A 288,358-nucleotide genomic window follows, 5' to 3' on the forward strand; every position below is an offset into this window, starting at 1 on the left:
GTGGAATGGAAAAAGTCTGGGCCCCGGGGTGCAGGCTGGGGTAGGGCAGGCTGCGGTGCCCTTCCGGTGCCTCTGGGGTTGCAGAGCTGCTTGCTACTTAAGTGTTCAATGTGGCTTTTGTTTTTCTTTTTAAAAGGCAACTTTTGAGTCTTCGCTTTTAAGTGTGGGGTTTTTTTGGCTTAAAAAAAAAATGGGGATTTGGCTGCAGCAAGTGAGTACGTTTATAAAAGAATTTTTTTTTTTTTTTTTAACTTTTCGAGACAGGGTTTCTCTGTGTAACCCAGGCTGCCCTGGAACTTGTTTTGTAGACCAAGCTGGCTTCGAATGAAAGGCGTGTGCCACTGCTCCTAGCCTTAAAAGGAATTCTTAGACACAGTGGTGCAGGTGCTCTGTATTGTGAGTGAATCCTAAGTATTCTGGTTCTACTGATTGTAAGAGCTTAGCAGAGAGTAAATGGGGGCTTTCTAAATTATTTCTAACAACTGCTGGTGACTGTCTCTCAGAGTTGCATTAAAATCTTAACTTCATAAGATGGGGTGAAGGTGAGTAGCAAAAATGTCCAAAGCTCCTACAAAAGAAAACAATAATTGGGGGGGAGGCGGGATATAATGAGACAACAGGCATAAGGAGGAGGTGACCCTGTCTGTCAGTTATATGGCATGGAGCTTCCATCACATAGATGTTATTAACACTTCCTAGGGATCTTAATTTGCTCTGTATTTCAATTATTCTTTTGAGTTTCCTTTTCAACCCTGGGATTCCAGGTCAGGGCTTCCTGACAGCAAGGGCTTTCTGACACCCTATGCTATTATTATCGTTGTTGTTATTTTATTGAAAATAAGCTTTATTAGATCAAGTTAACAACTATATACAGAGACAAGCAATTTTAGTCATTTTCCTTTTGATCATCTCAGAGTAGAACTGAAATCTGTGTACAGTCTTAGTATGAAAGTTTTCCAGGTGTTTGTTGGGGTTGGTAGGTTGCTCTTCTATACACGTAATTTATGCGTTTTTAAAGTCTGACTTCAGAGAACAGAGTCATTCAAATACTTGAGCAAAACGTCCATTAATTAGAACTTACGTTGTATGGCAAACAGACCAGCGAATGAGTAAAATAGGCTGCATTAAAGTCCCCAAAGTTGTGTGAGCTTCTGGAAAGAAACAAGACAATCTGAGTGCTCCACAGAGCAGGTAAGCAGGGGATCCTTGTCTCTGGAAGACAGTTTATAACACTTCATGCATGCCTTTTAAATCCATGCTTTAAAAGAACCTGAGTCAGTCCTAAGTACTTAAAATACAAATCCTTATCAACGAACTGCAAAATCCCCAACCTTTGGGATTATAGGTTCTGAGTCTGGTATACCATGGGAGGGAAAAGCTGATGAGTTAACTGATTTGAAAACAAGAGTTTCATCCACACAAGAAGATGAGAGGTACTGTCTCATCAAAAATGGGAACCTCCTGAGCTAACTAGGAGGCTAAAATCTGGCACCCCATTCTGTTTCAGCCAAACAGACCCCAACAAGTCCTCAGGCCAAGTGATGTCTCCTTTCATTTCTTAGTGATGGTCTTGGCCCCTGCATAGGCTGGTCTGATCTCTTCCCCCCAATTACTCTGCGATGGCTAGCATGTCCACAGACTTACTCTGGCGTACCTGGTGTACCCTGGATGACACCTGGCAAAGACGGCCCATAGCCATCAGCAGCTAGTGGTGTTGGGAGGATGTTGCCATGCTAGTGGAACAGAGGCTTGGGATACTGGGACCCCAGGGCCACTAGAAGTCTGCTAGGCTTCTTCAAGCTCTCCAGCTTTTAACACCTACACCAGTAGGCTAGGATGGCCAGGCAGCAAGTCCCAGGGTCTGCTTGTCTCCGCCTCCCCAGGGCTGGGATTATAAATGCATAGCCCATTCCCAGCATTTCATATGGCTCTGGGGACGGGATGTATGTAGGTCTTCACACCTGCAAAGCAAGTACTTTCTCAGCTATCTCTTTAGACCCCTTTCCATGAACAAGGGGCTCTGTGTTTTCAACTCACACCAGGCCCCATAAATAATGTAGCCAACACTATATTCGTTTGTCTCAAGCCCATATACTAGGGAGTTGTTGTTTTAAGTGCTGGAGTGAATCCAGGGCTTTTGCTGTCCCCAAGCATCTAGAACAGTACCTGGGTATTCTCTTAGTCATAGCATACTTACTAGTGTGCAAATGTAACGGCACTTTTAACATTGCTAAGTATAAATCTGTTTCATCAACTGGACTGTGAGCTCCTGAATGGTACAGGTTCTATTGTTCATCTTTGTAGCCCTTCCACTTTGCTAAGTGGAAACTCTAGTGTGCTGTGCATGCTTAGACTTCAATGAGGCATAAAGACAATAGGGTGGTCAAAGACTGAATGTCTGTCTACCTGCCCTGCCCATCCCCTCACTTCAGCACGGACAAACTACAGCTTTAACTGGACCCTGCTACTCTGGAAAGGGTTGCAGCTGGCTTTATGTGAGATGTGTTCCAAGTGAACAGTCTGAGGTACCAGATGATAGGAGGTGCTCCGCTCTAAGTCTGATAGACGCCAAGGAGCCCTTGATGGCCATGGGACCTGCTTGGAGGAGAGAAAAAGTAACAGGTGGGACACAGGAGCCCCAAGGCAAGCTGAAAGCCAGCCTGATCTACATGGTGAATTCCAGACCAGCCAGAGCAAAATAGCAAGACCTTGCCTCAAAATTACCCAAACAACAATAATAAAAAAGTGAAGAACAGAGATGGGAATTAATAAAACAAATATTATTATGTAATCAGCAGCCAGGGATGTCAGTTTGGGTCTTTATTCTAACTTCTGTTTCTTTATCTCTCCTTGTAAGGCTAACTTTGGCCACCTCTTTCAGGGTTCCAATCTGTTCTGAAATAGAAAACATTTGAACATGACAACTTGCACAGAGAGACATTGTCTGAAAAGTATTTTCTTGAATTTGAGGATTGTAGTAAAAAGTTTCTTTGAGAAGATTAGGCATGTACATGTACCATCAAGCTCCCCAACCCTGGACTCCCCAAGGATGGTAATGTACTCTTGATGGTTCTGTGGTTTGAAGTATACATCCAGTAATTTGATATAATACAGAATTTTTTACTATGATGAACGCTGTGTAAATAAATTCTTGTTGTGAGAAGTAATACTTGTCGTGAGGTCCCTCTTGAGTCACTGACTCTTGAAAGTTTCTGCCATGACCAGGAAAAGGCCATCTTATCTTGAAATTCTTTGAGGATTATAAGGACAACAATTCTAAGTAAACACACGGCCCACTGTGTCAGGATTTCCCCAACTCCTATTTCATACACATCCTGGATGCTGCCAGGTATTCAGCAACACAACCAACAAAAATAGTAGTCAGCCCTTTTTCCCTTCTAGTCCAAACAGTTTAGTCGAGTTATAGCAGTCTTCTACATGGTACATTCCCCATTCCCCTCCACTCAGGAAACAATCTGTTAAATGAATATTCAGTCTGAAAATGGAGAAAACAAGCTTTATTATAATGATTTGAGATTTTTGTGCATGGTAACGATATACACACGACTCTTGTTTCTCCTATGTTTCAAGACAGAATTAATTTAAAGTTTTATTATAGACTAAAGCATCCAAAATACTGTGGTACGTATGTAGCTACGAACATACAAACACATTGATGCACAGCGTCCATTCTTCTGTTTAAATAGGCAGTCAGCATTCGGATTCATAAAAGAACATATGAGGAGGCTATATCATTAATGGATGGCAAAGAGCACAAGACCAGTGTTCTATACACAAAATGTATGAAACAGATCTGTAAAGGTGGAATGTACAAAATCTTCAAAGAAACAAAAAGGAAATGAACAGCCTTCATACTCATGGGCAGGCTCGAAAGGCTGCACAGTTGGGAATGATAGAAAGAATGTTAGGAGAGCATACTTGGTTGACACAACATCCCATGTTGTAAAGCAAAAGCGTCGAGGTTAAGGCTGTGTTGCTTTCAAAAGTTAATGGAAGTGCTGTACATTCATTGGAACAACATAGCTGATTATTAATCTCTTCTAGAATATTAATGAATAGCATCCACACATTCTCCACAAACAGAGCACACAATCAGCTACCACACAGTACATCATTAGAAAGTGTTTTGAAGATTAGCTTCGTGATTTGTAGCTTACTGTCATTTTTAAAACAAAACCAAAAAAAGCATTTATTTATACCAAACAAATTTTTAATGGGCACTTCGTTTCTTTTATGGCAATACTAGATTCCTAGTTATCAAAAATATTAAAATAATTGTAAATTTTAAAACCCTGCAACATTTACAGAAAGTAACGGTATTAGGACTTTATCGATTTTAAGGGGAATTAGATAAGGTTTGCATCAGAAAGCTTCAACTTTATCCTACTTGGAAAGGTCTTGTTTTAAAAATACTCACCAAAAACTTCCCTCTTCCCTTTTCAGAAGCTGGTGAATAGAGAGGCTGTCATAGAGTCCAAATGCACACCGAGACTTTTCCCATTTGAAGTGGTCTACAGATGACCTGGTGTTGGTCTGCTCTCTCCAGTTTCCTCCGTAGGTATTACCAAAGCGTTTATGCTAACCCTTTCGAGTGAGGCTCCATATACCTGGTAACGTACTGCTCTTCCAGTTCCTTCCCTGTGAGGACATACATACCCTGTACACGTAGTGGGAGCGGGTGTGCAGCAACTGCACAGACCAGGCATACTTACTGCCTCAAATTTTGTTACGTTTAGGAGACTCGGGGGCTTGTTTAGTCATGCAGACTAAAGTTTCATCAAAATCTTACACATCGTTAAAAAACTGACAAACAGTCCTAAAGGCTTTCTAGTAGTGTGTTTCTGGATGGTCAAGTGACTCCCTACCACCCCGTGTCCAGCAGGGGAGGTTTATGTCGGAGAAGACACACTGTCATTAACCTATAAAACCTAACTGAAGCTGTTTTTGTCCTTAGTGCCCAAGGGGAATTTGAATGCTTACTTTCTTCTCAGTGCTATGTATCATGAGTGTGTAACGGGTTCTATACAGTTGACAGAGATAAATAACAGTAACAGCAGCCTAGAACAAAAAAGCTACTTAGTCCGAATAATCCTTCTTAGTTTACCAGAAACCATTCCCATCAAACGAGACAAGATTTCATTTCGATCTTGTCTATTTGTATCTTAGCAGCAGCACTTCCCCCCCCCCCCCCCCCGCAAAATATGCTTACCATGAAGAAATACAGTAAGTGCGCACACATACCCAAGTGTAGAATGTAGTGTTTGCTGGAGTGCCCACAGCGGGTGCTTTAGTAGCCGATGGTGAAACAGATCTAAATGAAATATTTTTTCAGTCCAGTTTGTACCAATATTCATGTATTAAAAAAACTTCCTTAATTTGTATTATTTCCTACTGAGATACCAAGCCTGATATGATATTTTATATATGAGACTGATTGGTTTATGAGTTAATTTCTCAGGTCACAAATATCTCATTGTTGCACAAAAAGAATCATTCAGTCAATTCATTTTCAAATTAATAGTTGCAATCTGAAGGCACATGTAGAGCATGTGCCTCGCATGTCTGAGGCCCTGGGTTCCATTCCAAGAAAAAAAAAAAACCTGTGGCAAACTCTTTGAAAAAATGTTTTCTGCTTGTGAAAATTAACTAAAATTAATTTACTCATTTAAAAAAAAAAAAAAACCTTTCTTTTAAATAGCCCAGAAATAATCCTGCAGGCAGACTATTAATAAACAGCACTACAAAATCCCCCTCGACAGAATATAAGCTGTAAGAGGACAGAGATGCCTGTCTCTTTCACACATCCCTCAGGTCCCAGTGCCTAGATGCATTCCTGGACCCTGGTAGGAAGTCTGTAGATACAAATATTGAAGTTCATACTGAATGCTTGGGCTGCAGGAGCAGCCTAGCTATGGAGCTCTTGCTTAAGCATTTCTGAGGCCAAGGGTTCCATCCCCAAATGAAGAAAAAAAAAATTAAAACATAAACTCAAAGGCTTATTCCATGGTATTCAGAAGCAATCTTATTTTATCACTTCTTAAACTGGTATTGAATTTTATGTCTAATCTCAGACAGGCTTGAATTTTTAAAACTCCACAGAACTAAAATAATAATAAGCTAAACCCAAATGTAAGTCTTCTGAAAATAAAGTTTTCCCCCCAGATGTTGATGTGGACATAATAAATTAAATAGACCATTGGAGGTAGCTAGATTTCCCTTCTAAATTTTGTAACACTCCTGTATCAAGAACATTAGAATTTTAAGATAACAAGCCATAAACACCGTCATAGGTATGTAAGGGAAGTGTTTTCTTACAGTAAATATCTAAGGTGCTTTCAATGAAAGAAATCCCAAAACCATCATCAAACACATCAAACACAATTTTCCTGTTTGGTAGAAGAACTGAGTAGAAAAATCCATCAGTGGAAACAGACCACGTCTTATTTTACAGTATCCATGACAGGTAATGTTTCCCAAAAAAAATGCATTTATACTTAAAGGTAACTCAAACTCAGTTTTTCAAGACGTCTTTTTCTTTTGTCTTTCTTCCTTTTTTTTTTTTTTCTTGAAAGCAAAAGAAAGCCGTTTGCTGCCTGGAAGGCGGGCATCACCATCGTGCTGGAAAGTGGCAATGTTTACAGCCGCTGTGGGACTCCTTTCGCAAGGACGGCTTCAGATTGCAGCAGCCAGGGAATGTGCTGAAGGATGACTGGGCAATGCTTCTGTCTATCAGAGTGCTGCCTATTTCCACACACCAAGGATTCAACTATATATATATATACTTATATAATATGTATAATACATTCTATCTTACCCTAACCATGTATACTTGTCCCTTAATGCCTCTACTATTCATTAAACAATGATAAATAACCATAACATGCCCATACCTGTAATGCTCAACAGAACTTTGGTAACACTTGCTCTCTAAGGGGAAATCATTAATCAATCACATGCCTTTGGTTCACACCATCTTGTCCTCCAAAGGGCTGCTTATGGCTCTCTGTCCTAGGACACTGGTGTCCGACTACATGTGCTGACACTTTGCAGGAGGTAAAGCTTTCGCTTTTGTGATGTGGAAGAGGAAAGACATGTGAACACATGGCGCATGAACATGAGTTCTCTTGGTTACATTCCAGTGTGTTGAGGCTAGCAACCAAAGGGTCCCCCTTGCTTTTGCCATATGCCTTCCAAATCATCGGGGATTTCAGGCTTTCCTGAAAATATATTTCATTTTCTGATGCAAGGTGAGCAGAAAGAGAAGGTGAGGAGAACACACAAAAAAGATCTTTGATCAAACCCAGAAAGGTTGGGAAATTTGCATTGATTCTGATGGGCTCAACTCAAGAGGGCCCTGAGTCAGAGCTGGGAGGATCTTGCAAGACAGCCTTAGATTTTTCTAAAGTCACTTATATATGGTTGTTGATAACCAAAAACAAAAACAAAAAAGTGTCACCAGAGTAATAACATCTACTGTAAAAGTGAGGTTAGAAGGTCCCTTGGGTCTTGTGACCGAAGTTAAATAAAATAGGTAACTACAAGTTTTGTTCTTGGAAGCTCGATGCAAAGGCTACCATTCATTCACTGGTCAACAGATATGCTAATTCTTTTTAATGTCTGATTTGCAAAATTAATTTAACTACATAAATCCCTGTCCTATGAGCCATAGTTCACAGGTGTGAAACTTTGCAGTTTGTATAGATTCAATAGAAGAGATTCTTTTTAAATCCTAAAAGTGAATTACGGAAATTGGATAAACAGTTTTTAAGGAAATTGTTACATTCAGAAATAACCTTGGAAAGTCCACCAGAGGTTCTTCCTAGTATGAAAAGTCCTATTGTAATCTGGTCCCACATTGAAAACTCTGTTCCAGTTTCTAGTGCAAGACCTCAGTGCAGGGGTGTCCGCTGTTACTGTAAGTACCGATAGACCTTGAAACAGTGGTTTCCAGAGTCTGCAACCACAACATGGCCATCTGAAGTTAGGGCCAGGCCTTGGGGGCCGTAGAGGGGGTCAGCCGATGTGTTGATATAGGACAAAAATGATCCACTCCCATCAAAAACCTGCACAAACACAAAATCAGAGCACCATGAAAGTTACATATGCCAAAGAACGTGTATTTAAAAGGCACGTAAAAAAACCTTCTGGGTTTGTCCAGGCTGTTGCACACACATGATATTTGATGGTTAACCTTGGTTGTTTATTTGGTTGGATCTGGAAACAGCTATAAGATGGCTTCTGGGAACATCTGTAAGTATATTTCCTGAAAAGATTAGCTGGGGTGGAGGGTGGGTGTAACTCTCCCTCAGCATGAGCAGCACCTCCTGCTGGTGGTGTAGGCATAAAGAGGTCTGAGAGAGAAGTTACTGCTTTTGCCTCCCCCCCCCCCCCGCCCCCGCCTTCTGCCCTGGCTGGTAAGTGCATCTACCTCGTTGTCGTGGCCACCACCTCTGCTCACGTTGGAACTCAGCTGCTTTTTTGTTTTTTAATTTTTGTTTTTCAAGACAGGGTTTCTCTGTGTAGCTTTGACTGTCCTGGAACCCACTCTGTAGACCAGGCTGGCCTCAAACTCAGAGATCCTCCTGCCTCTGCCTCCTGAGTGCTGGGTTTAAAGGCATGTGCCACTATTGCCCAGCTGGAACCCAGCTTCTTTAGCCTTCCAACACAGGCTGAAGAAGACCTGAGGGTCTCTTAGAATCCTAGAATCCTCTAGGCCAGTGGTTCTCAACCTTCCTAATGCTGTGACCCTTTAATATAGTTCCTCATGTTGGGGTGACCTCCAACTATAAAATTATTTAATTTATACTTCATAGCTATAATTTTGCTACTGTTATGAATCATAATATAAATATCTGATATGCAGGATATCTGATATCTGACCTTCAAAGAGGTCTCAACCCACAGGTTGAGAACTACTGCTGTAGGGTCTAGAATAGACCCTAGTTACCAGATTGGGACCGCTGAGGCAGCAGCCTGGTAGACTAAGAAGGCTACCGGTTTCTTGGTCTCTCTAACATACATACGACTATGACTGGACTCACCCATCTGAGGTATGGAAGCCAATGTAATAACTCCCTTTGTGACATGCACTCAATCCATGTGCTCTGTCCTTGTGAGGACCCTAACACACAACCCTTGGCTCCGTTTACACTTGTCTTGTTTTCTCCCCTGCTCCCTCCGTGACTGGAGTCACTGACACAGAACTTGTTGGTTGTACATCTTATATTACTATGGCGGTCACATGTGCAATGACAAAACCAAGATTTCACTTTTCCTTGTTGAAGTCTATAGTTCAATGTGCCCATCTGGAGAGGCAACAGCTTAAAGCTGCCGAACTCTGAGAGTCCATGTGGTTCTGCTGTGATGAAGTAATAGGCACAGATCAACTCACAACATTTCCTCTTTTACAAGTTCCCAGGTTGGTTTCTTTGGACCATTATGTTTGGCCCACTTGGAGTTTTAAGAAGCAATGTAAATAGGCGGATGCTATGAGGCCACAAAATACAAACAGCATTGGTGGACCTTTGTAACTTGCCCAGCTCCTGCCTACTAAAGTATTAGACTCTCCTACCCACCACGATGAGAACAATGATAGAAATCTCATGAGTCACTCTCTCTTTTGAGACAGGGTCTCATGTAGTCCAGGCTAGCCCCAAACTTGTTATGTATTCAAAGATGACCCTAAGCTGCTGACCTTTCTGTCTCTACCTCCCATGTCAACGCCACCATGCTTAATCAGTCCTGGGGATTGAACTCAGGGCCTTGTGCATACTAGACAAGCACTCTACCAACTGAGCTACATACATCTTCATCCCAGAATGTCTCTTTTAATACAGAATTCTGTTGGGGTAATTAAGCAATACGTATGTGTATATATATATGAAATAAAAGCATGTTGCATCATACTAATATTCTCAATTATTTTCTTTTAACTGTGTGTTACACAGGGATTCATAGCCAGCTTTGGTTACATAATGAGACTATGTCTCAAAGAAAAAGAAAACTATAATATAGTAATTATATGTATAGTATACCCATGTATATATTTGGTTTGAAGTCAGTCAAGCTGGGCTTGAACTCTCTACATAGAGGAAGACAACCTGAATTGCTCCTCTTTCTTCCTCTGCTTCCCCATGTGCTGGGGTTATGAGCAAGTATCTGGCTTTGGATGTTTGCTTCTTTTTTTTTTTTTTTTTTTTGGTTTTTCGAGACAGGGTTTCTCTGTGTAGCTTTGTACCTTTCCTGGAACTCACTCTGTAGCCCAGGCTGGCCTCGAACTCACAGAGATTCACCTAGCTCTGCCTCCCAAGTGCTGGGACTAAAGGCGTGCACCACCACCGCCCGGCAATTACTACTTGTTGCCTGTGTTCACAATTAAGAAAAATAAGTCTTCACTTTCAGATTAGTAAAACATCCAAGCAGTACTTTTGTGTTCAAAGAATCTCTTGAATCCTATCTATGAGCCCTTTAGGGGTCTGAGGAGAACAACATTCAAACCAGAAAAAGAGCCCCGAATTAGAGAATTCTACACTAATGATGTTGCCTTCTGTCTACCTTTCCATTTAGAGTGTTCGGTCCTTCACATGAGATTATCTACAGTGTTATGACTTAACCAAGAAGGAAGAACATCCTAGGTCCTGGGATGGGCAACTTTTCACTGTTAACCATGTCAGCCATCTGCACTCCTTAGCATCTAATGTACCTGGATCCTGCTGTTGCCCCAGTCAGCCACAATGATGTTTCCATTCGAGTCCACTGCTACACCTGTTGGCGCGTTAAACTGCCCATTTCCTTCTCCATTGGAGCCGAACTTCAACATGAATTCTCCTTCCTGATTAAATACCTGTACGAAATATTGAAAGACTCTTTTATTTAAAATAGCTGACCCCAACTGTATTGTTTAAAAATAGCCATCTGAGCAAGCTATTTATAACAAGTCCTGTGACATGAGAAGTCTGAGAAAAGTGGTCTATAGACTAGACTCCTGTCACTTGTGTTTCCCAAATCATATTCAATCTCATTTATTATTAATTAAACAACTCTTCTTTTTTTCTGCCATTTACAACTGGTTACTAAGTATCTGTATTATTTTTATAAATTACAAGATACTATAAAAAATATAAAATATTATGAATAGATCTGGAAATATTTATTTTTAAACAATACTAAATATTATTCTATCTTCAAATAAGTAGCTTTATTGACTGGATAAATAAAAATTCAAGAATAGATACTACGTTTCTACAGGATAGATTGTTATTCAGTTTGGATAAGGTTTTTGTTAGGCCAAATATTCATGATTTATTATCATTTTACTATAGCAACATAATGTCGTACTTAGAATGCAGGCATTTATGTGTGTCAACGTGTGCACAGATATACAATGGCCATGGGTGAAGAATAACAAGGCTGTTTTATCTATTTCAGAAGGTATTTTAGTTAAAATGAAGAGTTTATAAATTCTAAAGCCACCACGATTAGAACCAACAGAGGCTATTCCAGGTGCAGGATAAACAGAACTCTTAAGGAAATGGTCTCATGCCTGGTGTGATTATCAATTGGTTACTGTGGTTTACTGAATGTTCTTTTTTTAGGGGGAGGTGGTGTGTGTATGTGTGTGTGTGTGTGTGTGTGTGGTTTTTCAAGACATAGTTTCTCTGTGTAACATCCTTGGCCGTCCTGGAACTCACTTTGTAGCTCAGGCTGGTCTCAAATTCACAGAGATCCTCCTACCTCTGCCTCCCAAGTGCTGGGATTAAAGGTGTGCGCCACCACACTCGGCTTTACTGAATGCTCTTATTACTAGTGATATGCTATACCTATCAAATAATAACAACATTGAACACATTTAATTAAATACACTAATGACAACACTATAGTAAACAATTTCATCTTGATGTTTCAGATGATACTTAATGGCTCTGAAATATTCCTGGGATGTTATTGTAAATATCCATTATGGTGATGCTTAGATGTATGGACATATTAACTTACAAATCAAGAAGTGTTATGGGGGCTGGAGAGATGACTCAGAGGTCAAGAGCACTGGCTGCTCTTCCAGAGGTCCTGAGTTGAATTCCCAGCAACCACATGGTGGCTCACAACCATTTATAATGAGATCTGTGCCCTCTCCTGGCATGAAGGCACACATGCAGTCAGAATACTGTATACATATAAATAAATAAATCTTTAGAAAAAAAAAAAGAAGTGCTATGGTCAGGGCACCTTTACCTTTAAAGTAAAGGTTGTTCACACTTGGACCTCAGAAGGTTCACAGCTCTGAGCACAGACCTGATCTGAGGATGACCTTTGAGTCGTCTTTGGCTACCTAGAAACAAGCACAGCCAGCTCTTGCTAACATGCTAGGTTGCAAATGCCAAGGTAGGCTGGGTATGCAGCAGGACAGCTAAGTGGCACAGCACTTGCCTAGCATATATGAAAACCTGAGCTTTATCTTCGGCAATAAGAAAAAAGAAGGAAAGAAGTAAGAAAGGGAATAGAGGGGGGTGGGAAAGACGGGGGAGAAGGGATAGGAAAAAGAGGAAGTGTTTAAAAGGCTTCCTCAATTCTTAGTCACATAGCCATTTTTACACAACGCTGCAGCTTTAAATACCAATGAGCAGGTGTTTGTGTTGGTGAAGACACTGTTATCCTATGCTCCTTCCTTTATTAATTCCTACATGTGATCTTGGTGGTCCTTGCTTACTTTTTTGACCCAGTATATTTTTCTTGGCATAGGTACATCTATTTATTTCTGTGTGTGTGTGTGTGTGTGTGTGTGTGTGTGTGTGTGTGTGTGTGTGTGTGTGTGTGTTCATTGAAGACAGGGTCTCAATACGTAGCCCAGGCTAGCTTCAAGTTTCTGATCCTTCCTGCTCCTGCCAACACCTCTGCCTTCACCTTGCGAGTGCTGGGAATTGCAGGCATGCACACCGTGCCTATCAGGCTTAGTTGTCTTGTGATTGAAACAAAATCCTTGTGGTACCTCCGCTCATCTGCATTTTGCTTTCCTCAGTCAGCCTTAGCTACCTGTAACTGTAGCAGGGAAGGAAGTGGGAAATTCCAGAAATAAATCAGTTTCAAGTAACGCCTACAGCAGGCTGCTGTTACAACTGTTGTATTTTATAATTAGTTATCACTGTTAATTGCGGCTATTGGACCTCAAATGTGTCTTCAGAGGTCCATGTGTTCAAGGCCCGCCCCCCCACATGCAGGGATGCTTGCTCAGAGGTGGACTTTCCAGGAAGTGAGTGGATCCTAACGCTCAGACCTCATCAATGGATTAATTCGCTGATGGGTTCGTTACTGGGACTAGTAGGAGGTGGCAGAAACTGAGGGCAGCCTGGCCTGTCTGGAGGAAGTAGGTTACAGAGGCGTGCTCTTGGAGAATAGAACTTATCCCTAGGCTCTGCCTCAGCCTCTCCTCAGCTTTGTTTCTGCAGGTGACTATGACTGAAACTCTGAGACCATGAACTGAAAGACACCTTTGCTTGAAGTTGTTATTCTCTGGTATTTTATCACAGCAACAGAAAGCTGACACAATTGCTTTTTGTATCGCATTTGTGAGTTAAACTTTATCACAAGTATGCATGCACAGGAAAAACACAGTATCTATAGAATCCGGACTATTTGTGGCTATCTGTGACTTGGTATCCACTAGAGGTCTTAGACTATATCCCCCAATTACATTGTAGAGCAGGTTGCTAAAAAAGAAAAAAAAAACCAAAACTATAGTAGACTACTTATTAACTCTGATTTATAGATTTACATTTACTAAGCAAGGATCACGTGAGTTGGGGCTACTGCTAGCTGCTCTGACATGGGAAACTAAACCCACACATCCATACAACAGCTGTCAGAGAGAAAAAAATAAAGCAAAGGCTGTGATGCTCTTAAGATGAAAAGTGAGCTTAAGTAATAATTGAAATAGCATCTCTATATCCTGAAACCATCACTTCTAGAACTTCAATAGTTACAGACATTTTATATTTTATGCTTCCAGGCTTATGTCATTTAGTTACTCACACATTTCTCGGAAGAAGACAGTCTAAGAGCTGAAATAATTTTTATGGCTTTGCTTTTTGTATGTGGATGAAGTTGTAGTTTAATAACACTGGCATTAATTCTTTCCTGATCTCAAAATCCTGCTCCTGCTGACTATCACCCCCACTTCAAAGTTTCCCCTAACCATCATTAACTGTGGTTCCTTCATCTTGGTGCAGGGGATTGAACCCAACACCTGTAACATGATAAGCATGTACTGTACCATGCAGCTGCATCTCCCAGCCCTCAGGAAATCTCCTCCCTCTGGAAATATAATACACTACTGTCGCCATTTCTGTGCATTTCTCATGTCGCTACCTGACTTGCATTTTGGTTACTTAAAAGGTTTTCTTTCTTTCTGGAGTCAGTCAAGGCTGGTAACTAGGAGTCCTTCCGTATACTGAGACCAGGCTGCTTTACACAGGCTACCTGGAGCAATGGGCAGGCAAAGCTTTGAGGCCACTGTGGGGCTTAAACAAGTGTTGTGCATTACTTCCAACTAGACCCATTTCTCTGTGAGAGCAGTTCAGAGTTAACGAGTGGCGCACTGAATAAGTACCTTGACAGAATGATTATGGAAATCTGTAATGATGATCTCATTATTGCTATTTACAGCTGCAAAATGGGGACCTGCAATAAAATAGGGGTGGGGGGAAACACATGAGGGTCCCAACAGCAAAGATGATTCCAACACAGAACAAGGTTAACACATTGACTTAATTAAGAAAGGGCAAAGAACCAGAGTCCCAATCCCCGGACAAGCACTCAGCCAGACATCCAGCCCCAGGAAAGCGGGGTTCTGCACGTTTCTAGCCCTGTGACTGTCCGCTCTGGCCTCTCCCCACCAAGTGCCTAAGAGGGGCAGCCCTAAGGAAGTAGGATAAACAGGAAGTATCAGCGACCTTTCTCTGTACCACCCTCTGTAAGCCATACCTACTACCTCTTGCTTTTCGCTAAGTGAGGGAGTCCTACAAAGAAAAACATGGTCATTCTCAGCTCTGGGAAAGAGGCTCCAAAATATAATTTTTCTACTGAAAAAAAAAAAATTTGCATTGTATAATACTGAGTGACTGTTCAGAATCTGGGCCAGACAAAGAAGGAGAGAATAAACACAAGGAGAGAAGATGCCAGCTAATGCGAAATCCCCACAAGCATCCTTTGAAAAGGAAAATCAATGGACTGTGCTCAGCCTTTTCGTGCAGATGTGCACATCCAAAAAGCTTGTGATTGCAAAGTTGCACAGAGCGAAGTGGAAAAGATTGCCTTCGCTGCTCTCAGCAAATACCCCACACTCCCGTCCTCCTATCGTAACCAGCAAAGGGGAAATACAAGCCCATCCTGAGACTCATTAAAGGAAACTGCACGATAGGAAACAGCCACTCACTGTTCTTTAAACACTTGTGTTTTTAAAATAGTTTATTTTAAAATGTACTATCTTAATACACATATTTGAAAATCCAGTGTCAGCTGTGTGAACAGTGATCGGTAAAAGCCACCGTACAAAGGTTGTACTCTGGACTGAGCCTTCTCAGGACAACTGGGAAGTGTCTACATTGCTTCTGCTTTGGTCCCACCCCCAGAATTCTCCCCTAAAGCCAGCACACACACCGGGGACGGGGCATCTTCAACATGCTCAAATATCATGCAAACGTGAGCAAAAGAGGCATAGAAAAGGGGGTTTACATATTACCATCGAGTGTACCTGCAAACTGCCTGTCCCCATTTCCTCGGCTACCAAACCTGGTGACTATTTTCCCGTTTGGCTGGAAGATGAACACGCAGCACGCCTTGTTGTCCACCACAATAATGTGCCCGTTGCGGTCCACAGAGACTCCTTTGGGCCCCATCAGTTTTCCCGATCCAATTTTTGTCTGTTAGAAACAAGTGCAGAAACTGAATATGGACATCGAAGTTCAAAGCATTACCGAACCAACCTGAAGCTAGTTAGTCGTTATCTTAGAAAATCTTTTGCTCGAATGTTCTCAGTACCACGTGGAACAATGTTATCTCTGTCCCAGAACATCTGCTACTGGCATTTATATAAAACTTTTTTTTTTTTTTTAATTTTTCGAAACAGGGTTTCTCTGTATAGTTTTGGTGCCTGTCCTGGATCTCGCTCTGTAGACCAGGCTGGCCTAGAACTCACAGAGATACTGTGGCTGTGCCTCCCGAGTGCTGGGATTAAAGGCATGTGCCACCAACGCCCGGCTATAAAACCTTATTTTTAAGAAGCATTTGCCACCAAACTTAGGCCACAGTGCCCTTCTAAATGGACACTTGATGAAAGATGACAGTGTCTAGAGAAAGACATGTTTACTCCTGCTGCTTGCCTTGAGCACATCTGAAGGTGCACTGATAGATTTACTCACTCCCTTTAACTTTAAGATTCCTTATATTTTTTCTAAAAAGTTTTAAAAATCAACTTTAATAATATCCAATGTTATTTTAGAAACAAATATAAATAAAAAAAAAGTCAAAGGTTTAGTGTAAGCAAAGTAATAGTAAGCAGTTACCAAACAGAGGCCATCACTACTGCTGTTAGACATCACGCTCAGTACTAAAATCTCAGGCATGTGCCATTAAATCTTATTAGAATTAAGTTCTACATGGTTGGAAGTCACATCTATTCCATCCACCACTGTGTAGTCAAAGCCTGCCACACTCACTGGTACATAAATGGTACTCGACAAATATTTGTTTAGCACATTAAAAAACAAAAGTCTGGAATTATTTATAAGCTAACCTAATTATGGCTATTAAAAGTGTGTGTGTGCGGGGGGGTACATGTGTGTAGAGGCCAAGGTCAACTTTGGGTGTTGTTCACCAAGAGACGTACATACACCTTGTGTTTTGAGGCAGAGTCTCTCACTAGCTTATAGCTTGCTAGCCAGGCAGGTTGGCTGGCCAGGGATCTCCGGGGATCCGCTCTTCTCAGCCTCGCCAGCACACATTATTATCAAGCATTTTTCAGCATGTGTTTTGGTGATTAAACTCAGGCTCCCATGCCTACATAGCAAACACTATACTGACTGAGCCATCTCCCCAGCTACCCAGTCATGACTAAATCCTCTCGTTTTCATGGTGTTTAATAGGGGGAGCAAAGCATTAGTTTTTTTTGTTTTTGCTTTTGTTTTTATCAACCATACGCTTGTATATACTATAGTTCTGTATTTATTGATTCAACTGTCAGAACACGGTCAAAAGAATGACCCATGGTGAACAATGCCTTGGGGAACTGTGAGAGAGGCTCCAGGAAAAAAAGGCAGAGGGCCTTTTACCTCAGGTGCATTTTGTTCCCTGGATTGTTCTTGGATGTGATTTCGTGTCTCCTGTGACAAACATTTACATTTCAATTTATATGTTTATTCTTGTTGGATGTCAGAACACAGCTATAGAACCCAATCTGGTCAGTGTACCCTGAATCTGGATATGGCCTTCTGCCTTGCTTTTATGCTTTCCCAGATATAATCTGTAGTACGTGCCAGGCAATTGTGTTTAAATTGGTCTGTCCTGAGTAAGTTCTGGGAAAGGGCAGCTCTGTTAATATTTAGTATGTGCTTAATGGGGTTTATTTACATGTTTTTCTGATCATGTTTCTGTGAACTCAAACAACCTTCTTTGGAGCATTGCTTGCTTTGTTACATCTGTCTATAAAAACACACTGAAACCAAAGTAAGGTTGTCTACAGCAGTAGACTGTAGTCTGCCCCATTCTTTCAGGTCCTCAGATCCCAGGTCCAGTAGACAAGATCTGCATAGGTTGACAAAAGTTGACATTCAACCAACCTCATATCAAAGATATTCAAGGGGGACCCCACTTGTGTCTCTACTGAACATATGTAGACTTTTTTCTTGTCACAATTCCCTAAACAATACAGCACAATAAATATCTACATGGCACTTGTATTGTATTAGGTATAAGTAATCTAGAGGTGATTCAAAATATAAAGGTGTGCATAGCTGATATGCAAACTGCATCATTTTGTAGGAGAAAGCTTCACAATCTTGGGTCTTGGAGTTCAGGGGGGTCCTGGAACCAACCCCATATGGAGATTGGACTTCTGCAGAGAAAAGTCAGACACCAGAGTCTGCAGCCTAGAAAGTGGGGTCAGTGGTGGCAAAGGAACTCTTACTTTTTATTTTCGACTTTTTTGTACACATGAAAGCCTATTTGTGTTGTCTTTTAAATTAAAAAACTAACCCCCACTAATTACATTTCATATGTTCTGCTACAGAACCCTTTCTTTCTTCAATTTAGCACTACCTGATAGAAATCTGTGAACCATGGATGAACACTTTAATTTTTTAGATTTATTTATTTTATTCATGTGTCTGAGTGTTTTGCCTACATGTATGTCTGTGCATCATGTGTGTGCCTGGTGACCTCGGAGGTCAGAAGAAGGCATGGGATCCCCTGGAACTGCCGTTACAGACAGTCGTGAGGCACGTGTGAGTTCTGGGTTCTCTATGACGAACAACAAATGCTTCATCCACTGAACTGTGTCTCCAGCCTGCACGTATGTGCTCTTAATTTCCTTATACAGCGATGGAGTTTTCTCGGAATCGGACTTTTCAGGTGAGTCTTTATTTTTCCAAGTTTACAAAATGATGGAGATTCAGGTGTGACCTCCTTAGAGCAGAGACACCAGTACTTTGAAAGGAAACATCTTGTCTTAGGCCAGGGAATCCCTTGCGTAAGTTTGGTTCCGATGCCGCAATGAAGCCCAAGGATCAAAGCGTCTTTAACATAATGGCATGTAAGGAAATCGCTCACGTTCTTTTGAGTCTGAAAGGAAGGGATCCTACAAGATCAAAAGGAGAGCCGGCACTCTCTTCATCACTGCCTAATAGGACTGCTACTTAACATTATAAACAACAGTAGTTACTTAAAATGACTCAACCATATAATACCAAGTGGATAATTATCTCGGATGAAAACAGAAGCCAAAGGATTATCTTAGTTCTTCTACCAGAGGACGCCGGCCTGGCACATCTACAAGCACAACTCAGAGCTGAAACCGAAAGTCCCTTTCCACCACCTCCCACTACTGCTTCCAACTCAGCTGCACCGAATTCTACCGAGTTAAACAAGGAGCCATGCATTTGGCCTCACTGTGTTTCCTCTCTATCTTAGAATAGGAAGAAACATAGTTCAGATTTGGGCATTAGACAGTTAAAAGAGAGCACTTAACCCAATGAATGGCTTGCAAGTTGAAGAGGAGAAAGCTGAGACATTTTAGAATACACTGGCCATAAAGGTCACCATATTTGTGTTCATTCATATATATACTTAATTTTTTTTCTGATTACAAAAGACTCCCAGATGGGCTGGAATGTATAAGCCACGAGGGAAGATGAAAGAGAAGACATTAAAGGAGGCAGAGAGTGATAAATCTTAGACTACAAGACAGATGTCTATAAAAACGGTAGTAAGATGTTACACATTGGAGATAATTAGGAAGAAATATAAAGACTGCGGCGATAAAAGGTAAGTCAGTCACTCTGCTGATTTCACTAAGTCCCATTAAAGAAGCAAAAATAATAATCTCTGGATTGAAGCCTGCATACCTGGATGAACTTTTTTTTTTTACAGTGTTTTTTTACTCAAGTGTTTTCATGTGCTATCCTTTCACCTTAATGGGATCTAATCAACATCTGTTTTAAAGATGTTCTTGCTGCAATAGGTAACATCCTCCCCCTGTCCTCTAGGGGGCACCAGTGCTCCACAGTGTGTACTGCACTGACTGCCAAGCAGTGCCCAACTCTAAGCCCAGTTCTTCCAAGTATTTATTATAGCTATTGACATATCAAGTCGTGTGTGTGTGTGAACCATCCCCATCAGGGAGCCCTTCTCTCTTAGCTAGCAAACGCTCGCTTAATACGAAAAAGCTGCTGCAGCATTGGCTCCCAATGTACAGATCGATACTCATTTTGCTGGAGGATGAAACAAGAATAAGCAGGTTTTCTCCAAACTAGAGGACTTCTGAGAAGACAGCTACCGGTTTTCTTCATATTCCTACCAGAGCCGTCACATTTGGGTGTTTGGAAGAAACAGACAGGTGAGAGAGCTTTCTATACACATGACCGTTACATGGGGCTATTTCCAGCGGAGCCAGAAGTTCAGGGTCTACTCAATACCTATGCGCAATAATGCAGTGTTAACGGGGACAGTCGTTTATTTCCTCAGGCTGAAAAGGTATTGCCTCACATAAAACAAAGGCTCTAATCTGAGAGTTAAAACATATGTCACTCATCTCGTAAATATTATCTCATCAATGTTGTGAGATGATTGGGGCAATCCAAAGACTTCAAATGCCTGCGATCAGAGACTGAGTGAGATCCACCTTCAAGATTCCAGAATGGGTTAGGAAAACACACTTCCTTCAGGGAAGGAAGTGTGGTGTGGTGGCCACCAAACACTTGCCTGAGGCCATGAAGCCCGAGTCACAGCTGGCCGCACAAACTTTATGTTTTGGAAAGGATTACAAGGGGCATGGAAAAGATCGTTTCTTACATGAGACACGTGTAAAAATCCAGGAATAAAATCTCATTTAATTTGTACTCAAATCCTATGAGATAAGTGTTTTTACACTGTGAATTTTAAGTACTCAGAGAAATGATATATTTTTCTAAAGGCCAAAAGTTAATAAAGCACAGAAATGGGATTCCAGTGGTTGATCTGAGGGAAAGTCCATGTTGTCAGATCAATTAGAAGCCTTCCTTAGGTTGGGTGAGGGACTGCGTAAAGCATGGTACACATGGCCTTCCAAAGGACTGTTGACCCACTCACTGTCTTATAATCTCGTGGATATAGGTACAGATGGGCTGAGTGGTAGCAATTCTTTGGTGACACTTTAGAGGAGAATGCTATTGTCACTGCTGGCCTACCCTACTCTTTGGTGACTTGTGAGGGAACAGGAGCTGTTATGGTTGGATCTTGAATATTTCCCAAAGACCCAGCTGAGGAAGCCCTAGTCCCCACTGGTGCTATTGAGCGGTGGTAGCACCCAGTGGAAGAAGGGAGGTCACCAGGGCAGATCCCTGAAGGAGGCTGTGGGGCCCTGATCACTTCCTCTTTGCTCTGCGTTCCTGCTGCCATGAGGTCAGCAATGCTCTCCATCATGTGTGTCCCTTCGCCACAGGACCAAAGTGACCACAAGGACCCAGTGACTGTGGACTGAGGCCTTCAAAATTGTGGTCGGAACTAAACGCTTTCTAAGTTGATTTTCTTACACATTTTGTCTCAGCAATAAAGGGCTGACTAACAGAGACACACCATTTTTACATTTTGCAAAAAGAGGACAGAAGAGCAATAGCATATATCACGTGACAGGATCCCAGACTGGAGGGGAACCGGCTTCACCTCTCTACAGCCTCCATTCTCTTTTCCTTCCTAGTTCTACGCGACATTCTTTAATGTTGTGTTTCCAGGGACAACAAATAATGTACGGCTGACATTCCTTGTGCGTTAGGATTTTTCCTTCCAGGTGCCTGTGTCCGTTTTAAAGGTGAGAAATGGACATTATAATGTCGTTTCTCTCATGTGTTCCACCACAGGCCTGAGAAAGTAGAAAGCACTCTGTGACAGTCTGGAAATTCATTTGAGAATCACAAACTGCCTCTTTATAACCCTTTGCAGGGGGCTTTTTTTTTTTTTTTAAAGTCAAATTAAGGTAACCAATATAGTTTTCCAATAAACATGATTTTTAAAGCAAGCAAGCAAACTATTGCTTTATAAAATAAGTCACATTTAGAATATGTATGGGTGTGTATGCATGTATGTGCATCTATATGCATATGTATATGTATGTGTACATATGTATGTGTGAATGTGTGCATATGTGTGTGTATGTAAGAGAAAGAAAGAGAAAGAAGGCAAGTTTATAAAATTATCACAGTTACTCTCATTTAATAAAACTGAGATTGATGACCCCATATGAAGAATTATGGAATACTGACTGGATTGGATTTAAACAAAGAAAAACATAATTTACTGCCATATTTTTTGTTCTTTCTACTATTTAGTGGCCAGATGGTGGTCACTCTTACCTTAAACTTCCCGTCACTGGAGAAAATGCTAACCCACTTGTTATCGTAATCTGCGATGATAATGTCCCCACTAGGGTGCACTGCTACCCCAGTGGGCCGCTGTAGCTGTCCGGGTGATCGTCCTCGGATGCCAAAACGACTTTTGAATTGCCCATCATTGGAAAATATCTGTACAATGAATTTACACACTCATTAGAATCTGAGTAGCACAGAAATCAGCGGGACAGGAAAAAAGCATTTGTCAAATACACTACAGATCAGAACATGCCAATGCTGCTTAAGAAATCCCCCCATACACACACACACACACACACACACACAGACACACACACACACACACACACACACACACACACAAGAAAACAAAATTAAAACAAACAGAAACAAAAGTCTGCATAGTCCTTTTGTTTCTTCCCCATATCATTTATCTTGAATCTAAAATATAGAAGTATACACCTATCTCTAGCCAACACAAGCAGTCAGAGGAGCACACGTAGGGCTATACCTGCACACACTGGTTGTTACTGTCTGCGATTAATATCTTTCCACTCGTAGATGCAGCTACACCTTGAAGGTTTGTAAATTCTCCTTTATTTCTTCCTTTGGTGCCTAAGAATAAATGAGAAAAGCATAGAAACTAAGTTATAGATAATTAGGTTAGCAAACAAATAATTTAAGCTTCGATAAGTAGCCTAAGAATATATTGTCTTTTTCCTTTTCCATGATAGAGATGGAACCCATGGCCATGTGCATGCTGAGCATGTGTTTACTGGGCTACAGCCACGGCCTCTGCATTGCCTTGGATACACATGGGCGGGAAGGCTTCCCCTATAACTTAATCCATGGACTACTCACTTTCTCCTTCAGACCAATAAAGTCTTTGCAAAATCATTCTTAATCAAGTGCAAATTTTCTCTAATCAATCTGTAGCTGAATACTAATGTGGTTAAAATATATTCAGCTTTCACGAAGAAATAATAAAAAAAAATATTCCAACCGTGGAGTTACAACCAGAGAGGAGTGTTTTAGAGTTCTGTCAAAATCTCACTCTTCCTCAGTAGCTCTCGGGGAAAGCCTGGACATGTGGCCTTCAGAGCACGTAATGCACCCTAAAGCCACAGATGTCATGAATGATCCCTGTGGTTTTCACACGCTGGATCCACTTCTGCATTCTTCTCTAAGACTTCATTGGCTATGTATATTCCTGATGACTTCTTTTGTTTTTGTCTTTTTTTTTTTGAAAGGGTCGTAGTGTGTGTGGCCTAGCCTGGCCTTGAGTTTGCCCCTTGCCTTTGTCTCCATAGCCCTGGGCGTCAGGTCAAACCGGCCACACTTGGCCTCTGGACTCCTTGATTACAAGGACAGAAGAGAAAGAGAAGGAAAGCGACAGTGTCCCATCGGTATGTTCACAGTTGTCCCTTTTTACTTCAAAAGATCACTGAATGTTAATGGGTGGAAACAGACAAAGTACCTAAAAATGACTTAGAAAGCTTAAAATTTAATTCCTAGTGAGAAAAACAAATGATCACTTGATGTACATTAAAAGAGCAGTTGAATATTTTTTAGCCGTCAATAAAGTGCTTGAGGAAAGTCAGGAGGGCATGCTGAGGGGGCTGGTGTCAGGCACAGACTGCAGGGTGGCCTGGGAACTGACTCTCCAGAAACAGAAGTGAGTTTAGGCTTGAAACTGGTGATGGATAAAACTCCAGAACCAATCAACAATAGAATTGCTGAGCAGGACAATTTTGGATCAGCTGGTTTTCACCAGACTGCAGTGGCCGTCCTTATACCAAGGTCCGGGCCCTCTTAAGCTCCTTTGTGTCTTCTGTGTCTAATGTCTCCAAATATGAGAGAAAAAAAAAATTCAGATCCCCAAAGATAAAGCCCCACATCATGAAGGAAACAACTGTTTCACTAGACATACCACTTGGTCCACAAGGATCTTTGAAATAAGCGTGACCGCAGAATGAGTGAACATGTTTTTAAAATGGTGGGTAAGAGCAGGGCATTGAGGTACCCAAATGGAGCCCCAGCAAGGCAACTGCTTGAGCCCAGGAGTTCAAAGCCAGCCTGGACAACAATTGTGAGAACCAGGCTCACAACAAACAAACAGACAAATAAAAATATAAACAGATAAACAAGATGACTTAGCATCTGGTCATACAGGTGAGGAAGCTGTGGTTGGCCCTGTAAAGAGGGATGTACCGATGCAGTTTGTTTTGGGCCTCCCTGCTGATGTCTGAATAACTGGACACGGGAATAGCAAAACTGAGGACCAGGAAAAGAAAGAATTCTACAATGTTCATTTTTCAAACATCTTTTTAAACATGCTAAGTGTTAATATTCTGACCCGCCCCTTGGGACCGCCCTGGGTCCTGACAAAGAAGCCTCTTTTTAAGTAAAAACTCCACCCCTTTCTCTCTTTCTCCCTCTCTCTCTCTTCTTTCCTATCTTCTCTTTGTCTACTATAATAAACCATTTCCACACGGATGTAGTGTCTGGGTTGTGAATGTCCACCCACCTCCCCGCCGCCATGCCCACATGGAGCAGGTCACCCCCCTAGCCTGCAGCTGCATCTGCCCAGCATGCCAGCATGGTTCCCTGCACAGTGGGATACCCTGGCCTGGCCAGCTGGGGGTTTCCCACGCGTGCACAATTCATAACAGTAAGGCCAATGCTTCTAAGAAAAATAAGGACCCAGATCCCTGTTTTTCAAAAATACACCCAGAATCCCAGCACACCCAAGGGTGGGGTGAAGAAGGAGAATGGGGTGAGACAGATAGATAGTCCATGTCCCAAAATAAACAAATTTAAAAATTCATAAACAAAAGCATGAAGTTATCAGAAGGAGGCATCATGACCAATTTGAAAACAAGAGTCTTGGGGCCCACGGGTGTGATGTCTTAGGTCAGTCCCAGAAGCCTGGCAACCAGGATTCAACCCCTGAAACCATGTAAAAGGTGAAAGAGTGAACAGACACACTGTTGTCCTTTGAGCTCCACACATGTGGTGGTATATCACACACATATATACAGTAGTAGTAATAATAATAATAATAATACATTGTTTTTAAAGAGCAAGAGGCTTATAACTGGGAATGGAACAGAAACAAGAGAAGTGACCTGAAGGAAACCCCAGTGCTGTGGAGCCTTTCACGTGTGGATGACGAGGAACACAAGGGGAGAGCCAGACACCAGAGCAGAGTAGATAAACAGGGATTGCTGTCCTTCAGGTGCAGGCAGGGACAGACACCACCTGCGGATCTCCTCCCTTTAACCTTTTGTCTGTCTGGTAAGGACAAAGGCCATTGTGTTTCCAGAAGACTCAGTGGGTGACAGGAAATGGAGAGAACAGTGTCAGTGAAAGCCAACACTGTCCTGTTAAAAAGATTCCACCTGCTTACAAAACACACAGGAGACCTTGGCATAAGGGAAATACAGGTGCCCGGAACACCAACACATGTCTGTGCTGTACAAAAATAAGGCCACATTTCTGAGCATCAGTAGAAATGGGAAATAACTGTATTGGGGTGGGGGCAGGAAGACATTTAGTTAAACTCCATGTCAGAACCCAGTCAGAACCCGAGGCGGGAAGATTCTGTCTTTCTGCAATGAAGGAGAGAACTGGGTCACCAGAGCATTGGGACAAAGCACAGTGCTGAGAAGAGGTTTGGCAGGCTCAGCAGGGCCACTCAGCAGGTAAAAGGCATCACCACTCCAGGGACGTGCAAGCCTGCCTTCTTGTCCCAAATCCCACATAAAAGAGAGAACTGCCTCCCAAACGTTGTCCTCTGACATTCACATGCATGCTTACACACACACACACACACACACACACACACACACACACACACACACACACACACACGTCTCTCTCTCTCACACACACACCACCACCACCAACAACAACAACAACAACAACAAAAAGAAACGACCATTTAAACTTCGCTATGGTAGAACCTCCCTCTCTACCCATCTCCTCCTCCCCACTTCCTTCTCTTTAGGTGCTGAAGACCAACCATCCCCCACCCCAGCCTTGCACAGGCCTGTGCTGTATCCTGCCCTCATTCTTAGGAGCACCTTTTGTCTTGCCAGAGATCCCACCACTGTTTCTTTTTCATGAACAGTGTTGGAAAGCATGGCGGATGAGTGTTTTTCCTGAAGATTAGACGTTGGCATCAGCGTCCTCTTGGAGGACAATTGATGTGGATTACTTCTTATTGGAAACTAAAGCAGATGCTGAGCAATGCTGTAGTGTTGTGAGGATAGAATATTCAAATGTTTGTAAAGGAGCTTATCATGAAAATGAAGTAGATAGAAATTACGGAAGTTGGAAATTTTTGGGGATCCAGCTTTACATTTCCAGCTCCTTAGGAAATTCTGGTTTGGTCTACAGACAAGCCTCTCCCTTCTCTCTACAGTATTCTACATGAATGAAGAGGTCTGGTGATGCAGCTCAGTCAGAGAGCACTTTCCTAGTGCGTTCAAGACCTTGGGTTCAATCCTTGGCCACACAGGTGTACACTCGCACACACATGCACACACACACATACACAGAGAACACTGAAAATATGTAATGAAAATGAGTTCTTCCACAACACAGATATGTAAAACAGCACATACGTAGATAGTACTTATCAAATATTTTCCTGTCTAGTTTAATGTAAATAAAAGATTCATTTCACACCTACTTGTGTTGGCTACTAAATAATCAACAGAATGTTAAGGAAGGTATAAATAATTTGGGAATAATCTCAAGATAATTAAACTATTTTTTTCTTCTGGATGCTAAGCTAGCCTATGAATCACAAGAGGAATTTTCAAGCCAACAGCTTCAGAGCCCTGTGCCCCTTGACCACTTCCAAATGCCCAGGAGGTGAACCCCTAAACTGAATCCCGGGGATCAACAATATGTATCTCCTCTCACCACCCATCCCAAATTAGTATGCAAGATGCTCTGAATGAAAGAATCTGCCAAAAAGTTACTGAGGCAAGAAGAGTGTCTAACACAGGATATTCAACCAGGCAGGTGCCCAGTTAATGCTTGCTAAGTAAGTGAATGCGTGAATAAGTTCATGGCGGGCAGTAAATTATAACTCATGTTGCATCATGAGAAAATGAAATAGTCAGCAATTTGCGCAGCACCTTCTTATAAATTCTCTCCCATGAATCAGCAGGACAAAGAGCATCATTTCCGTTGTGCAGATAAAGGAGGTTGGAGCTAGACATATCACAAAGGCAACCAGAGACGAAAGAAAGAACAAAGCTGCATTTTCCCAATACACACACACTTTTTTATTTTCCAGCTGTGGCAGTGTATGCCTTAATCCCAGCACCCAGGAGGTAGAGACAGACAGATCTGTTGCATCTGTGAGTTCCAGTTGAGTCTGGTCTACACAGTGAGTTCAAGGATAGCCAGGGACACATAGTGAGGCCTTGTCTAAAAATAATAATTTATATGTATGTGAGTGTGCGTGTGTGTGTGTGTGTGTGTGTGTGTGTGTGTGTGTGTGTGTGTGTGTGTTACACGTGCAGGTGCCCACAGAGGCCAAAAGACGCCCCTGGAGCTGAAGTTACTGGCTGTTCTGAGCCATCCTATATGTACTGGGAACTGAACTCCAGTCCTTTGCAACAACAGCCATCTCTCCAACCCTCTGTTGTTTCTTTTTAGACTTTAACATGCCAGTTTTTTTTTTGCTGGGGGGTGGGGGTGGGAGGGGTGGGGGTGGGGGGGGTGGGGGAGGGCGGCGGTAACATGGATCATATTTTGCCAGTGGCCACGTCAGAGGAGCAGCAGTTGGTGACTGAGCTTCAGCTCCAGAATGTCTCTCGCTAATGCTGTGCCTTTAAATGTTTGCTGCTGCCATTTTTCTCTGGTATCTGGCATGGTGTGCATGGGTGTGGGAGGGACCCCCACTGCCTTTAATGTAGTGTGATTATCTCATGGAAATATCCCATTCTATGGGGCATGTTCACCTGTGGATTATTATGATGATGGTTTCCTCTTAAGCTGTACTGTTTAACTGAAGCAATTATTTTATACAACAATAGAGTTAGTTTAAATAGAATTTTGATGATTGAGAGTTTTTTTTTTTTTTTTTTTTTTTTGGTTTTTCGAGACAGGGTTTCTCTGTGTAGCTTTGCGCCTTTCCTGGAACTCGCTTTGGAGACCAGGCTGGCCTCGAACTCACAGAGATCCGCCTGGCTCTGCCTCCCAAGTGCTGGGATTAAAGGCGTGCGCCACCACCGCCCGGCTTGATTGAGAGAATAAATACAGTAAGGGATTGTAATAGAGATTACTTTAGTGGGAAAATTAATAAAGGGAATGGCAGGATATGGTGTTGCCCCCACCCCTGATAGAGCAGGGGCTGCAGAGGATAGAAAATAAGAACAAGGAAGTGTCGCACAGCTAGGAGGAGCCCTATAGACTGTGGTTTAAGTTAATGATTAAGAAAAACAATTGAGTCCCAGAAGCTAGCTCAAGTTCTTTTAATCTTTAATGTTGGGAGATATGTTCATGGGTTTGGGTGCACAACATAGTTAAAACAAAGCTTCAACTAATGACTTAAGGTTAGGTTAAGATGTTTTTGTTAATGGCTTTGAGGTAGAACATCTTGGGGAACAATTTAAAGTTTAGAAAGGCACATATCTGAGTGAGGGACTCTTTGAGGTCAAAAAACAAGAACAAAGACAGTTAGGTTATTATTAGCTGACGTGCCTTTCTTGCTAGGATGGGTTGGTGATCAAGGGTGGTGATTAATTCCTTGTGCCCATTTCTGCCCTCAGCTTCCTGATATAAAAAACTGTTGATGAATGAGTGTGCACCCTGAGGATTGAAAGTAGACCTGACTGTATTTCATATACAAATGTTTAGATTTGTGAATCTTTTAAGATTTTTTATAAGATTACATTTTAAGAGAAATAACAAAGTGGTTGATCCTTTCCTTGTAACTGCAAAACGCAGCCTGCCAGGAAAAGAACTGGCTTTGAAAAATATCTTGCTTTCTTATACTTCTGTTAATCTATAACAAGCTGCTTGGACATGAATGTATGTGGGTTCTTGAGAATCATTTGTTTTTCACCTCCGATATATAAAATGTTTAAACATGTAAGGGGAATGGGAAACATGTTTTTCACTTGTATTCATTGTAATCATTCACTTGAAAAATAGAATGTAAGTAATAGGTATTCTGTACCCCAATAATAGGTTTCTCTGCCAACACAGTAAGCCAGATCAAGCCAAATTAAAAAGTAAAATAACAGGTATATTTGAACAAAGCACTTCTGGGTGAATCCTCCAGCCCCCAGAGATGAGGCCAGGGAAAGAGAGCAGGAGAGAAATCATATGGCTGCTCTGAAGAAGGGGGCTTAAATGCCCTCTAGGCACTGGGGCGGGGGGGGGGGGGGCAATGACGTGACCTCTATCATGGTAGGTGGGGTCTTGAGCAGCTAGCTGTCACCCCTACCAGGAATGCAGAATTGGACTCCTGTTGGCTTTTCTGAGAGGGCGGGGTTTGGAGAGAGAGAGAACGGCTGAGCTGGAGATTCCAGCTGAACAGTGACCACATTGTAATTTTTGTACTGCTTGAAAGACTTTGCTGGGGTATATAAGCTGTAAGGGAACAATTAACAACATAGAGAGGGATACATCTGGAGAGAGGTAAGAAAAGAAATAAAGAGATGAGAGATAGCCGGGCGGTGGTGGCGCACGCCTTTAATCTCAGCACTCAGGAGGCAGAGGCAGGCGGATCTCTGTGAGTTTGAGGCCAGCCTGGTCTACAGAGGGAGTTCCAGAATAGGCTCCAAAAGCTACACAGAGAAACCCTGTCTCGAAAAACCAAAAAGAGAGAGAGAGAGAGAGGAGAGAGAGATCCTGAAGGTGTATGTGTGTTTTTCCCTTCTTCATCAGCCCCAGAGGATTGAGTTTTACTCCCTCAGATAGAAAAGTCGACTCCATGGTTCCCCCTCAGTTCCTGAGCTGCTGAAGGCTGGTCCCCAGGGCAGCAGTATTTCCTCTTAAAATCTCTTAGAGAACTGCACCCTCCCCCATTGCACTGTGACCTGCTTGGCTGTATCCCTCCCTACACCATGAGCTCCCCGAGTGAAGGAGTAAGATCTGTCCTGTTCCCTGCTGCACTCTGACATAGTGTGCTCAAGATGGGGGGTGGAAAGTCACCCACAGGCTCCAGTATTAAAGGCTTGGTCCTCCGCCTACAACACTAGCAGGAAGTGGTTGAGCCTTTAAAGAGGTGGGGCTTCATGGAAGGAAGTTGGGTCATTGGTGGCGTACCTCGAGGAAGGCATGGGGTCTTCAGCTCCTGGTCTTCCTGACTTTGCTACCTGGTCACCATGAGGTCAGCACTTCACTTTGTCGGATAACCCACAACACGAGGTGCTGCCTCATCAAAGGGCCCAAAGCAATGCAACCAACCAATCATTTACTGGAACCTCCAAAACTGTGAGCCAAAATAAACCTTCTCTTTTTACTTAACATCTCAAGATGTTTATTATAGAAACAGAAAGCTGATTAACACACAGCACAGTGCCTAGTACTTAACAAATGCAGTAACTATAAACTACATCTTGTTTCCACTTGAAATACAGGAAGAGCTCCTGAGGATGAGATTCTCAAGGGACCGAGGTAGGGATCTTACAATGAGCTCATGAACTGGACCTCCTTCATCACTTCTTTAAGAAAATGAGTGGTGGCTTACAGAGGTGAGGCTAGAAGAGGGACATAAAATAATGTAGTATACTGCTGAGAACTCTTTGAGCACATGCTACCTGAATACTATTCTATTCTATACACATTTTCTATTCTATATGCTGGTGGACCAATCCCAGAGCCTGAAGAAAGCTCTGAGATAGACTGCTTCTCCAGCCCTGCACATCCGTTTAAAACCACATGCTCTAGGGTGCACCTGAGTGCTTCATTCAACTTCCTACCAACTCATTGAGGGATGGTGTATGAATTATATATTTTGTAACAATTCAGTTGTGATTCTTCTCCTCCCTCCCACATCTTCCACTTCCCCTTTGTTCAATGATGCTCTTTATAACTGACTACACCAGCTCATAACTCCTAGTCAGCAAACCCAGAAAGCAATTTCTGCATTTCCAGAATGACAAACTGTTGTCAACAGGAGCTCTGAGCTCCTTCTCTCAACTCATTCAGAATTATTTTCCAATTCAGTATTTGAGAGACACTGTAATTCACTTGTGTTATATTCATTTGGGCATTCAATTAAGTTGTTAGGCATGGGAGGTACCACACTACTCAACTTTGGAAAACCACACAAGTTAAGGGGTGTTTAAAAGGCATAGATTTCACTTCTTTAAGTATGTGTTCCTTCTGTGGTAAGGATAATTATATTTTATCCTGATAATATCGCTTTTGAGGAGTAGGACTGAGGAGTTGGGGGAGAGAGAGCTCTGATTTGTGGCATTTGCCCATTTCCAAAGAATAAATGATCCTTGGTGATTTCAAGTAAATATTATGGAATTATTAAATAAGCTATTGCTAGCAGCCTCCAGCATACCTAATATTATATATTGCAATGCCATATATATATATAACTGAAAACACTACTATCAGTAAGAAGAGTACCTGACCCAAAAAGTGCCTGCTCCCTTTTCCTACTTCTAATCACCATCTAGAGTTGTTTAACCTGTCTTCTGTTTTGTTTTAATTTTGGTTTTCGTGTGTGTGTGTGTGTGTGTGTGTGTGTGTGTGTGTGTGTGTGTGTGTGTTTATTTGGGGAAGTGAGGTCAAGACAGGGTCTCACTATGTAGCCCTGGCTGTCCTGAAACTCACTATGTAGACCAGGCTGGCCTTAAACTCACAGATCTGCCTGCCTCTGCCTCCAGAACTCAAGGCATGAGCCACCATGCCCAGCTTGAGTTCCTTTAACTTGTATCACTAACATTTCCTTGAAGCTCCTGATTAAAGAATTATTCCAGGGACCAATCAGGCTTGGGGAAAAGTGCCTTTACTGACTGAGCCATCTCACTGGCCCAAGGAAAGGGTATTTAGATCATGTAGGTTATGTCTTGATGCTATTCCAATGAACTTCTGAGTGCTGCTGGGGAATGACAGATGATATAATGGCATCGTCCTTCACCTCAAGGAATTTGCAGTCTTGGGTAGTGAGACCGAGGTATAAATAATAATAGCAATCACTGTGGGTTTTAAGAGAAAAGTAGTAGGATTCAGGCTTGGGAGTGATCAAGTGTGAGGACACAGAGGATGTTTGAGGAACAGTGGGTTCCCATACAGATTTGTCCAGTCACATTCACTTTTTATTCTTCTGATCTTACTCTCTCAGTACAAGATGTGCGTGATATGAACCTATCAATCATATTCTCTCTCCTTCACCTTTCCTTTGCTCTTTGCATAGGTCCCTCTGCTGGTATGCTATTTCCATCTGTTGACTTAAGTCCTATTAAATTCTGGCTTAAACTCCTTATTACTGTAGCTTTCCATCACTAGCTCTCAGTAGTTGGCCAAGTTGGTCATGCATGTATCTGTCACACCAAATTGTAAGCTCAGAAAGGAGACCACATTTCTGTCATCTTTATAATATATTCATTACTTAGCATAAGGTCTGCCAGGTGCCAGGTGCCCTAAAAATGGTGGGGGGTTTTGTTGTTGTTGTTGTTTGTTTTAGCTTCATTACTTCATCATGAGTGCTGACTTTTACTAGAGTCTTGCTGTGGGACGTCTTTCTGTACGCTGTGAATATGTGTTGCTCTGATTGGTTGATAAATAAAACTGCATTGGCCTATGGCAGGGTAGGATGGAGCCAGGCAGGAAAATCCAAGAGAGATAGGAGAGAAGAAAGGAGAGTGGGGCAGACGCTGCTAGCTGCTGCCAAGAGAAGCTATGTAACCCAGGCTGGTCTTGAACTCTCAATCTTTCTGCCTCAGCAGTATACCAGTACATCTAGCTCCAAATAACTCAATGGTGAGAAGACAAACTGGAGCCAGTGAGATGGCCCAGCAGGTAAAGATTTATCACATAGACTTAGTGGTCTGAGTTGGATGCTTGGAACTCACAGAGGAAGGAGAGAAGCGACCACGAAGTTGTTCTCCAACTTCTATGTGCACACTGAGGCACTTGTGCCCCCTCCCCACATCATTCACACACACACACACACACACACACACACACACACACACACACACACACACACAAATACTATTACTACTACTACTACTACTACTACTACTACTAATAATAATAATAATAATAATACTTTTTAAAAAGACAATGTGATTTAAACATGGGCAAAGGATCTAAATATCTAAATTCCTTAAAAGGCATATAGGTAGCCAACAAGTATATAAAAGTGCTCAGCATTACTAACCATCAGGAAAATGCAAATTAAAACAACCACTACCACCAAAAAGACTAGATAAATGTTGATGAAGATGTGGATAAAGGGAAACCTTACCTTACCACACTTGTAGCCACTATGTATGTAAACAGTGTGAATGTTCTTCATACAATTTAAAATAGAACTAACATAGTCCAGGACTACCACTAGGATTTCCCAAAAAAATAAAACCAAATGTCAAAGTATTTGAAAGTATGTCAAAGAGAATACTACTAGGTCTCGGTCTCTCTCTCTCTCTCTCTCTCTCTCTCTCTCTCTCTCTCTCTCTCTCTCTCTCTGTGTGTGTGTGTGTGTGTGTGTGTGTGTGTGTGTGTGTGTGACAACATGGAAGAATCTAGAAGACAATTTTGCATTTTACGGACATGGAAGCTGAAGTTGGGGAACGCAGAAATATATGCCCAAGGCGTAAGTGGAGGAACTGGAGTGGCAGGATCCAGTCCTGTGTCTGTCCCAGCTTGTCCCTTGTACCCACAGGTGGCCAATAAAGGCATGCTCTGAACAGACAAGTTGTATGTCATTCCACAGTCCTTACCACGATTCAGAGTATGAATTGGGCAACTCAGCCCACAAATGTTCCAAGGAGCCTTAGTTTCCCAGGATGGTCCATGGAAAACTGATGGGAAAGTTGGCCAGCACTGTTAATCCTTCCCTTCATAGGACACAGTGCATATCAGCAGATTCCCATCCTGGGGAATTCTGCGGGAGAAAAATCTTTTCCTTTCTAGGTGTGTCAGTCAACAGCCTGTGCAGCACTCTCAGGCACTGGGATGTAGACACCACAGGGAAAGGGAGGCAGGCTGCAGGAAAACACCACAGTGGGAGTGAGCAGGCTGCAGAAAAGACACCACAGTGGGAGTGAGCAGGCTGCAGGAAAAGACACCACAGTGGGAAGGAGGTAGGCTGCAGGTACTTTTTGAAACAAAATGCAAGCTTTTATTTTCCTTAAGAACGACTGAGCCCTTTGTGATTTATGTTTAGGTTGCTTTCTCTTGAGAAGGAAGCAGTTAAAACCAACATAAGCAATAAGCGACAGACAGTAAATCAGAGGGAGAGGCAACTCTGCAGTCCCATCTCTGAGCTCAGGCTGCACCTTCTGGCTTCATCCCCAAACCATTGCCTTCTCCACCCTGCAGTCTTAGGGACTGTTCTCTTGCAAGGTTGGCTGGCCACACGGCGTGCCCCGCACAGCTGGCCCCCACGGGTCTCCCACTCCTTGCAGGAGTTGGGACAGAGAGGTATTAGAAATCCGTTTGTGGGACTGCCACTGCCCAAGCCCACAGATTTCACAGAAATACAAGTATTTGCCTGAGGCAAAGCTCTTTCTGCCTTTGGGTTAGGCAGGAGTCCTCCAAAGACACTCCCACCAACGTGAGAATGATTCTGTGAATCCTTTAAGATATCCAGGTTACGAATGTTGGGGATTCTCTATTTTTCTTTTTGCTTATTTTCAGTTCCTCACTGGCAGTACTTGCTTCTTGAAAAGGAGAAGGCTGAAGAGGAGGAAGGGAGAGGGGGAGGAGGAAGGAGAGGAGGAGGAGGGGGAGGGGAGAAGGAGAAAGATGAGGGGAGGAGGAAGAAGAATTACAGGAAGAAGAACATTTGCAAAGAGCCTACAGTTTAACCCAGTGAACCCATGCAAAATGCTAAATTGCATTTCCAGTGCCTTCTGGAGATTTCCCTTCCGCCTCACCCTGCCTCATCACCCACCTAATACAACCAGAAGCTCCCCGACCTGCTCCGAAGTGTAGGATCCCCACTGGCAGGAACGCTTGCCGGGTGGCCCCCCCTAGCCACTCAGTCCAGGCACTGCACCCACCCACTCCTTACCCACTCGGAAGATCAGGTCGTCCTCGATGGGGTTCTCTTTTCGCTTGCCGGTGCTGTACATGCTGGCGGGTCTCTTCACAGCTTTTTGCTTGACGTGGCCGCTCCCGGGGGACTTGACGCGTCGCTTCACGCCCTCGGTGGTGGGGGACACGTCGGCAGAGCGGATGACCTTGAGTTTGAACGGGCTGCCTCGGATGTGCTGGTCGTAGAGCCTGAGGGACAGGGTGAAGTCCCCCTCCTTCTGCACGGTGTACAGGAACTCGTAGGTGCCGTTCTTATTGTCCAGGATCTCTCCGTCCGCCACGCTGCCGTCGGGGGTGCTGAGCTCGGCGGTGAGGTACGCGTTGCCTGTCTTGCAGAGCTCTCCGTCTTTGTCCTTCGTGGTTATGGTGACGGACATGGGCTGCCCGATGATGGTCTGCCGAAGCCCCTCGCCCGTGGCCACCGTCTCCGAGGCGACAGCGTTCGTGGTGAGGATGGTCCCTAGGTTGTGGATGGACTTCTTCAGTCCCTCGGTTTCCACGATGAAATCCAGCTGGTCGTTCTCGCGCGGGTGCAGTGGGAAGTCCTGGTCCGCCAGTTCGTTCAGCTTCTCGCTCATCTGCTTCTTCACCAGCAGCACCTCCGTCTCCGTGCCATGGTTGAGGGCCTGCGCCGTGAAGTTGCTGCAGCTCTTAATGCTCTCCTGGCCTTGGAGCAGGGTATCCAGCTGCGACTGCAGCACCTGCCAGGTACACAGAAGCAGTGAGCACTTCCTGCAGGATACTGTGCAGCCCGCGGGACGCTTGCCAAGGAGCTGGGGCAGAGCCCTCCGCCCAAAAGAACCACCTCCTATACCCGCCCACTCAGGTGGCTCCGCACCGGCTGCATTCCATTTAACCCAGTGAACCCATGCAAAATGCTAAATTGCATTTCCAGTGCCTTCTGGAGATTTCCCTTCCGCCTCACCCTGCCTCATCACCCACACGTGCATTTCTTGGGTCATCTGTTTACACGGGGCAAAACAGAAAGGACGCTACCAACAGTGTGGCAAACAAATTGTCTGCTCGATGTGCAATAGTCATTACTCTGTGGCTTTCCCTAACGTTCAGAGCTGCCTGGTCACCACCTCAAGGAACAAAACCAACCATTTGAGAAGTCTCCGCATTTGAATACCAGAAGCTCTCCTCCTCCCCGGTGGCGTGGTGAACAGCCTGAACAAAGGCTACAGTCAGGATCCACTTTGAAGTTGAGGAACAGGTTGGTGTGGGTGAGAGCAGTTAAGAGACTCTCCCACATTATAATTAGGGGAGGAAAACATTCCAGGCAACTCTAAACCCTGAAAACATTATGATGCGCAACCTCTCCGTATGTCAAACTATACATTGCTACAGAAGGTCACGGAATCCCAGTTTTGCCAAAAGAAAAACGGGGGTGGGGGGTGGGGTGAGCGGGGAATTCTCTACTAAATGAAAACAGGAGTTCACAGCACAGTGGTGACATTCAAGGACCTGTGTAGGCCCCTGCCGCCACTGCTGCTGTTAGAACACAGTAAGCCCTGCCGCCACTGCTGCTGTTAGAACACAGTAAGCCCGTGCTCTGAATGGAGTGGCCCTGGTGTCACACCTCCTACAGGAAACCCGTAGGACAGCAGAACCTTACTTTGTGTTTGAGGCCATAGTTGACCTCCAGCTCCATGAGCAGCACGCTCTTGCGAACATTTAAAGTCTTCTGCAGCTCATCAAAGGTGGAGTGGATGTCATCTACGATGCTGGCCTTTTGGTTGGTTAACTGATGGATGATTTCTGAGATGAACTGAAGAGCAGAATCTATTTCTGGGAGTCTGAGAGACAGGAGAGTCATTAACGATCATTAACCCAGAAGTATTCCAAAGTCTACCTACACCTTTCAGTTTCTCTAAAAGCAGAATGCCTTTTCTATGATGCTTCCCGCCATCTTTAAAAAGCAATAGAACCAACGTGGCGTTCAGGGCCACAGCTCTTTCAGTCTACCTTCACCCATCGTTGTTAATTATCAATGGTGTGATATTCCTTGTCGTAGAAGACTGCCTTGGGCACTTAGGATGTTTGACAGTGTTCTCTCCTCTACCCAATGCCAACAGCATATCTCCACCCCACCACTGCTAGGCCCCCAAAATACCTTTAGGTATTGTCAAGCATTCTGGGAGGGTGGGGTTGGTCAGAATTGCCTGTGGTAGAGAACCACTATATTCTAAATGTCTAGCTTTATCATTTTTTCCCCAGTCATATAAACTTAGCGGAACTCAGAGTATCTGGAGAAGTTCTGGTAAGTTTCTAAGTTCCTTTAAGGAACATTGAAAAACTACGCTTTCTCACTGAGACTTTGGACTATTTTGTCTCGTTTTTCAACTGGTTGCTAATGTCTTCTTTTCAGTCTCTCTCATAAAGGACATGGGTACTACTTTCATATGTGTCCATGCCAAAGAAAAAACCCCGAAAACAAATACTCTAGGAAAACTGAACAATCACTGCTCAGCACCACTGTATGGGGCTCGGCAGAGAAGAGCCATCCCCGCCACCACCACAGGCCTGAAGTATGGCAATAGTTCTCAGGAAAACCTTGGTTCTGGTTTCAGGCAGGAAATCAGAGATCTCATGATCAAGAAGAACGTAGGACATGCTGCAGAGTCATATGTACAGGCTAGCATGACCCTCCCATCTCAGATACCAGACGTCGAGGCCAGGCCTCACATGGGGTAGGGTGGGGAGTCTGGAGGGGCATGGCACCTTTTGTTGACTGCATCCAGCTGGACCTGGAGTGAGGCCTTGTGCTGTTCCACCACATCCTTCAGGGGCACGGTGGGGTGCTCCGCGTGCTCCCCCTCGGTGCACTCCCGACACATGGCTGTCTCACAGGACTGGCAGTAAAATTCCATCACCTGTGGGAACACAGAGAACTTACTCTGCAGGAAGTGTATATATATATACACTCCCCCTTCATTCTCAGTCATGAAAGCTGTTGGCATCACAGGGTCTAAGCTTTGACATGACAGGCCTCAAGCAGAGGTGCATCTGACTCCAAAGCCACTGCTGTGGCTCTCAAACACTTGGGCCCTAGAACCTAAGCTCTTTATAAAGTACTGAGGACTTCAAAAGAGCTTTTGAGCCAGGCATGGTGGTGGAAATCTTTAGTTCTAGCACTCAGGAGGCAGAGGATATGGAACTCTGTAAGTTCCAGGCCAACGTAGTCTACACAGTAAGTTCCAAAGCAGCCACAGCTATACAGTGAGACCCTGTCTCAAAAACAAACAAACAAAAAGGAGCTTTGGTATACATGGATTCTTTCCTTTCCATAGATATTTGCCATATTAAAAATGAAACAAAAATTTACTTTTTAATGTACTGAAAGTGAAGCCACTTAAATACTAATGTTGGCTAATGAATAATAATAACTTGTGAAAAACAATATTTGCAAGGCAAAAAATGCTGGGAGGAACATGGCATGGCTTTGCATTTCAGTACATCTCTGCAGTGTTGAGCTTGATAGAAGACAGCTGGATTCTCCTCTCTGTTTCTGCGTCATTCTTTTATGACAGAACACGTCACCCAGATTCCGGGAAGTTCCACCATATACACTTGAGAGAAAGAGAGTGAAAAAGACAAACGCTGCCTTTCTATTATTGTGCTACCAATGCAATATTCACCTTGCGGGTCCCCTGAAGAGGTCTGGGGACCCAGGAGGGCTCCTGAATCTTATTTAAAATTGCCACTGCTTAGTCAGAGATGCACTCAGCGGCTTGCAACCTGGCCCCATCACACATTTAGCTGAATGGCCACAGACACATGACCTAACTTCTCAAGAAGAGAAGATGATACTGTCCATGACAGTAACCTGCTCCACTGGACCACTGTTGAAGATTAAGTAGGTTAATACGTACAAGAACTTGGTGATGCCTGGCACCAGCTCAGTATAGTTTGCAGTTAGTAACTGCTGTAGTGATGACAGTGACATCATCTGGTTGTCTTTAACCTGAAGTTAAGTCACTTATCCTGGTTAGGATGGACACTTAGTAACAATGTAACACAAAAGCCCGAGAGTTAGTTACTCCCCTGTTTTCTCTACTGGGAATAGTATCTTCCAGTTTTGAATTCTCAGAGCACTTTTGAGGGAGAACTTTATGTGGCCCTTTTTAGTAGTGCACACACTGAAAAGGGCATAAATCCTGACCCAGCATGATGGATGATGGATTTTCACAGCGTGACTGAAACCAACAAGTTCCTGATCACAGGGACTCTCTTATCCAGAGCCCAGATCGTGCCTCACCTAGAGCGGGTACTCGAACTGGGTCACGTGAATCACAGGATGCCTTTACCCGTGGTTCTGGAGGGAGGTGTCATGGCAACCCAAAGGACCCCTTCCTTATTTAGTCTCACTATTTGACACAGTATTTTCTGGAGCTGATTGTATTTTAGAAACAATCTCTCCATGTGAACCAGATTCAGAAAAAAGTTCTTCAAAACATTTCCATGATAACATTAGATTTCATGCAGCATTGCACTTTGAAGTTGGTACGTAGTAAGTGACAGGAATTCGTACTTCACTTTAATTTTGTCACATAAAATGACCTTTAGGGCTATGCCTAGGCCATAAATTAGAAGCCCTCCCCCTCACTGCTTTTTGGAGACAGGGATCAATTTATTTTTTTAAATTTTTATCACATAAGGAGACCTGTTAGGCTTGGACCATGAATTGGAAATTTCCTTTCTTTCCCCCTTTTCTGGAGCTGGGGCTCAAACCCAGAGCTTTGTGCATGGTAAGCAGCTGCAGTCCCCTTAATTTCATTATACCCCAAAGTTTTCTGTGTCCATCTCCTGTTCAAAATATCCTCATGCTGAATTAAACTGAACTTTAATGACAAACTCAAATGGAAATTCAGCTCTTCCAAGGGAAGACTCAAAGTTTGTTTCTTATTTTCCAAGCTGTGTGAGTCAGTCCAGCTCAACACAACCTGCCACACAGAAACCACTGGGTGAGGATGCTGTGAACTAAGGGTCCCCTTCATGGATCCCCCTTTCTCTAGCTGGAGCTGCACTTGGATTGTTTTATGTCCCTTTAACATATTCCTGGCTTTCACTGTTTAGGAAAAACAGAAGGATCCAAAACTAATGCACTGCCATGCTGATGAATTTCCTACTGTCAGGTTTCTAGAAATTACTTTTGGAAATGCAAATATTTGGTAACAATGTATGAACCTTATATCACAAATATTTTATTTATTAAAAACTATTAGTCTAAGAGGCTTCCTGTCTTTCAAAGGGCTAGAGGAAGGAAGACAAAAAGAACTTTTCTGATAAATTCTGAAACTTTTTGCTGAAAATGTCCTCCCTAGGGATCCATGGAGTATGATCCCGTGAGGGTGAAGACTCCTTTCACTTCATGGCTTCAGCAGAAGGTGGTTCATAATATGAGGACATTTTATTTCTGGATCACATGTAATAAATATTCCCCCTTTGTGGTAAATACTCATGAAATCCCAGCAGTGCAGGAAATTACTGCCGCCGTGTGCGGTAGAGTCAGGAATGGAATGTGAAAGCTTCTTCCCTCCCGCTCTTCAGGGTGTTGGGACTGATGCTAGTGTCTGGGTTGGGGAGTGTGACACACTAATAGTGCTCATGCAAGCTACCAGCACATTTCCCATGTCAACCGAGGCCGACACTGAATTGCCACATGCTGCTCGTGAGAGAAGAGAGTGCCGCCTCAAGTGTAGAATGAGGTTAGACAGTGGCCGTTTGTTTAGAAATTAGTCAGTGTGCACGCTGTGTTTAGAAATCTCAAACACTGTGCCGTATTACTTGCATTTTCTGGTCTGAGTTCAATGTATTCCACAGTCTGAGAAGTGAGATGATGGGAGAGGAAGTTATAAGATAAGAAAAGGACAGGAAGTAATATATGGACACTAAAAATCTAAAATGTCATCAAGACCAGAGCCCATCATCCTACGGTTACTAACCCCCTTCTTACTCTTTTTAATTTGCTTTATGTATTTGAGTGTTCTGCCAGGTGCTTGCAGAAGAGGAGGTCCCCATCCTCGGGAACAGGAGTTGCAGATGATTCTAAGTGGCCATGTGGGTGCTGGGAATTGAACCCAGATCCTTGACAAGAGCAGCCAGTGCTCTAACCACTGAGCAATCTCTCCAGCTACTCTTCTTAATTTATATTTTCAACATTTGGTGGCAGGAGAGTGGACTTACTGAGTACGGAAACCTCTGCCATATCACTAACTGATGACTAAGTTAAGCTAATGGAACATATTCCAGTGGTCACACATGACAAAAATTGTAGCCTTTACAAAACTGGTCCAGAAAAGTCACTAAGCAAAAAAAGAAGAAAAAGTATAACAGAGAGAAAATAGGATTTCTAGAGTTGCCACAATACTTTTTCTTTCTTTTTCTTAAAGATAGAATCTCCCTCTGTAGCCCTGGCTACCCTCAAACTCACCACCTCCCTGCTTTAGCTTCTCAAGTAGTTATAACTGAAGGTGTATGACACCATGTACACCCTTCATCACAGTATTTTAAATGCCTTAATTTCTAATGAAAAAACAATAAGTCATAAAAAATAAGAGTGAGAGAAGATGGGGCTGGAGATGGCTCAGAGGTTAAGAGAACCAGCTGCTCTTCCAGAGAATCTGGTGTCTCTAGACTCACAAGGCACTGCACACAACCACACACAGACACACACAGACACACACACAGACACACACACACACACACACACACACACACACACACACACACACTTAAAATGATAAAAAGAAATCTTTAAAGAGCAAAAACAACAATGAAAAGGTTTGGGGACATAGCTCAATGAAAGAGCTCTTACCCAAAACGCACAAGGCACCAAATCCAACATCAAATAAATACGTAAATGTCCAAAGAAACAAACTGAATGTTTAACCTAAAGGTGTAGAAAAAGAAGTTTTCTGTGAACTACAACTGAAAAGGATCTGGGCAGCTAATTTAGCATCAGACATAACAGTTTAAGGCAATTGCCACTGTCACAGAGAGAAGTGTGTAACTGATAAGAAGGAAATTATATAAATAGAAGAATTAAAAACTTTATTTAGATTGGCCAAGAGAGGAAGAAGCCTCAAACTACTAAAATCAGGAAGGAAAGTAGGTAGATTTTGCTACTGGTATCTTGGAAATATAAAGAATTATAATGACTGACACTATGGATAGTTGTATGCCAGCAAGTTGAATAGACTAGATGGCATGGACAGACTTCTAGAAACACCCAAACTACCAAAACAGATGCATAGGAGAAATGTAAGTCTGAATAAAGTTATAGTCAGAAAACTGGCAGCAAAGAAAGGCCTAGGATCCAACGCTTCACTGGCAGAATCTACCAAGCATTTTAGATAAGAAATTATTTCATGGGACTGGAAAGTTGGCTCCACAGTTAAGAGCTCTTCCAGAGGACCTGGGTTCAATTCCCGGCACCCACATGGCAGCTCATAACTGTAACTCCAGTTCCGGGAAGTCTGACACCCTCACGTGAGCAAGACACCAGTACACATAAAATAAAAAAATAATAAATTATTAGAAAAAAATTATTCCAATCCTTCCCAAATAATTCTAAAAAGTATAAGAGGAACAGGTTGTAGTGGCGCACACCTTTAATCCCAACACATGGGAGGCAGAGGCAGGTGGATCGTTGTGAGTGTAAGGCTTGCCTGGTCTACATAGTGAGGAGTAGAGTTCTAGGGCAAGGTGATATAGTGAGACCCTGTCTCCAAAAAAAATTTTAAAAAAGTGAGGATTTTGTGTGTGTGTGTGTGTGTGTGTGTGTGTGTGTGTGTGTGTGTGTGTGTGTGTGTATGTGTGTATGTATATGTGTTTGTGCAGCATTTCCTAATTCACTGGGCCAAGGGTATTGCAAAACAATAACAGACTGATATCCCTTGTATATTTGGGTAAAAAATCCTGTGCAATGAACTAACAAAACCCAGCCACACATCAAAATGATGGTAGGATTTATCCCAAGATTGCAGGGAGAGTCACATATGAAAATCATGACCTGGGTTTGTGACATCACCAGGTCAAAATGGTTGTTTATAGATGTGGAGTTGCTTTTGGGGGGTGACGAAAATCTCCTGGAACCAGATAGTGGTGATATCCGCACAATTTTATGAATATAAAACCCACTAACTATATACTTTTAAGTGTTTGAAATATTGAATTTGATGTATTGTGATTTTTACCTTAAAAGAAAAGAAAAAACAACCCCGACTGCACCTTAGAGTTAACAGCAGCAAGTGTTCATTGCCTGAGGCTCAATACCCCGAGTGTGTCCTGGGAGAAGAACTCAGGAATCATATTTTGAAGTGCCGAAAGCTAGTGGTTCTTAAATGCTCGTTCTAGGCTTTCACAGCTGAGGCTTGGTGAGTTCGGCACTAATTGTGGGGTGACTGTGTGCCCCTCAGCTGAGCTCATCTGTCTCTAGAGAGATGATGCCACTGTCCCCAGGGGTGGGAGGGCAGCCAGAGGCCAGGGTGAGCTTATTGGTGTTGACAGGTGGTCACCGTCTGTGTCCATCAGCAGAGGAGCTGGCAGAGCCACGTGCATTCCTAGGGGGAAAGGATGCTCCAGGCCTGTGGCCAATCTGGAGGCCTTTGTGGGGATCCTGACAGTTGATGGGGGAGGGGAGGACACCCTTGTTAGTGGTAGGGTAGTCTCACCCTGAATTCCCCTCCTGTCAACATCCTTGTTAGTTGCTGGATGGAGCCTCACTGAACACTGACAGGGCTCCCTGGTCATGTGTCTACCCAGGATCACAAGGCATGAGCTCAAGTGTTGGCTTTAAGAGCAAAGAGCCTCTTAGATCATTGGCTGTCATTCTGTTTCCTTTAGGACTTGGCAGTGCGGTCCCGGCGGTTTAATGAGTAGAGCACACAGCATTTCAACACGTGACAGGCCTTCATCCACTGGTGCTAATCAGCATGGCAGCACCCCACTTTGCTGTTAATCACCTGATTTTATTAACCTTCATACGCTCGACCGGTTTTTAAAGATTTGCCCATGGCAATTAACTGCAGCAGTTTATCTGGGATACTGAGTTGGGCTTGCATATGCAATGAGCATTCCCGTTTCAAAGCATAGCCATCAACTCCTACAGTCTATGACCAGACTACAGAGTGCTAAGATACTAAGATATGTGCTGCTAATTCCCCATGGCCTCTCGCTGGTTCATAAATTTTATGATCTTGAAGACCCACAGTGATTCTGCATGGAGGAAGTGCTCAGAACATACTTTCAACTTCTTCGTTCACCTCAAGGAGGGTCAGAGCCTTTAAATAGATTTAGCTTTTGATGTGATGGGATGAACTGCATTTGGTAGAAAGGAGGGGAGGGGGGACTTTAACCTGAAGAATCATTAATGGTTCTGGAGGTGCTGGAATTAGCAGTGCATCCAGCATCCAGTGGTCTCTGGTGCTGAAGTGGGCTCAGAAAAGCATCTTTCGGAATTCCTTTTTATTCTTCTGTAAGTCAGGGTCTCAATATACAGACCAAACTGGCTTCAAACTCAGACTCACAGAGATCCTCCCCAGTGCTGTGAGTAAAGACATGTGTCACTAACCTAGGAATTCTTTTCCAATTTGTCCACCAGACAGTAGCCAGAGATCCCTCTTTCCTTAGTTTTTCCTAAGAAAGATAGTGTCATTTTATAGAAATTCAGTTGTTTTGCTCTTTATTTACTTATTTCTGAGGTTCTGGGGAGAGAAACCAGGGCCTTGCAAATGCTCTACCACAAGCTGCACCCTAAGTCCTGTAGTTTTAATTTTATTCACTTTTTTTTCATGCTGCGGTTTGAAGTCAGGGCCCTATGAGTGGGTGACACGCTCCACCCATTACCCCATTATTTTGAGATGGGGATCTTGCTTTGTAGTCCAGGTTGGCTTCGAACTTGTGAACTTGTGACCCTCCTACCTGAACTTCCCAAGTGCTAGATTTATAGGCAACACTATCATTCCTAGTGCATAGTGATTTTAGAGTTAATCACCTCAGTGGAGGGCATCATTACATCCTTGCCAAAATCTTAGCCCTGCGGTCACCTGGCAACACCAGCCTGGTGCCAATCAACTCCTTTGATGTAGTTCTCCAACCTCATTCCTGCTGGAACAGAGCCTTCAGTGGGTTAGTCCAGCAGACGGACTCCCACAGCTTCCTTCTATCTGAGTCTCCTCTGTTTTGAATCAACCCTCTCACATCCCCTGCTAGCTTGAGATGAGTTCAATGTAAATTGTACATAGGTGTGCCAATGTTTAATGGTCTTTAATAGAGCCTCAGACTGAGGTCAGGATCAAGTTCCCAATAATTGTGTCCAGTGTCCTTCCTCCAAGTCCTGGTCTTTTCATCTCTCTGGCCCATCGCCATTTCTTGGCTCCTGAAGACACTGGGCTGACAGCACAGTAGAACACAGCATTCCATTCTCTCTGCAACTCTGTCCCTTCTGAACAAAATGTCATTCTTCTTTCTATACTGTATACACTGTATATACTGTACACATCACATAGATACTGTATCCATATTGCATATACTGTGTACTGTGTATCCTGTATACACTGTGGCCTCACAGAGAAAAGCCAGAACTCTAAACATAAATATATTCACATATACCAACAGTTATATGTCATTTGTTTCAAAAACATCAATCTGGGGCTGTGAGTGAGGCTTTGATAAAGCCTGTGCTCAGCCATGGCTAAAAATTCTTAGTACCCATCCATCAATCAATCTATCAATCAAATCAATCAATCAATCAGTTTTAATAGTCACACATCAATCAGTTATATGGGCTGATAATAACCTCATCAGGTGTCTAATATTGTAAATTTATATTATTTCTAATTTTTACTATAATATAGAAAGTCAATATTTAATATAGAATACAACATTCCTATTGGAAATCATCATCTTATCCATGATTTCCTTAGAAATAATTCTGTTAGTGGAATTGCTGAATTAAAAGTTGAGAGGCTGGCCGGGCGGTGGTGGCGCACGCCTTTAATCCCAGCACTCGGGAGGCAGAGCCAGGCGGATCTCTGTGAGTTCGAGGCCAGCCTGGTCTCCAAAGCGAGTTCCAGGAAAGGCGCAAAGCTACACAGAGAAACCCTGTCTCGAAAAACCAAATAAATAAATAAATAAATAAAAGTTGAGAGGCTATCTGAAACACCTGTTATAGTTGGGCCCAACTGACTTCACTTTTCTGAAGAACAATGTACTCTTTTCTCCACAAGACCTAAGGTCAGAGGACCACTCTGTGGCATTGTTCTTTCCTTCCACCTTCTGTGGGTGCAGGGTTTGAACTCAGGTCGTAGACCTGGGCAGCGAGCGCCTTGACCTGATGAACCACCTCTCCAGCCCCTACTTATTATCTTTTAAAAGAAAATAGAAGAGAGATAATTATTGTTTAGTGAAGCCTAACCTCCCTAATGTGAATTTTTTTTTAGCCATTTATACTTTCCCTGTGGATTTTCTAAGATCTTTGCTCAATTTCTTTTGAGATAATCATATTTTCCTTGTCAGTATTCTTACATATAAAGAACTCTCTGAGGCATTTTCATTAAGAATTTTATGGTTAGTATTATAAGTTAAAATATTAATAGCTTTCATTTTTCTGTCTTCCCTAGGTTTTGGTATCAGGCATATAAATGAGCCACAAATTAGCTGAGCAGCGTTTGTCTTTCACTACTCAGGAGTATACTAAGAATCGCACACACTCTTTTCTTTCATGTTTCATAATTTACTTTGCTGTTCTTCTCCTAGCTTCTTGAGTTTTTGTGCGTGTTTGTTTTTGAGACAGGGTCTCATTATATAGGCCAGGTTGTCTTTGAACTCACACCAATTCTCCTGCTTCAGCTTAGGCCGCAAACCTGGCTTCCAACTTCCTGAGTTGCATTCTTCTCAAATAAAATAAAATGCTTATTTAACCTACAAAAATCTTCTTTTAAAAAACTATATGGAGTTATTTACTCATATACATATACATTTACCCCATACATGAGATGGTAAAATACTCACTTCTGTGTGTTTTGTTGTTGTTGTTGTTGTTGTTTTATGTGCGTTGGTGTTTTGCCTGCATGAAGGTGTCAGATCCCCTGGAACTGGAGTTACAGACGGTTGTGAGCTGCCATGTGGGTGCTGGGAATTGAACCCGGGTCCTCTGGAAGAACAGCCAGTGCTCTTAACCTCTGAGCCACCTCTCCAGCCCCCCTTTCTGTATTTTATATAGTCCTGCTTTGCCTTCACTGTATGTATTAAGCAGTGGTGAGCCTCAAAAAGACACTCTGTGTGTTTTCCTCGAACAATTGCCAATTTAACTTTAGTATACTGGGCAGGAGCTAAATACACTGACGTTTTGTTGTGGCCCAGTTATACGGTCGGTTTCACTGGCTCAAGTTCTCCCAATCTCAGCTTTGCTCAACAGACTGTCTTCTTAAAACACACAGGTTTTTATGTGAGGGAGGCAGATTCCTGCATGGACATCCAAGGCAGGCAGATTCTCACATGAACATCCTCTTGATCCTCTGAAATACGTCTTCTGCTCTGGGCTTAGTGATACTCTCCAGTCCCACTTACCGACATTAGCTGGACATCTCAGTAAATGCAAAGCCGATGCCCAGCCTCAGTCTCACGACTCTGTCCACCATTCAAACAGCAAACTATTCACCTCTCATTTTGAAGGTTTAATGTTCCATGCTGTTTTTGGAATTTAGGTCAAGTGCTTTCTTGATGGTATCACAGTGTGTCACAATCTCTCCCGAGCTACTTTTCTGTTCCTCCCTGCAAGTCTCCTGCCCACCTGTATTCTGGCCTCACCTCCAGACTCCATGTTCCAGGTGCCCCAGCTGCCTACCATTCCTGAACACCACCACACCTTTACATTGATTACCATGTTATCCTCCCAAGTGCCATTTATTTGACATTCTACACAACCACGGGTTCAAATCTAGGCTGGTGCCTACAGTCGGACTCCTAGTGTTTCTAAGACTTCCTTCCCTATCAAGCAGGGTCTGCAGGGAGCCCCATGACTGAACTAAACTTTACAGGAACTTGTACCTGACAGAAACGTTTTCCTAGATGTAGCACTTAGGATGGGAGTCCAGGCAGAAAGCCTCAGTATTCACTCTGAGCCAATAAGGAAAGGGGCCAGAAAAGTAATATTCAGCCTGCTTTAGGAGGAAACTTTTCAGCTTGTTTTGGTAAGACATACACAAGAGTCTCCCTTGGATTATAGTGTATATGTTATACATTGGTGTCATTACTAGCCTGGTGTACTACTAATTAAATAGTTACAGATGTGCAAGGCATGATGTCTTTTTGTGTTTGAAGCTATCATAAAGCTCAGGATGATATTTATTCTAGGTCTAGCTTCAATGGTGTGTCAGTCAAACTGGTGCTTAACCTGTCCAAGCCTGAGACTCTGTCTATGAATAAGGGTCACTTACACCTGCCTTGCAGACTGCATTGAGAAGCTGAGTGTGGGTGTCTGGCAAATCTGTGCAAAATTCTGCTGAAGATGCAATTCTCGGCGCTAAGGTCTCTGCCCACTTGAACTCATTCTAGAGGGAGAGCACCAAGACCAATGAGCAAACAGCCCACTGATGACATTATGATTGCCATGGGGCAGAATAGGAAGTGACATGATGAAGGTAAATTGCTATCAAGAGGTGGCTGGACATGACGGCACATGCCTTTATTTCCAGTACTCAGAAGACAGAGGCAGGCATATCTCCATGAGTTCAAGACTAGTCTGGTCTACACAGACAGTTCTAGACCAGTAGGGAGTGCATAGTGAGACCCTGTCTCAAAAAAGGGGTAGCTTGCCTCCGAGAGCGTAGCTAGAGAAGAATTTCTGGGAAGGAAATGGAGAATGAAGGTGAAGGGCAAACAAGCCACAGGAGAGAAGGCATGGGACACTGCAGGAAGAAGGAATGGGACAGCCAGCTGAAGGCAGAAACGCCGCTGAGGAGGTTAAGGAGGCCAGGCCGGCTGAAGTAGAGCGGGCCAAGTGCAGTGTGAGAAGCAGTCAATGGCTGATGAAGAATGCTCGGCTCTAACAACCACTTGCTCTGCTGGTGGTTTATAATACACTGGGGGGTGGGGTTTATATTACAAGTAGCTTCAAATGCTTCTTAAGTGGCCAGTATAAGGGAAAAAGTGAATAAAGTCATTGCTTAGAATGAATATAATATTAGGGATGGAGGTATAGTTCAGTGACAGGGCATGAGCATTCAGAAAGCCCTGGGTTTGATTCCTAACACCAAATCATCATCATCATCATCATCATCATCATCATCATCATCATCATCCAATAAAGGGAACAGTGCCAGGAATTGAATCCAGAGACTTTGCCATGCTAGGTGTAATGGTTGGAATGAGAATGGCCCCCATAGGCTCACGTATTTGAATGCTTGGTCCCCAGCTGGTGGAACTGTTTGGGAAGGATTAAGAGGTTTGGCCTTGTTTAAGGAGGTGTGTCACTGGGAACAGGCTCTGAGGTTTCAAAAGACTCCTGTGAGCTAGGCAGTGGTGGCATACACCTTTAATCCCAGTACTCAGGATGCAGAGGTAGGTGGATCTCTGTGAGTTTAAGGTCAGCCTGGTCTACAGAGAAAATTCCAGGACAGCCAAGGCTACACAGCAAACCCCTGTCTCAAAAAACAAAACAAAACAAAAAGACTCATAAGATTCCCTGTCCCTCTATCTACCTCACACTTATGGTTGTGTCTAAAGATATTTGCTCTTAGCTACTGCTCCAGCATCATGCCTGCCTGTCTGCTGCCATGCTCCCTGACATAATAATCATGGACTCTAACACTCTGAAACCCAACCCCCAAATTAAATGCTTTCTTTTATAAGCTGCCTTGGTCATAGTGTTTTATCACAGCAATAGGAAATTAACTAAGATACTAGGCATGCAATCTACCATTGAGCTAAACGTCCAACCTCTAAGAAATATGTATGTATTTTTAGAGAGTCTCTCTGTATTGCCAAGGCTGGTCTCAGACTCATCATCCTTCTCTCTCAGCTTCTCGAGTGCTAGGATTATAGGTATGCACACCACGCCTGGATCAAGAAATAATTTTAACAGCTAACCTTTACTGAGAGCTTACGATGCGCTTTATATCATCTAAACATTTCATTTCCCAACTTCAAATAATTCTGTTTGGTAAATATCATTATGACTTCCTTCACACAGAAAAGGGAGCAAGAGTTTAATAAACTCGCTGAAGCTGAGGCAGGAAATGTGTTTAAAGGCAGGGTTTGAATCATCCAGGCTGACTCACAAACCTGTGCTTCTAGCCATGACATTACCCTGTCCCTTCCAGGCACAGAGCTACTGTGAGTCAGTTATTTGATGAGTCTTATAGGCCCATTTGCATTTATAACAGTTATTCTGCTTGCTAGAAGCAGGAAGTACGTTTGCAACTCACAATCTGTAGTCTTTATCGGGGATGGACAAAACTTCAGTTCTTCCTTCCTAAGGAGTGGGATCTGAGACATGAGAAAAACTCTTCTCCAAGAAAAATAAACTCTAATTAATTAGCATTTTAGCAATCACTTTCAATTTGTAGAGCTTATCTGCTATTAAATCTGTATCCATGATTTTTGACTTGCATGTTATGTCAGAGTATGCCTAGCTTACAAGCAGCAACTGACTCTCTCTCCCGAGGACCACAATAGCATATTCCAAGTAGAGATGATGAAGATGGATTTTATGCTATAAGTAACTCTGGTTAGAGAAAGTGAGTAGGGAAAAGAGTCTGAGGGTTGTCAAAAACTTGTTTTTAATTAGTCATTTCTCAGACTATTATTAATATATTATTAATAATCTTTGCTTTAATGAAGAATCTCTGAGGTGTGTATCCAAAGCCTACCCAAGGCCACAACCACCATGTCCCCCATGCAGCCTGCTGTCTGCTTCACTTACATTCCCATCGTGGTTTGGGCACGAAAGAGGCTTTCCTGCAGCCACAGCGGTGACCGTCTCCAGGATGGAAGAGTCCTCACCATTGCTGCCGGGCGTTCGCTGCAGCACATCCATGAGGTTTGTGATAAAGAAGTTGTTCTGCAATGCAGCCACCCCTTTCTCAGGCAGGATGGAGGTCTGGCGACACACCGGGCAGGAGAGGGTTAAGCTGTGGGCTGGAATGTAGTTCTGCAGGCACCTGTTGTGGGCACACATGAGGGCAGTCAGCACAGAACGCCACTTCTGCAGGTACCATCCACATTCTCATCAACAATGGCTGACAATGGGCCACTTTGCAGAAACCTACTTTATGGTGTCCTGAACCAGAGAAATCATCCTTCAGAGACCAAGAACCAACCTGTCCTCACATGGGCTCTAAACACTGACCAGACAAATGGCTGTGCTTGAGGAAAAAAATGTCATAGACTTCTTTCTGTAGCGTCACAGTGTGGTTGGTTCAAGATCAAGCGATCTTGACCTTCCAAGGAACTTGATAGACCTACCAGGTCAGATCATGTGACTCACATACATAGTAAAGGTTGGAAAGCCTTGTTCTGTAAGCATTGAGCTCACAAATGTGTAGACTTTTGCAATTGGTGGGAAAATGTCAGATGTATTTGTTAACATTGAAATTTATTTGACACAAAACCATAATTATATATATAAAAAAATCTGACTAGAAATACTTGGTTGAAGCTAGGATGAGACACCCAGACTAAGTGACCGCATCTCTCGCTTCTCCTCAAGAAGCACCAATTTCATCCAGTTAGTTAAGAAAGAAATGTATTAACAATACAAACTACATTTGAAATATTCCCCTGAACCTATAGAGGAGGCACCATTATGACCCCTTTGGACAATGAAGAAACATGGGTATAGAGAGGGCTAAGGACCTCGCCTAGCTTTCTTTAGTAGGTCAGGATTAGAGTGGGAATCCAAACCCAGGCAGTTTGATATCATAATTTAACCTTTAAATAACTAGAGTTGGAGCTGGACTTGCAACTCAGTGGCTAAGTGTCTACCCAGCATGCATAGGTCTCATTCAAGCACTGCAGAAACAAACCCAAAATTATTCTGTACACTGTTTTCCAGTTGCTTAGCCAGAGTTTGAGAACCACCCATGTGGCCTCTTATTTTGCAGATGAAGAAAGTAACACCAAGTAGGGTTAGCTGGTGAGAGTCTCAGAGGTCATTTGGACTAAGTCTCTGCCAGAAATGAAACAGATCTGCTAAAGTCAAAAATGATACTTGAGGCCAAGAGGCATTTGCAATCATATTTTACTAGACAACCGACCTTCAGCAAGCTTGACTTTGCCTCCACTTCCTTTTGTGCTGGATCATCTTCCTGTGTCTTTATGGCGTCTGTTCCTCCTGTCTGTTCTATGTTTTCTGAGTTACCAAAGCTTGGTGTTACTCATAGCTCTATCCTGAAACCTCTTCTTCCTCTGGGATCTTACACCATTATGAGTATAACAGACAGATACTGTGCATGTGTGTTTGTGGGGGGGATCCCACCCTGGGCTGCACCTGCTCTGGCTCCAGAGTGCTAGCACCTAGCCTTAATTCATCTTTTGTTTCTTGGTTACCCTTTGTTTCTCTTGTTGCCCTATGTGAATCTTGTCTGAGATTCTCCCAAGGATACAAAGCGTATGCAAAACTTGGTTCAGGAAACCCAGAAAACTCTGGTACCTGATGCATCTAGAAAGTTGCACTTGGCATTGTATTTTTGGAAGCTTCCTTCAGGTTGTTTTGAACATATGGAAATCAACTGGCTAAAGTGTAAATATGGAGAAAAAGAAAAATGCCCTGGGTGAAGGGAAAGGCTTCAGTCCTTAGAGGCTGGATCCCCCTGCAGCCATGAAAGGCTACATTCATTCCTTTTTTTTTTTCAATATGGTTCTGCATATCTCTGACATTCTCTTCTCTCGTTCACTTCTCTTAACTAACTTCCACTGATCTTGGGGGTTTCTGCTTAGCAATCACTCCTGCAGGGAAGCCTTCCCTGGTGAGGCAAATGTTCTACTACCATGGCTTCCTGCGGAGTTTGGAGGTCCAGCACTTGTCCCTGGTTTAATGTATTAATTGGAATGGTTGGGAGAGTTCATAACTGGCCAGAAGATGTTTAGTTTTGTTCTCCTTCTAAGCCTTGTTGACGGTGTTTTAGAAGACACTGGGTTAAGTGACCAACTGTACATCTTCTCTCTATAAAAACTAAACTTTCTAGCCGGGCAGTGGTGGCGCACATCTTTAATCCCAGCACTCGGGAGGCAGAGCCAGGTGGATCTCTGTGAGTTCGAGGCCAGCCTGGGCTACCAAGTGAGTTCCAGGAAAGGCGCAAAGCTACACAGAGAAACCCTGTCTCGAAAAAACAAAACAAAACAAAACAACAACAACAATGAAAAAGCTAAACCTTCTAAGGAAAGCTGCTGAGCACTGTCAAAAGGCAGCCACTCCAATAGGCACACTGCTAGAACAAGTCTAATGCACCCCACAGGGACTCCCTACAGTAGGATCTCATGAGTCTCTGCCATGCATTGCTGGACGGGAGGTAGGGCTTAGCAGGGGTGGACCCTGAGCAGCTCAGAAGTGTTGCTTCTTACCTAACATGGTTAAGAAAGAAGAATCAAAAAAGCCCCCGAGAGGGTGCTAAAAACACAGGAATGAGGCAGTTCTGTTGAGCACGGACTGAGTGAATCTCAGCCGGTACATACTGTGTAAGTGCCAGGCTATGGTGACCGCTGCAAATAAAGTAATGGTGTCACCACCTGCACCCAGGGACAGAGTGGCAGGTCTCTGGGCTTTGCGTCTGGCCATGCCCAGTCAGTGTTGGGGTGGGGGAGGGGATGATCACTATTTAATTATTGGAGGATATGAATTACAAAGCACTTGGATAAATAATGCCTATATATGAATAAAATGAAAAGCAGAGGTGTGAGATATGTACCATCACTAAAGCAAAACAACCCACTACATTCCAAATGAAAGGAAAACCCCACAACGTCTATCGAGAAGCCCATGTACCCTCCCTCTACCCATCACCGCCATCAAGGATGTAGCCTTTCTGCTGCAGCAGGACCCTTCAGAGTAAATCAACTCTTTTTTTTTTAATCCCCAGTTAAATAATAAATGTGTTTTGAATTGGATGGTAAATAAAATCAGCATCTATGTGAAATCATTGAAAGCACTGAGTTCATGGTCTAGAAATAGGCAGTATACTATTTTAATTACATCTATTAAGTAATAGAAATAACAACATATGTTCAAACATAGCTAGAGTATTTATTCATTTTTAAGAACAGTATTTATAAAGCCTTGCTAAGGATACACTTAAATTAAGTCACAAGTAAACTACATGCTAATAATTTCTCTGCCTGTTTTTGTTTTTGTTGTTGTTCTTGTTTTGATTTTTTGCTTGTTTGTTTTTGAGACAGGGTCTTTTTACCTAGGCCTGGCTGTCCTGGAATTCACTATGTAGACATTTGAACTCACAGAGATCCACTTGCCTCTGCCTCCCGAGTACCGGCCACCAAGCAGGTCGTGAAACAAACTTCTTATCCTTATGGACTTTTTTTGTAACATAGTAAGTCAAGCCCCAGAGTATAAAAGTGTATATAAAGGCCTGGAGGAGTGGTTCTGTGTCTAAGAGTGTTAGCTGCTCTTACATAGGGTTGGAGTGTGGTTCCCGGCACCCACATCCAGCCAGCGGCTCACAACCACCTATAATTCCAGCTCCAGGGTATCTGACACCCTTTTCTGGCCTCTGCTCACAAACAGACAGACAGACACACACAGACATACATGCACACACATATACATAAATAAAAATAAAATCCTAGCCAAGTGTAGTGGTACACACCTTTAATCCCAGCACTTGGGAAGCAGATCAGGCAATTCTCTGTGAGCTCAAGGTCAGCCTGGTCTACATAGTGAAAGCCTGCCTCAAAATTAATTAAATAAATAAACAAACAAACAAACAAAATCTTTAAAATGAAATAGCAATTGAAAACACTCTTTCAAGAAAGACAAGTAAGAAGTGTGTTTTCTTTAGCTCTGTCTTTTGGAGGTGAGCCAGTCCGTTCCTGGATGCTTTCTCAGACTTGTAATGGTTTGAAATGAAGTAAGTCACTGGCGGTTCCTGACTGGGTTCCTAGATGTCTGTTAGGAGCACAAGTCAGGCACTGTCCCCCTTGGGCAGCAGTGGAATCCTGGGAAAGAGCCTGAGCAGGTGAGTGTGGGAGCACAAAAGAAGCTTACCTCTCACAGAAAGTGTGCAGACAGGGCAGGACCTTGGGGTTCTTGTACCGTTCCAGGCATATACTGCAGATCAGAAACTGCTTGTCAATCTGGCGCACCACAGGACTTGGGATGCTGGCGCCCTCACTGGCCATCCTAGACCACTGACATGGGGGGCCGGCTGTCCTCGACCCTGCACGCTGCTGCAGCCAGAGAGAAAAGCCAAAAGGAAAACACAGGATTACCCTGTAAAACACATGCACACCAATCCTGGGCTCTTCCATTCTAAACACAGGTAGACGCCAATGTCAGTGACCTCAAAATAACCAGGGCCAGCTCTCATTACTTCGGGAGTAATAGCAAGCTTGTTTGTGCTATAAATAACAATAAAATAATGACATCTTCCTTCCCCACACAGACAACAGATCAGGAGAGGGTGTGTCCTACAAGAAGATGTTTGCTGAGTTTAAAAGTGAGTGGCAGTTGAGGGGGCAGTTATACAGCTAAGCACGTGCCTTTACTCACGACTGTATTTTAGATACACATTTGCCTTTTATGTTCAGATGACACTCAGTATATTATACTTTGAGGGGACTAGAAGATGCCACTGCCAAACACACCACATTGGTGTAAGTTATTTTAACTGAAAGCTGTTGAGAAACAATATGCAGTCATTGGAAAAACCTTATCTCCTCTTATGTACCTAGAGCCTATAAATAAACTGATGAAAGACATCCCCGGGGGAAGTTACACAGATTGTACTGATGTTAATTTTTTTTTTAACATTTACTTGTTTTGTTTGTGTGCACGTGTGTGGGCATGTGACTGCACGTGTGGAGGTCAGGGGACAACTTGTGTGAATTGGCTCCCCTTTGGCCATGTGGAGCCAGTGGTTGAACCCAGGTCCTCAGGGTCAGCAGCAAGCTCCTTTACCCGCTGAGCCGTCTCTGCGGTCCTGATGTTAGCATTATTTTGTTTGTTCGCTTGTTTGTTTTTTTTCGTGTGCTACTCTACATGCTTGGAAGTTTCATTAAAAAAAAAAAAAAAAAAAAAAAAAGAGGCGCAAAACCCAAGGAGGTGACCAGACTTGGGAGTTTTAACATCAGTACACACAAAGGACCCATCTCCCCCTCTTTGTCTAAAATGGACATGAATTTTCCTTTTGTAAAGGGCATTTCTCCCTCCAAACTGAAGTGTGGGGAAGGCTCTCAGGTACTGCGGCTGCAAGAAGGTGGGTCTTCATAGCTAATCGTGCTTGACAAAGCTCATAGACCCAGGCTTCCCTCTGGCTTCCCCACTGTATGGCCCCAGAACCCACCCTTTTCCTTCTGTCAGCTCTTCACAATGGTCAGGAGTTCGTCACCTGTGCTATCTAGTAACAGAGTAGAGAGAACGCAGAGGCAGTCCCTGGAATCATAAAGGAATCTCCCTCCCCTCCGTACGTTTGAAGGGAAAAGAGAAGTCAGAGGAAGCTTCAAATAGGAAGAGATTGCGCATGTCACAAAGACCCCAGAGAGGGAAGCAGAGTCCATTGGGCAGGAAGTTATAACAGACACAGCTCGGCCACCACCTTCAAGTTTCTGGCTCAAAAAGTTAGCATGAGTTGAGCCGAAATTCACTTCTCAATTTTCGAAACGCGTGGTAAGGTGCTCACAGGCCTCTTGTTCCCAAGGCAAAGATGGAAGGTAGGAAGGAGGAGAGGGAGGGAGGGAGGGAGGGAGGGAGGGCAGACAAAAACTAGTTCATCATCAACATAAAAGAAATGAAAAATTTATTCTCATTCTGTGTATTAAACACACACAAGTACACATGCACACACACACACACACACACACACACACACACACACACACACACACACACTACAAAGTCAATAGTATAGGTATCTCTGAAACTTACAGCTTTTGCACCTCTTAAGCTGCCCACCACTCTGGCCTTGTGTTTTGCTAAGGCTTTGCTCTGGAAGCTTGGTTTACATTTGACGCTAGAACTTGATCTGTGACCTGTGTCTGAAGCTGGGAACTACAGCATGTTTACAACATCAGCAGTCCGATGCTCTCTTTGGGCACCACTCTTCTCCAAACACGAATGATAGTTCTCATGCCCCACCAAATAACCAATGTTTTTAGATGCTCTTCAGCTCTTTGCTTTAAAGATTTATTTACTTTTATTCTACGTATATGAGTGTTTTGCCTGCACGCATGTGTGTGCCCTACAAGCATGTCTGATGCCTGAAGAAGCCAGGAGCTGGTGTCACATCCCCTGGAACTGGAATGACAGATGGTTGTGAGCCATCACGTGGGTGCTGGAAACCAAACCCAGTCTTCTGAAAGAAAGCCAGTGCTCTGAAGTAATCCAGCCCCAAGTTTTATTAAGAAAACTCTGGATCTTACAATCCGAGTTTTACTGCCACTTGGGTGGCAGAAAAATATGCTTGACTGTGAGAAATCGACACAATTCCTGAACAAAAATCCACTAAGGGTTTTTATTATTATTATTATTATTATTATTATTATTATTATTATTACTATCAGCCCTAAAAGCATATACATACAGAATACTAATGGACTCAGCATGTTGTAATTATATATTTATTCATTTGTATATGTATATATGTGACTAATTTCATATTTATTTTAATTTTATATTTATTAAACATGTGCAGATAAAATAAATATCATGCATCAAAACTAACCAGATCCAAAGTCTACACATCTCAATGAACTTCTACATAGTTAGAACAGGCATTCTGACGCTATGGAGTTTCACACTGGTTTTTCCACTTTCACTGTCTAGTATATTTTTATGAAGCTATGATAATAATAATTAGAGAAAAAGAGGCCATGCATTTGAGAGTAGGGTCATGGAAGGGGTGGGAAGGAGGAGAAGGAGTGGAGGAAATAGTATAATTACATTTTAATTAAAAATAAAATTTAAAAAATAAAACCCTGTCAAGATCCATTTTAGCAGAGTTACACCCATGACAGGTTTATAAAGGAATCTGATTAACAAATGGCACCTGGTGAATGTCTGTGAGGCAGGAGCATCACCTTCAGTCAGAGCTCCCTGCATGGTGAGGCAGTGGAGGCAGGAATATCTAATTGGCCAGCACTGGCAGCTAGACTTTCCGTGGAGTGCTCCCTGAAGAGCTAGAGAAAGATGTTCCTTGATCGGATGAAGGGCGGGCGGTTCATCTCTCGGGAGCTTGACCACATCCCTATGACATCAGACTACTGAAGGAAAGCACTGTCTGTCTAGAGATAAGCAAACCAAAGCGGAGGGTTGAAATGACCTACTCAAGGTCATCCAGGAAGATCAATGGAGCAGAAAGCTCAGGTTTCAGGTTTTCTGCCTCCTCTGACAACGGCTAATCTTAAACAAGGGTGACACTTGAGTGTGTCATAAAAATGGCAGCATGCTCTCTTGGGTAGCAGTAAAATTTGCATGACTGTGAGGAAGCGACACAATTCCTGAACAAAAATCCACTAAGGATTCGATTATTACTATTATTATTATTATTATTATTATTATTATTATTATTATTATTATTATTATTTAACGACAGTGATGGCTGGAGATGCGGCTCAAGGAGAGAACACATACTCAGCATTCAATATAAGGTCTGAACCCTTACTCCCACCCATTCTGTTAAGTTTATCATTAAGTAGGGGCTGGAGGGATGGCTCGGCAGTTACAAACCCTTGCTGGTCTTGCCGAGACCTGGGTTCAGATCCCCGAACCCATAGGGTGGCTCACAACAGTAACTTTACTTCCAGGGGATCTGACGCCCCCTCTGGCTTCCGGGGCATACATGTGATACACAGATATACATGTAAGCAGAACACTCATATGCATAAAATAAAAATGAATATTTTTTTGTGGGGGGAAAGCCAACTAAATTTTATTTTGAATAGCTTTAAAAGTTTAAAGTTGCGTTTATTTATCCATTTGTGTTGGAGGGTGTGGGGGAGGGGGTGACTGTGGCACAACAAGCATGTGAAGGGTTGGAAAATAACTTTGGGGAGTGGTTTCCCTCCTTGCACTCAGAGGTCTAAGGCTTGGCAGCGGCACATTTACCTGCCCAGCCATCTCGGCTGTCCTTGAATATGTTTGATGTTTTTCATGTGACTGTCACGTGCTCAGCAATGCTGGATAACACAGCAGAAGGAAGGGATGGAGGGGGAGAGAACACACGCGGTCTCAGTTATTTTTTAAAAACCTTGTTTTGATCAAATGATGTATATTAACGGAATAAAATCCCTTAAACCAACATTTTTATGCTCGAAAGCTCAAAAAACACATTTGATTCTAATTCTATGGTAATTATTGTGGTGAGTGATGATGTCTTTGTTAGTATTTATTGTTCATTTACATGGTAAATTAATTATGCCTACTCATTAACACTAATTTAAAATCATGACAATGCCGCAGATCTGTCACAAGTGACCTGTTGAAGGCATCTTGCTCTTTAGAACTCCCACACTCAACACAAAAGGTTTCCAAGCCCCAAAGACCCCCAGCTTTGCCAGGATAAGAACACTTCTGGGAATATTTCTGGATGTGCACTAACCGGAAAGCATTTCATTGCTCCTAAAGGGACAATGTGCTTGGAAGAACTCAGGCATGGCATGAGCCAGTGTGCATGGTGGGACGTTTCTAGGCCTCCGAGTGGGCGACAGTCTTTAATCAAAGGGCTTGAGCATTACCAGCGATGAGTACCTAACTACATTCTCCTGGGACGTCCCTCCCTATCTGAGCTTCCAAATTGTTGGCGACCCTTTCTACCCACAGATGTGGTAGAAATCAAGGCAGGAGAGTGAAGATCAGAGATGGGATTGCTCTTCTGCTGGAGATCAGCAGAATTAAGGGGAAGAAACCATCTATGGAGCCCAGGCAGAACTGCTGGTACACCCATTGGCAAAAGGCCAACGGAGGGGAAGGCAGAAGAGCCTTTCTTCTTGAAATTGGGTCTTGCTATGCAACCCAGGTTCTCAAAATCCCCCTACCTCAACCTTCCAAGTGCTGGGGTTAGAGGCCACCAGTCACCATACCTGGTCAAAAGTCTTTTTTCTATGACACAGTCCGCATTAGACAGATACTGACATTCACCAGCTAGAAGAGCTTTTATATGAAACCAAGCTGAAGTTCCCTGGAGTGTTCCAGAGGCCCTCTCACCTCCACCCCTGCTCCCACCCCTACCCCTGACCCCACCCCCTACTGCTTTGTTGGGAGTCTCCTACTCAACCTGATCACAGGGCTTCTTTATCCCTTGTCTTTGCTGGCTTTGGCTCCATAAACACCTATTTTTCTCTTATGGACCCCATGTTTGTGCAGCAACAACCCCACCCCACCCCCATTCATATGTTGAAGCCCTAGCTCCTAATGTATTTGGAGACTGTGGTCATTTGTGGGAGAGCATTAGGCCTTGAGGATGGAGCCCTGACGACAGGATCTGAGCTGAGCGGGGACAGCAGGTGTAGTTTTCTGTCCCCATTATCCTGCAGTTTTCTGCTGCTTATGTGGGTAGGAAAGATCATGACACTCCAGAGACCGAAATGAGAAAGGGGGCCAGGCAAGAATCCACATCCATATTGCTTTTTGAATCAAGGAGACCAGGAACTGGTCATCCCCAGCACTCTGGATAAGGGCCGTCTGTTCTGTGCACACTGCTCAGCAGATTCAGGTTGATGGCATGTTTCCCACTGTGCTTCCTGGCATGAAGCAAGCATGCCGCTCTCGCTCCCCGCCCCTCTCTCTCCATGTGAGGACGGAATAAAGGGAAGGCCATCTGTCTGCAAAGCTGGAGGGCAGCTCTCTCCAGAACCCTGCCGTCTTGTTTCCCTGAACTTGGACTTCCAGCCTCCAGCACTAGAAGAAACAATTGTTGAAAGCCCCCAGTCTCTGGTAGTTTTGCTACAGGAAAGAACCGACTAAAACCTCTCTTGATACAATGTGTGACTTATTTACATCGCGTATCATCTTCCCACCCCTGCACGGCTCCCTCACCCTGCTGTGGAATGTTTGTGGGGACAGGGATGTGTGTCTGCACACTGCTGTCATCCCAGAAGCGGGAGCTGGGTGTGCCTGGTACTCCATTGTCACTGATTTCTGAATAAACACAGTGTGCTACTGGTGGCCTAAAGCATGACAGTGGGGAAAAGAAGCTAGATTCTGTGACAAAGCATGTCTGTGGTGAATGCTGTCGGGTTGACGTCAGCGTTGCCTGCCTCCCGGTGTGACAGTGAAGCTTACCAACACACGTTATCATCCAGAGGATAAGTATTAGCAACATATTTTAACATGTTCACAAATTCGGAGGAAGGACTGGAAAACTACAGAGGACACATATGCATGGCAGGAAACAGCCTCAGACTTGGCACAGACGGCCCTCATTAAGGGCGGTTTTGCCAGCTAAACATGGCATGTTGTGGGAAAAGCAACTCGGCAAACAGGAAACACAGTCCTTGCACAGAAAAACCCTGCCCCAGCCTTTCTTCCCTCATATCCACTCTCCTGTTTTCCCTGGCTCACTTGCTCAAGTCTCCTCCAATTTCATGGGAATTACCACCACATGGGGGGAAAACTGAGAGGAGACGAAATGAGAGGAGAATGCTGTGCCTGCAATTCCAAGATCCAGAGCATACTTCTCACCCCCAAATTATACCACTCTGATGAGAAAAGTGTCCAGTTTTGTTGCTGACACCAGCTTGAGGAAGAATAGGAAGGGAGAATGGAAGGAAGGAAAAAAAAAAGCTAGAAGGGGAGGGAGGGAGCCCAGACTGGCAAGACTGGTCTGGGGAAGATGGCTGAAAAATACAATGGAAGCATATGATTTGTAAGCTGTGGTATACTTTATTCAGCACCATCCCAACAGTACAAAATTCCATTTTTTCTCTCTTTCATTAGACAGGGTCTCACTAGGTAGCCCAGGCTGGCTCAAACTCATTACCTTCCTGACTCAGCCTCCTGAGTGCTGACACTACACGTGTGCATGCTCACGCCTGACTTCACTTCTGGCTCTACACACTAGCTTTGCGACACTCCCGCTCAGCATTTGTCTTTGGACCTCTCTGCTGAGTTTCTTCAATAATGTGCTTACATTTTTAAAAAGTTCTTCAGCTGGTAATGATGGTAAGGACAGTCCCCCCACCAAAAAAAAAATCAGCTTCTCTAGTAGAACAAAATTCCCCAACATGTTTATAGAAAGGAAATAATGAACTGGTCATTATAATGGATACCATGCTACCCCAGGGCAGGTGACACCTGGCACTCAAGGCACAGGTGAAGCCCGATGTAAAGGACAGGTGTTTTGGGGGCTGGAGAGATGGTTCAGTCAGTAAAGTTTTTGCCATGCAAGCCTGAGGACCCGAGTTTCAATTCCTAGGAAAAGCAGGGCATGGCGGGGATGCCTGTAATCCCAGATCTAGTGGGCAGAGACAGCAGAGCCCTGACTCGTTGACAGGCCAGGCTAGCCAAGTTGGTGACCCCATGTCTCAAAAAATAAGGTGGACAGGAACCAAAGAAGACACCGACCTCTGGTCTCTACACATACAGGCACACACAAACACACATGCATGTACACTGTATCTCCCCGCTCCACCCGACAGGATCTTTGGGTTAAGTTAGGAGCCTGCTATATCATTCATCTATACTTGGATTTGGCTGTTACTGATGACTCAGCTAGAAGAAAGAGGGCAGTCTTCCTGCGAAAGAAAAACAGGGTGACCCACTTTCAGTTAAATCAAGCCTGATCCCGGGGGAGCCACTTTGTAAATTAGAAGCCAAGATCCTTTCTTTCCTCTCTCTCTCTCTCTCTCTCTCTCTCTCTCTCTCTCTCTCTCTCTCTCTCTCTCTGTGTGTGTGTGTGTGTGTGTGTGTCCGTGTGCATGTGCACATGCACACACACATTTGAAGAGTGAGCACCTCTCCTTTAACTTCAGTCTGTCTCCAGACCAAGGTGTGCCCAAGCCAGGGATGGATGGATGTGTGACAACTTCCCATGATGCGGAGGCTTTTCCATACGAAAGTTGATTTCTAAGCGGAACTCCTCAAGTCCTCACTCTCTTAATCTTTTCTTTGTGCTTTCAAGGTTCCAAAGGGTTGAGTCTGTGTGAGGAGTGTTAAGAGGCTGAGCTAATTGATATTTACCTTGGGACGCCCTGGGACAATCAAGATGAGTGGGGTCTCTTCTCCACATATCCATCACTGTGCTAGAGCTCCCCTAGGCTCCCTCTGGGGACTACACAAAGCAGCTGAGAATTCTCCAACCACAAGAGAGGCAGGGGGTAGCTATGTTGCTAAGGGGCGGGGAATCCCTTCTGGGAGCTGGGAGGGGCTGACAGAAAGGGAGAAAAGTATTTCACTTCAGAATTCCCCAAACACAGGCCTGCGTGACAATAACCCTCCCCTTGCCTCTGGTGCATAGGAAGCACGCTGTTTCTGCTGTTAGTGCTTCCTTCAGTGATAAGTTTCAAGAAGGAGGAGGAGGAGGAGGAGGAGGAGGAGGAGGAGGAGGAGGAGGAGAAGAAGAAGAAGAAGAAGAAGAAGAAGAAGAAGAAGAAGAAGGGCTTTACAAAGAAAGGGAGGATACCCAAACTCTAGGCAGAACAAGGTAGAGAAATGGCTAGAAAGATTGGCATACAAAAAGTAGCAACACGTGGCTCTTCAAGTGATGCTATTTGAATACTTGGCTCCCCGCACCCCACACTCTCGGTTCTAATCTAAGGCTCCAAGTTTCAGGCGGAAACCTGATCCCTTGAATTCAGACAACCTGCACAATAGAAATACTCAGAAAACCCTCAGAGCTGCTGTGTGGCAAACCGTGCTCTGACCTGAAGCACTCCAGCAGTAATAAAGTAACAGATGGCAGCCAAGGCTTTCTTTTTTAAAAGCCACTACAGATGTGCTCAAGTTAATCACTCTGCTACAATTTAGAAGCAATCGACTCAAAATTTTGAAGAAAGAAACTATGATGGGGTTGGGGGCGTTGTTCTCTGAGTGTTTGTCTGGCAAGCACATGGCCCTGTGTCGGATCCTCAGCAAGGCAGGGGCGCACACACATTCACAGCCTCCCCACCCCCTCTCTGGCACACAAAGATAATTTGCAGCATTTTTTAAAACCTAAAATATTTCTTTCTCTTCTGTACATTTTTAGTATATAAAAACATTTGGTTAGAGCACTAGTCTTATCAGAGAACTAATGAACAGAGGCAAGAAGATTCTTAAAATTAAAGCTTTGGTAATTTAAAAAAAGTGGCTTCACATTTAGGGTTTCTACATAATGCAGATATGTAGATAAGAGTGTTGAACTTATAGAAATCAATGTCAAAAGCTACCCAAATGAAGGGTATTTTCATTTTTGAGACAAAGAATAAGTGTTTTTACTTTGTTTCCTAACCCATAGCACCCACTAATCTTTTGTTGTCCCGTACATTTAAAAAATTAAGTTACCTTAGGATTGCAACCTTCCTAGAGGTGAAAAGGTGCACAGACGTGGCTGTCCTTTTTAAAAAATGTGATGGTTAACTATGGTGCATTCATCAGTCTTCAAACAGCACGTTCTGTCAGAGAATTTTTTTACATTGTCTTGCAATGTTTGCATTGCAAATGGCTTGTCTTTTTAGAAGAACTCCTTCGCAGTGGCCGGAGGGCTGGGCACGGGAGGTGCTTCCTCATGCCGCTGCACACATGAAAGTTCTCATTGTGTGCTTGCAGGCTGGCCCGCCAGTGGCCTGAATTATTGAACACTACAGTGGGTCAGAACTGTGCCGACAAAACACCTGCCTAAAAACAAGGGAAGCGCTCTGGAAAAATCAGCTCACACTATGCAAAGCAGAGTCCAACTTATGGACCTGAGCAAACAAACGGCTCTCTTTACGGATTGCAGTGTCTGAAAAACCTCTAACAATTTACTCATGGAGAATAGAGCAGCTGTAAGAGAAGCTGGGAAACAGAGAGGTTTTTCAGTGCCTCCTTCTGAGTCTATGTCTTGGAAACTGAGACACTGAACCCATCTTTTCTTCAGACACAAAAATTTTCTTACGGCTCCAGCATTCATTTATTCAACATTCAATTTTTAGTTGGAAATAAATAGCCTTCCTACTGGCTTTCCTACTGTACAATGAGGATTAATGTCAGGGTGGGGCATTCTTGCAGGGAAAAAAAAAAAAACTCTGACACAAAAATTACCCATGATTCGAGGAAGCAGAACTAAGGCCAACCCAGGGATTTCTCTTGCTCTATGTAGTTCTTCCATTGAGCTCCACCCAGATTTGATTGTACTTCCACGGCAAGAAAATTTGTCAGAAAGAAATATTTGATGCATGTGTGTTTGCAGCTCTCAACAGCATCTAGAATCCAGGGGGTCCAGTCATGCATTATGAATGAATGGGTTTCCAATGGTAACTGGGAGGCAAGGAGCTCAAGCCAGGGCAGAGAGGCGGATGGGGGAAGGGTAGAATCGCACATCCTCCACCTAGGAGTAGCCAGGAAGGAACCCTGCAAATTCAATACTTCATCCCAACATCAAGATGCAGGAAATGTAATTCTACTTGAAACAAACCCAGACAACACTAGAATAGAGACTAATAAGGACAAAAATCTAATCCATTCACAATAGCTTTCTCCCCATACTTGTTAATTTGATGCTTTTGTTTAGGCAAAGAGTGGGTCTTCCCCTATTTTTTAATTAAGGAGCATGCAGCATCACCATGAAAGGGAAGTGAGAGCAGTAGGAGCAGTTATCCCCCAGAAATAACGACAAGCAATCATAACACTGAGGACCTACCCATTTCTCCCGACAAACAGAAAAGTCAGCGAGGTAAAGAAAGACATCCCCTCCAGGCTACCGCTGCAGCTCCGCCGCCACCCAAAAGAACAATGCACATTTCTGCTACTGTCTCAAGTTTGGAAGCACCACGCAAAGAGACTGGTTAAAATTCCCTACCATGCAATGCAGCCATCATCAGAAGCCCAGCATTATCTTCTGCTCTAAGTAGAGATGTGCCAGCTCATGAACAGGACAGAGGAAGAGAAAAAAATGGAGGAAATGAGAGAAGGCTCAGGAAAGTCGGCAGGAATGTTTCTGGGTCATTAACAAGTAGGAGACCCCCTTCCGTATTCAGACCAATCAATCTTTATCTTACAGGACATCTTTTTCTCAGCGTCTGTTGAAAAGACTGCAGCAAGCCACACTGCAGCAAGGGATTGTGGGATAGGGATGCAGCAGCGAGCTGCAAAGAGATTCGCGGGTGGCTGGCTTTCCCCTCTGAGTCAGCAGTCAGCTGCTAGCATGCTCCGGTGCAAGGCCGCCAGGCTCCATCCCCAAACCCGACTGCAGGATTAACCCCAGGAGGCGTGGAGAGCATGAGTCTGCGGGCGGGCAGTACAGACAAGACTGGTACCCACCCAAGGGTGTTACGAATCAGAAAGAAGACATACTGGTCATATAAGCCAGTGCTGAGGCAGGAAGGATAGAGTCAAGAATCGATGAAAAGTTCAGATTTAGAGCAGTATTCTGGGTGGGTGTGACAGCATGCATTTTCATCAGTTAAATTAAAATCTGTTTCTTTGAATGCTGCAGGTAGCTTGAAAGAAAGCAGATTATTTAAAATGCAAAGTCAGTTCGGCTCCACAGCCTCTTCTACCCACGCCACCCAGTGTATCTCCCAGGAAAAGGTCTGTGCCACCCAGTTCCACCAAGTCAAACAATACAGAGGACATTTCTCTGCTCTTTATAATTCTAATCATTAAGGAAGAAAAAAAAATAGTAAATGGTACATACTCCGACTCAGGGGAAAACAGACTCTGTTCTGTTTCTGGTGATGAACTTTTCAGTTATGGATTGAGAAGCCCGTCAAATTATGCTTAGGCTCATACCTTGATTTCCTGTCAAGTCACTAAATGTACTTAAAATATTAAAAGCACAAAACGGCCAACAAGTGCTTATGTCTTTATATTGTAATACATACTTCAGAATAAAAACCTTGTGTGTTAGAGTGGAATTCACAACCATACTCTTTACAGCAACAGAAGCAGATAATAATACTATTCCGTACTGGTCTTATTTAAGAGTGACCACTAGTCATTCTTTATTTAAATAATATGATTGCATATTTGATGGCATTCATTCTTTTCATATAGTTAAGCAATGCATTGAGCCCTTGAAGGAGCCTGAACTCCGGAGATCAGTGAAGGTTATGTTGAGTAGTAGTGGGATGGGGAGCTGAAAGTTCCATGACATCAACAAGTCTTGGAAATGTAGGGACACGCCACTGTGGGCATGACATTTAATACTGTACAGTTTTTGGAGCTTGTGGTTTGTTTTTTGTTTTCTGTTTGTTTGTTTTAAAGACAGGGTCTCAGTCAGGCGGTTGTGGCGCATGCCTTTAATCCCAGCACTTGGGAGGCAGAGGCAGGTGGATCTCTGTGAGTTTGAGGCCAGCCTGGTCTACAGAGTGAGTTCCAGGACAGGCAAAGCTACATAGAGAAACTGTGTCTTGATAAGAAAAAAGAAGAAGAAAAAGAAAAAGAAAAAAAATACAGGGTCTCACTATGTATCCCTGGCTGTCCTGGAACTCACTAATCTACTTTTTAATCTACTTTCTGTCTGTGTAGATTTCTTACTTGTACGGGACTCAAACACAACTAGATTTTTCTGCTCTAGATTCATGACAATGAAATCATGCAAAATATAGTAATATATGTCCAGTCTTTTCCACTTAGCACATTTTTAAAGTTCATCCACAACAGTATACATCAGTATTATTTTCCCTTCATTAACAATATCCCATTGTACAGATGTACAGAGGTAGAACTTTATAATTACTATTTATTTATTTAGAGACAGGGTTTCTCTGTGTAGCCCTGACTCTCCTGGAACTCACTCTGTAGACCAGGCTGGCCTTGAACTCAGATTATCTGCCTACCTCTGCCTCCTGAGTGCTGGGATTAAAGGTGTGTGCCACCACTGCCCAGCTGTAATTATCTGTTCTTAACCATTGGTAGACAACAGGGATGTTTCTGACTTGGGACTGTCATGAATAATGCTGCTAATTAACATTTGTGTACAGGTTTTATGTGAACATATATTCAGCCTCGGAAGTTTATAATGCAGTTAGGACCAATTCTTAAAACTACAAGCAGGTTCCCCCATACCAGTTTACAAAGTCCTCTTCCTAAAACAGGCCATCACAAAGGTGTCTAACTTGATATGTTGGGAAATGATGGCAAAGAAATGAGGCAGGAGGTGGGGGGTAGTCCTCAGTCTTATTGCTGGGCTTGTGGTTAAAGAAGGGGGCACTTGTTCAACCCCTCAGTGAACCCTCATTGACTATCTAGTGTGTTCCAGGCACTGAGTAGGTCCTGAGGACATAAAGAGCTTAACAGGCTCTGAGCTCTTATGCCACAACCAGATACAGAAGATGGACTCTGCCATGCAGGCAGTTATACAGTAAAAGAGTAAGTGCCGGAGAGCAAAAGGAATGGGATGCTCTGGGCAGCTGCAGGGGAGATGTGCAGAGGTATTCCTGCACAGGACAACAGCCTAAGCAAAGGCTGGGAGGTCAGCTGGCTCACTGGGGTTGAGAGTCCTGGATAAGTACTGCTAGACTCAAGAGTGAGAGGACAAATGGGAGTCATTTGGATAGAAAGTGTCCCCAAACACTCGTGTATCAAATGCTTGGGTCCCAACGTCCTAAGGTTTGAAGACAGGGCTTCTGGGAGGTGACTGGATTGTGAGCGCTTTGATTTTATCGAGCAATTAACCATTATGATGACTTCATAATCTGATGGTATTATTGATAGAGAGGTGGTGGAATTAGGAGGTGAGCGTGTCCTGAAAAGATGAACCTTGTCCCTCTGTCCTGTGCTCCCACTTTCTGGCTGACCTGAGGTAACCAACTCTGCTCCACTGCATCCCTTTCTCATGTTGCTCTGTCTCGCCCACAGCGTTGGGGCCAAACGACCATGGTTTGAAATCTCCAAAGCAAACCTTCCCACGTTGCAACTGTTTCTCTCAGGTATTTGTCAGTGATAACAGACCGACTAATACAAGGCTCATATTTTATTTTCAATCTTTTACTTGGACGGGAATATTCCTTCTGTAGATACAGCATTATGTAGGCTAGCCCCATTCCAAATATCCCTGTCACTATGGCTTTACTACTGTCTGCATAGGATGGGTGTTGGGAGCTCGGCTGAAGCCTAATGAGTACATGTAAGGTTGCCATAGGAAAATGCAGCCTTTTTTAAAGGCACATCTTAGCATTGAGCTCTGCTGTTGGAAGCCAGGGCTTGGATTGCTGGAGGAGGTTTTACCAGGTCACAGCATCTTCTTGATGCTCCTAGGCAACAGGTACAGGGTGGTGGTAATGACTGTTGGTTTGTTTTCTTCTCTCCTATGGCCAGATGTGGGGACTCAGCAGAGAAGGGGGACTAGAGCTACAGGTAAGTGACAGTGTAAGTGACTGCCCTGCACAGGGTGCTGTGCTTGAGCTCCACAACAAACAATAAAGGCACACCTTACTAATGCCCCTGAGCTGCCTTGGCCCTTCCCCTTCCTTCTATTCAACTGAATCAGAGTTAGGTGTCATCAGTCAGTTTGACTACAATATGCACTTTGGAAATACATAGACCGTGCATAATCATATGATCAAGACATTTGATACCTAGTAAGGGTGGGACTGTGGAATCTCATGACCCAAAATTTATTGATGTTACAGAATATGAAGATTTGCTCAATTCAAGGCACTTGAAATGCATTCTACCTATTCTTTTTTTTTTTTTTTTTTTGGTTTTTCGAGACAGGGTTTCTCTGTGTAGCTTTGCGCCTTTTCCTGGAACTCACTTGGTAGCCCAGGCTGGCCTCGAACTCACAGAGATCCGCCTGGCTCTGCCTCCCGAGTGCTGGGATTAAAGGTGTGCGCCACCACCGCCCGGCCATTCTACCTATTCTTAAGCAAGGCAGTTTCTCCCAGAAAGTAAACTACTTGGGGTAATGTAAAAGGCTATTTATGACCTGGCCATTGCTGTCTTCTTTTTTTCTGCACTTTTTCGAGTCCTTAGCTCTAAGCCTCGTTCCAAGGATATTTCACCATGTAAGGCTTTTTGTTTGTTTTGGAAGAAGTGACCCTTAACCAGGGAATAGAACCAAACCCTATGATGGGCTGCCAGGATATGCATCTCTGAAGGGTACATCTGGCTGTCATGTTGGAGGGGAGTGGGTGCACTACTGACATTTGGGGCTAGGCACAGGGGCACCAAGCACCCTTCAATGCATGGGAGAGTCCCACACAAGCACGTTCACCCCCCATGTTATCAACAGCATCTCCTTTGGGAAATCCTCTTCCTCAGGCTCACACACCACTTGTTCTTGCAAAAACACACATCTTCTCCACCTCCTTCCCCTGCTTAACTCCCTCTTGCCCTTCAAGTTACCACTCGAGTCAGAGAGGATTCTCTGGCTCCTCCTTCAGCTACTAGACCCTCTCACCCCCAAATTGGGTAAGGGAGCCACTCTTGCAAGTTCTGACAAAAAGCTGTGAAAGGTTCTATCTTTTACTTCTAACCTGCCAAACCCCAGTACAAGGCTTGTCCCATAATAGATACTCAATAGTGGGCACAGAATGATGAAGCTTTCCTACAAAGCAATGAGCGGCAGAATGTGATGCAAGGTAAACATTCATCTCACAACTGGAAAATAATTGGACCAGAGGCCATTAGAGAGAGGCAAATCTTATGATGGACTTAGAGTTTAGAAAGGGCTTTCATCATAGATTTTTCTCCTTGAACTTCAAAGTCAACCTCCCAAAAGGTAGGAGTAGGTAGGTAGTACGATTATTCTAGTAGGGACTAAAGTTTAGAAAAGTTAAGTGCCCAGTCGAAGGAGAGGTGGCTGCTATATCGTAGAGGTAAACTGTGCCCTGGTGCCCCTGGTGGGTAAGTGAGAACAACCAGGCAATTCCAGAGTAGAACAAAGCCAGCTGGTTCAAGAGGTATTTGTCTCAGTGACGTAGGGATATATCCAATGAAAAGTGGGCAACCTGAAACCAGAAAGCTTAGAAACTGCCTGGTGCAATCCTTACTTCATTTTGCTTTCGAAGAACTCTTGTGAGAATCATTGCCCAACTCTTAAGAAGGAACAATTGTTTCAACCTAAGAACTCACATCAGAACCGGCCTGGTGTTGCTATTGCCACTAAATATGTGTCCTGTTCTCAAATGATTATGTGCCAGCTGGTGTGTTGGGCACAGAAAAATAAATGATAGAAACAGAGCTTCTAGAAATCACCCCTGGGGGCAAGGCTCCCTGCCTCAAGCTCATAGTCATATGGATCGGATCCAAGGATGTAGACAGCTCTTTCCAGCTAGCAATCATGGCAGTAAAGAGGACCCAGACAGAGCACCCCAATTGAAGACATGTTTGGGTGGAGTCTGCCCAGCGCAAAATACAACAAAATCATTGCTTTTCTTCCTCCAAGCCCTGTATTTCTGTCAATGACCTCTGAGTTCGTCATACCTTTCCCATGGTGACTCATACTGAGCAGACAACAAAAACTGAATGCAATAATCCTGCACAGAAAGGAGTTCCTGTTGGCCTGGAACAATGGAACCCAGGCTGTTTCTTTAATGGGTGCTTCTGTGCGGCTCCGCTAGTAATCATCTAGCATTATGCCCAATAGCCAGTTCCTCTACAATTTGTGGGTCTCATCATCTTATTTTCTTAACTGAAAAGTGTGTTCTCCCATCTCAGTCTTCATGACCTTTCCCTTTCCCTAAACTGGGGTCTGTGGTTTGGCAGTCTTGGCTATATGTCATCTCAGGAACTTAGAACGTCATTTGTGGAAGCTAGGGCACAGGCTCATTTAGATCAAGTGTGTTTTCCCTTCAACTATGTTTACCTATGCTATTCATTTCCTGGGACTGCAGTGCCAAAGCCCCACAGACTGCCATGGCCCAAGACAAGGGAAATGTATTCATTCATAGTTCTGGAGGCCAGATATCCAAAACCAAGGTGTTGACAAGGCTAGGTTCCCAGTGAAGCCTTCAGGGGAGCATTTTCCCAGTTTCTGGTACCCCCTAGTGTCCTCTGGCTATAAGCAGAAGCATCACTTCAGTCTTGTTACCCATTCTAACATGACTACGTTTTTGTATATCTCTCTTTTCACCTGGCATTTTCCTCTCCATGTCTCTGCTCTCATGTGAGAACAATCACGTTGGATTAGGGCCCACTATGAGTATGGCCTCATCGTAACTTGATTATGTATGTAAAGGTTCCATTTCCAAGTTAGGTATCAAGGGTTAGGGCCTCAATGCCTTTTGGGGGGAAGGGACACAACTCAACCTGTATTATCTACACTGGGAAACGTGGTGGCATGAAGCCCACCCAGGTTGACGCAGGCTGGCCTGAGAGCCGCCTGGGTTTCCCCCACATTCTTCCCTTACAATTCTAGAGTTTAAGTTCAATGGGGAGCGCTTTGTTTGCCTTGTTTGTGCTGAGCAGTGGCGGGCATGTGGGTTTGCCACACAGCTAAGAAGACAAAGGCGGGCCAGGGGACTGGGAGTTCTGGGCAGCGAGGTGACTCTTACCCGGCTTGGCTCCCGTCTCTGCATACAGCAGAGTGAGTGACCACACGACAGTCCTCACAGCGTGTCTAACCCGCCCGCTTCTCTGTACTGCTCCCATGATACCAAAGGCAGAAGCAAGCTAAGTGCTCTTTGGTTTTTTGCCATTGTTTGCTGTTTATAATTCAAAGCTGAATGTCTTCTTCCCACCATTGGAATGGAATCCCCCAATACTAAGTGCTATCTCTGGGTTCCTGCTGTTGGGGGTTTTCGCTTTTTTTCTCTCTTTTGGGGAGCCCACCACCCGGCTCCCCAATAAATCACACATGGAGGCTAATTCTTAATTATAAATGCCCTGCCTTAGCTTGGCTTAGTTTCTTGCCAGCTTTCCTTAACTTAACTTATCCCTCTACCTTTTGTCTCTGGGTTTTTCCCATTCTCTTACTTCTGTTAATCTTACTCTTACTCTGTGGCTCGCTGTGTAGCTGGGTGGCTGGCCCCTGGAGTCTTCCTCCTTCAGGCTCCTAGATCTTCGACCTCTCTTTCCAGATTTCTCCCTCTATATATTCTCTCTGCCTGCCAGCCCCGCCTATCCTTTCTCCTGCCTTGCTATTGGCCAGTTCTTTATTAGACCATCAGGTGTTTTACACAGGTACAGTAAGTAACACAGCTTCACAGAGCTAAACAAATGCAACATAAACAAAAGTAACACACCTTAAAATAATATTCTACTACAGGTTCCTGATGGTATCTGTGCTGGGCTGGGTAGGAGGCCCTTACTTTGGTCCCCAGAACCCATGCTTTTGTTTTTGTTTTGTTTTGTTTTAAAAGAAAAATCCAGTCACAGCAGCCTGTGTTTGTTATTCCATGGCACAGGAAGAGTCAAGAGGATCCATGAGTCTTGTTCCCAGCCAGCCTAGCCTACTGAATTTCAGGCCAACAAGAGATTCTGTCTCAAAGAACAAGGTGGTAGCATCTGAAGGGCAGCTGAGGTTGTCTTCTGGCTTCCACCTGCACAGGGACGTGCGTTTTGGAAACATGGATACAGTTTATCCATGGTGACATTAACATGCACATCAGAGGCGCTTGCTTTTCTAGACAAACGGGCGACCATACTTTTCATTTTAATGGTTAAATTCAAGGTAGCCCAAGTCCCTGGTTGTTAGTGCAGGGATGGAGCCTGGGGCCTTTATGTCTTGCAAGCCAGAGCTCCAGTTAAGGCCGGAATATGGCCTGGTGAACCTGCCTAGCAACCATGTGGGTGCGGCTGACCACACCCAGAGGCACAGCGGAGCCCAGACTGCCCGCTGGAGACAGTAGGTGGGTGACTGGGTGGGTAAGAGGCTACTCGTGCCTAGCTGGGCGTCTGCCTTCTCTAAAGGACATTCTTTTCTTGCGGTCCACACAATAAAGCACCCTTTCCCAGTGTGGGGGATCTGATCCGGGATCAGAGAGAACCTGGCAAGCGTTCTTCGGTATTAAGCAACCAATCCCACCTCCTGGGCTCTACCATTAAAAAAAAAAAAAAAAAAAAAAATCACAGGGACAACCTCAGCTGACAACCCCAGGAACTTCGTGGTTCTGCATAGCCGCGCCTCCCGTTTCTATGGCAACAAGTCCCTCCCCAGGAAGCCAGCTCTACTTTAGTTAAAGCAAGCTGTCCTTCCGCTCCCAGATAGTGTCGGCTTTGCTTGTAGAATTTCTTCCTTTCCCTCCTTCGGTGAGTCTCGTTGGCTAACCTTATTCCTCACAAGAAATTAAAACCTTTTTGTAGAACTGAGGCAAGCGGCAGAGATGGGCGTTGCCGGCGGAAACAGGCAGAATGCTGCGATGATGACAGCATTCTAAACTATGAGTGACTGGGATCGCCCTGGATGGACATCCCGCAGCATTCCCCGCTGACGCCCTTTTCCAGACTTCTGGGACTAAGGCTCGGGTTTCTCCGGCTCTTCCGGGTTCCAGAGTCTTAGTGGATGATCCCGATCTGTGGACTTAAGCGCCTTTCTGCAGAAAACAGGCGTGAGTTTACTGAGCGTCCAGTAACTCAGTGCTTTAAGCCGAGGGGGTGGTAAAATAGGCCCCTTGTCTGGGGGGAAATAAGCTGAGGACTGGCGCCTCATCCTCACTGCCTGCCTCTTCCAGCATGTCATCAAAGGACAGTATCTTTCTAACCAGTCTATGGGGCTTCATCAGTATGAATTTTTTATTTTTATTTTCTAGTTTTGGTTTTTCGAGACAGGGTTTCACTGTGTGTAGCCTTGGCTGTCCTGGAACTCACTCTGTACACGAGGCTGGCCTCAAACTCACAGAGATCTGCCTGCCTTTGACTCCGGAGGGAATTTTAGTGCCCAGCAATCCGTCTGAGTCTTAATGTGAATGTCAGCATGTGGCTCTGATTAAGGCGTGGCTCGGATTCGCTCTACAGTGGGTCCCTTATTTTGAGTTGTGGGTTTCAAGATCCCTGTGGATGCCTGAAACCGGATTGCACTGAACCCTAGATGTGTTACATTTTCACAGATGCAGATCTGTGATAACTTTTACTTTGATGATAAATTTTACTTAGATTAGGAGCAGTAAGAAGTTGACAGCTGCCGGGCGGTGGTGGTGCATGCCTTTAATCCCAGCACTGGGGAGGCAGAGGTAGGCGGATCTCTGTGAGTTCGAGGCCAGCCTGGTCTACAGAGTGAGTTCCAGGAAAGGTGCAAAGCAGCACAGAGAAACCCTGTCTTGAAAAACAAAAAAAAAAAAAAAAAAAAAGTTGATAACTAATTAAAAACAAAACAGTAACAATAGACTGTAATCAAGTTATGTGGATGTGTTGTCTCCTAGAATAAGTTTTTACCCTTTTTCTTAAAGGAAGCACATTATATTTTCACTTTGATATAGCTAAAATAACAACAGCACAACTTCTGCACTTAGGGACTTTTGCAAGTTAAATAAAATGTATTTAAACATAAACACTGATGGATCTACTAACCATGAGGCTGCCAGCTAACAGGTGGCTAGCCTATACAACATGAATACTCTAAACAAAGGGATCGTTCCTGTCCTGAGTAGGTCAGAGCAGACAGCATGCAGAGTTCACCATGCCCACCAGAATGGCATGCCTCCATTTCCTTATTAATATAATAACAGAGTGATGACTAATCTTGGTTGACAAAACTTGAAATGTCTGGGAAGAGGGAATGGCAATTGAGAAATTGTCTCCATTAGATTGGCCTGTGAGCATGCCTCGGGGAAGGGGTTCTTGATTGCTAATTGATGTGGATGGCACTGCCCAGTCCACTGTGGGCAGTGCCATCCCTAGGCAGGTGGATCTAGGCTGTATTAGAAAGATAGTTGAGTAAGCTAGAGGGAGCAAACCAGAAAGCCAATTCTAGGCAGTCAGCATATAAGCTGTTATTATTATTCTTGAAGCCTCTAATCGATTGACTAGTCTATTTAGGAACCCATACTTTTGGACATACATAAGACTCAATAAACTTTTGATTATTGGATGTAAGGATAGATTAAAGCTGGGTGTGTAGCATACACCTGTAATCCTCGCACTGAGAAGGCTGAGGCGGGGTGATCAAGAGTACTACTAGTGAGCATAGTGAGTTCTAGACCAGACTGGGATATGTAGAGAGATCTTGTCAAACGATAGGATAAACAACAACAACAATCCAAAGAATAATAGATAATCCCCCATTTTCATTTTAATTTCATTAAAGACAACATATGAGAGTGGACAGACTTCTCTGCACACTTCATTGGACCAGGCTGGCCTCAGTCCCCACTGCTCCTTCCCACACACTTAGCACAATTATCTCCACGAGGCTGGTGATTTGGTGTTTCCTTGTGGATCTTGGAGACTCCTCATATAGACTCTCCGTGCCAGACCAGCCTCAAGAAGGGAGAGAGCTTCTGTTCAATACCACTGCTTCATGTTTTAGAGAAAGTTTGGCACTAGCTTCTCTCCCTTCCAGCCAGCAGACTTCCTGGAAAGACTGGAGGAGGCAGAGCTCCTTTGGTCTCTTTCCAGAGTCAAAGCCATGCCTTTTGATGTCAGCCATAGTTTTTGGACATGGAGCTCTCGTGATTTGTTTCCATATCCTCTTCTGAATGGACACAGTGCAGCAAAGGCTGACCTACCCAGTACCCTCAAAGATTAGAAGTGTGTCTGGGCCCAGTGCCAGGAGGCCACAGTTCCACTGGAGGGGAGGGCATAGGGGCTGGAGAATGGAACAGCTGGGTCACAGCAGAGGGAATGAATATAATATTCTGCTTTGACCTACTGGTAGGTGTCTTCCCGTGCTTGTGATTCCTGGGGTCATGCTGCTGGGACCAAGGCCAGGCAGAGGTACCCCAAGACTTCCTCAATGTCTTTCTACCTTTTCTTGCTTCTTGTTTTCCTGGTTTATTGTGCCACATCCTGACCTCTTCCCTACCCTTAACTTTATCCAACAAACTTCATTTAGTGTTTGTAATGTGCAGGGCACTGTGCTGGGCCACACAAGGGTCTCTACCACTAAGGGACCTAAATACTTTCATGAGAGATCAGCATAAAATCTTCATTACAATAAAAGTAATAAAAATAAGTCAGATCCCAAATGATTTTTATCTGAATTTTCTACCACAGACCTGTAAGGAAAAAATGGATGCTGTTCTAGCTGACTGGATAACTTCTGTTGTGGGTAAGGATTTGGGTTGTAGAATCAGACAGACATGGGTGTAAACAGCTCTGGCACCAACAAGCTATGTGGGGGTGCTGTGGGATGTCTTTCTGTACACTGTGAATATATGTTGTTTCCACTGGTTAATAAATAAGCTGCTTTGGCCTATGGCAAGGCAGCTTAGAGGCAGGTGGGAAATCCAAGCAGAGACACAGGAAGGAGAAAAGCAGAATGAGAGAGACACCAGCCTGCTCCCCAAGGAGCAATAAAGATGCCAGCAGACCAGGAATGCCATGACCATGTTGCAACATATAGATTAATAAAAATGGGTTAATTTAAGATGAAAGAGCTAGTTAACAAGAAGCCTGAGCCATAGGCCATACAGTCCGTAATTAATATTAAGCCTCTGAGTAATTATTTTATAAGCAGCTACAGGACTTCAGGCAGGAGAGATTTGTCGGGACTGTGGGGCTGGGCGGGACCAGAGAAACTTCCGGCTACATGAGAGCCAAATTATTTAATCTCTTTGGACCAAGTACTTCCCTAGAAGTTGGAGGGCAGTGCAGAGAGACAGAGAGAGATGCAGAGAGAGATTGTGTACTATGACAATTAGTAAGATAATGCCTAAATGATGGTTAGCCCACTGCCTAGCACATGATAAGACTAAAAAATGTCCCATAATATTGCTGCTTTACTTACTAAGGTCTAGGAGTCAGGCACACATTCTGTAAAGAGCCAGAGAGTAAACATTTCAGACTTTGGATCAATACAAGGTCAGTGCAGTTACCCACTTACTCTATTGAGAAACAGCCACAGAAATGGGTAAGGAAGTGATTGTAGCTGTGTGCCAACAAAATTTTTTTTTTCTGAACCTGGAAAGCTTAAATTTTACCTAACTTTCACCTCACAGAATATTTTTTTATCTTGGCTTTTCCAAAATCATTTGACAATCAACATAAAAGCCATCCCCAGCACACAGACTATGCAGAAACAGGCCAGGAGCCAGGCATTGGCCTCCGGGGTGGTTTGCTCACCCCTGCTTAAGCCTGGTGAATGGCTGACACCTCCTTTTGTGGATTTTTACTTCCCAGGAAAATTTATCGGGGGTCTTCAATACCCCTGAGTCAGTGTATAGACGTTAAGATGCAAACCAGACTGACTAACACAGTTAGAACCCAAAGACTGCACAAATCTCACACACGAAAGTAATTACTGCACTTTACTTGTGCACAAGCCAAGATAACAATACTTCCCATTCACTAGTCAGCAAGATAAGACACGGAAAAGACAATCTGGGCTTTGCAGATGGAGGCATGCTGCTCTTGACAGATGCAAGGATTCACTTGTGTGCACACTCTGTTTCTTGGTGCTGTGAGCTGAAAAGCTGCTGTGAGAAACACTGGAATAAGGGCCACAGCCTCACTAGATTTTACGAGCATGAGCAGAAAGCGGCAGGTGCATGTTTAGTGAAGAGAGCTGGAGAGTGCAAAGGAGGGCAGGAAGAACCTACCAGAAAGGGCGAGCTCGATTAATACGGAAATCAGATCACAAATGAATTCACTGTGAAACATTCAGGTACCCCGAGGAATGCACACTCCCTTCTCGCCCTGCCTTCTCCCTGCCCCTCTTAAATGGTTGTGGGTAGAAACAGAACACTTTGCTTTCCTTTCTTCTGAAATCTGAGATATTCAGTTTTAGGTTTATATCAAGTTTCTTGCAGGCCACAAATTCCTCAATAACATAAAATGCCTACCTAATCCAGAGGCGTTGCAATTCATAATTAAAGTTACTTCCCATGAACCGGAGGAAATGAAAGGCCTTTTTCATAAAACCCATCCAAAAATCCAATCTGTTCTCGCACATTGTTAGAGGAGTCATCTGCACCCAGCCATTATCCTTCGATAAAGAATAGTTTCTCCAGCCAAACAGACCCCTCTAACAGGCCTCAGTGCTGAATGTCATGCCAATACTACTGACTCCAGGGAGCCTCTCCTCTGGGAAAAACACAATTGTCTTTGTCACTGGTCTATAGCTGTAAGAGACACCATGACCAAGGAAACTCTTAGGAAAGAAAGCATTTATTTCAGGACTGGCTTACAGTTTCCGAGAGTTAGTCCATGATCAGCATGGTGAGGAGTGTGGCAGGAGCATAGTGGCACACACGGCATTAGAGCAGGAGTTGAGAGTACATCCTGGTCCCCAGGCAGAGGAAGAGAGAAAGACCGGGTCTGGTGTGAGCTTTTGAAACCTCAGCGCCCAACCTCACTGACACACTTCCTCCAAGAAGGCTACACACTTCCTGATCCTCCTAGTCCTTTTTCCACTCCTTGGTGACTAAGCATTCAAATTATGAGCCTATGGGGGCCATTCTTATTCAAGTCATACAAGAGACGTTTGCATCCTGGACACTTTGAGTCACTGGTTTTAACTGGTCTCTGATGAAGACAGAAAGCAAGACTTGGGCTCCTTGAGAAAGGAGAAAGGAATGGAACCAGGTCAGGGTATGCCCAACAGCACTCGGTGCTCCTTCTCTACCCATTGAGAAGTATGTGGGCATGGAAGGGTACAAGGTGGGTGTGGGGGTCAGGAGGAAAAATAAACAGAAAATAGTGTATATTAATTTTTAAGATTTCATTTAATTTTATTTTATTATATGTATGGGTGCTTTGTCTACATGTATTTTGGGGGCACCACATGCATGCGGTGCCCACAGTGGCCGGAAGAGAGTGTTGGATCCTCCAGAACTGGCATTACAAATGATTGTTAACTGCCATGTGGATCTGGGAACCAAACCCCCATCCTCTGTAAGGGCAGCAAGTACGTTTAATGACTGAATCTCTCCAGGCCAGTAATTAAAACAAACAAACAAACAAACAAACAAAAAACTAATTAAACCCCCCCACAAACCTCAGGTCATAAAAACTGACGTTTTCTTTCCCCTTTGCCTTCCTACATAGAGCAGCATTCACGCCTTCTAAAGGGAGGATGTCTACTTCCTTGACATATAGATCTTAAGACTTGAACCACACAGCCTGGATCAAGGGCGTAAACTCCACCTGCTTCAGTGTAAACATAGTCTTCAAAGGCCCATGTGGTGAAAGACTTGGTCCACAGTCTGCAATGCTACTGGGAGCTGGGGAGTCTTTAAGAGACGTGATCTAGTGGGAGGTCTTCTGTCACCAGGGTTGAGCTCTCCAAGGGAACTGTGGGACCCCAAGTCCATCCTCTTCCTCTTTTTCATGTCCCAGAACAAGATGAGTAGCTCTGTGCACTCCCTGCTGTGATGTACAGCACCCTTCCCTGAGCCCAGACATACCATCGCTTCCAGTGGTGATACCGACAGGAAGCTCTGGGGCTCTACCCTAGTCTCAGGCCTGGCCTGAGGGAATCCCCTTCCCTCCTTGGCCAGCAAGGCCTTTCTTCTAATAATCAGAACAAAAGGAAGCACAAAACTCATCTTTCATAGAATCAGAGTGGAAGGGACCTTGGAGATGGTTCATCCAGCCATTTTAACACCACAAAACACCTTCTCCAGACAACGGGACCATAGCTCATCCCTCCCAGCACAGAGATAGCGGCAGGGAAAAAATGCTCCCTCACCATCACTGTGTCCCCATCACTCCACAACGCTTCAGAATAGCAGGATGTCTGGGTTTAAGCCAGCTTGAGTTCCACTATACAGACAAAGAAACAGGTCTGTAGGGACATCGTGACTCTCTCATGCCACACGACTAAGGAGGAAAGCCCTTCGGAGAACTCATGCCAGCCTCCTGTCCATGCCTCTCTCCACTTGTCCCACCATCCTCTCCTGAAGGCCTTTGAGGGCTGCTCAGTTCTCATGATAACTAACTTCATAGAGAATGCTCCACAACAGAGATCATTAGCAATACAAGAAACAAGAAGTCTTTCTAAGTGAGACGAGAAAACTATGTTGAAGAATAGAAAAGGCTCTCACCCCACAGCTGGCATCTGGAGGCATTAATGGCTCAGGGTTCGTGAATATGGATACTGTAGCCAAACAGCAGGAGTTCCCAAGATAGCAGAGAAACCGGAACCCTGCACAAAGGATTATAGTACTCAAAGGTCAAAGATTCGGCCAGCCACCAGGCAAGGGGCAGAGAAAAAATAAACCATAACATCCTGTTAGAAGGGGATTCACGGAGAAGGCAGACTCCCGGGAATAGCAAGGAAGCAAAAAGACACAGATATTATGGTTAAGAAGCCGAGTCCTCAAAACGGTCTTGTCTGTAAAAATCCAGCACTGACACAAACATGGGAGTGTGTGTGTGTGTGGGGGGGGAGCTTTAGTCAGCAGGTGTTCTGACTGTTGAAGCCTTTTAATGCAAAGGGAACAGGTTGAAGTGATAAAAACACAGATGTAATGGTTGGCACCATTTTATTGGGTATCTGGTTCTCCCCTTCTCATTCTGATTGGGCTTCGGTATTATTCCCTTTTGGGCAGGGGTGGGGTGGGGTGGGGTGCTAGTGGTTAAATTCAAGACCTTGGTATGAGCTTTACCACTGAGCTACAACCCAGTCCTCTATTCTGCTTGGGTTTGTTGTTGTTTTTGTTTTCCAAGACAGGGTCTCTCTGTACAACAGTCCTGGCTGTCCTGGAACTCCCTTTGTAGACCAGGCTGGCCTCGAACTCACAAAGATCCACCTGCCTCTGCCTCTCAAGTTCTGGGATTAAAGGCCTCACCACTGACCCACTCTAACTTATCTTTAAACTTTCTCTTTCTTTTTAAACTTTTGTGTGTGTGGATGCTCATATGTGTGAGTGTATATATGTGGTTGTGGATGCTCATATGTGTGAGTGTATATATGTGGTGTGTGCATGCTCATATGTGTGAGTGTATGTATGTGGTGTGTGCATGCTCATATGTGTGAGTGTATATATGTAGTGTGGGCATGCTCATATGTGTGAGTGCATATATGTGGTGTGTGCATGCTCATATGTGTGAGTGTATATACGTGGCGACTAAAAGCTACTGCCAAATGTTCTCCTCTGTCACTCCAGACCACTTGTTTTTAGATTTATTTTATATGTGTGAGTGTCCTGCCTAAATGAATGTATGTAGACCACATGTGTGCCTGGGGCCTGCAGAGGTCAGAAGAGGGCATTGGGTCCCCAGAACTGGAATTATAGATAGCTGTGAGCCACCGAATCAAGGTCATCTACAAGAGCAGCAAGTGCTCTTAACTGCTGAGCCACCTCTCTAGACCCCCACCCCCCACCCCTTTTTGAAACAGGGTTTCACTGTATCGTTTGGTTGACCTGGAACTTACTACGTTGACTAGGCTGGCTTCTAAGTTATGGAGATCCCTCTGCCTCTGCCTCAAGTGCTGGGATTAAAGGCATGTGCCTCCATACCTGGCTTCCACCTTAGTTTGAGACAGGATCCCCTGAACCTGTCTTTGTTGGCTAGAATAGTTGACCAGTGGCCTCCAGGGCTCCTCCTATCTCCATTTTCACAGCACTAGAATACAGGTCCACAACACCACGCGTGCCTTCTTAAATGGGTGCCGGGGATCAGAACTTAGGTCTCTGTGCTGGTTTGGCAAGCACTCGACTAAGTTATTTCCTAAGTCCTACTTTATTCTTTTTTAAAAAGCTATTAATATGTGTTTATTTGCATGCAGAAACAGGAGAGCCTGGCCTTCATTCCGACTTTCCCATAAAACTTACTCATAAGAGAGTCTAGCTCTATTTTCTACTTCATGGCCAGGGTTCCTCCAGCGCCAGTCTTGAGGCAGCCTCCCTGTGGCCTCCAGAGTCTGTCTCCCTTTCACACTCTCTCATCTGTATCTGGCTCTATAGGAGCAAAGTGACCCACGACCTTTAGACCAACCTTTGAGATCCTAAGTCTAAAACAGGATGCTACCATTCTTCGGTTCATAGCAAAACTAAGGGGTCTCTGTGAGGGATGGAGCAGCTCTGGTGTGAGGTTCCCATCCTTACACGATGCCTCCTGGCTGGGGCCATACTGACCATCCTACCCTAAGTGCCACCCATGTATGCCACATCACATCACTTGAATCCTTCATGACAGCTGTCACAGTTTGTAATGACCAATTTGCTTGGTTAGAGCAATTGCTCACACCAACCTATAACTCCATGGGGGCAGGGTCACCCTCCATGGGTGACTAAGCAACTCAGCACATATTGTAGTCTCAAACACTGTATCATGAAGAATGACTGAGTGTCCTACCTGCCTGGACATCACCCAGGGCAATGTCATCCATTCCTGCCCAGAAGGAAACAGTCCCACTGACCAGACTCTTACATGAGGCACTTCAGAAATAGTCAGATGATCCAGTGCCTGTCTGCTAAAGATCCCTTGGACTGTCTTTGTAGATGGGCTCTGTAGGGAAAGTGGCATTAGCAAGCTATGAGGACAGCCCAGCTTCCATAAGGGTGGCACAGACTCTGTGGGAACAGTCGCCACACTGCTTATAGAAAATATGCTCATCTGCGTGACAATTCATATTCACTGTCAACTTGACTGGGTTTAGGGTCACCATGGAAACACACCTTCAGATGGGTCTAGGAGAGTGTTTCCAGAGGAGTTCAACTGAAGAGACCTACTGTGAATGTGGATAGTATAGTCCCGTGGGTTGGGTCCCAGTCTGAATGAAACAAGACAAAGAGAGCGGAGCAGCAGCATTCATGGATCCCTGCTTCCTGACTGCAGATGCAATGTGACCAGGCACATCCGCTCCTGCCGCCGGGCTTTCCCCGCCATGATGGACTCTGAAACCATCAGCCAGGGTGAAACCTTTGCTCCTGAGGTTGCTGTGGTCAAGTCTTCTTTTGTCATAGCAATAAGAAAAATAACCAACACACTTAGGCACTCAAGTGTGCTTTATAACACATTTACATGTCTATGTGATTACTGGATACAAGTAAATACTGGAAGTAATGAAAAATAAACATCGTTTGAACATTTTCTAATTCACTTTTTTTTTTTAATTGCTGGAGAGAGAACCCATATCCTGAGTCTTGCCCTTCACTCCTGTTCTTTACATGTTCTGAATTTGTGAGCTCTTGTAAACTGTCGAGTTCTACAAGAATAGGCCGTAACTGACTGATGATAGGGAAGATGTAATAAGGACACCGTTCCTTCCTAGAGACCTCTCACAGCACGTTACCTCGTAAAGACAGTTTAAGGGCTGCGGTGTAGCTCGGGGGTAGAATGCTTGCTGATAAAGGCTGTGGGATCCATCCCCAGCACTGTAAAAACAAGCAACTAGAGAGAGTCGCTCCACCAAACGTGATTTGAGATTTATTTTTGAAGAGATGATTACTGTTTATGCAAAGATGTAGTTTTTACTCTCCTGCAAAACTCCTTCAGAGTTCAAACTACTCTGTAAAACTGTAGCAAATTGGAGCCCCAAATCCGCATGGAAAGCAAAATACTACCAAATAGGATATATCTTGTTTTTTTTTAATTGCCTGCCCTTAAATATTTCCAGCATTACCAAAGGAAAATATTTTCAAAAATAGCCCAACTGTTTCTACACACAGTTCAGCAGCAGTGACCTTTTGTATATGACCCAACAAGATATCATAGGCATGCTATCCAGCTTTTATTTAGGGACCCTATGTTCAACAGCAGAAAGAGAGAGTATTGCCAGACATGGCCATGTTATAGTGCTCTAAAATCTTGCTTTAAAAAAACATTTTTATTTTTTCCTCTTATTGAAAATGGATTTTTTTCCCCTCACATAATACATCTGATTACAGTTTTCCCATCCTCTACTCCTCCCAGTTCCTCCCCACCTCCCCTTCCTCCAGATCCACCCCCTTTCTGTCTCTCCTTAGAAAACAAACAGGCTTCTAGGGGACGATAATAAGATATAACAAAATAAAATGTAGGATAAAACAAAAACTGTCACATCGGAGTTGGACAAGACAGACAGACAGAAAGACAAGAGCCTAAGAGAAGACACAAGAATAAAATAACTACTTGTTCACACACTCAGGAATCCCATAAAAAAGTTAAACCGGAAGCTATAATATATACTCAGAGCCCTGGTGCAGATCTCAGCAGGCCCTGTTCACGCTGCTTCAGTCTCTGAGTTCAAATGAGCTTTGCTCGTAAAACATTATTTGGGTATTGTGTGTGCTTGCGTGTATGCCGCGGCACACATGTGGAGGTCAGAGGACAACGTGGTTCTCTCCTTTCAGTTTGTAGGTCCTGGGGATTGAACTCAGATCATCAGGCCTGGCAGCAAGTGTCTCAACTTGCCCAGCCACCTCACTGTCCCTAAAACTTTGCTTCTATTGAAGATGAGGATGAATGAAGGAGAGGTCACCACCCAATACAAGTCATGTTAGGTGTTGAAAAGAAGAAAAGCTCAGACAGAAGAAGAGAAGATGGGAAGGAAACATGGCGGCGCGGGTCCCTTGTTTCTGGCACTCGCTCACACACTCAGCCATTCATTCATTTTTCTGATTCCAGTTTCACAAAACAGTGGCCCTAGTGCTCACTAGACACAAGAGCTGCATGGAAGGGGTCGAGAGGAGCAGTTTGGAGACTTCACTCTTTGACCACACCAGGAAGAGGACAACTTTCTACCTTGTTGGAGGAAAAAATAGAGTAGGAGCAACAGAAAGGCAGAGAGTCCCTTGCTTCTGCCTCACATCCGCACACACCGTGACTGGGGCATCCTGGCCACCTCAGACCATGGACGCTGAGAGGCCTCACGACCCAAGCTCAGGGTGCATAGGCTCAGCGGCGCCACTGTTTGTGACTGGAATTGGAACTGCCGCACTTGCTGGATCCATGCCGAGTTCCCACCGTGGCTTTAGGATTCAAGGGTGCTCATTCTAGAGCCCCAGAGTCCTGAGCCATTTAATGAAACTTTATGTCATTTAATAAAATGATTTTACCGCTGGGTGGTGGTGGTGCACACCTTTAACCCCAGCACTCGGGAGGCAGAGGCAGACAGATCTCTTAGTTTGAGGACAGCCTGGTCTACAGAGTGAGTTCCAGGACAGCTGGGGATACATAGAGAAACCTTGTCTCAAAAAATGAAACAATAACAACAAAAAGTTTTTACTTATCATTTCTTTACATGTGTATGTGCGTGTGCCTCCATAAGTAAGTGTACCATGTGCATGCAGATTTCTGCAGAGGTCAGAGAAAGGTATCAGATCCCCTGCAACTGGAGCTACTGGTGACTGTGAGCCAGTGTTATGGGGCTGAGAACCAAACTATAGCCTTGTGCAGAAGCAGTAAGCACTCTTAACCACAGAGTCATCTCTCCAGCCCTGAAACTTTACATCTTGTGCATGTTTCTCCTCTGTGTGAAATACTGCCCCCTTACCTTTTCTTCCTCTGTCAAAGATTCCAGTAGGTGGCATCACATTCCAAAAACTCTCCTAATAGAGGGAAACAACCCTGCACACCCTCTTTAAGTTACCAGCAATGTTGGCATAGACTCTTATAGTTGCTACCACATTCTTTCTTCAAGTGTCGCTCTATGCTAGTAGAGAGTGAACTCTTAGTTCCAGATCTACCAAAGTTTAGGCAGTAAGTGCTCAATAAACATCAGTTACTTGTTCTCCAATGGCATGCAGAGAGAAAAGGGAATTGAATCATTTACTACCAGATACCAAATTCTATGCTAAATAGTCTTATTTTATTCTCTTATTTTATTTGTAAGATGGGAATAATCTCCCCAGCTCTTTCTACACAGGATATCATTATGTAACCCTGGCTGGCCTGGAATCCCATATATAGACCAGACTGGCCTTGAACTCACAGAGATCCACCAGCCTCTGCCTCCAAGTGCTAGAACTTAAGGCGTGCGTCACCACACCGTTATGCATCTCTTAACAATGGAGACAGTTCTGAGAGATGAGTCCTCAGGTGATTTCACGGTGGGTTGTAACATTGCAGAGTAAACCTGCAGATACCCCAACAGCATAGGGGACTACACCTTGGCTCCAGTGGACATACATACGAATATGGCACTGCTTATTGTCCCCAGGGCCACCGTAAAGAAAACTACATGAGTCTAAACCAGGCATGAGAGGAAACTATGCAATGAAGAGACAGGGAAAGTACAAGTCCCGGGCTCACTGCTGACGTGCTGCGGCGTGTTGTTTTATAAGTAACCTTTCTTTTTTATAAGTAGGGGGCATGGGGGCTGGGGAGATGGCTCAGTCGGTAAAATGTCTGCTGTGTCAGCATGAGGACCTGAGTTTGAGCCTTAGCTCATGTTTAAAAAAAAAAAAACCACAAAACCCAAAAAGGCAAGGTGCAGCAGTGTACACTGTCACCCTAGTTCTGGGAAGGCAGGGATGGGAGGATCCATGGAGATCTCTGGCCAGTCAATCCGGCTGATTCTGTGAGCCCCAGGTTGAGTGTGAGATCATGCCTCAAAACAATAAGGTGGGGCTGGAGAGATGGCTCAGAGGTTAAGAGCACCAACTGTTCTTCCAGAGGTCCTGAGTTCAATTCCCAGCACCCACATGGTGGCTTGATCTGGCGCCCTCTTCTGTATATATAATAAATAAATAAATCTTTAAAAAAAAAAAACAATAAGGTGGAGATCTATCGAGGAAGATGCCTGATGCTGACCTCAGGACTCCGCATGCATGCATATGCACTCACATACATGTCCACACCTACACGTGCACACCATAAACAAGCCGGGAGTTGTTCTGAAATAACAGTAGGGTATAATATAGTAAAAATGCAAACCTCTCACCCTTGTCAAGTACTCTGCACTGTGTGTAGCTGTGTGCTATAAGGTTATGAAATCGGCGGGGCAGTGGGTTTGTTCACGCAGCATCTCTGCCCACACAGGAAAAAGCACATTGCACATCGTGTTGACTTCAACATCACTAGGCTCAGCTCCATCATAAACCTATGAGACGCCACTGTAGGTGTGGCCCAGTGCAGACCCAAATTTCACTACACGGCACATGACTGGGTATGTGTGAATAAAACTGAGACCGAAGAACCACTTTATTAGAAATAAGAGAAGAGTACCTACCCAAACGTTTGAGGGACATGCTGGATGTATTTTGGATGAATGGCACTTTCAGGACTTAGTTGTCTTAACTCTCTCTAAAAGGGTGTAATACTTGAAGTCAATGTTTACTAAGCAATGTGAGCACATATCTAGTTGAAATTCAACCTTTTAATGCAGTTTACACAAACCAAAAAGTGTGAAGGGCCAAGAAGCCACCAGCTTGGTTTTAACAGTAAGATCACCTCAGTGTTATTAGCAGTGGGTTCAGTGGCTTGTGATGGGGGGCTCTACCAGCAGGTCCACTCTGTCTGTTTTCAGGGGCCCATGCTGTTTATACTCTACCCATTGGTCCACCCTGTCTCTAGTCAGTGGCTTGTGATGTGGGGGCTCTACTCATGGGTCTTTTGCAGATGGTGAGTTGGAACATCACTTCTCACACGATTCCTTCTTGCAAATGTTCTCCATCTGTGATGTGGGCATATTTTAATTGTGTGAAAATTTTTCTTTAAAAATGATTCCACTGACTACACTTTTGTTCTGATTTGTGGTCACCTACAAAAGATACTAGTGAGTGACCTTCCGCTCGCCACCCGTGTATGCTGCATGTCCTTGCTGGCTCCAGGAAGGGCATATGTGATCTTTCACAATTTGTCACCTTTCCCCTCACTGGACTCTGCTTGAGCCTATGTTGGGAAATGTGCCCTGTAGGCCATGTGTTGTGTTTTTTCAGTTTGTGAGGGGGGATCACCCTTTGAAACACTGGGTGACTGGGAACTGACAGGCCTTCTGCCAAACTGTGATAACTGAGTGGCTTGCCAGCTTGCTTCTGAGTGTCACTTGGCATACACACTTACACGAATGCGCTGTCTACCAGAGACTCCAGGCAGGTGGTTCTCAACCTGGGGGTCGACTGACCCTTTCACAGGAGCTGTCTAAGACTGTTGGAAAACACAGATATTTACATTATGATTCATCACAGTATCAAAATTACAGTTATGAAGTAGCAACGAAAATAATTTTATAGTTGGGGGTCACCCCAACATGAGGAAATGTAGTAAGGATCGCAGCATTAGGAAGGTTGAGATCGCTGCTCTAAGCTCATCTTTTCCTTGAGGATCCAATGGACTGGGACAGAATAATAAATAAATAAGAAGGCCCAACTTCTGGGGCCCCTGTTTCTTAGAGGAAGGCGGTTCTGTTTCATGTGCTTTAAAGAGACTGAGCCTTGTCCCACCACCTGAACCCAGCACTGGCCACTGTCACTCTTCACTGTAACAGGTCATCCAGCATGTATGCTGGGAGAAGCTTGGGTCACTGGGGAAGCAGCTCTTTGCAGAAGAGACAGTGCTAGGTCCCAGGGTCTGTAACACTGTGGACTGCGGGACGCTTGCTGGCGTGGTTGACAACATACGGACACAGCAGCCCACCGACGTGTCTGTATATCCACATTTTGACATTTCATACACTCTGATTCTTAGTTCTGTCTTATGATTGTGCATACCCCAAACTAACGATGCATCATCCTTAAGGCACACTTATTAGTTAGGAAAGACACCAATCAATTAATCAAAACTGTTTACCGAAGGCCTTAGCGCCATGCAGTTATAACACAGCGCCCCTGAAAAGTCAGGGGAGATGTCTTTAAGAATCAAAGGATGAGTGAAACTCTCAGACCCTGGTCTCCAAAGTTAAACCAGTAGACAGAAACGAGAGACCCAACTGGGCTGGTTCTCAGCTCAGTCCTCCAGCACTTATGAGAAATGACAATCACCTGAGGTCCCAGGAGTTCTGGGTTTCCAGGGATACTTAAGACACGATTCTCGGACTCTAAGAACTTGCCAGTGAAAACATTGCTGGGTGAAAGGAACAGGCTGCAGTGGAAGACTTCAGGTAACTACTTTGTTGGTTATACAATAGGTAGAAGCGTGGTCTGGAATCGTCCTGTGGCAACATCTGAGAGGCCTTTGAAGGGCTGTGAGACAAGCAGAAGCCATTCAGGGAAAAGTCAACAGTTAAAGGCGCTGGTTGTTTCCGAACAGGAAGACCCAGCGTGGCTAGGCCGTGGCTAGGCACCAGGGAAAGAAGCAGGGGGCACCGTCAGAGGGAACGGCCTGCTCTTCTGTATTAGGTGCACAATGGACAAGAGGAACAAAGGCTGGGACACTAAACGTCCAGCCATCAACGGGATGCATTTCCTGAAGGAGGCAGGCACGGACACCAATCAGGAAGTTATTATACCAGCCAGCTCTTTCATGCATTCATCACTATGGTTTGAATGTCCCCACCAACACTCGTGTTGAAATTTAATTCCCATTGTGAGGTAAAGTGATGAGTCCCGGCAGCTCTGTAAGAGGTGATTAATCAATCCTGGGTTAATGGATTAAAGGGCTAATGGGTTATCTCAGGAGTGGCTTTGTTATAAAGTGAGCTGCCCGGCTTCTTTTCTGTCTTACCATGTGACACCCTGCACTGTCCTGGGACTCAACAGAATCCTCACTAGCAAGAATGTGCTCAGCAGCCTGGGTCCCTTGACTTTGAACTTCCTAGCTTTCCTAACTATACAAAATACATTTCTTTACTTTAAATTCTCCAGTTTGTGGCCTTTTTTTACATCACCAGAAAACAGACCAAGACACTCATCTTCACGTAAGCATTTTTGTGTGTTTTATGTATCAGGTACCTGCACACTGGAGGAAGCATTTGTTACGGTGGTGAGCTGCATGTGGAGCTCTCAGGAGACAGAGTGCAGGGAGAAAAAAGCATTATAATTCTTGGGGGCAAGAGCTCTGATGGAGGTGAACACAGGGTACTCTGGGAGGGTTCAAGACAAGAGACACTTGGATTGAGTCTTGAGGGATGAGCAGAGATTGGTCAAAGAAAGAAGACTAGGAAATGTATGCTGGTCGGAAGGAATAGCTGAGGCAGGCATCTTTAGCAACCTCATACACACAGCAGCTCTGGTGCAGGTTGAGGGAAACTAAGCTTTTCTAAAGATTAAAAATAACTATGATCACACACCAAATATTGGTCATAGCCGTTTAGCAAGTGTGTGGTGTGTTCTGGGCACTGATTGATTTTGTTTACATATTTGTTTGTTTGCAGTACTGGAAAATGAACCCAATGCCTTATGCATGCTAGACATGAGTTGTGCCCTGATTTATACCCTCCAGCCCAGACAATGTTCTATTAATTAATTTGTTTGCTCATTTGTGTGAGGCAGTCTTATGTATCTCAGGCTGGGCTTCAGCTTATTAAACAGTTAAGGATGAGACAGACTGTCTGGTCTTCCTGCTTCTACCTCCCAAGTGCTGGGATAATAGGCATGTATCCCCACCTCTGGTTTATGTGGTGCTGGGAGTGGAACCCAGGGCTTTGCACATGCTAGCCAAGTAACCTACTAACCAAGCCCCATCCCCAGTCCAGAGAGTGTTTGTTATACACAGTAACTTATTTAATTATCACAAAGGCATTGCTGTTTCCTCTTTACAGCCGTTCCTCCTTCAGAGTCACAAAGCAACCAAACACTGTTTAGGGACTTCAAACCCGAGTATTTCTGACTCAAAAACCAATTTGTATTGGTCCCTGAGAGGCAGGCGTTACCCAGCTAACACAAAGAAGAAACATTCTAGGCCTAGGTCCCCTTCAGGAATGTGTGCTACAGGGGTGAAGGCTGACTGGAGCAGATGATCGAGTTCAAGGCTGGGATGGGAGAAGGCCGTGTACTGTAACCTGAAAGCCATGGGCACTCTGAAGACTCAGAACAGTCCAGGATGAAAGGGACAGACACCCCAAGGGGGAGCAACCAGGCAAGAAAGGCTCAGTAAGCCAGGGAGTGGGGATGGTGACCAGGTTTAGAATTCCTTCCCTAAAGAATCAATCAGAGGGGCTGGAGGGTTGGCTCAGAGGTTAAGAGCACTGGCTGCCTTTCCAGAGGTCCTGAGTTCAATTCCCAGCAACCACATGCTGGCTCACAACCATCTGTAATGGGATCTGATGCCCTCTTCTGGCCTACATGCAGACAGAGCACTCATATGAGAAAAAAAAAAAAGAATCAATAGAAAGCTGTTCAGGTTGCCTGGGTGAGAGGTGAGAGAGGGGGTTTATGTGCTTTGGGGTAGGACAGGAAGGTAAATGACAACTAGAGAGATAAAGTGACAATGACTTGAGTTCAAGTTTGGACATTACTTGTCTTGAATATCCCCATGGACGCTCATGTTGAGATTCAATCTCTATTGTGAGGTACTACCAGATGGGAGCCTTACACGGTGACCGGACCACCAGTGCAGAATCACTGGCCCACAGATTAATGCATTACCTTGAGGGTGGGTCTACGGTTGAAGCTAGTTTGATTTTGTTTCTTTTCCATGCCTCAGTCGCCAAGTGATGCCCTCTGCCACCTCAGGATACTTCAGAGTGTCCCCATCTGCCAAAAAACCCTCTCCAGATGCAGCCTCTTGATCCCAAACTTTCCAGCTTCCACAACCACCAACTGAGTGAACATTTATTCTTTGCGAATTATCCATTTCCTGGTATTTGGTTGTAGCAACAGAGAACTGACTAAGACAGACAATATTGTGCTCCAAATGTTTGTGGACAACACAGAAATGTCAGCAGCTGTTGGGTTCACAGTTCCAACCTCAGGAGAAAGGCCTGGATATTAAACAAAGATTAGAGACAGAAAAGAAATCTAAATCTAGGCAGAAGAGACCACTATAATAAGCACTATTAACCATTAAAAGACACAGAGCCTTCCATGTTCAATCTCTCCAATAGCCAAATAAAGTTGATAACCACCATGATTTTTATAGACTGTTTGTCATTTAGTCACCCGCCTAGGATTGTGAAGTCTCCCTGCACTTCTATGACCAAGTTTCCCACCCTTTAGTGACTGCAATTCAGTATTTTATGTTGGGTACAATATAGATGTATATTTCACTGAAACGAAGATTGTATGAGATCATACTCAGCCCCACACCTTCTGCTATTTCATTTTTAATCTTCAATTTTTATTTATGTATCCATGACAAAATCTTGGCTGGCATGGCTCATATGATCCTCCTGCCTCAGCCTCCAGAGTGCTGGAATTATAAGCATGTGCTACCATGCCTGGCACGTATTCCATTTCTAAAATAGACTGGCTGCAACTCCCGAACTTGATTTACAACCCACTCATGAAAGCCACAGCTTGAGAAAGGCTGTCTAACGCCCTCTGCCTCCCACCTCTGCGTCTGGGTGCCCACGGCAGGTTTGCAAAGATGAGGGGAAGTGTAACTGACATCACAGACACCCAAGAGAAAGCTTGGCTTCAGAACCACCCGAGGAGCACCGATCTCTTCTGCCGAACGAGACCTGGAGGACGCGTCTGTGAAAGCTAGTTCTTAGACACCGAGTCATTGGCGGCCGTCATGAGTCTTTGTGGGGATTAAAGACATTTCTGCTGCCAAGTTTTCCTCCTCTATTATGCAGGAAGGGAGGCAGATGTTCAGAACTTTGGAGAATTTTGAAGTTATTTGCTCTAAAATTGCCATAGTGCTACATGGCAGTCGGATTTGGGCACACAGCCCAAAGCAGCTCCATGCTTGCGCTCTCTTTAGCATAATTCCTGCAGACAGCAACTGCAATAGAATTATTACCTCTGAAGCAGAATCTACAGAATATGACAGTAACGTCTTGTTCAGTAGGAAATGCTCTGCTGACAGGACTGTGGGAATCAGTCCCCCAAATACATCATGGACTCTAGATGTAAGTGTTCTCCCTTTTCCTTCTGTTTCACAGGAAGAGGCAGCGTGCCCCTTGTCTATGTTAATGAGGCAGATGACTCCTTCCAAGTGGCCCACCTACCACCCTGTCATGCCCTCTGATGGTTAATGTTGGCTGTTGGCTTGACTGGAGGGGCAGGCTCCCAGGAAAGTGATAAAGCTCACTGCTGGTTGTGTCGGGGAGAGAGCAAATTGAGGGGAGAGGATCCAAGCGGACCGAAGCATTCACTAGGCTGGGGCTCCCATGGAAGAAAGAGTGGGGGAGGGAGGTACACATGCCTGTACACTATCAGTTCTTCCGGAGTGGACGCAGACCCTTTTGCTCATCTGTGGTTCATGGACCTCAAACTCCATAAGCTTCACCCTTTGAACACAGGAATCGTGCTAACAGCTCCACGTGGGCCTCCCAGGCTTTCAGTCTGAGGAGCTTCGTTGGTCCCTCTGGTTCTGAGACTTCCAGCTCTGACGTGCACTCGGCATCTACCGGTTTCCTCAGGTCTCTGGCTCACAGAGTTGTTTGGGGCCAGCCTCTGATACCATGAGTCGATCCATTAAATCCCCTGGATAGGAACACTCACAGCTTTCAAGTAAAAGCCTCCTGTCCCTTTTTTTAACCCCGCCACCATCCTGTGATCTTTCCTCCCTTCCCACTCTTCTCCCTGTGGCTACAAATCAGTCTTCCCTAGTACTCAGGCCATTCTCTGCCTTCTCAGGCACCCGGGTATAAAAACTTCCTATGCAGGGCTCCTCTGCTCTCTGTCAACTGACTTCTGTAAATGCTTCCTGGGCTGGTTCTTGGCAATCACCCAAGTCCGGAACGCTCTAAAATAGCAATCCCAGGCTCAGCTTCTATATTCCCCTTCTCGGAGAGCCCACCTACTCTGGGGATTAAAGGACTGCTGCTATGCATATAAATCCCAGATCCATGTCCGAAGGGAAGACAGCTGGCCCAGTAACCATCTCCACATGCCTATGTCACCACCCCAGGTCTAACACACTTGGCGCTGAGCCTCACCCTCCAGGCTCCGGCAGCCGCAGACCCCAGTGGGTGGGTGTGACCTCTCCCTGAATCCTTCTCAGCCCCAAACTGTGAAAACAGGGACATTGGCTTCTCAATGCTCAAGGTCAGAGGGAGCAGCAGAAGTGTGGGTGCTCCGGGGCATTACGTGTCACATCCAGAACACACCATCCCTGCCACTGCTTAAGGCTTTTGAATTCTTCCTTTTGATTTTACATATTTCTTCTCCTCCACCCCCCTCACCAGCCAACATATCTCTTCTCTCTCTGGTGCATTCACCATTCTATGTTCAGTCTACCTTTGCTAGAACTTTCTGCTATCAGAACCTCACACTTCTGCTCAACACCGTGAAAGTCCCTGCGATGGCCTGAGTCCCCTCCTGCTGGGCTGATGTCTCTTCACGGGTGACCTTATCAGGATACAGGTGCTCCCTGACTCCCATTGGGGTTATATCCTCATAAACCCTCCTGAAGTCAAAAATGTCATAAACAGATAATGCATTAATACGTCTTCTTAATGAACATCTCAGCTTAGCCGTACCTGTGCAGGGCAGTCACACCTGCCTAAAGCTGGGCAACGTCATCGAAAGCTAATTTACAAGAGAGTGTTGAATAACTCACTTAGTGTGTTTGAGACTTGTGTCTAAGAATCTAGGCTATGCACAGCACCACCTTCTAGAGTGCTAGCTCTTTCCTGTTGTGCTCAAGAGCTGATGGGATGTCCTGGGGTGCTATGGCTTGATGACAGGGCCCAGTGTCATTCAAGATGATCAAATTGCATATTGCTACCCCAGAAAATGTTCAAAATTAAGAATTCAGAGCTGGAGAGATGGTCGAGCGGTTAAGAGCACTGGCTGCTCTTCCAGAGGACTCAGTTTCAACCCCCAATACCTACATGGTGGCAAACAACCATTTATAACTCCAGTTCCAGGGGATCTGACTCCATCTTCTGGCATCCTCCGGCACTCACACACATATGATGTACAGATATAAGTCCAGGCCAACACCCATACATATAAAATAAAAATAAAATTTCAAAATTCTGAATTCAAAGTACAGTGTCTATTGGATACGTATCATTTTCATATCATGGTAAACATGCAAGTTGTAAATCAAGGCATCACAGGTCAGGGGCACTGTGTAGCTCTTTGCAGAAGTAACCACGTTTAAATGAGGGCATCAGGGTGGGCTCTGATCTGATAGTGTTCTTATAAGAAGGGGAAAGATGGCCGGGCGGTGGTGGTGGTGGTGGTGGTGGTGGTGGTGGTGGTGGTGGTGGCGGCGGCGGCGGCGGCGGCACACGCCTTTAATCCCAGCACTCGGGAGGCAGAGCCAGGCGGATCTCTGTGAGTTCAAGGCCAGCCTGGGCTACCAAGTGAGTCCCAGGAAAGGCGCAAAGCTATACAGAGAAACCCTGTCTCGAAAAAACAAAAACAAAAACAAAAACAAACAAACAAACAAACAAAAAAAAAACCAAGAAGGGGAAAGATGAGTACAGAGACTTACAGAGAGAAGATGATGTAAAGATAGGGAGAATGCCATCTAGGAGCCAAGGATTGCTTAAGGCTATATGCAACTAGGTGAGAGGCATAGACCAGTCTCTATCATAGCTCTCAGACAAAGTCAGCATTACCCCTGCATTCTGTGTACCTGACCATCACTACCACACTGAAGAGCCTCTTTGATCTGATGCTGCCTTCATTCCCATGACCTCTCCACACAGACCTTCTTGATAGGCTATCCTCACACATGCCTATTTGCTGATTCCCACCTGGGATGTTCCTAACAGCCTAGCAAGCCCTCCCCACTTCTCTTCTCCACCCTCATTGGAAAGCACTCTTTGGGACACCTTCTTATGTTCTTCATATGTTCTCACGGTGAGTTATCCTTTCTGTGCTGGCTGGTCTTACGTCAACTTGACCCAAGCTAGGGTTATCCGAAAGGAGGGAAACTCGATTGAGAAAATGCCTCCATAAGATCTCGCTCTCAGACATTTTCTCAATTAGTGATTGACGAGGAGGGCCCAGCCCATTGTGAGTGGTAACATCCCTGGGCTGGTGGCCTGGGTTCTATAAGAAAACAGGCTGAGCAAGAAAGGGGAAGCAAGCCAATAAGCAGCATAATAAGCAGCACCCCTCCATGGCCTCTGCATCATCTCTTGCTTCCAGGTTCCTGCCCTGTTTAAGTTCCAGTCCTGACTTCCTTCAGTGATAAACAGTGATATGAAAATGTAAGCCAAATAAACCTTTTCCTTCCCAACTTGCTTTTTGGTCACAGCGTTTCATCACAGCAAATGAAACCCTAACTAAGACACTTTCATTTAAAGTCTTTCACGATTTTATTATTATTATTATTATTATTATTATTATTATCATCACTACAGATGAAAACCAGGACCTCATGTGCACTAAGCAAGTGCTCCAGCACTAAGCTACCCTCCTGGCTCCTTGTGTTATTCTATCACATATCATTCATGAGGAATCACTGAGCATCAGGTCTAGTGAGAAGGCGGTCTCAGGTGGGAGTACTGATGTTCCTTTTGTCGCTCAGATTCACAGAGCTTTCCTTCTCACATGCTACAACACAAACGTGTCACAGAGGTAATGGTGTGTGTGTGTGTGTGTGTGTGTGTGTGTGTGTGTTTTGTTCTTTACTTGCGGCTCTAGGGATGGAAGCTAGGGTCTGGCACACACAGGTAAGCAAGCACTCTTCCACTGAGCCCCGCCCACCCGCCCCCAGCCCGCCCCCAGCCCTGAAGGGGACTTATTAAAGGTAAGTCTTTCTCAACCCTGAGAGTCAATCATTGTTACTATCTCAGTGCCAAGGGAGCCCAGCTAGTTAACTGCCACACTGAAGGACTTATGAGCTTGAACTGAGGAAGCAGGTTCTTCTAGATTCATGCCACCGGGGCCAATAAATGTCATGACTAATAAAGAGTGGTACCAAGACTGAAGAAAATGGCCAAGCACATCCCAGTGGGTCGACAGGACGACCTTTGTGAATAAGGAAGAGGCAGCAGACTGTCAGCTCACTCTTCCTGGCAGCTTGAGTGTCCCAGGCTCTAGGGAGAAATCACCCACAGTCTCCAATAAACAGCTCCGGTACATACATACATGTGTCCACTAGGTCATGTATTATCCTAAGCCAAGAGCTCAATGTTTGCTTGTTGGTGGGTTTTATTGCTTTCTTAAGTTAATTCTGCTGGTTTTAAGACTGAAAGCTAGCCACAGAGCGCTAACCATGTTGGGAAAACAGAATGAAAATTGAACTAAGAGTCTCAGTGTCGCTTGCCCCACGAGCACCGCAGGTCAAGGAAGAGCCGTTGGCCTCGCCGCCTGTGTCGAACAAGACGAAGACGAAGTACAGCGAGACACAGAGTCCATATGTTCGGTGTTTGCAGCCTCAGCCACCAAACTTTCTTTACGAAAACCTCCATACGGCTTTAATTTTAAGCGAACTGTTTCTGTTTTAAAGTGAACAAATGATGGTTTTGGTGGTGGAGAGGAGATATTTTGAGGCAGTGCTCACTTAGCTCAGGATAGCCCCAAACTCACTAGGCAGGTGAAGCTGGCCTTGACCTCCAGTCCCTCTCAGCTCTGCCTCTCAGCTGAACTTTCTTCTCCTGTGTCACTTTGCTATTTGAAGGAACTCTGGCCAGCTTGAACGTGGCGGGCATGGCTCTGGCAGGCCTTGCCCTTCTCTCCCATCTCCTCTGCCTTGCTAAAAAAAAAACAGTAGATGACATTCCTAAAGCTAGCCACCAAGGTCTAGTTCCTTGTTTGGCCAATTCCTCCTCCTGAGGCTGACTACCAAAGTCCAGCTATCAAATATTGAAGTCCAGCCATCAAAAGTCCTCTTTGATTCACCTAATTAACATGCCCATTCTAACATGGGTTTCCCCCTTTCCCTTTATAAACCGCCATTTGCCCATGTGCCACACCTGTCTCCCTCTATCCAGAGGCAATTCTTTGTCCCTTCTGGACAAATGCCCCTTCCCGTTTCCCTTGTCCCCTTCCCCTTCTCCCTCGTCCCCATCTTCTTTACCACCACATCCTGGCCCATTCTAAACAGACCTCCCAGTTTCCTCTTCCTAAAAATCACCCCTGCAAGGTCATTTGCTGCAGTTTTCTGCCCGAGTCAGAAAGCAGCCGCTTTAACTTTTCTTTCCCACTTAATACAGGATCTCTCTGGGTAAGCAGGTGTTTGGGTGTGGCTTATGACTAACCCGGGGTCCAGGGGGAAGTCCCCACTGTTCCAGGTCTCCTTCAGTATTTGTTCTGCAGATTTTACACCCTGGCCAAAGACTGTGAATGAACCAAGATGTGACAATTCTGAAGCTGTGGCGTTGAACTCTGAACTACTTCAGCAGTCATTATATGTAAAGTCATAGGCTGAGCCCCGGGTGGTCTCCGGGGGTACAAGCAGGAGGTCTGGGGGTCTTTTGTACCTTCCCAGCCTTCCTGAGCAGCCATCAATGGGCACTAGCAGAATGTCTGTGTAAGGGAGGTTGAAGCCTGACTGGTCCTTGGGAGAAGACTAAAGGTCACTCTGGTGAATGCGTTCATTCAAGAGACCTGACAAAGAGCAAATGCCTTAGGAGACATCTAGGAAAAGCACATTACTTAGTTCTTTCTCGAGTGAGGTTTAGCATGGAACATCCTGTTTGAGATAAGTCTCAAGCATGCCAAGAATATTTTGTTCCACATTGAACACGCACGCCAGCTCCTATGCAGATGGAATTCTCAATTTTATAACCCCATAAATCTGTCTTCCCCCATGACAGAAACTGCTCTCACTATTGAAAGCAAATTCTTAAAAATTCCCTATTCTGGCTGTTTGAAGGGTCTTTAGGAAGTAACATGATGTGCGGGGCTAGCGTGGAGCTCAGTGGTAGAGTTCACACTAGTGTGACAAGGTTCTGGGTTCAATGCCGGCAGGAAGAAAGAATGAATGAAAGAAAGGAAGGAAGAAGGAAAAGCCAGGTGTGGTGTGGTGGCACATGCATTTAATCCCAGCATTCGGGAGAGGAAGCAGGTGGAGCTCTGTGAGTTCAAAGCCAATATGGTCCACATAGAGAGGTTCAGGCCAGTCAGAACTACACATGAGACCTTGTCTCAGAAAGGAAGGAAGGAAGGAAGGAAGGAAGGAAGGAAGGAAGGAAGGAAGGAAGGAAGGAGGCAGGCAATATGAATTTGTATGAATTTGACCTGTAATCAATATTCATTAAGCATTCAGAATCTTCGTAAGTAAAACACTTTATGTGAGTTACAAGCGAAATATTTATAAAGGAAACAACTGAGAAACCTGGTATTATATCATGTAATGAAACCGTTTTCACAAGTGAGACAGGGTTGGGCATGTAGCTGGTAGTGTTTTCTTTGGTGCAGGGATGAACCCTGAGCCACACCTACCAGATCTTTCTAAGTTGTTTTGGTGACTGTTTTGGCAGCTTAGAGTGGGTTTTAGCCTTCAGGCATGGATTACTTGGTACTCCAGGCTTCTGGACTGAGAACTGGAGGGGCAGAGGGCAGGAGATGAAGGAAACTCCAAGGGTAATTGCTACTTTATAGCAGAGAATACGGAAAAACAAAAAAGGATTGCATTGGCCTCCATTCATCCCTCCCTTGGGCAAACGGCTCCCTGTCACTTCATTGTACCCAGAGTGGATGCCAGCCGCATGACTGGCGTGAAAGAGACCATTTATCAGCTCAGCTCATTTGTACTGCAGAGTGTGTGCCACGCAGATGGCTAACGTATTGTTCTCATGAAAGGGAAACAGCTTTGCAAAGAAGAATTTTAATGGCAGAGATCTGGAGACCATACTCTGCAAACTGGATTTCATTAAATTTGGTTTTGATCACTGGGTTCATTACTGGCAAAGAGTTGGATGAAAAAAGATGTCCGGTCTTTGCTTTTTGTTCTCTGCAGCCATCACAGCGCTGACACCCCTATCAGTGCTGTGAAAACCGAGTGTGAGCGCCTAGTCTGCTGTGCTTAGTCTGTCTCACCGGGTGCTCACTTGGTCCCGCTCCTAAAACTGTCCTAAAGCTGCTCAGCACTGCTCAGCCCTTACAGGTCTCCACAGAGCACCGTGGCCGGGGACCGAAGGCCTAGAGAGCCAGAGGCACTAACTATAAGGCTAGGATGTGAGTGAGCAGACGTGACTCACACTTGCAAGGAGTGGAAGGGGAGGAGGGCGTCAGATGATCATCTAAGATTCACATAGGTGTCTGTGGGTAGCAAGTAGCTAATCCTGCAGCTCTCATCCCCGGTGAGTGATTTTTGGTCTACTCTCTTTGGCAAACTAACTATTCCTCGGCCATGTAACATACTGGTTCAAGGAGGACCCAGAGTATGCATTTACATTGCACACAAGATTTGAGTCTACAGCTTATTTCTTTGATTAACATGGTTATTATGTTACTTTCCTGAAACAGAATTCAAGGCACCGGGTGAGAGGAAGTACCCTGGACATATGCTGCGCACCAAAGACCAGTCGGAAGTAGTTCACATGGTAACACCAAGGAGGTCACCAAATGTCTGGTCAGCCCGTTGCAGCCAAGGCGAACTGTACCGCCCGTCTCAAACTGTGAGAAAGAGAGGGTTCAGGCCTGACCTCAGGCTTTCCTTCTTTTGAGTGTCCTGCAAATTCTTGCTGCCCCCCACTTCACCCAAGCTCCTCGTTTGCCACTTTAATTCCCAGCAGAATCATAGCTGAGACGGACTGTCTGGCTGAAAAGATAGATTCACATTCTCTGTTGTGCTCAGTGTCCCCGGGCACACAGGGGAACTAACAAGATGCAAATCCTGTTCAATGTGGCTAAAACCTTTCTCATCCCTAAGCAAAGGCCCACAAAACTTATTCAGTTGGTTGGCTTCATAATACGGCTTCAGACCATTGTAGAATGTGCAACACTAATTTAAATAAATGGCATGTAGTCAAAGAGAACGAGACGGTTTCATCTTTGTTTAGTCTGAGAGGCTATTTTCATGATTACAGGGGCCTGATACCATCTTCTCAATTATTGCAAAGCTCAGGAGTGTCTATCATTTACCCTCCAGCCACGCTCCCATTATGGGTCATTTTGCAGCCACCCACCCCGCACATAGCCACTGCGAAACTGGCTAGGATCTGAGGAAGTAACCCCTGGGAGCAAGGCTGTACCTAGTAAAGTCTTGAAAGTAAACAACAAATGCCAGAACACCCTGGTTATGTTTAAAGATCCAAGAAAATACCTTGGACCACCAAAGGAAGCATATCTCAATGCCAGGGTCCTCTAGCATCTTCCAGGTAGTGTTTACATCTGAACCTCCAAAAAGGTCTCCGAGTTCCAGGAAGACTTCACTGTTTTGCTTTTCTGAGACAAGGTCTCACTACATAGCTCTAGACTGGCCTCAAGACTTTAATGCTAGCCAGGCGGTGCTGGCGCACGCCATTAATCCCAGCACTCGGGAGGCAGAGCCAGGCATATCTCTGTGAGTTCAAGGCCAGCCTGGTCTACAGAGTGAGTTCCAGGACAGGCACCAGAGCTACACAGAGAAACCCTGTCTTGAAAAAACCAAAACCAAACCAAAACAAAACAACCCTTTAATGCCTTTGCCTCAGCCACTAAGTTCAGAGGGATGTGCTGGGTGGGATTATAGAGTGATGTGGTAGAATTTCCTCCCGCAAACCTCCAGTTTAGAGGGATGTTTGTAAAGACACTGGATACTCTAAGGAAAGGTCAGACATATCATCCTGCAAGGAAACGCCTTAAACTCAGAAAGTAAACAACTCACACCTCAGGAAGTCCCTGAAACTGACCAAATATGCTAGGCCCTTCCCTCCTGAAGCATATATAAGCAGTAAGGACAGCTGAGAGACTCTCTCAGACCAGCCAAGTCACCTGAGAGAGACAGTGACTGGCTGACCTGTCTAGAAGACTCTCAGACAAGCTGAGCTCTTTAGAAGAGACTCAGTTCAGCACCACTGGGAAGAAACAGAGACTACCCAAGCTGTCTAAAGAAGTAAGGGCTAGCCAAGCCACCTGGAAGAAGCAGAGATCAGCCTATCCAGAAGCAGCTCCGACACCCTGTGCCTCAAAGAGACACGTTCCAACCTCCTGAGCTACCTGTAAGCTGTGCAGTACACTGGTGAGCTGTCTCCCGGGGTGGGGGTGGGGGTGGGGGTGGGGGATGCAGCTGTATTTGAGTCACCTCTGCTCCTGTAAGTAACCCCAATCAAACTCATTAGTTCATCAAACTGGACTTTGGTAGTATTCTTAACTTTGATCTGGAGTTGATTCCCTATCTGGAGTGAGTAGACATTTGTTCATGACTCCACAGGAATAGTGTCAACACAACACAGGTGTACCACCATTCCCACCTGGAGGGAAGGCTTTGGAGGAAATTCGTGACTAGGCAGAAGAAGGAAGCTCCCTAGTAGCTACTCAAAAGGCACCAACAATGCTTGAAAATGCCTTCCAGGGTTAGACTTCCCTGTATAAACCGTTACACCTGTATAATGATGGCTGCGTTTCCAGGTCATAAGGCAGGGCCTCGAAATGTGATATTTTCTCCGTAAATCTCTTTGGCTGACAGACTAGAGTAGAGTTTCGAAAGGCACCTTTCCTTCCTTCTATCAGACAAGGCAGAACAATATAAAAGAACACTTATAGGAGCTTGAAGTAGAATTCATTGTTAGCATGTGTGAGGCCCTGAGCCAAAAACCAAACAAAAGTTCGTTCCAGCCTGTTACCAAGCCTGAGAACCTGAGTTTGATCTCCCAGGATCCTCACTGTGAACAGAGAGACCTGATTCCCAAAAGTTGTCCTCCACCTCCACACATGCATCATGGATGGCATCACCTTCCCTGCCATACACATAGTAAGTAATTTTTTTATTTTAAAAATAAAAATGCAAAATTAAAACTTCCAAAAATATTCATATTAAAACCTAATCCTCAATGTAATTAATAGTACAGGAGGTGGGACCTTGGGAAACTGAAGAAGCCAATAAAGTAATTTCGTGATGGGATTATTGTGCTTATAAAGGAGGACCTAGCAAGCTGCCTGGCCCTTTCCACACCAAGGAAGCCACAAGAAGGCACATATCTATGAAAAGAAGGTACTCACCAAAACCCTGACACTACAGAATCTACTGGTGCCTTATCTTGGACTTCCCAGCCTCCAGATTATGAGAAATAAATATGCTGTTGATAAAAAAAAAAGCACAAAGGTCTGTTCTCGCTTCCCCACCGCTCTTTGGCCTCACGTCGGACTGCTTAACAGAAGCCCAAATCTGAAACTTGCCATATTTGTGGACCTCAAAGTCGCCATTCTGAAAAACAACACAGAGTTCCACAGTGTTGGTCCAGATCCAAAAGGGAGATAAACAGTTAAGAACGATTTTATGCTTCTCTTGATACTTTAGTTTAAATTAATGGGTGCATTTAAAGGGAAGAAAGGGATATCCCAGGAAGAGCAGACGTTCTGAAACCTGGAAGACATTTACACACTGAAGACAGTGATTTAAAAAGCCAATTACTTCCCAGTACTCCAGTTCCAACTGTTTTTAGCATCCTCTGCAAACTGCTTCTGGAAGCTAGATCATGAAGCTGGGATGTCTCGGGTGGATTCATATGCTACAGTTAAGCAGAAGGAAGCCTGCATCAGCAGTTTCCCTTGGCACATTTCTAATCCACCATAGGTTGATAGCAATGCTGACAGATACACTGATTTTGTTTGATTCAAGGACACAAGAAAGGCATTTTTTTTCTTGTGGTGCTAGGGATGAAACCCAGGGCTTTTTGTGCATGCCAGGAGGCAACCTGTGCCCTCTACATCTGCAGACCCAAGGAACATTCTAATCTCCCAGGGTCAACTATTCTGCATAAATAAGTTTCATGTAAACATGCAGTATGTTAGGCAAAATGGAAATAGTGAAAATTCTAGAGAGAGGATATTTCTGTTCTATCATTAAGTTGAGAGTCAATGGCAGGATAGACAACAAAAATCAGAGTTTAATGTAGGAAGTAACCATTGTAGAGAAGATTTAATATGTGCCAACATAAGCACTAATTCTGAGGTTCAACTTTTATCAAACCCCACAAATGACATAAAAGCCAAACAGGAAGTAAACATTGGTTTAATGAAAATTAAGGGAATCCCTTAATTTTCTATTTATGTTAAAAGTTGCAGTTGTCAGTTCTTTTGACCAAAGATCAAACACTCTCTATATGATGAGACTTAATATTTCTTTTTCCAGAGAAAACAATGCATTGAACTCACAGATAACTTGTGGGGATGTTTTTCTTAAAAGACTTGCTAACTAGCCATTCAGTCTTAAAGGCTAATATGTGAGACTATAAGAAATAGAGTAGTTTCTTAGCATCTGAAGGGGTTGGTTCAAGGGCATCCTCACCCCTGTGGACACTAACCTCTGCAGGTAAGTCAGTCCCTTCTCCAAAACCACACACAATTTGCACATAACCTATACCTATTCCCTGTGCATTTTGTCATCTCAAATCACGTGTAATACCTATGCAGTTTTGAATTACTGTTCTGCTGTATTTCTTGTTTAGGGAGTAATGGCCACACAAAAAGGGGGATTTTTGTTTAGTAAGGACTTGCTACCATGACAGGCCTCACTGAATAATGAATGTCAGCAACAAGGTGACATCTGCAGTTGATTGAACCTTAGCTTTGGGAGCCAAGGATGCCAGGAGCCAACTTTGGTGACAGTCTGATAAGGCCTCAATCTTTGCCTCCAGGCTTTCATGATAATTCTCTCAGGCCACTGAAGGAGACACTCTGGAGTGATTTTTCTCAAGGACACTATCACTGTCCCAATCTTCATCATTAGCAGCTGCATATAAAAGCATATCTGAAGAACCTGCCAGAATAAACTTTCAGTGTGTGAAATGATCAAGCTAACACTGCCTTTTACATGTTTATTATCCAAGGCAGATATGGGATAAACTAAACAAGCTTATTTTCAGCAGTGGTGAGGAAAAGAGGATATTATGGTATTGTGCCAGGAGTCCAGGATCCTGGGATTTCATTTCCAAAGCTTCCTTGGAAGTTGTAATATTACCCAGTTGGGTATCTCCACTAAAAGGGCCAGGTTTTCACAGTGAAGAATTGGGAGAGTAGTAAATTACTGTAGCTTGAAGAGCACATAAACTGACCACTATTGACCTGCATGTGACTATCAGCCGCTTCCTGAAGAGTCAATGGATGGAATTCAACCCAAGGGCAGACCAAAGAAAAGGTCAGAGCATGAGACGTTAATGATTATACTTTCTAACCCATTTATATTTAGTGTCCTATGAGAAATTCCTTCCACTTTACTTCAGTATGAAATAGAAACTACAGTCTCACCAAAGAGTAATCCATACAAGCCCACAGTAACATGATGATAAAAGAATAATTACAGATATGGATGCTACATTTTGACAAATACAGTACTATTTATTATATAGAGAGTTTTCTAAAATAAAATAAAGGCTAGGTTTGGGTAAATGTTCTCAGAAAATACAGGTAAGGAACATTTTCACCTAAACAAATGTTGATGAAAGGTGATGGCACCACACACGCCACAGTCCCAAATGAGGTCATGGTAACTGAGTGAAGTGAAATTCTGCAGACCAGGGAGGGAAGGAAAGGGAGGCGGCTAGGAAAAGACAGCGCTGATGGGGAGCCAGTGAGCTATGGTGTGAACCTTTTGTACTCTATCCTGAGTGCAGAAGGCCCTGCCCATCTCATCAAAATCCATATTTACCCAAGGCAGAAGGGAGGCAGAGTCTTTCTTTTTATAATTGATCTTTAATCATTATATGAGCCTGTGTTTGAACAGGATGGAAATGTAATGTGTGTCATAAAAAGTCTATAAAATACTTTATGTCTTTGGTCAAGGATGTGGTGGGCTCTGAATCATTGCTGCTCTTTTGTTCTTTGGAGTTGAAGGGCAGGCGTGAGCTCTGCCAAGGGTGAAATCAAGTGGAAATCTAAGACTAGAGGTCATGTACAATCCAGCATGATAACTCCCGCCCCCGATAAAGGAATCTGGAAATACTAGTTATGCTGTACTGAGCTTATCACTATATTCTAAGGATACAGATGTGAAGGTTAACCTCCATCTTAAAGAAAAAAAGGGCCCCAAACTGTTTTTTGGGGGGTGGGGGCACAGATGAGCATGCTGTCACAAGAACAACCTCTCATGTCTCTAGACTCCCAGAACTCCAAGTGCTCTGAAATGTACCTGTTTAAAAAGCATTTGTGAGCTGGAGCAGTAGACCACTTATTCAGCCGGGGCATTTGATCTCCAGCCCCTCAAAATAAACAAATACACCCCCCAAATCCCCAAAAGCGTTTGAATCTAATCCTCTCTGCCCTAAATAGAGGAAAGGGATGCAGAAAAGGAGTCAGTTGCTCCCTGGAATTGACTGGAGTACAGGTAGGGAAGGATCTGGGGGTCACAGAATGCTTTAAAGCATCTGACAGGCATGTCTTAGGACAGGCTTCCTCCCCACCCCCAATCCGTTACCTCTGGACAGCAGCATGCAGTTTTCAATGTCCATCTATCAAAAAGCCCCAAATGGCAACATTTCCCCCCTTTAATAAACCAGAAGTGTAGCATGAGCTTGGCAAGAGGGTAAGTGCAGAAACTAATCTGAAGGGAATCTACCTGAGTAGTCCCTTCTAAGAGAAAGGAAAAGAAATAGCAAGTTGGAGGGGGGCGGGGGAGGCGGGGGACAGGAAGCCTGCCTCTTCCAAGCTTTAAGATTGCAGACTTGCTTTCTTCTCCAGGGCCAAATGACTTTGCAAGCGTTCCTCGCAAGTCAGGGGCGGCAGGGGGTCTGCGGGACTCAGGGAACAGTGCTGGCGGGCTGACAGCATGGAAAAGCCGCAGCCCAAGCCCGGGTGCCCTCGCCCGGCTCACCGCCGCTCGCAGGGACACTTACCGCGACCCTCGCGGCTGCTGCTCGCGCCCCGACCTCAGGTGGCCGCAGTCCCCGGCTCCCGCTCTCCCGCCCCACGCCGTCTCAAGGTCACACCGCTCGCTGGCTCGCCGGACTCTGTCTACGCTGCAGGCTCAGCCGAGAGAACCGACGCGAGGAACAGAGCTGGCCCCGCGGGCCTTGCCGGGGCCTTCCCTCCGTGTCGTCGGTGCCAGGCAGCTCCCCTCTGGGTCACTCCCATTCTGTGCTCAGTCCCAGAGCGGCGAGACATCTGTTTTCCATAAGCCTCGCGCAGAGGCAAATCCTGGATTAGATGCCAGAGCCCACGCCACAGCTGATCGGCGCACAAAGAGCCGGGGACAAACACGCAAGTTGGTGCCCAGTTCCAGAACCACTCGGATGACTAAGGCGGCCGCAGCTGGGATGCGCCAATCCGCGGCTGGCTGGGTTTTCAGGTCTACTGCGTAAAACTCATCCTGCCCCCCCCCCCCACTCCCCACTCCGCCCACCCCACTAAAGCACGCTCTGTCCCCGCAGGGGAAGTGACTTCAGCTGCACCCGGCTGAGCGAGTTCAACGCAGCAGCAGCAGCCGGCCTCCACCACCGGGCATTCGGTATTGAAAGCAAACCCTGCTGAACGTGACGGAGGGGAGAAAGCTCGGCGTTTGCTTTAATTCCATTCCATGACTCAATCACGATACAGTCAGCGCTGAAAACGATGAGGAAGTGCGGTCTCTGTGGGCTGACTTTTCACTCTCGGAAACAGCTTGGTCAAAATAGCTGCCTTCTCCATGCTTCCCTTCCTCACTTAGGAGAAAGCATGAAGAAAGCATGAAGCATGAACTCTCAAGAGCTGTGCGGTCTAGTGCAGTGCGTGTTAGGCCAGGAAGACTTGCCATTTCCCAATCCCGCAAAATTACTGTCAAAGAAATGCAGGGCGGTGCGCGCGGGGCCGGGGCGGGGCGGGAGGGGGGATTTCAATCACTGGAATCCAGAGACCCCCCGCTGTTGCCGCTGCCTCCCCACCAAGCATGTGAAATTTGGAGCTTAGCGGGCTTCAGGAACAAAGAGGCTGGGAACTGATCCTGAGTGCCGCAGTATGGGGACAACGGGAGCAATGGGGACAGATGCCCTATGGTGGATGGCAAGGGAGTTAGGTCACTGTTCTTGTCGGTAAACTGGGGCCTTGACATTTGGCTGGAAGCTAAGGGGACCCTCTGGGAGATGTCAAGCTGGCAAGTGATGTAAGATTTCCACTGCAGAAAGAGAATTTCACAAGGCGAGTCCAATCTAGGAAGGGAGTGGAGGTGAGTTTGAAATGGAGGGGAAAGGCTCCAATGAGAGCAAGAGAAGCTGGGAGTTGATGCTCGGTGCAGGGAGGGAGGAGATATTATAAAGGAGGTATCAACTGTCACCTAGGTCTGTCCCTTGAGCAGTAGGGTAGATAGAAGAAAATGAAAGAGGACCTGGAGAAGCCGTGTGTGGGTTCACAGACTGATGTCACAGAAGTTGAGCGTGGTTACTAATGCAAACTAACCACACAGATGTCTAAGGTATTGGGGACTTCTGGCTAAGCAAGACAGGCCAGGCAGGTGTGTGGTTTGAAGTTGCATGTAAATACAGAGCAGGGGAGAATGCACCATATTGGTTTGTTACAGCTGCCCAAAACAAAGTACCAGGAACTGAGGAGATTAAACAGCAGATATGTGTGGTAGCCTGTGGTCCACACAATGGGCGGGGCTTCCTCCTGAAAGCCCAGCGCCTGCTGGAGCCTCTTGCAGGCTTCTTAAGGCTCCTTGGCTTGTACCAGGTCCATGCTGATCTTCCCCTGACTCTCCCTGTGGGCGTCTGTGACCAGATGTACCCCTTTTTTGTAAGACACCGCTCGTATTAGGTGAGAGGCCCAGCTTACTCCAGAATTCCTGTACTTGACTAATTACCTTCGTCCTCATGCGTCAGGCAGCTTTCTGTCATGATGTCGAAATGCCTACAGTGATCAACGTCTAATAAGGACAGGCTTATTTTGGCTCTGAGTGAGACACAATGACTGAGCACATGACAAGGATGCCTGTTTACCCATGGTGGTCAGGAAACCAGGAGAGACACATAGATGGGGCTTCCAAAGTCCTCTTCAAGGGCCGTCCCAGATGTCTTAACTCCCTTCTATTAGGCCCAACTCTGGAAGGTTCCAGCACTTAGAATAGGATCAGGGGATGGGGTGGAGTTGGGGTTGGGGGACAAACCTTCCACACATAGACCTTTTGAGACATTCTAAGATCTAACTGCAGCATTCTGTTTCTATCTTGTACTTGGAAATCACCTTTCCATAAAATAGCACATATTGAGGTATGGGGGCAGGGGTGAAGACTTCAACATAGCAATTGGGGGAGAACAGTTTAACTCATCAGATTCACACACACACACACACACACACACACACCCGTTGTGAGCAGAGTTATAGCAGAGGATGGAGGGGAGGAAATCCACTGCAAATGAGCAGGGGAGGCACTGTGGGTGGAAACAGTGAGAAAGAGGATCAGAAAATACAAGAGGATTTTATTAAATTTCAGTCACACACACACACACACACACACACACACACACACACACACCCCAACTTGTCCGACCATATCTTCATTTAACACCACCTGGGAGCTTCTATTATTATTTTTTTTCCTTAAGTGTTTCTATTCTATATGAGTCCATCATGCATTAGGCATCACCTGGGCACAGGCTCAAAGTGCCAATGGCTGCCATGAACACGGCCACAAATATGGGTATGACGACAACCTTCCAGTTCACGGCTATGTATCTAGTCCTGATGTCAAGCCCTGATGGTTAACACCTGCCCCTTTCTTTCTAGACTCCTCCCTTCTGTCACAGTGCCAAAGCCCCTGGGCCCTCGCTGCGAGGCTGATGCCATGTGTAATCTTTGGATCATCTTCAACACTATCCACAAAGCTTTGAAAAGGCTTGGAGCACAGCAAACACACAGGGGATGGAATTCACTTCTGGTCTTTGTTTCTTTAAAGACTTTACATTTTATTTGGCTGTGCTGAAGAGTGAAGCCAGGGCCTTGTGCACACTGGGCAGGTGCCCTGCCGTGAGCTACAGCCCCAGCTCTGCTCACACAGCTTTTCATTTGCGATGGGAAAGGGAGCAGGCCATTCTGTATTACCCAGTCTGGTCTCTACCCCCTCCCCCGGCTCAAGCAATCCCCCTTCCTCTACCTTCGGAGCAGCTGGGACTCAGACAGGTGCTACTGTGCCCAGCTCTGCCACCTTACTTCTTACTCCAAAACAATACTTATGTAGTCCTTGATCTTCAATCCCTCTCCCAACAGCCACTCTTGGAAGGTTAGTGACTTAAATAGACCTTTGCAGGGACTCTCTGGTATTTGATTTATGACCAGAAGAGTGGAATTCTTCTGGGAATCAGTGATGGAAGTTTGTGAATTGGTGAGGGAAAGTCCTGGGGACCCTGGAATGAACTAACTAGCATTATAAGGGCATGTCAAGTTCAAGGTGAAACCATTTCCTTGATGGATCAGCTGCCTGACACCACTGCTTGGTGACTGGGACCTGTTTCTTCATAGACTGCTTTAATTTCACTTATTTATGTCTATACCTGCCTAGGAGCTAAAATGTCAGATTACCTGAAGGATGTGTGCATGAGACAGCTGGGAAGAGCCTGTTCCCCCCGCCACAGGGGAAGCCAGTGTTAGCTGAGCACACAGGTTATGTACACCACCTTGGCACAGAAGGAGCCAAAACTGTTTCCTGTGACAAGGTCTCAGATGACTAATGGGAGTGAGAGTCAAAACACACAGTTAAGCTTCTATAAGCCTCTCTATGAAGGAGGCATTGGAATTGTTCTCAGGACTCAAGGGAAGCGCGTGTGTGTGTGTGTGTGTGTGTGTGTGTGTGTGTGTGTGTGCTTGCATGCTGGAAATTGAACCCAGGGCCTTGAGTGTTTGGAGCAAGTGCTCTACTACCGAATGAAACTCCCAGCCTGTCCATTTTCTGGGAGGTGAGAAAGCCTTCATGGAGGAGGAAGGGAGAGTTCTAGTGTTCAAAGGAGTCATGTGTTGGAAAGCTGGAGGACAAGCCAGGTGATTAGTGACATCATATATTGCTCAGGTTGTCCAGACTACTGACTTTTTTAGCACTAGTTTTTGACCCTAGCTTCCTCCCGTACCACCTGATTAAATTATATTTTCTAAAACCTCCTTCGGTTTTAGCTCATGCCTCTTTTGTGATGGTGCTTCCTCCTGAGCCTGCTGTGGCCTTTCTTCTCCTTCCTGAGTCTAAATTCTACCCTTCCCTGATTATAAAGTGTGATTGGCCTTGGATGACAACGTCTTGGAAACACACACACACACACACACACACACACACACACACACACACACACAGTGTGTCCTGACAGCATTTCTCCACTTTACTGATTTGCACATACAGCCCATCTCCTTCATTATTTTATGTGCTCCCTCAGAGGTCTGTGCATGTCTAGTATCTGTGTGCACATGTATGTTCTTGTGTGACTGGAAACCACAGGCCAACCTCAGGTGTCTTTCTTGGTCATGCCGGCCCTAGACTGAAAGAAAGCAACCAGTGCCAGGGAACCAGCAACTAAAACTTGTGACCCCATGACCCAAAATAAGGCTTTCTTACTTAAGAGTCTATTTACTGTGGGTATTTCTCACAGTGACGGACAGCTGACTGACACAGCTCGGAGCAGTCTCAGCTTGAGCTCTGTCAGCAACTCCATCTGCAGCCAGCCTGGGGCTGTATCCCATGCACCAGGCCTCCCAGTCAGTTGCTGAGAAAGTGCATTCCTTGGAACGAGAAAGCAAGAAGAACCCAACTCAAGTTCTCTTTTAGTTAACAGAAGACACAGTAGATACCAGCCCTGGTCTGGATACTACAATCATTATGTGAGGGAACCAGAGAGATGCCCCATGGGTAGCATCAGAGCAAATAGCCCTGTTTGAAAGAAAGTGGCCGGGGTCGGGGGAGCTCCCAAGCAAAAACACACAATGCAGCAACAAATAAGACAGGAACCACAGTGGTTTCAGTCTCCAGTTACCACACACACTCTTCTCCTTGCCAGCCCCCTCCTCCCCGTACTGACTGTGGATTTTTCACACATTGAAAGGAAGGGAATAGGAAAGGTAAGTTTACACCCACGTAGGAGGGAAGATACGCAGTGACAACTTTTAAAGAAGGAGCCAGAGTCCTCCTGCATTACCTCTTGCCCCTAGCACAGTAGGTGGGGCTGAGGACACAGCTGGACATGGTTGCTACAGAAACAGGTTTACAAGTAGCCTTGGAGACTACAGGCACTGAGATATCTTTCTGACCCCATCACCTCGGTTTCTAGAGGATGGGGGTTACTGGTCACCAAGCCCTGCTACTTACCCCAAGCTACTGACTTCAGATCCTGTCACTCACTATCAGTAGCTGGTCCTTCCCCAAGGACCCTGCACTCAAAGGCCACACCCAGAAGCTTGGGACAGCCCCAGAATCTGTGTGCAGCTCAAAGACCATGGTTGGTGCAGCCTACCCATAGAAAAGGAGGTTCCCGCCAGAGACCAGCTTTCTCAGAACCCATATGGAAGGCAGGGACGCCTACCCTCACCCCATCCCCCTGCTTTCCCCCAGCGTCAGTGACAGCTCAGACAATGGCACCCTTGGTTTATTGCAAGTGCTAAGTGTGGGAAGACAGCTGCTTTTTAATGTCTTGTCACTATCTGTCCTTGTCACATATCCAGCATAGCTTCTGGGCCTTCTAGGGTCACTGCTGCCTTATAGGGGTCTTTCCATTTTCTGTTGGTAATGTACCAGCAGTAATTAATATTTATGCTATGTCCCCAGTGTGCCCACAACACCGAAAGGATCCAGAGACACGACAGCTATCCCAGTTGAGGGTGGATTGAAAGGACTCCCAGCCCTAAGAAAATGCCAATGGCTGCTATTTCTTGTTCAAACCACAGTCACAAGAAAAGAACTGTGTCCAGGGAAGAGCTTGTGCTCTAGGCCTCAGGGAGAACCCTAAAGCTCACAGCTCACTCTGCTCCCTTGATTCCCGGGAAAGAACCTAGGGGTCAGTGATACATTAAAAGGACTTGGCTGCAGTGGGCACTCTGGAAATTCAGTTAGTGCCCAGCTGCCTGGAAAGCATTTGGGGACCACAGCAGAAGAGAACATTGCAGACTTCACAGGACTTTAGGAGCAGAGGCCACCCATCTGTACTTGACTTGAAGTCACTTGTCCATCACCACATCCACAGCTTTAGACCTCCCTTGGCTTCAGTGACCTGTGGTCAGCTGTGGTCTAAAGACATAAAAAGAGACAGTCTAGAAGTTAGCAGCCAGAAAGTGAAACATCTGCTCCTTGGGAGTCACTATGGTCCTTGCTTCCCTGCCTCACTATGAGTGAAAAGCTATGGTAGATATGGATGGGCAGGAAAAGTCAGTGTATGCTACCCCCACCTGCAGCATCAATGCTGTGCTCCCCCTACAGTGCTGTGCTCCACCTCCAATGCTGTCCCCCACCTCCAGTGCTGTGATCCCCCTAAAGTGCTGTGCTTCACCTCCAGTGCTGTCCTCCACCCCCAGTGCTGTCCTCCACCCCCAGTGCTGTCCCCCACCTCCAGCGCTGTGTTCCTCCTCCAGTGCTGTCCTCCACCTCCAGTGCTGTGCTCCTCCTCCAGTGCTGTCCTCCACCTCCAGCATCAATGTGTGTATGTTGGTGGGGGCAGGGTGCAGTCTGGGGACACTCTCAAGCAAGACTTCCATATTCAAAATTGAATCAGTGATGGATGTTACAACCAGGCGTAGCTGGCAAAACTATGCACATTATACTGTCTTGGGAAAAACACCAGCGGCCTTTATGACACACGGTTCTGAGCTAATTAGCAGCTTCAAAGTTCAGTTTAGTTCTAGGTTTAGGGAAGTGACTGTGGCTTAGTGGAACAGGGCGGCCTAGCATGCAGGACACCCTGTGTGATGCCCCCGGCACAATACTACGAAACAAAACAGAAAACTCTCCATCTCTCTCTTCTGGGAAGAGGGGGAGAGTTAAGAGGGAAGGCTTCCCGTAAGTGTCTGTCCTTGGAGATTCTCTGGCAGGATATCTGCTATATCAAAGGTCAACACTGGCAACTGCCCCCGTGGGAGTAGCAGGATTACAGACAGGCTTGCAGACTCCAAGGTCTTCCACACACCTGCAGAGAATAAACATCATTCTTGGAGAATGACACCAGCTCCCGCCAATGTGTGTGAAGTCTGCGATGGCCTTTGGAGGCCCTGCGGTTTCTAGAGTCAACAGTCTGAGGGGTTGGCTGCAGGTTGTGGTGTGCGCTGATCCCTCATCTCAACCCTACAAGAACAGTGCTGGGAATTGCAGTGGAGAGTGAGAAAATCCTCCTGGCACTCAGAGCCCTTGAAAGGCCGGGTAGGGCAGGAGGTGAGGTAAGAGATGTGTTCCCAGAGAGTGGCTTGGGGTGAAAGGATGCCTAGGGGCTCCTCAGGGAACACTGATGTGCTTTCTATCCTTGTTTGGTGGGTTCTTTTACTCTCCCTGGATGACAAAACAGTGCTTACTGAGTATGCATACTTGTTTGAAGGTTAAAGCAGGCAGCAAGCTATGAAGTACAATGACTATAAATACAATCCAAATTGTGACTTCCCCTTGCTCCATTAAGACCACCCCAGGAGCGCAAAGGTCACCAAGCTGTCTGTTCCTTAGATGCCTACCAGTTTTCTTGATCCCACTGTATTAGACCCTTGGCTTTGGGGCCTCCATTTTCTTAGGGTTTTCTACAGAAAGAGCCCTGTAAAGAAATGACTGTTCTTGTCAGTCTTAGGGGGAGTTGAGGCTGGGTTTTCTAAAGGGTCGCTTTTCTGGGGTGTGGGTGTGGCCTTCACTTCTCATCCTCTGTCCGAGATTGGCTTCTAGCTCCCAACCTGGCCTGGCAGGATCAGGCTTCTGTACTCAGAGACTTTTTCCACCTATTCTTTGTGGGAAACCTCTGGAAATATCCAGAAAGTTCCATCATAATGGGGGTGTGCTTCATGGAGGAAGGTGCAGGAGTGACTCAAAGTCAAGCATTCTGGAGGTGTCTGTGTTTCCTGTCCTCCCCATCCCCAAATGATCCCAGGAGGTAGACACTGTGATGGCCACTTTCGGATGAGGAAAGTGAAGAAATTGGAGGGGGGAAGGGACTTTCCCAGGACACCTCGGCATTGGTAGAAACTGGAGACCTGAGATTAAGTTCAGCTGCTTGAGGTATGTGCTAGGAGTTGTGCGAGAGGACTTGGAAGACATTGTCTCGTGGGGAGACCAGATCACGATGGCCCGAGGGACACGCTTCATACAGAGTCACCTGCAGGCCAGCATGGTGTAGAAATGAGAATACAACTTTGCATTGCTGACTTTTCCCAGAATTTTCAATTAAGCCTGGCGGGGGAGGGGCTCTCAGAAAACTTAGTCTATGGTTAGGCCTCTTGCTGAGTGCTGGTAGCTGGGAAATAAATGAGTTTATTGGAGATTTGTCGTATTCTGAGCACTATACATTAAACTCTTTACACATGGACACATTTAAGCCTCTCAATGGTCCAGTCAGAAACTTTAGAAAAGGAGATTACTTGCCCAGTATTACACAAAACAGCAAGGGTATGAGTTGACCTGGATGTATCTAAATCAAAGCTCTTGCTCTTAGCCTCATGCTATGGAGTTTCTGCCTCAGCCTTGGGCTTCTGGAGTCACCCCCACCAATGTGGCAGGGCTGGGCCCCAACTACCTCTCCTTAGCTGGCCCTTTTTAGGACTAGCCACATGCTGCAGATTTGGGAACTGGGACACAGAAACAGTATGCAACTTATACAAATATATGTGAGAGATGATCTGAAGTGTAAATCCTCAGAAAGGTGTGATACTGAGGGTTAGAATAAGAAGTGTGTGTGTGTGTGTGTGTGTGTGTGTGTGTGTGTGTGTGTGTTCTTGTCCCTGTTTCTTGGCAAACAGTTCTTGAAGCCACTAAGATGTACAACATGAAAAGGTATCTCTGTGTGCTCATGGGGTAGGTAAAGGCTGAGGGCTTCCCAGAAGCCTCAGGAAGGGGTCTGATTGTCAGGGGAATGAGCCACATTCCTGCTGCAGCACCAATACCAACCTCCAGGAGGCACAAAGGTTCTGGCAATTGACTCAGTTTCCAGGGGCAGTATCTAACTAATCAGGCCTATGGAATGAAGTCTCCATAAAACAAAACAAACCCACCAATAACAACAAAAGCCATGACACATCTGCTGAACAGGTGGAGGTGCTGGGGGGACCCCCTCCCTACCCCACCTCTACCCCCTGCAGCTCTTTATCTGACTGATTATCTGTGTTCTCCATTATATCCTTTATAATAGGCCAGCAGACACAAAAGCATGTCCCTGGGTTCTGCAAACCTTTCTTGAACAACTCACCAAACTGGAGGGTAAGAGCCATAGAACTTCCAAGTTACAGCACAAAGTTAGACAGAGTTATATGCTAGTCACCAAACCTCCCAGGTTGCTGGGACCTCTGATTTACAGCTGATGGCCTGTAGCACAAGAGACACCCCAGGGCTTGCAGTTAGCCCCTGGGGAGAGGCAGTCTTTGGGGATTGTGCTTTCAGAAACTGAAAGATACCTAGTCAGATAGGAGTGTGGGAATACAGTGCCCCCAACAGATTGAGTTTGGAGGGTGGGGCTGGGAGGTTTTGTCCTGGCCCTACCCGACACTGGGCAGTCTCAAGTTCATTTTCAGAGTCAATTCTTTCCTTTACTAGCTTATTCCAAAGAGCAACTTAGCCCTCCCTCTCTCCTGGGCTCTCACTCAGACCACGCACTCAGGAGCCCTGGCCTTGCTTGCAAACTGCTTTGTGTTTTCATACAATGGACTAAACATTGTGCTGCTTTAGGTCCAGCTTACTTGAAAACTGACTTTTGCCTTCTGATCTAATTCTGTCGGGTGCCACAGAAGCATTACACTTCTAAAGGCGCTGTATCCAGGTAACGTACGAAACCTGGACATGGGAGAAGCCAGGGATTTAGAAAGCACAGCAAGAACATCAGGGACTCACCGACCTCCCTTCTACAGCTGATCAGACTCCTGGCCATACCAAAGACACCGACTTCACACCACCAGGCTCCTCAGAAAGGCAAGGACACAGGGTCTGATCAAATCTGCCAGGGATGCTTCCTTCTCTCAGCAGGAGGCGGGGGTGGGGGTGGGAGGTGGGGGTGGTTCTAACACGCTTTCTAGGGGGAAGAGGGCTTAGGGTGCTCTGCAACCCATCACCTTCATGCCATCATAGCTCTGTGCTGGGACAGGTGTCTACCGCCAAATGGGCTAAGATGAAGAAACCAGACTGACAGTCCCGGAAACCAGAACCAGGAACCAGAAAGCACAGCGGCAGCATGGCCGCCCAAGCCGGGTCAGATTCCCCACCTCACATTGTCACATTGTCCTCTGAACCATCATCACAGGGGGTGGGGGTGGGGCAACAGGGGGCCTACTCCCACCCCCAGCCTTTTCACTCCAGTAATCAAGAACAAACTCTCTATTCGCCTGGGGCTCTTCCTTATTCCAAGTACCCTTTGAGCACTTTTATGGGGCAGTTAAACTTTACAGCAGCCGCTGGCTCACAACCGTTCCCACATTTCTGAATGGATCTGTTTATGACAAATCCACTGTGCCTTCCCTTTGAAAATGCTAAAAGATATTAACTCTTTCAGAAGGGGTCCGCCGAGGTGCGCAGGCTCCAGAAACCCCACTGTGGCAGCCGCAAGCTGTGAACAGCTGCATTGGACCAGTGAAAGGCTGAGTCCCGGGAGCATGTGGGGGGGAAATGTCTGCTGCTCAGCCTCAGTGATGCTGCTTGGGTGCCAGATCTGCCTTTTCCTCCCCCTAGTTCTGGGCTTTCTCTCCTTCCCCACCTGGGTGGACCAGGCTCATAGAAGCTTTCTGGGAAGGTCTCGGAGGACTAGTCTTTTCCTCTGTCTTTGCAGACAAGAACTGAAAACCGGTGACACCCAGCTAGGAACTCAGTCACAGCTTGTCTCCCTCCCTGCCCAAGATTAGCCAGCCAGCCCAGAGAAAGACTCATCACAAAGGGGAAGTTCTTACCTGGCTTCCATAACGGCCACTCCTGGGCATCAGAGACCGGCCCAGCCTCCTCAGCACTAGGGACTCTGGCTCCCTTTTGCCCTCAGACAAATGAGCCCATTATAGTCATCAGACTGTGAGTTAAAGGGTGGCCCTTAGAAAAAAAATATAAACAGCCTGTCAGTTCAGGCCAAGGGGAGGGAGGGGCTGTGGTATCAGGGGACAATGGGAGCCAATGATCAGCCACTTTGAGCTCTGTTTGCTTAAGATATTGTGTTTCACCCTGAAGCAGGGGAGACAGGGAGTAAGGAACCCTGAACAGGAAGGGCAGTGCCTTTTTTTAAATTGAGTTTCTCTTTCCTTCTGACCTTTAACAACTGTCTTCATAGGGGTAATCCCCTCAAGTATGGCACAAGTGTGAATCCTACTGTAGAAACCCAGACTATTCCTGACCTCAGAATGCAGAGGGGCCCCAAGAGAATGCTTCTCCCTCTAAGTGAATACTTATCCCTCCAAATCAATGCTTCTCTCTCCAAATCAATGCTTCTCTCTCCAAGTGAATGCTTCTCCCTCCAAATCAATGCTTCTCTCTCCAAATCAATGCTTCTCTCTCCAAGTGAATGCTTCTCCCCACAAGTCAATGCTTCTCCCTCCAAATCAGTGCTTCTCTCTCCAATCCACCCACCTGCTACAACTCCTTCCACTCTTCCCCATTCTCAGTGCCCAAAATGATAGCTCTTTGTCCGATTCATGATACGCTGGTGTGCTGGGTCTCAATTTCCAAGTACCCAGAGGAAAGCTTTAGCTATAAGCACTACGTAGACATGCAGTCCACACCCACACTGATTGGGCTGCCACGGCTAGGGTGGGGGGTGGGGCGGAACAAGATCTCCCTTATCTCTCAGCACCCATCTATCAGCTCAGTGGGAGGTTGGACCCGGTGGTGGAGAGCAACTTGGATGTACTAACTCTCCGGAGGGACAGGATCAAGCTCTGGATGACATGAAGCCTGCACAGCCTTACTGTGTGTTGCAGAAGGTTCTCGTGTGTGCCTTAGAGACACGCTTCCCACAGAGGCTGAGGATGGGAGTGGTGGCCGAGGACTGCTGGCAGCTCATTGTGCCGGGAGTCTCTCACCTCGTAGTCCCCTAAGGTCAGGGCTGGCAGAACCCAGAGGAATTCAGGACTTAGACCTATCTTCAGCTGCCTTGCCCGTGGCCACAGGGAAGGCCACTTCACTTCATGTCAGACCCTGTAGGGGTAGGTTGTTAAGAGGATCTCTCTCACAGGGATGTCTGGGTCCCTCAGCCTCAAATCCAGGGCTCCTTCAAGGAACACCAGCAGACACATGCATGGGAGAGGAAAGGGTTTGGTGGAGGTGACATCTCTCGTCCAGTCAAGGAACAAAGCTCATCAGTGCGGACCACTCCCAGAGGCGGCTCCCTCCTCTTCCACTGTAGTGTGCAAATCCACCTGTTCTGGACCTTCCCTATGCATGGATGAACACTGAACATCTCCGGTGGCCTCCAGCACAGATGTACCCACCATTCCTCTGCTTGACCCAAAGACAAGGGCAGGTGAGGTAGCCCGGGCTTCTTTCATTGAAACCGAGGTTTCCTAGCACCTTCAAGTAATGGCTGCCCCCCATCCTGGCACAGTCCTCTGCTGTTTGGCCCTGACTCTGTGGACTTTGGTGATCAAGGAAGGCCCTCGGCGTTCTAGATGAAGAGATCAGGGAGTTCTAGTGAATCATTGATAAACCCGGCAGTTTCCGAGCAAGTTTCCGAGCAAGCCTCCTGGGCAAGCACCACGTCAGGTCTGCTGTGTTAGCTTTCTTATTGCTGTGACGAAGTACTAGACAGAAATGACGTGAAGAAGTTTTTTGTTTGCCTCGGGGTCTCAGAAGAGTCGGCCCACAGTTACTTGGCCCCACGGACTATGACAGAACATTGAGGTGACAGGAACATAAGGCTGCTTACCTCCTGGTATATGGGAAGCACCAAGAGAGGAAGGGACCAGAGAATGGATATAACCTTCAAAGTTCTGACCCTAGCTAGGCCCATTCTCCCCAAATAGTGCCACCAGCTGGGAATAAGTATTCAACACATAAACCTGTGACAGGTACCTCATATCCAAAACTTAATTCCTGCGTAGCTCTTTACCCTGGTAAATGAGCAGGTGGTCTGTTTTTATTGCCGATTCAACATAACCAAGAATTGCCTTGGAAGAGGAAGTCTCAACTGTCTGGATCAGACTGGCCAGCAGCCATGTCTGTGAGGAATTGTCTTGATTGCTAACTGATGTGGGAAGGCTTAGCTCACTGTGGACTGTGCCACCCCTGGGGCCTGAGCTGTGTAAGAAGGCTGGCTGAGCTTGCCTCCATGGACAGGAGTCAGTAAGCGACATTCCTCCGTGATTTCTGCTCCAGGTTCCTGCCTTGAGTTCCTGCTCCGACTTCCCTCAGTGATGGACTGTGACCTGGAAGCTTACAATGAAATAAACCCTTTCCTCATCAAAGTTAGAGGATTCTGCTCATGGTGTTTATTACAGTGAAGCACACTATCAGGCCGAGGATCGAGGGAGGTGAAAGGCCAGGCCCACACATTAACCATTGATGTCTCATTGTGTTTCCCAGGGGAGGCAAGAAGAGCTTGTGGGCAGGAACTCAAGAGCTGAAATGACCAAGGCCTAATCCATCCAGCAGGCTCTGCCCTTCAGCTCCAGCGCTCGCTCTCTCTCTCTCTCTCTCTCTCTCTCTCTCTCTCTCTCTCTCTCTCTCTCTCTCCACACATGTGTTGGGGGGGGACAACAACTGGATGCTCTTTCCAGTAATTCAGACCTGGCTGCAGTTGGTGCTCAGATCTCCCTGGGGCCGTCTAGTGCGGTATAGAGCATATGCGACATAGACAGCGTTGTACAATTATCACTTCTGGTCTGGAGCATCATTATCACTGTCACACAAAGCCCTGAATCCATACGTGCTAACCTCACCAAGCTTCTCTTCAGTCCCTTCCTACCCAGCCTTTCCTAGCTTCCAAGCTGGGTTCTATTTCTAATACTTCTTCCTTCCTTCTTTTTTCCTTCCTTCCTGCTTTCCTCTTTCCCTCCTGCTTCCATCTTTTCATCCTTCTTTCTCTTTTCCTTCCTCCCTCCCTCCTCCCTTCCTCCCCTAATGCTATGACCTTCATATATTAAAGGCAAACTAGGTTCTTTGCAGAAGGACATCTGTACCTTCAAGTCAAAAGTCGTGAGCGTCAGCTGGTGTTGGGAAGGGGTTCTAGAGGGGTTTTCTTTAGCTATGAATTAACACAAAATCCTGAGTAGATTAGAAAGGATGGTGGTTTTTGGATTATTATTTTTACAATAAGCATCAAGTGAGCCAGTGTCAGGAAACTGAAACAGGAAATGAATTGAGAATAGCGAGGAAGAGGTAACATTGAACACCCAGAGAAGACTTCTCAGGGGATTTCATCAAGAAAACACAACTTTGGAGGCTGGGGGTGTAGCTAAGTGGTAAGGTCCTTGTGTGAGATCCTACACTCCAGCCCTTGTACCACCAAATAAGGAGAGAGAGAGAGAGAGAGAGAGAGAGAGAAAGAGAGAAAGGAGGAGGAGGAGGAGGGAGGAAGGAAGGAAGGAAGGAGGGAGGGAGGAAGGAAGGAAGGAAGGAGGGAGGGAGGAAGGAAGGAAAGAAGGAAGGAAGGAAGGAGGGAGGGAGGAAGGAAGGAAGGAGAACTCTGAGCACTAAGATTGTGAGAAAGCCTGTTTCTTTCCCGGCCGTCACAGCCTTTTGGCACTGGCCTACTGCTGTCCTTAAAAGTAAAACACAGAATAATTACAGAGGCAGAGCTGTCTGTGCCCCGTGAAAAGTGTGTGGGGGGGGCATCTCTATTTTCTAAATCTCAAGCCATTCGATTATGTAATTCAGAAAAACACCCTTTGAAGACACTCACCAGCCAATTAAAATTTTGCCCTTGATCCAAAAAACTTGTGCCTTAGTTCCCCAACTCTCTGGTGACCTGAGTCTCAGCTGCCTATGGGCAGAGCTTCCCAACCCTGCCACAGCCGAAGCCCAGTCAATTTCTGGAGCCCAGTCTCCCCTAGTGGCTTACTTTCTTTTGAAGATTTTGGGGACCATGCTGGGGACAGAACCCAAGACCTTGCTAAGCCAGTACTCTACCATCGAGATGGTTTTTGTTTTTTTCCCTTTATTCTCCTTTTTTTAAGCTGAGGACTGAATCCAAATCCAGCTTAATGCTCCTTTTGTCACACAGACATTACATTCTATTTTTAAAGAAGTAAAAATAAATAAGATATTTAAGTGACGCTGTCCTAGTCTATTTGGGCTGTAATAACACAATGCCATCAATTTAGAAGGTAAAACACAACATGGATTTTTTTCTTTTTTGCTGTTGTTGTTTTTGAAGACGTGGTTTTTCTGTGTAGCCCTGGCTGTCCTGGAACTCACTATGTAGATCGAGCTGACCTTGAACTCAAAAAGATCCTCTTGCCTCTGTCTCCCAAGTGCTGGGATTAAAGGCGTGCATCACCATGCCCAGCTCAACATGAATTTCTTCTGCTTTAGGAAGCTGGGAAGTCCAAAATCAAGGTTCTGGCAGATTCCATGACTGCTGGGAGCCGCTTTAACAGACAGCTCTCTTCTTGTGACTTCACATGGCAGGAGAGCAAAGGGGAGCTTGGGTATTTTCAAAGTCATGTATGGATATGTGTGTTGTGAGTGTGTGTATGTGTGTGTGTGTCCTGTGCACATGAATGCAGTGCCCATGGGAGGCCAGACGTGGTGTCGGATCCCTTGGAGTTGGAGTTACAGGCAATTATGTGCTATCTGACATGCTTGCTGGGAATTGAGCTTGCAAGAGCTTTCCCTGGGCCACCTCTCCTGCCCCTTGCTTGTCTTTTACAGGGACACTAACTAATTCTATTTGCTGTATGTGAATGGAACCTCTCTTGTCTAAGCTGGGCAGTCTGGAGCTTTAATTATCCATAGTCAGAGCTTTCCTTGACCAGTGAAAAAGGGCATGATTTTATGTTTGGCTTTTTGTATCCCACCTGATTATTCTGAGATTGATCTGTGTTGTTTGGTATATTAAATAGCCTTGTCTTTATGGCCAAGTGGTGTTCCAGTACATGAGCATATGGATTTGTTTATTTACTTCTCAAAGGAGTTTTGTTAAGTCATTTGATAATCCAAGATTACGCTAATTTCCTGGGAATCCGTTTCTCTCCAGCTTTCCCTCTTTGCTTTTGCCCTTCCTCTCCTCCAGCTTTCATTTGTGTTGGCCCAACCCACAATTCCTTGGTTGGCTTAAGCCATTGGTCCAAAGCTGGCTCCTGAATGACATGAAGAGGAGTCCTTCTGAGTCACTGGTTACATTTTAATTTAGCTCAGTCAACCTGCGCAGTCAGCCTCCCCTGAGCCTCCCCTGAGCCTCCCCTGAGCCTCTCTCTGCGTATCTGGCCCCTATGTCCCTGCTGCCTTGCACACATTCCTCTTTTTATTTCTTTGACTGCTTTCAAGTCTCCCATACCATCTCTCCTACAGTTGGATGGAATCCTCTACCTCTTCTTCAACATCCAGAAAGCTCTCTGTGGTTGCTGGAACCCAAATCTGTCCAGTCTTGTGTGTGTGCTGAGTACACTTCAGTTATGTAATCGACAGTAGGCAGCCTGGTGAAATTTGAGATCAAAGATGAAGGATAGCTGCCCCATATCAGCTGTTGATCTGGTGCTGTGTCTGGTTGTTTGGCCATAATTTCAGGACAACAATGGTTCTACCTCATATGACTGTCATGAGGATTAAGAGAAGTTCATTTGTCAATACTAAGTACAATGTTGGGGGAAAAAATGTTAACTATATAGTAGATGGGATTAGTATCTAGAGTACGTAAAGAGCTATAAAAATTAAACACAAAAACTTCCAAAATCATCCAATCTATAAATAGCCAATGAACAGAATAGTTTTCAAAAGAAGAGGTACAAATGACCAATAAATATTTAGAAAATTTGTGAAATCCTTAGGAAAATGCCAATTCCATCCCACCCATTTGGGATGGCTGTCATCAAGAAACCAACAAAAGCTGGTAAGGATATAGGAAAGAGGAGCCTTGGTGCATCCTGATGGGAACACAAAGTGATGCAGCCTCTGTGGTCCTCAGTGTGGAGTTCCTCAAAAACCTAAAAATAGAACTACTGAGCATGTTCCCCAAATTAACACACCACAGAGACATGCATGCATCCATGCTTATTGCTGCACTATTCACAATCAGGATAGAATGAGTCTAGATGCCCACCCCCACCTGGAGGGATAAAGAAAATGTAGTGCGTATGTGCAGTGGAAGTTATTCATCCACCAAGGAAAATCAAGTCATGACATTTACAGGAAAAGGATGGAGCCAGAGATTGTTGCATTGAGCAGGACGAACCAAAGTAAGAAAGAGGAATGCCACATATTTTCTCTCATTTGTGGACTAGACATGAATTTCTCTGTGTGTGTGTGTCTCTCTGTCTCTGGTTCTCTTTCCCTCTTTCTCTGTGGGGCGTGTGTGTGTGTGTGTGTGTGTGTGTGTGTGTGTGTGTGTGTGTGTGATAAAAGTACAAGGGGAGCCATGAAAGGGCAGAAAGAGAGCTTAAGGGAGTGGAGAAGGAGGGAAAAAGGGAACGAAAATAATCCCTGTGACACGGAAGCAGAATTGGGGACTGTCTGGGAGTAGGGGACCAGCGGAAGGGGGTGGCAGAAAACAGGGGGGAAGGAGATGAATAAGAAGAAAAATTAGTTTTTGAAAAGTCCATGTTTATATCTAAAATGTAAAGTAACAGTGTACTCAATAAAAGGGAGGGTGTTCTCTGCTCTCCTGATTTCCTTGTAGGACAAACTGGAAGAAATTAGGCCTGATCTGCAGCATGATGACATCAGCTATGTTTGTGGGAGAAATCTTCCACCTGGAGAGGCTTGCTACCTCCTCCACGACAGACTGTGTGACCCTGGGTCTCAGAAACTACTGAAGCCAAGGAGCATGTGAATAAAATAATCCTCCACCTGTCTGTCTGTCTGTCTGTGCTATGAAGATGCAAACCAAATGATGGAAAAATAAGAATAGCATTACCAAAACATTATAAGAAAGGGAAGGAGGAAGAGGCTGGAAGGGACAGAGGAAATGGGAAGGAAGAGAAGGCAGGGGAGTTAGTCAGCGGGTTCTCCCTGCAGCTGGACACACAGCCGCAGTCTGCCCACACCCTCTCAGAGCAGAGAGTGTTGATTCCCACCCAATGCCCATGAGCCTCACTTGCGCAGCCATGCATTTCTCATCGAGATGTTTTCCATCTAGAACTTTCCATGCCTCTCAGTATGGTAGATTTTGAGTTTGTTTTGTTGCTGTTCCCTGGTGCTTAGATTAATCCTAGGACTTCATGTATCTGTGTTATGTTTCGAAGCATCCCGTGGGTGGTGGCTGTTGAATTTAGCTTTTTCTTCTTGTCTGGGATGACCCTTCCACCCTGGAACCATGTTTGTGCTGTGTGAGCCTGCTCATGGTCTACCCAAGCTAAGATAATAATTTTTCTCTGGGTCTAGTCCAGGGTGATTGGAGGCCAGCGGAGGATGCCTGTTCTATCACTCTCCTCTGTATTCCCTAGAGACATGGTCTTTCACTGAACCTGGAGCTAGGGTGACAGGAAGTGGAAAGCCAGGCCAGAGGCAGGGGCCAGATAGAACCTTCAAAGGCCCACCAGTGACCATCTTCGGTCAGCCAAGCACTACCTCCCAAATGTCCCACAGCCTCCCACCCCACCCCAAACCTCCATCAAAGTACCAGCAGGTCAGGGAACAGGCATTCTCAACATGACCCTGTGGGAAATTTCAGAATCAAACCATAACAGCTTCTATACAAGGGTCTTACTGGGTATCACAAGAAGCAAGCAATACTCTAGTTAGAGAAAATGGCCAGCACAAATGCAATCACATATGAGGGAGTGACTATAAATAAAGTGAGTGTGCAGGAGTGACAGGTGGTGGGTCTGGAGGGCAGGGCCAGCTCAGGAAAAGAGTTTGGGTTTCCTGGTTATAAAACTTGGAGTTTCAGAAATGAAATTGTGCCTTTTCTGGGGGCTCTTACAGTAAAGCCAGCTTCCCTCTGTGAATGCAGAACACAAAAATGCACTGAAAAGAATAGTCGTTCTACCTTCCAAGGCTGGTCATAGACTCTGCACACAAAGGAGGGATGTCAATCACTCCATACCATGTGAAGAGACACCGTGACCACAGCAACTCTTAATAAGGTGCTTACAGTTTCAGAGTTTTAGTCCATTATCATCATGGCAGGAAGCAAGGCAGCATGCAGACAGACATGGTGCTGGAGAAGGAGCTGAGAGTTCTTACATTTTGGCTCACAGGAAACAGGAAGTGATTTGTCTCACTGGGTGTGGCTTGAGCATACATGAGTCCTCATAGCCCGCCTCCACAGTGATACACTTCTTCCAACAAGGCCATACCCACTCCAACAAAGCCACACTTCCTAATAGTCCCATGCCCTTTGGGGGCCATTTTCTTTCAAACCACCACACCATGAAGCCTTAGAGTGCCAGGTTACCTCCATCATGGAAACTGGGCAAAGAGGTGGACAGAAGGCTGATGGGCTGATATGTGTCCCAGGTGTGTGTGGTATTACAGAAAGGGGTAAGTGTGCAGATGCTCTGCAAAGCGCGTTTATCTCACTGAACCTCTTCAAAGCAGGCTGCAGGCTGCCAGTCTTTCTTTGCCCTCAGATAGGATCCTAGGTGGAGCCCTAGTGTTTTAAGCCTATTTAGGTTTCTAAAAGTCTTCTAAACATTTAAACTCTAAAAGCAGAATCTCATTTCAGCACTTTAAAAGACTTCTACAACCAAAACAAAGCAATCAAAGTAAGAAACTGATAAATAGGACTTTAATAAAATTAGATGTTTGCTCATTAAAGGTACTGGCCAAAAAAAAAAAAAAAAAAAATGAAAAGGCAAGTCACAGACTGAGAAATCTATTGGTGCCATTCAGAATCATATTATTCATTAAGAAAAATTTGAAGAAAGGGGCTGCTGGGTGTGGTGTCGCACACCTTTAATGCCAGCACTCGGTAGGCAGAGGCAAGTGGATCTCTGTAAGTCTGAGGCCAGCCTGGTCTATATTGTGAGTCCCAAGACAGCCAGAGCTACATAGGGAGACCCTGTCTCAAAAGGGGAGGGCAAGCCGGGCGGTGGTGGCGCATGCCTTTAATCCCAGCACTCGGGAGGCAGAGCCAGGCAGATCTTTGTGAGTTCGAAGCCAGCCTGGTCTACAAAACGAGTTCCAGGAAAGGCGCAAAACTACACAGAGAAACTCTGTCTCGAAAAACCAAAAAAAAAAAAAAAGGGGGGGGGGAGGGCAATATTTGAACGAGTATTTCATAAAAGAAAATATAGAAACAGTCAAAGAGACAAATGATAAGATATGTATTAATCATTACTTATAAAAATCAGGTGCCACTATACATCCACAACGTGGCTAAAACTTAAAAAACCCAACAGTGCCAGGAGTTGGCAAAGCTGTGGGTCACTGGAATTCTTCCATATGGCCAGGGAATATAGCATGGCACACCCACTTAAGGAAGGACACTTGTACAGTGTTTTATAAAGGCAAACATCCTGGGTCCTAGGAATGTCTCTCCTATCCACTTAATTAGGATAAATGAAAACACAGCTAGGTAGTCCTTAGATATGTTAATAGCCCAAATCTAGAAGGGAGAGGCTAATGCAAACCAACTCTCATACATCCACACTCAGGAATAAAGCTAAGCTACTGATACACACACTAGGAACACAGTTCCAAAGCAAGCTGAGGGAAGGAGCCAGCCACAAGAACGTGCACTGTTTAGTTGCAATTATAGAAAACCCAAGCAAATGCTAACTGGCTGCCTGCATATGTCCGTGGTACAGTGCTTGATGAGCATTCACAGAACCTTGGGCTTCATCCGACAATTAAGTCAGGTGTGGTAGAACGTACCTGTAGCCCCCGGGTCCCTGAGAGGCTAAGAGAGAAGGATCCCTTGAGCCTAGAAGTTCAAGGCCAGTCGGGGCAACACGAATAGAGTCTGTCAAAAGCAAAGCAATCGGCAGTGGCAGAAGACACAGGACAGTGGTTCCGAAGGGAGAGAGGCAGGCGTGATGGACATGATGGAAATGTGTGTGTGCTTTCTATTTGTCAACACTTATGAAGTGCGGGCTGAAAATGATTGTACTTGATTCTCTGTAAGTTCTGGAGCCGTCCAGGAGATGTAGAACATTCTATCCAGGCTAATAAGAGTTTCCTTCCCCACTCATCTGATTGGAACTTCTTCCCCCAGCTCTTGTAGCATTACAGCCTGAAGTGCGAGAAGAGGGAAAGGCTGATCTCTTCCCTTTTTTACAGTCTACTTCCCCTTCCCATTGCTCAGGGTTTCCTTCCTTCTTGAGTTGGCTCAAGGACTCGACTGTCATGTCCTTGGGTACTGAGATAATAGGATGTTTGTTCAGAACCTGACAGATGTGTCTGAGGTTGGCATATAGTCTCCTGAAAATCTCTGGGGCCTTTGAGATGGCTCTACTCTGAACCTCCTATTGAAATACCTGTGATGTGTCTCCATTTTTCTGGCTGACATTGACCCTCAGTGTCTGGCCCTCCAGGAGTCTGTCTCATTAGGATTTCCTCTGTCAGATCCAGTCACTCTCTTTACAGCCCCCTTGAGTGCGACCCTTGAAATGGCCCCGAATGGCCCCTCAGAGGAGGTTTGGTTGGTCTCTGTTAAACTGTCTTCTTGCTCACAGCTGGACAACAAGATGGCTCCTGAACCAGCCTTCTCCAATCCCCCCTTTCCTTCCTCTCTTGGCAGTCACGTGTTCTGCCAATCTCCAGAATGAAAACCAAGATCTCTCGGTGGTCCTCTTGGTGTCTCCCTTGGTGGGGAGAGAGTACCCCTCCATCTGAGTTAAGACAGACACACAGACACCCTTTTCCAAGGAAGCCCTCAAGGTAGGTAATAGTTTTAGAGTCATAAAAGAGTTACTGACCACTCCACAAGTGAGTCCTTCATGGTGGATTTAACTTTGCTTTGCACCTAATTTTTCTCCACCTTAGAGCCCCCACTTTACAGGGAAAATTATTTTGCATTATTCTAGTCTCTCTGTGTGTACTTTGCATGTGCCTGTGTGTGCACAGGTACATATGCACGTATGTGCATCTGTGTGTTTGTATGAAGGCCAGAGATCAAGGTTAGCTGTCTTCCTCAATTTCTCTCTATTTTTTGAGACACAGTGTCTCAATGATCCAGAGCTCATTGATTTGGCTAGACAGGTTCTTCCCTGTCACCACCTCCCCAGTGCAGGGTCACAGACACTCACCACACCTGGCTTTTGATGTGGGTTCTGGGGCATTGGACTCAGGCCTTCATACTTGCGTGGCAAACACTTTACTAAGACATCTTTTCAACCCTTGCTTTTTTGAGACAGAATCTCATTATAGAGTGTTCATTGGCCTCAAGCTAACGATTCTCCTACCTTAGCCTCCCAAGTGCCTGCATTCACTTCCATTACTGTATCCAAACACCAGAGATAATCAACTTACAGAGAGGTGGACTTTTGCTAACGGTTCTGGAGATTTTGGTTCATGGTCAGTTGGTCCTATTGCTTTGGGGCCTGTGGTGAGGCAACGTATTAAGTTGGGGAGTGAGAGACGGGCAAAGACTCTTAGCTCATAGTTGAGAGGAGAATAAGAAGGAAAGGAAGGGCCTGGGGTCCCAGACACTCCTTCAGACCGTGTTTGGGTTTCTCACCCACAGCACTGGTGGTATTTGGGGGTGTATAATTCCATTAGGAGGCACCCCCCAGTAACCTAAGATCACTCACTGGGCCCCACCTTCCAGTGCCACTGTGGAGACTAAGCCTTAGCACCTGGGCCTCTGCAGGGACATTTGAGATCCAGCCTATAGCAATCAAGGAACGAGTGCTCTGGAACTGTACATACCGTTGAACAAATATCTGACACTCCATGAAAATATTGTTCAACAAACAGATATGCAAAATCATCACATGTATGTATCATATGATACAGTGACAGATCTTTGGTGTTCTCTTCATACAGAGGTTTCTCTTCCTCGACATATGTTCTATGAACATGATTTGCGTTTTTAACATTGGATTTTCTTTTGTAGTACATAAGCACCTTCTGCTGTTTTGTGGTGAGGGGATTATACTGGAAACTACTTTTTACTGGAGAGTATCAATACGTATGATGTCATCATTTTGTTTTTACACCGCTAATGGCTTATGTAGCAAGAATCTTAAAAGTTCTTATTAATAAAATCAAACCTGAGCCAGATATTGGGGTGAATGCTGGAAGATCAAAGAAGCAGAACAAGCCACAGCTTCCTCACCTCTCCAGTTCCTCAACTGATCCTGTTTCCTCAGACTGGAAACCTCTGTGTCCTTATCCAAATGAATCTCAGCTGAACTGCTTCTCGAAAGCCTGAAAGCTTAACCAGCTCTAGTTCCTGGTCCTCATGTCTTATATACCTTTCTGCTTTCTGCCATCACTTCCTGGGATTAAAGGCGTGAGTCACCATGCCTGGCTGTTTCCAGTGTGGCTTTGAACTTACAGAGATCTGGATGGATCTCTGCCTTCCAAATGCTAGGATTAAAGGCGTGTGCTACCATTGCCTAACCTCTATGTTTAATATTGTGGCTGTTCTGTTCTCTGACCCCCAGACAAGTTTATTAGGGTGCACTATATTGGGAACACAATATCACCACAGGTTTATGCTTTCTTCAGCACATCTTCCCTGTGCAGACGAAGCTTGCTCCGTCCCCTCCCCTCCTGGCGAGCCCTTCACTACCATCTGGAAGAACAGTCCTTTGACTATTAAGACAGGGGAGAAGATGTGGCTTGAGGACATGGAATAGGCTCAGCTCAGGCTTGGGGAAGCTGTACTTCTTGGAGGACTTGGCAGCCCAGACGATACTTGGCAAGAGGCTCCCAGGAATGCCGGCTGGGATCTGCGGTCCCGGGTAACTTTAGGAGATCCTGTCCCTGGAGCTCTGGTAGGACTTCTCCCTGAGTGGCACACCCAAGGACGAGGTCCTTCCAGTTCTGGGCAGACGGTGAAGTGGTTCGTTTCCACAGATTTGCCTGACATTTAGAACTGTGACCTGAAAGCCCTTGAAAACACTCTGCTTTCTTTGAAAAGCTGTCTAGAGACATTCACAGCCTTGTGTTGCTCTCTCTAGTTACTCAGTCACACAATGGTAAAGCCAAATGTAACCTAAGAGATCATTACATCACAAGTAGATAAACTGAGACCCAAGGACATGAAAAGACCCAGTTCCCATACTCTGCCATGCTCCAGATGCCCCCTCAGACTGCGACTGGGTTTCTCACCCTCCACACTGTTGACATTCTGGGGTGAATAATCCTGTGTTTGAGGCTGCTGTGGGCATTGCGAGATGTTGAGCAATGTCCCTGGCTTCTACTTTCTCAATTTCTGTAGCACTTCCCACTGGGTCCATCACTCTTGATAATCCCAAATACCTCCAGATGTTGCTAGATGTCCACAGATGACAAAATCACTGCTTTCTCAGAACCACTAGTCTGGCAGTTTCCTGTACTTCTGCGCATAAGAAAGGTCAAGTTTAATAACAACTATCTGTGCACCTTCACAACCTCCCAATCAGTGCCTGCCTAACCAGACCCAATGTTCGTCACTGGACTCATCCCGAGAGGAGTCAATCCTGGCTATGGTTAACTGGCTCTTAGGAGTCCTGAAATCATCTTCTGATTCTCTGGTTCTCCTTGGGAAGTTTCCCGTGTGCTTGTGCATGTGTGTCTGTGCATGTGTGCATGCGTGCGTGCATGCGTGTGTGCGTGCAAGTATCTGTTGTTTCTCCAAGTCCTTATGAGTCTTTTGAGAGTGGAGGTGCACCCCCTTTGACTGACATAACTCATCCCAGGATGGTCCCTACCACTAAGTACACTGCCAGGGATGGATCAGAAACTCGGTGCCTGCCGCTGGATAATTAACTCTTCAGTAAAGCTTTGCCTTGGCTCTTTTTCTGCAGTGCTGAGGATGGCACTTGGGGTCTTTCATGAGTGAGGCAATTGCTCTACCACTGAGCTACATTCCTTGCCTGGCTCCTTTCAAACTGGAAGACATAGCTGAACAGGTCACAGGTGCAAATATCACTGCAGACAGAAAAGGGAGGTGCTGATGCCGGGAAACACCCCTAATTCCCCCACCTTCCCATACCCTCCCTCTGCTGCTAACTGTCCTCTCTGAGGCCGAACCCTCCGGGTTGTATGGAGACTGCAGGAGGCTATGCTGGGTATAGTCAAGCCAGGGAGCTTTTAAAGGCTCTACGGTCAAGGTTACTTTTGTTTTCTTTAAGTAAGCTTAGAAATGGAGCCAAAAGGCCACTGCAGTGGACACGAACATGTGAGATTCCCAAGTCAGGGTCTGTGGCTCTTCATACTCCTCTTCCTCCTTGCTAAGCACTGAATGTTTTGTTCCTATCATGCACATCAAACCCTAAGTCCTGGTGAGGCTGTATTTAGAGATCAGAAGTCATTAAGTTAAGTGAGGTCTGAAGGACGAGACTCCAGTCCAATGGGATTACTGTCAGAAGGGACACTAGAGAGCTTGCCCCTTTTCCTTTGGTCTCTGCCTTCCCCATCTTCCCTCTTCCCTCCTTTTAGCCCTCCCTTCCTCCCCCCTCCATGAACAGGAAACACCAGAGGAAAGGCTCTGTGAGCACACCGTGAGAAGGTAGAATGTGGCCACTGTAAGCCCAGAAAGAGCATCCTCTCCAGGAAGCACACTGGAGCCCAGACCTCAGACTTCAGCTGCCAGAATTCTGAGAAAGTAAACATCTGTTGTTAGGTCACCTTGCCTGTGGTGCCTGGCCAAGGCAGCCCTAGCTGACTCAGATATGCCTCTGTCTCCCGGGCTGGCATCCTTCCCAAGGTGAAGGTCCTTGACCCCCCATGTCTCTCCTGAAATCCATCCTGATAAAGCTTGGCTCCCTGGTTGCCCCCATTGGCATCACATTCTTGCTCACTGGTGTGTACACCCTGACTTTCCTGTAACCTCTCTCTCTTCTAAAGATTTGTTTGTGGGACTAGAGAGATGGCTTGGTGGTTATGAGCACTGGCTGCCCTTTCAGAGGACCCAGGTTCAATTCCCAGTACCCACATGGCAGCTCACATCTGCCTGACTCCCATCCAACAGAGTCTGATGCCCTCTTCAGGACCCTTTGGGCACCAGGCATGAATGTGGTGCACAGACATACATGCAGGCAAAACATCTGCTACACATTTAAAATTTTTAATTTATTTTATGTTTATGAGTATTACGGCTCTCCCCCCGCCCTGAGTGTGTGTGTGTGTGTGTGTGTGTGTGTGTGTGTGTGTGTGTGTGTGTGTACCACTTGCATGCTTGGGGCCCACAGAGGTCAGGAGAGGGCACCAGATTTGGGGACCTGGAGTAACAGGTGGTTGTGAGCCACCATCCAGGTGCTGGGAATAGAACCTGGGGCCTCTTCAAGAGCATGTGCTCTTAACGGCTGAACCATCTCTCCAGCCCTTCTCCTGTAATCGTTGTGAAGTGGGCAAGGCTGTTGTTTTCATTTCACCACCCAGAAGGGCCAACTCACAGGTGAAGAAACTTGCCCAATTTAAGAGGGCCTGGGTGATGGGGCTGGAACCAGAAGACAGGACTGCGGGGTGCCTATGGGCCTCAGATCTACACCTGCACAGTGTGCTCTCACTGGTCCCTGCTCTAGGACCTTGGCTGGGCACCCTTGGCTCTTCCTCGCCTGCAGCTGAAGCTCATACCTGATGTCCTGTCCCTTGGATGATTCCTGGTCCAAACTCAGTTGCTCTGATCTGGTGTCCCCCCAGCCCCGCCCCCCAGCCTCTGCACACCCCAGAATGAGGCTTTGCGGTACTGCCTGCTTGGCTGTCAGGGCCAGCTTTGTTCTAAGATCGGATCCCACATTGTGCTAGATAGAGAAAATTCACCAGGAACAAGCTCCCTGTGAAATTAGACACTAAACCAGATCCCAGCCTGCTCTGAACAGATCACTCTAGGAACTGGGTAAAGGGTATGGTGAGGCTGTCTCCAGTGGTCAGAGGGTACAGGCCCATGGGGAGGAGGAAGTGTACCCCAGGCAGAGGGAAGGAAGCCGTGTTGTGGCCTACAGCAGAGCACCATGCAGATGCGGAACGAGAGGAGGCCAGTGTGCCTGGGCAGAAGGTAAGTGACAAGTTTTTCTTTGTAACCCCAAGAATTAAACTATTCTGAGACATCTAGTAGATTTGAGAAGACATACAGAAGGTCATACAATGAATATTCTATATTTGTACACATCCTAAATACTGAAAACAATCTCTTTCTACAAAATGTTAAGGCTGATGGATGCCTGCCACAAGCGGGTTTCTATTGCTGTTTTATCTTACTTTGGTTTTTTGTGGTGCTGACCATTAAATCCAGAACTTCATGAATGCCTGGCAAGTTCCTGGTCACAGAGCTACACTCCCAGCTCTGCTGCTGTTCTTTTCATGTGAATCAACTCACTAATCCCGATAACAATCCTAGGGGATATACACCGCTTATAAACGAGGAGGCCACCATCATGCTACATGAGGCAGGTGCCCGTGAACCAGTGCAATGGCCTCCAGGGTCTCCCACCTCTGTGACACAAGACACCTCTCCTGACCCCTTGTGGACAGTTAAACCTTAGGAAGCCTGGCGTGGACCCACGTCTTTACTCACCATGTCCAAGTTCTACAACCTCAAAACTTCTCCAGCATCTACAGGGCCCATACTAACCGGCTGTGGCTTTAGGAGGTGCCCATCCCCTGCATGGCACCACCACCCCTTCCCATTGAGCTTCGGAGTCAAAGACCTTCCTCCTCACCTTCTCCTGACACTTATTATCCATCTAGAGGTTCCAGCTTCCTTACCTGTAAAATGGACTGCCGAGAGCCCTCTGTGGACCTAGGTAGCAAATGGCCACTCTCAGCCCTTCTGTTTCACCTCCAAAGATGCAGAGGACATGCAAGATGAGGAGGCAAAGCTGCTAATCAGGAGTCAGCCTCACCACTCACTTCCTAGAGGATGCAGCATTTCTAACGAGCAAAGCACAAAGCCACCAGGCTCTCAGGGAAAGGCCCTACGTACTCTTTACAAGACCTTTTCCAGAGTCACGTGGGGACATCTGGGTAGGAGAAGCACAGAGCGGGAACAGGAGCCTGAGGACGCCAAGTCAAGAAGACCCCCATAGGAGCAGCTGCCATGTCTGAGCTGGATACTGAGTCCACATGCCCCTTCTGCTCTGTGTGCTATGCTGGGGCTGCAGTGCGCCCTGTCTTGTCTCTGCCTGGGAGAAGGTTTCTTAGGGTCAAATCTAAAATGTCCCCCACCAGCTAATGTTTTAAACACTGTTCCCCAGCTAGTAGTAGCCTTGTTTAGAGAGGTTGTGGAACCCTTAGGAGGTGAGGCCTGTCTGGTGGGAGTAGATACCTAAGGGGCAGGACTCTCAAGGTTATAGCTGGCTCCTACTTCAATCCTGCTTTGCGCTTCCTGACTCACAGTCATGTGAGGAGCCCCCACTGCACATGCCTGCCACCATGACTCCACCAACTGCTCCCATGCACAGGAGCTGTGCCTCCTCCTCCTCCTCCTCCTCCTCCTCCTCCTCCTCCTCCTCCTCCTCCAGCTCATCATAACTTTCCCACAATAGACTGAAATCCCACCACAACAGACTGAAAACCAAAGTCAGCCCTTCCTTTCTTGCTTCTGTCCAGTGTTTGGATCCTGGTGATTCAAAAGTAGCCAACACACAGCAGAAAGCCAGAGCCACCCTAAAACTGGGAGGTAGTAGTGTAGGGTCTCTCACAGTCAAGAAGATCAACCGTCACATGATCGTGACACTGGCGATCTCATGGCCACTTACTTATTCCTTATTCTCAGGAACCATCCTCTCATCCCAAAAACTGTAACTAGAACCCACAAAGGCTTCCCTACCATTCAGGACACTGCCTGGACAAGTAGACACTTAATATGCACAGTCACATAGTCATACTTCAGTCAAAATGGACTACACGACAGAGCTTTCATGAGTGCATAACTCAGGGGCTAGGAAGATGGTTCAGTGGTTAAGCCCTTGCTGGCAGGGGGGTGGGATTAAGGGTTCCAAAGGGGCACTTTTATAATATCTCTGGGTGAGACCACAATTTCAAAAGTTTGCCTTTTGAAGGCTCTGAGATATAGCACCAGGGAGCTGGGGCTGTGCTCCTGGCTATGTGCCAATTAGCTGCCTAGCCCCAGGCTGCCTAGAGTCTCGGGGTCCTATGGGAATAACAACCCTCATCCTAGGGATGGTAAAAGTTAATGAGGCAGCATGTGAACTGTGCTGTGTGCTGCACAAAAGACCGCACATTACCCTAAAGCAAAATTATTAAAAATGTGCCCCAAATGGGTGGAGTTAGTGAGACTCTTAATTTCTTGGGGACAAATCATTGCAGTTGTTTAACCAGTTCCACAGAGGCCAGGTTGCCTTGTTATCCTGTAGCTCTCTGAAGACAGAGCAGACCCATCTTATTCATAGATGGGTTCAGATGGAAATTGAAGGTAGCTGTCATCTCCTCGCCCACTTACATGCAACTGTGGGGTGTTCTTAGACTTGCTCATGGGATAGAGGAGCTCCAGGCTACAGTCCTCTCCAAGTTAGCCATAGGAAATCAGCAACAAAAACCTCACGAGATTGACCTGAAGAAGCATCCTTGACCCAGCACAGCTGGATGGCTTCGTTGAGGTCCCTATTCTGAGTGCTGCAGAGAGCTTCGATGACCTAAGAGTCACAGTCAAGATACTGCTACCAAGACCTTCCACACATAAATATCCCTTTAAAAACTCTCAGGTTCGGGCTGGAGAGATGGCTCAGTGGTTACAGAGGACATGAGTTGAGTTCTCAGCATTCACATGCTGGCTTACAAATATTTGTAATTCCAGTTCCAGAGGATCTGACACCTCTTCTGACCTCTAAAGGCATCAGGCATGCATGTGGGGTACTTACATACATGGAAGCAAAAACACCCAGGCACATAAAATAAATCTTAAAAACAAAACAAAACAAAACACTTTCCAGGTGTCAAACCCTTCCTCGATGAGACTGAAATGTCTGCGTTCAGCATGTGAACAAAACCTTTTCACTGTGCTAGAAGGGACTTAAGCTCCATTTTCTGTAAAACTCAAAAGGAGAAGAGGCCAGAACCAGTGCTTGAGGATGCAAGTGAAGGCACTAAAGTGTGGGCTCTGAGACACAGTATTTCCCAAGGTAAGCTCTTTGGTCAGAAGCAAATAAATGATGATATTGAAGAAAGAGTTGTGGACTGAGTCTGGGAAACCAAAAAGAATTCTTTACAACAGGACTTCTCGGGACCTTTAACATGTCTTTGTATCAGGACCTGCCAAGAAAGGGGTGTATATGGTGCAAGATTCTCAAATTTCTTTGACCAAGGATCTTTTTTCTTTTCTTTTCACTACTCCAAAAATGATACCCTTTCAATAAAATAGATTACTGCCTGCCTGGAAGTTAGCATCTCAAGGGAACAGAAAGACTGCTATTAGCATATCTATCTTTCTACAAAATAGGCCTCTGTGCCCACTATCAACTGTACAATGACTGTTTCTCCTCTTCCCGGAGCCTGGAAGCCGCCAGAAGGCCCTGGAGCCTTTTTTTTTAAACTCGATTTCACCTCAGGTTTTAAAAATAGCTTGTCCTCTTGAATAAATGCCAGATGACAGATTAATCTTTAACAATTAAAGTGGCTGGTCCATGGAGTTTGGCCTGGTCAGTGGGGTGGGAGTGTAGTCTGCCTGAAACGGCAGGACTGTAGAACACACCCCGTGGGTGCCCATCACCCACAGCAGTAACTGAGCAGCATGAATGAGGTTGGGTCAGTCTGATGCCCAGCAGAGCCTTAGGGTGAGAAGCCTTGTTGAGGCTGCCAGGTAAAAGCTGTCTTCCTGTGGGGTTTGGCTGGGTAGAGACTGTTAATTGCCCACTAGTGCCCCTCCCTTTTTCGTGGTACTGGGGCGTGAAGCCAGGGTCTTTTTTTCACACTCAGCACTGTGGAACCACTGACATTGAAGCATGCTGGTCAGGACTGTGCAGAATAAAGACATCATTGCCTGATTCCCTTGCAGCTACCTTCGGCTCTGAGGCTATTTTGGCCCAAAGAGTGTAGAAGAAAACATAAAGTGACAGTTTTGAGGAAACGTGTCTTCTAACATCAGGAACCATTTTGCTCCTCCCCCACTTTCTGCAGGCCTCCTTTTCCTGTTGGTCTGTACACAAGAGAGGTGGAAGCCAGTGGCTGAAGAGATGGAGCAGACTCCCCATCCACCTTTGGATTCCTCTTGTTTGAGAGAGAAACTAATTTCACTACTGACTAAGCAACCATTGGAAACTTTCTGTCCCAGCTTCACTGGGCCTTGACTAATATAATTGAGAGCATTAAAAAAGCTTAAAATTATAGCAAAATAACAACAACAAACAAACCAGAGAATAACATTCTGTCAACAGTCCCCCTCCCTCCCTAGCGCCCCCCCAACTCTCCTTCACTTTACAAGGAACTGTCTACACTATATCCCTTTAGTGTGCATTTCCTAAGAATAAGGACAAGAGTTCCCACACACTGGTTACTGAACCCTGGAATTTTATGGCACAATCTGTTACCTAATCTACAGTTCATAGTCCAATTGTCCCAACAATGTCCTTGCCAATCTAGGATCTAATCAAGATCATACATATATTTGTCATGTCTCAAATATCATTTTGGGGGGAGGGGCTATGTTCGGTTGGAACCCAGGGCCTCATGCATGCCAGGCAAGTGTTCTATCATTGAGTTACACTCTCAATTTCAATGAGAAAGAAAGAAACCAGACTTTGAAAGACATGCTTCATTTGCACGTGTGGCCTTCGTCACACCTACCTCCATGACTCTTAATTAAAAGGTATTTTGACTGTCATATATTTCTTCCTACGTATGAGGTATGTTGAGCACGGGGTGATTAGCAGGTGTGTCTCCTTAACCTTTCTTCTTTATGGTTTAAATGTATCCTTACTTCTCTTCCAAGTCCATGTTTCTCCTGCTGTCAAGTCAATCCTAGGCCACTGGCCAAGGAAGCTTCTTGGGCTCAATCCCCTCTGTCTGCCATGCAGTGACCTTTTACTGTGACTCCCCAAGTCTGCTTCCAAGCATGTACCCCATTCTAGGCCACTGTCACTACAATGCTGGAGAACACTACCGCATTTGGCATCATCATTTACAATGAATTCAACAACATAATGGAGTGGGAGGCAGATGCAGCAGCCATTGACTGGGAGCTGGGAGTTTGCACCATCCACGCTTCTTAAACACAGCTATTAAACAGTTGTGTGACTTGTTCTGATGCAGTGTCGATCCATACCTTGCTATGCACTTGATAAAGGTGACTTAGGACACAAGATCTGTTCTCCTTGAGAACTCATCTCGTCTGTGGTTACGCAGCAGCCAGCCTGTGGATGGTGCCTGTAGCCTTGCTGACCTCACTCCTTAGGCAGTGGCTGCGCAGCCTCACTGCAGAGACAATTCCTCGCACCCCGTACTACTACAAAGATGCGGACTTTCTAAATGAATGAAATTGGAAGATATAGGTGAGTTTGTTTCTAAAGTCACTGCCATCTGTAAGCAACTCTGGGGGAGTCCTGGAATTGGCAGGCTGGCTGTAGCCCTGTAGCTGCCTGGTCCACAGCTAACAAAGCCCTGCTCCTTTGCACACACGGGTGGCCCGTGCCTTGGCGCCATCTGTCTGGGAGGTTCATAATATCCGGCCCTCTCTCTGTGTTTACCTCAGGCCTAAAGACCCACCTCTGGGCATCAACATCAGCTGGAAAGCACATGGGAAAGGATGGATGGAGGCAAGGTTTCCTGTAAGTGAAACGTGCTGGCCACTCTTCCTCCATGCACAATGCTGCATCTTCACACTGAGTGCTAGGACCAGTCGCCCGAAGGGTAAGAGGAGAAAAACTACAAGCAGCTCCTGGTTTTCTCTGAGACCCGGAGTCAAGAGAGTGGGTTGGGAGCAGCAGGAGGCTGGGAGGTTCGGTGCAAGTGGAGCTGGGGTGCCTTAGACCCTGAGACTGCTAGCACTCTCAGAACGGGAGCCCAGCTTCCAGCCCAGCTTGCTCAGGCCGGAAGCTAGAGAACAGGTGTGGTGGAGTGCCAGCCCCCTGCATTTCTTTCCTTCAGATTTGAACTGAGAATTAGAATCCTCAGTGCCGCACCTTCCTCATCCTTCCAGCACCCCTAAGGCTTGCTCATCTGCCAGCACAGTGCAGGGAGGGTGGTGACGGGCCACACTGGCATAGGGCTTTTAAGCACTGGCTACAACTGGCTCACAGCACGACAGTAATCACTGTGCCCTGTGCCCTGTGCCCAGGTTAAAATCCACCCTCCTCCAGCTCCTGTGCATGTCAAACCCACAAGCCCTCTGGCCTCCTGCCTTGTTACAATGGCTTGGCTCTAAGTCACCAGCATGCCCTGTCTCTACACTGTGCCCTCACTGCCCCTCTCCCAGGCTCCCTTCTCTCCTGATCCTCACTACTCAGGTCCGGATGTTGCCTTTAATTTCTCCCTCACTGCCCCATCTAAAGAGCACTGTCCCTCTAGTCTCCCTCACTATCTTAAGACCACTCATCACCCCCTTGCAGATTGGACCCTGAGATTCACTTGTGTCTCCCAGCACAGGCTGGGCCAAACACATTCCATACACATCTGTGCCGAGCATGCACAAAGCTCTGGGTTTAACCCCCAGCACCACAAGGAAAGCTACTGAGAAAGAGTGTGTGTGTGTGTGTGGGGGGGGATCAGGTGGTTCAGTCCAGGGGGGGGGGATCAGGTGGTTCAGTCCATGGTTCCTTAGTCCTGAAAGATTTGGACTATGGTAAGGCAGCAGCACCTCATGGCAGGAAACACATGATAGAACAAAACTACTCTCCTCGTGGGAACCTGGATGTCCCAGCAGTGCCATGGGCTGAAGACCAACACAGGGGCCTTAGGGAGATGCTTATTCAAACCACAGCATCGGTACTCACTTTACGGACTAATTATGAATGTTATATACAAAAGAAAAGACCAAATAGGCCTAACGCAGTCCTGCCTAGCTACTGATAGTAATTACAGCTGACTTTCCTGCTATTTGGACAGCTCACCAGCAGCCCTTTACGTCATTAGAGAAAGATGTCCCCGACTGGTTAGGTGTAACTCAGTGGTAAACATGCTCTCTCTCGGCATGTGCAAGGCTGTATGCTGGATCCCCAGGACCTCAAAAGAAAAAGGTGCTGGGAAGATGACGAAGTTGGTAAAGTGCTTTCCATACAAGCATGGGAACCTGAGTTCAGATCCCCAGCACTCACACAGAGGTGTGTGCCTGTAATCCCAAGCTGGAAGGAGGAGACAGGAAGATCTCTAGGGCTTTCTGGCCAGCTAATCTAGCAGAATCAACGATCTCCAGGTTCAGTGAGAGACCCTGTTTCAAGAAATAATGTGGAGAGCAACTGAGAAAGGCACCCATTGTTGACCTCTGGTCTTCATATACTACAGAGAGAGAGAAAGAGAGAGAGAGAGAGAGATTAAAAAAGAAAGAAAGAAAAGTGTCCCTTGTTTCATTGCTCTGAACAAAAACAAGGGACAGCTGTCCCTGTGACTTGGGCTAGGTTCTGCTGTGTGGGGCTGACCTGTACAGCCATGTGTGGACCCTAAGTAGGGTTCAGAGGCCCTTCCTGATCCCAGCCAGATTTCCTGGGAGGAATAAAACCCCCACAACTTGCTGCCAGTTTGCTCTGGAGGTGGGTGTGTTCGGTAGTCAAAAGGCAGTTGCTTGGTGCCTGCCAGCCTGTGTTTAGCGGTATGAAAAACTAGCACCCATGTGGCAGATGCTTGGAAGTAGTTCCCCCTCACACACATGTGTCCACACACATGTGTTCTCTCCATCAGCCTGGGGCTCACCAGGAGGGGCCTGTTCATTTAATGCTTGTCTTAGGGTTTCCACGGCTGTGATGAAACACCACGACCAAAAGCAAGCTGGGGAGGAGAGGCTTTATTCAGTTTATGCTTCCACATCACAGTTCATCATCAAAGGAAGTCAGGACAGGGAATCAAATGGGGCAGGAACCTGGAGGCAAGAGCCGATGCAAAGTCCATGGAGGAGTGCTGGTGACTGGCTTGCTCCTCAGCCTGCTTTCTTACAGAACCCAGGACCACCAACAATGGGCGGGGCCTTTCCCCCATCAATCGCTAATTAAGAAAATGCCTTAAAGGTTTGCCTACAAACCCATCTTATGGAAGCTTTTTTTTTGGGGGGGGGGGCGGGGATGGAGGGGCTTGAGACAAGGTTTCTCTGTGTAGCCCTGGCTGTCCTGAAACTCATTCTTTAGGCCAGGCTGGCCTCAAACTCTGAGATCTGCCTGCCTCTGCCTCCCAAGTGCTGGGATTAAAAGTGTGCACCACTCCACCTGCCTCCAGGAGGCATTTTCTTAGTTGAGGTTCCGTCCTCTCAGATGACTTTAACTTGTGTTAGGTTAGCATAAAACTATCCAGCACAGCGCTCAAAGAACACCATATCATCCTACTGCTTTTTCTAAATGTGTTTTTTTTTTCCCCTCTAATATTAGTTGGTGACTAAAATTGGGAAGTTTTAAATGGTTTATTCCACTAGGAATAAGTTACTTTCTCCCTGCGTTAAGCCTGGTCCTGGTTTGTCTTCTTCCTCTTCCTCAACCTTTCTCCTCCTCCTCCCTCACCACCTCCTCTTTCCCATTTTGCTTCTTCACTTAAAAACCTAACATTATTACCCCCGACAATTAAGCCATTCACTTTGTTACTCGGGGCCTGGAAGCGTGCCATCTACTCGCCAGCTGCAGTCACTATGGGTCCCTCCATGGACAGCCCCACAGCACACTTGTGATCTGCAGATGCAGATGAAGTCAGGCTGTCCTCGACTGTGTGGATGGCCGAACACGGGGTTTGTACACAACAAGTGCTGTACGATAGTGGGAAATGAGCACAGTTCACATGTGCTGTATCTGGTCATGACGGATGTCATGTATGGACATTTGAACATCACTGAAAATGTAAATAAGGAGCACTTGTAGGCTATCTGGAAGCTGGAGAAGTACTTGCCAAAGTTGGCATTCTGGGCAGAGTGACAGTGAAGGATCACAGGGGATTTCCTCAACATTAAAATCTTAACAAACATGAGCTGGCAAGATGAATCAATGGTTAAGAGTGTTTGCTGTTGTTCCAGAAGACCCATGTTTAGTTCTCAGCACTCACATCAGGTGACTGATAACTGTCTGTAACTTCAGCTCCAGGGATCTAATGCCTTCTCTGGCCTCATTGGGCACCTATACTCACATGTGCATACATACATGTGTGCATGCATGCACACACACACAGGTGGACCTGAATAAATTTTGAAAATCTTCATAAATGTTGTGGTCTAGAAATCACACAGAACATCACATAAATCCACATATATTCACATAGACATTATGCACACAGAAATACAACCATATGCCTTATAAAACTTAAAAATAACACAAGGAAAATAACAGGTTGAAAAATTGCCACCACTAGGAAGTGGAGGCAGGAAATAAGAGCAACCTCAAATGGGCACCAACAAAACTCTACCCCAAATAGACAAATGGAATTAAATCAAAATCCACTTGCAGGTCAAGTGTGGTAGGCAGAGCCTAATGAGAAATTTTCACTGGAGAGCCTGCTAATCCATCCTGTGGTCTCCCAGGGCTCATCAGATACACAACAGGATGTATGCTATGTATGCATTAAAGTGTGGTGTGCAAGTGTGCATCCTTTGAGGCAGGCCGTCACCGGGATCGATTTCTTTCAAGAAGCCACCTGGTCATATCAGCCTGAGCTGTGCCCGCACCTGGTCATATCAGCCTGAGCTGTGCCCGCACCTGGTCATATCAGCCTGGGCTGTGCCCGCACCTGGTCATATCAGCCTGGGCTGTGCCCGCACCTGGTCATATCAGCCTGGGCTGTGCCCGCACCTGGTCATATCAGCCTGGGCTGTGCCCGCACCTGGTCATATCAGCCTGGGCTGTGCCCGAACAACAACCTCTTTTCAATACATACTGACTTTGTAAAGAGAATGAGGTGCCTCTCCTGCTGCAGGATTTGCATCAGTGAAACTCTCTTAAAGTATTTTTTAGTTAGTTCTAGATTAGAGCTGGAAAAGGCAACGCTTTAAAAATTTGTGTGTGTCTCCATGTGTGTGTACATGCTATGCATGTGTGTGTATGAGTGTGCATACCTGTGCTTGCATACAGAGGCCAGGGAGGCCATCAAATGCCCTCTATCACTCTCTCCTTAGTCCTTTGAGGCAGGGTCTCTTCCTAAACCTGCTTCACCAGCTAGGCTGGAAGCCAACAAGCTCCAGAAATCCTTCTGTTTTTCCTGCCTTAGAGCTGGGGTTCCAGGCATGCGTGGAACCCCAGCTTGTTATGTGGATGCTGGCATACACACTCCAGTTCTTATGATTGTGCAGCAAGTGCTTTTATTTAACTGCTGAGCCATCTCCCTATCTCCCCAGTCCTTAAAAACATTTTAATGGCCGGGCGGTGGTGGCGCACGCCTTTAATCCCAGCACTCGGGAGGCAGAGCCAGGCGGATCTCTGTGAGTTCGAGGCCAGCCTGGACTACCAAGTGAGTTCCAGGAAAGGCGCAAAGCTACACAGAGAAACCCTGTCTCGAAAAACCAAAAAAAAAAAAAAAAAAAAAAAAAAAAAAAAAAAAAAAAAAAAAACATTTTAACAATGCAGTTAAATCAGCCATTATATATATCATTATATAGAGAGTCTAAGAAAGACTATTTTGTACTTTTCAGTACATTAAACTGGCTATAAAAAATGGAAGAATTAACACTGAGCTATTTCAAAGTCTATAGTGTAATCTCAATAAATTATGAATATTAAGACGGACATGTTGGCACATGCCTGAAATCTCAGCCCTGGGGAAGCTGAGAAAGGAAGATCTGGAGTTTAAGGTCAGCCTGGACTGCATAATGAGACCATGTCACAAGCAAGCAAACAAGCAAACATCACGATTACCTAATATGTATATTATTAAGACTAATATATAGCCACTTATGCATTTTTAATTAAAAAAAAGGTTGTTTGAAAAAAATTTAATTATCACCTATCACATCATCACACAGAAATAATAGCAAATTACTATCACACCAGCTGTTTTCTTGACAAATACATTGTGGAAACAGTCTCTGATAGGATAAAATAATATACACAATTGATGATTTGTCTGCCTCCTTATGAATAGAGTCTGCCTCCTTATGAATAGAGTATCGCAGATAACTTTCCTTATGAAAATATTTGATACTGTATTTCCAGCCTGTATGTGTGTGATTGCATAGCTTGCTCTTTTGTGGATATAGCATAATTCGTTTAACCAGTTCCCTGACGTAGGTCAATCAATATTAAAAATAAATGCTAGCAAAAATCCTTGCACAGACCTGGGGGTAGCTCAGTGGAAGAATGCTCACCTAGGACGGGCGAAGTCCCAGACACACACACACACACACACACACACACACACACACACACACACACACACTACTTTATTGTAGGGCCTGATGAATGCACGTGGTGAAATTAAGCTGTATAGTGATATCAGGAATATAGACGCTGCAGCAGCAGGTTTCGGTTCAGATCTTGGGTCTATTCTTTACTCCCCAGAAGATCTCGGTCAGTTGAAAGTCCCGGGTTGGCAGCTCAAGGACAGCACAGTGTCTAGGAAGATGAAGAGCGTAACTGGATCCTCTGGCTTTTTATTCCTCACGGTCAATTCTGTGTTTTAAGAATATGCTCTTTTACCGCATACAACCAGGCCAATGAAAGCACAAAGGAACACACGCACACGTGACTGGCCTGCTGAAGAAATGCGTTGTTCTCAGACTTGGCAACCAGAAAGGAAGGCGCTCTCAACAAACAACTCTTTGAGGACTTTGCGGGGACTTAGCATGGTACAATGACAAACTGTGCCACGGAGAAGAGTCCTGAACGAAGCTTTCCGTCACAGAAGGATCAGAGCTGTCTACCCCCAAAGCAAAGAAACACTGTTTGTTAGAAGTCTTGCTCGTTTGCACAGTTGACTTTGCAGTGGGGTCTTTCCCAAGAGATGTGTTTGCAGTTCAGCGTGGATACTTAGAGTGAGCTGGGTCCCTCTCCGCACTTCTTGCATTGGGGGTGAGTGAGTAGACCCCGAATCCCATGGGAGACAAGAGAATCTAGGAGGGAGATCTGCAGACAAAAACGCTGAGGAGAAGCAATGAAGAGAGGACAGACGTGGGTCAAACCTACACAACAGTGAGAGAGAGACGCTTGTGGGTGCCACCCCTGGAAGGGGCCAGTCTGGCAGAAGACGCCCCTGGAACAGACCTTTATAATCTCTGTTGTTTGTTTTCTTGAGACAGGGCTTCACTATGTCACCTGGTTGCCCTTGAACTCTCATCGGCCCCCCTGCCTCTGTTCCTTGAATGTCAAGTTTGCAGGTGTGAGCCGCCATGGCCTTCAATCCTGCTATCTAAAGCTGCTCTGCGGCCGACATTCTGTCTCAGAAGCAGCGACAGTGACAGAAGATGTCATGCTGGGACAACCCAGAGTATTACAGACAAGTGTCATTTGCCATTTGTCGTGACACTTGGTTATTTCTTGCTTTATCTATGGTGATTTTTAGAATAAAGAAATATGGTTAGCTGTACATACATTAACATTTTAAAGAGAAAAAGAAAAATGTGCATGCAAAGGTACCAGAAGTGTGTGTGTGTGTGTGTGTGTGTGTGTGTGTGTGTGTAAGTGCAATGAAAACTGATGCTGGAGAGATTGCTCAGTGGTTAAAACACTTGCCATAGGAGTGTCGAGACTGGAGTTCAGATCCTCAGAACAGATGTCAATGTCGGGTGGGCCTTAGTGGCCCATCTGAAACTCAAAAGGCAGAGGCAGGGGATCTCCAGAGCAAGCTAGCCAGACAGACTAGCCACACAGGTGAGCTCTGGACTTGACTGAGAGATCCTGACTCACTGCATAAGGTGGAATGGAAGAGTCATCAGGGATGATTCCTGATATCAGCTTCGAGCTTCATGTGAACTCACCTGCATGCACATGCACACAAATGTATGCCCCCCCTACACACACACACACACACACACACACACACACACACACACATACATACATGTGTGCCCACACAAATGCATACACACACACACACAAATGCAGACGTGCACACACACCAGAATATAAACAGAAAAAAAGAAAAACTTGAAAAAATAGTTTTCACTTTAGAAGAGAAATTTAATCTGCAGACTCTCAGCAGAGTTTAACTCTGGAAGACTTTGGTTAAAATTATGGTCACACTGTGTGTCTGGACCTGCTCCCTTTGTGCTCTATTTTGTTTGTATTTGGTTTTGTTTTTTAAGACAGGGCTTCTTTGGGTAACCTTGGCTGTCCTAGAACTAGTTCTGCAGACTAGGCTGGCCTTGAACTCACAGAGATCTGCCTGCCTCTGCCTCTCAGGTGCTAGGATTAAAGGCATGGGCCCAAAATCAAGTCAGGCATGGTAGCGTACAACTTTAATCCCAGCACTCAGGAGGCAGAGGCAGCTGGATCTCTGTGAGTTTGAGGCCAGCCTGGTCTACAGAACAAATTCCAGGACAGCCAGGGCTACATAGAGAAACCCTGTCTCAAAAAACAAACAAACAAGACCACAAAATCTGTTTTATTTACCCAAACAAGAAGGCATCTCAGAAGGCATCCCCTTCCCCTGCCCTGGAGTGAGGAGGAGGAGGAGAAGGAGGGACCAAGGCCTCCATGAGCAGGGCAAGCCTCCACCACTGAGTCACACCCAGCACCGAGTTGCTTTTTACACTTAGAAGAAACCAAATGGTGTTATTAGAGAAAAAAAAAAAATCCTTCCCACACTGCCTTTTGGGGTCACTAAAAGAAAACCTGGTTGACTGCCAGGTCCCCTTACCAAGTCTACCAGTGTAGCTCTCCGGGCACTGAGAGAAGAAAAAGGCCGAGTCAAAACTAAAACCACAGAGAAAAGTCGGAGACACAGAAAGAAAGGGAAAGACGAAGCCACTCCACGGTCTTCGCAGCACAAAGCTATCGCATCTGTGAAACAGAGCCCGGGTATTCTCAGATCGCGGGGAGGACACCTTAGAAATTCTTGTGGCATAGCACAGAAGAAACTCACAGGGGAAGAACACGTGTGGATGTTCAGTGGGCTGGAGTTCCAGCAGGGAGGGCAGAGGAGGTGCAGGGGGGAAGCTGGGTGTTTCCCCACAAACTTTTGGAAAAGTGTGGGTTTGCATATTGAAAAGGGCCAAATGGTCAAATTGGCTAATTATTAAACATTGGAATTGGGGCAAATCCCCACGAAGTACCAGAATACAGAGGCTGCTTCCTCCCCTTATGTCAATCAAGACCAACTCAAAAGAGATAGGCGAGGGGAGGGAAAGAGCTGGGAGATACTTTTCAGAAAAATATTTACAAAGGCCATAACAAAGGTATTCAGAGTCGTGTGCAGGGACTGCACTGGACTCACATTCTAAGATGCACTCACTGGGCAGCTCCGGGAAGGTGTGAACAGAGGAGTCAGGGCGGAAACAACGCACTACCAAAGGTGTAGGGAAATTGTAGTTTTTACTCCAAAAGCTAAAAATAATGGCATATAGGAACATATGCAGGAATAATAATATGGGGAAACAGACGATCCTGGGGATTCAAGCTCTGGATTTTCACAAAATTCACCTCTCATAGTAGTAGCTAGCAGATGTGACCCTTTGTGGACAGCATAAGACCTTCTTCTACTCACAGCACTCTTAGCTTTCCAGAAATGGAAACGGGATGTGAACTACAGACCATACAGTGTACACACAGTCTGTCTTGGGAGCCAGTCCACATGGATTTAAAGAAACCCTTTCAAACTAATCTCCTACCTCTGATGGACTCTTACTTTCGGAGATAGGAAATACTTTGACTGGATGTTTGTTCCATGTGTGTGCAGATATGCATATGGCTCGTGTGTGTGTGTGTGTGTGTGTGTGTGTGTGTGTGTGTGTGTTCAGAGGCCAGACAACAGAACAACCTCAGGTGTCATCTTCAGGAATGCCATCCACTTTTATTTTGAGACTACATCTCTTACTGGCTTGGAGTTTGCCAAGTAGGCCAGGCTGGCTGGTCAGTGAGTCTCAAGGATTCCCATTTCCTCCTCCTGGGATTACCAGCAAGCATTACTATACTTGGCTTTTTTGTTGGAATTCTGGGGATTGAATTTAGGTTCTCAAGTTTGCAAACCAAGCCCTTTACTGAAAAGTCATCTCCCAGGCCCAAATATTTGTTACATTTTAAAAAGCAGAGCTATGGCGCCAGTGGTAGATTGCTTCCCGGCATGCGCAAGGCTCTTGGGTCCCTTATGACAGTGGTTCTCAACCTGTGGGTTGAGACCCCCGTGGAGGGGTCGACTTAACCTTCCACAGGGGTCACCTAAGACTACAGGAAAACACAGAGATTTACATTATGATTCCTGAAAGTAGCAAAACTACAGTTGTAAAGTAGCAAAGAAAATAATTTTATGGTTGAGGGGGAGTCACCTAACAAAGGCTACAGAGGGGCCCAGCCCTCTCTAGTCTTTTCCCAGAGTTCCAGAAGAGCCGCTACCAGTGGCAAATTAATTAATCTGAGAGATTCTTGATTGAACCTGCATACACGAGACTCTTTAGTCCATCCACTTTATTCTTCTGAGTCAGTTCTCTCTCTACACAGCTTCTTTTCTGCTCTCCTACTTAGCTCCTTTCTTGGCTGATATTTCTATCTTAATTCTCCCTTCTTAGTTCCATCCCATCTCATAATTTCCCATATAGTTCTACCCATCGTAATTCCTCCCGTCTTAATTCTCCGAGATTTTCAGTTATACACCCATGCCATCAGCAATGCTCTGGCCAAGGCAAGGTCACCAAGCTTGAGTTCTTTCAGGGTCAAACAGAGAGGTGATAAGATCCACACAAAGAACAGTAACTGTCAGCTGTCACTGCAACCCCAAAGGAAAGTGACTCATGGGGAATGAATCAACTAAGGGTTAAATTCAGTTAACAGATCCAAAAAAAGGAATTTATGTGCTCAAATTATATTCTTAGACATGGTTAGGTAAAATGTTAAGATTCTATAAGTCACTGAGCAAAAATAAAACTGCCTTTTTTTTCCTTTGGCACCGAAATCTGTCCAAGCTGCACCGTTTTCTGGCAAGGCGGGGGAAGTGAACTCTGTAGCTAGGCAGCCTAAGTCACAGCTTGATGTACCTGGTGTGTAAAAGCCCTTCTGTTCTGAGTTAATTGTTAAAGGGGGACTTGGGCTATGGGAGAAAGGAGGGTTTAAGCTTAATTTGCACAAGAACAAAGCATTGTACCTAACATCCAGCCTGGCCTTGGTGGTTGTCTCAGCATGTATATTTACCTTATTTCAGGAGGCTAGTAGGTGGTCTGAATGCTTATCTATCTGCAGTCTGTCCTTGGATGTTTGAGAAGTAGCTGAGATAAAATGCTTTTGTCTGGAGATGACCCTGGCTGAATACTTGCTAATGGAGATAATTACAGAAAGACAGACTTCTGGGTCTAATGCTAAACAGGAGAACAAAAGCCTGGGGATGTTATCCAAATATCCCAATAGGGAAAACTGTGCCCCATGAATAATCAAATGGGAAAGCTACAGTAGCACACAAGAAATTTATTGTAGGACACAGCTAATATATTCAAAAGCCATTATCACCAAGACTCCTTGAGGCTTGGCTTTATCCTCTGGAAGAGACCTGCTCTTCCAGGTACTAGCTTTGCCATAGTCAGCTGAATTTCTGCTTCATATTTCTGTAGCTCACAGCAGTTACCATAACATGAGGAACTATATTAAAGGGTTACAACATTAGGAAGGTTGAGAACCACTGCCTTATGACATCACAAAAACTAACAAGCAAGCAACAGCCCATTAGCAGGTTCTGGGTCTGCAGTGCAGACTCAGAACTTAAACTTATCTTCTCTGTCCTCAAACTATATTACAATAGCGATGGCATTCTTCAAAATATACGCCAGCACACTAGCAAAAAGAAGGAAAAGGCAGGTGGGGTGTAGGCAGACATGAAGTTCCTTTGAATGTGGAGAACAGGAGGTGTGCTGCAGAATGCTAACAGACAATTATAACAGATGACATTAAAAGGAAAGAGCTCTAGTTTATTTTAAAAAATAAATGGAAGCTATTTTACAAGCAATGCATAAAAACACACAATTGAGCACATTAATGGGGTACCACATGAGGCTGTGATATACTGTATGTAGTGCTTAAATCAAGCTGAACATACTTATTTCCTCAAATACTTATCATTTATTTATACAGAAGAAAACCTTTTACAACGCTTTTGCATTTTAATGAACTTTTTTGAAGTATCAAAATTTGAATTCTAGAGACAAGGGAGAGGAAATTAACCCAGGCAGACACTCAAAGGGTCTTAATAGGAATTTGCCAAATTCAGGGAGCTTTGAATGTAAGAAAGCCTCACTTCCTACTGAGCACAGGTGGCCCTTGGTGCACCACCCCTGTGACAGGAAGTTCCAAGTCTTTGTTTTCTGCAGTGAAATCTGGCAGCGTCTCATCTTGTCTTTGCTCTGATGACAATACTCATATAGTCATCTGTGCCGCGTGAGCCACGCTGGATGGACCCTTTACAGCAATTGTCCTAGCCCTTAAAACAGCCTGCAGTGACTGTTTCATTTTCAGGATGACACTGAGGCTCAGTGCCTCCAGCAAATTGCTCTCCATCCATCTGCCATAGCCCCCATCACCCGCCTCAGAGACCCAACCTATGTTCTTCCCTATTTTCTGAGTCTAAACTCCAGCTCCTTCAGCCTCCTGACCCTCCACAGCTGTGTACCATCTCTGCCTTCCTCTCCAGTCATAGACAAGTCCTTGGAGCCCAAGCACCACCACTCAGTCACCTGACTGTGGGCAGTACCAGTCCTTGCTTCCCAGGCTTGGCATGGACTGGCTAACACCTGCCCTGGCACCTGACGAGTAGTCTGGCAGTACTTGTTAGCACAGTCCTTGTTTTATTCTGTGTCTCGTTTTTGTGCATGAATCTTTCTTCTAAACATGACGGTAAGAGTTAATTTTTAAAAACCGCAAAATGCTTCCTTTAAAAAAAAAATCCTTGTGGGAGAAACAGAGTAATTAATCCTTAATAGATTTTTTTTCTGTATTCTTGTTGACTATTATATATAATTATATATTAATAGGTAATTTCATTTCTAACTTGTCACTATATAATAATGAGAATAATCTGCTTTACAATAAAATGGAGCTGGGCATAGTAGTGCACGTCTTTAAGCTCAGCACTTGGGAGGCTGAGGTAGCAGATCTCTATGAGTTCAAGACCAGCCTGGTCTACGTAGTAAACTCCAGGCCAACCAAGGCTACACTGGAAACCCTGTCTCCAAAAGAAAAAAAAAATGGTGCTGGAATGTAACTGAGTGGCACTTGCCCAGCATGTGCCAGGCCCTGGGTTTTATCTCCAGAGCAGCAAAAAATAATGTAATTACTAATGATAATAATTAATGAAATAACATTCTGATGGGATTACTATTTTAAAAAAACAATTATAGCTCATAATATTGGCCTCACCCATATTAGTCATGGATACACAGTTGCATAATGATTTTTCTGCTACTACCATGAGTAAGTTCAGGAGAATAACTTAGCTTCTCGTCTCTTTTTCCTCCTCCTCTTCTTCCTCTCTTTCTCCTTCCATCCTAACGTAAACCTTTCGAACAGTATCGAATATGTTAAAACACTAGGAGGCAACAGGAATGGTCTAGAATAGAAAGGCAACCGGACAGACTACCTTTAGGAAAATTACATGGTGATTATATAAATAGTTTCTCGACAGGAAACTTGTCAAGCCAGAGGACAGAAGTTGACTTCCTGGGACCTGGGGCAGGGCAGTCGGTGGTGCTTAACTAAAAGGCAGCCTGGGCTGTCGCAGGAAGAAAGGCAGGGCGTCAGGAAAAGCTGGTCCCCACATACACTCTGCAGGATGGTCTCAAGTTTGACCAGAGCGTAGAGAGAGAGGAAGTCCGGGTAGAGCCCGAGGCTGCTTGGTGGTTAGACGTGGGCATTGGCAGACATCAAACAAGCGTCAGCACTCCAGCAAACATCCTCTCATCCTTGGGAACTGGTCCAGGTTGGCAGAGGCTGGCAGGGTGGAATGTGATAATCTACAGCTCCGGGAAAAGAGTCAAGCATTTTTTGATGCAGTCACCAAGAGAGGATGGGTATGCCAGGCCAGGGCATCCTGGCCACGCCTGAGGCTTTGCCACCTCCGTGTCAAGGCTGCTGTGGAATCTACCCTTCCGAGACAGACTTCAGAGTTTCCTCAAAAAGAATCCAACTTCTTTCCCTTCTCTGTGGGAGGCTTCTAGCTTCAGGACTCCTTCCTGTCTCAACAACAGTGAAATCACGGGGTGGTCAGCCTTGATTTTTTGAGCTCAGATGAAGGGACTCAGACATGTCAGGAGCTTTCGCCACCGACGGGGGAAACATGGCCCCTGTGTCACATCACTGTAGCTTTGCCCATGGCATGTGAAGGCCTAAAAGACTTCTGGTTTCATTGATGGACAAGGCTGCCTTCTGTGTCTCAGACTGTGGCATGTGCTCATGCCCATTGCATGGAGTCTCTGTCATTTTGCTCAGACAGGTCTCAGGGTCACCCCAGATGGCTCTCAAGGTATCATCATCTAAGCACCACAGTGGGGACAATTGCTAGAGAGAAGCACATGTTCTGCTATCCATCAACAAAACCATGTCCTCAGCATCTGCCTCCCAACATCCAGCAGCCCTTGCACCAAAGGTGCCAACATACCACGGAAAGGCCTGTCTCTTTAGTTCACGGTTGTGGTGGTTTGAATGAACATGGCCCTCATATGTTTGAATGCTTAGTCATCAGGGAGTAGAACTATTTGGGATGGACTAGGAGGTGTGGCCTGGCTGGAGGAGGTGTGTCATTGGATGTGGGCTTTGAGGTTTCAAAAGTCCACACCAGGCCCAGTCTCTGTCTCTGTCTCTGTCTCTGTCTCTGTCTCTGTCTCTCTCTCTGTCTCTCTCTGTCTCTCTCTGTGTCTTTCTCTCTGCCTGCTTCCTCCAGATCAGGATGTAAACAAATCTCTCAGCTATTTCTCCAGCAATGTACCTGCATGATGTCATGCTCCCCACCATGATAATAATGGACTAGCCTTCTGAAACTGTAAAGCTCCTAATTAAATACTGTCTTTATAAGAGTTGCCTTGGTCATGGTCTCTTCACGACAATAGAACAGTGGCTAAGACAATGCTGCTGAGAAAACTCAGGATCTATGTGGAGAAGAATGATTGAAACTTGACCCCTCCCCATATCGTACAAGTTACAAAAATCAACTTAAAGTGATTTAAAAGGGGCTAAAAGTGTCAATTAATGATAAACACTTGCCTAGTGTGTGCAAGCCCTGGATTTGATTCACAACACTGAACAATAGCAACAAAAAACCCACGAGTCTTTTTAGACTTAATGGTAAGGCACTAGAACAAAATAGAGATGCACTTCAAGTGAATGACTTGGGTGAGGATTTTTCTGGATAAAACCTCAGAAGTACTCATGGAAAACAAAAGTCCAAACAGACCAAACTAAAAGGCTCTACATCATCTGTAGACATCAATAGTGTGATGGGACCAACTGCAGAGGACAATATTTACCACTCTCCATCTGACATGGGGTTAGAATCCAGAATGTATAAGGAAGCTCCAACATCTCACAACAAGAAACAAAGAATCTGATTTTAAAATGGACCAAAAAAATTGGACCAGACACATCACTTCTCAGAAAAAGATACACATTTCAGGTATAAGAACCACCTGCAGGAGGCTGGAGAGATGGCTCAAGCAGTTAAGAGCACTGACTGTTCTTCCTAGAGGTCCTAAGTTCAATTCCCAGCAACCACATGGTGGCTCACAACCACCTGTAATGAGATCTGGTGCCCTCTTCTGGCCTTCAGGGACACATGCAGGCAGAACACTATATACATAATAAATAAATATTTTTTTAAAAAAAAAAAATTATAAAAAAAAGGAACCAGCTGCAAAGACGATGAGAAGTGGGAGAAAGGATGGGAGGAGCTGTCCAAAGTTGTACAAAGTAAAGTTTACTAGGGATTCACAAACAAAGGTGAGCCTACAAAAAAAGAGAAAAGGGTCCTGGGATCCTGAGGTGTGTGTGTGGGGGGGGGGGGGGGGGCAGGGTCTGTTATACTAAGCTAGACAGAGTAGCTGGATATAGCTGGCTTTCTTCAAAAATTATCAACATGACCAACATTGGTTTAAAAAGAAAAAACTAGTCTAGGCATTGCATAAAACATTTAGTTGACTTTTTAAATGACTTTGTTTTTCTTGAAGGGTTTAGAATGTGTGCCAGGGCCACTTGGCAAGCAAAATGGTAGTCATGACCAAGATGGCAAGTCAGTTAAAGCTAGGTCACTGAGACATAGAAATAGCCAAGGACTAATGGGGGGGAAATGCTCAAGCTTTGATCATCAGAGAATCTAAATCAAAACTACAAGAGGATATCAACTCACCCGGGCTCACATGTCTGTGATCAAAAAGTCAAGAAGCCATAACTGGTGAGGCTGTGAGAAACCAGCACCTTTGGACACAGTTGGTGGGAAACAGGACAGCGTTCCTCAAAATCTGAAACCAAAACTGTGTGTGATCTGGAAGTTCTAACACCATAGATAGTGAAAGGAGATGGAATCTGTAGTGGGTAGCCATTCCAGCTTTGGTCTGGAAGTTCCAAGCCTTATTGAGGCTTCCGTAACTATCACGCCTACAAGGCGGGGCCAAGAGAGGGCCCTGAAGACCTGAGATCCGGATGCGCCGCTCTCTCTTGTTTCCTGGACCCTGGACACTAGAGGTAGACCCAGGAGAGTTCTCCAGAGAACACCGGACTGTGCTGTGTCTTTCCCAGAACCTGCAACCTACCTATCCCTTCATTTGTAAGTTACGCCACTAAATAAATCTCCCTTTTAACTACGTGGAGTGGCCTTAATAATTTCACCAATAGGAATCAACTTGGCCAAGGAATACTTTTCCCCCCGTGCCCATTACAAAACTTTGCAGAGTCACCAAGATATGTAACCAACCCAAGTGCTTGTCAACAAATGAACGAATGGATGAAGAAAATGCGCTACACGTGTACAGTGAGATGCCATGTGGAACCCTATCATTTACAGCACGTTGGACCTGGAAGACACTGCATTGAGGAAACAAGCCAAACACAGAAAGAAAAGCACTAGATGACCTCACTCACAAGTGGAACCAAAGACCTGATGTCACAGAGGTAGAGAGCAGGCCTTGGTTCCCAGAGGCTGAGGGAGGAGGGGGATGAGAACAGGGTGAGCTTTGCCACTGGCCTAAAATTGCATGTAGATGAGAGGAGTAAATCCTGGTGTTCGCACAGCAGGATGGCTGCGGTTCACAAGATGCATTGCGTTTTAAAATAACTAGAAGAGAGGGTTTCAAATGGTCTTGTCACAGAGAAATTACTAGTGCTTGAAACTTCAGTATGCTAATTACCCCGACTGGATCATTACACAAGATAAATATGTATACAACATTAAATTGTTCCCCATAAATATGTATGGTTAATATATGTCAAAACAACCCAAACAAAAGCCACACAAAACCAAGTCAAAACACAAGAGCCCTGGCCCAAGGACGAGGTAGGGGGAATGCAAACAAGACAACCTTGTAGGTCGGTCTCCTGAGTTATTTCTGCACCCAACAAAGACGTTTCAACCTGTGAAGAGCGACGCTGGATGCTTCCTCTTTACTAATGAAGACACAACACTTTTCACTGCTTCCGTGGCTTAGAGAAGGGAAATGAAGATATATGTAAACTGAAAATAGGTCTTATGTTCCTGTCAGTACTACTTACATACATAAGACAGCCTGTGTTTTCTTACACACACACACACACACACACACACACACACACACCCCTCTTCCCATACGCCCGCTCTCCAGCACAGCAGACAGAGCAGATGACGCGTTGATACTGTCCCTTCATTTCCCAGTCCCCATTGACCATTTCCACCTCCAAAGGAAGCTTCCAGGGAACTCTGTGGGGTTGAATTTGGGGAGGAGACAGGTATGGTCAGGTATGCAGACCAACCTCCTTTAATTCACAGCCAGGGAAACCTCTGAGAAACTAGAGGATGTTTCTTCATTTCAATAATCCAGAGACTACAGGCCAGAAAGCTATGGGCCTTCACAAAGAACAAGGCCAGCATGTGCCCGATGCTCCACCTGCAGTTCCAGGAAAGAAGGGTGGGCAAAAAGCTTATTCCTTCTTTCAAAGAAAGAAAGAGCATAAACTTCAAGAAGTGAAGCTAGAGGTCCTGGGGCAGCAGATAGCCCACCCCACTCTACCTCGGTCCCCTGGCGCCCTTTTCTGGAAAGGCGAGGTCTGGTGAGGTTGCCCAATCTGGATTGTAAGCCTGCTCTAGCAGGGGCGTTCTGTTTGGCAAGCACAACATGCTTTTAGATGTTTTAATTAGTGGCCAACCTTTAAAGATCTGCTGGTTTCGTATTAACAAATTGAAAGCTAGACTTCTGGCTCCCTCCCGCAGAGCTGCCTGGCCTGAAAATAGGCTCCTGCTGTCCTCACAGTTAACCCCATCAGGCCACGGCTTCTCTACATACTTCTGCTCCCTGTCTGCCCCTGCAGCAACGGACCTGGCCATCTGAGGCCTGGAAAAGCATCTCACAATCCCCCCCCCCTCCTTTTTTTTTTTTTAAACCCAGATTGCTCTGAGAACAGATCCATCCCTGGGCTCAGCCCAGGTGAGTTAAAATCTGAGCCTGGGAAATGACCTGGGCGTTAGAAGAGTCTTAAAGGTCCAAGGTTTGAAGCTAAGGCTAAGAGTGGCTAGGCCTGAAAGGGTTAAGAATGACTAGGGCCTGAAAAGTGGGTGACAACTTATTTTCTTCTCGATGCTCCTAGGCAGTGAGCAGCACCATTTTAGAATCTCTTTGCTGGACACAATCAAAATCTGGTTTTTCTCGCTCCCTTCTCCCTAGCCCCACTTGGCTGTAGCTAAATTACTTCTCTTTCTCTCCCTAAAACAGCCTTGGTTTTGGGGGGTCTTCTGTTCCACTGTTTTGGTTGTCCCATTCTCAATACCCCACTCATTTTTCCACACTTCCTTTAAAGATCAGGAGACACTGGGAACAGCACCTTTTACTCCACTGCAGAAGTTAACAGAAAGACTTATTTCTGGATCCACGTCACACTTAACGTCTCAGAACTGCATCCGTTGTTTTTCACAACCCTTTAACTTAGTCATAATCTGACTTTTTTTTTTGTTTTGTTTTGTTTTTTTGGTTTTTCGAGACAGGGTTTCTCTGTGTAGCTTTGCGCCTTTCCTGGAACTCACTTGGTAGCCCAGGCTGGCCTCGAACTCACAGAGATCCGCCTGCCTCTGCCTCCCAAGTGCTGGGATTAAAGGCGTGCGCCACCACCGCCCGGCCATAATCTGATTTTTATTAACAAGGAACTGAAACCACACCATGGGATGAAAATCAAGATTTGCTGCGAACTCAAGCACCAAATCACCAACTCTGATTTGGAGTCAGGGCCCAAAATCCCATGAGTAAGATTAGAGGGTCCACATGTGCATCCATAAGAGTTTTAGTTCCTTATAAATGTGGACTAATTTCTAATCAGTTGAGTTTCCAAGCTGTATTTTGTTGCTGGTTTTCTGAGTGTTAACCACCCCACCCCCGTTCTGTTTGCACCTGTCCTGCTTGCTCTTATTAAACAACCCTCAAAGGTCAGGCTGACAAAAGCTACTCAGGGGGAAACAGAATTGGAAGATCTGCCCAAACCTTAGCCTATGTGTTAAGCTGAGCTGAAAGTTGTTTTCTGTGTCCCGGTTATGCCTGAGGAGATGCAACCTGGAAAGTTCCAGCACTTGTTCATGGCTGGCACCCCCAACCTGTACTAGTCTTGGATCTGTGGTACCTTCTAGGGAAGGCCATGTCTTTCATAGCCCACAACCCGGGATGCTGTAAGCAGAACTCAAGAAATCATAGGAGCCGGAGGGGCAGGGGGCAGGCCTTTAATCTCAGGACTTGGGAGGCAGAGGCACTCAGATCTCTGTGAGTTCGAGGCCAGCCTGGGCTACAGAGTGAGTTCCAGGAAAGATGCAAAGCTACACAGAGAAACCCTGTCTCGAACTCCCACCCACCCCCAAAAAAAAGAAAAAGAAAAAGAAAGAAAGAAAGAAAGAAAGAAAGAAAGAAAGAAAGAAAGAAAGAAATCATAGGGAAACAAGCTTTGCACAGAGACCGCAGGAGGCAGCAGGAGACTGGACCATCAAGAGTGCAGATTTCTGAGCCAGACGAACATCCAAGGGCAGCCCAGTCTCTGGACATGGCATTCATGAGCCACTGGACTGAGTTGATCACTTTTCAGAACACCTCGGGCAAAGCCAGATTCCTCAAGACATTCAGAGACCACAGAGAGGCCTTCCTTGCATGTTGCCAGGTCTGTAAAGTTGAAAATCTTGCCCAAATTAAATATAAAAAACAAATCGAATGCCAAGATTTCTTCTAACAAGCAATGGCAACATCAAACAAAACCTATCACACCCTTTACAATATTCATAGTTTGAGGAGAAAGGAGGAAATTGGGGTCTTTCCAAAAAAAAAAAAAAAAAAGCCTGCCCCGTGGAACAAACACCATGTGCAGGGAAGAGAAGAAGCCAGCTTGGAGCCTGACAGAGGCCTGAAGTCTCACTACTCTGAAATCCTACGGGGACCCAGACCCAGGGGCAGTCAGTGAGCATGTCGCCCAGCTAGGTGGCCTCGGGGACTCCCTGCACAGTGCACCAAGGTCCCCACGGATGTGACAGCGTAAGCTATGTCTCATTGCTGTGAGCCAACCCTACAGTGTAAGGCTTCCTGCGAAATTTCCCAAGTGGCTAGCCAGGACTTTGCACCTCGGCTGCCTAGACCCAAGTTCCTTTTGTGTTGGGTCCACACATAGGAGCGGTCCTCACGCGCGATGTGCTGCCAACCCGGAGCTCAAGTCCCTGCTGTCAGGGCTGCGGCCAGCTCGCGCCACCTCCAGACGAGGCGTGGCGACGTGCGTCGCGAGTGTGTCGTTCCCCCCCCCCCATTCATCCACCCTCCCACCGCAGCCGGTCCTGTCGCCTTCGCAGGCTTCCCGTCGCCAAGCCGGAAGCATTCCGAGCCCGTCGCCTGCCACCGCCGAGGTGGCCTATACTCACGTTTCAAGTGTTTGCCAAAGTGCCCGAACTCTAGTCCCCAATCGAACCACGAGGAAGCTCTGCGGGCCACCCTTTCAGGCAGCGAGAAGGGACGAGCAGACGGCCAGCTGGCAGCCCCTTATTTTCCGCGAGCTCCCCCAAAATGCTCCCCGGTGCCGCCAACGCAGCTGCCGGGTTTAATAACTGTGTCAGACAGCCCGCCCCTCCCCCCACCCCCCCCACCCCCGCCCCCCCGAGGAGCCGCAGATGACAGGCGCGGGGACCAAGTTGGCGCCTTGCACCGCAGTCTCCCAGTCTCAGCCCTAGGAAAGACCGCACAGGGACCCACCACGCCAAGGTGAAATGTCAAAGAACCCTCCAGAAACCTCGCTTCCTGCCTGTTCACTTGGCAGCGTTTCTTTCAGGAAACAGGGCGAATAAAACCAAACCAGAGGCGAGTACTGGGCAGGTGAGCTAACCTGCATCTCAAATGGAAAGGACCTTACGCGGCTTCCTCCAGCCGGGTTTCCTACTTGACTCCGGGGCCTTGGTGGGACGGACGTCCTGGGCACTTAGGCGATGCGCAACAAGCCCATGCAACTACGCCTCACGTTTTAGTGGCGCACATCAATTCCCTCGTCTGCTCCTAGACCCTGTTCAACAGGACCTTACTGTGTGGGGATGTTCCGCTGCAGTTCATCCACTTGGACCATTTCCAAAGCGCAAGCGGCTCCTGGAGACAAGCTGGGTACACCAAGCCGAGGGGAATCAGCGGTTCGGTTTTGCAGGTGCACCATCAAAGCCGAATATTCCACCGAAAGTAATGTTTTAGAGCAAGTGCAAGGCCGATCAGAGCACACCACAGCCTAGCGGCCACACCTCTCGATCCCCCAAGGGTCCTCACCCCAGCTGGCTCCGCCCCAGGGCTCTACTCTAGGCGCCGCACCTGCTTCCACTCTGCGGAGTGGTTGCCTTGGAAACCCTGGAGAGCTGGTGCTCCCTGCAGACACGCTGTTGCCCTGACAACAGCGACCCAGCTCTGGGTGTGCCAGGAATAATGTCAATGGATGCTGCTTTAAATACGGATTCAGGGCTGTGCTAGGGACTGGTTGGGAGGGCAGGGATAAGAAAACAGCGATATTAGGGGGATGCAGGCTGAGCCTCAAGAGCCTGGGTGTCACAGACTGGGGACTGTCGCTCCACCCCTCTTTACCAAGCAAGTTTACACTTGGCTGTATAACAAACTCCATAGGTTTTTTTTTTTAAAAGTGTATTTCTTTCGTTCTGTTTAAGATGCTTAAAAGGGATTTCCCAGCATGAACTGGCCCCAGGCTGGAAAAAGTAAAAGCCCCTAAGTATGTTGGAAACAGAGGGAATCCCTCGTGGAGGTAGTAGTTAACCATGAATGATGTCATGCGCAGACATTCAAGAACTCCGGCTGTGAGGATCACATGGCTACAAAATTTCACTCATTGTCTGAGAAAGCTAGGGCCTAGGAAAGCTTACCGCATTGATTAAAAACCTGAACGGGCATTTACCATCTTGGGATTTGGGTAAGAAGCTTAAACTCGTCAAGCCACACGTGGGCACTCCGTGAAGGAAGTAAGACAGCATGAGAAGAGTCAACTGGAAAGCAGCTTCCTGGGCGAAGGCTACACGGACGGCCCATACAGAAGAGCAAGTGAGTGTTAGCAATGTTCTGCCTAAAGCAAGACAGTGCAATAAAGGAATAATGTGGAGTAAACATCCAAAGTCCACATTAGACATCTAGAAAAATGAGAAAACTGGACGACCGTTGACATTTTTTTTATAAGTGTCTAATCCATACAACATCGAGGTAGAAGCCAGGAGAATATTTTCAAAGCACTGACAGAAAATAGCCATTATATTAGTCAGGGTTCGCCAAAGAACAGAACCGATAGAATGAGTGTTTATATTGCAAAGGGGATTTATTGGATTTTCTTATGTAACATGGGCTAGGTAGTCCAACAATGGCTGTCTCTCCCCACCCCAAGCTAAATACAGAATCCAGGCATGGTGGGCAGGCACTCTACCACCCAGTTCCAGTTGTGGCTCCAGCTAAGACTTTACTAATTGTGTCTAAATGTATCTATATATCCCTCCCTCCCTCCCTCCCTCCCTCCCTCCCTCCCTCCCTCCCTCCCTCTCTCCCTCTGCCCATTCCCTAATTCTCTCTAAATCTCTCTGCTATTGTATGGAAGCTAGGGCCCAGCACATGCTAGACAAATGCTCTGCCCTGTGCTGCACCTCCAGGCCCTGCCTGCATGTTTAAGGGTGTTGCATAGCCACTGGTAACTGCCTAGCCTCTCTGTTCTGGACACCCCAAGCCACATCCACACCAATACATCATGCATCCTGTGATTATTACTGTATTCCAGGGCTGGGAATGTGTTCAGTGCTGATGAATGTTTGCTGAATAAACACGCCCTGCCACAAAGCAATCATGAAACCTGGAAAATATGGCCTGTATCTTCTCTCCAGCTCATCTGTGGTCACCTTCAATTCCATTACCAGAATTTTTTCTAAACTAGAATTGTTGTGAGATATTTTGATCACACTCTGAAACTCCTGAAACTGAATTAGAGGGTGGAGCTGACCAGAATCAGCCATAGAGGTTTTGGAGGACCCAGGACATATAGAGAGACACAGGAAGTAGTAAGAAGAGGTTAGAAAAATTGGTAAGCCATTTGGATCAAGGAAGAGGATAGAGAGGAGGTCACTGGTCGCTTCTCCTCCACTTCTCTGATCAATCAGGTTTTAACCCCATATCTGACTCCCAAGTTTTTATTAATAATAGAATAATTTAGATAATTGTTACATATGGCATCCAAGGAGTGGCATTATTAAACCATGCCAAGGTAAACCCACCACCTCTCTGCTGGGCTGGCTTTGTCTCCTTCCCCACAGGCCTTCTATGTGAGTCCAAGGTTTTTGTACTGTAGTCTTTCTATAGCTGCTGCCCATCCCCAGCTCCAAATGCAGCTGGGGTTAGATGCCCACCACAGGCCCGTTCCCTCACTTCCCACCATGCGGGCTTTCCCTGGACCTCCTCCCCAGAGTACCAACCCAGGCCAGCTTGACTGCCTCGCCCATTCGCACTCTATCAGGACTTGGACTTTTAATGTGGCTGCCACCATCTCAAGCTGCCGAGGGGCCTGGCCATGCACCACACACGTCCTCTGCCTTGCCATGCTGAGCAGTAACAGCTAGCTGCACCCCCTCCCCCAGCTGAGCACCACCAACACAGCTGGTCACCCTCACAAGCCCTACCTTCTCTTTCCTCAGCAGCAGATCTGGTGAGAAACTGGAATTCTTAAAGGGGAATTAGGTTTACAAAGAAAAAGGGGCCAGGGCGGGGGGGGGGGGGGTTGGGCTGGCGGCAATGACTCACACCTTTAATCCCAGCACTCAGGAGGCAGAGGCAGGCAGATCTCCATGAGTTCTAGGCCAGCCTGGTCTACAGCGTGAGATCCAGGACAGGCACCAAAACTACACAGAGAAACCCTGTCTCAAAAAACCAAAAAAATAAAAAATAATAATAATAATAAAAAGAATTGGAAATATCATAATACAGGGTAAAGTTAGGAACCTGTTTAGTGCTACTGTGGCTGGCTTGAAAATGGAAAATATAAATGAGGGAATAAACCACTCAGCTGAGATTGACATAATACTGATTGTAATTATTATCAGTTTGGTAATTCATATTTGCTCCTTAAAAAAGTAGTTTGATAACTGTACCAAATATAAAAATTTGACAAATAATATACAAGCCTTAAAAAGACTTACTACTGAAAATAATAAAAAATTTGATTGATAAGATGCAAGCCTTAGAAGGACTTACTAATGAAATGTAGCTGGAAGTTTTCCTGTGTCCTACCTGGTCCTGCAGCTGCCCAGACCCAAGTAAACACACAGAGGCTTATATCAACTACAAATTGTATGGCCAATGGCTCAGGCTTCTTGCTAGCTAGAACTTATATCTTAAATTAACCCATAACTATTAATCTATGTATCACCACATGTTCCTGTGTGCCATTACATGCTGCTCTCTAAACGGCAGGATGGCATCTGTCTCCAGACCCTGCCTTTCCCTTTCTTGTCTCTCTCCTTTCCTGCCTGCCTCTAAGCAGCTTTGCCATAGGCCAAAGCAGTTTATTTATAAACCAATGAGAACAACATATATTCACAGCATACAGAAAGACATTCCCCCAGCAATGAAATAAGACAAGTATTCAGACACAGACAGAGGAATTTAGACCAGACCTACCACACCACTGTGTGATCAAACTGAAGAGGGACAGTCCAAGGTTATTAGAAAACTGACCTTAGTTTATCCAGTTACTATACAAGAATGACTGAAAAACAAGTATTTTGGCAAACTGCTGTAGTGACCAGAGACCAAAGCTAAAAATACACATAAATGTCATTGAAATAGAGGGTTTGGTAGACACAGGTGCAGATGTAACAATAACAGTTACAGATGCACCAAAATCTTGGCATCCAGATTGGCCTCTTCAGGAGGTAAATGTTCAGCTTCTTGGGACTGGAACTTTATCTCAGGTAAAACAAGGTGCAAGATGGGTCAAGTGTACAGGGCCAAAAGGACAGAAAGGACAATTAAAATCATATGTGGCTAACATAGCAATGAATTTATGGGGAGATGATTTGTTGCAGCAATGGAAAACACAGATTAACATTTCTCCAATCTCAGAAACAAACCATAAAATAAAGAATGCTTCTGAGAGAAATATTAAAAGGTATATAATCAAGAACAGTCACAGACTGTTCAGGTTGTATATGAGCAGGGAACAACAGCTGGTGGTTTTTCAAGGGTACCAACAGCCCTACCTTTAAAATGGTTAACTGACAAACCTGTGTGGGTGGAACAATGGCCTTTGACATAAAAAAAATTACAGTCCTTAGAACAGCTGGTACAGGAGCAGCTAGTTACTCAACATATTGAAGAATTTACCAGTCCTTGGAATTCTCCTCTGTCATTAAAAACAAATCTGGAAAATGGAGAATATTAACAGATTTAAGAGCCATAAATAAGGTGATCTAGCCAATGGGCTCTTTTTTATGCTTTTTTAAAAAAGATTTATTTATTATGTATACAAGTATTCTATCTGCATGTATGCAGGCAGGCCAGAAGAGAGCACCAGATCTAACTACAGGTGGTTTTGAGCCATCATGTAGTTGCTGGGAGTTGAATTCAGGACCTCTGGAAGAGCAGTCACTGCTCTTAACCTCTGAGCCATCTCTCCAGGCCTGCCAATGGGCTCTTTACAGCCTGAAATTCCCTTGCCTTCTCTATTACCCAAATGATGGTCTATTATAGTGATTGATTTAAAAGACTGCTTTTTTTTTTTTTTTACTGTACCTTTACAAGAACAGGATAGAGAAAAATTTGCCTTCACAGTGCCCAGCCTATTAAAAGGTATCAGTGGAAAATTCTTCCACAAAGGATGTTAAACAGCCCCATCTTGTGTCAATATTTTGTATAACAGTCATTGGAAAGAATTTGTAAACAGTTCCTCAATCTGTAACTCTCCATTATATGTATGATATCTTACTAGCTGATTCAGATGCACATACCTTAAAAAATATTTGAAGAAGTAAAGAAAATTTTGCTTTGTTGGGGATTACAAATTGCTCCTAAAAAGTACAAAGAGAAGACTCTATTAATTACCTAGGATCTAAAATAGATTTTAAAAAGTTCAACCACAAAAAGTGCAAATCAGGAGAGATCAATTACGAACTTTTAATGACTTTAAAAAGTTGCTGGGAGGTATTAACTGACCACAACCTACTCAAGAACTAAGTAATTTATTTCAAACCTTACAAGGTGATAAGGACTTAAATAGTCTGAGAAAATTATCAGCTGAGGCTGAGAGAGAATTGGCTTTGGTAAAAGAGAAATGACAGGATGCACATGTGGATTGCTTGGATCCAGAGCTTGATTGTATTCTGGTTATACTACCTTCTACACATTCTTCTACAGAAATTCTTGTGCAGAGAGAAGATAATATCTTAGAATGGATAGATCCACCACACAAACAGAGCAAAAAATTAAAGACCAATGTAGAAAAGTTTTCTGAATTGTTTCTGAAAGGAAAATCGAGACTTTGTCAATTAACAGAAATAGACCCAGCAGAAATCATTGTATCTTATACTAATGCTGCAATTGCCTCTTTATGGGCAGAAAGTGAACATTGACAAAGAGCTTGCAGTAATTTCTTGGGAGAGATTAGCAACAAATATCCCAAAAGCAAAAGACTTCAGTTTATAAAAAGAACTAATTGGATCCTTTTTCACATTGTATGAGGAACACCAATTTTTGGAGCCCCTACATTCTATACTGATACAAGTAAATCAGGAAAGGCAGGCTATAAGTCAAAAAATTTTAAGTAAAGTGGCTCAAAACCATTATGATTCTGTTCAAAAGTCAAAATTATATGCTATTTTCATGGTATTATTAGATTTTCTAGAACATCTTAATATAATTACTGACTCTCAATATGCAGAAAGAGTTGTTTTACATATTGTAACTGCTGAACTTATTTCAGATGATTCAAAATTAACTTTGTTATTTATTCAATTACAAAAAATAATCAGAAATAGACATCATCCCTTATATATAACATATGTCAGATCCCACATGGGCCTAACAGGCCCTCTAGCACAAGGTAATGATGAAATTGATCAGCTTTGGTAGGAAATGTGCTAGAAGACTCAGAATTTCATATGAAACAACATGTTAATGACTAAGGTTTGAAGAAAGATTTTTCTATCATTTAGCAATAAGCCAAGGACATTATATGGAAATGTCTTACTTGTTCTTTGTATAACCAAACTCCACCACCTGCAGGAAGTAACCCAAAGGGTACTCAGAGAAATGAAATTTGACAAATGGATGTGTTTCCTTTTTCAGAGTTTGGAAAATTAAAGTATGTGTACCATACCACATACTTATCTGAAATTTCAAAAAAGATGATGGGCATTGAAGAACCTCCATATGGAGTTGGTTTTCATTGTGGCAAAGTTAGCCACTGGGCAAGAAACTGCCCTTGCCTCAACTGCTGATAGCACGCTGTCCAAATTGGACAAGCAGGACTCAAAATAAGGTGACTGCTGAGCTTTGCCAAGACAAAGTGGGATAGTCCTTCAAAGTTTCCTGCATTAAAGCTGGGCAGTGGTGATGCATGCCTTTAATCCCAGCACTCAGGAGGCAGAAGCAGTAGGATTCTTTTGTGAATTCAAGGCCAGCATGGTCTACAGAGCTAGTTCCAGGACAGCCAGAGCTGCATAGAGAAACACAAAAACTAAAAACAAAAAAAAAGAAAGAAAAGAAAAGAAAAAGAAAGAAAATCAAAATTCCCTGCATCACAAAAAAGTCTGTCAGATAGTCTAGGTCTGTAGGTCAAAGATGGATTCCCCAATGTTGCAAAGTGGGTGACTTGGGTGACTGTCCAGGCAGCCAGATGTCTCTGTTGTTCCAATAGTTTTGGAAGTTACTTGCTCTGCATTTCCTATTTTCTCAAGTAATAGTATATCCTTCTTGGGTCTCTGATGGTGTTGAAGACAGACATTTATAGTTACAGTTTTCAGTGTTACCAAATTTGAGAAAGAAACTCACAAAAGAGGTGTAAAGTGTATAAGGTTGAGAGACATAAAAGTTTAAGTTGTTTATTTAAGAAAACGTTTTGAAGTCTAAAAAGATAGTTTTGGGTTGGTAATACAAGTTAGGATAGAAAGTGAATTAGGTACAAAACTTTTGGCTCAGTAAGATAGGATAGATAATGGAGTATTTTCTCTGAATTTGCCAAATGCAAATGGACTGGACAATGTGAATGTATTTCTTACCTGATATTGTTCTTATTGTATATAGTTTTACTGTGTTAGAGTTAAAACCTACCCTTCTTATTTAGACGAAAATGTTGTGGGGTATTTTGATCATGCTCTGACACTCTTGAGACTGCCAATAAAGTTTACCTTGAATCAGCAGGTGGGGCTAGCTACTAGCTGACCAGAATTGGCCATAGACGTTTTGGAGGACCCAGGACATATAGAGAGATGCAGGAAGTAGTAGGGAAGGGTTAGAAAGATTGGCAGGCATTTGGGTGGAAGAAGGAGAGAGAGAAGAGATCACTGGTTTCTTCTCCACCACTTCTCTGATCAATCAGGTTTTAACCCCATATCTGACTGAGTTTTTAATTAATAATAGGATAATTTAGATAATCATTACATAGAATTGAAAGTTGGACAGTTAGGAACATTTTTTGCTCCACTACAATACAGGAACTGCTTATTCTGACTGCTCCTATCTGGGATGGATGCCCAGTGCAGACTCAGGGGGCCACCAAGTAGGAGGAGACAGAGAAGCTGGGGCTGTGCTGGGAGCTGCTGGCTGGCTGGCCCATCTCCTTCCGTTTCCAGTCTTCTCTGGCCCTGCAGACTCAGGACACTGCTCCATTCAAGCTAATCCTGGAATCCTTGAAATCCCAGGTAGTTCTTTTAAAGCACACATGATTCAATTAGCCATTTTAAGAGTGTGAGGGGCCAGGAAGTGGTGGCTCACATCTTTAATCTCAGTAGACAGAAGGCAGAGGCAGGTGGATCTCTGTGAGTTCGAAGTCAGCCTGGTCTACAAAGTAAGTTCCAGGACAGCCAGAACTGTTACACAGAGAAACCCTGTCTTGGGGAATAAAAGAAAGAAAGGAAGGAAGGAAGGAAAGAAGGAAGGCAAGAAGGAAGGAAGGAAGGAAGGAAGGAAGGAAGGAAGGAAAGAAGGAAAGAAAGAAAGAAAGAAAGAAAGAAAGAAAGAAAGAAAGAAAGAAAGAAAGAAAGAAAGAAAGAAAGAAAGAAAGAAAGAAAGAAAAAAAGAAAAAAGAAAAAGAAAAAAAGAGTATGAGTATCAGAGGCAAAGCCCTTTGGGATCAGGCTGGATGTTAACAGAAGCCAAAGAATGCAGAGGGCAGGCTGTGGGTGGACTCTGAGAGAGGCATGAGGTCAAAGGCATTGGGTCTTTTTCTCCTAAGGAACTAATTAGACTCACCACTTATTTGAACTTGGTCTTCGGTTATTTATCTACAGACGCCGCACCCACTTCCCTTCCAGGTCAGGAGCAAGTGTCCAGATCCCTCCTTCTTACTTATTAAGATCTCTTAGCAGGAAAAAAAGAAAAAAGAAAAGAAATCACAGGAGAGACAGACATTTATTGCTCTGCCCATCATGAACAGCACACAAATCTGTAGCCACAAAACATGCATTTGCTACTCAAAAAATAATAATTTTGCAAGACTGGGACTTAAATCCAAGGTTGTATGTATCCTAGGCAAGTGCTCAGCCTCTGAGATATACCCCCAGCCCATCTGGTGACCGCTTTAACATGTGACATACTGTCCACTGCTATTTGTAATCCTATATCTATACTTCTTGAAATGAGACCTGACGTTTTCAGAGGCAATTTGACTTGGGTGGGATTGAATTTAGTCCCAAGTCCCAAGAGGAGGTCTTAACAGTTTCAAGCCACCACCGTCACACCCACTGTATCCTTTAAACACTGGCACTAATCAAATCAGAGGCAGCAGCCAGGAGCAGATGTGTGCTGGGGCTTTGGGGAAAATAAGCCTGTTTATCTCCCAGTAGCCAGTGCCAGCAGAGCCCAAGGCTTTTACCCTAAGTAATGTGTACAGGGATGCGGATTCTAGAACTGCACAGCCATTTGTAGTGCAAGGAGATCCTCGCCCCCGGGCTGCTAGCAAGAATTGGGGCTGCCTGGTGGAACCCAAGGATAAAGCCAATTCCATATAAGGCAGTGTAGGGAGAGGAGATGCTGACCAGGAACCTGGGTTGGGCTTAACCTCCTTAGCCCCGCCTCAAGGTCCTGTGCCTGCCCTAGGCTCCATTTCCTAAAGATTCCACAAAGTCCTGAAACAGTACCACCAGTTGAGGACCAAATGTTCAAACAAATGAGCCTGCAGGGGAACAGTTCATATTCAAACCCTACACACCAGTGGCTCAAGAATAAATCCTCTCCTGGAGACATGCCACATTTCAGGCACATTTCATCAGGCGGTGGTTTTGACACAAATCCAGCATCAGTCATGAGTGGAAGTGAGTGGTCCCCCTGCCCCCGGACCCCAGCATGTGATGTGTCTCCAATGACCATAGTGAACATGCTTTGTGGGCTGTGAGCACTTACTCTGTGTCCAGTGCTACGGCATACATTGCCTCACTCCATCTTCAGGCAGTACAGGAACTTGTTCAGTTCCATTGGGAAGACATGGAGACTGGAGTCCTGAGGGGCCAAGAGGTCACATAGTCCGAGTGTTACTGAGCTGGATCTGATGGCAAGGTCTGTGTTCTGAGTGAGCTTTCCATGTTCTGACGCTTCGGTTGAAATCACCCAGGAATCTATCCTATGACCTTTCCCCCATCCAACCAGAGGTCATGAAAAGGTCCCTCAGTAACTGAACCGATGTCCTGGGTGTCCCCTTCTCATCTTTGGGGCTGGACAGAGGAGGGGAGCAGGAACTGCAGAGATGAGAAAGTTGCTTTGCACATTGACACTGTCTTCTCCCTCTCCCGTCAGTTAAAACCCATGCCTTCCCACCCAAGTCCTTCCACGTGCCCCCCGTCCTTCCGTGCTGAACGTTGGCTTGTACTTTCGGACTTGGAGTGAAAGATACATTTAGAGTTTGCCCAAGACTCTTTGTGGCAAATTTCGTACTTCATTGCTCAAACTACATCCCAGTATGGTACTTAGGAGTGTGCGTGTGGAAGAGATAAGTATTGAACTTGCCCTGCAGGAAACAAGAGAGAAAGGAGAGTTTCCACCAGCGGTGACTTTTCTTTAAAGTCCTTGAGGCATCGTACAGCTGTCACTTCAGGACCAGGGGTGTCTGCGCAGGTGAAGACTGCATGAGTAAACCCAGGCAGAGTAAACCCAGAGCTGTTCTCAGGGCACAGAGATGCCAGCCTAAGGGCTCGTCTCCCTTTCAGCCAGCACTGGATCTGCAGAGGCTTACAGCTAGAGCAGATGGTGGCTTATCCCACAGTGCAGTGACCCAGTGCCTGCCGAGGTAACTTGAGAAGCCTCTTCCCTCAGGAACCATCCAGCTGCTTCAGCAAGAGAACAGCCCAGTAGGTCTGCACATTTGAGATCTTATTGACATTTTACCCTTCCCACCCAGAGTCTGTCTATCTCCCAGTAACTCAGACTAAAGAATATCTGCCTCCCCTTCCTCACTCACTCCCTGCCTCTCTGAATTTTTTGATACAGCTGTGATTGTTTTTGAGACAGGGTCTGATCATCTATCTCAGATTGACCTCAAACTTACTATGTAGCCTAGGCTAGACTGGAGGTCATGGTTTCGCCTGCCCATCTTCTCTACTGCTGGTACCACATGTGGCTCAGACTGAAAAATTTTGAGGTTAGTCTCTCCCATGCTCCTGAATCCATCCTGGAGAAAAGAGTCCTTTCAAAACTCAATAACACCATGGAGGAAAGCGTCCTCAGAGATTTCTCCTTCTTCTTCCTCTGTTGAAACGGTCTATAAAGCTCTACAGCTCCCCTAGGACATACTAAGTCGAATTCAATTTAGAAAGACTCCATTACCAGACCCTCCTCAGGTTTGTTTGTTTGTTTTAATCTGTAGTTGGCAGTTTGGGCTAGTTAAGACAACACTTTATTTAGCCATCTTCTCAAAAACATCTGCAGTTTCTCAGCGTTTGGGGTTTGGAGAAGGGGCAGGAGCCAGGAGCCAGGAGAAGCAGAATTGTAGAGGGCCAGATCTCAAAGGTGTCCAGATCTTTATTTGTTTGTTTACTATTTACTTACTTTCTATATTGACCTCAAATTCCAGGATAATCCTCTTGCCTCACTGTCTCAGGTAGCTGCCCCTATAGACACATGCTACCATGCCTGTTTAAACTTTATGTTTTTAAGCTTTGTGTGTGTGCATGCATATATGTGTGTACCTTTATGTGTATGTAGGCATGCTCATGTGTGTGAGTGTGGTTGTATGTGCGGAGGTCAGCGGACAACCTCAGATGTCTTTCCTCACCTTCAACCTTGTCTGGGATCGGGTATTTTGTTTGTCTCTGTATCCATGAGGCTAGCCTACCCATCGGCTTCTGGGGATCTTGTCTCTGTCTCCCACTTTGTATTGGGGTTACAGACACACGCTTGTGCATGTGGAATTATGTGTGTTCTCGGGATCTGAACCCAGGTCCTCATGTTTGGACAGCAAGTGCTGAACCCACTAAGGCACCTCCCCAGCCCCGTTTAAGACTTTGAGACCGGGCCCAGCTGCACAGGAAGGGGGTGACTCTGCAACCTCAAGTGCCGCTCAGGCTCTTCTGCCCCAACACGGCCGGTCCAGGCATTTGGACATGGAGAGGACTGGCTCTCAGTACTTCAGCAGCGCTGTGCTGACCAGAACAAGCAGATCCTCCGGTACCCTAGCGGATGACGGTCCAAGATGGACTGCCTCTCCCTTCACTACACAGTCCAGCTCTCCTCTGTCTACTCCAAGAATACACATGAGTTAGTTACCGCAAAACACAGCTCTGCCTGTGCAAACATGCCATGCTTTTCTCTCTGTGGCTCTGTGGGACTCAGTGGACTTCTGTAGTAATTCTACATTAGGTGTCCCATGCAAAGGGCCAGTACATTCCCTGCTTCAGCCACTGCATTGGCCATCAGAGAAGACATTTCTGCACTGGCCCAAAACCTCGTTAGGATTCTGGGAACACCTGCTTGGCATTTCCCCTCTGTAGAATCCGGTTTTAAACCATGTCTGGTGTTTATAGTTGCACTCACAGTCCGTGTTCCTTATTTTTTCCACTCTTTAAAATCTCAAATGAGAGCCAGGTATGGTGATGCACACCTTTAATCCCAGTACTCAGGGGACAGACATAGGTTAATCTTAAGAGTTCCAGGACAGCCTGGTCTACATAGCAAGTTCCAAGCCAGCCAAGGCTACACAGTGAAGATTCTGTCTTTAATAATAATAATAATAATAATAATAATAATAATAATAGTATATCAAATGAGGTAGAAGGGGAGAACAGACACCCAAGGTTGTCTCGGACCTCCATATATTTGAAACCCTGCAGTATTTCCCAAGGAAAACATATTCTGAGTGGGAGAGGTTTGAGCACCTTAGGGCTTTCCCATGACAGCCAGAGCCTTATGGATTCTCATGAAAGGGTACCAGGAGACACTGGGCTGTGTTTCAGTGGGGAACAAGGGCACATACTTCACATGTACCAGGACTTGGACTCATCCCCAGCACCAATAAAAGGGATACATATCAAGAAAAAAACTAAAGCTTGCTATGGGGGTACAGGCCTGTGACCTCAGCACACAGGAGGCTGAGGCAGGAGGATTACGAGTTTTAGGACAACCTTGACTCAGATGAAAAACCCTGTCTCAAAAAAGAAATATAAAAGCTAGGAATATTTGTGTATCTATGTACATATGTCTGCATATGTGTACATGTACAGAGAATAATACCATTATTAAGTTAATTATCATTAACTACAATAAAATAAACCTTAGCGAAGGGAAAACCATCCATTTGTGAGCTCACTGTTTCAGAAACCATTTTCACAGCAGCCTATTCCATCTGTTGCCCGGTGCATGCCCGGTGCATGGGATAGGAGAACAAATGCAGACTGGCATTCTGATGACAGAGCTCACTGTTGGCAGTTGCCTCTTGCTTTGCACATCTAAGAACATCATATAATCCGTGTTTCAGTTTTCACAGTGATTTCCCTGTAACACATTTATATTTAGACACTGTGGTGGTTTGAAAGAAAATGGTCCCCTGTAGAGAGCTGTGCACTGCCGCGCCTCAAAGATGGCGCCGGCGTCCGGCTTCCTCCTTCCTGATGGCAGGTGTTCTCTGAGATAAACAACTCCTTATTTGGCTAAGGCTAGGATCTGGCTTGCTTCCAAGCACCTGGACCTAATCTGGCTTGCTTGCGTATGTCTGACCCTATCGACATTGTCCACGTGGCACTACGGGGTTGGTTGCCCAGTGGCTATAAAGGGCGTGGGCTGGCTTTCCCCGGAGTCAGAGCCAGAAGATGGCTTTCCCCGGGGTCAGAAGATTGTTCAAGGTTCCTGAATAAACTGCTTGGAGAAGAGCCTGGTGTTGCGTCTTCCTTGCTGGTCGAGGCGGACGCGACAGTCCCCTAAGGGAGTGGCACTATTAGGAGGTGTGTCCTTGTTGGAGGAAGTGTGTCACTGCGGGGGACGGGCCTTGAGGTTGCTTTTGCTCAAGCTTCCCTCAGTGTGATAGTCAGTCGACTTCCTGTTGCCTGTAAGATGTAGGACTCTACTCTCAGCTATACCTCGAGCACCACGGCTGCCCGCACGCCACCATGCTCCCCGCTATAATGATAATGGACTGAAACTCTGAAACTGTGAGTGAGCCCCTTCAATTAAATGTTTCATTTATAAGAGCAACCGTGGTCATAGTGATTTTTCACAGCAATAGGAACCAAACTAAGACAGCTACCAGTGTCCTCTATACCCAGGGAGGAGAGAGAAGGCTGTATTCAGTCTTATTTTTCTAACACCCAGCACAGTGTCAGATATACAGCTGGCACTTATTAAATGCTCATTGAGTAAGTAATTATAACAGGGTATGTGGTGGTTTGAATGAAAATGGCCCCCACAGACTCACAGGGAGTGGCACTGTTGGGGGTGTGGCCTTGTTGGAGTAAGTGTTATTTGGTTGGAACCTCCAGCTCACCTCAATGATCCAGAAAGCCCCATTCCTGCCTCTCTCTCCAAACCCCACCCATTCAGAGAGTCTTCAAACAAAGGAAAGGTGCCAAAAAGCCCAGTAGTGCACTCTTGGCCACTACTACGGCTTCCTCCCCTGAAGTTACCAGCCGCCCAAGAGCCCACCTAAGCACTCAGCTTTTGACCATACTTGGGCACAAACCCAGCTTGTGGCAGACTCGTCATCAGGCCTCACCTATAACCTATAAAGTCCCCCTGCTTTCTTCTGCGGTAGTGTCTTCTCCAGCCTTGACCTCTGGGCCTGGAGAACCCACCTGGGAGTTGCTTTGCTCAAATAAACCTGTTCTTTTACTTTTTCAATTCAGCTTGATCCAGCTTGTTGCATCGGTGGAGAAACTTGTTATGGGAGGGTGGAGGGAGGATGGGGCGGGCAGAAAATCTATTAGGTACGGCCTTGCTGGAGTAGGTGTGGCCTTGTTGGAGGAAGTGTATCACTGGGGATGGGCTTTAAGGTTTCAGATGCTCAAGCCAGGCCTAATGGCTCACCATCTCTTCCTGCTGCCTGCAGATCCAGATGTGGAACTCTCAGCTACCTCTTCAGTACCATGTCTGCCTCCATGCCACCATGCTTCCCACCATGATGACAGTAGACTAAACCTCTGAAACTGTAATCTGGCCCTGACTGAATGTTTTTCTTTATAAGAGTTGCCCGTGGTCATGGTGTCTCTCCACAGCAATAGAACCCTAACTAAGACAGTGTACTCAGAGCACAGGGGTCCCTACTGGGGCTTCTCCTGTTCTACGGAGGGTGAGCTTATGCAGAGTTTAGAGTCCATGGCATCCTATCCCCAGGGAACTCCAAGGGAGATCTTGGTGTTCGTTTTCACCAGCAGCAGCCTGCCTCTGCCGCGGAAGCAGTTACATCATCACCTGCGGCCAGGTGCCTTTCCACCTGTCAGCTACGCGGCATGTGCACCCCTTAAAAGTGCCTGCCAGGCACAGCTTGATCTGTTGCCTCTTCTTTCCTCTCTTCTTCCTCTTGTCTCCCCCCTGTTCTCTCTGTGTCTCTGTCTGTCTGTCTGCCTGCCTCTCTCACGTCCCCACTCCAACACAGCCTTCTCTCTTTCACTCTCCCCTCCCCCAATAACCTCGTGCACTAACTCTGACGAAAGGTACCCACTTGGCCTTTCTTTTTTCAATCCTTTCCCTTGGAATCTGTGAAAAGTGCACCTGACGTAAGTTCTCAGAACATGTGTTCTATCGACATTTGCACAGTAGGTGTGCAGAAGCGCTGGGGAGGAGGAGCCATGCGTGACTTCACCACGGTCCAGCTTGTGGTCAGAGCCTTGAGTGCACCCACTGAGTCATCAGCCCTGAGGACAGCTGACACCTGCTGTGAAGGAGCAACCGAGGGCTCCATGGCAGTCAGATCCAACTGCCAGAGAGAGAGGAAGACCTGTGAGGCCTCTGACGCCGGATCTGCACCACGCCACTAACCCGCAAGACAAATGAGGCGAGCTGATTTCACCATCAGTGGTCTGAGAAGGGTTCCCTATAGATGGCCTTGCTGGCAGCCTACTCTTTTAATCATTCAGTTCCCTCTTGAAAACAGAAAAAAAAAAATGGGGTTGGGATGTAGCTCAGTGGTAAAGCTATTTGTTTTGTTTGTGTGAGGCCTTGATTCCATCCTCAGCATTAAAAATAAATAAATAAATAAACAGATAAATAAATAAATAAATAAATAAAACTAAGCAAACCCCCAAACCTATGAGTACTTATACAATAAGCCTGAAGTTAAGCCATTTACACTAAAAACAAACAAACTGTGAACAGATCTCAAAGCAGCTGGTGAGTGGGCTCCTCGGCAAGCTGAGGGAGCAATCCAGAGGGACAGAACTGTCTAGTGATGGGTGCAGGCCAGAGGTTCACCTCGAGCTCAGAAACAACCAGAGCAGTTCACCCAGAGAACAATCAGAAGGAGCCGGAGCGATCCAGCTGGGGGGACCAGCTGCCACAAGACGGACCAGGCGGTAACAGCCACAACTCACAATGGGGGGACATGGTCAGCATCAAGCAAAATGGCAGGAAATGGGGGGGGGGGGGGGAAGATCCAGAGAGCTTTGTGAAGAGAGAAAGCGACTGTGCCTCCTTCTAAAATATACAAGAAACTAATTTTGCTTGACAAAGAATCATTGGGTAATAAGGTCAAAGTCCATGAAAAGTTCTTAAGGGGAAAAGAGAATAAATGTAGAAGAGTAATGTGATAGAGATTGTAAGTGTGCCAGAGAAATGTTAGCCATGTCCAGTGTCCAAGGGAACGCAGACAGATGACAGGAAGGTTAAGTCAAATGTGAATCCTGAGTTCAACTGGACACAAGGCAGGATCTGTCTTCTCAGGTCACAGGCCCAGGCTTCACCCACCATCATCTTTATGTGCTGTTTGGAGCAGTTGTGTGTAGGCAGATTCAGTAAGTATCAAAACTGCTCTGCTTGAAGGCTAACATGACAAGGAACTTCTGTGTCCCCACGCCACCACGGGGATGGATCCATTTTCTTGAAAACTACATAGTGTTAACAAGAAGACCAAGCTCTCTCCATGACCTGCACCACTGTGAGTTCATGTCCACACGAGGGGCCACACTTTGTAAAAGTTCTCTATTGGTAATGAAAAATAAAGGGAGCGAGCTCACAGAAGCCCAGAAATATGTGCAATTTTAATGTTTTTACATATCAACTGAAAAACATAGCCTAATGAATTTTTTTAAATGTAAAGTCCATATTTTTTTCTCTAGTGCTGAGGATTGACCCCAGGGCTCCATGCATGCTAGATAAATGATCTACCACCAAAACTATATCCCCAGTCTCCAAATGGTGAAATTCAGATGTCACCGTTCTGAAGACCTCAGAGACTGATTAAGGAATCCAGCCTTTGAGCAGCCACAGTTGATGACTTCAGAGACAACCTGGGCAGTGTGGAAGGACATGGCGCCATCTAGTGTCTGCATGGGGATCCAGCAAGCATCTGATCCAGCCTGTGGTCCGTTCAATTGTAGTGTGTGTGTGTGTGTGTGTGTGTGTGTGTGTGTGTGTGTGTGTGTGTGTGTATTGTGTGTGTCCCCACTAGGTGCAGGGAATAACTAAGTACAGAGGAATGGCTATTACACCAAGCAATGGCTATTACACTGTGGCCAGTGACCCACAGACACTGAGATGTTCTCAAGAGATACATGGTGACACATTCCTGAGATCTTAGAAGGCTGAAGCAGGAAGACTTGAGACCTGCTTGGGCAACTTGAAAAGATGCTATCTCAAAATAAAAAGTGAAAGGGGGTTTGGGGATATAGCAGGGATATAGCAGGGTGCACACCTAACGTGTGTGCAGCCCTGGGTTCAAATCATAGTAATAAAATAAAATAAAAAACGAAGGCTGAAGTTCAACCAACCCCAAGGAGACCAGACAAAATTGTAGGGAGCGGAGTGGTACAAGCTGAGCTACAGCGCTGGCATGTGTGGGTGACCAACGATAGAGACAGGAAGTGACTACAGTTCAAGTCAGGCGAGATCCATGTCTGGGGAGGGGGCGGTTGAAGTTGACCATGCCGTAGAGGGGCTTCCGGCATTTTAGTAACGATGGTTGCTCTTTCTGTTACACATGCATTCATCACTTTCTGGGATGTATCTTACAGTGAAAATAAAAAAGATGGGGAACAGAAAGAAGTGAATCGGGTGGTTGGTGACGGGCAATACTGAACAGCTAATATAAGACGTGGCACCCAATGCCAGACTCAGGTGGTCTCATCTGGTTCCTGCCACTCTTATCCACTTCTTGGATCCGGCCAAGGGCTTAGGTTGGTGGCTGGTGAGCCTGGTTTTTGCTCACAACAGCTCACCAATAAGCCTGAGGAAAGCGTAAGCCTCCTGCCATCTCCCTGAGTGTCAAACAGCTAACTCACAGCATCACTTCTGCGGCTTTCACTCTGGAGACATTGTGAGAGACACACCTCATCTTTGATCAGCGATGTTAGGACTGTAAAGGACATTGCCTTGGGTCCTTCATGACACATTACCACTGCATAAAACCGTAATATGACTTGGCATTTATAAGCATTAACTTACCCTATAGGGATTTGAAAGATCCCACTAACTTTATGGAAAGTAAATGACCCACAGGCCTGCTTGTCACCTTGTTGCTACTTTCTTTCTCTCTCCTCCTCCTCCTTCTTTAGTTTTTTTTTGAGACAGGTTTTCTCTGTGTAGCCCTGGCTGTCCTGGAACTCTCTCTGCAGACCAGAAGGAAAGGCATCAAATGTGGTGTGTGGTGTGTGCGTAGTCGGGGTAGGGGTGCTAGCAATCCATCCCAGGGTGTCATGCATGTCAGATCAGAGCTCTACCACAGAGCTCCCCCCACTCAACCCCGGCAATCATCAGCTTTTAAAAAGGAAGTTTGGGCTGTAAAGAAAAGCCATAACTTCTCAGGAAACACGATTAAGTAACAGACTCCCTGGCCCTGTAGAATCACATTGAAAATTCTAAAGTAAGCCATCTTATCTTTTTTTTTTTTTTTTTTTTTTTTTTTTTTTTTTTTTGGTTTTTCGAGACAGGGTTTCTCTGTGTAGCTTTGCGCCTCTCCTGGAACTCACTTGGTAGCCCAGGCTGGCCTCAAACTCACAGAGATCCTCCTGGCTCTGCCTCCCGAGTGCTGGGATTAAAGGCGTGCGCCACCACCGCCCGGCTGCCATCTTATCTTTTAACATAAAAAATGCGTTATTGAGTTCAGAGAGCATCAAATTTTCTTTTGTGTTCTCTACCAAGAATATTCAAATATAAGGCCTTTTAGGAAAGCTGACCACTTCCTGAGTCGGCAATTAGTGCATTGACCACAAGAGGTCACTCTTTCTCCAGGGTGCTCAAGGGAGCATCTGGGCCACAGCTGAGCAGCCAAGAACAAAAGTCGCCCCAAGTGAGGAGGGAAAAGGAAAATTTCAAACCATGAAAGAAAACCAACATTCAGTGCTACCTCCCAAACCTTTGTGATTCCGTCCCAGCTTGCCACAGATGGGCTAAATAGGACATTGTAAAGATCATTCAACCCCCAGAGCGCACATGCCTACTTGCAACTAAGTTAAATGTGAAACAAAAATAAAAACTTGAAAGCATATGGTTGCTTGTTTCAAAGATACTGTTTGCCTGGTGTGATGATTTCACCCTGATGTCGTCTGTAGATTCTGCATTCAGATTTGCCGAGTTTTCTTTTTCTCAGAATGACACACATTTTTCTCAGAAAAGGCGTTCAATCCTGACACGAATCCTATTTGGTGGCCATAACATCCCCGCTTCTCCCAGCACTGTGTCCAGCTTCCTATTGTTTGGTTTATTCTTGTTTACCAATGAAGACACACCTAATCCACTCGAGTAGCCCTACCCAAACTTAATCAGACAGTTTTCATGGTCCAATTTTAAGAAACAGCAAGCATCCAGTAACACAAGACCTCCCTACAGGAGCACACTCACGCTGGGAAACTCAAGGCTCTTGTTTACTTACGGGGTTTGAAGATTCTGCTATTGACAGTTTCCTAGTTCTGTGTTTCTTTCGCACAGCAAACAGCAGCACTCCGTGCTCCCTGGAGGCAGCTTAGGTGGGGCTAAGGGGCCCCCGTGTACCAAAGCAGAAGGCAGGAGCTTTGGTGAGCTGCAATGATGCGTGACAGTGCCTGATAAAAACCCAGAACCAGAGGCAAATAACCATGTCTCCTTGTTTGCCAAAGCTTTGCTGCCAGGTTTTCTTAGGGTTTCTTTCATAGTGTTACATTTAATTCAGCACGCCTTTCCAGGGGATATTTTTAGATGTAATTACCTTAAGAGCTTTCAAGTTCCTGGAGTTTTATCTACATGGGTATCTCTTGGCCCAGGAGACCTAAAGTATTGAATGAAGTGAGTCTCCCTTTGAGCCGCCAGGGCATTGGGAAAAGGCTCCTTGCATCTGGGTACCAGGTTGAGGCATCCTCCTTGATGGGGATAATGGCTCAGGTGAGGGTCTGTGAGGGCTTGATCCAGGACTCAGGTGTTCCTACCTCCCCTCTTCCAGGAGGGTTCCTCAAAGAACAGTTAGAAGGGACACATCAGTGGATGCCCATGTATCACTCCTCACACAGCTACCTGCTGAGTGGGCCTGCCTTGGTTCCCTGTCTTTTAACCCAGGGGACTAGGCTCAGGCCCACAGACCCCAATACACCCCCTACAGAGCCATGCTGTTCCCCTGAGCACAGCTTTCAATCACTTCAGTAATTTTGTTGTTGTTGTTTGGTTGGTTTTGTTTTCCAGACAGGGTTTCTCTGTGTAGCTCTGGCTGTCCCAGAACTCGATTTGTAGACCAGGCTGGTCTCGAACTCACAGAGATCCTCCTGCCTCTGCCTCCCAAAGTGCTGGGATTAAAGGTGTGCGCCACCACCCCAGGCTCACTTCAGTTACTTCTTGTCACAGTGTAGGTGTGAGAGATGATGACAGAGAGAGAGATGCCACTGGTCACCTAGCTTAGCCCTTTTATAAACAAGGAAACTGAGTCTCCGAGTCACCCAGGGCAGGTCGCAGGCCCACCCCCAAGCTCCCAGCTCAGCTGGTGCTCTCTTCAGAATACCAAGGATGGGGTATCGATCCCTTCTCGTTCCAACCATGAAAACACTGGGAAAATGAAGCCATGAGCCAAGTCCTTTTACCCCCCACAGGCTTGTTGGGTGCTCTGTGGGGCACAGGAGCACAAGTTTGAAGTTGCTTTGTTCTCACTGTGTATGATTATAGAAATGACCCTTATTTTTAAAATTAAGGAAAATGACCCTTGAAAAGTGGGAGCAATGGTGGGCATGCCTAAGACTGTGGTGAGGACAGAGAGTATGTATGTGTAAGTCATCTAAGGCACACACAACCTAGAGTGAGGCCAAGGACATGTCAAGCATTCATCCTCATCACCCTCACCCTGATCTAATGCTGTCATTCTGCACACACTTAAAAAGCCTCTACTGTGTTCCAGTCCTTACACCAGAAACCAAGGAGACGAAGATGAAAAACCTCCAGTCGGGAGCAGGGATGGGGAATCACGGTGGAAATCAGACACATTGTGACAGGAAGCTTGCTGGAGGCCGGAGAGAGGGCTCAGCAGCTAAGAGTGCTTGTTGCTCTTGCAGAGGACCCAGGTTCAGTCTCCAGCACCCACATGATGGGTCACAGCCACCTGTAGCTCTAGTTCCAGGGGAACTGATGCCCTGTTCCGGTCTCCTCAGGAACACACGTGATGCACAGACATATATGTGGACAAAACACTCACACCCATTAAGGAAGAAGAAGAAGAGGAAGAGGAAGAGGAGGAGGAAGGGGAAGAAGAAGAGGAAGAAGAAGAAGGAGAAGGAGAAATATGTTGGTGATCAGCCCAAAACTCTTGATAACTAGAGGGGTGGTAACCTTTAGTCCCAAGTTTTTGGAGACTCAAAATGCAAGTTCATACTACTAAAATACTGCATGTGCAGGGGCTGGAGAGATGGCTCAGTGGTTAAGAATACTGTCTGCTCCTCCAGGGGACCCAGGTTCAATTCCCAGCACTCACATGACAGCTCACATCTGTCTGTAACTCCAGTTCCAGGGGATCCAACATCCTCACACAGACATACAGGCAAGCCAAACACCAAAGCACATAGGATAAAAAAAAAATCACTTTGTAAAAAATATTCCGTGTGCTCTGGGGTCTATCTAGCAAGTGACCATGGAGCCACCAAGGGTAATCAGTGTATTCAAGCAGGAGATACTGACTCTGATAACCCAAGAGGTGGGGCTGACAGGAGTTACCACGTGATAGCTTAGACTGGAGGTTCAGGGGAGTTGGGAGTAAGGATATTGGTCATTGGGGTGGATGAAGGTTGCCTGAGGAGCAGATACTCCAAAACCTGCCAGGATATCCTGGGCCCTGATGATGCCCCAGAGTTCATGAACCAACAGAACAAAGCTCAGATAAAGAAGGCTGGGAATGAGACGTGGGCAGGGCAGTGTGGCACTCAGTGATAGAGCTCTAACCTAGCATGCACAATTCCTGCCCCCGGACAGCAGAAGAGAAGAGAGAAAGGGTTAATTTCCTCCACAGTGGTTCTGCGGTCCGTATCCTTTCGAATTTTTATTTTATTTGGAGACAAGGTCTCATTGTGTAGCTCTGGCTGGCCTGGAACTTGCTGTGTACATCAGACCTCTGTCTCCAGAGTGCTGAAATTAAAGACGTGTGCCACCGTGTCCAGGTCCATGTCCCTTTTTGAAGGCACACAGCTAGAACTCGGGCCCACGAACCCCACTGGTTAAATAAAAAGCCCTTTGTATCAGGACCCTACAGAGTAATAGCCAATAGGATGTGTGGAGTGTGTGTGAGTGGGGGAGGGGTGGCTCATGACACCGTAGGGTAGGGCTAGCAAGTCTGAAATGTGTAGGGATGGATGGACACTCAGACAAGATTCCCACCCCCAAGTCTTGGGGGTGCTTCAATCTCATCATTCTGAACGAGGCCCACCGTTTATGGAGCAATCTGCTTTACTCACAGCCTCCTGGCTTAATGTCAATTAGGGGGTGGGGCTGCAGGTCAGTGATGGAGCCCAGGCTTGGGGTGAATGAAGCAGCCCTGGATTCAGTCCCCAGCACTGAGAGAAAAGAGAGAAGTGAATCATATCTAAAAATCGCCTTCGGGGCAACAGCTAGTCTGGCATTTGACCAAGCAACAGGGCACCGTGTGTACCACAGCTTAGCCAAGGTGACACATAAAACTAACCGCCACACCCTGTGACTCCAACGCCCATCAGGGACTGTGGAGCCATGTGGAGGGGGCGGGAGGAGGAGATGTTCAGCTTTAAAACTCGACAGTGAGTCTGAACCTCCTAATTTCTGATTCACTTCTTGCCTCTTCTAGAAAGTTCTCCCTGACCTCCCGCTCTGGGTTATGTGCCGCTGCTTTGTGGACCCAGCACACACTGCCGGTCCCAGAACAGTTCCCACTGAGTGTTAACTCTCTCACTCTGTCTCCCATCCCTGCAAGGCGGCACCTCATTTTCATTGTGCCTGCTGCACACAGTAGGCATTCAAAAATTACTTGGTTCAGTGACGAAGCTCCTAGTTTGGAATCTCCTCTGAGTCTCCACACCATTGAAAGGGAAATTCAAGCTACCTGGAAGGCCTAGGTGCCAAGACAGACCAGCATCCAAAGATGGCAGATGACCGGCGTGTCTGTATAGTCAGCTCTGCCCTCGTGAAAGCACACATGGTTTCCCGGTGGTGAGCTCCGCTCGGCTCTGCACCCTGCTGATAGAGACACACATACTTTCTCACCCACCATCAGATAGCAGCTCTGAGTCACTTCCTCAAGAACGGGGGTTCACGCGGAGGATCTTGGGTGGAGGGCTCCTGGCTGGTGTTCTGGGCTTGTCCATTCCCATTCCTTCATTCTAGAAGCATTTATTGGGTACTGACTATGTGCTGAGGTGTGTTCCAAGCACTCAAGGAATTCACAGCCTTCGGGCTCCAGGTTTCACTCACATCTTCATGGAGCGATGCCAGCTTCCACTTGACATTTTGCTATGAGGGAGACTTCTGGGTCAAAACCACCATGCCTTTCCGTGACCTCACCTTTAAAGTGGAAGAGTTAATGCTTTTAGCATTTTGACGCTCTAGGTTACTTCAAATTTGGGGAATTCTCCTATTCTAGGAGATTACAACCTGTAAGAGTGGCCCATATCAGGCAACACATAAAAAATAAAAAAAATAAAAAATAAATAAAAAAAAAACCTAAACACAATGAAAACTCTCTCTCTTCCCACTTTCTCTGGTCAATGATTCCTAGGTGAACTCAGAAAGCTAGGGAAAATGGAAAATGGATTCCTCTGTAATTACCATAAAATTAACCTACTGTAGAACTTAGATCACAGACTAGAAATGTCTCCAAAGTGGTTGAAAAAAAATATATACTGTCAAGGTCAAAACTCACCAATTATTTTCTATGTCTATAAGCTTATCTATCAAGACACTCCTGGGCCCCCCTTATTCTGATGCGGCCAAAGGGTACTGGAGGTCAGTGTTTCTTGGTGCTGGTTTTTTGCCATTCCATGGCGTGAGGACACATACCAGAAGGATCTGCATTAGAAATCCCTATCTCGGGCTGGAGAGATGGCTCAGCGGTTAAGAGCACTGCCTGTTCTTCCAGAGGTCCTGAGTTCAACTCCCAGCAACCACATGGTGGCTCACAACCATCCATAATGAAATCTGGTGCCCTCTTCTGGTGTGCAGGTGTATATGCAGACAGAACACTGTATACATAATAAAAATAAATCTTAAAAAAAAAAAGAAAGAAAGAAAGAAATCCCTATCTCCAGGGTGCTGTGTCATTCCTGTGTGTGGCTCTGGAGAGTACAGGTTACGTGGTAAGTTCAGCAGGCATGCTAAAGGGAAGAAATTAGGTGGCAGACAGCTTTGGTTGAATGACCTATGTTATGGTTTGGCTCTGAAATGTCTCCCAGCACTCGTGGTTTGAATGCTTGCTCCCCAACTGGCGATGCTGCTTTGGGAGGCAGTGGAACTGGGCAGGACTTTTAGGATTATACCTGCCCCTAGTTCTGCCCTGTCTTAGCCTTCTATGGCTGTCATAAAACACCATGACCAGAAGTGACTTGGGGAGGAAGGGACTTATTTCCTCTTACAGCTTGTGGCCTCTCATCCAGGAAAGTCAGAGCAGGAACTCAAGGCAAGAGCCTGGAGGCAGGAGCTGATGCAGAGGCCATGGAGGAGTGCTGCTTACTGGCTCGCTCAGCCTGCTTTCTTATAGAACCCAGGACCACCAGCCTAGGGGTAGTGTGGTCCACAGTGAGCTGGACTTTCCCACATCAATCAACGATCAAGAAAATGTACCACAGGCTTGCCCACAGGCCAATCTGGAGGGGGCATTTTCCCAACTGAGGTTCTTGCTTCCAAAATGACTCTATCTAGTGTTAGTTGATATAAAACTAGCCAGCTGAGTCCCCATGCTCTGTGCTTCCTCACGGCTGTGTTGTGCAACGCCTCTGCTACATACTCCCACTACTGTGGACTGAGCCCCTCTGCCATGCCTTTCCTATGATGGACTGAAACCCTCTGAAATCAGAAGCCCATGGTTTGAATAAAAATGGCTCCCACAGACTCCTAGGGAATGGCACAACTAGAAGGTGTGGCCTTGATGGAGTAGGTGTGACCTAGTTGGAGGACGTGTGTCACTGGGGGTGGGGGTGAGGATGGGTTTTGAGGCTTCAGATGCTCAAGCCGGGCCCAGTGTTGTTCTCTCTTCCTTCTGCCTGTGAATCCAGATGTAGAACTCTCAGCTCCTCTCCAGCACCATGTCTGCCTGCATGCCGCCATACTTCCTGTTGTGATGATAATGGACTAAACCTTTGAATTGTAAGACAGCCCCAATTAAATGTTTTTCCTCTATAAGAGTTGCCATGGTCATGGTGTCTCTTAGCAACAGAACCCTAACTAAGACATCCCAGATAAACCTTTTTTCCCCCAGAATTGTGCTCATTACAACATTAAGGTACCTAGCACACAAAACTGATAAGAGAGGTGGAGTTGTGACAAAACCTAACTATCTGGTTCTTCAGCTTTGGAGTTGATTTGTGGGAGGAATGTGGAAGAGTGTGCAGATGCCCTAGAATGTCATTAATGTCTTAAGGGGCCATTCTGATGAGAGCTCAGAATACCATAATGCCAGGAGACATGTAGACAGTAAGGACTGTGCTAATGAGATCTCAGATAGAAACAAAGACTCTAACTAAAACTGGGAATTGAGGCCATATTGCATTCTGGCAAAGGATTTGTGTGTATTCTGCACGTGTCCTGAAACTTTGATGGAGGCTTACAGTTCAAAAGCAATGGATTTGGTGGAGGAACTTTGAAGGCAACTCAGCCTTCAGGTTGTAGCATGGTTACCGCTGGCTACTTTTAGCCGTGTTTACGGTGGGAATTGGAAGTGAAGGAGCAGAGCAGGAGTAGAGAGTTTTGGTCAGGGAAGGTGGAGTAAACAGATGCAGACAAAGTGGCAGGAGTTGCTAAAGAGATGAGTGGCATTAAGAAGACAGAGGCGGTGTGCCCCAGAGCAGTAGGAAAGTGCCATGAGGACATTCAGGAACTGAGATTTCACCTATCCGAGGCCCCAGGACAGGAGTGCTGGTGAGGAGTGCTGGAAATGGGCTGCCCAGACATGTCTTGTTTGTTTGGCTTTGCCTTTCCCCAGGCACTCAGAGCCTGCTGCAGCTGTAGCCCAAGAGGCCGACTATTGGTCTTACTTAGGGTTTCTATTGCTGTGAAGAGACACCATGATCACGGCAGATCCTATAAAGAAAAACATTTAATTGGGGTGGTTCATTTACATTTTGAGAGGTTCAGTTCATTATCATCATGGTAAGACATGGTGGCGTGCAGGCAGACATGATGCTGGAGCTGAGAGTCAAATATCTTGATATGTGGGTAACAGGAAGTGGTCTGTCTTATTGGACATGGCTTAAGTATATAGGAGAACTCAAAGCCCGCCTCCACAGTGACACACTTCCTCCAACAAGACCACACCAACTCCAACAAGGCCACACCTCCCAATAGTGCCATTCCCTTTGGGGGCCATTTTCTTTCAAACCACCACACTATTTCTTGAGATGGTAGCAGAACTTGTCATCATCCACATGGTACTGGTTTTTCAGGCATGCAGAATATAAGCATTATGGGATTATGGAGGGTGCCACCAAGAATTTTGAAAAAAGTCTATCAAACAAAAAAAATCTGTAGCAGGAATGGACTCCTCATCAAGAGCAAAGAAAATGGAGTTAACAGTTCCCAGAAGAAAGATGTATGGCTTTTTAAAAATGAAAACATGAGCCAGGTATGGTGGTACACACATGAAGTCACCAATTTAGGCTACCTAGTAAGACCCCTTTCTCTTACACATACACAAAAATAAATTAAAAAAAAATATATATATACACATAAGTATGTCTATATTTTTAATGAAAATGTGTTCTAGTTCATTAGTAACCAACAAATTAAAATTATTACAAATGCTGCTCTTACAGAGGACCTGAGTTCATTTCCAAGCATCCACATCAAGCGACTTACAACCATTTACAACTCCAGCTTCAGGGGATCTAATGCCCTCTTCTGGCCTTTGTAGGCACTACACTCACATACACATACCCATACACAGGCACATACATATACACACAGGTACACATATATGCCTTTTCCCTCCCTCTGTTGAACATCTATTTAGCTAACAGTTTTGGTTGAGAATTTCATAACTGTTTTCTGGCATGGATTTTGCACATAACAGTCATCATCCACTTATGGAACAGATGGGAACCCCACCCACCTCTCCCTGCCCACTGCATCCACCTCCTCGCCACTTGCCCTGCAGTGTGTGGACCAAGACCTGCACCTTCCAATCTCATGACTGCCCTTACTCCCTGGCTCCTGTGGGCTGGCTCTGCAGCTCGGTGTCATCTGGAACTTCATGGAAACGCTCTTTCCTGGCGTCTGCTGCCAGAGATGCTGATTCAGTGGGTGGAGGTGGAGAGAGGAAGGGGAATTCATGGTAGAGCTGTTCTAACATGCCCATGTGAAGCTGCCCATGCAAGTGACTGCCGAGGACACCAGAACAGCGGCCACATCATCTTACCACCTTTTGCTAAATACCTCTGAAGAGCCGGGTAGAGAAGGTCCAGCTTTACAGCTGGTGAACACGAGCCCACAGAAACTAGGGCAGGGTTCACCACCTGCCTGTGGAAAAAAATACTGGACTAATTGCCAAGTTGAAAGCAGACTACCTGTGCAGGTAGAAAGAGTAGCAGGAGTTTCCACTGTCGAGGCCAGGGGTGGCGGCGGTAATGCAATGCTTGGAGGAAGAAAAGGAGCCAGGCCCTTCCCTCACCCAGGGTGGGCAGAATCCAGCGGAGAAACTTCCTGGTTGTTTTTCACAATGGCATAGTGATGTCCTATCACTGACTGACGTTTGCCATGTACTCACAGCCTCTGTTTAAAAAGGGACAAAATGTTGACCTTGAGTTCATTATCAGAACATTAAAAGAAAGCTCCAACGTGAATGTCACGATGTCATTGACACACAGAATGCAGAGCTTGCTGAGCAGGACCTAAAGATGGTAGGTAGGACAGACTCACAGCCAGGCTCTGAACCAACACAATTAAACCTTAGTCTACATGTTTCTTCTCCATGTACAAGCTGTGTTCCATGTGCCGTATTTTTGTGGTGATTTGCTTATGAAATCTCCTCCGTAGGCTCATGTATTTCAACACTTGGTCCTCTGCTGGTAGCACTGTTTGGGAAAGGTTAAGCCACCTTCAGGAGGGTGGGACCACAGAGGGTGGTGCCTTGAGGCCATAGCCTAACCTCTGCTTCCTGACTGTGGATGCATTGTGTGACCATCTGGCTTCTTGTTCTTGTAGCCAGTCAGAGCAACACAGTGAGACCATCTCTAGAAAACAAATAAACAATTTGTACTAGTTCACTTTTTATTGATGTGATAAAACATTCTGTCCAAAAGCAACTTGGGAAGGAAAAGGTTTGTGGCTTACACTTCCACATCACACGCCATCATTCAGGCAATTCAGGGCAGGAACTCAAGCAGGGCAGGATCCTGGAGGCAGGAGCTGACGCGGAGGCCATGGAGGAATGCTGCTCACTGGCTTGCTCATCACAGTTTGCTCAGCCTATTTTCTTACAGAACGCAGGACCACCAGCCCAGGGATGGCATCACCCACAATGAGCTGGGACCTCCTCCATCACTAGTTAAGAAATTGCTCGGTAGGCTTGCCTATGGCCTGAGCTTATGGAGACAATTTCTTAACTGAGGTTCCCTACCCTTAGATGACTATAGTTGACATAAAAATAGCCAGAACACATAGAAAATAAAAATAAATGAAAGATACTAAAAGATCTTCTCTCCTGCCTTAACAGCTATACTATGTTAAGTAAAATAAGCCACATTCAAAGAAAAATGTCACATTTTCTCTTTTATACAGAATCTTGATTCAACTTTGTCATGTGTGTGGAAATATGTCTATGCATGTACATGTACTTATACATGATTAGAACATGAAAATAGAAAGGGGACATGAGGGATGAGGAGTCTAGATGGGGTAATAAGAAGGGGAGATGGAGACTGGAAACAGGGTGCACAGATTACAAATGCATATTGCTTGCTCTTGCAGAGAACTCAAGCATGGTTTGCAGTACCATGTGGAGGGCTCGTAACCTCCTACCACTCCAGCTGCAGGGGAGGTCTGGCGCCACCCTCTGGACTCTGAGTGCACTGCTCTCATGTGTGCATGCACACGTAACTTAAAAAATAGAAAGTATACTTGAATATATGTGGTGTGAGAGCAAAGAAGAGACTATCTGAGGGAGGGAAGGGGTCCAGCAAGTGGGGAGGAGGTATTGTGGGGAAGGGGAGGGTGAATAAGGACAAGCCTGATGATGTCTGTATATGAGGATTCCATAATGAACCAATCACTCTCTATAACTAAAAGCACTGTTCAGATTTGAAAATAAACACACGCCGGGCGGTGGTGGCACACGCCTTTAATCCCAGCACTTGGGAGGCAGAGCCAGGAGGATCTCTGTGAGTTCGAGGCCAGCCTGGGCTACCAAGTGAGTTCCAGGAAAGGCGCAAAGCTACACAAGAGAAACCCTGTCTCAAAAAAACAAAAAAAAATAAAAAATAAAAAATAAACACACAATCTTTCTGAAACATCTGATAAATGGTGCTGGTGGTGGCGCTGGTTACTAGCGGAAAAGTCACGAGCCACAGCCACGACTATCTAGCCACAGAGAGCTTTATTGGGAGGAAGAAGAAGGTGGGGATAAAAGGACCAGGCCTGGGGAAGAAAGAGAGAGAGAAAGATGGTAGGGTGGGGGGAGAGGGAAGAGAGAGAGAGAGAGAGAGAGGGTGGGGTCTGCGTCCGGCTTTTAAGGCACAGATTGTGTGACCACGCCGCGCACACTGATGACTTAAGACACAAGACCCTGAACTGCACGTGTGCAGTCATGTAGCTGGAGTGAGGGCAGAATTCCAACACTTTCTTCCTCTCCAGTTGACTATTTCAGATACTTTTGTCACAGTAGCAGAAAGATGACTAAGAGTTTAAGCTTGATTCAGTGACAGAGCCAGGGACAAGGAGGTTGACGGGCAGGCAGTGGCCCTGTTGAGAGTCTGGCATGGGTGGAATCCTCATTGGTGCTGGGCAGGGCTTGGGCTGAGTTCTGGCCTCAGGGAGACCCTTGGCTTCAGTAGCTCTGTCTCCAGAACCTACTGACTTCCTGGAATCTATTTCATTAAGTGTTTGTGCCTGAATCTCCCAGGTGCCGCCGACTTGTGTGAGGACCCCAGGTGGGAAAAGGCTTGTGTGAGGGAAAAGCATGGAGATAGAGGGAACCTCACGTAGCTTTGGATCTGATTAAGTCAGGAACTTCAAAGACTCCTTTGGATTGGTGTGGAGACCCCGATAGACTATGGCCCTTCATACCCTGGCATCAGCATCTCTAGGTTCTACCAACTGTGGGTTAAAAGCATTTGAAAACTAAAATCCCATCTGTACTAAACATGTACACACACTTTCTTATCATTATTCCCTAAAGAGCACAGCACGGTCATTACTTGCTTATCATTATGTGGAGCATTATAAGTGACTCAAAGACAATTAAAGTACATGAGGGTATTGCATAGGTTTTGTGCAAATATATACTGTTATACATGGGACTGAGCACCTGTGGCCTTGGGTGTGCAAATATGTACTGCTATACACGGGACTGAGCACCTGTGGCCTTGGGTGTCCAAATATATACTGTTATACACGGGACTGAGCACCTGTGACCTTGGGTGTGCAAATATGTACTGTTATACACGGGACTGAGCACCTGTGGCCTTGGGTGTGCAAATATATACTGTTATACACGGGACTGAGCACCTGTGGCCTTGGGTGTGCAAATATGTACTGTTATACACGGGACTGAGCACCTGCGGCCTTGGGTGTGCAAATATGTACTGTTATACACGGGACTGAGCACCTGTGGCCTTGGGTGTGCAAATATATACTGTTATACACGGGACTGAGCATCTGTGGCCTTGGGTGTCAGCCTCCATAGATACCGAAGGGCACTGGCACTCTTAGAAGCAGCACCTTCTGTTTGAGGCATTTATCTCTAGCAACTGGGGAACCTGCCTGACTCCGTTTTGCAGACAGGAGCCATCATGCTGTATTGTTAAAAATAAGCTTCTATTTACTGTGAGAAGTGAGTAGCCGTTTCCCAGAACCTGACCTTCCCGAACCCATGACCTTGATTTGTTTTTTGAGAAGATCCTGACCCTGACCCTCCCTGACTCTCCCTGACCCCTCCTAATCACATGGCAGGTGATCACATGATGTTTTTTAAGTTTTTTTCTTTTTTCATTTCCTCTTGCCCCATTGTCTCCCTTCTGTAAAACTACTCCTGATTTTACTCCTTAAAAGGGGCCCAAGAGGTGGATTCACGGCTGCTCTCTTTAACCCGACTAGGAGGCAGTCGATGGCCAGCTCTTGGATGCACCCCCATAAAAATCAAGCTTGCTTCAAATTCTGCTCAAATTGTGGTAATGGTCTTATTCTGGCTGTTGGGATTAACACAACACTCCCGCAGGATGAAGCTACTTGGTGGCCTTGAGACATATTGAAATGGAGATAAGTGCACCATCCTGAAGCCTGAGAGAGGGAGTTTTTTAGTTTGAGGGGTGGAGATCAAAGGTAACATTAAGGAAATGTTAAGTCTGAGTTACTTCTGAAACACCCAGTGAAGGGTACCAAACCCTTATTTGGATGGCTTGAAAGTCGGGAGGTCAGAACTATTCAACAGAAGGAGCGAATTAACATGTGTTCAGCAAGGGGATGGCCTTTAAAGCCAGGAATGTAAACTCCAAGAGCAAATGACTAGGAGAGAAAGTGGGCTGGTGTGGAGATCCCGGGGAGGGTGACCCAGTGGTGAGGGCTGCTTACAAGTGTTTGCTGGGACAGGAGGAAAATCACGGCATTTGTTGACTCACAGACCAGTGAGAAGAAAGCTTGGAGGAAAGGAGTGGCCGACTGTGTTTCACCTTAGAGGTGGCGACCTTGAATGAAATCAAGTTTGACAACGTGGCGGTCATGGATAACCATGACAAAGGAACTTTAGCGGAACGGTGAAGCTGGAAGCCAGACACGGAACCAAAGGGCAGCCAAAGAGAGTGGGAAGTTCGTGCGGGAGGGAGGTAATGGCAGCATGCTCTACACTAGTCTGGAGAACTTCGCTCTGAAGCAGTGTAGAGCTTGGGAGGAGGAGGATGGGGCTGGGGCAAACATAGGCAGACTTTGTTGATATGGAAAATTCCACATATCAATACGTTAGTAACAACAAACCTCGAGAGAAAATATTGATGGCAGAATGAAAAGGCATACATGGAAGAAGAATATTCTTAATTTGGCAAACATTTCATGCTTACCCTAGAGCAGGCATCGTTGTCATGGGCACAAATCCAGGGCATCGATGGCCCTGTCGTGGTCGCCACTCACCTGGGCTGTCATTTTGAGGGATGGGTTTTCAAGGAGCAGAATGCCTGTAGTGTGACTAGACAGGTGGACATGTGAATGTGTCAGCAGATGGGAAGGGAATTGAGTTGCACCTTGATGGCATATATTTTCTCAACTGTGTGTGAAGCAGGACACCAGTCATCTTTGTGGGGGGATGGGAGGGAAAAGTATGAACCCTTTGACAGGAAAAGAGACCCATAATGGAAATACCTGAGCACTTAGGTCACATCCATTGGAGACTTGTCATGAACTTGAAGTGAAGTCACTCACCCAACCACGTGACCTGTCATGGTCAATTACCTCAAGGGCAGCTGGAGGCACGTTCCCTGAGATCACTGCTCCACCACAGACCCAATAAGCAATGGGACAAGAGACCAGGTACTAAAAACTCTGAGGCTGTTAAGTCCAAATCAGGCTTTGTCCCTGCTGCAGTTCCTTATCTCGGGCATTTTGTCAGTGACCAGAAACTGTTAAAAAGCTTTTAAATCAGAGTCTTAAATTATGATAAAATTAGAAATGTGCCCTTTGCATTTAAAAAAGTTTTAAGTGTGAATGGTTGTGTGCATGTTCGTGTGTATGGGGGTACATGAGTGTATGCATACGTGTACAGGCCAGAGGTCAACCTTGGGCTTCATCCACCTTGTTTTTGGAGACAGGGCTTCTCACTAGCCTGAAACTCTCTGATTAGGCTCATCTGGTTGGCCAGCAAGTTATAGGGATCGACCTGTCTATACCCCCAGTTCTACGATCACAGTCATACACCACTGGCTGCCCTTAAAAAAAAAAAAAAAAAAGAAGAAGGTATGCTATGAGGGCTGAACACTGGTCTTCATGCTTGCAAGGCAAGCAGTTTACCCAGAGAGCCATTTCCCTCATCCCCCCAACACAATGGTGTTGCTGTTGTTGGCTTTGGCTTTGGTTCTTGACAGGGTCTCACTATGTGTGTGTGGTTGGTTGACCTTCAGTGATTAAGACTTTGGGAAGCAAGGGAGTGAGGGAGTCCACCAGGCAGTAGCCACAGAAGTGGATCTGGTAGTCAGAATGGGTAAAGAGTACACTGAGGAGGGAGGGGGAGATGGATCTGCCAAAGGCAGTGACATTGACCCACCGGAGCTCTTGGGATAGGGTCCTAGTGTTAGGATTCTGCCCTCACTCCAGCTGCATGACGGCACATGCGCAGTTCAGGAGTTAAGCCAAGGGTCTTGCGTCTTACGTCATCATTGTGAGTTGGTGACCACGTGTGCACAGTGTGGTCGCACAATCTGCACACGCATGGCGTGGCTCTGTAAGCCCATCTGTGCCTTTAAGAGTTGTGACTCGGGGCTGGAGAGATGGCTCAGAGGTTAAGAGCACTGCTTGTTCTTCCAAAGGTCCTGAGTTCAATTCCCAGCAACCACATGGTGGCTCACAACCATCTGTAATGAGATCTGGCGCCCTCTTCTGGCCTGCAGGGATATGTTCAGGCAGAACTGTATACATAATAAATAAATCTTTAAAAAAAAAAAAAGAGTTGTGACTCAGACCCCACCCTCTCTCTCTGTTCTGCTCTCTCTTCCCCTACCATCTTCCCTCTCTCTTGTCCCCCCCTCCCCCGCCCCCGCCTCCTAATAAAGCTCTAAAACTAATACTGGGTTCTGTCTCGACCATAACCTTTCCACGTGGTAACCAGTGCCACCACAGCACCACTTCATTCATTCTCATTCATGTCACCTAGAGTACAGGAGAACTGGGAGGGGGGAAGGCAGTGACAGGAGGATGCTTGAGAGTGACATTTTAGAGATGGGGGATGCAGTAGTTTGAAAGCAAATGGCCCCCAAAGGGAGTGGCGCTATTAGGAGGTGTGGCCTTATTGGAGTAGGTGTGGTCTTGTTGGAGGAAGTGTGTCACTGTGGGGGCGGGCTTTGAGGCCTCATATATGCTCAAGCCACGCCCAGTGAGACAGTCCACTTCCTGTTGCCTTCCGATCAAAATGTAGCCAGCACCATGTCTGCCTGCATGCCTTCACGTTCCCTGACATGATGAAAATGGACTGAACCTCTGAAACTGTAAGCCACCACCTCAATTAAATGTTTTCCTTTCTAAGAGTTGCTGTGGTCATGGTGTCTCTTCACAGCAACAGAGACCCTAACTAAGACAGGGGGATGATAACTATGACAGGACAATGGTGGTGTGAGACTGGAGTGGCTGAGGAGGGGAGTGGGATAAAGAAAGCACAAAGTGGGCCGAACGGCGCCACCTACAACACGTGTCTAGACCTCAGAACTGTGACTCTGACCTGTCCTGGAAGAAGGAGTGTTAGCAGATAGAATTAAGTGAAAGATCTGGAAATGGCATCAGCCTGGACTGCCCAGGTGGGCCTTTGCTACCGTTTGGATCTTGAGTGTTGCTCAGAGGCCTGTGTGCTAAAGGCTTGTTCTTCAGCCTGTGGTACTATGAGAAGGCGGGCAAATCTTAGGCAGGGTGCGGTGGAGGGGAGTCTGGTCACTGGAGTTGTGCCCTTGAAGGGCATGTTGGTACCCCGGTGCCTTTCTCTCTCTCTCTCTCTCTCTTTTTACACCCCAGCTGCTATGACAAGAACAGGCCTCCTCCACACACTCCATCCACGAGGTGCTGCCTCAGCGCAGGCCCAAAGCAGTAAGCCAAGAGACACGGACTGCAGCCCTGTCCCCTTTAAGGTGATTGATTATCTCAGGTATCTTGTCCCAGTGACAGAAAGCTAGCCAATAGCTTCTAAATGAAAACAGTTCTAAATCTGCCCTCCAACCCCCTCAACACATACCCAGTCTTTGGAGACATAGTACCACTATGTATCCTTGGCCTTGAAATCATCACCCTTCTAGTTCAGCTTCCTACATGCTAATCTTATAGCATCATATTGTATATTAAAGTCCTTAGGATAAAAAGGCAAGGACCATAAGAGAAGGCCCCTGAAGAGGCAGGCATTCCTCAGCCACAGCCCAGGCCGTGTGGATGAGACAAGGCAAGATTCTCCCCAAGTCACCAGCAGGACGGCACATGTCTTGATTTTGGCCTTCCAGCCTATACAACCGCGAGAGAACAGATTTTTAAGGCGCCCAAATTGAAGGGATTTCTTTGAGTAGCCCCTAAGAAACTAACCCAGGAACAGAGAAGCTCTGGGGTGGACTGACCTCTTCACGTGGGTGTGAAAACATTAAGGAGAAATGTGTCAGCCTGAGCAACCGGATCCAGGCTTGTTTGTTTTTAATAGAGGGGAATGACAGCTGTTGGTAAAGGAGAAAGGGTTAGGGCCGGCAGGCCAGAACTAGACCACACAGCTTCAATAAGCTGTGGGTGTTAAGGGAAAAAAGGCCGAGGTAGCCAAGCGGTAAAGCCAAGTGTTTAGTGTGTAGAAGGGCCTGGGTCCCGTCCCTGGCACCCAAAAGTAAGAAAATGAAATAATAAAGCAGGAAAAAATAGAATTTGGAAAGGGCCCTTGGAGAGGGTGTGCTTAGGCAAGCACTGTCCTAGGGTGAGTTTGCTCCTGTTAACACAAACACGAGAGGGACGTGCAGAGAAGACACCAAAGGCATGGCATTCTTCTGAGGACTGGCGGACTGGGACAGTGGAACCCCGGGGTACCGTCTCAGCGTGAGGACAACTGCCTGGAAATTCGGGTGGAACTGAGGGGTTGAATGGCCCAGCACACAGCCTGGCTGTGGATGGCCGCAGGGGACCACTCCCTCTGACAGCTGAGCAAGCTGTTGGAGACCTGTCACCTGGCACACCTGCTCCCAGCCCCTGGGGACTGCTCCAGCATGCAGATGACTTTATGGCTCCAGACGGAGTACCTCGGGGCAGAGCTGAAGCCCTGGCGCTTGTCTGTCTAGAATGATGTCCAGATTGAATCTCAGGATTTATATTCGTGTATGTTGAACAACATGGGTCTGCTATATAAATTATAAAACAGGCTCGTGATGGAATGCTGAACAGCCATGACACCTTATAAGGCTGAAGAATGTGGGTGAGTCTCCACAAGAGACAGTGTTGGGCTCACTCACACGACTCTAATAAGGCACCACGGGCTGAGAGGCTGCTGAACAACTGAAATTTGTTTCTCACAGTTTTGAGAACCGAAGAAATTCAAGGTCCACCTGTCCATACCTGGTGAGAGCTACTTCCTGGTTTGGACGGTCATCTTCCTCCTGGGTTCTGCTGTGGCAGAAGAGAAACACTCCATGTCTTTTATAAGGGCGCCTATCCCTGGTGAGGGTACCACCCTCTTGACCCACGAACGCTCCCAAAGGCTACTTCAATAGCGCCACCTTGCTGTTGGCTTCCAGTGTGAGTTTGGGGATCACGCAAGCATTTGGACAACAGCAGATCACAAAGCACCAACTGCGTGGTGTGGACACAAGTGGAAAAACTTCGTTTTCTTCCTTCTTCACTGCGTTTTCCCAAAACGACAATGAAACTCATCGCTTTTGTGTCTTGAAGGCAATGAGAAGGAAAATGGGCTCTGACACACTTTTCCAACACTTCCTTCCCCTCCTCTCTGTGTGAGGAACGTTAGGAAACTTCCGTGACTTACTTTGGCTCAGAGTAAGTGTGAAACTTCTTCCCTTAGCGTCACCTTTCAGTGAGCCTCATCCTCGCCAGCTGCCTGGCTCCTTGCCTCCTGTGGGACTTTGTGCTTCTGCGACACCACCCTTGACTGTCCTTCTGACATGTAGTGGCAGGAATCGGGATGAAATTATAGAAGTGTTCCTCAGCCCAGCCTGAGCACATGGATGTTCTCTACTCTGTCTCATATAAGGGATTGCTGGACAAGCCTGTCCTGGTATACGTGGGGTATCTTACATGTGCAGTGACCAGCCCAGCTCCCTTTCCAGGGGTTCCTCTTCCCTCCAGCCCCCTAGTTCCTGCTGGCCTTGAACACAGATGCTCCTCTGGCTCTGCACCTGGCCTGGTCAGCTTCTGTCTCCCACTGCTCCGCCCCGCTCCCCCCCCCCCCCCCAGTGGGGATGCCCCAGCCTTTCCTGAGCCTCCTAGGGCTGCCTGTCCCTCTCACCTCCTCCCTAGCAGGGGTTTTGGTGATGGAGAAGGGGAGACAAGGTAATGAATTGGACCCTTTCAATGTAGCTCCAGAAATTCTCACTTAGGTTAAATCTAGGTTATCAGATGTTATTCTCCAAATTCACTTTCAAGCCGCTTACAAATGATTTGCATGCCACGTCTGTCCCTTTTAGAGAAATCAATGAGGCTGTTCAGTGGGTCAGTACCCAGCCCTAGGGAAAATCTCCAGAAAATTCCTGAGGGATTCATAGGACACAGTAGTAGGAACTGGTCTATCTAATGTCTACAATTCAACATTTCCTCTATGGCAAGGCCAAGGTTATGGTCTTACAAAAACCCCACCACAAACACCTCAGCTCTCCCTGCTCTGTAGCCCCGGAACCCTCCACAGTCACTGCTGAGACAGCCAAGGGCACTCCTTTGCTCTGTACAGTGAGGGTGGTGACCATGTTAATCTCCCCAGGCACATGAAATGATGCACATGCAGCACTGTGTGGCTCGTAATTCATGCATGTCACTCAAATGGTGGTGGCTGGCAACTGGAGCCTTGCCAAGACAAGCTAGAGAGTCTGGCACGACTTGTTTTTGGTAATCTAGATTCCTCCCAATGGTCACGACTTCATGCTCAGTTGCCAGAAATCATCCACCTACTGACCTGTTCTAGAATCTCACTAGAAGTTTATATCACACTCAGTAGCCTCTAGGCCATAACACGAATCTTCTTTTGAAAACTGAGGCAAAAAAAAAGCTGATATAGGAAATGCGTCTAGAATACATAGAGAATTCCTTAAAAATCAGTAAACATGGAGACAACCCAATAAGAAAAAAAAAAAAAACCTGACAGACATGAATAACAAATTCAGAAAAGAGGAACCCTGAAAAATCCCATAAAGAGATGTTCCACCTCATCAGTGACACACAAATTGAAATCCCAGCAAGAGACATTTCCCACTCCTCAGGTTAGGAGACGCACAGCAAACCTTCCACTTCCGAGCCCCACCAGGCTGTGGAGGAGAGCGGCTTTCACATCCTGCTTTGCAGGCAGAACCGGTGAGCCACGGAAAAGGCTGTGCAAGGCCAGAGATGGCACAGCCACCCTCAGTGAGCCCTGGGTGTGCACCCCTGCAGCACTGTGAAGAAAGTGCAAACCCCTCAGAGTTCACCAGCAAGTAAAGGGATTTAACAGTGCAATGTGCTCGTACCGTGGAATACTGTTTCGGGATGAAAATGAATGACCATGAGATAGGCTATGAGGGAGGTTTCTAAATCCTGGAGTTGGTCGGTTGGTGAATATCCATTCCATTTCATTAGAGCTGCAAAGTTGTTTTAGAATGGCATTAAGCTTAGACTTATTTTTTATTTTTGTTTTTATTTTTTTGGTCTTGGTTTTCAGACAGGGTCTCATGTAGCCCAGGTTGGCCCTCAACTTGCTATGTAGCCAAGGATTGTTACCATTTAGGGATCTTGATGAGGTTCATTTTCTCTGCCAGCTCAAGAATTAAAAGGCAAGGGAAATCTCCAGGAAACAGGTAACAGAGGTGGGGTGGGCGGGGTGGAGGGTGTACAGGGGTTGGAGGGACAGGGTTGGGGGACAGAGGTGGGAGGGAGTTTGGAGAAAAGCTTGAAGAAACACACACAGGAAGGCACACACAGAGAAAGACCCTCTGTGAAGCAGGGTGGGGACTCAGGAAGCCAAGCCTACTCTCTCCTTGAGGTGCTGGGTTTGAAGGGTCTTTGAGGGGCTCCCTCCCCCAGGTTAGGGTTTGTCAGTTTGAACAAACACGGGGAGGCTGATGTGTCCACAACTTTCATAAACACATTCTTGTCCACAGGCATGGGGCTGGGGAGGAGAGCCCACCAGTCCTTTGTTTTAAGCTGTCAGGTTTTTTTTTTTGGTTTTTCGAGACAGGGTTTCTCTGTGTAGCTTTGTGCCTTTCCTGGAACTCACTTGGTAGTCCAGGCTGGCCTCGAACTCACAGAGATCCGCCTGGCTCTGCCTCCCGAGTGCTGGGATTAAAGGCGTGCGCCACCACCGCCCGGCGCTGTCAGGTTTTTGTCTCAGGTTAGGAGGGTGAGGAAGAAGCCGGACGTCTTGGAAGTTCACCGCCTTTATTACCTGGTCAAGGCTCCTTTCCCTATCTGTCCGTCTATCAGGGAACCTACCTTCTAGTCCCTCAGGGTGACACTGAACTTCCTATCCTCCTACCTCTGCCTCCAGAGTTCTGGGATTACAGGCATGTGCTGTGACTCCCAGTTTGTGCAATGCTGGGGGAACTGACCCCAGGCTTGGTGAGTCCAGGAAATCACTCTATCCACAGAGCCACATCTCCACCTCCAGTTATTTTCCTTAGGCTGTGAGATGGTTATACTAGGGTAAGCACTCCACAAAGTCCCTGAGTTGAACTTGCAGATCTGTGGGCCTTCTTGATTAGATATTATGCTCCAATGATATGGGCAGGACTGGACATGAAGCTCTGCGGTAGAAAGCCTGCCAAGCATGCTTGCACAAGGCCCTGGGCTCCATCCCTTGCACTAAACAAAAAAAAAAAAAAAAGATGAATGGAAGGCGGAAGTGGAGTTCAGTAGTGTACCCTGCCGGCTCGCTGGAAGCTGAGGCTGGAATGGATCATGTGTGCTCTGGAGTTTGAGCACATTCTACTCCAACACCCTCATCTCAAAAAAACCAAACCGAAACCTCCACACACCAAAAGCAAAATAAAAATAACAAACATGAGCTATGTGTGTCTGTACAGATCAATCTCTCGGGCTCAGAGACACAAGGTTAAAAAGACAACAACAGATGTTTCTGAGGGTCACGTTAAGCATAGTGCCATTTATATAAATTTTTGGAACTCACTCATCCATATGACATGGTACTTGTGGGTACCATGGATGTGACAACAACAACAATAAAAATATATATCCGGGGGCTGGAGAGATGGCTCAGAGGTTAAGAGCACTGCTTGTTCTTCCAAAGGTCCTGAGTTCAATTTCCAGCAACCACATGGTGGCTCACAACCATCTGCAGTGAGGTCTGGTGCCCTCTTCTGGCCTACAGGCATACATGCAGGCAGAACACTGTATACATAATAAATAAATCTAAAAAAAAAAAAAATCCACACAGGTGAGGAGGAACTGAAGAGTGAACAGGTCATACTTGGGGTGGGTCTCTGCTTGGCAAGTAAAGTGGAGAGTATGCAGGTGAATCACTGTATTATAGTTTCTACTTGTGCATTCACACACATACACACACACACATACACACACACACACACACACACACACACACATTTGCTTTTGGTTTTGTTTTTGTTTTTTTCGAGACAGGGTTTCTCTGTATAGCTTTGCACCTTTCCTGGAACTCGCTTTGGAGACCAGGCTGGCCTCGAACTCATAAAGATCCGCCTGCCTCTGCCTCCCGAGTGCTGGGATTAAAGGCGTGCGCCACTACCGCCTGGCCACATTTGCTTTTTTTTGAGACAGGGTTTCTCTGTGTAGCCCTGGCTATCCTGGAACTTGCTCCGTAGACCAGGCTGGCCTCGAACTCAGAGATCTGCCTGCCTCTGCCTCCTGAGTGCTAGAAGTAAAGATGTGCACCACCACCGTTCTGCTTCGACTAACATATTTTAATATAAACTTTTTGTTTAAAAAAAAAAATCAGGACATGTTACATCTCTCTCCAACCTTTTGGTTCCTCTTTCTCCAGGATTCCCACAGTTAACCTCCAAAGCTGAGAGTCCTGTTTTTCTCAGGATTAGCCCTAAAGAGCACAGATAGCATCTGGAACCATGTTCTGCCATTGGCTGTGTGACCTTGGGCAAGTGATTCAACCTCTCTGTGCTCAGTTCACTCATCTGTAAGATGGGGGTCATACAGCAGGACTGATCTAATGATGTGGCTGCCAAGGTTACAAGAGTTAGAATGCCAGGCAGGAAGCCTGGTGTACTGAACCCACTGCCAGTGTCAGTTCCCATGACAAACCTCCAGACCGGAAGTCCCGACTGTTGGAGAAGCTGGGTGAGTACCACGTCCCCACTGGCCTCACTCTTCCCTGTAAACTCATCCCAGCCTTCCTGCTCACAGGAGACCCAGGGAAGGCAGGGGCAGGGATATGGGGAGGGCTTGATCCTTCCCACAGCCCCACCCACTCCAGCTTCGGAGCTTTTCTCTCAAGCCTGAGGATGGGCAGGGCCTGGCTCCTTCACCTTTTGCCTCCGAGGGTCCATGCTGTGCTTTCCACATTTGAAATAGTTGCCTGTGTTTATAATTCAGAGAGTTACATTGCCATCCCCGGTCTTTGGCTTTTCTTGAGAATTTGAAAAATGTGACCTTCTGCAGGCTGCTCCTCACTGAGTGACAGGCAGCCTTGGGGGACATAAGCCGTAGCATCTGTAGCATGGGGCCACCACAGAGAGAGCGCAGAAGAGGCATGTGCATGGCCCCCTGGTCCTGGCAGAGGGGCCCTGAAGTGACCTGGGCTCTGCTTACCAAGCTGACAAAGATCTTCTGGAAGATAGACCCATCACCTGAATGACCCAAAGTCTCCTGCTCTGACCCAGCCCTGCCTGCTAGGGTTATTTGGGCAGAAGGGACTGTTCACTTGGGTAGGTGATCCTTTGCTGTCTGTTATCATGTCCTTCTGTTCTGGGTCCTTCCTTCCCTCTTTGAATTCCAGCCTCTGTAAGAGTGTCTGCCCATGGAGGTCCAAAGAAGCCACTTTGTGGAGCTAAACTATTCATCTGAAATCCCCTGAGAAGCCTGGTCCTTATGGTTAGGACAGGCTGGCACTCAGATGGCCCCAGAGACACCACTCCCACTTCAGTAAGTACAGGCCCTTCTAATCATTCTAGAGGCCCAGGGAGCCATGCAGGAGGACCTGAGCTAGAGGGCTGCTGGCTAGTGTCCTTGTGAGCATGGCTGCTCTATTCCCTGAGGTGTTTGGAGCCTCATACTTTTCCTTCATTGTGTGTGTCTGACCCTTACCTCTTTCCTTTCCTTTTTTTCTTCCTTCCTTCCTTCCTCCCTCCCTCCCTCCCTCCCTCCCTCCCTCCCTTCCTCCCTCCCTCCCTTCCTTCCTTCCTGTCTGCTCTGATTTTTAATAAAAATCGCAAGGGTTTCAAGTATAGGCTTGTGGCAGTGGCAAGAGAAAAGAGGAGCCAGGTGTCCTGGCTAGCTTCATGTCAACTTGGCACAGCCAGCATCATTGAGAGGCGGGAACCCCCATTGAGAAAATGCCTCCATAAGATCAGGCTGTAGGCAAGCCTGTGGGGCGTTGTCTTATTTAGTGATTTATGTGGGAAGGCCCAGTGCATTGTGGGTGGAGCCATCCCTGGGCTGCTGGTCCTCGGTTCTATAAAAAAGCAGGTTGAGCAAGCCACAGGGGGCAAGCCAGGAAACAGTGACTGTTCAAGGCCTCTGCGTCAGCTCCTGCCTCCAGGTTCCTGTGCCATCTGAGCTCCTGCCTTGGCTTCCCTTGGTGGAGTGTTGTAGCATGAATCTTAAAAGGTCTTACTAGTTAAAAAAAAATCCAGAGTCAGGTACTGGGGTGAATGCTGAAAGATCAGAGAAACAGAATAAGCCATATCCAACCTCACCTTGCCTACTTCTCAGCTGATCTTGTTTCCGCAAACTGGAAGCCTCTGAGTCCTCATCTGAATGGATCTCAGCTGAACGGCTGCTAAAAGCCTAAAAGTTTAAAAAAAAGTTTAAAAAGCCTCTAGTTCCTGGTCCTCACGCCTTGTATACCTTTCTGCTTCCTGCCATCACTTCCTAGGATTAAAGGCGTGTGTCACCATGCCTGGCTGTTTCCAGTGTGGCTTTGAATTCACAGAGATCCAGGCGGATCTCTGCCTCCAGAATGCTAGGATTAAAGGCATGTGCTACTACTGCCTAAACCTATGTTTAATGTAGTGGTTGTTCTGTTCTCTGACCCCCAGATAAGTTTATTGGGGTGCACAATATGTCAACCACAGAGTGTGATGTGAAAGTGAAAGAGAAATAAACGCTCTCCTCCCCAAGCTGCTTTTGGTCCTGGTGTGTCATCACGGTGATAAAAACCCTAACTGAGACACCGGCTATGGTAACATGCCAGTAGCCCTGGTACTGGAGAGCCTGAGGTAGGAAATCACTTGATAACAGGAGTTCAAGTCCCTAGAGAAACCTTGTCCAAAGACAAAAATGTTTTTTTACGTTTTTGTTGGTTTGTTTGAGTAGGGACCAATGAGATAATTTAGCAGGTAATGGTGTTTGCAGAGCCATCTTGGGGACCCGAATTTGACCCCTGGAAGCCAATGAAGGTGAAGACAGCTGAGTGCCCAAAGCTGTCCCCTGACCTCCACATCCGTGCTCACCTCCCACACCATGCGCGCTCGCGCGCGCGCACGCGCACACACACACACACACTAATAATAAATAACTTAAAAACTGAGCTTCAGACTGTCTAGCTCAGAGCCCAGTGTGGTGTGGTGTACATTCCTATAACCCCAGCCTTCTGGCCAAGGCAGGAAGATTGTAAGTTCAAGGCCAGCCTTGGTTATATAGTGAATTCCAGGTTATCATGAGACACTGTCTCAAATGACAACAGAAGAACCTTACCACACAAAAACAGCAGAACTCAGACTGAGCAAGTCAGCAAGTGGTCTGGAGAGAGGGAGGCTGGAAGGGATGGTGGGTGTGTAGAGGAGACGGCTAGGAATAGGATTCCACACCTCTAGGTCAACAGGAGGAAAAAGCCAGGGCCCTACAGGGACCTGGGGACAGAGCAGAGGGATGCTCTCCTGCCTCCACTTGGAGGAGCCAGGGCTGTATTCCTCTTTCCAACCACAGGCTCATTTGTCCCCTGTAGTCTGAGGTTTTCCTGTGTCCTGCCTGGTCCACAGCCACTCAGACCCAAATAAACACACAGAGGCTTATATCAATTACGAACTGGACGGCCTATGGCTCAAGCTTCTTGCTAGCTAGTTCTTATATCTTAAATTAACCTATTTCTATTAATCTATGTCTTGCCATGTGTTCTGTGGCTTTACCACTCTGCTGGCATGTTGTTCCTTGGGTGGCAGGCTGGCATCTCACCCTGTCTTCATCCTGTCTCTCTGCTTGGATTTCCCACCTGCCTCTAAGCTGCCTTGCCATAGGCCAAAAGAACTTTATTTACTAGCCAGTAGGAGGAACACATATTCACAGCATACCCAAAGACATCCCACAGCAGTTCCCCTCAGCTGGAATTGTGTTGGTGAAAAGAATCCCCACCTGAACAGTTTCCTGTACTTAGAATCACAGATCCTGAAATCTCAAGCCAGCTGTCTCTAAGGCAAATGTGGAAACACCTTGCAGATTCCCAAGGGAGGCCAATGCCATCATTTGTTCCGTTCATGGCCATGGTTGGCGCTTATTTATGTATTCATGGAGATTCATGTATTTATGAAGGTGTTTGAAGCCACACTGATCAGAAAAATAGTCGCATTTCCTAACATTTTCTATAACTAGATGAGACCAGGCAACCCAGTTTCTGGCTAAGGGATGCACTGGAAATGCAACCGTAAAGTGTGGGGCATGTTGTCTGCACACCCCCTCCTCACCTGCTAGCTGAAATCCAGATGTAATGGATGGAGCACATGTAACTGTCTTGGAGCAATGAAGTGAAAACCACATTATCCATCCACAATAATATGTTTACTTATGTCACTGTCCCTTTTTTCTTTTTCTTTTGGAGACAGGACTGTGCAATGTCGCCCAGGCTGGCCTTCATCTTGATCCTCTTGCCTCAACCACCCCGGGGCTAGGACTAAAGGAATGTACCATTCTTGGTGTCACAGTGTTGTATATGCCCAGCTGGATGGGGTAGCTAGGAGCTAGGGACCAGGTCTGAAATGAGTCCATCTAACATCCATTAGCATATTGAATCAAACTAGCCCAGCCCCGAAGGGACTCCCTAGGGCAGTGCATGAGCGTCCCTCTCTGGAACTGCTGTAGATGTGTTAAGCCCTGCACGTTCACACAGCAAAGTTTTAAGTCCTACTTTATTTCTTTGCTTTGTTTTCTTTGTCCTGGTGTAATGGAAGTAATTTCCAAGTGTCTTTAGAATTTTTCACCTGGAAGTAATCTGTTGTGACTTCCATCCTGAGAATTAGATGCAAATGAGGTTTGATTTGCCAATCTCCGCTGGGCTGCAGAGTGTATCACACAGAGAACCCTGCTTCTTCCCCATGGCTCCTTCCCTAGGTAAGTTCTACAAACTCCAAAGGCAAGCTTTAAGAACCCGGAAACGTTCACTTCCAAAGCACTGGCCTTGAATTGCTTTCATTAGGATCATCCGGTAACTGCTGTTAAATCTCTCTAAAGCAGCGCTCTGCTTGCATACTTACGAGTCTAACACAGGCTGTTTTGATGTCCAGTTTCTCCTTCAATGCTTTTACGTGTTTTCTACATCCTGCAAGGAAATTTACATTGCATTTAAGCTATTTTGTTGTCTGGTTTTAAAAAACAAACAAACTAGACACTGTCAGAATTCTCAGCTATATGCTTTAATCTTACCATTGGTAACTGCAAAACAGGCTTTGCAGGTTGAGAGGCCCGGGCCAGTCCTTACCTACTCTGTTTGCCGGTGGGGGAACCCTCCATAATCCAGCCTGTAGGTACCCCGTAGGTCATCCACCTGAGACTTATCATTTGGGGAGAATTTCCAGAAGGAAATGATCAGCAGCCACAGCCGTGGTGGGGAAAGGTTCTTCTGTCAGTGGAGGAGGTCCTGTTGCTGTTGCAAGGCCTTGCATTTAAAGCACAGCTAAGCAACTTGACAGGCAGCCAGTCGGGGAAAAAACCCGGTGAGCTGGCTGAGTGGGTTTGTGGGGCATGCTTCCCTTTTGCCTCTTCCACACCAGCTCCCAGGAGGAATGTAGCAACAGAGTCATCTGACCAAAGGTGGAAGGTGGGGAAACAACGGAGCCAGAGCCCCCTTCACCTGAGTAAGGCAATGATCGGCAGGGACTGAAAAGCGTCGGGAGCCAGGTGCAGGGGTGCATGCCCCAAGTAGTAGCAACTGTGGAGCCTGAGGCAGGAGGATTGTAAGTTCAAGGCCAGCCTGGGCCACTCAGAAAGAGCTTGTCTCAAAATGAAATTCTTTCTTTTGCTTTTTCTTTCTTTTCTTTTTTTTTTAAAAGAGCACTATCCCAGCATGCATGTAGCCATAAGTTCAACCCCCAGTACAACAAATAAATAGAAAAGGCACCTAGGCATATGGAACACCCTATTGAAACACCTTGCCGATTCCACCTTAGATCCTGGGAGTCCATCTTCACAGGCTGCTGCTGCTACAATGTGTCCCAACACGCTCTTGGGTCATTCAGTGTTGCTGAGGACAACCACCCCACCCCACCCCCCCAGCCCACTGTCGCTCTCTAATACCAATTATGAATTTGTGTACAGAGAGGAGAAGCCCCATGCTCCATAGCAAGTGCCTGCTGAGAGGGAGCTCTTGCCCTGCCTATGCTGAATTAGCACAGTGCAAATCGAAAAATCCAGTGACATGGGCAGATGCTGAAAGTGACCTTCCTGGATGCCATCCTCCCCGGGCCTCGCTTTAGAGAAGCTGATGCCCCTTGTATCTCCTCTGCTACTGACACCAGGTCAGGCTTTTGTCACTGATTTTTCAGCTTCCTGCCAGAAGCTTCTGCTTCTTTTCTCCACCACCAGCTAGTCATCTTACTGCCGCTGTGACTAATCTAAGCCATGACTGGGCTGAAAACTGCTGTTTGCTGGAGAGCGAGACCTGGCTCGGGGGGTCAAGCGCACTTGTTGCCTTGGTAAAGGACCCAGGCTCGACTCTCAGCACCCATGCGGTGGCTCACCATCACCTATCTCCAGCTCCAGGGAGTCTGACACTCCCTTCAGAACAGGGACACAGCAGGCATGCACACAGGAGTCATGCACACAGGAGTCATGCACACAGCAGGCATGCACATGATATATATACATGCAGGCAAAAACTCCCATATACATAAAAATAAACCTAAAAAAATTTGGTGTTTTTAGGTTACTTCTTCATGGAAAAACTTGACACTGCCCTGTACCCTTTAGAATAAAGCTGAAGAGCTGCCGTCTGTCCATATGTCCTTCCCAGTATGGTACCACCTGCTTCTCCCAGCCTTTTGTACATATGCCTTGCCCTGTCCCCCAGAATCAGACCCTGAGTCCTCCTATTTCAAGCTTTTCCCAAGATGCCCTGTGGCTACCTGGGTCTCACCTCCCTCCTCTACTTCATCTAAGGCTTTCTTGTCTTCCAACTGTGCCTCTGAATCAGTAAGTGCAGAGGCGTCCCTGACTTTTCAGGACCCGGCTTTGGACTCTCTGTGGTCCAGACAGGCCTGTGCCAGAAAGGTGGCATCACTGTGGGGTGTGAACTGCTTGGTGTGGATAGTATCAGGACGGCACAGACTGTGGGACTTCTCAGGCAAGTCTATGTGCTGTTTGTCAGCACTTGGCACGGAGCCTGGTACAGACGGTATACCCAACAATACTAATGGATTAAATGAGTACATCCACGGCCTAGGAAAAAAGAGAGGAGTGAAGAAAATTACCTGTGCTGCCACAATAGACCATAGAGCTAGCTGTCTTCTTGCCCTCTCTGAAAACCCATCTTACCTCCATTTTCTCCTCTCCTCCCTCAGTGCTCTACAGAAGGACGCCTGCTGAAGAGCATGGTGCTGTGGGCAGTGGGTTGGAGGAAATGGTCTCAAAGGCACACTTGTTTGTCTCCCTGTCCATTTCCACCTAAGTGTCTAAAACTCCAAGTATATCAAAAACTGTGTCATACACACCCTAAGAACAGGAAGAAGGATTTTTTTTAAAAAAAGAGTGTGTGTGTGTGACAGTTAAAAAAACAGTGCCCAATTGGTTATTGGTAGTGAATGCCTAGAACCACCAACATTCTGAAGGTAGAAGCAAAGACATCAAGAGTTCAAGGCTAACCTCAGTAAAATACAAGCATCACATGAGGTCATAAAGAACATCTTCAAACTGAGTACAGATAATATTTGTCTACCAACTTCCACTGCACACCCACACAGAGCTATCAGATCTGCATGATTGTCTCCATTTCCCCCTCAGACCCATGCTTGCCCTGCTCTGTGCCCTGTGAGGCTGGCATCTGTGGACGCTTGCCCTGCTCTGTGCCCTGTGTGGCTGGCGTCTGTGGATGCTTGCCCTACTCCGTGCCCTGTGTGGCTGGCATCTGTGGATGTTTGGCTTAGGCTCTTATTCCTCGGCCCGGGCCAGCCGCTCAGAATGTCTACTAGTGAACTGGAGAAGGGGAGGTGAAGCAGGCTGGTGTCTGCTTCCAGACTTCAGGTCAACAGAATTCCTAGCCAAGTCACAAAGGACTGGGAACATTCAAGCTTCCTTAAGGAATATGGTCTTCATAGATCGGAGAAAGTGGTCTTTCTAAATGCCATTATTCCAAAACCAGAGGAAGCCACAGAAGAGTCTGGACTCTCGGGTTCCAGCAGGTCTCTTGGGACATGTGTAGATGACGTCAGGTGAGACTTTCTGTCCCTCAGCAGCCTCTTTATTCTGGGACACGAGCCCCATGCTCAGGTCCCCTTTCTTCTCTCGTTCAGCCCATTTAGTCCACGGCAATGAATTTGACCCATGATGGCTCCCAAAAGCCCTTTCATTAAAGCCGAGCGCCTGTGTCCCTGTTGTTACCCTTCTTCCATGCTGTCTGGGGTGCTTCACTCTCTTATTGTGAAACCTAAACAACTGATTTGAATCCTGTCATCCCTAAGAAAAAACTGTCGATACAAGTCAATAGCGGCAGGACAAAGAACGCTCTAGCCGTATGCCTCATATGGGGTCAGACGCGGTGCTAAGCACTTCCACATGCACTGCCTAATTTAATCTTCTTTAAAACCCTGAGGTGGTGAGCTTTATGCTCCTCAATGGATAGATAAGAAAACTGATTAGTGAGAAGTTTCGAAATTTGCCCAAGGTTACACTCATTCTTGACTGCCAAGGCGGGATTTAGACTTGAAGACGCCAGGATGCTTGCTCTTAACCTCCAGACTCTACTACTGTGAGAACTCAGTCAAATATGTCATCCCCTTTAAACTCTGAATTTCCTTCCAAGAAAATCAGAGCCCCTGATTTTCTCCTGAAGAGTCGGTTTACCTCCGCCTACCAGCAGATGGCGCACAGCCAGTTGTACCACAGCTTGCCGGCGCTGCGGGGGGAAGCCCAATTTCCCCTCATCCCTGCCTGACTGGCGTGGGAATGAAATGGAAATGTGTTCCCAGTGGTAAATGGTGCAAACCCACACAGCTTCCACGTGGCAGAGCCAAGAGCTTAGCCGATAGGTTTGACTCCTAAGAGCTCGGTATTGCCATAGCCGCAGCTCAGTTGACAGGAGACCCTGGGTCCCCTCGGTGGATCCAGTGAGCTCTTCGCTTGCAAAGAGATAGAACGGGCACGCAAAAGAATCAAAAGAAGTAGATACTTGCCACACCAGCATGGATTTTCTTAATCAATGCAAGAGACCGTGGTTGCCCGCCCAAATCCCCTTTCTAAGACTCTGGCGGAAGCCTCGGACAGGCAGCCTCATGCCCATGTCTGAAGATAAACTGGGCGTGGCTTGTCCAGATAGACATGTGGTTGTGACAGTGGCCTTCCTACAGACTGAGGCTTTGAGCCTCTAGATGGGCTTTTCAAGGAGAACCAGTTGGAGAGTACAGCTGGGCTCACAATGTGCATGCCAGGAAATCCCGGGGCCCCCGAGAAGCCACAGAGTTGCCCTTGTGAGTGACTCTTACCAATGGCTAGAGGAAGAGATAATGCTGGTCACACTAACTATGCCTGCCACGTCTCCGTGCTCTGAGACAGACCTTGGAGAGTGGAAACGAGACTTTGATGCGTGGAGACTTGGGAAATGAAGGGGAAATGGCGGAGACCAAGATTCTTCCATCTTAACATTTGTCTAAGAAGCATGTGAGTGCATGTAATAAAGCCAGTGTAACAACCACACGTCATGGACTTCCAAGGAGAGAACGTCAAGTCCAAGGAGGCAAACGGAACTGTTTCTCCACCAGAATACAGAATCTCAAACTGCAAGGTCATTGTTACCCCTGCCCCTACTGCAGTATAGACTCATATTCATCTGAGAACATCTGGGAGCATCTGGGAGCTGATCTGGTCACTCTTTCCTTCAGTAACACTGCCCCCCTTCAGTAACGGCGTCCCCCAACTCTCCCTCCCCCACAACCAGAGTAAGAAATTGGGCCTGGAATCTGGGCTAATGTCTGACTTTGAGAAGAACAGGAAGTAGTCCATTGTCCCAGTCACCAAGCTCTTTTATAACAGAGTTTCCTAACTTAAATTCCCGTTTTACACAGAAAGAGAAACAAGTCCTGTCAGCTGTTGAAAAGCAATTTTTAAAAGTTGAAATGATTAATCTGGGCATTGTGGCACATGACTACAGTCCCAATACCAGAAAAGGCTGAGGCAGGGGGACAGCTGCGAGTTCAAATCTACCACCGGCTACACAGTGAAATCCTGTCTTCAAAGAAAAAGGAAGAAAGAAAATAAAAACATGTGTTTTGAAGGCCACTGAGGTTTATATAAGATTGAGGAGTCCTTGGGCCCTCCACAGCGAGTTTGTCCAGACTCTCAGAGCTGTAAGTGAACTCTGAATCCAGCGACGACATGCCAGTGGGAAGCAATTAGCCCTGAGTCAGGCATGCATGTCGGGAGCCGATAGGCCTTTAATGGATACGTCCCACTGTGTGAAGAAATCTGCTCTTCCATTAACTCCTGGCCCACGGCTGTGGCTCTCCTGTGTTTATGAGCCTGGCGTCTGGGCAGGCTGGTTAAATAAAATGATCACTTGTGGCTCCTCGGGTCCCACCACCTCCCCTGGAATCGACTGTTCTTCCCAAAGAAGTGTCATAAGGTCTGCTCTCAGGAAGAGAACAAAGCAAGTGGAATACAGCTTGGGGAGAGCCAAGACACCATCTGGTGGCCGTCTCCTATAAATCTTCGCCTCAGATGCAAGTGCCTTGCACACAGCAAACTGGTTTTGTGATTTGGAGGCTGCAGGGAACCAGGCTGTGTGGCCAGGGAAGCAGACACAGGCAAGTCTCAGAATATGCAGATTTCTGGAGTGCCTTACTACTGGTTGATTGAAAGCACTCAGCCGTGTGTTTGTTTCATTTTGCGGGTGCTGGCATTTTAATCCAGGGCCTTGGCTACACTAAGTAGGGCTCTACCGGGGACCTACACCTCTGAATTTTCTATCAGCAGCTAATAGGAAGCCCAGAGGTAACCCCCCCCCCCCCCCCCGAGGACTTTCTCAGCATGAAACAAAGAATCATTGGATGGCTGAGTGTCATCCTCTGGTCGTGAGGCTACTTAGCAGGCAAATGTACCCAAGAAATCCTGATTTATACACGGTTTTCTTTCCATGACTGTGATGCAGTAAAGCAGAGAAGACATTAAGATCCATTCCACCAGGTTCCTCTTCTCAGGAAAAACCAGCTCCACTCACTGAAGACCTTTTTTTTTTTTTTTTTAATGAGGGTATGCATCACACACTTCCCCCTCTCCACATCCAGCCTCTCGCCTTGGGCTCCTGACCACAGAATGGCCTTTGTCCTCTTTGGCAGATGGCAGAGACTAAAGCGACCTCAAGTTGACATTTTTTGATCAGTCGCCACAGAGCAAGGCTGTCCTCCGGGCAGAATTCCCAAGTAAGTGAAGTCCTTCTCTGGGGGTCCCTTGTCCCTCGTCCCAGCTGCACGACCCTGCCCTCTGCCCACTCCTCTCCAGCTCCACACTGTTCCTATGTCCCCACAAGGTGTGAAGGGCATAACCCTCACTCTGGGAAGCCCTGCCTGCCAAGGAGAAAATGCTGTCACGGTGACCGTTCTGTAAAAGCTACGTGAGCCAAAGGCTAGAGCTTCTGTGGGTGCTTCGGGAAGAGAATGGGAAGCCGGGACAAGGGACTGAGGGCAAGCAATGCTTCTAGAAGCTCTTCCACCCACGGAGAGCCTCTAGTTTGTACACTGGTGAGGCCGCCGGACAAGGGGGATCACTCAGACCCTGGGTTCTGCGCGCTATCAGCCGACACCCGCTTCCCGGCAGTGTTGGAGCCCCTGTGCCCAGGAGGCCGAGTCTCTCCTCTCCTCCTTTCCCCTGCGGTCGGCTGGCCTGTGTTTAGACTTGTCTCGCTCTGAACTAAATAGCCTGGCACTTCTCAGCAGCAGGTACTTCATGTTAATTAACAGGAAGAAGATGAAACAGGAACCAGCTCAAAAGGTTCACTCAGGGCTGGGGGTGGAGGGTGGGGGGGTTTAGGGGTGCAAAGTGGGGCGCTGTGGAGCAGGGAGGAGGCTTCTCAGCACAAATGGACTTGGTTTTTCCTCATTTGGGACCAGGAAGGGGAGAAGAGAGGGAAGCTCCCTCCCCATCGCTCACTTGCTTGGCAGATGTAATTAAAGCAAGCAGGGTCACCCACATACCCCAGTTGCAAAGCCCAAAGACAGGCACATCAGTTCACCACTTCAAAAGGCGGAAGTCACTGGACCTCAGCTAAGAGGGCACCACAGTCTCATGATGCTCTTTTGAATGGAAATAGGCAGGAAACATCCAAAGGAGAGTCATGCTCAAGGACACCTGTGGTCCTACAGCTGTGCTGTGTGGTTCCGATCCGGAATGCTCCCCTATTCCATGTGTTAGCAGCTTGGCCCAGCCTATGCTGCTGCCAGAAGACAGTGGAACTTCCAGGAGGTGGGGCCTAGTAGAAGAAAGGTAGGTCATCAAAGACATGCGCTTGAGGAGGATAGTAGGACCTGGGGCCACTTCCTGTCTCTCTCTCTCTCTCTGCTTTCTGCTGTCCCCAGTGGGAGCAGCCTCCTACACCATTGGCAGTTCACCATGATTTTCTGCCTTGCCACGGGACCAAAAGCATGGTGCCAAGGGACTGGAGGTTGAACCCACCAGCCGAATAAACCTTCCTCCTCCTAACTTGCTTATTTGGGGTATTTTGTCCCCCTGTCAGGAAGCTGCTAATACAAGCATCCTTGTGGGGCAGTTGTCATAGCCTCAGACTACTCAGAATTGGACTGAGGAGACCTGGAGAAAGAAGAGCCAGCCCCTGCTGGGACACTCCATTAACCCTGAGGGGTTCAGAATTCCTTCTAGCCTTCAGCAGCCAATCGCTTCAAGATCTGGAGAGAGAGAAAGCCCTGACCTTTGGTCTCATGCCTCCAATTTCCAGATGTTCTCGTAAGCCGCAGATGGCAGAGTCTGTCAGATATACTCAGCCACTGAAAAGGCTTGAAGGAACAATGATGATGTATTAGTACCAGGGCACTGCCTGGGGAGCAGAAACACACTGGATGGGTGGCGGGGAAACCAGAGAATCATGGGTGGATCTGTGCCACGCCCACACCCCCTCGATCCAGATTGAGGTCCACTGTGCCTCAGTATCTCAGAAAGTGAGTTTATTTGGATATCTGATCTTTACAGATGTAATCAAGTCAAAATGAGGTCATCAGGGTAGGCCCTAATCAGATTACAATTGGTATCTTTATCATAGGGGGAAGTTGGGATGCAGAGACACACATAGGAGAATGTCACACCTGCATAAAGATGTCCACCCCTGAGCCCATGAGAGAAGTCTAGGACAAATCAGAGGCCCCCAGAAGACGTCTTCAAAGGCACTGTTTTCTGGGGCAGCCAAACCCAGAGGGGGAGTGAGAGTCGCTACTTGGTTCTGAAGTATTGTTTCATGTAGGACAGAGCTGCACTTGGAGACTCATCTTGAGAATAAGTCGGTAAACAGATTAAAGAGACTTTCTACCATCCCCGCTAATCCTCGATCTTCCTCCTGCCCTGCTTGCCCTCAAGTTCAGTCCGTGTTATTCTTTCATGTTGTTATTGGATGGTGGCAATGAAGAAGCCCACGCCTGCGAACCCACCTTGTTAACCACAGTCTCTCTTCCTGCCTCTTTCCCACAGTTTCTGCCATCAATTTTGTTGGGTTTGCATGGGAATGTACGTGTGTCGGGTGAACTCTTGAGTGTGTTTGCCTTGCAGGTGGAGGCTTGTTGGAGGAGGAGGCGTAGGAGGGGTGTGTCCAGGGTGGAGATCACGGTTGGCTTCATGTGAGCAAGCTGGGGAGGGGTCTATGGACTCTCGGAAGAGCCTCGACCTGCGAACCCTGTGCTTTCTCCTTTGTACTCCTAGTGTGAAATAGGCAGCCCTTTCAGAAAACGGCTCTGAATTTTCTAGGTCAGTTGACTAGCTTTGGACCACTGGGCACCAGGATTGGCAGGACCATTCCAAAAAAGGGTCTAATTGGAAGGCATCTCAACAGGGGTCTCATGCGTGACTGCTCACACCTGCGGAAGGAACACAGAAGGTAGATCCCGGGCATGGAACAGGCACACCAGAGATTGACCTAACGTGAGGTTACATTCCTGTTGGGTGTGGAGGGGAAGGGTGGCCTCTCATGGGGGGGAAAGGGGAGGGGAGTCTCCTTTGAGGTCCCATTTGTGCTGAGTGACTAAAGTGAGGGTGATGTGATGAGTAATCTGTAGACTTCCAACTGCTGTAACACTGTGTGAATAATTCTGATAATGGCCCTTTACTCAGCGAGGGTGGCAGCCAGATAAGCAGATTGCCACAGCTCTCCGTCAGCTTAAGTTAACAGCTCCTTCGATTGCCATCTGACATGACGTAACACAACACTGTGACAGACATGTCCCTGTGGGACCTGCCAGGCTGAGGGGAGAATGATGAAATGGGAGCAGGTCCTGATGGAAAGCCTCCTTAGGAAGGGCTGGGCCGACGTTCATTCTCCGTGCTCCCCAGCCGTCTGTCCTCTGTTCCCAGGCCAGCAGCAAGGACAGATGGACAGAGGCCTCAGTCTCCAAGGAACTTCAGGGACTTCTTCCTTGTAAAGGGGCTTGTGCAGAGGGAGGAAGGGTGTTGCACGAATCCCAAATGGTTTTATAATTAAAAGCTCGGAGCCAGATATCAGGGCGAAAGCTGAAAGATCAGAGAAGCAGAGCAAGCCACAGCCACCGCCTCTTACCTCACCAACTCCTCAGCCTGAAAGCGAGAGCCAGAGTTCCTGTCTCCTCCTGCCTTCTATTCCTTTTTCTGCCCAGCTATATCACTTCCTGTATCAACCTTCCTTGTACCGGGATTAAAGGTGTGTGATCCCAAGTGCTGGAATTAAAGGTGTGCGCCACCACTGCCTGGCTCTGTTTCTCTTTTAGACTGGATTAACCTCGTGTAGCACAGTGTGGCCTTGAACTCACAAAAATCCAGACTGCTCTCTGCCTCTGCCTCCCGAGGGCAAGGATTAAAGGTGTGTGCCACCACTGCCTGACCTCTGTGGCTAACTCTGTGGCTAGCTCTGTCCTCTGATCTTCAGGCAAGTTTTATTTCCTAGATTACAAACAATAAATCACCCCAGAAGGGCTTTCCTGACAAAATGGCTGCACCTTGGTTTATCAGCCCATTTCACAGTGGTCATGAATGGATGAGGTTTTCCGTCAGCTTTCCAAATTTTCTTTCCTCATGGTGGTAAGTGCACTCCAGAGTTCCTGGGTGAGCCAGCCATCTCTGTGCTTCCAGCCTGTGTGTTTTGGCAGGCTTCACCCACACTTCCTGTTCTGCGGGAGAGTTCATAGCCCAGGCCTGGTTGACAAGAGTGCTACCCAACCGGCACAGAAACACTCTGAGCCAGTCAGAGACATGGCAGGACCTTTGTCCCAGCCATGGGAAAGAGGTTTCTTTTTGTTGGAGTTGTTAAAAAATAGTATGGTTAATGTAGAATGGCTCAGGAGGCCCTCTTGCCTCCTTGGGAAAAGAGGTTGGCCCAAACAAGGTCAACACAGAAGAGAGAGGCAAGCAGAGCTGGGGATGGGGGACATACAAAGAATGAAAATATACAGTTGACCAAATATATATTTACATATATATGTGTGTGTGATATGCATATATAATATATATTATATACATGCATATTTTATGTGTATAGTATACACAGACATGTATATACAATTGAAAAAATATGGAATCATTTTAAATGAAGCTGTGTCTAGATGCTTGAACGGATGCCCAAAACTGAAGAACATTTCCCCCTCCACTCCCTAGCCCCTCTTGGGTTGTGTGTCCATCATTTATAACTGTCAAGAGTGGTCTCAGGGCACAGGAGTCACCATGGTCTCTCACATGCAGCACTCTGGTCTAAGTCATGGGAGATGGGCACTTCTCACAGAAGGCCCCCAGGTCTGCCCCTGTGCGGTCCTTCTCCTCACGGGGCCCCTCCTTGTATCTCTCCACCCCTCTCAAGGTTCACTTCTCTTCCTTTCTTTTGCTAAATGTATTGTTCTGTCATACAGTGAGTGAGAGCTCTAACCATGGTAGGGGACAAGGACCAGGAACAGAGCAGGGGCTCCTCCTACTAGCCAATCCTGGAACAACTAACTTAAACCCCAAAATGGAGAGGGAAAAAGTGAGTCATAAGCCATTAAAAACAAAAGTCTAGAATTGCGGTGGCGCCTGTGGCCGATGGGGACCCAGTGCAAGCAGCCCAGGACACCATGGTGTTCTGAGGCTCTGAGGGCTCCTCTGTCCTGTGGTGGGTCATCTCTGAGCATTTGCAGAGGAGCATTGGTGTGACAGCAGTGGTATTCAATAAGGAAATTGATCCTGTGGAGAAACTCATGGATGGGATAAGAGAATCCAAATCAAAGGCACACATCGGGAGGACCTGCTGCTACTGGCCCAGAGTAGCAGCAAGGGCTGAGCAGAGCTTTTGAAGCTTAAAGACATGGTTGACAAAGGAGACATGAATCCTTCTCCTACCTTCAGATTTGAAGACCTGAAGTTTGAAGTCACTGAAAAACTCTAGTCCTGAGAATTTACCATGAATTAGTTGTGCAACTAATTTGAAAACTTCCAATAAACATTTGTTTCACAATTAAAAAAAAAAAGGCTGTGAGTTCATACCCCCAAAGTGGGTGAGTTAACAGTGCAGCAAACAGAGAAGACCGGGTTTCACTGACAGAGAACTGTGGGAACACCAGCCAGTAACGCGTGGGAAATCATTGTTGAAAATTTGGGGGCCGGAAAGGTGGCTCGTGGGTAAGAGTTTGGGATCTCCAGAAGCTATGTGTAACAGCTGGATTCAGGAGCACACATGTGTAACCCAGCACTCCTCTGGTGAGGCAGGAGGCTGGGACAGGGGAATCACCCTACCTGGAAGTTTGCCGGCCAGCTAGCCTGAAGTAGCCAGAGCAGTCACACAAACAAGAGAGTTTCTGCCTCCAGCAAAGAGGAAAATGAGAACCAACTTATAGAAATGTGTGATATAGAAATGATAGGACTAAAGAGTAGATTATTAAATCTACTTTAATAAAACAAAACAACTATTAATATTATATATTTTACATTAGTATAGCTTTTGGCTTACTGATACAAATTTAAAGTTAATTTTATTATACTGTATGTACATTTCTACTCTTGTTTAGGGTATTATGTTTATGCAACTCGTTTAAAATTGTAATATGTAGGTCAAGCTCACACGCCCAGAATCCGCCATGCTGTAGCTCAAGGCCTCACGCTGAGGCACCTCTGAACCACGGCTCAACTGAGAGACACAACTAGGAAGCTGTTTTTAGCACCGTTCTAGAATCTCTTCTTAAGTTCTCCCAGGTGTTAAGTGGAAACTCTTGCCACCACGTATGGGCGCCAAACATAGCTGGAGTTTTCTCTGGACGAATCTCTCCCATCTGTGGTCCCACAGCCACTTAAAAAGTAAACACACAGAGGCTTATATTAATTACAAACTGTATGGCCTATGGCTCAAGCTTCTTGCTAGCTAGCTCTTACAACTTAACTCAGCCCATTTCCATTAATCTATGTTGTTTTTTTTTTCTAAGATTCATTTATTTATTATGTCTACAGTGTTCTGTCTGCATGCCAGAAGAGGGCATCAGATCTCATTAAAGATGGTTGTGAGCCACCATGTGGTTGCTGGGAATTGAACCCAGGACCTTTGGAAGAGCAGCCAGTGCTCTTAACTGCTGAGCCACCTCTCCAGCCCTAATCTATGTTTTTACCACGTGGCTTTGTGGCTTACAGGTACTTTCATTTCTTCCTTCTTGGGTGGTTGGATCATGTCTCCTCTGACCTCACCCTTCTTCACCTCCATCTTTAGTTTGGATGTACCGCCTAACCTTATTCTGCCTTGCCATTGGCCAAACAGCTTTATTTATCAACCAATGAGAGCAACACATATTCACAGTGTACAGAAAGACATCCCACAGCACCAACTCCTGAAAGTTGACTTCTGACCTTTGCAAAAACTGAAGCAAGCAGGTGCTCACACACATATGCACATGCACACAATACACCCAAAATATTTTTTTTTTTTTTTTGGTTTTTCGAGACAGGGTTTCTCTGTGTAGCTTTGCACCTTTTCCTGGAACTCACTTGGTAGCCCAGGCTGGCCTCGAACTCACAGAGATCCGCCTGGCTCTGCCTCCCGAGTGTTGGGATTAAAGCCGTGCGCCACCACCGCCTGGCAACCCAAAATATTTTTAATTAAATTAAAAAAAAAAAACAAAAAAAAACTAGAGCCTGGAAAGATGGTACAGTGGTTAAGAGCATTTGCGGCTCTTCCAGAGGACCCGAGTTTAGTTCTTAGCATCAACATCAGGTTGCTCACAGCTGTCTGTAACTCCAGCTCCAGGGGACCCAAAGTATCTGGCTTCTGAGGGCACCTGCATACATGTTCATATACCCACATGTAGACATACACACTTACACAAGATTAAAACTCATTAAAAAATCAAATTTAAAAAAAAGAAAGAAAGCCATCATTTTGAAGGCGTGATGGTAAGGATTTTCATCAACAATGACACTGAATTTGCTGATCACTTTGTGTAGTACGGACATTTTAATAGTATCGATGCTCTCAACTCATTAACAGGAATCCTTTCCTGCTGTGTCTGCTTCAGCGATATTTGGATTATAAGTTGGGTACCCTCTAAATATACCGAATCTCTAATGGTTTGGGGTGGGGGTGGGGAATCAGGAGATGGAAAGAGACGGAGGGAGGTGGACAGGGAGACAATGAAGCACCCAAGGAAATGAAGCTGCCAGTTCATTGCAGCTAAGGGTGGGTGTAGAGTGTTTTCCTCTCCATCGCCTCGGGAGGCCTGACAGGACGCCCAGCTTCTTGTTGCTGGTTTTAAGAGCCTGGCTGCAGGTCAGGGCTGTTCTCACTGGCCTGGGACAGCAGTTCCCACCAGCTGTGTGTGCACCTTGCAGACCCCACCCCACCCCCACGCCCTGCTGTAGCAATGAGCAGCACATGAGACTTCTCTCCATATGCATCAGTGGTTTTGTCAACTGGGATTTAATCCTTCCAAATCAGGGGGATTATTTGGGGGAAGCCATTAAAATTGTTAATTAAAATGTTAATGTCCCATTGCTGTTATTCTGTCGGTAAGAATTCTCCTGGAGCCTGGTGTGTGGTGCCTCTCTGCTCTGCTCCTGTCTAACGCAGGTTAAGTCCTGAACTTTGGAATGGCTTGCATTTCTTCTTGGCCCGAGGAACTCTCCAGTGTGGGCACAAGGCTCAAGAAAAGAAATGTGTTTCAAAGACACCTCCAAGTTCAGTGGACACTGGATGATTCGGACTAAATATTTCTGACTATTTCTAACATGTGCAAAGTAGCATTGGCAAAATAGAAGCTATGGCCACTGCATCATCCAAAATGAAAACGCCAGGAAATGTTACAAAATCTTAAAAGGGTATTTTCATAGTCCCACAAAAAAATGCCACCACACAATGAGAATTGTGAGTTGGTGGAATGGGCTGTAAGGACGGCACCTGTTCACACAGCAAGGGTCCCTGGGAAGAGAGCAGGCTGTGGGGACTTTATATGCCCTGCATATTCTAGAATGTGCAGCCACAACCCTGGCTCCAACACACTAGGTGGTGTCCCCACCGTGCTAGCCAGGAAGATTGCTAAATGTCCCCTGAAGGGCAACCTTGATGGAGAAACACAGCCCTGATCTGAGGGGACTGTGTGAGAATGTGAGTGTTTGGGGAATAAAGAGGTGTCTGTGTTTGCTCGTCTGAAAATGTGTTCCTTGGAACACTGGCGTCTTGTGAGATAAGTGGTGACCCCTTAAATGGGATTCGTGTTCAAGCAGTGTGGAGAAATAGCATATAATTTTCCTCTCAGTTGAAGGCTCTCTCTATATATACATCAGAATAGTAAAGGCTTTGAGAGGTTGTGCAAGGAAACTGCTTGCCTTTGGTTAAATTCAATTACCACAGAACATTTTTATCAAGGGACAGTATTCACTTCCTGAAGGTCACGATTGTGTTGCAGGACACAGCTTGTGTGTAACTGAGACACAGGGTATGTGAATGAATTGAAGCCAGAGGGTCCAGATTCTCAAGCCAGAGTCAAAGGACTTGGATTCAGTTAGGAGCTCCGAATTTCATAGTCAACAATCTAAGACTAACCAGCAGGTAGCATTGCTAAAGCTAGCTTAGTTCTTCAGTTGATATACACTAAGTAACATCGGCCTAGTGGCAGTGAGGCGAATAAATTGAAAGATGTAGAAACAAGAACCAACAAGATGGCAACGTGGGTAATGGTACCTACCACTGAGCCTGTGACCTGAGCTCGGTTCCCAGACGTATGTGGAAAAACGGAGAAGTGGCTGCCGGAAGTTGTCTTCCGACCTCCATACATACTCTGTGACATGAACGTGTACACATACCCCTCTACCCCCTACACACACACACACACACACACACACACACACACACACACACACACACACAGAGTACATTTTTTAAAAAAGGAACCAAGACATCTGATGGTCAAAGCAGTAATGGTGGTAGTGGGAGGGAGCTTGGCAAAATGATGCCGTGGTTAAGAGTGCTAGGTTCTCCTGCCTAGGACCCAAGTTCAGTTCCCAGCACTCACATCCACCTGTAACTCCAGTTTCAGGGTGATGAAATGCTCTCTTCTAGCCTCTGTGGATACTCACATGCATGTGTGCATGTACTTTCACACATACACACAGACAGACAGATAAATTAAAAAAGCATAAGTAGATCTTTTTTTAAAAGTGGGTACTGCCAGGCGGTGGTGGCGCACGCCTTTAATCCCAGCACTCGGGAGGCAGAGCCAGGCGGATCTCTGTGAGTTCGAGGCCAGCCTGGGCTACCAAGTGAGTTCCAGGAAAGGCGCAAAGCTACACAGAGAAACCCTGTCTCGAAAAACCAAAAAAAAAAAAGTGGGTACTGATGAGAGAAGGGCACATATAAAGCATGTTCTAGAGACTGACAATACTCAGTGTTTGGCTTGATGGAAAAAGGGATGGGAAAGGAGACGATAAGGACCACAGCCTTCTAGGCTGGAGTTAAAGGGAGCTTCTTAGGCATTTAACAGGCAGGGTACAGCCAGCGAAGATCTGGGGTGAACTTGTTTGAGGCAGGTTAGCTGGAGATGATGGTAGGAAATCCAAGGGAGCAGCGAGACTTCTGAGTCAGGAATGGACATGGAAGTGGAGATATACTTGGGGTCTTGTTTTCCTTAAGGTGACTGTGTAAGTGGAAACGTGGAATCCAAGAGGGAAGGAGAAGGGAGAGGAGGAAGGGAGATGCAAGGAATGGCGACGTTAGGCGAGCAGAGGGAAAACAGATGAGGAGCACGGAGCACGGACCTTGCTGGAGAGGGCGAAGACCCAAGGAAAAGTCATGCAGCAGAAGCTGAAATTAGAGAGAGCGTTAAGCAGCAGTTGGCTGTAGGCTACGCAGAAGTTGTCCTGTTTAATTATCTTTGTGAGCTTGACACAATCTACAGTCACCTGGAAGAAGGAACCCAGTGAAGGCATTGCCCAGATCAGATTGGCCTGTGGCCATGTCTGTGAGAGAGTGTCTTGAATGAATCAGTGAAACCAAGAGTTGATTCCGTGAAAAGATGAGTAAGATCACCAAACACACTTATGTGAGCCAGCGAACAGAAGGAGAGAGAGATGAGAACTGCAGCACTTCAACAGATACAAAGTCCAGAGCATCACTGGACAACAGTTGGAAGACCCTGGAGAAATCTCTGGCCACCTACGGCCTAACGACACTAGACCAAGACGATGTCAACAGCTCAAACAGACATACACCGCGAGCCATGTTACTAGAGCAGTTATAGTCTCCCACTAAAGAGAAGCCAGGACCAGACAGATTCACAGCTGAATCCCACAGACTTCTAAGGAATTAACACACCAAGTCTCCTCAGACTACGGTAAGGGAAGGGACATTATTAAACTCACAGAAGCCAGCCCGATCCTGACACCAAAACCAGATAAGGACACAAGAAAAAAGAACCCTATGAGTCAATATCCCTGAAGAACATAGATGCAAATATTCTTAAATACTTTCAAACTGAATCAAGATTTTTAAAAAATTCTTAATTATTGGGTTTTTTTTGTTGTTTGTTTTTTGGAGTGTGATTTTTGTTGTTGTTGTTGGGTGGTTTTCTGTTTGTTTGGTTTGGTTTTGTTTTGGTTTTTGTGTGCCTGGCATCAGAAGAGGGCATCAGATTCCCTGGAATTGGAATTACAGGATGTTGTGGTTCTCTGTGAGTTTGAGGTCAGTCAGACAGGGCTACATCATAGAACTTGTTTCTAAATAAATAAATGCAAACAAAAATAAAAATAAGATGGACTCCTATTTGAAGGTCTCAGAGAGCAATAAAATCAGGAAAGGCAGACGTCAGAACAAGAGGTTTGGTGAGCTGAGCATTCCCACAAGTGTCCCTCTCCATGGACATTGCTCATCTGAAGGAGCATGAACGTAGAAAGATAGACTGGCTGGGTTTAGCTTTCAGCATCTCATGGGCTGAGAAGGCAGACATTGTGTTCAAGGGTCCTATGGCAGGCAGAACTTGAAGCCATATTAGAAGCTAAAAAAAAGGAAGAGAATTCAGCCCAAACGTCTGAGCGGCTTTTTAAGCGGCTTGCAGATGTTTTAAACAGTATAGACCTTGAAGGTGAGAAGGCTAAGCAGGAAGTGGCAGTGGAGGGGCTGGGCCGGGGCCGGGCCGGGCCTGGGCAGGGGCTGAGCAGGGGCAGAGTCGCTGACAGTCTCACTGGGTCTAAGACCAATGCTGGAGGCCGGGCGGTGGTGGCGCACGCCTTTAATCCCAGCACTCGGGAGGCAGAGCCAGGCGGATCTCTGTGAGTTCGAGGCCAGCCTGGGCTACCAAGTGAGTCCCAGGAAAGGCGCAAAGCTGCACAGAGAAACCCTGTCTCGAAAAACCAAAAAAAAAAAAAAAAAAAAAAAAAAAAAAAAAAGACCAATGCTGGAGGCCAGGGCTGCTATGGAAGGAACAGTGTGAAGATCTGGGTTTTCACTGGGTCTCAGAGGGGCTTAGACTTTGGAGTGAGGACAAATCAGAAGTGGACAAGACTTTGCAAAGACCAACCCAACTAGACACAGATCAATCCTGAATTAGATTATATGAGCTCGTGTTGGTTCCTTACCTGTTGTGTGATAAAAACACCATGACCAAAGGCAACTTGGGGAAGAAAGAGTTTATTTCGGTTTACGGTCCTAGAGGGGTGGAGGTCATCACGGCAGGGAAGAGGAGGAAGCATGGAGGCAGGAACAGGAAGCTGACAGGAAGTAGAGAAAAAGAACAGGAAGTGGGGCCAGGTTATAACTTCAAAGCCTGTTCCTTAGTAATATGCTTCCTTCAGCAAGGCTCCACCTCCTAAAGGTTCCATAACCTCCCCAAACAGCGCCGCCAGCTGAGGACCAAGTGTTCAGATATGTGAGCCTGTGGAGGACATTCTCACTCAAACCACTGTGGATCCATTCTCCCTCTACCCAGAAGAAGCTGAGCAAATCATCCTTGGAAACACTGACGTCACTTAGAGCTTCTGCCATTTTTGTATATACCAGGAGTGATGGCTAATCTTGGTTGTAAGCTTGACTAGAATCCAAGCAGCTGGGCATGCTTTTGAGGGATTTTCTCCATTGGATCTTTTGAGGTGGGAAGGCCCGCCTTAAATCTGGGCAACAATAACTTTCTTGCTAGGAAGTCAATCAGTTTTCTTTCTTAATAGTCACAACAAATCATTGGGAAATTAAATTTGAAGGTTGATAACATTTACAGATATACTTTAAAATAAAATATTTAGGAATAAATCTAACCAAGCTTTATAAAGCAATGTAGAGCACAACAAACACTATTTGGGAATAGTAAAGAAAATTTAAAATCAAAGGATTATCTGAACCATTGGAGGATATAATATGGGAAAAATATCAGTTTCTCCCCAAACTGATGCACAGATTCCTTGCAGACCTCAAGAATCATCCCTAGCAGGTGTGCCCGGCTTTGTTTTCCTTGGTTTGCCCAGGAAAATGACAGACTGACCCTCAGAAAGTTGTCTGTGGGAACTGCCTGAGACAGGACAACCCTGAGAAAGAGGACTGGAATGGATTAGAGACGGCAGAAAGCAGCCAGGTCCCTTGGCTGATGATAAGCAGAGTGGTGTGGAAAAACTGGATGGTAAGAAATCCAAAGGAAACAAACAAACAAACACAGCCTCTTCATCTCTTCTCCAAAACCATTAAAGAAAAGCAAACAACAGTAAACCTGAAACTGGTCATGGTGCTCACCTACAGTATGAGCTACTACGGAGCCTGAGGCAGGAGGATCACTAGAGTCTAGAAGTTAGAGGCCAGCGTGGGCAATGTGGCAAGACCCTGTCTCAACAACATTTTTTTTTCCCAATTCATCTAGGGCCAGAAAGAGGGCTTAGTGGGTAAAGGCTCCTGCGGCCAGGCCTGAAGACCTGGGTTGGCTCACCAGGCCTCACATGGTGGAAGGAGGGGCCTGACCTCCACAAGTGCACGCCATGGTCTGCGCCTGTATACACATGCATACATACAAACTAAATAAATACATGTAAAACAAAAATCCACATGGATTGTAGATCTAAAACATGAAAGGGAAAGTGATTTTGTTTTCAAACAGCAACATGGGACAGTGTCTTAGCAATAGTGGGGGATGTACATGAAAACCATCAGAAAACATTCACAAATTAGAGTCCACTAAAAGGAAGAATGTCTGCTCCCTGGAAGAAACCATTGTAAGAGTGGAGCGACAGCCATGATGACAGAAGAGACTGTCAGCTTGTGGTTCTGACAAAGGACTCATTCACAGAGAGGAGAGGTCCTTAAACTGCCAAGAAAAAAACGGGGAAAGCTATTTAAAAAAAAAAAACACTTTAGCATGCATACCACCAGAGAATATACAAACAGCCAACGTGCATCTGAAACAGGCTCAGCTCCATCCCTAGTCAAGTCAGAAGCACGCAAATTTCATCCACACTCCAGTGCCAAATGCCCAACCATAGAACAGTTAATTGTGAATGGAGGTGAGGAGTAACTAGGAGTCCCATACAGTTTGGGAAGCCATGCAAACCCTATAACTTCAGAAAACTACGTACACAGACCTATAACTCAGTAATTACATTCCAAGATACACTCAATAGAAAAGCTTACATGAATACTAAAACAATGTGTGGACTGGTGAGATGGCTCACTGGGTAAAGGTGCTTGCTGCCAGCCCTGACACCCCGAGGTAGATCCTCAGGACCCACACAGTGGAAGGAGAGAACCCATTCAAGAGGGTTGTGCTCTGACGTCCATATGAGCATGGTGTCATGCACATGCACTTGAGTACACACATACACACACACACACACACACACACACACACACACACACACACACACACGAACATTATTCACCCTTTTAAAAAAAAGGGAAGGCTTTCTGATACCACAACATGGGTAAGCCTTGAGGAAATTGAAAAGATTCAGCCTTAAAATACACAAATACTGCCTGGTTCTACTTAGATGCAATTCTAGAGGAGTCAGATTCTGAGCCAGAAGGAGAATGGTGCTCGCCAGGGATAGAGGAAAGGGCCGGGCAGCTATTGTTCAGTGGGTTTATAGTTTTAGTTTGGCAAGATGGAATACGTCCTAAGGATAGGTTTCACAATAATGTGCATCTATCCCCATGACTTAACTGCATTTACAGAGGGGTAATGGGAGTGTGTCCCTCAGTGCTGAACTGTATATTATGGAAGGGTAAGGTCTCAGGGTACAGCTCAGTGGTACGTCACTTGCCTAGCAGGCACAAGACCTTGGGTCACTCCCAATACTGCCAAAAAATAAGTAAAAGTAAAAATACATGGTTTTTTTTTTTTTTTAAGACTTAAAGTCATTTCACAAGTGAGATATGAAATAATAATACCTTTTCAGAAAAGATTCAAAAAGGACACAAGAGGAGAGGTGGCCAATGAATATAAGAACCGTGCCCAATTTCCCAAGTCATCAAAAACCACAGATAAAGGCTTCCACATATACGGGTTCATCAGATTGGCAAAGTTTAAAAAGAATCTCCCAGGCCAGTGTTGGCGAGTGTTGGGGGAAGGAGACGCTTCCACGTGCTGATGCTGAAGTGAAACCCTCCAGGACAGAATAAAACACAATCTGCACCCAAATTAAAAATGAAATGTCCATCTGTTTTAGGGTTTCTATTGTTGTTTAGAGACACCATGACCCCGGCAACTCTTGTAAGGAAAACATTTAATTGAGGGGACTCGCTTACGGTTTCAGAGATTCAGTCCATTATCATCATGGCAGGGAGCATGGCAGCGTGCAGGCAGACATGGTGCTGGCTACATCTTGATCAGAAGGCAGCAACAGAAAAGAAGACTCTGTATCACACTGAGCAAAGCTTGAGCATATCCGAGACCTCAAAACCTGCCTCCACAGTGACACATTTCCTCCAACAGAGCCACACCTCCCAATAGTGCCACTCCCTTTGGGGGCCATTTATCTAGGGCGAATAAACACTTGTTCACATTTCCCTTGGAAAAGTCTCACAACTCCAAAGCAGCCTTCAGACAGAATGTCTTCTTATATATTTGTTCCGCTAAGGCCTTCGACTGACTGCAAGAGGCTCACTCATCCTATAAATAATAAACAGATTTTTACACCAAGTCCAACAATTTAAATGTTAGTATCAACCCGAACAAAATGAAATAAAACAGCCTAAATTCATCTTTATAGACACATCCAGAATAAGCTTAAAACCAAACATCTGGACACCTTGGCCACGATGACATGAATCATCACACACACAGAGGTTTGGAATGTCTGGTGGGCACATCATCTCTCACCACATTGCCTCTCACCATATCGAAAACCCGACAGAGAGAGCCAGAGTGTTGATAGTCATCAGCGGCTGGAAGGAGGTCGGTAAGAGGAGGAAGGAGGCTTCCAGGACCTGAGCTGCACTACACACTGCTTCCAGGAACCACAGAGCTCCTGTCCAGTGTTGAAGCCACCATTCACATGAGACCTTGAATAACCGGAATATTTTACTTTCTTTTAAGTAGTTCCTACCAGTGTAGACGTCTCAATCAATGCATAGGACTTTTTTTTTTTTCTGGAAGAAAAAAAAGATACGTTTCCTAACTTTAGATGGCTCCTGCTAGAGAACTGGCAATGACCATTGATCTGAATTCTTCCAGGTCAGGAACCAAGCTCTGCCTGCTACCTTCTCTCTTCTGACCCACAACACAGGCCCTTCCTTAGAGAGCAGCCCCTATCAGTCCCAGGAAGCACCATGGTCACATGGCTCAGCCCATGCCAACTGCCAACTTGCACAGGGAACCTCCAGCTAATCTGGAAGTTTGGTGGCTAGCCAAGGGGAAGGGTTATATAACTCTGAAAGTTTAAGCTTGAGAAAACACACACACACGCATACAAACAAGAGCCCAGTTAAAGCTGAAAGCCACTGAGCAGGGTTCTGTTTCCTATCTCATCTCCCTATATAGCAGTAAAATGCATTAATGACCACAGTCCCATCCAAATCAGCCTAAGTAGCAAGTACCTACTGCCCCTCAGGGTGTCTGGTGTTATCCCCTGCATGCAAGTAAACACGGCCAAGATCTTCTGTGTTCATATTTGTGTGTCTTCCTCATGGCTCAGGTCTCGACTGGAGGCATGTTTGTCTTCGAGGGGTCCAGGTCAGGGATTCTGCTGGGCATCAGCAATACCTTCCCCAGTCTGGATGGACCCAAAGTAGCCGCCATGTCAGGGAAAGCAGAAGGATGGACCAAGGCCCCAGTTGCAGGGCCCAGCCTCCAGAGGTCAGTCTTGGGGCCAGCCACTACCTCAGTTTCCCTAGCCTCCGCTCCAGTGCTTTGTGGGGCACTGCAGGTTGGGTGGGCCAGAGACAGGTGGGGCTTTCTGAAGAGGATGCAGAAGGCAGCCAGGCTGTGGCTCTCAGGGTCAGCTGAGGAAGGGAGAAAGCCGCCCTGCCAGCAGTAATCCCTGTGAGAACCTGCTTCAGGGAGAACAGGGCAGGAGGCCAGCTGCAGAACCAGGCTGCCCACAGGGGAGCCGATGCCACTGTAGGCCTGGGGCAGAGGGCCCACAAGACAGCTGGGAACGGGGCTGGGAGCTTTCCTTGGGATCACTTTCTTAAACTCATCCCCCACCCCAACACACACACACACACACACACACACACACACACACACACACACACACTCACAAAACCCAGAAAAATCTGGGCAGTTCTGCTTCGCCAACTTCTGGGAGGAGGGGCAGCTGGTTTAGCTCAGTGCTGATCAGTGCGTTTTGCTTTGAAAGGATGTGAAGCACGGGCCTGTGTGGTAAGATTTTCCTGACATTACAGTCGTCCTCTTTGTTCTGGGGGCATGGTCCCAGCAGATGGCTGGAACCACAGAGGGTACCAACCCTGTACGCTATTTGCCCGTGTAAGAACATATTGGGGTAAACAACAACAACTGATAGGGTAAAACGACGCTGACAATCGCCATGTTTAGTTAGATGTCCATTTGATGCATCCTAGAATCACCTGGAAGAGGCTCAGTGAGGGATTGTCTGCATTGGGTCACATGTGGCATGTCTTTACAGGGTTGTCTGAATTAAGTTAATTGATGTGGGATGACCAAGCCCGGTGTGGGCCGTACTGTTCCCTAGGCAGGGGGTCCAGAACTGCGTAAGTGTGGGGAAATGGAACTGAGCACAAGCAAGTGAGCGTGTACGCATTTCCTCTGCTCTTGACTATGATGTGATGTGACCAGCTGTGTGAAGTTTTTGTCTTGACTCTCCCACAATGAAGGGCTATAACCTGGAACTGTGAGTTGAAAGAAACCTCTTTCTCCCCAGAGCAGCTTTTTGTCAGGGTATTTTATTTCAGCCTTTTTGTTTGTTTGTTTTGTTTTGTTGTTTCAAGATAGGGTTTCTCGGTGTAGTTTTGGTGCCTGTCCTGGATCTTACTCTGTAGACCAGGCTGGCCTTGAACTCCTGAGAGATCTGCCTGGCTCTGCCTCCCAAGTGCTGTGATTAAAGGCGTGTGCCACCACCACCCACATCAGGGTATTTTATTACAAAAGTATGGTGGTATTGTGTTCCTCAAAATATTGTGCACCCTAATAAACTTATCTGGGGTCAGAGAACAGAACAGCCACTAGATACAGAGGCTAGAAAATGGTGGCACTCACACCTTTAATCTTAGCATTCCAGAGGCAGAGATCCGCCTGGATCTCTGTGAATTCAAAGCCACACTGGAAACAGCCAGGCATGGTGACTCACGCCTTTAATCCCAGGAAGTGATGGCAAGAAGCAGAAAGGTATATAAGGCATGAGGACCAGGAACTAGCCTGGTTAAGCTTTTAGGCTTTGGAGCAGCACAGTTCAGCTGAGATCCATTCGGATGAGGACTCAGAGGCTTCCAGTCTGAGGAAACAAGATCAGGCGAGGAATTGGCGAGGTGAGGTGGCTGTGGCTTGTTCTGCTTTTCTGATCTTCCAGCATTCACCCCAATACCTGGCTTGGGTTTGTTTTTATTAACAAGACAAAGTCTTTAAGGTTCATGCTACATCAAAGAAATGAAACTAAGAAAATAATATAACAATAGTTATATGGACTTTCTCTCTCTCTCTCTCTCTCTCTCTCTCTCTCTCTCTCTCTCTCTCTCTCTTAACATACCTTATTATGATTCTGGATTTAGTAGCAAATGTCTTTAATCCCAGCACTCAAGAGGCAGAGGCAGGAGGATCTCTGGATTCAAGGCCCACTTGGTCTACATAGCAAGATCCAGGTCAGCCAGAATCACACCGTGAAACCTGTCTAATATGATTTGTTTGTTTAAAATCTGACTGTGCCTCAGCACTTCCACTTCCCAGTCTCTCTTGGTCAGATTTGGGTCACTGGCACCATTAGTTGTGTGCTTTGGGTCATCCTGGGGTAAATTGAGGATGCCCCGGGCACAGGTACTCAGAAACCAGGCCATCTGGCCGATGGAGGCGTCTGCCAGTGACTCGAAGGCAGGCAGCCCCTGCAGCCCCTGCAGCATGCACCCTGACAAGGGACCGTTTCCACCCTGCGTGGTACAGCAGGCTGGTACCAGACCTCCTCCTGCTACTCAGTACAGAATGCAATGCGAAATGTATGAATAGTTTGTTTCTATAATCCACCATTTAATAATTCATGCCATAGTTGAACATGGCAGAAAACCCAAACTTCAAAGGAGTAACAATGACAACCCTGGGAATGGATTTTGGCCGGTTTTTGTTTGTGTGTTTGTTTGGTTTTTCTTGTGAGTACTTGACCTCTGTCTTATTTCATACTATGAATTCCTAATTTCCTTTAGTCATTCAACAAACACTAGATTATGGTTTTAATCTGAAGTGATCTTCACAGGCTCCCGTATTTGAATCTGGTCCCCAGCTTCTGGTGCTGTTTTGGGAAGTTGAGGGGCCTGGCTGGTGGAGGTGGGTCACAGGGAAAGGACCATGTGACTCCCTGTCTGGTCCCATTCTCCTGTTCCTGGTCCAGTGCCATGTAAGTAGTTCTGCTCCAAACTCTTGCTACCATGATGGATCAAAGTACGATGTGAGGCAAAACAAATCTTTCTCCCTTAAATTGCTCTGTCAGGTAACCAAGGAGATAAACACCTACTGTGCATTGGAGGCACCTACTGTGTATTGGATAAAGACTTTGTTGAAATGAGATGTTTACTTATAGGTAAAAAGATTTTTAATATTTCAGAAACGAGCAACATAAAAGTATTAAGTGTGTTTCATATAGATCCTCAACGTGGCTAACCCTGACAACGATCGTAGCTCTGCCCATGAGCATTAACCTGTCAGCCACCTAAACAAGTCTTCCTTTTTGATCTGTGCCACAGTGTCACAGATCACGGCCTAACTGCGGTTTCTGAGACTCATTCCTTGGAGTTCCCACGACATCACCACCTTACACAGGACCAGGCTTCCAGTGCACGGCATGCCTTATCCAAACATGAAGCTCCCAGCAGACTTATCTCACATTTACAATGTGACTATGTGTTTCTGTGGTACAAAGACTGGTTCTGAACATCCAGGAAGGAGAGAGGAGGTACACACACACACACACACACACACACACACACACACACACACCACACACCACACACCACACACCACACACACACACCACACACATACACACACACGCGCACACACACACACACACACACACACACACACACACACACACGCACACACACGCACACACACAGAGTCAACTCCGCTCCCTGCAGATGTCTCCAGTCCTTCCCCTCACAGAAGACAAACTTGCTTTTACCATCCCTGCCCTTCCTCGGGGTGCCGTGACAATCCTTCTGTTATTCTTCCCTTTCTAAATAGAAGCCTGTTCTAAATGCATGAGGGGACTTCACTAATTACAGAAAGCCTATGGTCTATCCTAGAGTCAACAGGAAAACATAGTCGCTCACTCTGGCATTTTGGCTAAGCACAGACTTTCTCTGTGTGGCTGAGGGTTGCTTCAGTTTCAAGAGCACCTAAGCATGGCTTTGCAGCCCTAAGATGGGTGTGACTGCCAGGAGGCAAGGAGGTGGTGACAGCTATATCCAGGCCGTTGATTCCTGGCTTCTGCCAGGGCCCATCCTGCAGATCTGTCAGCACCTGGGATTCAGACTCTCTTCCCTCCCTGGAGGGTAGCCTCTCTGGGCCCATGAGGCACCCCAGTGGGCCCCTCCGCAGGATCTGTGGCTTCCCGGGATCTGGATCCGGAATCTCATCTTCCTCCTAGACTCTGGGGCTCATCCTCTCTCTGGAGGAGCCTGATTCCAATTTTCAAATCCAGAAGAGTCCTTCTGACTATGTGTATGATACTGGCAGGGAGGAAATACTAGGAAGGGGCATCCTGCCTTCCCTTTGACAGCCATCAGGGTTGGCACACAGAGACTCGGGGCACCCAGTCACCTTAATCACTCAGATGTCTCGCACAACCTTTAAAAACCATCCTAACTGCTTTTAGTTAGAATTCCTTACATATTTAGTGTGTGTGTGTGTGTGTGTGTGTGTGTGTGTGTGTGTGTGTGTGTGTACTGTGTGTGTATGTGTGTGTGCATGTGCCCGTGTGTATATCACAGCACCCATGCAGAGGTCAGAAGACAACTAACAGGAGTCGATTCTCTCCCTCCACCACATGGTTCCAGGGATCACACTCAAGCTGTCTGAGAAGGCCTTTACCTGCTGAGCTATCTCACTGGCCCACCTTAACTATTTTTAAGTGTACAGTTATGCAGATTTATATAACAATAATTAATATTAAATGTAAGTATATCCTAGACAATTGTTGAGACCTAAGTATGTTAAAAAGTAACTATTTGTTTATCTGAAGTTCAGATTTATCTGGAAGGGTGTGGTTTATCTGACAACTTATCCCATTTTTCCTGGTTTATTGTATTTATTTCTTTATTCATTTATATTACCTGTTCCTTGTTTTCTTCAAAGAGAAGAAAAGAGTCCTTGGGGAACCGAGGCTGTCCTGCCTCATGTCCTTCTTGGAGGGGCGCTGGCAACTGGGACACATAAACCAGAAGCTTTGAAGGCAACTCTGAACAATCAAATGCTGAGTGAAATCACCAAGTGGGAGGCAGTGTGGCCCGACAGTCCTTCTCTCTGTGGTGTCTACTCATCGGCCACCTGACCTCCTCTAAGTCATCAGCCCAGCCCAGCCCTTGCCTCCAGTGCAAGGCATTAACTCGGATAATGGAAACGTGAGCTCTTCTCCCAATTCTAAAATGATAAGAAAGAGGGTATGATGGACAGAGTAGGAGCCATCACTTGTGAGGAGGGTGCCTTGCCCAGTGTGGGGATCCAAGAGCCCATGGTGGGCACCTCTACCAAGACTCCATGCCTTGCAGCTCTAAGGGGAAGAAGGTGTTGGGAAAACGTCTCCAGATCTTCTATTTAACGGTAATTTCAACCCCCTTGGTGTTCTGTTTAGATAGTTCTAGACTCTCAGAGGGGAGCTATCCAGGAGACACTCCCCAGTGAGAAACATTTCCCGAGTGAAGAGCTCCTGTCCTTGTTACTTTCTGTTGCTGTGACACACACCATGACCGAAACTAACCCGGGGAGGAAAGAGTTTAATTAACCTTGCAGAATATGGTCCACCGTGAAGGGAAGTCAGGACAGGAGCTCAGGCAGGAACCTGGAGGCAGGAACTGAAGCAGAGGCCGTGGAGGAGTGCTGCTTACTGGCCTGCCTTCCACGGCTCACTCAGCTTGCTTTCTTACACCACCCAGGACCACTGGCCCAGGAGTCGCTTCATCCACAGTGGCCAGGGCTCTTCCACATCAACTGTCAATCAGGAAACTGCCTGGCAGACTTGCCTCCAGGATAAGTCATTGGAGGCAATTTCTCAGTTGAGATTCTCTCTTCCCAAGTGTGTCTAGATTTGTGTCAAATTGATGAGAACTAAGCATCACAGCCCATGTCCAGTTTAGTGGGAGATATCTGCAAGCTAGCTGCACAGGCAGAGGCTGGGCAGGTTTTCTCCTCGCTAGTGCCCTGGGGTTCCTGGCTAGCTTTAGACATGCCTGCCCAGCTTGTGGGATTCCAGTAATGATGGACAAGGTGTCAGGCACATTAAACCACACATGTGATCCTACAGACAAAGAATTCTTACCTGTAGAGACTTTTAAGATAATCAATTTTCTTAATATCAAAATAAGCTATCCCAACATTTCTAAGAACAAGTAAGTCCCATGCGTATTGGTTGCTCGCATGTGCTGGACCGCTCGATAGAAGCTGGAGCATGAAGTCAACTAGTAAGACCTGCCTAGGGATACTGATGGTCAGTTGGCAGAGAGTAACAGCAGAAGCACCAATCACGGCACAGCGTGGTTTGTGTGGTAATAGATATTGTGCTCAGGATCCGGGAATGCAGAGGAGGGCATCATGGGATGGGGGGGGGGGGGTCAGAAGTACAGAGGACCAAGGAAACCGCCTGGAGAAGATGGATCCTTGGCAAGGTCTTACAGAGCAAACGGCAGTTCAGTGTTTTATGTGTTTGGGTTTTAAGCCTGCATGTATGTCTTGGAGCCATGTGTGTGTCTGATGCTCCAGCAGGCCAGGAGAGGGCCTTGGATCCCCCACAACTGGGGTTAAGACAGTTGTGAGCCACTATATGGCTGCTAGGAATCAAACCCAGGTCCTCTAGAAGGGCAGCCAGTGCTCTTAACCGCTGAACCATCTCTCCAGGCTCACAGGTGGCAGATTAAACAAATGCATCCCTCCTTTGGTGGAGAGGATTGAACAAAGGTCCGGTCCCCTCTCCCCTGCTGCTCTGCCCCCACAGTTTCGATCGAGAATCCTCTAGTCCACCAGCGGAAGCAGAGGAGAGGTGCAAGGCCCTTCCTAGAGCTTTCTATGCATTCATTTCAGCCAAACAATTACTTTGGGGGAGACTCAGCACTTCCATCCGGACCCCGATGAACGCAAAGCTCCCCGGAGGCTGTTCTCCAGAGAGCTCACATACGGGCTTTCTCCCCTGGACCTTTGAGGGTGCCTTTGAGGGGGCCAGCGGCCTAGGCGGGGTGCTCAGCTGTCTGTTGTTCTCGGTTGTTTTTGCAGCTCAGCTGTAGCTAAGGATTCTGACGGCCAGCTGGGCTTTCGACACTACGCCCACTCAAGGACCAAGTCACAAAAGCTGTTGTCGACTCAAAGAGACCCTGTGTCCTCTTCAATGCAGCAGCCACCGCCTCTGACAGCCATGGCGGCGGCGGCGGGGTTCCTTCCATTCACCAACTCCACAACACAGCTGAAGACCTCAAACTGGATCCGCTCCGCGATTCTGGGGAAGGATTGCCCCTTGTGTTCACTGCTTGTCCCTCATGAAGGACCCTCCCAAAGGTCAATGTCGGCAGGGAGGGGGGAGATACGAACCCAAGGGCTCTCAGTCCAAGGAAGAGAAAGCCAGTGATAATTCACACACTGGAGACCCAAGAACCCCTTTTGGATGAGGGATCCTGAAGTCACTGTACTGTCCCGAAGCTCACAATACTAACTAGATACACCTAAGGTTAAGGAGGATGGCCAGTCGCAGCGTGGACTGGCAGGGAGTGTCGAGGGTCTGCAGAGACCTGCTGCGATGTGGGGCATGACCACAGCAGCACCGTTCTGAGGCTCAAGGGTCAGGTCCTGTAGCACCACCTTTAACTAACCTGTCTCTCTTGGCATGTGCTCTCCGCCTCTCTACTCCATCCCTCTTCTCTCTGTCTTCTCGGCTTTCCTGTTTGGCCGATTCCCGCCCCTCCCGACCCCTTCTCATAGTCTTTATGGCTCACATTTACCACACATCGTACTTTGCTTTTCTGTTGCTGTGATAAAATAATCAAAACCACCGGGGGTGCGGGGAGGAAAGGGATCATTTCATCTTACATTTCCAAGTGATGGTCCATCACTGAGGGAATTCGGGGCAGGAAGTGAAGCAGAAACTGTGGAGGAATGCTTGCTTAGAGACTTGTTCTCAAGCTCCCTTTCAGCTCCCTTGCTTACACTGTCCAGACCCAGCTGCCTAGGAATGGTACTGCCCACAATGGGTCGGGCCCTCCTACGTTCATTAACAATTGAGAAAATGCCCCATGGACACGCCCACAATTCTTCAATTGAGGTTGACAGCCAAAATTAGCCATCACACCCCTGCTCTTGCTTGTACAAAATGGGAGGATTTTCTTTCCTCTTTCCTTATCCAATTCATCTAGAAGCTAAGACCCGGACTCAAAATCAGAACTCTCGGGGGTTAATGAAGCCCAAATTAAACCAAAAGGAAAAAGACTGGAGAAAATTGGCCTGTAGCAAAAGAACTTACCCAGTGAAAAAGTAACTGCTTTAGAATCCCCAGAATGACGGGGGCAAGCAGGACAGAAGGACAGGTGGGAAGGACAGAAGGACAGGTGGGCAGGCAGAGAGATAAAGTCTTAGCTCCAGGCTGAGGTCCACACTCCAGTGTCTTCTCTGTAATCAGTGTCATTCTGTCTCTGTGTCCCTGCCAGATTTTCAGTCAGGAAGTGGCGTCCTCTGCTTTGCTTCACACCACCATCCCCTCCTCTCTTGCAAGTTGAGGAATCCGTCATCACCTCAGGGGGACTCAGGATGAGCCCATGTTTATACCTAGTCTTTTCTCTCCTTTGCAGTGATCCATGGTCATTGCTGCTCCTCCAGGGAACTTTTCTTGGCTTCTGCATCTAAATCATTCTCTGTTTCTATGACTACTTCATAACACACACACACACACACACACACACACACACACACACTACCTCACAACACACACGTATACACACACATGCACATACATGCTCATGTGCACACACGCACAATGCACACTTTAAATAAACAAACAAACAAACTGAAGGAAAACATCTGACATGTAGCCCATAGAGGAGGGATAAAAACGTATAAAAGAAAATGTGAGAGACCAGGAATCTACAATAACCAGCTCTAAAGCTCCAAGAGAGCGAATAGAAGAGAGGTAATGATCAGCTAGCTGAGAACCTCCAGAGCCGAAGAACAAGTGTGTCCAACTTGAAAGAATCTCTGTGCTGTGAACTGGATCATCGATGACAAAAAACCTCTCATGCAGACATATGATACTGAAACCTTTGGACAGACGCAAAGAAAAAATTTAAAAGCTACCAGAGGGTTAAGACAATTATGGGGATAGATTATGGCTCACGATAGAGCTCTTGCCTAGCAGACACAAGTCTCTGGTTTCAATGCTAGCAATGAAAAAAAAAAAAGATTTATCAACTAGACTATATTAAAATTAAAAAGGCCTCTTCTTACTGAGAGCATTAAGGGAGGGAAGAGGCATGTCACAGAGGAGAGATGCTCACACCTGGAGATGGGTTAGTGCCCAGGGTATGTAGTAAAAGCAGAGATCAGTGGCACAGATCAAACAATCTGTTCTCTTTCAGTGAGTAAAACATTCGAGCAGGGACCTTGCTGAACAAGATCTCCAAATGGCCAATGGCATATAAAAGTCACTTAACACACTATTCATCAGGAGATACAAATTAAAATAACAACGAAATACTATTACACACCCACCCGAATGACTAAAATCAAGGGTAACAAGAGGAAGTGTTGACAAGGATATTGAGTAATAATCCACTCACCTTTCTGGTGGGAGTATATGTTAGTAGAGCATTTTGGAACACTTTTTGGCAATATCTGCTGTAGTTAACCTATATGTGCCCTGGGAGCTGTCAATTATATTGCTGGGGTTACAGCCAAGAGAAGTGAGTGTACATGAATCATGTACATGAATGTCCACAACAAGTTAATTCCAAACAGTCCCATACAGCAAATTGCCCAAATGCCTATCAGTAGTAAAATTAAAAATGGAATATTCATGCATCAGACTAGCATACAGCAATTGAAACTCACTGATATACACAACATGAAGACCTGCATAGACATGTACTAGGTCATACACATGTGACTGTGTATTACCCGGTTCCACTGAAGTGGTTTTAAAAACAGGAAAAAACAAAAACACAACCTGTGTTAATAAAGTTATCAAAGTTGTGAGTGAGGTGATGTTACATTAGCAGAGAAGGAGCATGGGAGAACTTATGGGATACTGGAAATGTTTGTATCTTACCTGAGAGGTAAGATTGTATATGTAGCTCATGTATGCATGTATATGTGTGTGTTTATATATAGATATGCTTGTGTGTGAGAAGTGCAACATTTCACTGGATTATAGTCTTGAAATTTGTGTTCCTCATTATGTATCTTATATGTAACCTAAATCTTTGAGGTAGAAAATTTAAAAACAAAAATATTCTTTTGGTTTTTGTTTATGTGTGCTGGTTAGTTGTTTTCTTTAAATTTTAAAATTATTTCTCAACTTGACATTGTTTGTGTGCTGGTTAAGTTGTTTGTTTGTTTGTTTGTTTGTTTGTTTTAATCAACTTGACCCAAGCTGGAATCACGTGGGAAGAATGAACTTCAATTGAGAAAATGCCTCCGTCGGATTGGCCTGTAAGTGTCTCGATTAACAATTGATATGGGGTGCTCAACAGGGCCCAGTCATAGCAGGCATTGCTGTCCTGGGCTGGTGATCCATGGGATGTATAAGAAAGCAGACTGAGTAAGCCCTAGGGAGCAGGCCAGTGAGCAGCACTCCTCCATGGCCTCCGTGTCAGCTCCTGCCTCCAGGTTCCTGCCCTGCTTGAGTTCCTGCCCTGAATTGCCTGAATAATGGCGTGTGATGTGGAAGTGTAAGCCACAAACCTTTTCCTTCCCAAGTTGCTTTTGGACAGAATGTTTTATCACATCAATAAAAAGTGAACTAGTACAAATTGTTTGTTTTCTAGATATGGTCTCACTGTGTTGCTGACTGGCCTAGAACTCATTATATAGACCAGGCTGTCCTGGAACTCAGAGATTCCTGCCTCTGCCTCCTGAGTGCTGGGATTATAGGAATGTGCCACCATACCTGGGGGCCAAGGAGGGGGTAGGCTCGAGAGGATAAAAGGAAAAAAGCAAAACAAAACAAACTCTGAGCTGGGAATGTATCTCAGTCCTATGTCAATACACAGGAAAGTTTAGAAGAAAGAGTGAAGAAATTTTCTGGGGAAATGTGGTGGGGGAGGCTCAGGAAATGCAGATTTATTCACATAACCTTCAGCTTTATGGACGTAACTCATCTTGGGCAATTGTCTACACAGGCAAGTTCCACAGTTTGCAGAGGCCACCTGTGAGCTGCCTTGCCTTCCATCATGAAACTCCAGTGCATGAGGGTGAAGCCAAAGACAAGGCCAGATTCTGTGGAGTTTTGAGCTGGGGTCAGGGCACACAGGGATCAGAAGGTAGTCGGCACCCTATCTCAAATCGGGGTGCTTCTCCCCTGCTGGAGCCAAGGTGTTGGTCAGAGGCATCCATGGGCATCCTGAGGGAGTCTGGCGAGAGAGCAAGGCACCTTGGAGCAGCACATGCTTTTAAGCTATAGAAATAAGGGAAAGAAATACAGTGAGATGGTACCAGCAACGGCGTTGAGTTCTTCAGATCAGCGGGAGAAACACAGCATGTCAGCGAGGATGCCAGGATGTGACACCCATGTTGCCAGTGTGCAGTGTTAGGATCCAGACTGGACCTGAGGCAGGGCTCTCCCTTGGAGACTACCACAGGAAGTACTCCAAGCACAAGCATGTCATCGAGGATCCAGGATATGACACCCGTGTTGCCAGTGTGCAGTTAGGATCTAGACTGGACCTGAGGCAGGGTTCTCACCTGGACACTACCATAGGAAGTCCTCCAAGCATCCTGGTGGGGTGGGGCTGTGAGTCATCACCGTGCTCACCATCATCATAAGTTATCAATAGCTAACTGTAGCAGGGTTTCACATACATTTCCCACTGAATGCGCAATAGTCCTCCATACCGGAAACAGCACTGTCATTATCCTCATTACAGAGCAGAGGAGACACAGAGTTAGAGAAGTGAAGTAATTTATTCTAGGTCAAGGCATCTAGGAACACCAGAACTGCCTACCGGTTGTTAAGTCTCTGATTCGTAATCCCAGTCCACTCCCAGGAGCTGGTCCAGTACTGGGGAGGGGCGGCCATTGGGGCAGCTGCAGGATCAGGATCCCGGGACCGAGAAAGGGCAGTGACGCTGGGAGAGCGTGAGGACAAGTGCCTGTGCTTGTCAAGAGTATGTTTGTCAGCTTTCCGCTACTCTAACAGAGCACCCGAGGCAATCCAGGAGAAAAGCTGATTTTGGCTCACAGTCCCTGGTCATTTGCCTGACTGCATTTGGGTCTGTAGTGAGGCAGTAAGTCCAAGAGGGAGCACAGGGCAGAGGAAGCTGCTCGTGCATGGTAGGTGGAAACAGAGAGACAAAAAGGGACGGTGTTCCTAATGCCTAGTCCCCCCATGCCCCCAGTCCTACCACACACACACCCCCAAAAATGAAAAGACAATTATGAATAGGGATTCCACTACACAGTTCAATTTTTAAAAATCTGTTGTTTTAGTTTCAGGTCCACAGCAAAATGAAGAGGAGGTGCATTCCCCACATTTCTCCTGCTCCCACAAACACGCACCTTCCCTGTCAACGTCCCCTTTGGAACAGTACATTTATTACACTTGAGGGACCTAGGCTGACACGTCGTGACTGCTCAGAGCCCATAGTTTCAGGCTCACTTCTGGTGTTGAGGTTTGGACAAATGCATAATGTGTCCCCTGTTGTCACATCTGCCATACATGGTGGCTTCACTGTCTCAGCATTCTCTGTGATCTGCCCATGTGCCCCCTTTTCCTCTCCAACCCTAGCAATCATTGGTCCCCTGACATGCCCATGATGTTGTCATCGGCAGACCCTCAGCTCACTGACACCATGGGAGACTGGAGCATGTGAAGATGGCCTCTTTCCTTGGATGTGCTCGGAAGGTTCCTTGTGTCTTTCCATGTCATGAAGCCTCAACCTCACGCCCTTGCAACACTGAATAACCTCCCATCATCTGGATGGACCAAAGTTTCTTTTACCATTCACCCATCAAAGTAGAGCACAGCTTTTGCCACATTTTGACAATTGAGAATAAATCCCTACAGACATTACATGCAGGTTTCTGTAAGCACTTGAGTCTTCAATTACTTTGGGTTAAAAACTAAAGTGTGTGATTTCCAGGTCATATGGTGAGAATATGTTTAATGTTTTTTGTTTGTTTGTTTTTTTTTTGAAGAATTTGTCAAACTGTCTTCCAAAGCAATCCAACCATTTCACATTCCTGCTTATCCTGTGGACCCTTTTGCTTACTTGCTGAGGCCTGTACATGTTTACTGAAATAATGGTGTTTAGCTGGGCATGGTGGTGCATGCCTGTAATCACAGCACTTGGGTGAGGGCTGGGGGTGGAGGCAAGAGGATCAATTAAAGGACAGCCTCAGCTACAAAGCAAGCTTGAGGCCAGCCTGGGCTACATGACACTCTGACTCAAAGACAATGATAACAGCAAAGCCATTTTTGCATTCCTGCAGCAATGAATGATAGACCTGTTGTTCACACCCTTGCCAGCATCTGTTGCTGTCAGTGTTCTGGATCTGGGCTGTTCTAACAGGCACGCAGTGGTATCTCGACGCTTTAATGTTTGTGTCCCTGGTGACACGTGACTGTGGAGCCTGGGTCGTTTGCTTCCTTGCCATCCGGGTGTCTCCTTTGGGGAGCTGTCTGTTCCTTGTTCCCTTTTTAATTGGGTTGTTTGTTTTCTTACGGTTCAGTTTGCGAGATCTTCGTATACTTTGGACACTAGTCCTTATCTATCACGTCGTCCGTCCGTCTTTTGCAAACGTCTCGCCCAGCGGTGGTTTGACTTTTTAATTCTCCTTAAATACGACTTGCTAATGTGGGACTCTGACAGCAGACATACCCTTAAGCTCTTGTTAAAGTGAAGGTAAGAAAAGTGGGAACTCTTAGTGATTTAGCCCGGTGGGGTTTTGTTTGTTTGTTTTGTGCTTTTGTTATTACGTGCGACCTACAGTTGAGAGCTGTGAAGGCGCCTCCAACCCAAAGAGTGCCCTGGGATCAGCAGGAACCCAAGAAGGGAAGCAGCAGATCCCAAAGCCCCCTTTCTTCTTTTTCCAAGCCCTTCCCTCCCATCTAAGTCCCGCCGGTCCCCGGACACAGTTCCATCCCCACCACGGAAGAAAATGAACGACAAGAGAAGATAAAATGCAGCCGGGTGGTGGTGGCACACGCCTTTAATCCCAGCACTTCGGAGGCAGAGGCAGGCGGATCTCTGTGAGTTCGAGGCCAGCCTGGTCTCCAAAGCGAGTTCCAGGAAAGGCGCAAAGCTACACAGAGAAACCCTGTCTCGAAAAACCAAAAAAAAAAAAAAAAAAAAAAAAAAAAAGAGAAGATAAAACGCAAGGCACCTCGTGGATTGGCGTGAGGTGGACTTGCTGCCTGTTTGTTACCTCAGTTTTCAAAAATCTGAATTGCTGTCACATTTTTAATTACAGGGCATCTGAGTGACGATGTGCACACAAGCGGACATGGGCGTCAGAGCCTCAGAGTTCAAACCTGAACTTGGCTGTGCAGCCCCGAGTTAGTTCCTCCACCTCTCCAAGCCTTTGTTTCCTTACCCAAGGTTGGACCGATGTGAAATGAACGTGTTCAGAGCTGAGCACCGAGCCTGGTCCAGGATGGGTGGGCTTCAGTCAATGGTAGCACAGTAGGAGACTGCAGAGGATTTCTTGATAGCTGAGCCAGTCCGTGGGTAGTTTCTAGGCTTTGGCCTCATCGTTAGAATCATCTGGAAAGCTTTGAAGAGCTTGATACCCAGGCCACAGGCCTGCTTCAGCACTTAAGAATCACTGGGATGCCACCCAGGCAGCAGCCTTTTAAACTCTTTTCTTCTGATTCTGGATTGGGGGCCTAGAGAAGGAGCCTGCCAAAGAGCCTGAAGGAGTTACTGCCCAGGGCACCTCTCCATTCATCAACCTCCAGAGACCTTCAGAAACTAATTGTTGGAGGCCACAGGGAGATACAACAATCAGCCCAGAGGCACCAGGCCCAAATCCAAGCATCTCTGGCCTCAGAGGCATTCAGCGGGTCTACACCATCTGTGCGTCCCTCCTGGACCCCTTTTGGGGGAAGGTTTTCCTTTGTGGCCAGGTCTTGGGAGCTCTGGTCTGCTCTTTCTGGGTCAGCCACTGCACGTGGTTTCAGCAGGGAGTGGCAAGCAGACTGAAGGCCTGGTCAGGGGCACCTTCCTGTGCCAGGGTTTCTATTTAAAAATGATTCTTTGGCTTCCATTAATAACCCCAGGGAAACACTGAGTTGTCCAGGTGCAATCTGCCTCCCCTCAGGAAACAGACAGAGAGGTCAACAGACTCAGTATCCGCTGGTCCCCAAGGCCAATAACACAGATGACACTATTAAAAAGAAAAAGAATCCACACTGCAAAGAAATCCAAGGGATTTTCCAGAAGCCTCTGGCACCATGCCTCCTCCCAGCTGATGCCAGACTTTCACTCTGACCCACACACACCTATGGGGAATTTCATGGGATCTGGGTGGCCGTCTCTCAGCAATGTAACAGAGTGTTAAAGGAGATTAACCACTGGAAAATGGATAGGAGCAGAAAAAGAAAACATCCTAAAAAAGAGAAAGAAGAGCATTTTGGCCACTAGGATAAATCTGTGAAAGGAAACAAGGAAAATTAATTAAAGGGGGAAATATTGTGGAAGGACAAAGTAAAAACACAAAAGGAGGCTGCTGAAATGATCACTTTTTTTAAATTGTAGAGTATTAGAACAATGGGTGGTGTTTTTCTGTTTAACACTTATTTAATGGACATAGATTTTAATAGATAAACTTTATTTATTTATTTATTTATCTATCTATTTGTAGGAGATCAAGAGTGCCATGGCCCACGTGTGAACATTTTGTAGGGTCAATTGTCTCCCACCCACCTTTCTGTGGGTCCTGGGAACTGAACTTAGTTCTCCAAAGTCTTGTGATGAGTACCTTTGCCCAATGAGCCATCTTGCCAAACCCTGAACATAGATGTCTCTAAAACAGCAATGCTGTTTTTAAGTCACAGAAACACGACTTCAGGAGGATTATGAATTTTACAGCTACTTGGGACACCACAGCGTTTCAGCCACAGTTAGCCATTTCACTGGCAGGTGCCGACGCTCACCGAGTACCCGGGCAAGAGTGTTCCTGAAGACAACAACCACTGTGAACAGAGCCTGGACGTGCCAAGAGTGTGTCCGCAGGAGAACTGGACACTGTGGTACCCAGGGGACTAAAGAGCAATTCAAAGTGAGCTGTGCTGTACGAATAGCCAAATGATCCTCAGAGGCGTAACACTGAAAGACACCAGCAACGAGAGATGGCAGGAAGGAACACAGTTTCATACCATTAATGCAAAGGCTCTAGAAAAGGCGGACACAAAGCCAGATGGAGGATAATGTACATTACCTGTGGGAGGAGGGAGGCGAGAAGCCACCAGGTTATGAGTCGGGCATATAATTGGGACCATTCTATACAGCGGCTGCAGTATATTTATCTTATTCTTATCTTAAAGTGTATGTCTGCACCTTGTAGCCGTGTTTTCCATATGGTGCATTTTATAGTAATATAAACCCTAAGGGTGAAAGATGAAGTCGCACAGCAAGAAAGGACTCAGGGAAGGAAGGGTGGTGTGAAGAAGAAAGCGCTGAGGAAGAGAGCGCCTCCGTTGTACTGAAAGCAGGAAGCACGCTGTGGTCTGAGCTGAGCGTGGTTGTAGCCAGAGAGCCTTTGCAGCCCTAGCTGTGACCCTGGGTTCCGTCCTTGGCTTTCTGCTCCCTCCTAGCTGATATTCTCTTTGGGTGACTAACCATCCTCACAGGTTTGACAGCCACTGACATGCCAGTCACAGCCAAAGCTTTGCCTCTGAACAGTCATTCCCTGTGGGTCCTGGTGATTGATTCCTCTGTCTCATTGCCGACCACCCAGACACCCGGAGTCAACACCCAACAGCAAAGCACTCTCTTCCTCCTCCTTCGTTTCCCTCTGGGATTTCTCACCATCAGTGGCCCTCCTACCGACCAGGACTAGAACTGTGGGTGTAATCCTCATCTCCTGCCATTCCCTGCCACATGTGCTCCCAGCCCTGAGCTTTGTAGACACTCCCTAGTCCCTCCCAAGCTCGTTGTATTTTTCTTTCCATGTCCACTGTCACTGCCAGAGCTCAAACACCCCCTCAGATAATCGTAACAGAGCTTCAGCTAGACACCCGGCCTGCAGGCTGGATGCGCTGGCCTTCCTCCACCAGTTACCAGAATGATCAGGCTGGAATAGAAATTTGGCCACGTGACTTACCCGCTTAAAACCCGAGTGCATGCTTACCACTTGTATAGTGAGCTCATGATCCTTGCCCTTAAGTGCAAAGTCTGACAAGTCTGACCCATTTTGACCACTCCAAGCAAATCTTTGCTTCTCTTGACTCAAAATTTACACTCATGCCTCATAGAATCGGTTACACACACACACACACACTCACACACTCACACATGCACACCCACACACACACATTTGCTCACACACACCCGCCTCTTCAACTGTCCACTTTACTTCTCATGTCCCCCCTCTGGTTACCAGCCACTGATCCATTCACCATCACGTGGGTACACCCTAAGAAGGTAGCTGTTCTGTAAATCACCAGATCTTGGTGAAAGCCGTAACACTGGCAGTCGTTAACTCCCTTTTCCTAAGAGAAGCTAGAAGTTTCAGTTTTCACAAGAATCTACCATGGTTTTTGTTTGTTTGTTTTGTGATGTTTGTTATTTGTTGGTTTGGCGTTTGCCCTTGACAGGATCTCCTTAGCCCTGGCTAGGCAGATCTTACTGTGTAGATCAGGCTGGCTTCAAACTCAGAGAGACCCAGCTTCTGTTTCCCAAGTGCTGAAATTAAAGACATACACCGCGATACGTAGCAGTTTTAATGTGGCGTTTTCCCATTTTTCAACATTGCTTCAAGAGTTCTACAAACACTGTCAAGTCAGAAAAACATATCTGGGGTCTGAATTCTGAGTGTCAGCCACATCGCAAGCTTCGGCTGAGGTGTCCACCCCGCCACCCGGGTCTGCTTTATGGCCAGCCAGTGTCACGGGTTTTCAGTTCTCCAAGAGGAAAGTCCATGGCTCCACACACATTTAAACAATAGATAAGGAAGAAGCCAGACAGTCCCCATTTTCAGAAGAAAATAAACATATCTTAAAGCCTAATGTAATAGTCTACTATTTAGAAATATGCTGAACTCAGTTGTATATATTGGATGATCTATTATCTGTTAGAATTCTCAAGAATGTTTTCAAACCATGCAAATTTAAGTGATTATCAATAAAAGGAATAATGACTTGATTCAAGTGTCTCTTAACCCAACCTTAATCCTGAGAAGTCAGGAGCCTAGGCAGTAGCAGGAAGTCAAATTGTATTTCTTGTGTTCTCATAATTCTCTTGGATCTATTCCAGCATGACTTTATCACCCTGTTCTGTGCTTATTTATTTAGCGTGTGTGTGTGTGTGTGTGTGTGTGTGTGTGTGTGTGTGTGTGTGTGTGTTATGTGCCACAGTACACATGTGTATATCAGAGGACAACTTGTAGATACCAGTTCTCTACTTCTGCAATGTGGGTTCTGGGAATCGAACTCATTTACCTCCTGGCCAATCTCCCTGACCTTAACATTGCCTTTTTTTTTTTTTTTTTTTTTTTTTTTGGTTTTTCGAGACAGGGTTTCTCTGTGTAGCTTTGCGCCTTTCCTGGAACTCACTTGGTAGTCCAGGCTGGCCTCGAACTCACAGAGATCCGCCTGGCTCTGCCTCCCGAGTGCTGGGATTAAAGGCGTGCGCCACCACCGCCCGGCTTTAACATTGCCTTTTAAGGACGAGATTTCACTATTTAGCCCAGGCTGGCCTGTAACTCTTGGGCCTCTTGCCTAGGGCTCCCAAGTACCAAAATTGTAGATGTGTGCCACTGCACTGGGATATATTTATCTTTCCAGGCATCTGTCTCCTTTGAAAGACTGTAAACTCTTGGCAGTGACTGATCAATGCCGCTACAGTATGGGGTTTTTAGTAGATTCAGTGATGTGATATATGGGAAACCATAGAAAGCAGTACCTGGCATTTAATAAGGAATGCAGAAGTGTGTGTTAAAGCATCATTTTCTACAGAACCACAGGTAAATAAGTATGTTTTTGTAGCCTAGCGTAGTATATATTTTATAGTAGTTGTAATTTTGAGTGGGGAAAAAAATGAATGAATGATATTAACCTGGGCTGGAATCTACTTGCTGAGATTTATATCCCTCTTGGAAACAGTCATAAACCATGGAAGCAGTAAAATCCTCCATTCATATAGAGCTCAGGGATTCCCAAACACAAATCAAGCCTCATTATAGCGAACCCAAGCACTGCATAATTGCTGCCGTTAAGGAGACCACCAGCTGGAGCTTGGAAGTGTTTTGTTATGCAGGAGTGTTTATTATTTCCTGGTGCTGTGTATTTAGTCTGTAATTGAACTAAAAGCATTCTAAAGCATGCGTACACTCCCCAAACCTATGAGAATGGGGAGAAGATAAGTAGGACAACAATCACATGCCCATAGTTGTCTGTAGCTAGAATCACAGTCCATGCGGCAATTTCTAAGATGTCTCAAGGGACTGGAACGTTTGGCGTCTGGCCTGACACAGTACCCAGAGGACAATTTCTGGATTGTAGAACTGGCTTTTCAGATCATTTTTACTGTGTGGCTCACCTCAGCTGCCTGGGCTTTGTAGTGGTCAGTCTTCATTACCATCCTGGTGGGCATTAGAGTCGCCTGGAGACCCATAGAAAGGTTTACCGACCGAGATGACCTATCCTAGCTGTGGACAACATCATGCCCTGTCTGGGCTCCCAGACTGGACAGAAAGGGGAAGGTAAAGCACCAACATTCACCTGCTCTCCTTCCTAACTCAGGAGGCAATGTGACCAGACACCCCCACTCCCGCTGCCCTGACGTCCCCACCATGGTGAACTGGGTCCCCTCAAACTGCGGGCCAAAATCAACCCTTGCTTTCTTAGGGACTTGTGTCAGGTGAATGGCAACAAAGAGAAAAGCAGCTAACACTGGCCTGAAGTCAGATTCCAAGGGAAGGGAGAAGAGGTATTACAGAATCCGTTTCACCCTGGAAACCTTAGTTTTGACAAATGAAACTTAGAATAATGTAGGAGACCCAGAAAAAGCAGCATTGAATTTTCGACTGAATTTTCCCCTTGTGGAATCCCAGACATGTTCTGTGGAATTCTAGAACAGCCTGGAACGTCGAGTTCTTATCTAACTGCAAAGCAGTGCTCATTAGCTGAATGTGACGCAACAAGCAGCCAATCAGAAATCCTGCATGTTGGCTGTGGTGACATCAGGGGACAACAGAAAGGGCCAGCCTCCAAGGGGCTCACAGGTAAACACACTACCTAGCCTCCCTCAGGCCAAACTCAAGAAAACCAAGTCACCCCGACTGGCTATAATTATAAACGAAAGCCTACTGCCATCCATCTCTGTGGGAGTTTTGCAACAAATCCTAGCTCAGATTTACCGAGACTGTTTCAGAACAATAAAGCCTACTGCACCTCCCTTAGCACCAGAACATGGTGTGTGTTTGGGAGCTGGGGTAGGGTGGGTGGGTAATTCCACTACTTAGGTGGCTAAGGCAGGAGGATCATGAGTTTAAAACAGCTTGGGCTACACAGGGAATGCAGGGTCTCAAAAGAGCAGGGGAAAAGGCCAGACATCTTCATTACACTGTCTTCCAGATTTGCGCTGCTGACCACTAACGGCAACAAACCGAAGGGATTGCGAAACCTGCCGTTGGGCTCCCTGCTTGAACTGGTGTCTGGTCTTGTCACCCCCCCCCCACACACACACACACCCCAGCTCCTTTATCGCCTACGATGATAACTTGTGGCAGTGAGCTCTCCTGGGATACTATTCACTGTGAAAGGGAACGAGATCCCTAGTCCATTGGTGTGGCTTCGCAGGGAGCCATTGTGCCCCGTCAAGAGAAAAGCTGAGTGTGGGGAGCTGAAGGGGCCTTTCATTGCTCTGCGGGGGATGTGGATGGGGAAGAGCGCTGGGATTTCTGGCACCCCAGTCCCCACTCTGCCTCCCTGCACAACCATTTCGACCGTTCAACATCAATAAAGTTTCTTTTCACAGCCCCTGACGTGTCACCTCGTGGGCTTGTGTGCTGGTGACGCGGGCCTCGCCTCTTTGAAGATACACTTTAGCACCACACAGACTGGTGTGGGCCTCGTGGGAGGTACGAGAGAGCCAACCCTTGTTGGAACCCTCCCCAAGCGGGCCGTGCCGCTTCTGTAGGCAATCATGTCCTTTGCTCAGGCTCAGGCTGTGTTTTGAAAGGGTTTGGGGAATCTATGAACACGTCAATGCATTGACCCTGCACCTGAAGGTCTTCAACTGAGAACTCCAGAGCAACAGTTCCGAAAGAACAGCCCAGGAACCCTGGGTAGTCCCACACTGCTTCAGGGGTTCCACAAGACTGAAAGTCAGTAGACAAAGGGACTTTGATAGATCATACATCGATGTTTTGATAGAAGTTTCAGATTGCAGCTTGTGACTCCTCCAGGAAGAGAACTGTCCCTTCAATGAAGTTGTCACTTTTAAGGGTCTTATGTGTGTGTGTGTGTGTGTGTGTGTGTGTGTGTGTGTGTGTGTGTGTGTAAAATCTGTGAGTATCTAAAAAGGCTAATAAACATTCTTCTATTTTCCAAAGTATATATCTACATGAGATTGGTTTCTTTTTTTTTTTTTTTTAATCCCAAGTGCTGGGATTAAAGGCATGAGCTACCACCGTCCAGCGTGAGGTTGGTTTCTTATCTCTATAAACTTCAACAAAAACAATGTATCACAAAAGATAGGATATGGAAGCTAGCAAGAGAATCCTACTCACCTCAACTAAGTCAGGCCTTAGGTCTGAAAGATGGAAAACACTGCCACATTTCTGGCTTGTTTTCCTTTGTTTAGGAAGTTATTTTATATGCTTGCTACCTACTTGTGTTATACTTTCAAATGAATTAAGTAAACACTTTTGTCTTTTAGCTTTTGATATACTGAATATCAGTAGATATAAAACAAATGTAAGCATGCACTTTATTGTCTCCAATTATAAGCAGGTGATTGTTGTAGTGTCATAGGCAGTTCTGAGAAACAGCCCAAGAGGCTATCCAGTACCCTTTATTCAGCTTCCTCAGCAAATGTGGTACCATCAAACAAAACTATCATGAGGTACCACAAGCGGAATGTGGAACCTTCCCATCACCATGAAGATCCATCCTGTCACCCTTATGGCTACAGCATAGCTGTTTGCTCTCCTTCCTCACCCCCTCCCTTCTCCAGCTCTCTAGTTCTATAATTTTATCACTTTAGGATGCTACAAGAATAAAACCATGCCATATGAAACCTTCTGGAGTGGGCCTTTCTCCCTTGGCAGAACTGTGTGGGGATTCATCCGGGGTTTTGCATGTCAACAGCTCACCCTATTCCACTGCTCTATCGTACCCCATGCTATGGATAGGCCACAGCTTGTTTAGATAGTCACTCACTGGGCGACAGGTGGGTTGTCACCATGTTTTGGCAAATAAAAATTAAGCTACCATACCCATTTTCTTCCTTCCTTCCTCCCTTCCTTCCTTCCTTCCTTCCTTCCTTCCTTCCTTCCAAACTGAAATTTGTTTTCTCACATTTCTAGAGGCTAAAAGTCCAAGATCACTTGTAGTGTCAACAGAGTGACTTTTTTTCTTTCTTCTACGGGTTTTTTGAGACAGGGTTTCATTGTGTAGCCCTGAATGTCCCGGAACTCGCTCTGCAGACCAGAGATCTGCCCGCCTCTACCTCCCTCCTGAGTTTTGGGATTAAAGTCATGTGGCACCACTGCCCAGCTCAGAGTGACTTCTAGAGGGGACCCTCTCCATAGCTTGTGGGTTGTTGCCTTGTCTCTGCGTCTCAGTCTTTGTAAGAATAGAAAGAGCAATGTTGCAGAATATTAGTTTAAGATGCATTGCATTTGTTTATGTTGCGTAATATTTGTTTAATGATTCAAAGATGCATTGCATTCTTTCATATGGTATTTGTTTAACTCTGTGAAGCTGTGTTACTTTGTCTGTCTAAAACACCTGATCGGTCTAATAAAGAGCTGAACGGCCAATAGCAAGGCAGGAGAGGGATAGGTGGGGCTGGCGGGTAGAGAGAATAAATAAGAGGAGACATCTAAAGAAGAGGGAGGGGCAAGAAAAGGAGAAGGAGAGGAGGACTTCAGAGGCCAGCCACCCAGCCACCCAGCCACCCAGCCACCCAGCCACCCAGCCACCCAGCCACCCAGCCACACAGTCAGCCACTGAGTAAGAAGGAAGAAAGATATATAGAATAAAGAAAGGTAAAAAGTCCAGAGGCAAAACATAGTTAAAGAGAAATGGGATAATTTAAGTTAGAAAATCTAGCTAGAACAAGCCAGGCTAAGGCCAGGCATTCACAAGTAAGAATAAGTCTCTATGTATTTGGGAGCTGGTGGCAGCCCGCAAAGAGTAAAAAACCAACTAGAGAGCAAGCTCACTTGTACCCCTTCCTATGAACACCAGTCCCACACACGACTTCTGTCCTCACCTAAACCAGATTACCTCCAAAGGCCTTCATTTCAACAACTGAATTGGGGATGGGACACCCACAATTCATTCCAAAGCACCCCACGCTTGCTCCTCCTCAATCTATCCTTGCATGCAAAATATATTCATTCCACCCCACCAGTCCAGAGACTTACCTCATTTCAGTCTTGACTCCAAAGCTGAAGTTCAAAGTCTTATGTTAGTATCATCAGATATGGATGAGGCTCAAGGTATAATTCATCCCCAGGTAAAATTCCTTTCTGGCTATGAGCCTTTGAAGCAGACAAGTTATGTATGCTGGGACGGCCAGAGGGCAGACATTCCTCATCTCAAGGGGGAGAAACTAGAAAGGAGGAAAGAGGTGACCGTGTGTAAGCACGTCCAAAGCCAGCAAGACAATTTGTATATTTTGTATATAAGACTGAGAGTCGGGCATGATAGTAGACACGTGTAATCCCAGTGCTCAGGAGCCTCAGAGGCAGGAGGACCATGAGTTCCAGTCTCACAAAAAAAAAAAAAAAAAAAAAAAAAAATCTTGTGTCTTAAGACTTGGGATCTGCGGGTAGCTGGCCCTTGAGCTCTTCAGAGCATTGACCCATAGACTCGGGCAGGCATCTCATGACCCTGTCAGACTGCTGAGTCATGCCTAAGGCTCTGGTAGAGACTTCTGTTCTGTGGAAGCCAATGTGCAAGGGAGACTCTAGTCTATGGAAGCCAATCTGTGTGGGAGAGACTTCTGCTTTGTGGAACCGATGTGAGTGGGTGGGGACCCCAGTCTACAGAAACCAATGTGGAGGGCAAGAGCTCTGGTCTGGGGAAAGCAATGTGTCCTCCTATTGATCTCCTATGGCCTTCAGGATCATCATTCTTTGTTTTTGGAGAACAATACATGTTTGGAGAACAGTACGTGCTTGTCAGTAGATCGTCTTATCTGTCAAATCCCAAACATCTAACACCTGTCCTTCAGTCCATCCTTGTCTCTGTCCCATTCATTTCAAGTCAGCAGCTTATACAGACCTGTAGGTATTCAACACAAGTAGGCTTCAAGCTCTGGTTCCTCTTTCCTTCTTTAATTCACTACTCCTTGCACATTTGACTGAGTGAGCCAAGCCACACCTTCAACACTGTACACTGAAATCTCCTCTGCTCAATATTCAGGTTTTTGCCACCCGTGACTTCTACCTTCTACAAAACCCCAGAGCACAGGTCAGCCAAACCCACTGACATTTTGTTACACAGGTTGCCTTCAATCCACATCCAAAAACACGTCCTCTGTTTCCACCTGAGACCCCATCAGAGTGGCCTTCATCCACTCTGTTTCTGCCATATACTTCAAGACTCTCGAGTGACTACCCAGCACCCAGGTCCAAAGGTGCTGCCACTTGGTAGGTGTTTGCTACAGTAGCACCTCCCCCACTCTCAGTACTAAAAACTGCCTCATCTCAGGTTGCCATTGCATAATATCATAAGGTGGTGACAATGGAAATATTATTATTTTTTATTATTATTGTATTCTAGAGACCAGAAGTTCAAGATCAAGTTGCCAGTCAGGACAGCTTCCAGGGAGGACTCTCCTCTTGGCTTGCAGACGGCACATTCTTATTGTGTTCTCACATAGCAGCCAAGGAGGGAGGGGATAGAGGGGTGGGTGAAAGGAGGTGGGGGAGGGGAGAAGGGAGGAAGAGGGGGGAAGGGAGAAGAGAAGGGAAAGGGATGGGATGAAGGGAGGGGAAGAGGGAGAGACTGGGCCGGGTGTCCCCTGGTGTTTCCTCTAACAAGGACACTGATTTTCCCAGACTCATGACCCATCCCCAGATACCACAGTAGAGGTCAGGGCCTCAGCAGACACTGTGAGGGAGGACATTATTCATGGCCAGACAGCTCAGTGTGTCTCTGGGTAGCAGATCACACCAGTTTCCGCAGCAGGAACAGAATGGCTACAGAAGAGGGACACAGCTGAAGGGACCCACCAGACGGGTACTCAATGGAGCAGCACACTCAGCTGGGTAAGAGGAGGTTCCAGAACCTTCTACTGCACTGCCTCCATGACCAGGCTGGACAGAGGCACCACACACATTCTTGTGCATGCACTTGTAGGAATGTAAGCCTTCATATCTCTGGGTTTAACATCCAGGAGTATAGTCCTGGATCACATACATTTTTGTTGTGGGACAGGGTCTCATTATTTAGCCCAGGCTGGCCTCAAACTCATGCTTCTCCTGCCTCACTTCTCAAGTGGTGGGATTCCAGGTGTGTGCTGCCAGAGTTCTTGCATGTTTCAAGGAGTTATTTTTCAGAGTGGTCATGCCTTTTGTGTTTTAATTGTGTGAGCGGGAGGGTAGTTCCATGTGCTCATGCGTGCAGAGGGGCCAGAAAAGAATGTCTGGTGTTCTTCTTTGTCACTGTGCCTTTGTCCCTGAGACAAGGTCTCTCACTGACCTGGTACTTGCCATTATTTCTTTCCGGCTAGGCTGACTGGGCAGCAGGCACAAGTGATCCTCCTGTCTCTGCCTCTCCCTGGCCCTAGTACTGGGGTCACAGATCTATGTGGCTATGCCCAGCTTTTATGTGGGTGCTGGGGATTTGAACTCAGAGTCTGCTTGTGCAGCGAGCACTCTTACCAGTTGAGCGGTCTCCCCAGCCTGGTTTTACCATTTGAGGTTTCCACCAGCAATGTGCACATGGTCCAGATCTTCTGCCCTGCACCTCCTCCACATGTGTTGTGAGGAGGGTTCCGTTTGTCCACTGTGGGATACTTGTAGTGATGGCTCATTGTGCACTCGGCTAGCATTTCCCTAGTGGCTGATGAGACTGCACGTCTTCTGATCTTTGGTAAAATGTCTATTCACATCTTCTGCCCAGGTAGTAATTGGACCATACGCTTGCTTACTGTTGTGTTTTCAGAGTGGTTATGCATTTCTGATACTAATATGCTGTTAGATGTGTAGTTCATAAATATTTTCCCTCACTCTGTAGCTGGTCCTTTCACAGTATGTATTTTCCTTAGTAACATCTTTCTCCGAGCAAAAGTTTAACTTTGGATTAAGCTCAATTGGTTAATCTTTTCCTCTATGGATTATGTCTTTGGTGTTAAATCTAATGACACCCTTCAAAAAAGAAATCCTCAGGTTTTTCCCTTGAGATTTTTTCTAAAGTTCCTATGGCTCCATGTTTTACACTTACATGCAATATCCATCTTGAGTTTGAGTTAAAGGTTCAGCATCCATTGAGTTTCCTTGTTAGCACTCGGTCCCATCTGTTCATGTGAGCCCACTGTGTGCTGTCAAGAATCTTCCAGTGAGCTGTGTCTGTTCTTCCACCAATAGCAAGCATAGCACTTAACATTTCTGTATGGTAAGTCTAGAGATCAGAAATTTCAACCTTACCATCTTCTTTTATAAATGTGCTTTACCTGCTCTGCTTCTTATCCAAGACTGTAAAATCATCTTGCCTATACATTCAAGTGCACCTATTAGAATAGTGAACCATGTCACTTGGCTTTTCCTGGGGTGTCTGTTCCTATTCACCCCAACAGAGAGGGCAGCGACAGACCAAAGACAAGTCACCCAAGTCTAACTTGATGAAACAGTGAGTTTGACTGAGATTTCCTACTGGTTTGAGTGGGTGAGGGGTCACTTATCAAAGCATGGGCAACTAGGCAACTGAAGAAGAATATTCCAGTAATTGGTGACTACACACACACACACACACACACAGAGTTATATATTGTTTTATATATATATGTGGTTATATATGTAGTTTATATCTAGTTATATATATGGTTTTATATTTATATTTATATGGGGTGGCAATCAAAGCTGATCTGATTTCAAGACAACAACAGCTATGTCATGCCCAGAAAGAGATCGCCACAACAGCCATTGTGCTAATTGGTGAATAAATTTACAGAGAGTTTACCCCTTTGCTGTTTTTGGTCTTCCAATCCTTTTTGTTTGTTTGTTTGTTTGTTTTTTGTTTTTCGAGACAGGGTTTCTCTGTGTAGCTTTGCGCCTTTCCTGGGACTCACTTGGTAGCCCAGGCTGGCCTCGAACTCACAGAGATCCACCTGGCTCTGCCTCCCGAGTGCTGGGATTAAAGGCGTGCGCCACCACCGCCCGGCTTTGGTCTTCCAATCCTTGATCACAGTATATCTCTCCATTTATTTAGATCTTTTATCTTCTTCAATACATCGAGGTTCTCAGTATATAAATCCTACACTGGTTTTAAGGTTTTAAACTTAATCTCAACCTGAGATATTTAAAGGGTCGCATGTCTTTAGTTTTGGTGGTCACATGTTTATGAACGGCACATAGAAATACAGATTAGATAGCCCTTATTTTACATCTTAAATCCTCAAACCCTGAAGCACCTTTGTAGTTTATGTTTTATTTAGGGTTTTGGAGTATTTGTATGTGTTTAATAAGACACCCTGAGGATAAGCCCCAAATCAAAACACGAGATTCATTTGTGTTGTGTGTGAACCTCACACAATACTTTCAGTAGTTTTGTGCATGGAACAGTGTCCTGTGGTGTACAGTTTCCTGCTTGTGACTTCATATCAGTACTCAAACAGTTTTGGTTTGGGATTTTCAGATTAAGGACGACCAACCTGTTCTACAGGCTGGCTGTGTCCTACTGTCTGCAGGATGGACTCCGGGATTTGATGAACTCCTCGGGAGTTTCTATGTAGACAACCATATCATCTGCAGTTACAGTTGCTCTTCTGCCTATGAGGTCTGCATTGTGCCCATTTCTCTCCTGTGTCTCGTCACTGCCTAGGAATTCCAGCACAGCACTGAACAGTGTAGGGAGAGGGCACGATGGTCCACACTAAGGACTTGAACACTGCCGTGCCACACCCTCGGCCTGCCCCCACTTGCCTCTATACTTCCATCCCAGCCCCTTTCTCCTTCTGTCCTTCCCTTCCTCTCTCCCCAGCTCCCTCTCTTCTCCTTTACCTCCCCTCTGCTTCCTTTTCCTCCCGCCCCTCTCCTATCCTCACCTCCTCTTCCCCACCCTTCCCTTCTTTCTTTTCTCTTCACGTCCTCCCCTCCCTTGCTGACCTCTGCCGCAGCCTGCAGAACCTGTGGCTCCAGCCCTCATGTCTCCCTTGATCCTGGCCCCTCCACCTCCTCCACTTTCATCTTACCGGCCGCCTATCAACTGTGGGACCTTTGCAAAGACCCACCTCTTCATTATCAAATTCTCTTGACTTGAACACAGAGCTTTCTGTTTTCACTTCCGTAATTTTTGCTTGCTCTTTAGTTCCCTGGTTCTTGTGAGTGTTTTGGTGGGTGTGTTTTGGTCTTTTTCTAAGTTTTCAAAGAAACCTGCCACTTCTCTAACGGATGCACTCAAAGTCCCTTCTCAGCCCACAGGCTGGGATGTCTGTATTTTCATTTGTTTCCATGGACTGTCAGGTCCTTTGGGACGCCCTCTTGACTCACAGACCATCTAGAAGCCTGCTGCTCACTTTACAAGTGTCTACCCAGTCTTGGTTTCTGCTTGCCCACTGGTCAGAGGTTATCCTCTGTGTGTACAAACTACTGTACATTTGTTGAGGGTTTTTTGTTTGTTTGTTTTTTTGTTTTTTTTTACAGTGCAGAAAGCGTTCGGTGTTGGTGTGTGTTCTGTGGTGTTTGACGAACAGGTATACTCTGTTGGGTTTTTTTGTGGGGGGGTGTCCTATGATGAGACCCTCTGCATCGATGGTGCTGAGTGCTGCAGTCTTGCTGGTATTGTGTCTGGTTGTCCTATCCATGGCTGAGGGATACTGGAGTCTATGGCTCTCAGTGTGAAGCTGCACATTTTCTTTTCAGGTTGACCGGGCATTGCTTCACACATTTCGTCCCTCTGCTGTTGGATGCAAGCCTGTTGGGAGGGCTGTGTCCTCTTGGGGGAGACTCTTCTGTCATTCTAGAGGTCCTTTTTATTTTAGGCTCTGAGATCTGTGCTATATGATATTAACATAGCCATTTATTTTCTCTTTCTTTTTTAGAATTAATATTTACATTGTCTCTATAGTTCTATTTTTCTCCTCTCAGTCTGTCTCTGTTTGAAGTGAGGAGGTTCTTATAGAAAACATACAGCTGGACCATGTGTCTGTATCCATTCTAGCAACTGCTAATCCTTTAGGTGATATATTTGGATCATTTACAGTCGATGTAACTATTGACATGTCTATCATTTTCAGTTCTGTTTTCTTCCTTCTATTTGGTTATGTGAACATTCGTTAGATTGTTGGTTTTACTTTATTTCTAGCATTTTTTTATTCAAAAATTTCATACAATCTGTTTTGATCATACCCTCCTCCCAGCTCCTTCTTACCCCCCTTACCCACCCAACTTCCTTTTCCTCTCAAAAAATATATTCAGGGAAAACAATAAAAACACAAAGAACAAAAAGTGAAAATCAAAACACATAAGCAAACTAAAAAAGGAAAGAAAAAAATCAATAAGGAAATACCAAAACCAAAAGCTAGCACACACATGTACACACACACTATGGGGTCCATTTTGTGCTGGCCAACCGCTCCTAGGCATGGGGACTGCCCTGGAATATGGCTGACTACCCAGTGAGATTCCAGTAGAAAACAAAAACACAAACACAAACACTGACGTTCCCTTCCCCAACAGACACCCATTGAAAATAGCCTCTTGGTTGACAGTAGAACTTTGTGTTCACTTCTGCTTCCTGGTGCTGGGATTTTGACTTGACCAGGCCTTGTGAATGCTGTCACAGTTCATACGCCTATCAGCCCTGTTGTGGCTGGAAGAATCTGTATCTCTTTGTACACCTCTGAAGCCACTTACTCTGGGATATTTGTTGTTGATTTCCATACACGTGTGTTTGCTGGTAACGTCACTTTATCAGCTTCAGTATAAAACGATGCCTCTTTTATGTCTTTTCATTCTCCCAGATTTACATGCCCAGGGGTTTAATTCTTTGGAAAACATTCTGTTGGTCAATCTTCGTTGACAACTTGATTTGGTTTAGAATCCCCAGGTGACACATTTCCAGATATGCCCATCATGGTGTTTCCAGAGAAGTTTTACTAAGGAGCGAGATCCACCCCGAATGTGGATGACATCACCTCATGGACTGGGGGTCCCGGACTGAGTGAAAAGGAGCAAGCAAGTGAAGCCAGGGACTCCTCTCTCTCAACTTCCTACTCTGGAAACTCCGGCTGCCATGCTTCCCTGCCACGATAGACTGCATCCATTCTCACACCTTGAGCCGACATACACCCTTCCTCCTCAAGTTTGTGTTTGGCCAGGCATTTTATCACAGCAGTGAGAAAAGTAACTAATGCGCCATGCACGGACTGAGAAACACAGCCAGAGGCAGACGAGGCCGTGAGGCGAAGGACAGAGACACACAAATCCAGGATTGACTGGGGACTCCTGGACCCTCGCACCTTAAGGCGGGAAAAACGGGTTGTATGTTCAACTGCACAAAATGGGCAGCAGCAAGCCAGAAAGTTACCTGAACTTTCACCAAAACCATTTTTCGTCTTGTCCAGTTTGAGATGTGTGTTGGGTTCCCCTGGCAGGTAAAATGGCAGTTATGACCAAGGTGGCTGTAGTGAGAATAACCTGGATCCTCTCACATTGAACCTTAGCTTTTTTTTTCCATTATGTTATGAGACTCTGGATTTTATGCTTTTGACTGGATTTCTCTGGCAAGGAATAAGGGAGAGTTTCACCTCATCAGTCATGGGAGGTAATAAGAAATCAAGTTTCCCGGGAAGCTTTAGTGATGGCCAAGTTCAGATGATCCTCATTCCTGCAGGGAGGGACATGAGTTCTGTCTCCAGGGACACTGAGCCGAGAGTAGCGTCACCCCTGAGCAACAGTGGATGCCGTGATGCATTAGTGAGCTTTCTGGGATGCCCCACAAAGAAGAAGGACAGCCCCAGCTTCTCCCCTGCCAGGTCGATGGGTCGAAGTTTACATGCCACACATGATCTCCACTTACACGTGGGTGTGTTTGTGTGTGGCACTGTAGGGTGTTGCTGCTGCATGAGGGGAGAAATCTTGACTCCTACTCAGTCTATGCTGGTGTGGGTTTTCACGGGGCCATGGTTTGGGATTAGATTCTACTCTTAGAATAGTTAATATTGAAATGTTTTTCTGTCTGGTTAAGATAACCCTTTCTTGACCTTTGGCTAGAGAGAGGGGCTTCATTAGAGGGTTTTTTTTTTTCTTGTCTGTGGCCACTGGTGTTTCTGAGTCAATACTTTCTTCAAAGTTAAGACACAATGCAAAAAAGTAAACCCCAAAATTTACATTGTCGGTCCTTGGATGTTGAGTTGTACTTTCTGAACTGGGAATTAAACCCAGGGTTTCCTACAGGCTAGCAATGCTCTACCGCTGAGCGGTACCCAGCCTGTTTTCTATATGGTTCCGGGGCTGTCAGCTGTGCTTAGCAGGAAGAACAGGGCCAAGTTTGTCTAATCCACCCCGCAAACACGAAAGACTCCTCAATAATTGAAAACACGAAGAGTTCTGAGTTTGAGAACCTCTGCCCCAGAGAAAACAGAATGCATTCGGGCCCTTGCTTTGGACTTGGAATTCTTGCTGTGAATGTGAGTTGGTTGATATTTTTTAAATATTCTCCTCTAGTGCTAAACTATGCATTAAAAAAAAGAAGTTTTCTCCATTTATAAGTGGTTGGAAAAAAATCTCGGTGCTTCTCCTGCTGTTTGAGAAGCTCCCCACCTAGCAGATCTCCTGCAGCCCCAGAACACCGTGATGGCCGAGAGGGAAAAACAATTGGTGTTAGCGTATCCCACAAATATTTACACAGTGCTCGTGTGCGCGTTATGACAGCCGATTGTCATTACGGCTGCATGTGGCCAGCAGGAGAGGCACTCTCATGACCAGAGCTGACACCATGTGGCGTGCAGGGACACAGGTGTACAAGCCACCAAAATATCAAAATAGCTCTGTAAAAGCTGTGGTCTGGGACCCTGAGTACCCCTGTCTCTGCCTCCTGGCAGACCCAGGTGCATCAGATTGGGGAGTTAGACGTTTTCAGCACCATCTTTCACTCATGGACCACTAGGCTCCGGAATAAGTTGCCTGTTCACATGGAAACAAAGACCTTGATCCCTTCTGATCCAAAGAGTGGGACTGTAGGCTTGTCCGGTGCTGGCTCCGGAAGCCTCTGAAACCTCAGTCAGGCCACTGTCTCCTCTCAATTCCCCTTCAGAGCGCCTGGGAGCAAGGCACTCACTAGCATTTGGAGAGTGAAGTGGGCAGCGGTTCTGTAACGAACCACACACGCTACTTTTGCCCCCCCCCCCCCCCCGAGAGATCATGAGGAAATCAATCCTCTCGGAAAATGCCAGGTTATCTGGCAATGTGATGCACCAAATGTGTCCCCCATATCCCCAAACAAACACTAAGTGGCAGGCAGAGCACAGACACAGGTGGACAGGAGGAGGATAGACACGACTTCCCGTTCCCATCATTCTTTGCTCTCCGCCCACAGAGTCAGGTACAAGTGCAGACCGGTGGAAGCTTTTCAGAAAAATCAGGTCATCTAGAGCCAAGCACTAGGTGTGAGGTCACCCGATGATCTCAGAACTCAAGGAGAGAGGCGTGAGGCTGCCCTCCATTGGAGACCCCTACGCACTGGAGGACCTGGGCACTGGGCCCCACCCTCTGAGGTCCACGCAGTACCTTACATACCTTACTCCTCTCAACTTCTTCTTGCTCTGCTGGGGGCCACACTTTTAAAGGGCTTTGAGGAGAAAATGTCTTTACCCTACTTGGGGTTCAGAAGCCACCTGTGAGTGGCAAGGACACATTTTTCCCTCCTCGCTGAGGTAAGTTGGAAAGCCATACAAGATGAGGAAGAGGAGAAGGGGGGGCAACGGGGAAAGGAAGTGAAAAGAAAGGTCTCCGGCCTGAGCCAGAGCTAGGCCATATCAGCCTGCTGCAGGTCAGCACAGAGGGTCGGGCAGGGGCCCACGGACAGACAACGCCAGGTGCATACACAGGGCAGCTCAGGGGCGTGTAATGGGCACAGAGTCTATGCATCTGCTGTTCTTAGGCCTCCAGAAATGGCAAGAAATGACACGAGGCTAGAAATTTGCTGTCCCTCACGGCTGTGAGGATGGGACTCCTCATGAGTACCAGAGACTGAAAAATCACCTCTGTCCTTGGGTGAGGCAGCTTAAGGTTAGGGGCGCCTGACCCCCCCCAGCTCCTTTCCAGATAGAGGACCAAAGAGAGACCAGAAGAAAAGGTTAAAGGAACGTCTAAGGAGGGGATGGAGAGATGGCTCAGAGGTTAAGAGCACTGACTGCTCTTCCAGAGGTCCTGAGTTCAATTCCCAGCAACTACATGGTGGCTCACAACCACCTGTATCAAGATCTGGTGCCTTCTTCTGGCCTGCGGTCATACATGCTGTATACATAATAAATAAATAAATCTTAAAATACATATATTTAAAAAAAAAAAAAGGAACGTCTAAGGAAACCAGTGTGCAAAGAAAAGGCAGTTCACCTTGCAAGAAGGAGAAGGGGCGGGCGTGGGTCTGGGGGTGAGGAGCTGGGGGGGCAGGGGGCAGGGGGCGGGCGGGGGGCAGGGCCGTGAATGTGTTCTATTGAGCTTTTCAGTGGCACAGATCTGAAGGTTGTGTTTTGCCCAGGATGACGTGAGCCTTGGGTGTAAAAACCATGCTCCACCTCCCTGGGCCACAGATGGGTGTCTGAGATATAGGCAATAGCTAACTGAATTATCCCAAGCTTACCTTTTAGCTCTTGTTAGTTCGGACCAGTAGCTAATTATATTTACTTCAGCCTTTAGCTCTGTGGCTCTTCTGGTTCATCTTTAACTAAGGGGGTGTGGGAGCAGGCAGTTTAGGGGTTGTTTGACAAAATGTCAGTGTTTGAAGTTCGAAGCTGTTTTTCTTCGAGAGTTCGCCTCTTCCAAATTCCTAGCTCCTTCTCCCCCGCCCCCAGCAAGAAGACACTGGTTCTATATAGCAGGGCAGAGGCAGCAGGCAACACTGAAGAATCAACAGGAGACTGGAGTGGCCAGGAATTTCCAGATACCCAAGGACCCAACTCCTATTACTAACTACCGTGCAGTCTCTGGGTCTCCCCCTCACCACACTTGCAGACACACAGACAAAACACACACACACACACACACACACACACACACACACACACACACACACACACTCAAAAGTGTGAGGCTCCCAGCCTCCTTTCCCCTGGGGATTTATGCTGCCTGAAGGTGTGAGGTTTGACAACTGGCTGAACTTGGAAGCTAACCTCAGTGCTCTGCCCAGCTGGGGTGTCTCTCCACCGTCTTTCTGAGGCCAGGCCTTGCCCGAGCAGCCTATACCAGGGCATGGAGTGCAGAAAACTGCTGGCTTCCTGTCCCTCATCCCACTGACAGGCCTGGGCCGCTCCCTTCCCTGCTCAGGACACTCGATTTAGTCCTTTGTCCTGTGGGCTCCAGCTAGGAGGATGTTGTTTTCCATAACTAACAATGTGGACGCCTCCAGGGCCTCAGGAAAAATAAACAAGCTGAAATCGTCCACATTTTTCCCCACTGTGGACATTTTGTCCCCCCCAAGGGGGGGACAAACTCTGAGAAGAGTTTTCTGTAAGATAATTACCTCTTTAAGAAACTGTGCTCAAATCTGCAATGCCCAGGGAGTTGTTTACTTCGCCAGGGCCACACCCACTGCTTCATTAGCCAATCACCCCAGTTTCTGGAGTCCAGGGGGCCCCTTGCCTCCCTTCACAGGGCAAGTAGCTCAGTGCTCCCTGCATGAGGCACAAGACCGGGTGGCAGAGCTGTGAGACCCACCACTCCACCCACCCAGGTGTGGGTGGATCAGGTGGGAAACAATGTCCTCTTTCAGTCAGGCAGGTGTTCATTGCGACAGTCAGAAGAGGCAAGCCAAGCTGCTAGAGGCCCTTCTAGAAAGAAAGGAAATGGATTTCCAGAGGGAGGGAGTGTGGTGCACAGAGATGTGCCCACCAGCTCTCACACCACCTCAGGGCCAAGGGCTAGTGAGCATACTCCAACATGGCAGGCTTGCCCATAAACCGCGGAAATCCTCTGCTCCGGAGTGGGAGAGAGCAGCTGTCCCCAGCCTTCCTACCAGGCCAGCCATCTGAGCCTCTTTGCCAGGACGCTGGAGCTTCCCACAGCCTTGCCATACACGCAGGACACTCCATATCTGTTCTTCCCGGAGGGTGGAGCAGCCAGTTCTAACTATTAAATTGTTTTAATGCCACCTGCTTCATAAAACTTTCCCATCCACCATCCAAATGGGAATTAATTGCCCCACTGGAGAAGCCAGCTCACCTGGGCTTACATTCACCAGCCCTTCCGGATTATTGCCGTACAATGTGGCTATTATATGGAGGTTCGTCTTATCCTTCACAGAGTGACTGTCCCCAGGGCCCTTGTACCATTCACCCACGGTTCTGCAGTCCCTCACAGAGATGAAGAACTGTGTCTACAGCAGTGTTTCGTGTGTGACCGTCGGCCCGGAGGCAGGAAGACCCAGCGAGAATGAGGTGGCGATGGGGTGTGTCTGTGTGCATGAGGAGGAGGCAAGCAGGCATTTGGCATCTCCGCTGATCTTCATTCTGAGAATGAAGACAGCTTGGGTGGAGGAGGGAAGCCACGGAGCAGGACTGTCCGGAACAGAGCAGGCAGAGGGAGCCACAGCCTCCACACACACACCAAGGCTGCACGCTGGACTTTCGGCTTCTACTCACCGAGGCCCTGAAGTGATTCTGTGCAGTTGTCTGTGAGGTGTTGGGCCAAGAGAGATCTTAAGAGGGTCTCTTGCTTAGCTTCTGGCCCTCATACGAATAAAGAGTGCTGGCCTCTTTGCTGCACTGTGGTGCTTCCCAAGGGACCGGGAACACCTAGCAACCTCAGAAAGCAGATGGAAGCCACCCCAAAAGGCTGCCTGGGCCCTGCCAAGGCCGATAGGGAACTGGGTGAGGCACTGAGGGGACGCTGGGGGCAAGCACAGACCTAGGTGTGGAGACCTCTTACTCTACGCAGGAAGCGCTCTTTAAAGAACAACAACAACAACAATATGAAATTGCAAACACCAGTTGCAGGGCCTCGGAGGAGGCCCACACGAAGGACTGGTTTCTGCCATGAGCTTCGCACTGATTGAGACTTTGCTGTCACCTACTCAGAGGCAGGAGCGTGTGTGTCATGCCTCTGTTCACAGCAACAGAACAGTTAACAAAGCACCGTGACCAAAATCCATTCCCTTCCCATTTGGGTCGGATCTGAAATGTCCCCCGTAGGCTGGAGTCTGGTGCTACTCTGAAGGGCGGGGTCTGACGGACAGAAGCAGGAGGTGAAATGGGTGCTTCCGCTGCACCCACACACGCATGCACGCTCACACACACGTACACACCACAGCTTCCGCTTTGCTATTGAAACCTTTACACCCCAAACTCAAAGCATCACCTTGCTGAACATAACGGCCCCTCACTGACCTACCTAGAGCAGTATGCAGATAGATGTATGAATGTGAGTGAGGCTTGGGCCCCAGTGGTTCTGGTCCTCCATGGCCTCCATTCCCACCCTACGGAAATGTGATTGAATTAGTTACTTTCCGTATCGCTGTGAGAAAATGTCCGATGAGAGCAACTCGAGGCGAGAACGGTTTGTTTTGGGTCACAGTTGAGTCCATCGTGTTAGTCACTGTTCTGTTGCTGTGAAGGGACACGGTGACCACAGCAACTCTTACAAAGGAAAGCATTTCACTGGGGCGGGCTTACAATTCAGGGGGATTGTCGTCATGGCAGAAACATGGCGGCACGCAGGCAGATGTGGTGCTGGAGTTCTGTATCTGGGTTGGCAGACAGCAAGAAAAGGGAGTGACATTGGACCTGGCTTGAGCATCTGAAACCTCAAAGCCCATCCCCAGTGGCACGCTTCCTCCAACAAGGCCACACCTCCTAACAGTGCCACACCCTGTAGGCCTGTGGGGACCATTTTCATTCAAACCACCACATCCATCACGGTGGGAAGTCCTGGTGCAGGAGTGTGAGGCAGCTGGCCACATGACATCTGCAGTTAGGAGAAGCTAGTCACATGACATCTGCAGTTAGGAGGCAGAGAAAAAGGAAGGCTGGTGCCCATGAGCCCTTTTGTTTTTAATCAGCCTGGGACCTCAGCCCTTCCCACCTCCACTAACCAGATCTAAGACAGATCTAACTCATGGCCTTGTCTCCTAGGTGATCCAGACCCTGTCAAGTTGAAAATCAATATTGACCATTAAAAAAAAAATGCAAATTTGCCTACAAAGCCATATGCAGGGGCATCCTGAGTCCTAGGACCTTCAAGTCAGCTCCCCATACTCTGAGCTGAGGTGAGGGGGTTCCCCCATGGCTGAAACAGCAGGTGATCTGCACTGGACAGCGTCTTTGTGTGTGGTCTAGTGGTGTTATGCTAACCTCCAGAGTAAATTGCATTCCCTGAGCACACAGCCATACACGCAGTTGGAGCCGAGCAAAGTCTTCTGGGGGGGCACTGTAAGCCAAGCAGTGATTTAAAACAAATATATCATCACAAAACTAGCAGCATGCCTTCAGGTCGACCTCAAGCTGGCCAGGCTGCTCCAAAGTTTTTGTTTAACTGAATGCCAGAGATGTCAGGCCAATCTCAGAGTTCCAATGGCATACTCACACTGCCACCCAACACGGGTCATCCGTGCTGATTCAGCACACCCGTCATGGCAAGGATCATCATCCTGCTTGCGAGTCACCCATGTACATACTGTTGTGCTTGTGAGCCATGTGGGATTCCAGGGGCTAACTACATTTGGCCATATCTGGCAGACCCCGGCTCTGGAGCCGACTCCGAAGTGAGGAGGAGCCTTGCGGTTGTTTGGATTGTGGCGTAGGAGGCAACGTCAAGTGGAGATCTGATTGCGCATTTGTTTGTGGGCATGGGGTGCAGCCCACTGCTTGGTCTGTGTTAAGGGTGGGTCTCAGTTTGCAGATCAAGGCAAGCACTGTGCTGATCTACCCACAGGCGGGAAGAGAGGGGGTATTCCTGGCTCCCCAGGTGGCCACCCCAAACTGACTCTTGGGCTAATGCCGCCGTGGTCCAAATGTCCATCCCTCTATCTCCAAGTCACTCAGAGCTCAGTCTCACCTTCCTGGCAGGAAGCAGTTTCTCTGCCCCTCAGTCCTGGGGCCAGAGAGATGTCCCCAGCAGCAGGCCACAGACATGTTAACCCACTGAAGGGTTAGCAGACTGCACTCGGTGCGAGCCTTTGCTCTACAGCCGTCACGGTGCTGGCCCGCGATGATGATTCCTCACTGGGTGGCAGCTGAAAGCTGCTTTGTGTGTGTCATCTCACTTCGTAACTGTCGTTGTGACACTCGGCAATCACTACAGCTCTGGAAACATCTGTCCAGTAGTTAATATGTGACCTACAGAAGCCGACGTCTTTTCTGTGACTCAGTGATTAACGCCGGTGATCAGCAGCACAAAGGAACCTCTCCCCAGGAGCTGAGTAAACAGGGGACAAACAACTCCTCGACACAAGAGGTGTGCTAGCACAAAGAAAAAGCACTCACGTGACCGGAGCCATGAAGAAGGCTCTGTGAAGGAGACCAGGGCTGGCTGTGGAGACCAAGGAATGAGAACAAAGACCTAGGCAAGTGTGCTGTCAGTCATCAGGGAGGAATGGCTGTGAGCACTGGGCTAGGCAAGTGCTGTCCGCTATCCGGGAGGGATGGTGTGCACTCAGGAGGTGCGGCTCAGCGGCTCAGACCACCCACCGCTGCCCAGCATGGGGCCAAGTCAAGTCCTGATCCCTGGGTTTCAGGAGCCTGAGGTCACACAGCACAGGATGGCAGGTGTGCAGCTCTGGGTGATCAGCCCACTGGAGCTCACTCTGCCCAGGCGTGGGCGCCAGTAGGGCCTCCTACCCTCTGAGGGGAAAGGATGCCGGAGAGGATTGGCACTTAAGCTTCCTGGATTTCCCCCAAAGAACACTTCCAACAGCATCGCCTTCTCCGTGGTTCCTGTCCTGACTCCTCACAAGCTCACCCCTGCATACTTAACGCTCATCACAGACGAGGGATGCCCCTAGCAACAGCAGCCAGCAAGGCAACGGGGGTCTCTCTCACGTACTCCAGCAAGTACTTTAGACAGCACCAAGGAGGGAGGGAGAAAGAAGACAGCGTCTACTGTCAGAGGCACAGCGAGGACCCAGGCTTAAGCCAGGCTACGTGCAGAGGTGTGACGAGATCCGGGAGGCAACTTCAGATACGCTGTCAGTCAGAGAAGTAGCTCCAAAGAAGTGATATTTGAGCAAAGGACTACTGATAAAGAGGAAGCTGAGAACTAGATAAGGGACTGACAGTCAACGCCCACCAACACATCCGTTTCACACAGGAGAGAAAGGACGGTGAGGACAGGCGATCCAGGATGCTCACTTATCTCTGTGTGTATGTGGGGGGGGGGGGGCTTTTCCCAGAAACCATGCCGGTGAAAACCATGCCCGTGACTTCCCATTTACACATCCATGGAACTTCATCTCCTGGCCTCCGCTAGGGAGGCAGAGAAGTGTGATTAACTAAGTCATTTGGGCCACCACACAGAAAGCCGGAGACTTACGTTGATTGTGGAGCACAGCTTTGTGCTGGTTGTGTGGACAGGAAGCCTCCCCTCGGTGGTTCCCAGGGTCTAAGTCAGAGCTCAGACTATGCCTCACCCCACGGAGCCTGCTGTCTACTCCATGTTTTGGCTCCTTGTGTGAGTATCATCAGGACGCACGCTGTTCTCTGCCCTGAAGGGTAAGATCTGAGCTGCTGCTGATTTCCAAATGCTCACAGTGGATCCAAACATGGCTGCCCAAGGAGATCCGGTCCTCCTTGTCAGTGTCTTTTGTCCACGGTGGAACGACATTAAGGATTTGGAGATGGGGTTAACCTGGATTACTCAAAACAGACCCTAAATGCCACCACTAAGTGCCCTTGAAAAAGAAGCAAAGGGACTTTTGAGAGACACAGAGGATGTAACATGACCACGAGCAGAGATCAGCATGATAGGGCCACAGGCCAAGGACACCTGGAGCCATCAGAAGTTGGAAGAGGCTGTGAATGAGGCCTTGCCAGAGTCTTCAGTTCCGATTTCTGCCCTCTACAGCCACCAGAGAATTGTTTAAATCAACCTGTCTCTGCTGCTTTGTTAGAGCAGCTCGAGCAGATCCGCACATCATTGGCAGCCAAGGGGCAAACTCCCAGAGTTAGAGGCGTATTTCACACTAGGGGGCTGAAGAACGAATGTGTGGCATGTGCCATGCTAGGGAGAGAACCCAGGGTCTCGTGTGTGTCGGGCAAAGCCTCTACCGTTAAGCTATACTCCTAAGCACAATAATTAATTTTCTAAGTCACGGTAAAGACAACAGAAACTGGAAAAGACATCAAAGTGGCTGCTGAAGCACCAGCCAACTAGAAAATGTTCCAGAGCGTTGATGATAAGAATAAAATGCAAGGTTGCTTTGGAAGCCTCAGATTGTAATGATGCTTCAGTTTAAGTAAATCTCAAAGCAAAAAAATCCAAAAACCAAAAACAACAACAACAACAACAAAAATCCTACAGATTTAGACATAAAATTTTTTGTAAGCCAGGCAGGCATGGTGGAGCACAACGTTAGTCCCAGCATTTGGGAGGCAGAGGTAGGTGGATATCTGTGAGTTTGAGGCCAGCCTGGTCTACAGAGTGAGATCCAGGACAGGCACCAAAACTACACAGAGAAACCCTGTCTCGAAAAACAAAAAAACAAAACAAAAAAAAAAGATAAACCTAAACTATTCAAAGCTTGGGCTGGAGCGATGGTGGGGTTGAGAACACGTGCTTTTCTTACAGAGGACCCAGGTTCTCTTCCCAGCTCCATGTGGCGGCTCACAACTGCCTGTAACTCCGGTTCCAGGGGACCTGACACACTCTTCTCACCTCTCTGCACACTGCATACATGTGGTGTACATACACATACAGGTAAACAAAACACTCATATAAATAAAATTAATATCTTAAAAATATTTAAAGCTATACCATGTAATGAAAGACTATAAAACTAAGATATGTGCAGAAATCATTCAAATTTATGAGAAAAAATAACCAGACCAAGGAGTATACAGAGACCTCTCGCTGTACGAAACACAGTGACTGAAGAATTACAAGTAACAAAAACAGCCGTTAATTATTGCGGTTCTGTTAGACTCTTTGAAAACAGCCTCAATCCCTATACACATTCTGCAAGGGAAGTCTGTTTATCCCTATTGTACAGACTGGTAAACTGAGGCCTAGGCTTACTAGTGGCTGCCCAAAGATATCATCAAGCCCTCCTCTTTGGAACTTGGCAGTGTTACATGATTTGGAGAAACAGGGCTTTGCGGATGCAGTTTGGGACTTGGAGATGAGAGCCATATACGGCAAGAAGGAATCTGAACCCACGTCTCAGAAATAATTCTTGCCGGAAACTTGGCCATGTGCTAAATTAGTATTTGTTTTGTTCGTTTGTTTTCTTTCCCATACTAGGATACCGTGATGTTAAAGATGGATGAGATGTTCCTTGTTTTCTTGGTGACCTGGAGACCAAAAGAAGCAGGTGAAACCGTCCCCTGTCAGACGGTAGCAGGAGGGGGGAGTGTGAGCCACTGGCCTCCCACAGAGGTACCGGCTGTAGAAGCAACTTTTGAAAATGACTTTGCAATTCAGAGCAAAAGCCAAAAAGATAATTATGTCGTTTGACCCAGTAAATCATACCTCGGGATGTGTCTCATGACTCAGAACAAAACAAAACAAAGCAAAACTATGACAAGATGTATATGTCAGTGGTGGGGACAGAACCCAGGGGCCTCCACACGTGATCAACAGGTACTTTGTCACTGAGCTGTACTCCAAGCCGTGGAGGTACAAGCCTAGCTTATAATCCCTGGCTACTCAGGAGCCTGAGACGGGAGACTCAGGTTTAAAACTTACCTGAGTTACAGAGTGAGTTCAAGGCCAGCCTGGGCAGCTTGGTGAACCCATGTCTCAAAATAAAATGTTAAAAAATAAGTAAAGGGAGGGATGTGGTTCAGTGGTAAAGCATTACTTACCATGCAGGAAGCAGTAGGTTCAATCCCAGTACCATCAAAAAAAACAACAACAACAGCAACAAAAAAAAAACAAGGATGTAAATAAATAACTCAATAAACAGCAACAGGCATGTGGAGACAAGAGCTTGAGAATAGCTGAGAGAAAGTCCCAAGGATACGTGTTCAGTGGGCTAATCAGGCCTTCCAGAGGCCACGGGCTACCAAAGAGAATACAGGGCCCACCCAGGGACCACAGGCTACCAAAGAGAATACAGGAATACAGAGCCCACCCAGGGACCACAGGCTACCAAAGAGAATACAGGAATACAGAGCCCACCCAGGGGCCACAGTCTACCAAAGAGAATACAGGGCCCACCCAGGGACCACAGGCTACCAAAGAGAATACAGGAATACAGAGCCCACCCAGGGGCCACAGGCTGCCAAAGAAAATACAGGAATACAGAGCCCACCCAGGGGCCACAGTCTACCAAAGAGAATACAGGGCCCACCCAGGTTGGAGGGGACCAAAGAATCTCCATTTCTCAGTGGAAGAGGGCAGCCAAGAACAAGAAGAACTGTAGGCAGCCTTCACAGGAGCCAGCTAAGGATGGAGACAGGAAACTCAAAACCTGTCCTCGAGCCTGGCTCCTTCACAGCTCCCTGGGGCAGTGTTACAAGACAGCTTATGAAGACGAGAAACAACCAATCAACCAAAAACCAACTCCTGCCTCTACTGGGTTTGGACAGTTGAAGCCCTGGCTCTCTGAGGACTGGGTCACTGCCTCTGCCTTGTCCCAGATTAGCCTGTCCAGGCCTCAGCAGGTGTCTCGGGGGCCAGCTTCCTTTCCGACCCAGTCTGCTCTCACAGCAGAATGCCCAGCACTCGGAGAATGTGTTTTAATAAATGAGGATGATAAACATGATGAAATCGTGTTTGCCCATTATAGAGAGAGATAAGCAGGAAGGATGGTACGTGTTGAAACAAGGAACGGATGCCTCCCACAAGAAATGCCTAGGTGACCAGGAGGAGAAAGATGGACAGGACCGTGGGAAATCAACACAATGGAACGTCACACTGCTACTAAAAGAAGGTCCATTGTGAAAGCCCTGTGGAGACATGGGAAAAATGTAGAACGCGATAACCAGCAAATGTAGCTGAGACAGTCATCGGGAGTGGACTGTAGAAAGTCTTCCCATTGCTTCTGCCATGAAGGTTTATGTGTTAAGAATACAACATACAGTCTTTGTGCATAGCCCTTATTACCAAGAAGTAACAGTTGTAAAAACAGAATTATAAAGATAATAATATACCAAAGTTTTGAGTTTTGGTGGGATAAGTGGTTGACAGTTCTTTCATTAATACTATTTTGGTAGGTTTCTTTTTAATGTACGAAAAAGGCTTTGACAAGGTAACACAGTTCTAACTTAGAAGAATTGTCCAAACCCAGTAGAGGCAGGAGTTGGTTTTTGGTTGATTGGTTGTTTCTCGTCTTCATAAGCTGTCTTGTAACACTGCCCCAGGGAGCTGTGAAGGAGCCAGGCTCGAGGACAGGTTTTGAGTTTCCTGTCTCCATCCTTAGCTGGCTCCTGTGAAGGCTGCCTACAGTTCTTCTTGTTCTTGGCTGCCCTCTTCCACTGAGAAATGGAGACTCTTTGACTCCCTCCAGCCTGGGTGGGCCCTGTACTCTCTTTGGTAGCCTGTGATGGAGGTCACACTCCTTATAAGCCTGGTCTTCGAGGTCCCAGTTTGTGCTCATGAAAGCCAGCTGCCCTGTTAACGAATTTGACTCTTCTAGGGGGAGAGGGCAGGAAGGAAGAGGGCGCAACCAGCCCTCAGCCATTCCATCCACCCCCACTGAGGTGCCAGGCATGTGAATGAGGCCAACCAGCTTCTCCAACTCCCATGGAAACACCCCAGCCAAGGCGATGTGGGGCAGAGATGGGCCGTGCACATGCGCCCTGCTCCACTTGCAGAGTGTTGAGCAAATGAGTCCCTGTTGCTGGTTTAAGCCACTAAGATCGGAGGTGTTTTGTTATATAGCAATAGGTAACATTTCTAATCTCCAGTAGACAGAAGGATGCTAGGAGCGGGCTTGAGTCTGCTCAGGCTCTGCAGTCCCCTGTCCTGCTCAGTGCCTGGCACTTCACAAAAGAGGGCACGGATTCGAGAGAGAGGCACACACACACTGTGATGGCTCAACTGTGTACAGCATATTCTAAATCTAAACCCTTCCGCTCCATGGTTGCAGCTGCTTCTGACCACCTCAGTGTTGAAGGGAATGATGGGAAACTCACCCAAGGTCACACACGGAGTGAGAGTGAGTGTCCAACGCAGTCAGTCCCAGTCCGTGCTGCAGCTGTTTTTGTTGAGTTAAATAACATGATGAAGATTACGGAGTCTAAGTGCTGCTTCTCCACAGGCCCTTTCCTAAGTACAGAGAGAACCCGGACAGGATAATTAATGGGTGAGGGCCTATGACTGGGTTCAGTCTTGGCATGGGAGCCCATGCCTGATTCCAAGGGGGGCAATTCACAGGACAGGCTCCGTATGCACCTGCAGCCTCCAGATTTCTGGATTTTGACCTTTTTCCATGGTCAGCTTGGAGGTGGGAGTTAGAATAGGGGCAGCCCATACCTCCCTCACCTCCTTGGCTTCTGTTTTATACAAACCCTGTAGTAAAGGAATGGAATGTCTCACTCAAGGGTTGGGAAATCACAGCCTAGAGTTAAATTCTGCCCACCACCTGCTTGTCAATGCTCTATAGGCTAAGGATATTTTAACAAGTTTTAATGGTTGAAAAAAAAGTCAGAAGAACAAGGGCTAGGGAGACGGTGCAGTTGATGCAATGCTTGCCACAAGCTGGAGTTTGGATCTCTAGCACCCATGTAAAAGCCTGTAATCCAGCCGGGGGAGACAGACACTAACATCCCTGGGTCTCACTGGCCAACCAGGCTACCTGAACCAGCGAATTCTAGGTTCAGTTTCAAAAACAGATAGAAAGATGGATAGAGAGATGGATGGATGGATGGATGGATGGATGGATGGATGGATGGATGGATGGATAGACAGACAGAATGGAGAGTAATTGAGAAAGATATCTGATGACCTGTGACCTGTACAAATACATACATATATACCAACACACACACACACACACACACACACACACACACACACACAAATCAAAATAATACTGTTTTTCACATGTGAAAATAAGAAAAGGAACTGGGCTGTGTTGGTGCAGGCCTTTAATCCCAGCACTCAGGAGGCAGAGCCAGGAGGATCTCTGTGAGTTCGAAGCCAGCCTGGTCTACAGAGTGATCCAGGACAGGCACCAAAACTACATAGAGAAACCCTGTCTCAAAAATAAAAAACAAAAACCCCCCAAACAACAAACAAACAAACAAACAAAAAGGCAAATTTTGGCGTGCATAGATAAAATTTTGCTGGATTATAGTCACTTCCTTTGGGTGCTACAAGGCAACAAGTACCAGGCGGTCCACAGACCTACTAGTAGTTACGAGTTGTCTTTACGGGATCTTTGTGTGGTGACACTCCTTTAAACAACTCAAAATATGATAATATGGATCAAGCCCGCAGGTAGACTGCTAAACAGAAAATAGCGGAACAGTAGGGATGGACTCATGGCATCTACACTTTCTGCCCTTCCCAGCAGTCTGTCTTCAGAATGAATCACCACAAGGTTCTGATACTTGGTCACATTTTAGTCCCCAGATGAACAATAAAGATGAAAACAAATTGAGTGCTAGGAAGGCCGCAGGAAGACAGCTTTTACCGGCTTCTGGCCGGTGGAATTCTTTCCTTTTTCAGAGCAGGGGATGGAAGCCATGACTTTGGGTATGCTGGACAATACCGCTGGCCTACATCCCAGCCCAGGACCATTGGATTTTGTGTGGTCAGGCCTACACCCACAAGGAAAGAGCCAACTAGCTTGGTTGTCTGTCCACCCAGGTTTCTCCACATTGTCTAGACAAGGTCTAGTCCGTTTCTCTAGACAGCACCAGGCTCAATAATACGAGTTCTGGGGTGAACTGGCCTCCACCATGAAGATCCACTGTGGACAGGAGTGAGAGGTGACAGCGATCCTCCCACACACAGAACGTGGCCAGTGGCCACCAGGCACATCCAAACCCAGATCACCACGCGGGGCCAAGGGTAACTGGATAGGCCAGTGGCCCCTCCTCCTGCAATTCAAACCTACCCAGGACAGGTCACCTCAGGTGCCCGGTAGAAATGCTCTCACTGTTTGTTTACATGCAAATGGCCCCCTTTCCTCAGACTGCTGTCTGAGCAACTCAAGGGGAACTTAGGTGAGCCACTCCTGGGGCTGCCCTCAGTCTCTTGGGTGGGAGGGGTAGTGGGGGACCCATGTTTACACCCCGCTCCTGAAGCAGAGGGCTGCTTACCCTTCAGCCATGCAGGTCCGTTTTGAGGGGTAAACGAGATGAAACAGGCAAGCGTTCCTGGAAGAATTCTACGTCCTGTTATTTGCTCTTCTTCTTTATTTGGGGGCTGGAGCCAGAAGCCCAGGCCTCCCACACGCTGTCCGAGTACTCTGCCACTGCACCACACCCCGGCCTGGCTTGCTCATTTGGCTCTTTCTGAAGCAACTGAGAAACTGTTGGGTCCCTCCCTAGAGGAGAAGAAAGGGGAGATGGGAACAAAATGGGGCTCTAGGAGGGTGTGCAGGAGCCCGATGGCATGGGCTTCTGGCCACTGGGATGTTTTTCCAATGCTCCCATCCCACCTCCGAAAGACTCAAACACGTTTGAGGCGGGATGGAGACTCGGGCTGAAGCTGACAGCTCCAAAGTTCCAGCTCCCATGGCTGGTCCTACTTAACGTTAGCCCAACTTTTAGTAAGACAAGTTCTACAGCACAGCCCACCTGGGTTTGCCTTATGTGGTCAGACAACTTTTGCTGTACACATAGGGAAGCTGAGGCAGGGAGAAGGTCAGCGGCCTGGTGCCAGCTTTCACAGTACAGGACTCAGTCTTTCCTTCTCTTTCTGAGATCAATGAACCTCGCGATCTAAATCACGATTGTTTCCCCGGCGTACGTCCCTGAAAATGCTAAGCTCACCTGATGCCAAATTGTTTTGTGGGGGAGAGGAGGACCTCGATGTAAGGATTCCACAGCGCTGTGAGGTTCTTTTTGGTGCTTTCCTATCACACTTGTATCTGAGGCCACCACAACCCCAATGTGAGCACACAAGCAAGCATACTTCATGTGCTCTTTGAAGGGACACCGGTCCACTCGAACATGTGGCTCTGGCAGGCCTTCCCTCCTCTCTCACTCCCTCCACCTTGCTAAAAACTGTTAGATGACATTCTTAAAGCGAGCCGCCAAGGTCTGTTCCCTTATTTGGCCACTTCCTCCTCCTGAGGCTGACTACCAAGGTCCAGCAATCAAAAGCCCACTTTTGCTCACCCAATTAACACGCCCAATTAAAATTAAACACAGCATCCTAACATGGGATTTCCCCCTTTACCTTTATAACGATATACGGGTCCATTATAAACCTCCATTTGCCCATGTGCCGCCCCCATCAGAGGCAGCCCTTTGTCCCTTTGGGACAAATACCCCTTCCCCTTCTCCCCTGTCCCCTACCTCTTCTATCACCCTGTCCTGGCCCATCCTAACACAGCCCTCCCGGTTTCCTCCTCTTAAAAATCACACCTGTAAGCCGGGCAGTGGTGGCGCACATCTTTAATCCCAGCACTCGGGAGGCAGAGCCAGGCGGATCTCTGTGAGTTCGAGGCCAGCCTGGGCTACCAAGTGAGTTCCAGGAAAGGCGCAAAGCTACACAGAGAAACCCTGTCTCGAAAAACCAAAAAAAAAAAAAAAAAAAAAAAAATCACCCCTGCAAGGTCATCTGCAGGAGTTTTCTGCCCTAGTCAAAAAGCAGTCACTTTAACTTTTCTTTCCCACTTAATACAGGATCTCTCTGTGAAAACAGGTGTTGGGGTGTGGTTTGTGCCTAATCTGGGATCCGGGAGGAAGCCCCCACTGTTCAGGGGTCTCCTTCCCTCTTGAACTTCGTAGAAATAGAATCAGACAGTAGGAACCCACGTGTGCCTGTGCTCCCTGGCCTGAGAGACTCATCCGTATTGCTTTGTGCATCAGTAGGCGTTTTCTTACTGTCGAGTAGCACTGTTCCATTGTGGGACTCTATCCAGCTGGTTTACCCAGTCTCCTGGTGATGGAGGTTTTGGTGCAGTGTTCAGTTTGGAGATATTGTGAATCGAGCTAACGTGGACATTTTCAGATACATCTTCTTGAAGACACATGCTTTCATGTTTCCTGGTAAGTACGCTGAAGTAGGGCTACTGTAGAGATATATGTGCGAGTCAGTTTTCTGTCACTCTAACAAGTCGAATGACACTTCCACAGGCGTCACATATCAGACAGCCTGCATGTCATTTTAGTGATATTTACATTATGATTTATAACAGTAGCAAAATTACAGTTATAAGGTAGCAACGAAGTAATTTTATGGGTGGGGGTCACCACATCATGGAGAACTGTATTAAAGGGTCACAATTAGGAAGGTTGAGAATCACTGCCTTAGACAGTCAACTGAAGAAGGGACCAGGGCTGGGCCTGGAGTGGTCATCATTGTCGCCTCTGGGTGGGAGTCGCTGATAATCAGTTACATGACTTTTGTGAGGATGCCCAGGGGCCAGGTGCACCCATGATTTAGAGACAGGCTCTCTGTACCATGGCAGTCAGCGTCCCTCAGCCTCTACCTTACAGATCTCCTCCTCCTCCCTCTTATCTGCCAGATCTATCCTGAAGTTGGAATTAGGAAGTGACACTGCTGCCCTGAAGGGAATTCTGTATTTCAGGAGCACAGCTGCCGGTTTCCATGCTGCTGTCCAGCCCCTTCCTGCTGGTCTACTGACTCAGTCTTTCATGGGCAAGCTAAGTCCAGTCAGGAACCGAGAGTCAGGTTGCCAATGCACGAAGGGATTGTGAGGAGGCTGGCCTGTCAGCTCAGGCCTGTGTGAATTAACTTTCCAGGATTTCCCACTTCAGGCTGCTCTGAGACGTGGTAGAAAGGAGTCCGGCTCCTGCTGCAGATGTTGACTTCAAGCTAGACTGGCAAGGATTGCTGGTCCTCGCTCAGGATCCCTAAGCCATACACCCAGCACTCCATGGTAGTACCGACAAGAGACCTCAGTTCCTCTGCACCCTGGCTCTGGTGCCATTCCTGGACACACAGGAGTATGCACAGGCAGCTGAGGGGCAGCTGGGCCAGGCTCTGCAGAGACCACCTGTCCTGGCTATGCAGCTGTGGCAGCTAAGGCAGTTAGGGACTTAGGAGCCAGGACCTGTGATGCAACTCTCTGGTTGTGATTTCATTTTCTTGGAGGAAGGATGTGTTATGGAGTACCTGAAGAGAAAAACTCCCGAGAGGCCTGAAGAAGTCGAATGTAGCCTTTATTTACCGGCAGCACAGCCTCGGCCTTCAGTTGGTTTGAGCTTTTAAGGGCAAAAACCACGATTGTGAAGTATACAAAAAGCAAGTGTTTACAGAAGCTGTTTACAGAGGCAGAGAGATAACATTAAACAGCCAGGCAGTTGACCTTTAGCTCAGGGTCACATTGTATAGGAATTTAGGGCTAGTCCAGAGAGCAGTTTTGCCCAAGATGGTTTTAGCACTTAAATGTTCTTAGGAATACTTCCATGAGATGGCCTAAGTACAGTTCAGCAGCCCTACAGATGGAACCTAGTACCTCACACACTGAACAAACACTGGACCACAGAGCCACACGCCCAGCCCGTGCTGTAGCTTAGAAAGAGCACCTCCTCTCTCTAAGAGGTACATCCAAGGAAGCCAGAGTGTGCTTCTTTAAGTGATCACTGGGAAAAGCGTCCCAGTAGCCAACCTATAGAGCATGCTCCACACATTTAGTCGATAGCACACACAGGCTCTGAGAAGTTTGAGATCAAGAAAATGGTTTAGTTAGGCTGTTTGCTATGACTGCAGTCAGTAAGGACCATGGACTCTGTAGTTTAGGAAGACACAGGACTGAAGATACAGCTCAGTAGCAGTGTTTTCTTAGCATTTGTGAGGCCCTGGCTTCCATCCTCAACCCATACACATAAGCAAACATAAATCTAGGTGTAGCAGTGTGACCTATGGCCTCTGCTACTCAGGAAGCCTAGGCAAGAGGATTGCTTGAACCCAGGAATTTCAGGACAAACTGGGCAACTTAGCCAAATGCAGACGCCAAAACAAAAGAGCAGAGTGTATCGCTCCCCTGTTCTGGAGGCTGAAGCCGAGGTGGAGGGGCCGGCAGGGCTGGTTCCCTTGCAGGCTCGCAGGCTCGCAGGCTGGGAGGGAGGATCTGCCACTCCCAGTTTCTGGTGGTTGCTGGTGACCGTGGGCAGCTCTTGACTTGCAGATGCACTGCCAAGCTCTGCCCCATCTTCACATGTATGGAAGTCTTTGTTTAAATTTCCCCTTTTATAAGGATGCAAGTCATATTGCATGAAGGGGCTGCCTTCCTCCAGTGTGATCTCACTAACTGCATCTATAATGACCTATTTCCAAATCGGGTCACACTTGAAGATCTTGAACACGTATATCTTGAGGTGGTGCAATTCAACACACAGCACTAGAATTCCTCACCTGTTAGACTTTTTTTTTTCTTGTAGGAGTCCAAAAATTTGATAATATAGTTTAAAGCAACCAGAAAACAAATTCCTAGGGCTGAAGAGTTGGTAAAGTGTTTTCTGGGAAAACAGAAGGATCTTGTTTGACTCCACCACCATGTTTAAAAAAATTAAAAAAAGGGCTTAACATTTTTAATCCCAGCTCTTGGGAGGTGGAGGAGGGAAGAGGACCCCTGGGGTTTGGCCAGAGACTAATGGAATTGGTGAGCTCCACGGTTACAGAGACACCCTACTTCAGAAACAATGGTGGAGAATGATTAAGGAAGATACTTAATGTTAAACTCTAGCCTCCATGTGCCTAAGTACACCCACATACAGACACACAGACATATAGACACAGGCACACACACACACACACACACACACACACACACACACACACACACACACACCATACACACCATATTTCAAGTCTAGAACCCTACCTTAGAATCTTCCTAAAGTCAGGTGTCACTGGAGATCTGTCATTGCCTAGAGGTGTCATTTAGTCATCATCAGCCCCTGACTGGCTGGTAGAGATGTCCATCTGACATCATCAGCCCTGACTGGCAGGTGGAGATGTCCATCTAGTCATCATCAGCCTCTGACTGGCAGGTGGAGATGTCCATCTGACATCATCAGCCTCTGACTGGCAGGTGGAGATGTCCATCTGACATCATCAGCCCCTGACTGGCAGATGGAGATGTCCATCTAGACATCATCAGCCCCTGACTGGCTGGTGGAGATGTCCATCTAGACATCATCAGCCCTGACTGGCTGGTGGAGATGTCCATCTGACATCATCAGCCCCTCCCTGACTGGCAGGTGGAGATGTCCATCTGACATCATCAGCCCCTGACTGGCAGGTGGAGATGTCCATCTGACATCATCAGCTCCTGACAGGCAGGTGGAGATGTCCATCTAGACATCATCAGCTCCTGACTGGCAGGTGGAGGGTCAGCTCAGATGGCTGATAGGGGACTCAAAGACTCTAGGAGAAGGCAGAGCAAGCCCCTGCCCAGAGGGAGAACATGACTCAGCACTTGCTTCTCTTTCAGCTGCACAGGCCAGACCTTAGAAGAAGGCACTACATCCCAGAGTGTGCCTAGCAGACCGAGCAAAACAAATTTCATTTCTCAATGCGCACTCCGAAGCCCTCCACCCCGGTATGCCAGGGAACTGCAGCTCTGGACAGGTGGGAATTTGTCGTGTGTCTGAGGCATGAATTTGATGCCAAGTTCTGGTGCAAGTGGGACATATCAAAGCTGCCTAATAGTGAATGGGGCTAGGTGAACGTTCACCAACACAAACGCTTCCCTCTTCTGTCTCATGCACTCTGGAGAAGTGACCTAGGCTTTCCTGAGAAAGAATAGCTCTGTTGGAACACTCCCTTCTGATTAACTCAAGGAACCCGGAGAATAGAAGGGTTTTTATTAAAACTCTATGCCCAGCTGGTTCTCAACAAATCACTGAATCTGACATGAGTGTCTTAATAACTAGAGACTCACTCAAATGCCACAATAGGGGGCTGCCTTGACATCTTATTGACACAAAGAGTCACATTGAAGGAGACCAGACGGGTGACATTTAGATGCATTTAGATGAGAATCAGCCAGGCCAGACAAGAGGGGGGACCTTGGGTCTAGAAGAAGGTCTAAGAGAGACTGTTAAATTTAAAATTGTAAAGAAAGAGTTCTGTGGTGATCTTTTATGATTAGCCCAGGATATAATGTAGGCAGATGGCATGGTAAATAAGTTTAAAGAGCTGAGTCAATAAACAATGAATACGGAATCAGCTTAACTAAGTAAGGGATAGCATGGCTCATCGGGGTCACCGGTAAGGGCCCTAAAATTTCCCCGGCCGCCACCCTCCTAGGTGTTCATCAACAGAAAGAAAAGTGGTGTGAACAGACCACAGAGCATTAGTCCTCCATGACCAAGAATGGAACCCAGGCATTCGCAGCCAAACGAAAGCACCTGGAGGATGGTGTGGTGAGGGGGACGGTGTGGTGAGGAGCACGGTGTGGTGAGGAGCACGGTGTGGTGAGGAGCACGGTGTGGTGAGGAGGAGGGTGTGGTGAGGAGGACGGTGTGGTGAGGAGCACGGTGTGGTGAGGAGGACGGTGTGGTGAGGAGGAGGGTGTGGTGAGGAGGAGGGTGTGGTGAGGAGGACGGTGTGGTGAGGAGGAGGGTGTGGTGAGGAGCACGGTGTGGTGAGGAGCACGGTGTGGTGAGGAGGACGGTGTGGTGAGGAGGAGGGTGTGGTGAGGAGGAGGGGTGTGGTGAGGAGGACAGTGTGGTGAGGAGGAGGGTGTGGTGAGGAGGACGGTGTGGTGAGGAGGAGGGTGTGGTGAGGAGGACAGTGTGGTGAGGAGGAGGGTGTGGTGAGGAGGACGGTGTGGTGAGGAGGAGGGTGTGGTGAGGAGGACGGTGTGGTGAGGAGGAGGGTGTGGTGAGGAGGACGGTGTGGTGAGGAGGAGGGTGTGGTGAGGAGGAGGGTGTGGTGAGGAGGACAGTGTGGTGAGGAGGAGGGTGTGGTGAGGAGGGTGTGGTGAGGAGGACAGTGTGGTGAGGAGGAGGGTGTGGTGAGGAGCACGGTGTGGTGAGGAGCACGGTGTGGTGAGGAGCACGGTGTGGTGAGGAGCACGGTGTGTGGTGAGGAGGACGGTGTGGTGAGGGTGTGGTGAGGAGGAGGGTGTGGTGAGGGTGTGGTGAGGGGACGGTGTGGTGAGGAGGAGGGTGTGGTGAGGAGGACCGGTGTGGTGAGGAGGAGGGTGTGGTGAGGAGGACAGTGTGGTGAGGAGGAGGGTGTGGTGAGGAGGAGGAGGGTGTGGTGAGGGGGACGGTGTGGTGAGGAGCACGGTGTGGTGAGGAGGAGGGTGTGGTGAGGAGGAGGGTGAGGAGGAGGGTGTGGTGAGGAGCACGGTGTGGTGAGGACCGTGTGGTGAGGGGATGGTGAGGAGGAGGGTGTGGTGAGGAGGAGGGTGTGGTGAGGGGGATGGTGTGGTGAGGGGGAGGGTGTGGTGAGGGGGATGGTGTGGTGGTGAGGGGGGATGGTGTGGTGAGGAGGAGGGTGTGGTGAGGAGGACGGTGTGGTGAGGGGGATGGTGTGGTGAGGAGGAGGGTGTGGTGAGGAGGACCGTGTGGTGAGGAGGAGGGTGTGGTGAGGAGGACGGTGTGGTGAGGAGGACGGTGTGGGTGTGGTGAGGGGGATGGTGTGGTGAGGGGGACGGTGTGGTGAGGAGGACGGTGTGGTGAGGAGCACGGTGTGGTGAGGAGGGTGTGGTGAGGAGGACGGTGTGGTGAGGAGCACGGTGTGGTGAGGAGGACGGTGTGGTGAGGGGGATGGTGTGGTGAGGAGGACGGTGTGGTGAGGAGGAGGGTGTGGTGAGGAGGACGGTGTGTGGTGAGGAGGAGGGTGTGGTGAGGAGGACGGTGTGGTGAGGACGGTGTGGTGAGGAGGAGGGTGTGGTGAGGAGGACGGTGTGGTGAGGAGGAGGGTGTGGTGAGGAGTGTGTGGTGAGGAGGACGGTGTGGTGAGGAGGAGGGTGTGGTGAGGAGTGTGTGGTGAGGAGGAGTGTGTGGTGAGGAGGAGGGTGTGGTGAGGAGGAGGGTGTGGTGAGGAGGAGGGTGTGGTGAGGAGGAGGGTGTGGTGAGGAGGAGGGTGTGGTGAGGGGGAGGGGGACGGTGTGGTGAGGAGGAGGGTGTGGTGAGGGGGAGGAGGGGTGTGGTGAGGAGGACGGTGTGGTGAGGAGGAGGGTGTGGTGAGGAGGAGGGTGTGGTGAGGGGGACGGTGTGGTGAGGAGGACGGTGTGGTGAGGAGGAGGGTGTGGTGAGGAGCACGGTGTGGTGAGGAGGACGGTGTGGTGAGGAGAAGGGTGTGGTGAGGGGGACGGTGTGGTGAGGAGGACGGTGTGGTGAGGAGGAGGGTGTGGTGAGGAGGACGGTGTGGTGAGGAGGACGGTGTGGTGAGGAGCACGGTGTGGTGAGGAGGGTGTGGTGAGGAGCACGGTGTGGTGAGGAGGACGGTGTGGTGAGGAGCACGGTGTGGTGAGGAGGAGGGTGTGGTGAGGAGGACGGTGTGGTGAGGAGGACGGTGTGGTGAGGAGGGTGTGGTGAGGGGGACGGTGTGGTGAGGAGGACGGTGTGGTGAGGAGCACGGTGTGGTGAGGAGGACGGTGTGGTGAGTAAAATAAGGCAGACATCAAAGACCAGGGCCCTGTGTTTTCTCACATGTGAAAGCTTCCAATGTCAATTAAAGGTAGAACAGTCGTCCCTAGAGGTTGGGGAGGGCTCAGGATGGAGAAGGGTAGTGGGATTTCAGTCTTTTTTCTAGTTAAACATTACTCCCATCCCTGGCGTGTGCGTGTGCGTGTGTGTGTGTGTGTGTGTGTGTGTGTGTGTGTGTGTGTGTGTGTGTGTGTGTGTGTCTTTCAACTGTGTGAGTTCTGGAGATTGACTCAGGTGCTCAGGCTTGGCGGCCTGTACCTTTGCCTGCTAAGCCACGGTGCGTTCACACTGGCCCTACAAGCTGGCTTTGAACCTAATCCCAAAGCTAAGCCATAGTATTTACAAACATGATTCCATTATTTCAGAGATGCCCCCCCCTGTCCCCGCACCTCTTCTACTCTGACATCACTTCCCTCCTTTATTCTAGGAGCCACAGGCAGCACGCACAGGCACATTGGAAAGAGGGTCACAGGTTTAGGGACGGGAAGTCAGTTCAGATCCTGTTGGGCCTCGAACAGGTGGGGCTTCAGGTTGGAGCAGTGAGGGCCTGAGGCAAGGGACCTGCTAAGGCCTTCCTTAATTATCAGGTCACAGTAGTATGGTGGAGGGGCAGGGGGAGGGGGTCGAGGGAAGGATAAACAGGCCATGCCCTCTGGGCTTAGGCCCTGAGTTTTGCAAGTGAACAGCGAGGCAGCAGAGTCTGTGAGGGTGGTGTCTGCCTGCCTAGCTGCAGGCAGGTGGTATCAGAGGATGTTCCAGGCAGGGAATTCGGAGTCTGAGTGATCCAGCACCACCAAGTGCGGCCCACTCCCACACGCACAGGCATGGCTGTGCAGCTCCTGCTGGGGTGGTCAAGGAAATCCTGCTTTTTCTTTTCGTGAAGATGCAACTGTCCAAAAGCACTTCCCTGCAAGCTGGGGTGTTTAATAAAAAGGGAATTCATTAATTAGTTAATTAAGAGCAACCCTGCTGTTCATTAATTAGTTAATTAAGAGCAGCCCTGCTGTCCCTTTCTTCCAGCTCCCTGCCATGTCCCCACTGAGCATCATGCCATTTGGTACTTTCCGGTC

The 288,358-nt window shown here is 46.4% G+C and overlaps 1 protein-coding gene and 1 long non-coding RNA gene across 10 annotated transcripts; one reads left to right on the top strand and one right to left on the bottom strand.

Annotated features, from left to right (window-relative positions):
• Positions 1-3,497: 3,497 nt before the first annotated feature.
• On the bottom strand, positions 3,498-163,051 carry Trim2 (tripartite motif containing 2). 9 transcript variants are annotated; one of them, XM_052731849.1, is made up of 12 exons: positions 162,823-163,051; positions 55,582-55,763; positions 51,289-51,526; positions 38,082-38,233; positions 36,976-37,156; positions 35,335-36,058; positions 22,618-22,721; positions 22,113-22,280; positions 15,755-15,935; positions 14,624-14,694; positions 10,724-10,864; positions 3,498-8,084 (listed from the first exon to the last, which is right to left on the bottom strand). In XM_052731849.1, the coding sequence occupies exons 2-12, from the start codon at positions 55,713-55,715 to the stop codon at positions 7,932-7,934; spliced, it is 2,247 nt and encodes a 748-aa protein (XP_052587809.1). In that variant the 5' UTR covers positions 55,716-55,763; positions 162,823-163,051; the 3' UTR covers positions 3,498-7,931. The 9 variants fall into 9 exon arrangements, with proteins under 9 accessions (XP_052587809.1, XP_052587806.1, XP_052587810.1 ...); XM_052731846.1 differs by lacking the exon at positions 162,823-163,051 and adding an exon at positions 162,630-162,755; XM_052731850.1 differs by lacking the exon at positions 162,823-163,051 and adding an exon at positions 162,172-162,298.
• Positions 109,070-112,709, top strand: LOC128106373 (uncharacterized). Its single transcript, XR_008216677.1, has 2 exons — positions 109,070-109,788; positions 111,345-112,709. It is a non-coding gene; the product is annotated as an uncharacterized LOC128106373 (long non-coding RNA).
• Positions 163,052-288,358: the final 125,307 nt, after the last annotated feature.

This window comes from Peromyscus californicus, unplaced genomic scaffold (genome assembly GCF_007827085.1).
Source record: "Peromyscus californicus insignis strain IS unplaced genomic scaffold, ASM782708v3 Scaffold_9__1_contigs__length_137607984, whole genome shotgun sequence".
Classification (NCBI taxonomy): Eukaryota; Metazoa; Chordata; class Mammalia; order Rodentia; family Cricetidae; genus Peromyscus; species Peromyscus californicus.

Excerpts from the sequence above, each read along its gene's own strand:
- Trim2 (XM_052731844.1), bottom strand. The coding sequence starts at position 119,669 with ATGCCCAGGAGTGGCCGTTATGGAAGCCAG. Across the intron at positions 37,157-38,081 it reads CTGGATGCAGTCAACAAAAG|ACTCCCAGAAATAGATTCTG; the intron begins GTGCCATGCCCC and ends CCTGTCTCTCAG. Across the intron at positions 14,695-15,754 it reads GTTTGCAGGTACACTCGATG|GTCCCCATTTTGCAGCTGTA; the intron begins GTAATATGTAAA and ends ATTTTATTGCAG.